At 51.5% G+C, this 283326-nt stretch overlaps 5 protein-coding genes across 8 annotated transcripts in view; 3 read left to right on the forward strand and 2 right to left on the reverse strand.

The window, feature by feature from the left end:
- The first annotated feature begins 15710 nt into the window (after window positions 1–15710).
- ADIPOR2 (adiponectin receptor 2) lies at window positions 15711–68415 on the forward strand. Of its 4 annotated transcripts, none has more exons than XM_079935936.1 (9): window positions 15711–16028; window positions 19719–19931; window positions 38133–38385; window positions 52674–52793; window positions 56455–56626; window positions 59631–59817; window positions 59989–60176; window positions 63084–63277; window positions 65722–68415. In XM_079935936.1, exons 3-9 carry the CDS (start codon window positions 38215–38217, stop codon window positions 65848–65850), a joined length of 1161 nt encoding a protein of 386 aa, XP_079792062.1. In that variant the 5' UTR covers window positions 15711–16028; window positions 19719–19931; window positions 38133–38214; the 3' UTR covers window positions 65851–68415. The 4 variants fall into 4 exon arrangements, with proteins under 4 accessions (XP_079792062.1, XP_079792061.1, XP_079792063.1 ...); XM_079935935.1 differs by having other exon boundaries at window positions 19768–19931; XM_079935937.1 differs by lacking the exon at window positions 19719–19931.
- A 4134-nt stretch (window positions 68416–72549) lies between these two features.
- CACNA2D4 (calcium voltage-gated channel auxiliary subunit alpha2delta 4) lies at window positions 72550–170982 on the reverse strand (the record flags this gene model as incomplete). Its single annotated transcript, XM_079937530.1, has 45 exons — window positions 72550–73509; window positions 74205–74299; window positions 74593–74705; window positions 75936–76053; window positions 76893–76913; window positions 77242–77297; window positions 77564–77616; window positions 78034–78109; window positions 78517–78587; window positions 82002–82064; window positions 82255–82299; window positions 82658–82719; window positions 104322–104402; window positions 107589–107716; window positions 109669–109764; window positions 115563–115656; window positions 116976–117073; window positions 117148–117193; window positions 119240–119307; window positions 120365–120426; window positions 129253–129324; window positions 129818–129904; window positions 133327–133401; window positions 134040–134120; window positions 135067–135143; window positions 136233–136382; window positions 137949–138027; window positions 138334–138447; window positions 138523–138612; window positions 138876–138950; window positions 139728–139878; window positions 140481–140541; window positions 144573–144704; window positions 144915–145077; window positions 145702–145761; window positions 148844–148960; window positions 150236–150317; window positions 154224–154379; window positions 155359–155576; window positions 161756–161917; window positions 163791–163971; window positions 169062–169189; window positions 169726–169920; window positions 170164–170272; window positions 170945–170982. The coding sequence occupies 45 exons, from the start codon at window positions 170980–170982 to the stop codon at window positions 73405–73407; spliced, it is 4404 nt and encodes a 1467-aa protein (XP_079793656.1). The 3' UTR covers window positions 72550–73404.
- LRTM2 (leucine rich repeats and transmembrane domains 2) lies at window positions 94010–99832 on the forward strand (the record flags this gene model as incomplete). Its single annotated transcript, XM_079938600.1, has 3 exons — window positions 94010–94076; window positions 96210–96800; window positions 99378–99832. The coding sequence occupies 3 exons, from the start codon at window positions 94010–94012 to the stop codon at window positions 99830–99832; spliced, it is 1113 nt and encodes a 370-aa protein (XP_079794726.1).
- A 3775-nt stretch (window positions 170983–174757) lies between the features above and the next one.
- On the reverse strand, window positions 174758–225563 carry DCP1B (decapping mRNA 1B). The gene is made up of 9 exons (XM_079938601.1): window positions 225322–225563; window positions 221418–221458; window positions 218053–218180; window positions 189286–189352; window positions 187067–187208; window positions 181804–181932; window positions 179430–180107; window positions 177242–177490; window positions 174758–175206 (listed from the first exon to the last, which is right to left on the reverse strand). Exons 1-9 carry the CDS (start codon window positions 225466–225468, stop codon window positions 175126–175128), a joined length of 1662 nt encoding a protein of 553 aa, XP_079794727.1. The 5' UTR covers window positions 225469–225563; the 3' UTR covers window positions 174758–175125.
- A 29228-nt stretch (window positions 225564–254791) lies between these two features.
- The window catches only part of CACNA1C (calcium voltage-gated channel subunit alpha1 C), a 457740-nt gene continuing 429205 nt past the window's right edge, over window positions 254792–283326 (forward strand). The window contains exon 1 of the mRNA XM_079938602.1: window positions 254792–255510. Coding sequence (XP_079794728.1) covers window positions 255462–255510 — 49 coding nt within the window. The 5' untranslated portion in view covers window positions 254792–255461. The remainder of the gene's footprint in view (window positions 255511–283326) is intronic.

Below are 283326 nucleotides of genomic sequence, written 5' to 3' on the forward strand. Positions count from 1 at the left end.
CCACCTGTTTTCTGGGCCCAGAGAGCAGAGCTGCAGCTGAAAGCCCTTCCCCCCCCACGTGTGTCCCCACAAGCTGCCCTTGCTCCGGGGCAGGTGGCTGGCGTCCCACTGCTCTGTGGCCTTTCCACCAGTGCCCAGCTGGCTTTCTTTCCAAGGACGGTGTCATAGTCTGTGTGCACAAGCCTATCTGCAGCTTCGGGCTTTAGGACGAGTCCTGATCTTTGGACGTGGAGCAGAACTGGGGCAGAGGGAGTCTGGTGTCTGGAAGAGATACCGCGGTCGGTCGCCTGACGCCAGCCCTACCCTGGTTTTGTAACTTTCTGCAGCGATGGCCCAACCCTGATGGCCTCAGTGTTCATCAGAACATTTTGCTCTGTTTTCGCTTTTGAAATAACCGTCTGGGTGGGAGCCCAGGTGGCTGTGGCTTGTCACCCCACACTGCCTCCACCAATGAGAGGGCCCCTGGGGGTGCCCGCAGAGGCCTGCCCTCTGGACCCGGAGCCTCCCACTTGGTGCCATGGGTTCAGCACGGGCCTGATCATGTGGAAACGTCACTGCCATCAGACTCGGAGCAGGGAGAAATGGAAACACCTGATACTGCTTGGGAAACAGTTGAACTCGTTCTCATCCGGCTGACCCTCGTCCTCAGAGACCTTTTCCTTCAGTTGCAGTTTATTTGGCTGCCGCATAGAAGCTGGGGAAAATAGACAATACTAACAATTTCAATCCTCAACACTTTTTTTTTTTTCTTTGCGGTACGCAGGCCTCTCACTGTTGTGGCCTCTCCCGTTGCGGAGCACAGGCTCCGGACGCGCAGGCTCAGTGGCCATGGCTCACAGGCTCAGCCGCTCCGCGGCATGTGGAATCTTCCCGGACCGGGGCAGGAACCCGTGTCCCCTGCATCGGCAGGCGGACTCCCAACCACTGCGCCACCAGGGAAGCCCTCGACATGTTTTTGTTTTAGTTTTTGTTTTTTGTATCAAATGATCTCCAATAATTTGTCAGAAACATCCCAAGCTTTGGTTGGGATGCTGCCCTTGCCCAGACCAAAGAACCCGTCGACACAGCTTGTTTTTTCTGTGTCAGGAAAAGCAGGGCTCATTCTACAGTCTCACATTATCTCCAAAACTCAGGCTGGAAGGGACATTTGGCCTCTGCCACATCTCCCACACTCCAATCTGACCCTCTTTCTGGAAGAACGTGGACAGGCAGGTGCTAACATCACATCCCTTTCTGAGGGCGGAGAATCTGAGGGCAGAGGAGAACCAGCTCCCGGGAGCGAGAGTTAAACAAGACAGAAGGGGTGCCGGCCCCTTGACGGGACCTTGCTTGGAGGCAGAGGGGTCTTCACCTTGGAGGTGCCGTGTCATCACCTTCTCTTCACTGGCTTTCGGCTCTGAGTGTCTGCCCTCGTGTCACTGCGGGCAGCTGTCTGCTCGGCCCCTCAGGCTGGCACCCTCTCCCCCATTCACTCTCCTGTTTTCACCCTCCCTCCTCACATCAGCAGTACACGTCTTACAAAACTAGTCAATGGAGGAAATTCCCTGGCGGTCCAGTGTTCAGACTCTGTGCTTCCATTGCAGGGGGCACGGGTTCAATCCTTGGTCGGGGAACGAAGATCCTGCAAGTGTGGCCAAAACAAAACAAAACAAAACAAAAAATTAGTCAATGGAGGAAACCCCAAGGATTTATTCATTGATTCACCATATATATTCTGAGCATAAAATTTAAAAATCACTAAATTAAAATCACTAAATTTAGTAAAATTTAAAAATCACTAAATTAATGGAAGTTTGGACTTCCATTAATTGAAGAGATGACGTAATTTATTTTTTATTTGTTAAATTTAATTTTTATTTTATATTAGAGTGTAGTTGATTTACAATGTTGTGTTCGTTTCAGGTGCACAGCAAAGTGATGCAGTTATACATATACACGTATCCGTTCTCTTTCAGATTCCTTTCCCATATAGGTTATTACCGAATACTGAGGAGCGTTCCCTGTGCTATACAGTTGCTGTTTATCTATTCTATATATAGTAGTGTGTGTATGTTAATCCCAAACTCCTAATGTATCCCTCCCCTGCCCCATGTCCCTGAAGAGATGACAAAATTTGCATCTCACTTGAAAAGACGACTCATCTAGTTTTCTCACTTTGACAGTGTTGTATTTTCTTCTTTCCATATGAAGCTGGCGTGTCACCTGATTACTCCACGGGGGTAGTGTTCTGAGTCATGAGTCCATGATGGCCACTACACGTGGTGCCTGGTGAAAAGTCCACTTGGTATCTGGCTGTGCCCTCACCCACAAAGCTGCATCTCTCAAACAGAAGCCACTCCTACTATGACACTGTTAATATTGTAAATATAAAAAATGCACGCAAGAGAAACATTTCTCCTTAATTCATGACATTAGCTTTGACGTTACTTCAAACAGAATGCTCCTTTCTAACTTACCCTGAATTCCATGCTGGCGTTAAATTCATGAGGACAGAAAAGCTGAACATGTGCATCAATTTGTCAGAATCTAGAGATGGGAGAATGCAGAGCAAACATGGTGGGTATCCTTCCGTGGAGCTCGCGTGCAGCCCCCATAAAACCCACGTCTTAGCGGGATTGTTTACACAATACAGATGATATCAGGCCAACATTTTAGATTGCTCTGCAGACTCCATAATTCTTCTTAAAATATATAGAGGTGTAAAATCTTCAGAAATGTATGATATTTTAATAATTCAAGCACAGATAATAACATATAAAACACAAACAACATAACCACCACCGCTAGTCTCACACCCTAGATGTATAATGGTTATGCTCTTGCTACATGCGCATCATCTGTTTTTCCTCCAAGGAAATAAAACATTGTGAATGTCGCTCAAAATCCCTTTAACAAGGGCTCTCAGTCCTATTCTCTTTCTCTCTCCGTTCTGCAAGCTGGTACGTTTTTCTTTTTAACTCCAGTCAATGCCGTTTTACACCTCATGTTGCGTTGCAGCTCGGTGTTCGTCCCGTGTTTTTGAGATCCGTGCGCACTGTTCTGCCTGGATGCAGCTTATCCTTACAACACGCAGTATTGCAGCGTGTGCACACACGCATTTATAGATCCATTCCTCCACCGGTGCATGGTTTGGTCGTTTCCAGTCCTGGTTTTTTTTTTTAAGTTTTTATTGGAGTATAATTGCTTTACAATGTTGTGTTAGTTTCTGCTGTACAATGAAGTGAATCAGCTATATGTATACATAGATCCCCTCCCTCTTGGACCTCCCTCCCTCCTCCCCCATCCCATCCACCTAGGTCACCACAGAGCACTGAGCTGAGCTCCCTGTGCGATACAGCAGGTTCCCATTAGCTATCTATTTTACACATGGTAGTGTATTTGTGTCAATCCCAATCTCCCACTTCATCCCCCCCTCCCCTTCCCCCGGCCCTGTGTCCACATGTCTGTCTTCTACGTCTATATCTCTATTCCTGCCCTACAAATAGGTTCATCTGTACCATTTTCTAGATTCCACATGTATGCATTAATGTACAATATTTCTTTTTCTCTTTCTGGCTAACTTCACCCTGTCCGACAGACTCTAGGTCCATCCACATCTCTACAAATGACCCGATTTTGTTCCTTTTTATGGCTGAGTAATATTCCATTGTATACATGTACCACCTCTTCTTTATCCATTGATCTATCGTTGGACATTTATGTTGTTTCTATGTCCTGGCTATTGTAAATAGTGCTGCAGTGAACATTGTAGTACACGTATCCTTTTACATTATGGTTTTCTCAGGGTATAATCCCAATAGTGGGATTGCTGGGTCATATGGTAGTTCTATTTTTAGTTTTTTAAGGAACCTCCATACTGTTCTCCCTAGTGGCTGTATCAATTTACATTCCCACCAACAGTGCAAAAGGGTTCCCTTTTCTCCACACCGTCTCCAGCATTTATTGTTTGTAGATGTTTTGATGATGGCCATTCTGACCGGTGTGAGGTGATACCTCACTGTAGTTTTGTTTGTTTGTTTTTTAATTTATTTTATTTTTATTTATTTTTGGCTGTGTTGGGTCTTTATTGCTGTGCATGGGCTTTCTCTAGCTGCGGAGAGTGGGGACTACTCTTCGTTGCAGTGCGTGGGCTACTCATTGCAGTGGCTTTTGCTGTGGAGCACGGGCTTTAGAGAGCAGGCTCAACAGTTGTGGTGCACGGGCTTAGTTGCTCCGTGGCATGTGGGATCTTCCCAGACCAGGGCTCGAACCCATGTGCTCTGCATTGGCAGGCGGATTCTTAACCACTGTGCCACCAGGGAAGTCCCTCATTGTAGTTTGGATTTGCATTTCTCTAATAATTAGTGATGTTGAGCATCTTTTCATGTGCCTCTTGGCCATCTGTATGTCTTCTTTGGTGAAATGTCTATTTAGGTTTTCTGTCCATTTTTTAATTGGGTTGTTTGTTTTTTTGATATTGAGCTCCATGAGCTGCTTGTATATTTTGGAGATTAATCCTTTGTCCATTGCTTCATTTGCAAATATTTTCTCCCATTGTGAAGGTTGTCTTTTCATCTTGTTTATGGTTTCCTTCGCTGTGCAAAAGCTTTTAAGTTTAATTAGGTCCCATTTGTTTATTTTTGTTTCTATTTCCATTACTCTAGGAGGTGGGTCAAAAAAGATCTTGCTGTGGTTTACGTCAGAGTGTTTTTCCTATGTTTTCCTCTAAGAGTTTTATAGTGTCTACATTTAGGTCTTTAATCCATTTGGAGTTTATTTTTGTGTATGGCGTTAGGTAGTGCTCTAATTTCACTCTTTTACGTGTAGCTGTCCAGTTTTCCCAGCACGACTTATTGAAGAGGCTGTCTTTTCTCCATTGTATGTTCTTGCCTCCTTTGTCATAAATTAGGTGACCATGTGCATGGGTTTATCTCTGGGCTTTCTATCCTGTTCCATTGATCTATATTTCTGTTTTTGTGCCAGTACCATATTGTCTTGATTACTGTAACTTTGTAGTATAGTTTGAAGTCGGGGAGCCTGTTTCCTCCAGCTCCGTTTTTCTTTCTCAAGATTGCTTTGGCTATCTGGTGTCTTTTGTGTTTCCATACAAATTGTAAAATTGTTTTGTTCTAATTCTGTGAAGAATGCCATTGGTAGTTTGATAGGAATTGCATTGAATCTGTAGATTGCTTTGTGTAGTATAGTCATTTTCACAGTATTGAATCTTCCAGTCCAAGAACATGGTATATTTCTCCATCTGTTTATGTCATCTTTGATGCACATATCATATTTATATATCCATTCCTCTACTGATGCATTGTTTGGTTGTTTCCAGTCCTCTTGCCGATACAAAGGCTGGTCCATGAACATTGCTGTACAAGTTTTCCAGGGCACCATGCAGTATCTTGTTACTCAGCATCCCTCCCTTCCTCCTGAAAAATACAAGCACCTTAGCATCCTTTAAGTCTATACACACCACCCTCCCCTACATGCTACTTTGTGAGGTACTTTAGTTCCACTTTTTAATATATATTCATCATCAATATAATATACAGTGAATGCATATTTAGATTTATTTAAAGTTTTACCTATTTCTGGGAATTCCCTGATGGTCTAGTGGTTAGGGCTTCACACTCTCACTGCCAAGGGCCCGGGTTCAATCCCTGGTTGGGGAACTAAGATCCCATGAGCTTCCACATAGCCAAAAGAACAAACAACCAACCAAAAAAAATCAAATAAAGTTTTACCTGTTTCTTTGGTTACGATGCTTTCTATCTTTCTATTTTTTTTGGAGGGGTCATTTATTTATTTAGTTTTGTGTATATTCACATATATGTGTGTGAGAAATAGATCATATAGATAAAATACATAAAAACATGCACATACTACAGTATTTATGTATGAAAAATATGATGTCTGAGATACACTTCAAGATAGTCTGGGAGGGGAGGAAGTGGGTGAGGGCATAGATGAAATAAAGTTGGTTGTATACTGGTAGTTATTAAAGCTGGGTCTGGATACAGGGAGCTTATACCATTTGCTCTATTTTTGTACACAATTAAAAATTTTCATGTATGTTAAAGAATTGAGAAAAAAAGAAAAGGCACCATACGGGCAGCAGAGGTCCTTTCCCCCCCTCCCCAAGCTCACCCAGCATTGATTTAGCTCTGTCACTTTTTGCAAGTCACTTCCCTCCTCTGGGCCTCAGTTTCCTTCTCTTTAAAACGATCAAGTTGGATCCTATGATATTTAAGACCCCTTCCTGCTTTGACACGGTAAGAGCTAGCACAGGGCTTCTCTGTTGTTGCTGTTTCTGCTTTTCATTGAGATATAATGTACATGTTCACCATTTTAAGGGGCACGGTTCAGTGGTTCTTAGTCTGTTCACAAGGTTGTGCAACCATCTTCACCAGCTAATTATAGAACGTGTCCATCACCCCAAAAAGGAATCTGATACCGGCTGGCAGTCACTCTCTGTTCTCTTACCCCACACCCTGGCATCCACTAATCTATAATACTTTCTGTCTCTGTGGACTCACCTATCCTGGACCTTTCATATAAATGGAATTATAGCATATGCGGCCTTTTAGGACCGACTTCTTTCACTTGGTGTAGTGTTTTCAGGTGCACCCATGCTGTAGCATTCATTAGCACTTAATCTCTTTTTAATTCGTTTGGAAGGTAATCTGGGCAGCAGTTTATGGAATGGTTTGGATTGTGGTGAGATTGGTGGCAGGGAGACCAATTAGCAACTTATTGCAGGAGCCCAAGAAGAAGGTGCCCCTTAATAGGGGTGAGGTCTGATAAAGGCTCAGAGCTGCTGAAATGACCAGAGTGTAGCTGTAGTTATTAACCAAATTGAGGCCAAGAGAAGAGGCCCATGTAGGCATATGACAGCATTCTCTAGAGCTAAGTTGCTTCCCAATGAAGTGGCATTATGAACTCTTAGATGTGCTGTTTATGGACTGTCTGCTTGTCAGCCTGTCACTCAGGAACCCTCCCCTCCTCCTGAAAAATACAAGCACCTTAGCATCCTTTAAGTCTGTACACACCACCCTATCTTGCATGCTAGTTTGTGAGGTACTTTAGTTCTACTCTTTTATATATAGCCATCATCAATATAATATACAGTACACAGTGAATGCGTATCTAGATTTATGCATTCACTATATAAATATTTTTTCACTGTATAGTTTTTAATTGTATATTTCAGAGTTCTCCTGTGATTGCACCCAGGCTTGAAAAGCACGTGTCCGCATGGTTTGGAGAATGGTTTTTAAAACAGGGAATGTAGAGTATAACAGAGAGATCCAGAGCTCTACAAAGTACAAAGAGCTGTCCTTAGCATCAGCCCAGTTCCAGGGGGATTTCCTGTTGTCTGCTTCTGTTGTCAGCAAGATCTTCTAAAATCATTGCTCTGGACTTTCCATCTCCAGATTTTCTAGAAGGCCAGTTTAATCGCTGGTCACTCCTGGGTCATATATCCAGTTGGCACGGTGGTAACCCAGCTGGGTTTGCACTTGCTTTCAACATTACCCTGGCATGTTCTCAGGTTATTTTCATCCATGTCCTGTGTGTGAGTTCCCCTTTCCCAAATTGTTGTGGATTGGATTATAGCTTCTTTCTTAATGGGCTAAATTTAAAGGAACACCAGCCAGTTAGAGGTGCCACATTGCTTATTTAATTGAAGAGTGAACTGAAAGACAGTAGGCTAGGAAGATAAGAAGTTTGTTGGAGGGGCTTCCCTGGTGGTGCAGTGGTTAAGAACCCGCCTGCCAATGCAGGGGACACGGGTTCTATCCCTCATCCGGGAAGATCCCACATGCTGCGAAGCAACTAAGCCCGTGTGCCACAACTACTGAGCCTGTGCTCTAGAGCCCGCGAACCACAACTACTGAGCCCGCGAGCCACAACTACTGAGCCTGTGCTCTAGAGCCCTCGAGCCGCAACTACTGAAGCCCGTGCGCCTAGAGCCCGTGCTCCGCAATAAGAGAAGCCATTGCAGTGAGAAGCCTGCGCACTGCAATGAAGAGTAGCCCCTGCTTGCTGCAACTAGAGAAAGCCCGCGCACAGCAACGAAGACCCAACGCAGCCAAAAAAACCCTAAATGGCAAATATTAAAAAAAAAAATTAGCCAGTTCTTGGGCTTGGTGATGTGGTGCGAGTGTAAGGCTCACAGTTTGACTCTTGCTCTGAGTCTACCCTTCACAGAGCCATTAGCTTTTAAACAATCCTTTTGTCTTTTGGTAGCGGTAACCATTTTACACTTTTAAGCAACTAGTGCCTGGAGCAGGCTTTCATAACCTGGGATTGAGTCGTAAAGTTCAACGTGAGGTCTTGGACGAGCAGGGACAGTCATCTGGCAATTTGCAAATATGTGTGTGTGTATTTAGTTTTCTGCGGGTTATAGATTCTCAAAGGAGTCTATAATGCCAAAAATGTTAAGAGCAACTCTGTTTACCTTGCTTCATTAAGTTCTCTGCATAGTGCCCTTTGCTACATAGTCTGCTGGTTAAGTGCTTGGGTAATATAGTCATAGCCCCTGCGTCTGAATCCTGGCTCTGCTATTTAATAGCTGTGTGACCTTAAACAAGTCACCGAAACTCTCTGTGCCTCAATTTCTTCATCTGTAAAATGGAGATGGCAATAGTACTATGTCATGAGGTTGTGCTGAGGATTACATGAGCATGTACATAACTCAGAAAATGCTCAGCACATGGTAAATATTCTATATATATATTAGCTATTGTTACTATAATTATTTTATTTATTTTATTTATTTATTTTTTTGCGGTACGTGGGCCTCTCACTGCTGTGGCCTCTCCCGTTGTGGAGCACAGGCTCCGGACACGCAGGCTCAGCGGCCATGGCTCACGGGCCCAGGCGCTCCGCGGCATGTGGGATCTTCCCGGACCGGGGCACAAACCCGTGTCCCCTGCATCGGCAGGCAGACTCTCAACCATTGCGCCACCAGGGAAGCCATTACTATAATTATTACATAGACGTGTCACTGATGATAATGATGGTGAAAATCGCGATGACTGATACCTTCCTGGAGCCACTTGAGTTGAATGAGAAGGCACAGCCACAAGAAATGCTGAATAAACAGCTGACTCTTCCGGATGAAGCTAACACAGCTTTTCCCTTGACGGCCAGCCAGACTCTTAAGCCTGGGCAACCTGACTTGACTGTGGAGATGAGTGTGTTCAATTATAATGGCAATTAAAGTGGAAAAAGCAACTTGGTTTTTAGACTTAACTAAAATGTATACTGATTCTATTTTTCAGGCTGGGATGGAACTGACTCATGGCTACGGTTCTGGTTTCTCACCCCGTGGAATGAGCACTGTTGATGCTCCACCAGTGATAAACGACGGATGGGGAAACGTGAACTTTTGATGAGCTGTCCTAAAGCGCCTCTCTTCGGGTCCTCCCACAAAATGCTGTGACAATCTAACATTTTCTTTAAGCCCACACCACCAGCCGCTGACGTCAACTGCTAAACGGGTTCGTGGAATTAGATTAGATTAGAATTTGTTCCAAAGGTCTTTAACCTTGTCCAGCTTTCAGTGACCAAAGTTTTCTTTAGAGAGCTGAATTTCAGGGACTTCCTTGGTGGTCCAGCAGCTAAGACTCGCACTTCCACTGCAGGGGGCATGGGTTCCATCCCTGGTCGGGGAGCTAAGATCTCGCATGCCGCACGGTGCGGCCAAAAAAAAAAAAAAGGAGAGTTGAATTTCAGGGTTACCTATTTACCTTTGTTGGGCCGAATTGGCCTTCCCCCAAATGCTTGAGAGCGATATTTTCCCCAGGTATTATTTTTGAGGCCTCTACTTTTTTTCTTTATCCCTTCCTTGCACGAGTAATTCCCAATCCCGGCCACAACCCCTCTAACGATGGCTGCATCTCTCCCTGAGCTCTCCCTTTGGAAACAAACACTCAGGGAAACCCTGATCCTAGAGTGTCAAGTAGAAATTGTGCAAAGTGATTTTATTCGGTCGCTGGCTGTCCATCACACCTAAAGTCCAATAGATCTACAGATAAATGCCTGAATACATTCAGGAGTGGAAGATTGAAGGCTAAGATCTAACCCCCATTGCTGTGTTTTTCAAAATGTGGTCCATGGGGACAGAAAGCACCAGCTATGTAATTTGCAAGACCCAGCCTCAAATGGAAGTCCAGGGCCTCTTGTTCAGAATTTCAGGACAGGACCAAGAGAACACTAAACCATGTGTGTGTCCTTCTGAGTACAGGGCCCTGTGCCAGTGTGCAGGAGGGACAGCCAGGAAGCCGAGCCTGCGTGGAGCCCATGGTATCAGAGTCGCTAGAATGCGACTGGTAAAAAACTGATATCTGTGACTTCCCCAGCAGTCAAGTGGTTAGGGCTCCACACTTCCACTGTAGGGGGCCCAGGTTCGATCCCTGGTCGGGGAATTAAGATCCCGCATGCCACGCAGTGAGGCCAAAAAAAAAATGCTTTTTTAAAATCTGGAACTTACTTGGTGGCACAGTGGTTGGAATCTGCCTGCCAATGCAGGGGACACGGGTTCGAGACCTGGTCCAGGAAGATCCCACATGCTGCAGAGCAACAAAGCCTGTGCCACAACTACTGAGCCTGTGCTCTAGAGCCTGTGAGCCACAACTACTGAGCCCACGAGTCACAGCTACTGAGCCCACGTGCCACAACAACTGAAACCCACATACCTAGAGCCTGTGCTCTGCAACAAGAGAAGCCACTGCAGTGAGAAGTCCACGGATCGCAACGAAGAGTAGTCCCCGCTCACCGCAACTAGAGAAAGCCCGCACGCAGCAACGAAGGCCCAATGCAGCCAAAAATAAATAAATTTAAACAAACAAAAAACAAACAAACAAAATCTGATTTCTGAGCCCTAACAGGGTTAATGAATCAGAATCTCTGGGGACAGTGTTTGGGAATTGACGTCCTTTTTTTTTTTTTCCCCAGTGTTTGTAAGTAAAATTTTAGTGGAACATAATCATGCTCATTTGTTTTCATATTGTTTATGGCCACTTTTTCACTATAATAGTTAAATAGGATTGAAACTCTGTAGTCAACAAGACCTATTTATTCCTTGGCCCTTTAGAGAACGTTTGTTGACCCCTGATGTAATAAAATAAACCTGTGCCCTGAAAAAAAAAAAACCCAAACTTTGCTTTTTTATGTCACTTTCTATTTTCTATTTTTTTTTTTTTTTAAGACTAGGTACATTGGGCTTCCCTGGTGGTGCAGTGGTTAAGAATCCACCTGCCAGTGCAGGGGACACGTGTTCGAGCCCTGGTCCGGGAAGATCCCACATGCCGCGGAGCAGCTAGGTCCGTGAGCCATGGTCGCTGAGCCTGCGTGTCCCAGAGCCTGTGCTCCGCAATGGGAGAGGCCACAACAGTGAGAGGTCCGCGTACCGCAAAAAAAAAAAAAAAAAAAAAAATACCTGGAGACCAATGAAAATGGAAACAAAACATACCAAAACTTATGCAATGCAGCAAAAGCAGTTCTAAGAGGGAAGTTTATAGCAGTAAACACCTACATTAAGAAAAAAGAAAGAATTCAAATGAATCACCTAACTTTACACCTAAAGGAATTAGAAAAAGAAGAACAAACTAAGCCCAAAGTTAGTTGAAGGAAGGAAATCACAAAGGTTAGAGTGAAAAATCAATGAAATAGAGATTAAAAGACAATAGAAAAGATCAAAGAAACTAAGAGCTATTTTTTGAAAAGATAAACAAAATAGACAAACTTTTAGCTAGACTTTCCAAGAGAAAAAAGAGAGTGGACTCAAATTAAATTATAAATAAAGGAGGATCATGAAACTTCTGTGAATAATTATACACCAATCTATTGGACAACCTAGAAGAAATGGATATTCTCCTAGAAACACACAATCTACCGAGAATGAATCATGAAGAAATAGAAAAATCTGAACAGATCAATTTTTAGTAAGGAGATTGAATCAGTAAATCAAAAACCTCCCAACAAACCAGATGGCTTCACTGGTTAACTCCACCAAACATTTAAAGAAGAATTAATACCAATGCTTAAACTCTTCCAAAAAATAGAAGCAGGAACACCTCCAAACTCATTTCAAGAAGCCAGCATCACCCGATACCAAATAAGACAAGGACACTCCAAGAAAAGAAAATTATAGGCCAATATCCCTAATGAACATAGCTGCAAAAAACCCTCAACAAAATACTAGCAAATTCAGCTGTACATTTGAAAGGATCATGTTCCATGATCGAGTGGGATTTATTCCAAGGATGCAAGGATGGTTCAGCATTCACAAATTAACCAACGTGATAGACCACATTAACACAATAAAGGATAAAAATCATATGATCAGGGCTTCCCTGGTGGCGCAGTGGTTGAGAGCCCGCAAGCCACGACTACTGAGTCTGTGTGCCACAACTATGGAAGCCTGCGCGCCTAGAGCCCGTGCTCCGCAACAAGAGAAGCCACCGCAATGAGAAGCCCACGCAATGCAACGAAGAGTAGCCCCCGCTCGCTGCAACTAGAGAAAGCCTGCGCGCAGCAATGAAGACACAACACAGCCAAAAATAAAAATAAAATAAAATAAAATAAAATAAATAATAAAAAGCTTGTGTTAAAAAAAACATCCAATTAGTTGGCTGCATTTCACAGTTTGTTTTACACTGAAGGGGTACAGAACACACAACCCCAAAATACGCCACTTTGGCATACTGATTATTCTGAGCTGAGGGCACTTGGGAAATAGCAGATACAGGAAGGGTTCTCTGTCCTACCTCCCCCTTTCTACCTAAAACCAGGTCATAACATTTCCCATGAAAAAGGTACCTCCCTTTACCAGGAAGAGAGCATTCTTTATTTTTTTCTACCAGTTTTATTGAGATATAATTGACATTTAACATTGTGTAAGTTTCAGGTGTGCAACATGATGATTCTGTAGAACATTCTTAGACTGGGAGTTGACCTAAACCAAAATGGACCTGTGCTAAGAACCCTACTAAAGTAGCCTGATATTCCATGAGTTCCCCTCTCCCCATATATTTCCTAGGCATTGTCCCCCAATTTACTGTCCCTAGTCCAGGCCACTTTGTCTCGCCACATCCCCACAATTTTTTATTCTTTATGTAAAAAGGTATGTAAGCTTTTGGCTCTAATGTTCTCCTCAGGTCTTCATTTTCCTTCTGCAGACTCCTGTGTGCATGTAGAAACATTAAATTTATAAGCTTTTCTCTTGTTAGTAATGTCTTATCTCAGTTTACTTCTTAGGCCAGCCGCAGAACCTAAGAGGGTAGAAAGAAATTTTTCCTCTCCTACAACATATGTATGAGACAAACACAAGGATTGGTGTGACATTTCTTGCTCTTTCTTCTCAGTTTCTCTTTTTTTATGGTCCATCTTTCACTTTGTCCAGATTCTTTCCCCTCAGTTCTAATGTTTATATTTCAGCAGCTTGTAGATACTGCGGGAGAAGAGAAGAGTTTAGATTGGTTTTAGGTATTTCGTAATGATGAAGCTGTTAACCTCCTTTTGTAATTTTTTCTGGAAAGCGGTAGACACAGTTCTTTCAAAGAAGACTGCTAATTTTGATTGTCACTAGTAGAATGATTTGTCTCTTTTTTCTCCTTAAAAATAGCAATTGTTCTGATTAGAAAAATAGTATAATTTCTCTTTTATTTATTGGAGAAGAAAAACAAAACAAAACAAACCAGTTGGGACTCCAAGCTTAAATTCACAATGGGGTCTGGAGCATTTTCTCTGTCCTGTAGCATTTGAAAGCTGCACCTTCATTTGCTGGTCGCTCTGGTTACCTCTTCAGTTCTCATTGGCTGTTGACTTGCAGATCACAACGCAGGCTGAGGCTGTCCCCAGAGCAAGTCCATCATCACCATTTCTGCAGCATATACTGTAGCACCACTGACGCCTCATTCTGGGGTGGCCGAAACCGGATTATGAATGTCACTTACCCAGTGATGCGCTTCTCTGTCAACAACATCTGATCATTGCAGAGATGACCACATCAGACTAGCTGTGCCTCAGGGCACTGTTGGGTCACTGGTGACTAGTAGGGGGAGTAGGAGTGGAAGGGACTCTTTCCTGGGTGCTGCAGAAGAGGAAGTACTCCACCCTCCTGTGGAGAAGTGTGACACCTTTAGGATGGAGGGAACAGACATTCTAAAAATCCACAGCTGACACAGTTGTTTCTGAGGTGCTGGAGGATACAGAATTTTACTGAATTCCCCTTGGTTTTTGGACTGCTAGTTAGAAGACAATATATAGAGATTATGAACTGAAGCACAGTTGGGGAGAGAGACCTGAAATATCTGCTTTGGGACATTTAATGGTGACCTTTAAGTAAGAGATATGGATGAAGCCATCTGTGGATGTGGGACTCAGGGGATGGTCCTTCAGGTCAGGGATGGTGTCAGTGTCTTCACTGGCTGAGAAGGTGTGAGCATTCTGAGGGAATGATGGGGTTTGTTTCATCACTGGGAGCATCAGGAATTGGTAGTAGTGATCTGGGACTGGGGTCAAGATGACAGAGAATGAGAGGAAAAATCTTGGTGGGAAAATCATAAGGATCTTTCTCACATGTTTTAGCCCATGAAGGACTGTTCCAGAGGAAAGCACTTTGTTTTGTCAAAGCAAAATCATTGAGAGAAGGATGCAGAAAAGGTTTGAGGTATTTGAACACTCTCTTAGTTAATGGTCTTTTATGTAGCTCTGTCCTCTGTAGTAGACCTCTTTTTAAGCCTGAGGCCCCTGTTCTCATCTGTGCCCTGTGTGAGTCGGTACACGGGTCAGATTCGCTCTGCAAATACTGGTGTTGTCTCTAAGGTGCTGTCGAAGTGTAAGTTTGTCTGCTTTGATTTATCTTTCAAGCTTAACTGGGTGGACTTAGTTCTAAAATACTAGTATTAAGACCATTTTATTCATGCTCTTTCTGATTTTAGTAACTTTAATCACTTCTTAGATTTTACATTTCCAGGCTGGAGGGTCCTCTATTTTAAACATTTTTCCTTATATTGTGTATCGGATCTTCGGTCTTTTGATAGATCTGTGACGCTTTTTCCAGCCTCCTTCGTTTTCGGTTGGTGTGGTTCCAGGGAGGGACAGGCCTGGGTCATGGATGTCCTTGAAAGCTTATGGGTTTCCTTTAATCAGTATAACAAGATTTTTGACAGTTAAGGCAATATAACCTCCTTGGAGCGTGATAAATCCCTCTTAGAACGGAATGTGAAGAAAACATTTTCTACACCGGCCAACTCCTACACTTCCTTTTCTTGTAGAGTAAGTATGTAGTGAAACCCGATCTTGGGGTCTAAGAAGTTAGAGCTCAATTGAATCTCACAAGTAGAAAACGACTCGCTCTGGGTAAACAGACACGGTATTTATTGCTGAATTAGTTTCTGACCTGCTATTACGCTAAAACATTTTAAAAATCGCTCTGAATTACATATATTTTAAGAGGAGCGGGCTCACATTCGTTTTCTGGAAGTCGTGGGGCACAAATGGTAGTGTCTTCGGGAGGTAATAAAAGGCAAACGCTGTTGTTTTGGGCAAGATGTTTCGGATTTAGGTCCGAAGCCTCCACAGACTACGCCTAGCAATCCCTCAGTTTCGGTTCCGCCCAAGGCGTGTGAGCTGTATCCATAGAGACCGGGAAGCTTCCCGAGCCGGGCGGCCCCGCCTCTTCCGCTGCACACGCTCCCGCCTCCGGAGGCAGGGAAGCTAAAGGACTTCCGTGTCCCCGGGCTCTCGGCGCCGCCGGATCGTGTTGCGGACCACCCCCCGTGGCTCCCAAGCCTTTCCAGGCCGGGGAGCGGCCTGGCGGGGCGCTTCCGGCTTGGGCCAGCGCGGCTGCGCACGAGGAGTGCTCTCATTGGCCAGAGCCGCCTCTTGCGATTCGCGTCACGGCGGCGGCGGTGTGAGGACCCTCCCGGACGCTGGGTCGCGGCGGCGGCAGCGGGCGGCCCCACAGCTGCTTTGGGGTCCCGGCGGCCGCGGTTCCGAGGCACCCGAGACGCGTGGCGAGGCGGCGGCGAGCTCTGGTGAGTTTCTCGAGTGGGAGCACGGGCCAGGCCGGCGGGGCCGAGGGTTGAGGGCGGGTGTCCCGGCGGCGCGGCGGGCGGGGAGCGCGCTCCTCCATTCCCTGCTCTGTCCGCCCGACCCCCGGGCCGGCGCCCCTCGGGGCCGGGTTTCCTCTGCCCCGGGCCTCTCAGCCCCGGCTCCCTTCCAGTACTCCCAGCCCTGGGTCCCCTCAGTCCCGAGTCCCTTCAGCTCCGGGTGCCCGGCTTCCTTCCATCCCGGGTCCTCTCAGCCCCGGCTCCTTTCGGCCCCAGCTCCCTTTGGTACCGGCGCCCCCAGCCCCGGGTCCCTCGGCCCCGGCTTCCTTCGGCCCCGGGTCCGCCCTCCGCCCCGAGTCCCCCCGGCCCCAGCGCCGCTCCGCGTCTCCGCTGGCCGCACTCCTGGGTGGGCTCCGCTTGGGCCCTCGTCCGGCCCCTGCGGCGGGGAGACCCCTCACCGGTGCTTGCCCGCGCGCAGGCGGCCGGGGGGACCGCGTTCTGGGCTTGGTGTCCCGGGCGTCGGGCTGCCGTGTGTCGGTGTCGCCCCTTGAGGCTACTGCTCACCGGCTTCGGTGGGTCTGGGCGTCTGTGCGAGAGCTCGCCTTGGGCACCGCTGGCTCTGGGTGTTGTTTACTGTCTCCTCTGGGGTTTGACAACTTGGCGAGGTCGCTCAGCAGAAAGCTTGAGCGGTCCCGCTGCGGTTGTATCGGGCACGCTGGCTGCGTTGCAGGGGGTTGGCGTCTTTTTAGCAGAGTGGTCTTCTAACGTCTTCAGGTTTAGACTCTGGACTTCGCAGCCTTCGTAGCTCTTCCCAAAACAGTCCTTCTTCCCTCCTCCAGAGAAACCATTGAAAACTCAAAGAAATCTGTCATAATATTTCAAACCACGTTCCACGTGAAATGTTAAGAATAGTTTCCTTCAATCCAAAGCTTTATTTTTGGGGCGGAGATCAGAAACTTTGTCAGTTTTGAAGTTTGAAGTGTCCTATCAAAGGCCACTTGCATGTCTCATCTTAACCACCCTCTGACTCTAATTCCGTTAGAATTTCATAGATTTTTCATTCCTGAGTTTTTCATTTCTAACGTTTATTTCATAGAAATTTCACTTCTAATGCTGTTAGATGTCCATAGATGTTTTCATCTCCTTTCACAAATTTGTCGGTGCCGATTGTGATTATCCAAGACTAAAATCCTTTCCTCAGTAGTTGGGACTTCCACGCCTGTGGTGGCCGCTACTTGGTGAATTATTATGAAATTTGAAGAAATTTCAAGTTGATTTAAATATGAACGACATACTTCTTTTAGTTTCTGTTTGTGATTGCCTACCCACTAGTTTATGTTCCTATCTAGACTTTAGGCTCCTTAGCAAGTTTTCTCTTACTGGGGCACTAAGGATGAGAGGAGGATTTCCAGAGCCTAAATGAGAGAGTTTGTGTTTTTCTGTCCGTACATTCCCATATATTAATAAATGAATAGGGTTTTTTTCCCCATCAATAATGTCAGTTTAGCTCATGCAGTTTCTTTGTTGTAAATTATATTTTGTTTTCCAAAATGAAAACAATTTTGTTTCCTTCTTTATTTCAGGAGTTGGCAAACTTGACTGCTTGTGGGCAGTGTCCTGCCAGCTTCCTGTTTTTGTAAATTAAATTGTCAGTGGGACATAGCCGTATGCGTTCATTTAGGTATTGTCTGGTTGCTTTTGTGGTTCAACAGTGGAGTTGAATAGTTGGGACAGAGACCCTTATGGCCTGTAAAGGGTAAAATATTTAGTATGTGGCCTTCAATAGAAAAAGTTTGCCGACTCCTACTTTATTTCATTAAAAATGATGCATACTCAATGTGGAAAATTAAAATGACTCAGTAAAGTATAAAGGAGAAAGTAAATATTATCCAGAATCACAGCACTTAGAGGGGTTTGTTTTTATGATTATCCTTATAGAATCTATTAGTGATTGTTTTCATATAAATGGGCTTATATTGCTAAGTGTTTATTTGTAATCTGTTAAAAACTCAGATTAATTTTATTTGGCTGTTGAATACATTGTATTCTCTGGATTGTAGATCTCACTAGAAAGGGCTTGATGAGCCAAGTTTTCCTGATTTGTCTTACCAGTCAAGATTTAAAAAAACTGAGGCACAGTGGATGCTTGGTGGCGGTGGAGGACACTACTTATTGAGCACTTACTATGGACTAGGTAGTTTTCCAATGCTTAACATGGAGTAAGTCACTTAATACCTGCGGCAGCTTTGTGTGGGTACAAAAACTACTATCCCTAGTTCCAGATGAGGAAACTGAGGCACAGAGAGATTAACTACCCAAGTTTGTCAGCTAGTTAATGGTGGAGCTGGGGTTTGAATCCATGCAGTCTGGTTTCAGGACCCAGGCTCTCCATGTGCTGCAGAGCCTCTTAGAGTATTGCTCAGTGTAGAAAGTTTTTAGACAGTCCAGAAATATGCAATGTGAAAATTCTTCCTTGTGCTCTTCACTCTCTGTAGAAAACCACTGTTAATAAGTTTGATATAGAGCTTTCCCGCTCTCTTTGTCTGCATATGCTTATTTGCAAATCTGTCTACACATGTAGGTTTTTAAAAAATTAATAGACTTTATTAGAGCAGTTTTAGATTTACATAACTTTGTGTGGATAGTAAAGAAAGTTCTCATATTATCCACCCTCCATTTTCCCTTGTTGATAACACCTTGCATTAACATGCTGTATTTGTTACAATTGATAAACCAATATTGCTACATTGTTAATTAAAATCTACATATTAGGGCTCATTTTTCCTGTTGCAGAGTTTTTAAAATGGGATCAAACCAACCATTGTTCAGCAGTGTGCTTTTTTGGGTGATTTTCAAAATATAGTGCTTCTGGACTTTTGAATGCAAATAAACAGTCTTTATTCACTAACATTCAGATTAATGACACAAATTTAGCCTTTTCCTTGGAGTGGAAAACTTGCCTGGAAGTTACTTCGTTTTCTCTTTTTCAAAAGTTAATCTTGTAGCACCAGCTGCTTTTCTCTGAAGAAAAACTTATATTATTTTTTTCTTCTGCGGTACGCGGGCCTCTCACTGTTGTGGCCTCTCCCGTTGCGAAGCACGGGCTCCGGACGCGCAGGCTCAGCGGCCATGGCTCACGGGCGCAGCCACTCCGCGGCATGTGGGATCTTCCCAGACCGGGGCACAAACCCGCGTCCCCTGCATCGGCAGGCGGACTCTCAACCACTGCGCCACCAGAGAAGCCCAGAAAAACTTATTTTTTGATGGGACATTCTGGCTCCTCTCTGAAGCCGTTCAGCTTCTCGGAGACTTCTTGCTGTTCTTCATCGGAAGAGTGGTGCACATCAACCCACTTAGCATCAGCTTCCTCCTCCCTGAGACTGGTGTTTCCCCACCCATCTTGATCGTTCTCAGCATTCTCTTGCTCAACTTCCAGAACTTCTGTTACCGGAATGTAATCTTTAGCATCTAATTCTCCGTGTTCTTGTACCCTTGATTTTATAGAGGCCTCTGTAGTCCTACCCTGGAATTCCTTCTGCAGTATCTGAGGGTTCAGTTTTTGGAAGAACTGAATCAGAGTCCTAGGAGACATCATCACATTCTTTCTTTGTGTTTCATTATTCTGGGCAAGGTTTTGAGGAAGTTTTTTAGTCATTGTGCTGTTATCTCTTGCAGAGCTTTGTTTCCTACTGTCATGACTTCCCCAGAGTTCTTGTCATAACAGAATGGGTGGCATGGTCGTGAGCAACACCGGAATGCGCTCTGCGACTGCCGGGCGCTGAGAAGTGTACACAGCAGACCGAAGGATCTCGCTACTCCTCCTTGGTGCTGCTGCAGAAACCTGTGCACAAAGATAGAAAAAGCGTGTGAATCCCTGCCAACCTGGAGGTAAGGCCCAGGGGCACTAACCTCACTTCACGGGTCTCCTTGAAACTCTTCAGCTGCTTTAGTGGTTTTCGTGCACATTCTTGGGGCTCATGAATCTAACAGATAGCTGAAAAGTTAAACACTTCGAACTCTTTTCTTCTTTTGTTTCTGAAGTACGTTGGTAACCTTCTTTCCTTGTGTTTAGAGCCTCTCCCCCAAGGCATGCTGCATTAGCATTCTGGGTCGTTGTCCTCTTCCTCTTGTTCATCTTGCCCTTGTTAGAATGTCAAGGCAGCGACCTTAGAGAACCACACAGTTGTGGGACTTCCCTGGCGGCCCAGTGGTTAAGACTTCGCGGTTCCGATGCAGAGTGAGAGAGTTCGATCCCTGGTTGGGGAATAAGATCCCACGTGCTGCACGGCACAGCCAAAAGATTACAGAAAAAAGAGACAGAAGCATACGGTTGTGATAACATTGACGGTCTTGGCGTCATTTCAGATGCTTCTTCTGTAGTTTAGGGATCACTTCCAAAGGTATCTTGGGTGCAGTTGTGTTGCTGTCCCTTAACATGTGCATGTATAATTCTGCAATACTATATTCACCTTATTCTTGTTTTTGCACTTTTATTCTCATCAGTCACAGAATGAGTGTACAGAGTCGTAGAAACTTACATGGCAGCGTCGAGGTTCAAAGAAGATCTCTGGCAACCTTGATGGATAGATGAGGTATTCAGGAAGATCAGAGTATTGCAAAATGTTATTGGAAGGCCTGCATTCAAGACAGTGTAGCTGTAGGAGGGCAGATCTTTCCGTTCTTGAGGAAAGTTATCTAGATGTTCTGGGTGGCAGAACATCTGTGCCATAAACATCACCAGCTTTGCCAGTTCTTTGCTGGGTTTATTTGGTTGCAACTTGAAAATCTCCACGCTGGGTTTGTAGTGAATGTTCTGCTGTGGACTCCTCAGTGTAGGCCAGAGGGGCTACTTTATTATTCCTGTACCTGCTTGCAGGTTGCTGGGCAGCTGGACAGGTTGGCTGCAGACTGGCTCTCCTTGAGCAGTTCTCAGAAGAGCTACACCACTGACACCAGCCAACCCTTCTCAGGCTGTGGCTTGGAATCTTGCTTCCAGGTGTGACCGGAAGTAGCACTTGGGAGCTTGGCACGTGGCGCCATCTTGGCTCATAGTCGTGTGCGTTAAAAACCAACACTCATGATGGCTTTCCAGGTCAATCCGTTTGTGTCTACTCTGTTCTTTAAATCGTTTCTTAGTATTTTGTTGAATGTGTGTACCATAATTTAACAGTGTTCCTATTGCTGGATGTTTAGATTGTTTAAATTTATTGTATATCATGCGTATGCATTGCATGTACAATTGTTGCGTGCTGATGGCTCTTTAGAGTAGCTCTCTAAAGAGTCTAGTTACTGGGTTGAAGGAAATGCATGTTTTACTTTTTGATGTGTATTGCCAGACTGCCATCCAGAAAAGTCACAGCAGTGTTAACTCTTGACCAGAAATGTGGCCGAGGTCTAGCTTCTCCATGCCATTTCCAACTTTTTTTTTCAGTCTGTATCTGATTGGCAGTTAAACATGTCTTGCAATGATGTATTCTGTCTCACTGGGAGATGTGTTTGGTTTTGATAGCATTCTTTTGAAGTTGATTTAGAATTACTTTAGGCAAAATCTACATTCTGTAGTTGTTCTTTCTAATACTTACCCCTTAGATAGAGCTGCTCACCTATTTAGATTCCCTATCTAGTCCTGGAAAGCAGCGTGATTTTGCCATCCCTGTTAAAAGAATCTGGACGACTGCCCAGTAGACTATACATTTCTTGAAGATGAGGAGCATATAACTTTATTCATATCTGTTGTAATCCTGGTGGCGAGTAAATGTTATATTCTTTTCAAAACCTAAATTGGATTGTGTTGTTTTGGGCTTACTGCTGAGTGAAGTGCTTTAACTTTGTTAAAAATAATCTTTTCAAAGTCTTTGTGAATTGTCATCTTGGTGTATATTCTCTATGTTATCTCTTTTTAAAAAAAGATTTTTTTGATGTGGACCGTTTTTAAAGTCCTTATTGAATTTGTTACAATATTGCTTCTGTTTTCTGTTTTGGTTTTTTTGGCTGTGAGGCATGTGGGAATCTTAGCTCGCTGACCAGGGATCGAACCCGCATCCCCTGCATTGGGAGGCAAAATGTTAGCCACTGGACTGCCAGAGAAGTCCCCCTGTATTATCCTTTATTTCTAAAATGAGATAAATAAGAGTGATTGACATCCTAGGCCCTGTTTGTAAGGAAATAATTAACCAAACCTATTTAATAAGAACATTTGGTATTCAGTTTTGGAAGTTAAGGAATGGATTAATTAGGGGATTTGTTTCATGTAACCCATGGTTTTGAATTTTCTGTATTGGGGTATACCATGTGTTAGAGGGGATGTGTGCTGCCTACATGGTATGCTTGGCTTCAGCAGACATTGTGAGGCTCCAGACAGAAGGAGAAGGGAAGCCAAACTCAGAAAACTGCCAGAATATCTTTAGGCATGGGCAAAATACCTGTGGGAAAGGACACTTCAAGTTTTTAAAAAGGCGACCACATGCACGCAAAAAACCCCACAGAACTTTCTTTATATATGACTTGTAATGTTACATATTCTTATTGGACTTAGGAATTTTCCACAATGTCCATGCACCGGAAAACAAAGCATACAAAGCAAAATGGTCTTGAAGAGAAAGAAATAATCAGCTTATTAAATTTTGACCAACTTCACGTTTTCTTTTGTATGCATTTTTTTGTTAGTATATTAGCTAATTATTTTTCACTGGTAGCATATTGACTTTAATCCTGTATGTCCTGAAATTTTAGTATCGTGAACATGTATGCATAGTTGTATTTGCATACCCATTCCTTTGGTCCAGGAAGAAGCAATGATGGTGAAAACTCCTTAGCGTGGTGGAACAGAAAGTTTATTTTTATTTTCTTGGAATTTATTTACATTTTATTTCACTGCAGAATTTCTGTAACTTAAAAGAGCCAGAAATATAATAATTATATATATATAAAAGAAAAATGAGGAAAAGGAGAAGGCATATATTCTTTTCCCAAGTGGCAGCATAATTCAGTGACTAAAAATAAAATTTGGATTTGAATTTTCTTGGCAGCCGAGATGAAAATGGAAATATGGTAAAATATATAGCACTGAACTGGAAGGAGGAACAAAACCAATTTTCCAGGGATAATCTTCGCTTGATGGATTTTAAGGAACTATTTAAATTGGGTGTTACATAAAGCTTTATTTTATTTATTTATTTATTTTTGGCTAGAGGCCCTTGTTAAAAAAAGGTGATGATGATGCGTTAGCGTTTCAAGCCAATGAAAGAAATTGTCTATGGAGCAGTTGGTTTGAATTTAGGCTGCAGACGTGTGCTTTCGTTGGCTAATACATATACTATTTTTCTTCTTAACGTATTTCAAACATACGGGAGGATACAGAGACCAAGATAATCAACCTTCACACGGCTACCATACAGTTATATCAGACCTCAGCGTTTTCCCACACTTACCTGTTTTTTTTTTTTAAAGAAAAGCCTTTCACATGCAGTTGAAGCACCTTCTTGGGTTACATTTCACTTTCTTCCCAGAAGTAATGATATCTTGAATTTGGTGTTTCTAATACCTGTTTTTATATAATTACTACATAGGAGTATATTCATAAATCAATATTATGTTTTGGGTATTTTCAAACTTTATATAAGCAATATTCTACCTACTCTGTAACTTGTTTTTCATGAAACAAGTTTTTTTAGACCCATGAAATTGCTGATATTTTTACCATTTTTGACCTACAAAAATGGTAGTTTCATGTGGTTCATCCTAGTTACAGTCATTACTTTTATCTGCTGTATAGTTGTATTATTATACGAATACAACCAGTTTAAATTTATTTTCGTGTTGATAGGTATTTAGGTTGTTTCCATTTTTCCTGTTTTAAAAACAATGCTGCATTGAACATTCCTGGTTAGAAATCCTTGTGCACGTATTTAAGATCTTTGGCAAGTTTTTCAAACTGCATGTTGGGAACCATTAATCGGTTATGAAATCACTTTAGGAATTAAAATAGTTCAGAGAAATATCAGGTTGTTTTGCAGTAAGGATTAAATGTTTTGTGAAATGTGTGTGTGTGTGTCTGTGTGTGTGTGTCTGTGTGTGTGTGTCTGTGTGTGTGTCTGTGTATGGCTACTCAGTTTGAAATGAAGTTCTCTGGTGTAAATTACCCAGAAGTGGAATTACTGGGTTTGAGATTATGGAGATTATGGGAATTTAAAGTTCTATCAGATATTGCCAAATTGCTTTCCAGAATTGAGTCACTTTGTGTTTTTTTAGCATGAGAAAATGAGAATTGCTCTATCTAAATCCTTATAGATCCATGACATTGGCAGATTTATTACATGTTTACAAATCAGATGAGTGTGAAATGATATTATCTTAAAATATTTCTTGATTAATTATGAGATTGAGCATGTTGAAATGTTGAGTGACTATTCAGATTTCTATTTCTTAGCTGTCTGTCCCTGTCTCTCCCCCCCAGTTGGGTTGTCCTTTGAAAATTGCTTTTAGGAGTTTATTGCATATCCTGGTTATATCTGTGAAATGAATTGTAGGTATTTTCTAGTCTGTGTGGCTTATCTGTTAACTTTTTATATGGTTTGTTGAATAGAAAGGATTGTCAAATCTATCATCATTTTTCTTATTGGTTTGTGTCCTTGGTGCCTTATTTAAGAAATCTATTCCATACTCCAAGGTCATTTAGGTCTCTGCATTTCCTTCTAAAAGTTTTAGAAATTTGGTATTTTATATTTAGCTCTTGATCTTGCCTGAAAAAAAATTTTTTTTGTATATGATGTGAGTCAGGGATCTAATTTTTTTATATGCATAGCCAGTTACCACAGCACTGTTTAACACTGTGTTTTTAAATTTGAATTGTAAATCTTTTGAGCAGTTTCTGGGTCAACACAATAACAGCCTTTTTGTCTTTCATCAGGTTGCTCAAATGTTCAAGTTTGTGACTTCTGGGCCAAAGTAATTGATTGGTGGATTACTTGATCCAGAAACAGAACCTAGAGGAGTAGATAAATACAGCACATTTTGTAGATCTCATCCAAATGTCATTTCTCTCAACCACTTTTTATTTTACTTTATTTATTTATTTTTAAAATAAATTTATTTACTTTTGGCTGCTTTGGTTCTCTATTGCTGTGTGTGGCTTTCTCTACTTGCGGCAAGCAGGGGCTGTTCTTCCTTGCGGGACGCGGGCTTCTCATTGCGGTGGCTTCTCTTGTGGAGCACAGGGTCTAGGTGTGTGGGCTTCAGTAGTTGTGGCATGCAGGCTCAGTAGTTGTGACACACGGGCTTAGTTGCTCTGTGGCATGTGGGATCTTCCTGGACCAGGGCTCGAACCCGTGTCCCCTGCTTTGGCAGGGAGATTTTTTTTTTTTTTTGAAGGAGGTGGATTCTTAACCACTGTGCCACCAGGAAAGCCCTCAACCACATTTTAAGTAGAAGCTAGGTTTCAGACAGTTTGAGGGTAAACTTTTTTTAAAAATAAATTTGTTTATTTGGCTGCGTTGGGTCTTTAAAAAAAATTTTTTTTTAAAGAAGATTTTATTTATTTATTTATTTTTGGCTGCATTGGGTCTTCGTTGCTGCGCATGGGCTTCTCATTGCAGTGGCTTCTCTTGTTGCGGAGCACAGGCTCTAGGTGCATGGGCTTCAGTAGTTGTTGCGCACGGGCTTAGTTGCTCCGCGGCATGTGGGGTCTTCCCGGACCAGGGCTCGAACTCGTGTCACCTGCATCGGCAGGCAGATTCTTAACCACTGTGCCACCAGGGAAGTCCGAGACTTTCAGTTTTGATTTTAGAATTATACATGTAAATTTGAATCTTTCTGAAATGTCTGATAGAAATCGCTACAAATCACTTAATTTAAGAATGAAGGGGCTTCCCTGGTGGCGCAGTGGTTGAGAGTCCGCCTGCCGATGCAGGGGACACGGGTTCGTGCCCCGGTCTGGGAGGATCCCACATGCGGCTGAGCGGCTAGGTCCGTGAGCCATGGCCACTGAGCCTGCGCGTCTGGAGCCTGTGCTCCGTAACGGGAGAGGCCACAGCAGTGAGAGGCCCGCATACCGCAAAAAAAAAAAAAGAATGAAATCTATTTTTGTTTCCACTTATAAAGGGTTTTTAGTCTGAGAAGAGTTGCTTTGAAGTCTGCAGATAGTTATATATTCTAGGTTTTTTTTTTTCCCATTCCTTTTCTTTTACATTTGTAGTTGAAAGAAGACCTTGTGGGTTAGTGGAATTTAGTGATATTGGGAAAGGTTATAGACACAAGTTTTATTTGTAGATTTCTGATTGTGATATTGAGAAAGATAAGTAATCACTTCTTGGTTTCTCCATCTGCAGCATTGTAGAAACAAAAAACAAAAAAGAAACTTATGCTGTGGAGGGTGTTATGCAGGATGAGATAGGGCCCTGAATGATTGTTATTTACTTATGGAGACAGGTCTTTACCAAAGTAGGGTTTTTGATTTTGCCTGAAACATTGACTGTACAGATCATATATTTTACCTGGACAGATTTTATTTGTGAAATAGTTGGAACAAGAGTGTGGTTATATGGTATTATAGTGCAGATGATTTATGAAAGGAAGTCTTTGCATAATTTACATAGTTTGGTTTAGTGTAGATATGACAATTTATATATCACGGGCTTGTCAGGATTTCTCTGACTATAACGTTCAGGACTGTTGTTCCTATCATGTATGTTTGCATTTTTGTGTACTGTTCTTTGTTTTAGAAACTCAGGGTTACTTATAGATCTTGGGAAATGGAAACAACCATTGTAACATGGCTATAAGAGTTGTATCAAATCCTTTTTTCTTTAATTAATTAATTTATTTTTGGCTACATTGGGTCTTTGTTGTTGCGCGCAGGCTTTCTCTGGTTGCGGCGAGCGGGAGCTACTCTTCGTTGTGGTGCCGGGCTTCTCCTTGAGGTGGCTTCTGTTGTTGTGGAGCAGGGGCTCTAGGTGGGCGGGCTTCAGTAATTGTGGTGCGAGGGCTCAGTAGTTGTGGCACATGGGCTTAGTTGCTCCATGGCATGTGGGATCTTCCCGGACCAAGGCTCGAACCTGTGTCCCCTGTATTGGCAGGCGGATTCTTAACCACTGTGCCACTAGGTCCTCGAATCCTTTTTATAAAGGTGTTTTTTATCCGTGACCATGACCAGTGGCTTTAATGGACTATTTGTGCCTTCAATGAAGCCCTGTAAGATGGTAAGGTATGGTCTTTGGAGTTAGATACAGATTTGAATTCATAGTCTCCAGTTAAGTTTGTGTTATTGATGACTTATTTGATCTCCTTTAGTGTCAGTTTCTTCATCTGTAAAATGGGACCCCATATCATAAGGATTGCTGGAGGATTAAATGAGATGATGGGTGAAAGTCCAACTACTTAGCCTGGTTCAAAGTTGGCTCCGGTAAGTGTTAAGCAGCAATTCATCTCCCTTCTAAGAGATAACATCATGACCATGACCAGGAAAAATGGAACCACTTACCTTTGTGGGAGGCGGTGTTGTATAATGGAAAGGGCCTAATCTGGATAGTTCTTGCTTCTCTATTTTGTAGCTTCTATAACCTTGAATAGTCTTACCCTCAGTCCTCTCGTTTGTAAACAAAGATTATACTATCTGTAACAGGCAGGGTTTTAAAGTTAAATGAGAGTATGTATAAAAGCTCACTTTATCTGGCACTTGGTAACCTCTAAATTAGCCTCTAAACTTTTATAGTGATAGGTGGTAATACCGTGCATCTGAAGTAGGTCTCAAGACTGAGAGAGGTAGGCCTTCACTGGCTTTGCTACTTCACGGCATAGGATTTGCCTGATTTCTTCTCAGGAAAGTTGGTCAGTGGGGTTGGGCAGTAAGTTAGAAGAGGTTCCTTGTGATTGTACTTAAAAGTTGCCCTACTTCATGCTAGGAAAGAAAGTAGTGTAAATGATACAGAGTGTTGCCTGTCTTCAGAGCTTCAAAATAATCTTTAAAAAATAAGCTGCATTTGATTTGAAACGTTTCTTTGTGCTTACATCAGTTAAGATTTTATGAACATGAAAACTGGTAGTGCCTGTCTTAAAAATCTACGTGTTGCTCCTTCTCAGTTATCAACTGTATCATTTTTGGAAGAGCTGTATCAGTTAGTAACATATGTTGGGAACTTTTCCCATTTTATCAGTTATTCTTTTCCCAGTCATCAGGTTTTCTTATTGACATTTTTCTACTCAGAAATGTTCTGAGTGTTTGGGAAGAATTCCAATTTTAACCAATCATTTTATTGCTTCTGGTATGTGGCAAGGCTCCATGATCCTCCCCATTTCTTTTTTTTTTTTAAATAAATTTGTTTAATTAATTTATCTTTGGCTGCATTGGGTCTTCGTTGCTGCGTACGGGCTTTCTCTAGCTGTGGCGAGTGGGGGCTGCTCTTCGTTGCAGTACGCGGGCTTCTCATTGCGGTGGCTTCTCTTGTTGCAGAGCGTGGGCTCTAGGCGCGCGGGCTTCAGTAGTGGCACGCGGGCTCAGTAGTTGTGGCTCGTGGGCTCTAGAGCGCAGGCTCAGTAGTTGTGGCGCACAGGCTTAGTTGCTCCGCAGCATGTGGAATCTTCCCAGACCAGGGCTCGAACCCGTGTCCTCTGCATTGGCAGGCAGATTCTCAACCACTGCACCGCCAGGGAAGCCCTCCTCCCCATTTCTTGATTGTTTCTTAATATTTTCAACATCGCTGTAAAGTACAGTGTACTGTCAGTGTTAACTCCTGGTTTTGTCACTTAAGTGCTATCATGCATTTATTTGAGAACAGCTTATGGTTCATGCTAACATAGAAGGTTGGGGATAAGAGCATTAAGTTGGGTGTTAGATTGATTAGATAGATTACATTGCCACTTATTACTGTAGTTATCTCAGGCATGTTATTTATAACCTCTCTGGGCGTTTTGTCATTTCCAAAATGGAGGAAATAATTGTACCTATCCTCCAGGATTGTTGCAAGGATTTAAAGAGATAATCCATGGGAAATGTTCTTTGCATGTAGTTAACGCTCACTGCATGTTAGCTGTTCCTGTCATTCCCCCTCCTCCTCATCATCATACAGCAAAGATTTTTAAGCTCCTTTGCATTCCAGACCAAGCTTGGTGTTGTGGATACAAATAGGATTCCAAAAAAGGCTCCTTGACCTTGAGAAGTTTTGCATTGCAGGAGGGGAAGACAGGCACGTAAACAAAAAAATGCAATAAATTCTGATAAGTACTATAATAGAAACATTAGTAAATGAGAAGAATAAAGGAGTTAGTGTCAGGAGCCTGGGGACGTCAGGGAAATTAGTTTCTGCCTATGAACTTATTCTTGAAGTGTGGGTAGTAATTCCCCACTTAATCATTCAGCAGATGTTTAGTGAATACACCTACTGTGTGCCAGAAGCTATTTTAGGTACTGGGGATATAGGTGTAAAGAAGATATATTGGGTTGGCCAAAAGGTTCATTCTTTTTTTCCGTAAGGTGGCTCTAATAGCACTTAGTTGTCTTCAACTTCATTAGAAACAGTTTTGTTAGATTGTATTGTGACAGCTGACATATCAGTGTGCATTTAAAAAAAGAAAAAACTTACTCCAATTGGTGAATTTTTGTGTAGCCATTTTAATATTGAAGATGGAAGAAAAAAGCAACATTTTTGGCGTATTATGCTTTATTATTTCAAGAAAGGTAAAAACACAACTGAAATGCAAAAAAAGATTTGTGCAGTGTATGGAGAGGGGCCTCTGACTGATTGAATGTGTCCCAAGTGGTTTGCGAAGTTTTGTGCTGGAGATTTCTCACTGGACGATGCTCCACGGTTGGGTAGACCAGTTGATCATATCGAGACATTAATTGAAAACAATCAACATTATGCCACGCGAGAGATAGCCGACATACTCAAAATATCCTCAAGCACTGAAAATCATTTGCACCGGCTTGGTTATGTTGATCGCTTTGATGTTTGGTTTCCACGTAAGTTAAGTGCAAAAAACCTTCTTGACCGTATTTCCACATGCGATTCTCTACTAAAACGTAACGAAAATGTTCTACTTTTAAAATAAATTGTGATGGGAGATGCAAAGTGGATACTGTCCAATAATGTGGAACAGAAGAGATCGTGGGGCAAGCGAAAAGAACCACCACCAACCACACCAAAGGCTGGTCTTCATCCAAAGAAGGTGATGTTTTGTACATGGTAGGATTGTAAGGTAGTCCTCTACCATGAGCTCCTTCTGGAAAACAAAACGATTAATTCCAACAAGTACTGCTCCCAGTTAGACCAACTGAAAGCAGCACTCGATGAAGAGCATCTGGAATTAGTCAACAGAATATCCATCAGGATAACGCAAGACTGTGTGTTTCTTTGATGACCAGACAAAAACTGTTACAGCTTGGCTGGGAAGTTCTGATTCATCTGCCATATTCACCAGACATTGCACCTTCAGGTTTCCATTTATTTCGGTCTTTACAAAATTCTCTTAATGGAAAAAAATTCAATTCCCTGGAAGACTGTAAAAGGCATCTGGACCAGTTCCTTGCTCAAAAAGATAAAAAGTTGGGCTTCCCTGGTGGCGCAGTGGTTGAGAATCTGCCTGCCAGTGCAGGGGACACGAGTTCAAGCCGTGGTCTGGAAAGATCCCACATGTCGCGGAGCAACTGGGCCCGTGAGCCACAGCTACTGAGCCTGCGCGTCTGGAACTTGTGCTCCGCAACAAGAGAGGCCGCGACAGTGAGAGGCCCGCGCACCGCGATGAAGAGTGGCCCCCGCTCGCCGCAACTAGAGAAAGCCCTCGCACAGAAATGAAGACCCAACACAGCCAAAATAAATAAATAAATAAAATTTTAAAAAAAGATAAAAAGTTTTGGGAAGATGGAATTATGAAGTTGCCTGAAAAATGGCAGAAGGTAGTGGAACAAAAGGGTGAATATGTTGTTCAATAAAGTTCTTGGTGAAAATGAAAAATGTGTTTTTTATTTTTACTTAAAAACCAAAGGCACTTTTTGGCCAACCCAATATAATGTCTCTTCTTTCAGGAGTTTTCAGTCTAGTGAGAAAAGACCAGTAGTAAGTAAACAAAGAAAAATACCAGAGACAAGTGCTGTGGAAGAGACTAAAAGGTGATGTGATAAGGAGTGACTGAGATTATGTGGTCAGAGAAGGATTCTTTGAGTAAGTGACCCTTAAGTTGAGATCCGCATGTGAAGAAGGAGCCCAGCCATGGGAAGATCTGGGCGATGAGCATTCCAGGCCTTGGGAACCAGGTGACATAGAGCCATTTGAGCCTTTCGGGTGTTTGGGGAGTAGATGGGAAGTCACTGTGGCTGGAATGTAGTGGGCAAGGGGGAGAGTGGTACAGAATGAGGCCAGAGTTAGGGGCTAATCATTTAAGGTTTTGTAAGCCAGGGTAAGAGGTCCCTTAGGTGTAAAGGAAAGCCATTGGAGGGCTCAAAAAGTAAGGGAGTGTGTTTTGAGAAAGATCTGCTGTGACCACTGTGTGAGGACTGGATTCTGAGGATAAGGGGGGTGGGGTGGGTGGGTGGGTAACAGAAGTGGAACCCAGGAGACTTTACTGGCTGTTGTATTAGGACAGGTGAGAGATGCTGGTGGCTTGAACCAGAAAGTAAGAGTGGAGGGAAACAGGTAGATTTGGGCTGTGTGACCCCTCTCTCCCATCACTGTAAAGCTTTTTTTTTTTTTTTTTTTTTGTGGTACGCGGGCCTCTCACTGTTGTGACCTCTCCCGTTGCGGAGCATAGGCTCCGGACGCGCAGGCTCAGCGGCCATAGCTCACGGGCCCAGCCGCTCCGCGGCATGTGGGATCCTCTCGGACTGGGGCACGAACCCGCATCGGCAGGCGGACTCTCAACCACTGCGCCACCAGGGAATCCCCACTGTAAAGCTTTTTATGTTCTTTTTTGTTTTTGGCTGCGCTGAGCGGCTCGTGGGATCTTAGTTCCCTGATCAGGGCTTGAACCTGGGCCCTGGCAGTGAAAGCACTGAGTCCTAACCACTGGACTGCCAGGGAATTCCCACAGTAAAGCTTTTTTTTTTTTTTTTTTTAAAGAGTTAGGTGGTAACTTTTATTCCAACCTCCCACCCAGAGCAGAAGGTAAAGCTTTTTAAAGTGTTAAGTTTAAGAGGTCCAACCCCTTTCCTTTCCAGTTAATGTGATAGAAATCTGCCAACAAGGTTCTCTAAAGATTTATAAGCCAGTCAGGGTAACACATCTAGTACTTATTTTTAATAATGATTTGTAAAGAGAAAAAAATGGCTAGTATTCAAAAGAAAATCTGCTGCCTTTAATATCCCTGCTGGTCCCACTGTTGAAATAAACTATTCCATCCTAAAAAAATAATCTGGTTTCATTATTAGTAGTTCAGATTTGCATCACATATTTTGTTTCACATTGAAGTCTGAAAGAAGAGGTCATGAGGGGCATAACATACTGATACTTCCACTTAGAACATTCTGTGCCACTCAGGTTTCCAATCAAGGAAGAGCATGAACTTGATACCAGAAATCTCATTAACCATGCACTAACTTCAAACGCATACTTCAGTGTGGAATGACAGACCACACTGGAATAATTTCAGTATACAACTTTCAAGTCACTTTGAAATTGGCTACTTTCAACTTGGAGGAAGCCAACAAAATCATGGGACATATTTTGCAGCCTGTCCTCTACCACTGAATAATCTAATTATAGAACTAGAAAGCGATGCCACTAGACTCAGTACTTGCTGCACCCTACTTGCTGTGTCCCAGTTAATACAAAGGGACATTATACCACTGGCCCTTAGAATTTGAAGACTTAAGGTCCATGGCAGTTGGCAAGTCTTTAGAGAACCTTGCTGGAAGATTGTATCACATTAACTGGCAAGGAAAGGGGTTGGACCTCTTAAACTTAACACCTTAAAAAGCTTTACAGTGATAGGGGAGAGAGGTCCTCTGGGTGCTAGAATGTTGTTTGTTGCTGGTTACACAGCATTTATACTTTGTCAACTTTGTGTCCTTTGTGTGCTTTTCTGAATGTATTTTTTACATGAATAAAAAGTTTACTAGGCAAAGAGGCCATATAGTACTATAGTATATTTCCACCCCCCCATTAAAAAATGTGCAAAATACACATAACATAAAATTTACTATCGTCACCATTTTTAAGTGTGTAGCCATGTTGTAGATCCATGTTGTTGCAGCCATCACCACCATTCATCTACAGAACTCTTCTTTTTCATCTTGCAAAACAGAAGCTATACCCATTAAACGGTAACTCTCCATTCCCTCTTTGCCCCAGCCCCTGGCAACCACCATTGTACTTTCTATGAATTTGACTACTTTAAATAACCTATGGTAAGTGGAATCATAACGTCCTCAGGTTCACTCAGGTTGTAGCTTGTGTCAGAATTTTCTTCTTTTTTTGAGGCTGAATATTTTCTTGTATGTATAGACCACATTTTGTTTGTTTATCCATTGATGGACACTTGGGCCGCTCCACATTTTACTGATTGTGAATAACGCTGTTATGAACATGAGTGTATAAATGTCTCTTCAAGACCCTGCTTTCAGTTCTTGTGAGTACATACCCAGAAGTGGAATTGGCTGGGTCATATAGTAAATGTATTTTTTTTTTTGCGCTACGCGGGCCTCTCACTGTTGTGGTCTCTCCCGTTGCGGAGCACAGGCTCCGGACACACAGGCCCAGCGGCCATGGCTCACGGGCCCAGCCGCTCCGCGGCATGTGGGATCTTCCCGGACCGGGGCACGAACCCGTGTTCCCTGCATCGGCAGGCGGACTCTCAACCACTGCGCCACCAGGGAAGCCCAGTAAATGTATTTTTAATTTATTTGAGGAACTGCCATACTATTTTCCACAGCTTGCCTGCTCTTTTAAAATTGGGGGCAACATAACAATTAAAATTATGAAATAGGTGAAGTAATACATTATACTATAATATAGTCTACCTTTGGCGGGAAGTCCAATATAACTGATTAAATATGACATAAATAATACTAATTCCTTTTCTTCTGTTTTTCCCCTGGAGAATAAGACATTTATTCATTCATACAAAAAACCTTTACTGAATGTCTACTGTGTATCTGTTGCAGTTTGGTTCTCAGCATTGAGCAAGCAAACTCTTGCCTCATGGAACATGCAGACAAGTACTGGATTTTAGAAAATAGCTTTCCTGGGATAGAGCTAAATTTCTAGACCAGAAGTATCAAACCATTAAGTTAGCAGTTTGTTCAGGTAGAGAAAACTGCTTTTGAGTTACCATTTAAGCAACCTTGGTGCTTTTAAGCAACATAATAATTTACCTTATGCAGTATTATTTGAAGGGAAAGTGAAGTCTAAGAAGCGTGAGTTTTAAATTTTCCATTGCTTTCCCACTGGGAAGGAAACTTGGTGTGAGTACATGTGACTGGGAGTCAACAGATGAGGGTCCAGTCCTGACTTTAACATCTAATATTTGGTATTCTCCTGGGTTTTTTTTACTTTGATCCTTATCCCTCCTCAGTCCTTTGTATAACTTTTTTTTTCCAAAGGATTTTGTCCTGTGTTGTTAACTATTACTATGCTAATATCACTTTCCTTTTTAAAAAATAAATTTATTTATTTTTGGCTGCGTTGGGTCTTCGTTGCTGCGCGCGGGCTTTCTCTAGTTCCAGCAAGCGGGGGCTACTCTTCGTTGCGGTGTGCGGGCTTCTCACTGCGGTGGCTTCTCCTGTTGTGGAGCACAGGGTCTAGGTGCGTGGGCTTCAGCAGTTGTGGCTTGCGGGCTCTAAAGTGCAGGCTCAGTAGCTGTGGTGCACGGGCTTCGTTGCTCCGCCTCATATGGGATCTTCCTGGACCAGGGCTTGAACCTGTGTCCCCTGCATTGGCAGGCGGATTCTTAACCACTGCAACACCAGGGAAGTCCCTAGTATTATCACTTTTACTCCTAGTAATCCCTAGTTCTGTTTTCAGGCTCATTCTCTCTTCTGAATTCCAGATTTATGTTTCCTGGTGCCAAGTGAACATTTCTTTCACTTCAGACACCGTTTCTGAAAACAAATTCATTCTTCTTCTGCTGTGAATTTGCTTCTCCCCTGGATCATCAGTGAATGGCATCCTCTATACGCTCAGCTGCTTGAGCAAAAAGCCTGTGTCATCTGAGTCCTTTCTTGTCCCTGTTCTCTGATTTCTGAACAGACCCTGGAGTCCTTGCCTTGCATATGCTGTTTTCTCTGTACAGAATACCTTTCCTCTACTCTGCTTGGCAAATCCCCATTGCTTTTGGGCAGAGTTAGTGACGCCTGTGTGTCTGCTCCTAGAACGTGTGAGGTCAAGTTTCCATTTTACTGCTTTTGTTTCATAGTTTCATATTTGATCATCTGTAGAACAGACTCTGTCTACCGGGAAGAAGGCTTAGCAACTTTTAAATGTTATTTATGCTAATACTTAAATTAGTTTGTGAAAACATTCTTAAAAAGTAATAGGAGGTCTTCCCTGGTGGCGCAGTGGTTGAGAGTCCGCCTGCCGATGCAGGGGACACGGGTTCGTGCCCCGGTCCGGGAAGATCCCACATGCCGCGGAGCGGCTGGGCCCGTGAGCCATGGCCGCTGAGCCTGTGCGTCCGGAGCCTGTGTTCCGCAGCGGGAGAGGCCACAACAGTGAGAGGCCCGCGTACCGCAAAAAAAAAAAAAGTAATAGGGTGCATGTTAAGCAATTTTATACAGAAAATGAGTCTCTTTTCCAATAAACACTGCAGGTATAATAATTCATTCAATAAAAGTATATTTAATCTAGATATTGGGGGCAAGAGGCCTTGCAACCTGTAGAGGAGGTGTAGGAGTTGAAAAACTCACATTAGTATTTTCTTTCTTTCCTCATCCCCACTGGCCACTCAGAGATTTTAAAAGACCTTAGATCTGCCCTACTTGCTGAAAATGCACCCGGTTGGATTTGTGTTGGACTTCTATGTCTATTGATAAATTCAGAGCACCTCTCAGTTACTTGTTCCTTCCTGCCAGCTGTTTGTATTGGATTCCTTTCTTTTCTCTCTTTTTTTTTGGCGGTACGTGGGCCTCTCACTGCTGTGGCCTCTCCCGTTGCGGAGCACAGACTCCGGACGCGCAGGGTCAGCGGCCATGGCTTACGGGCCCAGCCGCTCTGCAGCATGTGGGATCTTCCCGGACCGGGGCACGAACCCGTGTCCCCTGCATCGGCAGGCGGACTCTCAACCACTGCGCCACCAGGGAAGCCCTCTTTTCTCTTTTTTTTTTTATCTTAGTTCTGTGTAATATAGCGTAGTATTCTTAGAATCCTGACCAACGAAAAATTTCTGAGGAAGTAGAATAGAGATTAACTCTTCTGGTTAACAGATAATGGTACTCTGAAGTCTTACTTTCCATCTCCCATCTCACTTCCTTTTACTGTTAAGAATCAGAGCAAGTTAAAGCCTAGTTCTGAATACTTTCCCTATTTTTTTATTCTTCTTCGCAAGAAAATCATTTATCCAAGTACAGCAGGACAGTTCATTGTTCCAGCTACTCTTAGAGATTAATGGCCTTGGATAAGTTGCCTAATCTCTGAGCCTCAGTTTCCACATCTGTAAAATGGGGATAAGATACCTCAGAGGGCCATATGTAAGAATTATGTGAGATACCATCTGTAAATTCTCTGGTACAGAATTTAACTTTGTCAATCCACAGTAAATGTTAGCTCCCTCTTCCCTGAAACAAAGTGAAATGGTGGGTGTGAAACAGCTTTGTAAATAAATATAAATCACTAGCATTGTTTCCTCTGTCAGCATTGGGTATTAATAGCGTAGTTTATAATCTCATTATTAGAATATGCTGGCTCAGGCCCTTCTGTGATGGGCACAGGCCCAGATTTGGTGATCCTTAAAGACTGTGTTTGTTCTTGTTCTAAAAACTTGAGAGAACTCCTACAACAAACTCTGATGATTTATGAAACTAACAGTTGGCTAATTCTTAGTCTTGTGTATCCACATATGAACACTAAGTGCCTGTTTTACCCTCTCTTCATGCTATCCAGACCCTCCCACATTGCCCCACTCCTCCCCTGCTGCAGTAAAAATTTTGAATCCCATGGGATTTATGAGCATAACATGTACCTTGGCTTCCTGTTTTTGTCTTTCTAGTTGGATTGGCTGTGATAATCACCTTATTTGGATATGTAACTTAAATCTCTAAAATAAGCTTTTGTCCTGTAAGTTATGAGGTAGAGGGCCAAGGACTTGAAATTATTGAACTCCTAGGAAACTTATGTGATCCAGTTTAGAGAAATATTGATGATCCCTGAATGTGTTTTTACCACTTAAGAACATTTAAATATCATCTGTCATGTTCATTAAACATTTATGTGCACAGTACTTTCTGGGAACTCAGGGATATAATAGGAGTGTGCTCTTGCCTTCCAGAGTAATCTACTTGGAGTTCAAAGCAGCTCAAAAATACTGAAATTTCAGACATTAAGCAACTTAAATGCAAAACATAACCAATAATATGTGCCATGGCAGTCAGAGACGTTGTCTTAGTTCATAAAAGTATGGTGAATTTTGGTTTCCTCACCTGTGAAGTAGAACTCAAAATACCCTGAAGGGTCATTGTGATGATTTAAATGAGATTGGGTATGTAAAACCTAGTTGTAGTACATAAACCCCACATATATTCTTTCTACAGTTAGGTATGTTTTTAATTGAAAAAGTATTAGATGGCATGTGGTAAATACAATGCAGGCAGAACAAAATGAAGAGTAAGCCTTCTCACCACAGACCCTAGGTTCTTCCCTGTGTGCCTCTGGACCAAGAGCACAATTTCAAATAAATAGGTACCTGTGTACACATGTATACGTATTCACGATTGTATACACTTATAATGTATAAGCGGGAACATTATACATGACGTCTTTGATATCCTGCTTTTTTCATTTAAAAGTAGATTTTGGCAGTCCTCTTTATCAACAAGTGTAGGGTTTTTTTTAATACATTATTATTTTATTCTTAATGATTGCAGAAAATTCTAGTTTTAGTGTAAAATAATACAACATATGTCTTCCCCCATCACTCATTCAAATATGTTAATCCAAAACTTTCTCTCCTTAGGGTCAGCTCACTATCCTAAAAGTCCATCCTCCCAAGAAGAAGGAACAGAAAGACCTCTTTGTAAGAAAGGCGTGGGTATCCCATGAATGAGACAGCAGAAAACCGACTGGAGTACAGCAGGACTCCAGAGCCAGATATAAGGCTCAGAAAAGGGCACCAACTTGATGGTACAAGGGGAGGTGACGATGACATCCACCAAGGAGATTTGGAGCCTCTTGTAGAGGCATCTGCCCTTTCTTCCCATCATAAAAAAGTAAGTTAAAGTGGAAGGATGGTAAGTAAAACAGATTTATGGGAATGTAGCTGGAGGAAGGATAATAAAAAGAAAGAGTACGGGGACTCTGCTGGAGAGAAGATGGCGTTTTGAAAAGGAACCCTGAGCACATTTGTAAGATTTTGAAGTCTCTTAAGGTAGCTAGGAATTAGTTATGCCCTTTCTGTTGACACGTAAAACCGTACTTAAGCTGCTCTATCTTATTTAAGAAAGGAAATGGGTTTTTGTAGTTACCATATATCCTTTATAATTCAGCCATGATTTAGTAATGACATTATCGTTTATATTTTTGGAGAAATCCTAATTGCATGCTGGAACTACTTCTCAGATAGAGCTTATCTCCAGTGCATACCTTGGGAGCCAGTAGAATTCTGGGAAAATAATCTAATCTTTCCTTTTACCTCGCAGAGAAAAGAGCAGCTTTTAAATGATTCAAGCAGCTATACCAAGAGCGCAAAGGTGTAAATATCTGTGAGCAGGTCCCAGTGTCATTGTTAATAGACATTTTGCCATGTGCTTTGGAACCTTGCAATTGTGTAGCACATTCAGTGTTGTGTTTCTAGTACAGTGTTTCTCAGACTGTAGGTTATGCCCGTTAGTAGTTTGTGAAATTTATTTTGGTACTACAAGCAGTGTTAATTAGACCGCAAATAAAGATATTAAGGTGCATATATGTAGTAATATACCTTTAAACTATGTTATTTGATGAAATTGTTTAGCTTTATTTAGATATGTATGTGTTTATAGATATGAATAATATATACATTTCTTACTGTGGGTTGTAGTTAGAAACATATTGAAAGCCTCTATTTGGAACTGCATCTTTACCATCGTAAGAGATAAGCTTATTGTGTGGGTAATGGTGGTGCTGGTTGGAACTCGAGAGGATTGTCCTGTCTTCTCAGGTCTTTTATAAGAATTTCACCAGAGCACTGTAGGAATACAGGCTATTGTGGCAGGAAATTTAAGGTTATTTCTTCTTTTACCCTTGGTAACACTTTGTAAGCCAGCTTCATACTCTTGGCTAGTTGTGCTACATTGAAAGACTGTTTTTGTGTCCCTGTGTGTGCGTGTGCCCCCGCATATACAGGGCAGGATTAAAAACAAGATTTGCTTACTATGAGTATAGTGTAATTTGGCCTTCAAACTACCATTACTCTTTTTTGTTTTTTTTTACATTCATTTTATCTGTTTATTTTTGGCTGCATTGGGTCTTTGTTGCTGCGCACGGGCTTTCTCTAGTTGCGGCAAGCAGGGGCTACTCGCTGCGGTGCGCGAGCCTCTCATCGCGGTGGCCTCTCTCGTTGCAGAGCACGGGCTTCAGGTACACGGGCTTCAGTAGTTGTGGCTCGCAGGCTCTAGAGCGCAGGCTCAGCAGTTGTGGCGCACGGGTTTGGTTGCTCCGTGGCATGTGGGGTCTTCCTGGACCAGGGATCAAACCTGTGGCCCCTGCATAGGCAGGTGGACTCCCAACCACTGTGCCACCAGGGAAGCCCTACCATTACTCTTTTAAAAGAAGTTTGACAGATAGCTAGGGTAAGAACTTTCTTCCTTGCTTATGGCTTTGCTTTCTTGTTGATGTTTTACAATAACATGTACTAGCAGCTAAGACTCCCCTATTCAGGCTGAGCAACTTGACTTTCCCTCCATTGCTACTTAGGCCTAAGCAGTTATCAAAGCAGTAAGAACTGTCGCTAGGTTTGGATGAGGACTGGGTTATCTTTTCTTTTTTATTGTAGTAAACACATGACATATGTTATTGCTAACGGTATGCACTTTGTTGTGCCGCAGATCTCTGGAGCTTTTCCATCTTGCGTGAGTGAAACATCTACCCATTGAATAGCAACTCCCCATTTTCTCCACCCCACCAGCCCTCGGCAACCACCATCCTACTTTCTGCTTCTATGAGTTTGACAACTTTAGATACCTCATATAAATGGAATCATGTAGTATTTGTCCTTCTGTGACTGTCTTGTTTCACTGAGCACAGTGTCCTCAACGTCTGTTCATGTTGTAGCATAAGACAAGCCTTTTTTTTTAAGGCTGAGTAATAGTTTATTGATACGTATATATCACTCTGTCTTTATCCATTCATCTACTGATGGTTGTTTAGGTTGTTTCTACCTCTTGGCTATTGTGAATAATGCTGCAGATATCTTTTCAAGGTACTGTTTTTAGTTCTTTTGGATTAATATCCAGCAGTGGGATTACTGGGTCATATGGTAGTTCTGTTTTTAATTTTTTAGGAACTTCCATACTGCTTTCCATAGTAGCTGAACCATTTTACATTCCCATCAGCAGTGTACAGGGGTTCTAATTTCTCCATATCCTCATCAACACTTTATGTTCTTTTTTGATAATGACTGTCCTAACAGATGTGACTGTGGTATCTCATTGTAGTTTTGATTTGTGTTTCCCTGATGATTAGTGATGTTGAGCATCCTTTTCATATACCTGTTGGCCATTTATATGTCTTTTAGAGAAATGTCTGTTCAAGTCCTTTGCACATTTTTAAGTTGGGTTTGTTTTTGTTTGTTTGGTTTTTGCTATTCAGTTATAGAAGTTCCTTATATATCTTGGATATTAACCCCTTATCAGATCCATGGTTTGCAGATATTTTCTCCTGTCCTTAGGTTACCTTTTCACTCACAGTTGTCTTCTTTGCTATGCAGGAGGTTTGTGGTATGACATAGTCCTATTTTTCTTATTTTGCTTTTGTTGTGATATCGGTGTCATATTTCTTCATGCCCAGTGTCACGAAGCTTTTTTTTTTTAGGAAATGCTCAACATCTTTAATCATTAAGGAAACTCAAGTCAAAACCTCAATGTGATACCACTTTATATGCACAAGAATGGTTAAAATTTTTTTGCAAAGGGGACAGTTAACAAGCATTCATGAAGATGCGAACCCTCATATATGCTGAGGGTAATATAAATGGTATAGCTGCTCTAGAAAAACTGTCACCAGTTCTTCAAAAAGTTAAACAGAGTTATCATATAACCCAGCAATACCACTTTTAGGTTTATACCCAAGAGAAATAAAAATATACATCAAAACAAAACTTTATATGTATATTCCTAGTAGCACTATTTATGAGTCAGAAAGTACAAACAACTCAAATGTCCATCACTTACTTGATGAATAGATATATTAAATGAGGTATGTCCATAAAATGGAATATTTTTGGCAAAAAAAAAAAAAAAAAAGAAATACTGTTACATACTACCACACGGATAAACCTTGAAAACATTCTGCTAAATGAAGGAAGCCAGTCACAAAGATGAAATATTTAATTATTCTGTTTATTTGAAATGTCTAGAATAGGCAAATCTATGGAGACAGAAGGTAGATTTGTGGTTGTCAAGTGCTGCGGGGATGGGGAAATGGAGAGTCACTGCTAATGGGTATGGGGTTTCTTTTGGGGTGATGAAAATGTTTTAAAATTGACTATGTCATGAAGCTTTTCCTCTACATTTTCTTCTAGGATATTTATAGTTTCAGGTCTCACATTTAACTTTTTTTTTTTTTTTTTGGCTGTGCTGCATGGCTTTTGGGATCTTAGGTCCCTGACCAGATCAAACCATGGCCCTTGGCAGTGAAAGCATGGAGTCCTAACCACTGGACTGCCAGGGAATTCCCACATTTAACTTATTTTTAGTTAAGTCATTTTGAATTCGTTTTTGTGTATGGTGTAAGCTAAGGGTCCAGTTTCATTCTTTTGCATGTGGATATCCAGTTTTTCCAACACCATTTGTTGAAGAGACTATCATTTCCCCATTGTGTAGTCTTGCCACTCTTGCCGAAGATCTGTATATGTGTGAGTTTATTTCTGTGGCCTCTCTTCTGTTGCATTGGTCTATGTGGCTGTCTTTATGCCAGTACCATACTGCTTTGATTACTGTAGCTTTGTAATATGTCTCTAAGTCAGGAAGTGTGATGCCTCAAGCTTTGCTGTTCTTTCTCAGGACTATTTTGACTATTCAGAGTCCTTTGTCATTCCATATGAATTTTAGGATTGTTTTTTCTATGACTGGGGTTATCTAAAAGGAAGTGGAAATGTAATAAGCAGAACTGGATAAGGCTTGACTCGGTTATTGAAGGACTAAAAGGTATTCCAGGCCAAGGGAATAGCAGATGTGAAGACTCAGAATAAGAAATAGCATGATGCTTTTAGGGAATAGTAATAATGATAATAGCTAACGTGTTTTGAGTATACATTGGTGTATATTGATGTGTGAACCTGCAAAACGTCTGGTATAGCTAGAGTGAAAGGTACAAGGGTTTCAGTTTGTTAGCAAGTGAGCCTAGACGATCGGGGCCTAAAATCCAGATCTTTAGCCTCCCAGTCCAGTGTTCTTCCACCCTCCAAAGTTCTTTCTGAAATGTGTAGTGTTGTGTACTGGTTGAAGTGGATAGACCATTACTTCTAGGCCTCTGGCTCTAAAGCATCAGCTCTTTTAACTGTATTTGCTGAACTTTATAGTTTGTGTTTTGTAACCATCTATAGATAAAAACACAAAAGAGGCATTTCAAACCAGGTTACCCTTGATCTTTAGTTTTATGACTTTATTTCGTATCTCTGAGTTTTTAAGGTATTAAGTTGAATAAAGAGAGCAGCCTTTATGGTTGTCCTACTTTTTCTCTGCTCCAAATTCTTCTTCATAAACAGGGACTGGAGCCAACTCTTCATTCATTCAACCTAGGAATTATTTTCTTGAACTGATTTGCTTTAACCAAACTCATAAGAATGCCACTGTTTATTAGCTTATCATAAGAAATCTAACTTGTAATTAGACTCCCGTCTGCCAGTCACTTCATTTTCTTTTCTTGAGGAGGTCTACTTAGGAAATTCAGTTAAGATTAGAGACAGCTGCTTTGTGAGAATTTAAAAAAAAACTTGGATGATTTTAAAGGTCTTTCCCATCAATCTTTGATAGCGATAGCTAGTCTTTACAGGCTGAGTCTGTATGTTTCTAGGCTGGCCAAAGTGAGTGTTCAGATAGACTGGCTGTTGTACCTCTGTTGGACGACAGCAGAGATGCAGTCATCGGTGCTTACTCTTTCAGCTATCATTTTTTGAAGACCCCTTAATTTCTACTAACCCCTGTGTTTGTGTGTTAGCTATAGCAGCTTGCTAATGCCCTTACTACACATTGCAGATTTTTAAATTTAAGGCTGGATTCCACCTGTCAACTTTCCAAAAAGACCATCAAAATAACCTGTTGATGTTATAACTGAATCACTTTGCTGTACACCTGAAACTAACACAACGTTGTAAATTAACTGTACTTCAGTTTAAAAAATGGTTAATAAAAAAAGCAAACAAACAAAAATAACCTGTTGATCAGACTAAGCGAAGTTTCTTATTTACTGCAGTGAGAGTGAGCATCACTCTGAAGGGTCTTGCTTTAGAAGGAGAGGCCGTGGCTGGCTGTGGGTAGGGTTTGCGGTCTGACTTCTCGTGGTTTAAAGCAGGTCTTTCAATACAAAGATCGTATTAACGTTGTGCAGAGCTTGTGATAGATTAGGACAGTTGGAGCAAGTCTGGTGAGCAAGTTCTTACTTGATAAGGGAGTAGGTGTGCCCAGCTCAGTAATTTATTATACTAAGGAGCTGGTTGAGCAGTCTAATGTTAAGTGAATTTCTGAGAAGCTCCTAAAGCTAACAGCAAAGCTACCTACTGGTTTGTACCCTTAATCTTCCTGGGCAAGGGTTTCCTGAACAAATGAGGTCATGTTGTGTAGGGGCCTTAGATCTTAGTCCTCACAGTTATGTGAATGCAGAAGCCTCAGTTCTCACTGACCTCTGTAGGGCATATACATTTTAATCAAACTTTGCCGTCCTGGCCCCTGGCTATCTTACCGTTTCCTTGACCTTTATCTTCTAATTGTGGATGGTGTTATGACCGTAGATCTCTGTGGCACTTTGTCTACTGACTTCAACTAGTATTTAAATATATAATTTATGTCTTGCTACTCCGCTACATGCACCCTAAGTTTCAGCTGAACTGAACTAGTCTCTTTTCTTCAAAATGGTACTTTTGCTTTTCCCTCTTGACAGTTCTTTTATTTCGTCTTTCCAAAATTCTATTCCTCATGCAGCCTTTCCCGAGCTCCACACTCCCTGTCTTTAAACTGGCTGTACCTTATTTCTTAGTCATTTATGTAGCTACTTCAGCCCCTTATTAGATTGTATGCCCGTGGAAGACAGAGACTATATTTTACTCTTATTTTTTTTTTTGCGGTTCGCGGGCCTCTCACTGCCGTGGCCTCTCCCGTTGCGGAGCACAGGCTCCGGACGAGCAGGCTCAGCGGCCGTGGCTCACAGGCCCAGCCGCTCCATGGCATGTGGGATCCTTCCGGACCGGGGCACGAACCTGTGTCCCCTGCATCGGCAGGCGGACTCTCAACCACTGCGCCACCAGGGAAGCCCTACTCATCTTTTTAAAAATCCTCTTAATATTTATTAAACTGAATTACTCTGTTGAACTGAGTTGGGCTAAAGCAGATAAACGCCCAATAGACTGATGAATTATTTTCATATAGGACTTTCATCTTTATCACTCTGGTTCTCTCTTTCCAAAGGTAAAATACACTCCAGAGACTTAACATTTGAGGTTGCAGTTTGTACGGATCATCAGAGTTGGATATTGTTGTGTTTTGAGATATAACCCACTTGAACTCTTCTCACAGATGGACTTCACTGAAGATAGTAGGAGGAAAAGATTTGAAAGTGTCTTTGTACTCACTTCAGAGCATTGACCTCTCTTTAAGTTTAAATATAGTGATTTATTCATAGAAAGCCTTAGAGAATTAAGGTTTATGCCTTTATTTTAGGCAGCTTTGGTTTTAATTATCATTTACAATGTCCTGTTTCTCTTCAAAACTTGTTTTGATAACAGTTAGAGATATGACAACAGGAGCAGAACAGAGCAAATGTTTAACCCTTGTATGTGATCATCTTAGTATAGATGCAGTTTAGTATTGAAACAGATCTTTGGGTGCTGTGGTTTAGTGGCTACTAGAAGGGAAATTAAACGTAATTTCCACTCATGACAAGGTAGTTCTTTAGAGTTAATATTGGAAGACAGATATTTTTATATGTATAGTGCTCAGCACAGACTTTCCAAACCGTCATTATGTGGCAGAGCTATAAACTTGCCCGTATGCCCTGGAGAAAACATTTTTGTCTTGTGTTCTAGCCACTGCTTGACTCTACCACTTAATTCCTACATGTTAACCTCTGTTTAACCAGGGGAGCTATATTTACCACCACCCACTCTGTGTAGATCCCTAATTGGCAACTCCACAATGCTTGAACACAACAAATAACTATTTATGGTCTAGTGTTTTAGACATTTGTTTTTTGAAGACATGTTGGTGAGTATTCTGTTATAGGAGGGTGAGAAGTGGGGATAATGTTCGGTAGATCAGCAGACTTATTAATACTTTGCTCTTCTGAAGGAAATGTTCTTTTATAAAAATTCAGAAATCTTGCTGACATGTTGGGATGGGTGGAAGTATTTATCTTTACTGGGGTGTGTATTTGACCACTGACCACATTCTGCTTCATAACACATACACTGGACCATGGGAGGTGGAAATATTACCGTTGGTGGTATTTATTAATAAAAAACTGATCCCCCCCCCCCCCAGAAAAAAACCTGGATGAAGCTACATATCTTAGTAATGTAATGTACAGTGAAATTCTTGCCTTACATATAGGATCGCGTTCTTTGAATTGAGGTTAGCTCTTTAGAAGCACCATTTTGGATAGAAGGGCAGTTGTAAAAGATGAGAAGAGAGATGCATACAGGCAGCCCTGATGCTCTGCGAGTTCCCAGCATGCATGAGTTTCAGCTACCATGCGTTCGTTAAATAATATCAGTCCCTCCACAGTATGGTTCAGATTTTAGTTACTGTGGTTTATTTACTGTGAGTAATTCTTAAAGTACCAACTCTCTGCTGTCTCTCCAGTCCACAGATGATGGTGCAAATAGTAGATGTTCATTGTATTGATGACTTCTTTGAAAGTCTGTCAGTGACTGGTCAGTGTACATCTGTTACTCACTTAATCCATGAGACAGCAAAGTGTGTTGCTTCCCAGTGATAAACCCATGCGACCCTTTATAAAAATGGATAATCAAAAGAGGGAATAGGCTGACAAAGATAAAAGTGAAGCAAAGAAATGAACGTGATAATGGCGAACGTGAAAATCAAGTCAAACATAAATAGGAGTTAGAGAAGCAATAGCCGACTGTGGGAATGTTGGCACTGCCTGCCGCCACTTAGATTCTAGATCTGCAGCCAGAGGATCTTAGCGAGGGCAGGCTTGTCGCCATAAAGAGTATCGTGTGACAGAGGATGTGGATGGCCAGTGGCAGGCAGAAAGGTCAGATGAAAGGAGTGCCTAAGGATGGTTCATGACTTTGAAAGTGCAAAGAATAAAACGTTGAAACCCTGATCCAAACTTAGAAAGTACGACAGTTTGCCAAGGCATAGAGAATATGCTCACTGTGTGTTATAAGTTAAACAACAAGAAGGCACACACTGCTCACATCACTCTTGGTAACTTTTTTTAACCAATAAACAGTTAATTCTCAGTGTTTCTGTTCTAAAATATAGCATGCTAAATAAATACTGGTTTTCACTAGTCTATTTCTTTGTACATGTAAAACTGACAGAGATTTTAATGTTTTGACAGCATTTTGTTCAGGTCGTGCAGTAGTCCCCACTGGTCATTAAGATTGCCAAGCGTGATTTTGGCTTGCACAGTTTGTACGTCCTGAGCTACCATGTGGAACGAGGGCTGTCTGTATGTGTCGTGGCCTTTTGGCCCAATGTCTGTTACCCACAGAAACAGGCCGTTTCATAACTAGAAAACTGTGTGAGGGGAATGAATAGAGCAGGAACTCTGTGGACCTGAGTTGAATTTCTGACTCTAGGTGTGTTACCTTGAACACATCATTTAACCTCAGGTTTCTCATCTCTAAAGTGGTAGCCGCTCAGTGAATACTTCTTGAGTTTTTTGAATGAATGCTTACCATTTCACCCCGGCACTAGTAACCACTTATTAGTAAGTAGCTCACTTATTAGCATCTTTCACAGAGAAGAATCTGATAAGTTTTTTTTTTTTTTCTGATGTGAACACAGTATTGAACTGTGACATACATAATTTGAGGTGTATAGACCCTCTCATTATTTCTTTAGATCAGAGTTTCTCACTCCCTGGTGACATTTTGCCATTGTAGGATGTTTAACAGTATCCTGGCCCCTACCTACTGGATGCCAGTAGCATTCCCACCACTTGTGACATGTAAAAGTGAATCCAGTTATTGCCAGATGTCCCCTGGGAGGGGGGGGGGTAAAATTCCCCCTAGCTGAGATCAACCTGCTTTAGACTTTTAAAGTATTTTCTTAATTTATTTCTCTCCTTTCCTGTTTCCCTTCTTCAACCAGACCTTCTCTCTGTTGCCAAAGTGATAGTTTCCAAATGCAAGTCTAGTGCTCAGCTTGCCCTGCTCTCATATCCATTAAATGCTCAGCCCTGCCTGCAGGGTAAAGCCTGAAGCCCAGGAGCATCAGAAGCTTTGAAGGAGCTGGTTCCTACCGAACTCCACCTCCATTCCTCTCCCTCCGTTTTTTAATTTTTTTTTATTTTTAAGCATTTTATTGAGGTATGATTTACACAAACATTGTATTATGGGGTAATTTAAACACATTAAAATGTGTTTAAAATGCCCAAATCTTAGATATATAGCACAGTGACACTACATATGTGTGACGACCACGCAGATCAAGATTCAGATTATTTCCATCATTCAGAAACTTCCCTTTATGCCCTTCCAGTCAGTAACCCCTCCCTCACCCCCATTCCCAGTGGTCGCCATTATTGTGACTCCTACCACAGTAGATTTGTTTTGCTTGTTGCTGACGTTGATACAAATGGAATCATGTGATACACACTGTCTTAATAATGGCTTCTTTCACTTGGCATGTTTCTGCTACTCACCCATATTGTTTTGTGTCAGTTCTTTATTACGGAAGAGTATTCTGTTATATAAATCTATCACACCTGTTTATCCAGTTTCTTATTGTTAGACAATTGGGTTATTTCTGGTTTTTCACTATTATTAATAAAGCTACATTGTACGTCTTTACCTTCTTTAAAAATTTTTTATTATGGCAAAATTTATAATGTAAAATTTGCCATTCTGACCCCTTTAAAGTATACAGTTCAGTGACACTAATTGTATTCACAATGTTGTGCAACCATTACCGTTACTTCCAAAGTTTTTCATCACCCCAGAAAGACTTAAGGAGTGACTCTTCATTCCTTCCTCCCCCCAGCCCAGTGTCTGGGAACCTCTAGTTTACTTTCTGTCTCTGTGAATTTGGTTATTCTAGGTATTTCATGTAAGTGGAATTGTTGTGTGGGGTACATTTCACTGAGCGTGATGTTCTCAAAGTTTATCCCTGTGGTGGCCTGCGCCAGAACTTCATTCCTTTTTTTTTTGGTTAACTTTTTATTTTATGTTGGAGTATCGTTGATTAACAATGTGTTAGTTTCAGGTGTACAAGGAAGTGATTCAATTATACATATACATGTATCTATTCTTTTTCAAACTCTTTTCCCAGTTAGGTTGTTACAGAATATTGAGCAGAGTTCCCTGTGCTGTACAGTAGGTCCCTGTTGGTTATCCATTTTAAATATAGCCGTGTGTACATGTCAATCCCAAACTCCCTAACTATCACCCCCCACTGTAACCATAAGTTCGTTCTCTAAGTCTGTGAGTCTGTTTCTGTTTTGTAAATAAGTTCATTTGTATCATTTTTTTTTAGATTCTGCATGTGAGCATACGATATTTCTCTTTGTCTGACTTATTTCACTCAGTATGACAATCTCAAGGTCCGTCCATGTTGCTGCAGATGGCATTATTTCATTCTTTTTAATGGCTGAGTAATATTCCACTGTATATATGCACCACATCTTCTGTATCCACTCTTCATTCCTTTTTATGACTGACTAGTATTCTGTTGTTAGCTAGGCTGGGTCTCTTCCCTCATCCACGGGCATTTGGATTGTTTCCTTACTCACCTCCTTTGGCCTCGCATCACGTTTGCTTTGTTGCCACAGCTGTGCTAAACTCTGTGCTCTTTGTTTGGAGCTTTTTCTTCCCTCTGTGTTTTTGGATTCGGGCTGTTACCTTTCCCTGTCATGTCTGACTGGTGAACTCTTAACGCATTTTCCGGGGCTTGCCTCAGATGTTACCTTTCTGGAAAACTTTCTAGCAGTGCCAGAGTTAACTTTTCTCTTTTCTGTTTGCATCAGACCTTGTCCATACTATAGACTAGCTCATTGCTATGGTTTTTTTGTTGTTTGTTTGTTTTACTTACAGGGGTGCCTTCCCCACTAGGCTGTGGCACCTACTTCAGTGTGCTCAGTACGTAGCCCACCATCATGAGACAGACCATCACTTATTTATTGCCGGAGTCCTAGGCCCTGGGATAGTTTCTTTTATTCATTATCTTTGTTCCTTAAACAGATGTGCAGTGTAGTACAGTGTTGTTAAAATCATTTTGCAGATGAGGAAACTGATGCTTATTGAGATTGTATATAATTTTGTCAAAGATCACACAATTTATCATTAGTCAAGGTTTATCTGGCTTCAGAGTCACTTTTATCCATTGGCAAGCCAACTTTTCCTAAAAACTGTTTAAGTGAATAAACAGTTTTTTCCTCTGTTCGGCGTTCAACCGAGACCATACATCTTGCATTCTCAATGTTTTCTGTTTTCTTGTAATAAACATGTGTTAAGCACTGCTGAGAATCAAAGCTGTCCTCCCCCATAGCAGTGCCATTGTTCTCCTCCTCCCTGCTATGGGAAGTTGATGAGTTCATCTCTCTTTCCTGTAGACGTGGACAGTGGTGGGTGCCCACCCAGAGAGGTGCCCTCTCCTCATTTTCCTTTCCTCAGTCTGTAGTAAAGGTCACCTATGTGAAGTGCCTTCGCTTCTGCCAGTGAGGCTGCCTTGCCTTTCCCTGTCAGTGGTCCTCCGTGGATCCAAGTGCACTTGACCCCGTTGGTATCGCAGACTGCCTGCAACTTAGTCAGGTTTTACTTTTGATAGTACAGGAAACATTTAACTGTGTTCTGTGTGCTTATTTGTAGTTTTATTGGAAACTGCTGGCATGATTTATTTGTCTGAGAATCAAGATTGAATCCATGTTTCTGTTTCTCTTTGTGAAGAATGAACTACGTGTTAAACATGCATAAATATTGGACCTATTTTATGTTTTATATAAATTTACATTTTATACTTTAAAAAACCAGTCCGCTAATCATTTCAAGCTGTTGTCTATTTTCAGTTTTCATATAATTGATGATTTAATGGAACTTTATCACTTTTATTTTGTTTAATAAGGCACAATCCTTAAATCTTTTAAAGCATTAATTAATCTAGCAACTTTGTAAGTATATAAAATATTGGCACAGCTGTTCTGGGAGCAATGGAAGAAGACAGACATACACTTAAAATCTAGTTTAGGAAGCGTTACCGTGAAAAAGCAACATTCTGTCAAATATGAACTAAAACAGTGTAAGGCAGTGAACAGGAGCTGTACATCAGTTGTCAAGTGAGCAGTCTGGACCTGAAGTGCTGAAGAAATTCAGAAGAGGAGGCATGTGATGGGTTAGGTGGCGCCTACATTTTCTGGTGAAAATGACTTCTTGTTTGCAGGGAGTGAAACACATTGAAATGTTACAATGGTTTGTAGCCCTCCAGACGGCTGTGTTAATATCTGTGTTATTGAAATTTCACAGGATTGGGGGAAGCAATCTAAAAAATGTTCCTAGAAAGGCAGAGGGGCTGTGGAGGGATGTGGGAGGGAAACATGGAACCTTCTTGAAGGAAAGGTAGAGAAACACTATGCGAGAGTAGTTAAGAGATTTAAACAGGAACATGATGGTGATGGGCTGGCATGGAGGGGCAGGAAGGTAAGTTTTAGGTAAGTAGAGAAGGGGAGGGTGTTTTCTTGGTGAGAATGCTAGAGAAGCAGATTCAGGATGGTTTTCTTGGAGAACATAATTTAAAAAAAATTGAGATTGGGTGCATAGCATGTCTCACATGCTGCCTAACAGCCTCTAGTTATCTTGAAAAGTGAAGAAAGTACAATCTTAGGATTTCTTTTGAAACATGTTCCAATTCACGTTTTGTGGTAGATGAGCTCCGTGTGCTCAGCGTCCCCGGTTAGTTTTCTGATTGCAGTTCCCCCCCTCATGCAGTTATGGGGGCAGTGCTGTTCACCTGGCAGACACTTAGCTTAGGAAGTACTTTCCTGTGGTGTCATTATTCATTGAGTGACAGAACCACCAAATTTTAGAGAATGGAGAAGACTGGAGAGGTTTAAACTTCTCCTTTTAGATGGAAATGAGAAAAATTGAGGCTCAGAAAGGTTGAGAGACCTGTCTAGAAAACCATTGACGTTAGCGGTTAAACCAGGCTTACTCCTGGCATCTCCTGAGTTCTAGTCCGTTGCCCTTCTTACAACTTCATTTTGTCTAAACCAGCAGGCACCTTGACCTGGAGACTGCAGGCTGTCACGTCTTCCTGCATTTCCCCAGACACAGTGATCATTTCCTCACCTGTGTGGAAAGACGATGGGTTTCGTCTTTTTTACTCTTCCACTTTGTTGGTTTTAACCTTGGGCCACTTACTTAACCTCTTTGCCTAATGTTCTTTATATGTTTTGATAAGAATACTATTCTAGTAAGGTGGTTGTCAGGATTAAGTTAGATGGCCTTTTCTTTGTGCTCAGTGTATTTTAAGAATTTGGTAAATGTAGTTTTTTTCCTCCTTTCTTTCTTTTCCCCTAGAGCACTTACCACATTGTATTTATTTTACACGTGCCAGGTGGGATTCTTGGAGATTTCCCCTCAATAATCTCTCAACTTTATATGTGTAATAGTATTATGTGGTCTGTGGGTATAATTCTTAAAATAAAAAAGCATTCAAGGCTACTCCTTGAATAGGAATGCTGCTGCCGTAGTGCAGTTGTCTGTCAGAGAAGAATCAGGCACCTCTTGTTCATTTTCAGTACTCATAACCATTCTATAATAAACAGACCTTGCTTCCTACATTGTTACTTGTCTGAGCCTTGTTTTGACCTTGAGAGAATTTCATTGTAATTCTTCAAGGAAAAGGTATTGTTTGGTTCCTTTGGCTCCTGGTCTCTGTCCCTGACTGTTTCTGTGATTGCCTTGCAGAGCTTGGAGGAACGTCGGTGCGATGATGGAGCGTCTCAGGAGGACGAGGGGTTTATGGGCATGTCCCCCCTCTTACAAGCCCACCACGCCATGGAGAGAATGGAAGAGTTTGTGTGCAAGGTAAGGTGGCCCTTTCTTGTTGTTTCCGTGCTGTATGTTTAGTCCTTCCCAAACAGGAAACTTTAAGGAGAGAGGCGTGTGGCGGTGTGGGGGGCAGAAGCAGTGTCAAGACTTTAACCCTGTTCAAGGCACAGGTTCTGTTTGCCTGCACAGCCGTGATAAAGGTTTGATAGCACTACATTATCCAGCTGGGAAGCAAGACTTTCCTGAAAATAGGTTCACAGAGTAGATGTCTTGTTGACCATTTAGACAAGACAGAATGAAAAAGTTGGGGGGGTTCGATGCCTGGAGATGCTGGAGTGCCATCTCCAAGTGCCTTGAATCTGTTCCGCTGTGATAGCGAATGTGCTGCTCTTCTTAGGGACCGTGTGGCTAATCAGACTCCTCTTCACATAGGAATTGCCCAGTTTTCACACACGTCTAGTATCTTCAGTGTAGCTGGTATGTTTTCTGATTCATTAGGATCCATGTGGGGATTTTTTCCCTCCTAAAATGGTAACTGGAATTGGGGTTGCTTGTTTAGAGAAAATGGTCAGGGACCCTGGTACGGGTATAGCCGCTCGGTCCATTCCGTAGGAGCCCTGGCAGGTATGACCTCAGGTCAACACAATTCAGTGTGTGTGTGTGTGTGTGTGTGTGTGTGTGTGTGTGTGTGTGTGTGTGTGTGTGTGTGTGTGTGTGTGTGTGTAAATTCATTTATTAAACATTTTTGAAGGACTCTTGATCATTTAGAGAAAAATTTTTCTGACACTTAGCTTTTTCATGAGTTTTATGAAACCAAGACTTTTTATGCGTGTAGTTGTAGATCCTGAAAACTAAATTTAGGTTTTCCTACATTCATAATGATTCTAGAAATAATTGGGGCCAGTTGACTTAGAGTCCTATACTTTGGACCAGAGCTGAGAAGAGAATGTTATAATCTGGATATAGACATCTCTTCCAAGACAGAGGGATTGGGGGGTGGGGGGAGGGGGGAGTGGGAGGGGGGGAGTGGGAGGCGTGTCTAAACATTTAGGGATCTACTTTCAGAGCCTCGGAAATTTGCATCATTGTTTGAAAACTGGTGAAGAAAAAGCCAAGCAAAACAATAGACCCATTCTAGTAATCAGTGTCTCTGGAGAATCGGCACAAAAGGATACAAAAGATATATTTTGTTTTTCAAAAAGCAAGTTTGGTGTTAAATCTCAAAGTTCAATATTCAGTGTCCGGCCATGAGGGACTTTTATATTAATGGATCCGTGGGGTCCTGTAGCTAACTTGACTGTCTTTTTGTTCTCCCTTCTGAACCGAGTAGAGAATAAAGCAGATGAAACTTCCCAGTTTAAAAGCTAATGGGTGAATAAATGGGCACTTTTTTGCTACAGACTATAATTTACTGAAGGAAACGTAGTGATTATTACCAGCCCCTTATCATCCGCTAGCAGTGTGTCTGTGATGAGAGGGAGAGGCTTCCTGGGTCGCCCCACACACTGTGGCCCAGCACCAGACCGTCCTTGATAAACCTAATGACACAGGGTTCTTTCTTGGATTGGAAGCAAGTAGACAGTTTAGAATGAAGTGTCCTGTCACCTTGCTGGTCCAGGTACTTTCCCTTTTGGGAAAGCTTTTCTTGTAGGGATAGGGAACAAGACCATTTAGGCTTACGGAGCATCCAAGCTTGATCTTGGTGTCTCTTTCCCAGCCTTCAGTAGATGCTGTTTACGAGCATCGTCATGTGGGATCGGAGGTGTTCTGTGGGTCACTTTTGTAAATTAAGTTTTGTGCATTATATGGTCTAATACAAACCTAGTGGACCATTGCTAAGATGTTTGATTTAGGCATTGTCCTTGTCAAGCTTATAAATAGATGTGTCTTTGACTAAGCTGTGACCTTATTCCTCCCCAGGAGGGGAAAGAGAATACCTGTTTGGGTTGGCGTTTGGCTACACTGCAAGTTGAGCCACGTGGGTGCAGTGTCTGAAAATGACACTAATACGGTATAATTATGAAAGCACAGCTCCTTGGCCCAGTCTTTAGACACCAGAATGTTTGTTTAGAAACAATGGGGAAGGTCGCTCTGACAGTGTAAGCATGTAAGGAACTCGGCATTCTTTGGACTATTCTGGCTGTGTGGTGGATGACACGGTAGCACTTTTCATATGATCACAGCAGAGCTGTTTCCATGTTGTGAACTGCCTTGAGGGAGGTGAGGATTGATTTCTATCTTAGAAAATAAAATTCTCCCAAAATAAAACAGAGTAGCAGCATCTTGTAACAAATTATTTTATCTTGTCGTATGTTAGGAGCAAGCAGGGAATGGCCAGATTAGCCCAGGCCTCAGGTTTTGAGTTGGAAGGTGAAAGGGCCAGCGGGGAGGGTAGGGAGAGAAGGGAGAGTAAGTTTGAGTGTGAAGAGTATCACTGCTATTCTTCAGTTGTTTGTGCCCACTCCCTTTGGAGTTCCACAGAGGATCAGTTCTCTGAAAACACCCCTAAGGAAGGATTAGGGGGAGCAGAGCAGCAGACTCTTGTGGAGGGAAAGGGTGAGCATGGTGGCTGGCAGGTGTGGGGTTCAGCCGTGCTGCTGGCCACAGGGGCGTCGATGTCAGTGTGGAAGCCACAGGTAGACATGCTACTGCATCCTTCCTTGCATCTTTTTGGCTCAGCAGAAGCAGGTTAGATTTTAGGCTTACGTGATTTTGTGGTGTGAGCTCACTGGGCTGAGAGACATGATTAGGAGCAGAGTGAAGACACACACTTTTTCGGAGGGGCTTCCACACTCCTGATCCCTTTCCTTTAGAGTCTGATGGGGGCCTGACGGCGAGGAAAGGGGGACCTGGAGGGCAGGAGGGCTGAGCCCCTTTGCCGGCTCCGCAGCGTTGGTCATCAGCTCTCAGGTGGCAGCCTGCGGGGACAGGCAGGACTGCGCATCACCTTTGGCGGGGATGCTGGGGTTTGCCGCCTCATTTATGAAGTGCTTTGGGTCATTTCCTGTGATCCTCACAGCTTCCTCCCCAAGTGATCGAAGCACTCGTGTCCTTGTTTTATAAATGCAGACACTGAGGCTTGAGGATTTTGTCATTAATTAAAGCTCATTCAACTGGTTAATGGCAGAGATCCAAGGTTTTCTGACTCCTGTGCTCTTCTCCACTTGCCGTATTTGCTGTGATGGGAAGAGAAAGAGTAAGGGAGAGGGAGAGACTTTAGCAGAAGGTACATAAGTGTGATTCTAGGTTCTTCTTTCACCAACAGGGATATTAAGTATAAAAATGGTCTTATTTAACACGACAGGGATTTTTCAGAGGTCAAGTCTGTGGTGGAGGATGAAGGAGGGGTGGGGCGTCTGTATGGGTGGGACTTCAGCCCCCTCACTCTACCTTTAGCCAGATTGAAACAGAGCTTGAAAGCACTCTTTTTGGGTATTTTCTATAACTTCATTTCATTTGCTCTTCCCTTTTCCTAAGAAAAGTCCTGTCCCCGCCCCCCCATCCCCTGCCTTTAAAAAATGTTTTTCCTCAGTCAAGTTTTTAAAACCTCAGAATATAGGCCATTATACCTTTGAATGTTATTTGTCTTTCTAAAGATAAGGTATTTTTTCTCATTATCAGCCAGTGTGGTAAGAGATAGCTGTCAGTATTGCTCAGTAGACATTAAACTCCGACGTATTTGCTAATGTTCTTCCAGGTCTGGGAAGGTCGGTGGCGAGTGATCCCTCATGATGTGCTACCCGACTGGCTCAAGGATAACGACTTCCTCTTGCATGGACACCGGCCCCCGATGCCTTCTTTCCGGGCCTGTTTTAAGAGCATTTTCAGAATACACACTGAGACAGGCAACATCTGGACACATCTCTTAGGTATGTAACAGCAGTGATACAATGTGATCATTCTGTTTCTCCCCCCACCAGTGTAATTGAGGGTAAGGACGGAACTTAAAAAATGTATTTTGGATTTGCCGTTTTTGTTTTCTGGATTTCTAATGATGAAGTTTCTCAGTGGTTGTCTCTGTGGTAGTCCTCGATGACACGATGGTTTTATTATAGCTAGGTTGTATTTCTCTCTGCTAGATTTTCAGACATGTCCTTAAACCAGGCAAAGGAAAAGGCACTGTACAGAATGGGTTATAACGTTTTAATGAGCGTGGAGAGGAAGGTAATATTTAATAGAAGTAAGCTGACTTTTGGAAGTCATTACTTAGAATATTCACAGTTCAGTTTCAGTTTGTCTTGAAGTAGAATGTGATCTGTGATATTTCTTTCCATCATGATTGCACATTAAAGAAAGAATGCAGTGGAGGAGAGAACAGTCTTTTCAACAAATGATGTTGGGAAAAACTGAGTAAACTATTATGCAAAAGAATGAAGTTGGACTTCTTATTCACACCATGTAGAAAAATTAAGATGGATCAAAGACCTAAACATAAGAGCTAAAACTATGAACCCATTAGGAGAGATCATAGATGTAAATCTTTGTGACCTTGGATTAAGTGACAGTTTCTTAGAATTGACACCTAAAGCATAAGCAACCAAAGAAAAAATAAATTGGACTTGATCGAAATTAAAAACTTGGGACTTTGCTCGTGGTCCAATGGTTAAGAATCCGCCTTCCAACGCAGGGGACACAGGTTCAATCCCTGGTCGGGGAACTAAAATCCCACATGCTGTGGGGCAACTAAGCCCGCATGCTGCAACTACTGAGCCCACACGCCACAACTAGAGGGAAGCCCGCATGCTGTAACTAAGACCTGACGCAGCCAAATAAATAAAATACTAAAAAAAATTTTAAACTTCTGGGACTTCCCTGGTGGTACAGTGGTTAAGACTCTACAGTTCCAATGCAAGGGCCATGGGTTCGATCCCTGGTCAGGGAACTAAGATCCCACATGCTGTGCAGCGTGACCAAAAAATTAAAAAAATAAAAACTTCTGTATGTCAAAGGACATTATCAAGAAAGTAAAAAGGTAACCCACAGAATGGGGGAGAATATTTGCAAATCACATATCTGGTAAGGGTCTAGTGAAGAATTCTTACAAATAAACAATAAAAAGACAACTCAGCTTTTAAAATGGGGAAAGCATCGGAATAGACGTACAAGTGGCCAGTGAACACACGAAAGGTGCTCAGCATCCTGGGTCGTTTGAGGGAGGCGCAGTGAGCTGCCGCCTCACAGTCACTAGAATGGCTGCTCTCACGAACATGGAAAATAACGAGTCCTTGCCAGGATGTGGAAAGGCTAGAACTCACGTGCATTGCTGGTGGAAGGTAAAATGGGGCAGCCCACAGAAAATACTTTGGCAGTTCCTCAGAAAGTTAAACAGAGTTACTGGCAATTTTAATTCTAGGTATATATCCAAGAGAATTGAAAACATGTTCACACAAAAATGTGTACATGAATGTTCTTAGCATTATTCATAATAATGCTGAAAGTGGAAACAGCCCATGTATCAGCTGACGGGTGAATAAAATGCGGTATAATCCACATAATGGCCATAGAAGGGGTGGACTGCTGATAATGTGCTACAGCACGGGTGGGCCTTGAAAACATGCGAAGTGGAAGGAGCTGGGCACAAAGGCCAAGTATGGTGTGATCCATGTACATGAAATACCCAGGATGCGGAAATCCATAGAGACAGAAAGTTAGTTAGTGGTCGCCTAGGGTTGTCTAGTGGGGAATGGGAGATGGCTGAACAGGTATAGGACTTCTTTTTGGGGTAATGAAAACGTTCTAGAATTAAATGGTGGTGATGATCACACAACCTTGTGAATATACTGAATAGTCTGGCCTGACCCGATTTGATGTGCATTTCTTACCCCGCATTTGATTTCCGCTGTGACTGCAAGTTCCAGACTGCTAGTGCAGTGAGAGCAGAATAGACAGTCAGGTTTGTTGCTGACTTCTGCTCGAGGGTGAATGCTTTATTAAATGGATCGAACAGAAGCACTTAGTCAATGTTTAACTTCTTAATTTCTGTGCCAGTCTTGTGTTAAGTGGCCTTTCCCTAGGCAATAAGAACATGGTATCTCACTGTGAAGAACAGTTTAAAAACTGGTTATGAAATGGCCCAAATGGGCATTTCACTGTCCTTAACTCCCCAATCTGTTGGGCCAACGGGTGAGGACCAGAGAAGCATGAGGTTCCTAGACAGCTATTGGTGGAGAAAAGCTGTATTTCCTAGCAGAGTTTGGAGGTATCAGCATTCACTGCAAAGGAAAATGCAGAACGGGCCTTCGAAACCTGGGCTACAGCATAAATGCCAAAAACTTTATAAATGAAATTTCACATGGGATCTAGAGGTAGAAGTGGGTTTTTCTACTTTTTTAGTTTAATCTTTTTTTTTTAAAACATCTTTATTGGTGTATAATTGCTTTACAATGGTGTGTTAGTTTCCGCTTTATAACACAGTGAATCAGCTATACGTATACATATATCCCCATATCTCTTCCCTCTTGCATCTGCGTCCCACCCTCCCTATCCCACCCCTGTAGGTGGTCACAAAGCACCGAGCTGATCTCCCTGTGCTATGCGGCTGCTTCCCACTAGCTAGCTGTTTTACATTTGGTAGTATAAGTCCCTGCCACTCTCTTCTAGTTTTTTGAGAAGTAGCAGGCAATGTCTATTTTCTTTTTTGGATTAGTAGTAAGTTATTCTGTATACTGAGTTTGTGAAACTGAGGAGCATATGATACCAACAGTATTTGGAGTAGACCAACATTTTGGATAAGGTTCAGTTATTTGGAAAAATTAGGAAAGTTCTCATGGAACTTTCGATTTGGATGTCAGGATTGAAAACATAATCAGTATATAACGCTTCAGTGTATCTTCAAAAGGATAATCCTTTCTCTCTTCCCGTACTCTTTCCTAGGTTGCGTATTCTTCCTGTGCCTGGGGATCTTTTATATGTTTCGTCCAAACATCTCCTTTGTGGCCCCCGTGCAAGAGAAGGTGGTCTTTGGATTATTCTTCTTGGGGGCCATTCTCTGCCTTTCTTTTTCGTGGCTCTTCCACACAGTCTACTGCCACTCAGAAGGGGTCTCCCGTGTCTTCTCTAAGTAAGTATCTGCAAAGTCCATATTTGATCAGTGATGTAGAGGCCATGGGCTAGGGGAGAACTTCCAGCACAGGTGGCAGAACCCTTGATACCACCCGCTGGGAACTTTGATCGGATCCTGTAGCAGGCAGTACTTTTTGACATTAAATGGATTTTCTTTTTTCTGTCCTAGGCTGGATTACTCTGGCATTGCTCTTCTGATTATGGGAAGCTTCGTCCCTTGGCTTTATTACTCTTTCTACTGTAACCCGCAGCCGTGCTTCATCTACTTGATTGTCATCTGTGTGCTGGGCATCGCAGCCATCATCGTCTCCCAGTGGGACATGTTCGCTACCCCGCAGTACCGGGGGGTGAGAGCAGGTAAGAGCTCGCCGGGGGTCCACGCTGGACCCGCGTCTATTTGCCGGGCTTCGTTAAAGGGTCACCGTTGCCCAAGCATTACGTGAGGTACTTGTGGTGCAAAGATGGAGAAATCACAGTTCCTGTTCTCGAGGGCCTCGTAATGTAGTAGGGGTGTCAGAGTGGAGGGGTGCTGAGCTATTGCAGTTGACGTATTTGGGGCAATACCGTGTACATGAGTTTAGGCCCATACACTGTCCTTATGGCTGTGGCTCCGTAACCTTTGTAAAATAGTGATTCCTCTTTCTCAGCTCAAGGTGTACTTTTTATAGTGATTAGTTCTTTTTTTTGTTGTCATTTTTGTTTTGTTATGTATTTTCATTTTAATTAAAAAAATTTTTTTTTCCTATGTATTTTCATTTTAAAATGTGTAAAAAAAAAGTCTTCACTCCCAACTGATTGTGTTCTAAACCACATATCTTTTCTGATGTAGAGATAAAGAGGCTTTTTGTATTTAGGATAATGCCTGTTTAGTTGGAGATCAGTGGAAAGCCAAAAGCCCCTTCCTGTGTGAGTACTTCCTGTGTGAGGGCCTAGACTGGTGACTGACCCCTCGGAGCCAGGGCTGTGTCTTCAATTTTCTGCCCACCCAGTGTCAAACCCAGTACCTCCTGAGAATGAACAGGAAGTATTAGAAGGAATACTTTTCCTTTCAACCTTTTTGTTTTAAACCATTTTGTATCAAAGTCTAAGCCACAGTTTATCTGCAGTTACCTAGAAGGTTAGAAGTTAGAATTAACTTCGTGTTAATGAGCACTGTTGTAACTCTGTCCTCTTCCCTTTTGAGGATTTCTTTGAGCACGTGAGCAGTGGTCAGGGTTGGCTGCAAGTGTTACTGAACCAGACCTGGGTCTGCTTGCCGTGCCAGTCTGCTGACACCGGCTTGTGGTGGAGGACAGTGCAGCATTTATATTGTAAGGCGCCAGACGAGGAGTCTGGGGCAGCTAGTGCTCAGAAAACTTGAACTCCCTGATGGTTTGGGGGGAACAGTTTTTATAGGCAAAATTTGGGGGAGGTCTGCATGGTGTGTGACCTCCCTCTGGTTGATTGATGGGGGGGTAACCGGGTGGTGTTCCAGAAACCTCAGTCATTGGCCTTCTGGTTGCAGCCAGTCTGGGGTCCCCGCGCTTGTGCTCAGCCTGAAGTCACCATCCTCCACCGGGTGGGCCCCAGTTCCTATAGAAGAGCTCTGAGACATGCATCAGATTGGGTCCCTTGAGGAGGAACCGGACCGTGTGCCCCTTTCCTGCACTGTTGTTCTTGACTGTTCCGCCTTTGCTTCTGCATTCCCTCACTCCTCTAATTAGTAACTGTTGGAATCTGCCCTTGGAACTCAGGAAAGGTCTAGGAGGCTGAAACCTTTTTCCTGCAAATAAGAAATGGGGGACACGGAAGGGCTTTTGTGCCTGGGAGGGCCCCACCAGGTCCTGCTGGGTTTCAGTCCCCCCCTTTCCTGTGATATGCCTCTATCTTGGGGGGAACAGGTATTGGACAAGAAGACAACGTTTTGAATAGAGAGGCTGATCGTGAACTCACAGAGAACTTGGTTTCCCCAGCGGTGCTCAGCTGTGGTGTTCAGCCTGGAGCACGAGAGATGGGAACGCTCCGGCTGAGTGGAGCTGCGTGGCCTGCGGTCTGTGCACATCAGAGGGACCACGTTCCTGAGCCTTTGGCTTTGGGAATGATGGGCACGACCACGAGCAGCCTCCGCTTAGCACGTGGAGGAGAAGCGCAGTGAAGAGATAGGAGCACGATGCTTTCGGGGGGGTGGGGTAGGAAATAGTGAGTCAGCACTGCCCTTGCTCTGCCCTCGGGGATGCCCGTGTCATCTACGAGTGTGCACTCGGCATTGGTGCACAGGTATTGGTGCACATCGGTGGGCGCTTGCTTGTAACATCCAAAGCAAGTAATAGGCACCTTGTTGTTGAGAAAGCTTATTACCAGATGGTGGTTTGTTTGGCAAAGGTCGTTCTTACCTGTGTGTCAGAACGTGGGAGCAGCTCCTGGCTGCTGAGGGACGTCCCTGTGGTGCTTTGTTGACCCACACCCTTCACAGGGGTTTTAGATCCGCGTTACCTTTAACCTTTTTTGGATCGTGACATTTTCTGTTACAACCCTAAACATGTCTTATTTTATATATATACATATATATATAATAATAATAAAACTTGCACAAAATGGCACTTAACCCTCCACTTGACACAGTCTGATTTTTTTTTTACATTTTTTATTTTAGTCTAGTTCATTAAAAAAAAAAGGCTCATCCAGACTCAGTTTGTCTCATAACCCAGGTCATATCCAGAAGTTTGAAAAGCACTGCTGTAGAGGGTTTTGAGGGCAGTCGGCCGTGGTGGAGCCTTGCTGACACACTATCTGACCGGTGCTCTGGGGCCCTCTCCCTTCCTCATCCCCACCTCCATCCTTTCCACCCTACTCTCCCCCCAGGAATGTCTGGTGCCTCAAAGGGAAGATGAAGTGTGTAAAACTGCTCTGTACTGTGTCTTTAAAGTATCTGTGTATCTGTGTCTTTAAAGAAGCAGCCTTTGGGGGTGCTTTGAGCAAACCCCTAGAGCTGTCTGTTTCTAAAACACTCAGCAGGGTAATTCCAGACCCCTTGAATACTGCTGACTTGTTAAGCTAAGCCTTTCTCAGCAGGAGGCTCTTTGCATTTGTAAATAGATCTCCTTTTTAGAACTTAGATGTGCTGTCTTGCGTGTCAGAATCACAGAGTTTGAAGAACCTTCATTTTCCTTTTGACCAAAAAGCTGATGTTGTTGCATTCTGCTGTGAAGTATTCAGTTTACAGAATCACTGGTACCGTGCCAAAGTTCTCCTTCCTCGTTTTCACTGTGTTCTTACGATTCCCAGGAGTGTTCTTGGGCCTTGGCCTGAGTGGCGTCATTCCCACCTTGCATTATGTCATCTCGGAGGGCTTCCTGAAGGCCGCCACCATAGGGCAGATCGGCTGGTTGATGCTGATGGCCAGCCTGTATATCACGGGAGCAGCCCTGTACGCTGCCCGCATCCCCGAGCGCTTCTTTCCCGGCAAGTGTGACATCTGGGTGAGTATGGTCAGGGGTGGTCAGTGTCTATCCGTCCATCTGCTAGTGGGTTATTGGCAGACGGGGAAGTGGAATAATTGAGGAAGGTTCAGACTCAGAATCCAGATATGTGTATCCTAGCCCTCAGTCTCCCTCATGATTTGTCTCTCTCTGGACAGTAAGTACAGTACTGACTAGTGTTTATTGGTAACTGACATACGGTGGTGCCTGGCACAGAGCTGAGGGAGCACTTTACAGGGACGGCCTCGTCAGATACACTGGCCCCGTAAAGTGTAACAGCTGCTATCAGTGCCTTCACTCGACAGCTTGGGAAATGAGGGTTCGGGAGATTAGGTAACTCCTTATCCAGCACCTCTGCCTATTAGATGGCATGAGTGGAATTTCAGTCTGTGCTCCTGTGCCCTATACTGTGTGGCATGGCAGGTCTTCTAGTCCCTCTTCGTCTGGTTTCCTCGTGTATGAGATGAGGGTGACAGACCAGGTTTTTACCAAGGTCCTTTTTGATACCAAAATTCAGTGATTTGTAATGAGGGACTGATACACGTGTTTGGCTGGAAGAGGAGGTAGGATAACTAGATGTGGTTAATGGTAAGAAAGGAGGAGAGAAGGGGCAGAAAATACAAGGGGCCAATAGACAGACACTCTTGTAACTGAAGGTGGCCTGAGGCCTGTCAACAGTGCGGTGCTGCCTGAGGTGGGATCTGACCTTCCGGGATTCTGGTCCTCAGGCAGCTACTGATGATCACAAACTGAGCTGGTCCTCTATCTCTTCAAAGCTTACTATTCATATAAAAGAAAATGCTAACTTAGGTCATCTTTGGAACTTCAAATGATCAAATTTATCTTTCTGAGATTGCCTCATCATGGTTTTGACACTGATATGGAGAAATTTTCACACCCCTCCCCGCCTTTTTGGAAAATGCATCCCCTTTGGTTTCCTGGGAAGTATTTCTTCGGAAGTGGCTTGTGGATCTGTCTAGTTGACACTTCTGAAATCAATGTCTTTCCCTTGATAATTAGTTTTGCCATTTTTCATGTTGAGACTATAATGAGAGAATAGTGTAAGTTTTGAAGTGATACTTGGTACACTGAGCAATAACCCCCTTTGATATGAACTAGCATTCAACAGAACGAGTTAAATCAGAACCATCACATGCTTGTAGACCAGCCTCTGACTTGAGAAGGAAGTAGAAGGCCCTGCTTTCCTAGTCCTTTTAAAATAATAATAATAATAATAAATAAATACATTTATTTATTTATTTTTGGCTGCGTTGGGTCTTTGTTGCTGCGCGCGGGCTTTCTCTAGTTGCGGCGAGCTGGGGCTACTCTTCATTGCAGTGCACGGGCTTCTCATTACAGTGGCTTCTCTTGTTGCAGAGCACGGGCTCTAGGTGCGTGGGCTCAGTAGTTGTGGCGCATGGGCTTAGTTCCTCCGCGGCATGTGGGATCTTCCCGGACCAGGGCTCAAAACCGTGTCCCCTGCATTGGCAGGTAGATTCTTAACCACTGCGCCACCAGTGAAGTTCCTTTCCTAGTCTTTTTTAAAAAAATAAATCTATTTATTTTATTTATTTTTGGCTGTGTTGGGTCTTCGTTGCCGTGCGCAGGCTTTGTCTAGTTGCAGCGAGCGGGGAGGCTGCTCTGCGTTGCGGTGCGTGGGCTTCTCATTGCGGTGGCTTCCCTTGTTGTGGAGCACAGGCTCTAGGCGTGCGGGCTTTAGTAGTTGCGGCACACGGACTTCAGTAGTTGTGGCGCACGGGCTTCAGTAGTTGTGGCGCGTGGGCTTCAGTAATTGTGGCGTGTGGGCTTCAGTAGTTGTGGCGTGTGGGCTTAGTTGCTCCGCGGCATGTGGGATCTTCCCGGACCAGGACTCAAACCCGTGTCCCCTGCATTGGCAGGTGGATTCTTAACCACTGCACCAGCAGGGAAGTCCCCCTCTACTAGTCTTTTGATGTCGTATCTTCATGTAATTCTGGCGTCTTAGAGCTGAAGGAAACTCTAGCCAGCAGGTATTTTGACCCTCTACCCCATCCTGGAAGTCCCTTTGTTTCCTAGGAGAGCAGCATATAAATGATGTCCTAGTCCATGACAGCAGTGAGGGAAACACCCCTGTGTCTGACTGTCGCCCGCTGCTCGGCATCACGGGGTCCTCAGGGCTTTGTGGCCTGTTGGCAGCACCTGCCCCGAGTCCGCCAAGTCCCCAGTGTCAGGCACGCATGTGTTCATGTCTCGAGCTTAGGGCTGCAGCTTGATTTCTGTGGGGACAGCTGGCCTTCAACTCGGCAGAATGTGATATGCCTGCTGCATGCTCCGAGGTCTGTGGATGCCTGGAATCTGAGCTGTGGCATCCACTCCCGCCCCCTGCTCAGCGTAAATGATCTTCAGGACCTTCTGCCAACGTTTAACAATGTGTCTCTCTCCCCCCACACCCCGCCCTGCTCCAGTTCCACTCCCATCAGCTCTTCCACATCTTCGTGGTGGCCGGCGCTTTCGTTCACTTCCACGGTGTCTCGAACCTCCAGGAGTTCCGCTTCATGATCGGCGGAGGCTGCAGTGAAGAAGATGCACTGTGATACCTGCCGGTGCCCGGGGACTGTGACCCTTAACCAGGGCCTGCGGTGCCTGCAGGCCCCCTCACTGGCCGGTGACGCCAGTACCGGAGGAGCCCCAAACCCTGGCAGCCTCGTGGGCTTTGTGATGCCCCAGGGCTCCAGGTGGTCTGCGACTGGGAAGAGAAAAATAAATCCCACCTCAGAGGTGGAGAAGAGGAGAGACGACCCAAACCCTGCCTTGTTCTTGGGTCTGCTGCGTGAGGGCACTGTGAGACCCGGGCAAGCTGGCTTCTGGTCCGTGTCCTGCTTCTTCGTAGATGTCGGGGCAGTTTAGCTGGGGGCTCATTCTTCTCCCTCCTCTCTCCTGAAAACAGTAACGCAAACCAGTTTCGGTGAACATTTATATCCTATGGGGGGGGGGGTGCTTTTGGGAGAACAAAGAAGTTAATGTAAATAAGATTTCTAACTTACTGTTTAAATAAAAATTTATATAAATGTTTAAAACACAGGGGTAGGGGAGGGAGGGACGATTTTTGTATAGAATGAAACATGCAAGTACCACACACTGTTTCAATTTTGCACAAGCGACGGCAGGATGATCAGGTGACAGCCCCAGAATGTATAATGCCTTGTGCACCAGGGTGCCTTCTGAAGGCTGGCATACCTTGGGCCCTGGTGGGGCAGAGCCTACGGCCCAGCCCGGCAGTCGCATGGCCGCTCTCGCACCTGAGAGCCCTCGGGAGCCCCGAGGTGGACGGGAGCAGCGTGCGTTTTCTCAGTGGAAACAGCGCGTGAAAGGCTAACGGGATGTGTTAGATCAAGGCTCTAGTGACTGTGTCATTAGAGCCGCCTACTTGGGAAGGTCACTTAGGCTGGCAGAGGGGCGGTGGGGGGGGCACTGTTGGCACAGGGGCCCATCGCAGCCCTTCCTGCGTCCTCTTCAACTTGGTGGCGACTCGGCTGGCTGCCAGGGGTGGGGCGGGGGTGAGAGTGTTCCGTGTCCTTGCTGTGGAGCTCTGGACCACCCTGTACGTTTTCCTCCATGAAACTACCCTTCCTCCTCCCGGGAATAAAAATCGACCTTTCCTGGCATCATAGTTCCTGGCATGGAGCCAGCCACAGAGGGATTCCAGGTGCCCCTGACACATTCACGTGGGTGAGAGCGTTTGCCTGTGGTGCTGTCCTGGTGCCCCTGGTGGCAGGTGCATCAGGAAAGCCAGCGGCATGGCCCTAAAGCAGAGCCCACTGCCCCGCCAGCGCCTGAGTGGCCGGCACCCCAGGACCCCACTTCTCAGGGCTAGTGTGGTGGCGAGTCTCACAAGGAAATGCTGTGTTGTTGCCACGGGGTCTGGCCGGATCCTGGAAGCTGTTGAGTCTTTGACGAGCTGCTCGAAGTGAAAAAGGCTGCTCATGCCCCAGAGGTGCCCTGTTAGGGTGTCAGAAGGCGGTAGGGGAGGGTCTGGCTCCCGGAATCCTGACCTGGGCTCATGGGAGGGCCATCAGAATAACCCTTGAGTCCAGTTTCTTACTCTCAGCCAGGATTTCAGGCGGTTAAACTACATCCTCGGGGTGGCGGAGACTAGCAGTGAACATCGAGTCCCCGAGCGTGGGGGTCGGCAGCCTCCAGGGGGTGTTTGGGGGTATGGGAAGGGTCTCCTATTAATTCAGTATGGGGTTTTTCCTTGGTTATACTTTCTCGCCCCTTCCAATCTCCAGCAAAAGCTGGGAGCCAGGAAGAAAGAATCCATTGAAGAACTTGCGAAGAACTTACGAGAGTTTTGATTCTGAGTGAGGTCACTGCCCTGGGTGCCGGGTGGGCTCAGCGAAAGACTCAGTGGGTGAGCTGGTGCCGTGCCGGCAGAAGGACGAGCGGTGTCACTCCCGTGGGGAAGCCCAGCCCAGCAGGACGGGCCCACCTGGGAGGAAGCACACTTCGCTTCATGAAGCAGCAGCACATATCAGAAGCCACACTTGCTCTTCGGTCACGCACCTCGGGGGACAGGGCGTGTGTCTGCACAGCCCTGTGACGCCACCAACAGAAGCGGCAGTCCAGGGCCCAGTCGCCCCACACTGCAAAGGAGGAGCGGAATCTGGCTCAACATAGCACAAACCCTTAGGAAAATGAAGCTGACACCACTCAAGATGTCCTCCAGTAGCAGCCGCCGCTCGCTCTGGGGAGCGTGGCGGCGTGTACGCCCATCCACGGGTGTGTCTGCAGCTCCTACCCCGCCGTTCGCGCACGTCTCAGCTCGCTGAGAACTCTCACAGGTTGGCGCCTGGATGCCTTACTCTCAGCAGGCAGAGGCTTGCTTGCTCTGTGCAGATTTTAATTTTCTTTTTGGGTCCTAGGCTGGTTAGGACCGCTAACAGCTTCATCCTTTCACCATTAAATAGTGGCCTTTTCGGTATTTTCCCCCTTACCGTTTATAAGTTGCTGAAGCCACAAAGCACAATTTTGGGGATCGTAGAGGGTTGGGATTCCAGAAAGGCATTTATGTGATGGTTCCATTCACCATGGGATTTCCCTACTTGCTGTATTGCTCACCTTCTAATAAAAAGAACCAAATGGAATATGAACTTTGTTGTTACTGCCTCAACTTTCCTGTCCATAGCTTTTGGTACTTCTTACTTGAAGCCTGAACTTAGTCACTGAAGCTTAAATTTTCGGAAATGTCCCAGTCTGAGTGCTGAAGACCATTCTGAAAAAGCTCTCCGTGGACTAACTTTTCCACAAGTTAAGATCTTGTGGAATTATTAATAGAATTCTTTGGCCACTAGGGGTAGTTTCTGTACTGAATAGGGTATCTGAGGACATTTAGGGGTGTGTGTACTCAGTTGGGCCACCAGTTGTTTGCAAGTTACACTGTATACTGTCACTTCCACATATAACGTTGAGGGTTTGCGCAAGTTGAAAATTCTCGCAATTTTAGATAGCCTTGTAATTTGTGTATTTTGCGTTTCCATTGAATTTTCTTAATGTGTTATAAGGCAGGCAGGATAGTAATGAGTTAATAAAGATGGTGCAGTTTAAAAAACAAAGTGCTTACGCCCAACTCAGATTTTCCCAGCCTTCATGCTTTCATCATAACTGGGGGTACCAGGTGTAGAATGGAGGGGAGAGCTAGCTCTAAGGGGCAGTTCTTAATTTATTGTTAAAGTTAGAAAAATACTCCCTAAGGAGTGCCTCATGCAGAGGGATCTGTTAAAGGCCTCAATGCCTCATCCCACCGAATGCAGCACCCTCCGAACACGTCTGTGTTGTTTCACTCTTGTTTTATAGGTGAGGAGGCTACAGGGGTAGGTCTGACGCCCATGCCCGCGTTCTTTACACGAAGAAGAACACCGGATTAAAGGGTCTCATGTATATTGACCCGAAGGTTGGGCGTTTGTTAGCCTTTCCATGTAATTCGAGAAAAGAGAGGAAATCCCAACCCCTTTGCCTTAGGTAAGTTTAGTATTTTCAGGGGGATTTCCAGTATTTGGATGAATTCTCACTTTAAATGTAGAAATAACTTGAGGGTTTTTGCGTAGGTCACCCGGGAATGGGAACTGGTGGCATCCTGTTCTTGGTGACAGTCCTCGAGGCCTACAGACACCCCCTGGTTTTCCCTAGTCCTTTGCTGAGCTGGAAGGCTTTCTCAGCCATGTCCGTGGCCTTGGAAAGGAAGTGGATAGGGATGTGTTTGAATCTGGGCCGATGGTTGCTAGCGCTCTGCGGCCTGGAGACGGCTCCAGGTGCCATTGCTTCCGAATCACCCCAGGAATAATCCCTGGTCTCCAGAGGGGTCTGCTCAGCACGGAGCACTGACCCCGGTCCCTGTGTCCCGCTGGAGGGGTTTTCCCACCTTCAGCTGCCTGCCTTGGGGCAAACAAGTCCAGTCCAGCTCTACCTTCTGCAGTGATGGCAGATGTCCAGCCACGCGGGAGGGAAGGCCTCTCACGGCTGCCCTGGCCTGGGGACAGCGCCCGGGCCTGCTGGGACCCAGACCTGCTTTCTCACCTGTGAGCCCAGCTCCCCGAGGTCAGTATCTCTCAGATGAGCCACAGGGATTGGCTAGCGTCTTTGCCAACCTCTTGCTCTCATTCCTCCTCCGTGTTTGCTTCTTTGACTTCGAGAGGTGTCTGCTCCCTTGCCCTCCCAAACCGAAACTCCACGTGGCATTGTGAAGCGGTGGTTGGAGCCTTTTACCTGACAGCAGCACTTCCACTAAAATACACACATTACTAGGCAGGCTTAGGAGTTAGTATATCCCTGCCCTGAGGAAGGCACTGGCAGTACCTTGCGCGCTCGGTCTCCCACGAGGTGACGGTGTTTATAGGAATAGGGATTTCAGGACTCTGTGCCCAGAATCTTGCCATCGACTAAATGGCTTTGGTTTTAACTTTGTTCCTCAGAAATCAGGTGATGGCTCTTTAGCTTGAGCCAGGCTGCCCCCTGCTGTCCTTTGGGGGTGGTTAGAACCATAGTGTATCAAACGGTTTTTGCTTCCGTTGGTTCTGAAAGGGAGTTCAGGCCTTACAGTCCACTCCTGGCCATGCGGAGACGGGGCTGAAGCAGACGAGGCCAGGAGTTACCCAAGCAGTTCCTAAGTTTGGTTTTCATTTATTTAATTTTTACATTAATAAATTATTTATTTTTTTAAGTTTATTTATTTTTGGCTGCATTGGGTCTTCACTGCTGCACACGGGCTTTCTTTAATTGTGGTGAGCGGGGGCTACTCTTCTCTGCCGTGTGCAGGCTTCTCATTGCAGTGGCTTCTCGTTTCAGAGCACAGGCTCTAGGCGCGTGGGCTTTGGTAGTTGTGGCTCACGGGCTCTAGAGCTCAGGCTCAGTAGTTGTGGCGCACGGGCTTATTTGCTCCGCGGCATGTGGGATCTTCTCAGACCAGGGCTTGAACCCATGTCCTGTGCATTGGCAGGCGGATGCTTAACCACTGTGCCACCAGGGAAGTCCCTCATTTTTGGCTGCATTGGGTCTTCGTTGCGGCGCGCAGGCTTTCTCTAGTTGTGGCGAGCCGGGGCTACTCTTCGTTGCGGTGCGTGGGCTTCTCTTTGTGGCGTCTTCTTTTGTTGTGGAGCACGGGCTGTAGCTGCGCAGGCTTCAGTAGTTGTGGCACACGGGCTCAGTAGTTGCAGCGTGAGGGCTCTAGGGCATGCCTAAGCTTGGTTTTTAAATTATGTGGCCGGGACTTCCCTGGTGGTTCAATGGATAAGACTCTGTGTTCCCAATGCAGGGGGCCTTGGTTCGATCCCTGGTCGGGGAACTAGATCCTGCATGCATGCTGCAACTAAGAGTTCGCATGCCACAGCTAAGAAGTCTGCATGCCACCACTAAAGATCCCGTGTGCTGCCACTAAGACCTGGCGCAGCCTAAATAAATAAATAAATATTAAAAAAAGTTACCTGGCCAAGATAGTTGATAAATTTGCCTGAAAAGGCTCTCCTTGGTTGGGTGGGGAATGGGACGCTGTCCTGGAGAGAGGCTGGCGGTCAGGGTCTGGGCTTGTACTGTTGCTGCAGAAGGATGCAGGGTAGCCAGGGGCCCCAGCATGGAGGGGCTGTTGCCACGAGGTCTCTGTGACACCAAGTGGGGAGCTGGGCTGCAGCAGCCAAGGGGGCGGGAGACGGGCCCGCCGCTGCCTCCTCGCCCACCTGCGCCAGGTGGGCACCTGTGACCTCGCCTGTTGTTCTTGACATCCAAATGGTCATTTCTCCAGGCTCTCCGCCACGAAACAGGATGCTCTGATAGATGAGAGTAGGTGACATGTAACTAGTGCTGACTGCAGGCCACACAGTTTCAGGCTCAGTATATGAGCCTCACGTTCACGCCTCACAATACTCTTCCGATAACTTGGAGCCAGGTTTCAGCTCTGAGCCTGGGTTTCCTGTTCTAGGAGCGAATAGGACCCACGGCAGAGGGTGGTTGTACGGGTTGGATGAGTTGGTGCCTGTTACTTCCACGGTGCGTTCAGCTCTCCAAGCACTGTTCTGCCTCGCAAACTGGCTGCTGAGCGAGCCGGCCTTGGCCCTCACCTTCTCTGAGGCTCCAGTTCAGCTGTCACTGGGCCACTGGTGCCCACCTCACAGGTAGATACGGGGAACGTGACAGCAGTGAGAGTAACGTGTCCTCACGTGGAAGGCGCTTCACGAACGTCATCGTGTGTTTGAAGGAGTTGGCGAGGCTGTTTGCTGGTGGGAAGCTTGCACGTGCGAGTGGGGGGGGCTGGGAGGGGGTCCCCAGAGGCCCAGCGCACATGGTCCTTGCTCGTCATGGGGCTGGGCTGGACCTCCTCCTGGGAGGCCGGTTAAACTCAGAGATCGGAGGCCACCCTAGAGTTTCTGCACTGTTCCGCCTTTAGTGTTGCTCCCACAGTGGGGACTGTGGTCCCTGGGGAGCCGGCTCTACGGGGGAGGAAGTCCCGGCACCGAGACCCTGAGGGAGGGGTACCCAGATGTGTCTCCCTTCCCACTGGAGTCCGCTTTGCAAATTGCAGTGTTCCCCAAAGTTCCAACCCCAGGGACAGGTACCCAGATGTGTCTCCCTTTCCACTGGAGTCTGCTTTGCAAATGGCAGTGTTCCCCAAAGTTCCAACCCCAGGGACACAGTCAGGTAGTCTCTCTTGTAGATCAGTGGCCAGAAAAAGGCCAGCCTGGGACCTGGACCTCCTGGGGGCCTGGCGCTCTCAGGAGCCCCCTGACCACGCCACCGTGAAGACCCCTCTTTTTCCTGGGACCCCTCGGCTTGGGTGCAGCTGTCCCTGCCACCTCCCCTGACTTCGCATCCTCTTCCGAGGCAGCAGCTGTATAGCTTATCCTACTGGCTTTTTCTTAGAAGGATGTGAACACTAGGGCTTTGGAAAGATGTTTTTAATAGCAACAGTTTGTGGACATCATGCGTGGCCATGTTCATGTAAAGGACCCTGCCTTTTCTCTGTCTCTCTCTCTCTCCTGTCTCTCTGTCTCTCTCTCACGCACACGCACATACACACACACACACGCACGCACACGCGCGCACACACACACACACACACACACATTTTTTGAGCTGCATCTGGGAGGCTGAGCTGGTCCCCCATCAGGCATCTCACCCTAGGGCAGATGTGTTTCCCGTGGGGCCCGTTCCTGCCCTCCTCTCCTTTCTGCTGTTGGCCTCATTCCTCTCCTCTTTCTCAGTACGTTTAAGTCCTTGGATTCTACTGAAGACCAACCAGATTCATTAGGAAGAGCTGCCCCTTTCTTTGGCTGGGTCTGGACTTCTGGGGAATAGACGGAACAAAACTCTTTTGTCTTGGTCCAAATTGAGTTCACGCTGGACTCCAAAGAGAAGGTAGGAGGGCAGGGAGGCTGCCCATTGAGACGCGGGGTGGACGGTACCAGGCACCCGGAAGATCTCTGGGAGTGATTTCTGGTTCCGTCCAGCAATCTCGGGGGCAGGGGACCATCAGCCCAAGACTGGATGAGCATGGACCTGGGTGAGAACCTAAGTGTAGAGCGCTGGACCCCACTTCAGCTGCTGACTCTTGACAATGTCTCTGGAAGGGTCACCTTGTCAAAACCGGCCGGCCGGAGCAGGTGTCACCGCAGCAGCTGGGGCAGCAGTACCCAGGCACCCAGAGGCAGCAGGAACAGGGGCAGTGAGGCTGAGGTGTCCGAGGTGCCGCCACAGTCCTGGGCATTCTCCTGTGAACCAGAGCATTCACGATGGGGTGACCGCCCCAGGCAGAGGTGGCCGGGGGTCTGGAGAGGGATCGCTGGGGCCAACTAATAGGGGCCAAGGGGCTGGGGAGAGAGGGAAGTTCCAGCAGGCGGAGGGAATACTGCCCCCTTTCTTAGACCCCTGCCTTCTAGGGGAGGGCAGAGGCTGCTCACTCAGCCCCAGAGCTGGACTCGAGCCTTCTCGCTGGCCCCAGCCTTGGAGGGGCTGTGGGCTCATCCTCTTAGAAGGGCTTCAGAGAAGCCCTGGACTCTGGGAGCACCTTGGGTGTGGAGGCAGCCATGTCCAGCAGGGACGGCCCCATGTACAAGGAGCCCAGCTACGTGGTGGGTGCACAGGGCCCGTCACCAGCGGTATTACGTGCCTAACGGTTTCCTCCTACTTGCTTGGACCACGTGGAGCTGAGTGCAGTGAGGGCCGTACGGAGAGGCTGTGTTATGACGCACTGAGGGCCCCGACCCTGGGAGGTGCGGCTCTCCTTGTAAAACACCCCGGGTCCCTCCCGCTGACTTAGTATCAGAATGACACGGGGCCCAGCGTGAATGCACACGTGTGGGTGCCCTCACAGCTGCATCCACGTGTCCAGACGCGCTCACATCTGAAGGGCACAAGCTCAGGGCTGAGGGTTTGGGGGTGGAGCCCCCCCCCCCCCCGCCCCTACCTCTGGATGGAAGGCGTGGCAGGCATCCGGTCGCCGGCGGAGCTTCCGGGAGCGCATCTTGTCACACTTGACCGTGGCGTTATGTGCAGAACTCCCTGTTAAGGTGAACACACCTGCCGACGGAGCTGGTACTGGAGACTCTGGGGGCCGAGCTCTGGAAGAACTGACCTCTGGTGGGACCAGCTGCCTTGGAAGTGGCTTCCGGGGTCAGAAGCAGCACCGGGGCCCCGGGGAGGGGGGAGGACAGGTAGCGATGCTCTTGGGGGAGGGGTGGTGTTGGTGGCAAAAGGGAGGCTGGCCTCTGCCTCTCAAAATCTGAGCCCCTCAGTGTCATGTCCTACCCGCCACCCCTCCCTCGCCCGTACATGCTGGAGGGTCGGGAGGATATATTTGACCTCCGTAGGCTCCTGCAGGACTGGCGGGAAGACGCTGCAGTCACAGGCGGGGTCCGTCACCAGGAGGAGAAGGTTGCTGGAGGGAATCTGTTGCATCACGAACGTCCTGCGGCAGAGAGGTGGCTTGTGGAGGTTCCTGCGGCAGCTGGGCCCTGGGCTTGTAGGGGAGGCTCTTTTGGAGGCGGGTGTGAGGAGGGGCCGGGTCAGCCCGGGGGGGCGGGGGGCAGCCCGGGAACCGTCCCAGCAACCGATGGGCTGCATGGCTTATTTTCCCCACGAGCCTTTGCAGCTGCTCTGCTCCTTTCCTAGCAGATTGGAAGTGAGGAAGCCCAAACATCTGCGGGGGAGGGGACAGGAGCTGCTGTTGACACACATGGGGACAGCAAGTCAGGACTGTCCCAAGCAAACAGGGCTGCGCGGCCGCCCCTGCTCCGGGCGGGGATGCAGTGCTCGCGCCGGGCCGTGAGGTGGTCCCACAGTCCCACACGCCGCCTGGAGGGCAGGGAGCGCAGGTGCAAGCCAGTCGTGGTCCCTCGCTCGGCCAGTGCGTTGGCGACAGCCACCGCTCGGCCTCTGCTATGGGGTGGAGGACTTCCTACATGCACGTGCACACACTCACACGTGGACACGCACATGCATACATACACATGTGCACACAGGCACACGTATATATTTAACCTTCACCGCGCCGTATGAGGTTGGTATTATCCGTGTTTTGCAGGTGGGAAAACTGAAGCCAGAAGCGGGTTAAGTAACGCGCCCGAGGCCACACAGCCCCTCTTAAATCAAGGTCGTCTGCTCTGAGGACTTGGCTTTACCCACACTGCTCGTGTGTCCGCACTGCCAGCCTCTGAGATAAGTGTACAAATAACAATATTCCCGAGAAACTGGCTGCGGTGATGGTAGAATCCCTCCCTCCAGCACAGCCTAGGGGAGACCATAGCCTCGGGGTCAGGACAGAACCTCCTGGGGGGGGGGCGGCCCGGGGTCCAGGTGAGAGTCAGCGGGCCAGCACTTTCAGCCAGGCCTCCCTTCCTCCCTGGTCAGGGCCTGGCGGAGCTGGGGGACCAGCGACCTCCCCTCGGGAGTGGGACCCAGGGATGGAAGTGCCAGGTGCCCCAGCCACTCCCAGGAGCATCCCGGGGCCTCTCAGTCCTCTGTGTGGACGGACGTCTAAGGGAGAGCTGGCGCCCCTTCCTCGAGCCTGCCCTGGCCTCGGGCCGCCTCTCCGTCCCCGGCCAGCCCCGCACTTGGTGCCCTGGGCGCGCGGCCTGTGGTCTCTGCTCTGAGCCCCGCCCGCGGGTATCCCTCCCCCGTCCCGCTCAGCCCCTCTCACTTCTGGCAGCCCCCGCACTCCACGATGCCGTTGGCCCCCCGGATGGCCGTCTCGTGCACGAACGCGGGGTAGGTGGTGTCGCAGGGCTGCAGCACGTCCTGCTTCTTGTGCTTGTGGGCTGCGGGGACACGGAGAGGGCGTGGATTCAGGGGTGCCTCGGCCACAGCTGCGGGGATGGGCTTTGACGCCCCGGGCAGTGCGGTCACCGCGCCAGGAGTGAGACACCCGTCCACTGGCAGGTGGCTCCCGGCCAGGACTTGGGGCCGGGGAGGGGAGTGGCTGCGTGTGGGTGACGCGCTTGGGGACCCTTGGGGATACCCGTCTCTCTCCTCACCATCAGCAGTGACGTCCAGGGGCTGAGAGGAGGGCAGGGGCTGGGGGGGGCCCTGGGAGACGGCAGCCCTTCGTCCTCTCCCCCCTCCCTCCGTGCAGGGGGGAAGCTCCTGGACAAGCCCTGGGTCTGCCCCCGCCCCCTGCCCCCGTGGCTACTTGGAGAGCCAGGCGGGGGCCCTGCGCCCAGCTTCCTGGGCTCCTCAGTGGGGCCTGTGTGGTCCCTCGAGTCGGCCCAGAAAGGACTCAGCTAACCCAGGGCAAAGGCCTGGCAGCCGCCCCGGACGGCCCACGCCCACCCCTGGGGGAGCCCACGTCCACCCCTGGGGGAGCCCACGTCCACCCCTGGGGGAGCAGACCCCACTCGCCCGCGAGGGGCCACGGCCTCGGGACCACGCAGATTTCCTCCTGGCGCTGTAAGCGCTCTCAGACCAGGAGAGGGCTGGGGTGCTGCATTTCCCTGGGGCAGGGCTGCGCTTGCGTGGGATGAGCTCTGGGCTACACCCACACCCCGAAGGAGCAGGGCTGTAAGTTGGGAGGGGCCTTTGGAGTCAGGGGGTCCAGATGGAGGGAGCTTCCCGGGACAGCGCCCAGCCCAGCACCCAGCTCCTTGGCCGCCCTACTTACAGTGATGGAAGACGGCCTTGGCTGCCCAGGACCCGTGCACGGCGTGGGGTGGTGATGATATCAAACAGGTGGTGATGTCACATGTGGGCGTGATGTCACACGGGATGAATGACATCACATGGGATGGATGATGTCACACGAGGTGGATGATGTCACACGGGGTGAATGACGTCACATGGGATGGATGATGTCACGTGGATTGGTGGTACCCGGGATGGTGTGACGTCACACAGGGGTGAGGGAAGGTGATGAGAGAAGCCGACAGGACAGATGTGAGCGGTGGACTCCGGAGCCCCCGCCCCTCCCCCTGAGGTGACGGTTTCCAGGTGGAGGCTGGAACAACACTCACCCTCGGCCCCGCTGTCCCCACGCCAGGAGCCCCAGGCGCTCCACTCCAGCAGGAGCCTGTCAGGCACAAGTGAATCTTGGAGACCTGCTTGCCCTCTCCAGTGGGGCCCCAAGCTGTCTGCCTCTCGCCCCCAGGACACCCTTGTCCCTGCTGAGGGCTCCTGGTGGCAGCGGCATGTAGGAGGGGCGTCCCATACAGGCCTGGCCGGTTCCACCTGGGGACCTCACCCTCCTCCTTTGGGGTCGTGGGGACCTCGGCAGCTCCCCTCAAAGGGCTCCCTCATAAACCACCCCTGCACAAAGCCCCCCCGCCCCTCACTCACAGCAAGAGCTCGTTCACCAGCCACCTGGTAGCAGTCAGGAGGGCAGCGATGGGCTGGGAGGAGAGGGAACACACCGTGAGCCCCAGGGCCCCCTCGCTCTGCACCATCAGAGACCACACCCCGGGGTCTCCCCCGCCCCTTCCCGGCAGCGGGAGCAGCGGGAAGCTGCGGTTTCTGGGGAATTCCTACTGTAGGGCGGACGATGCCTGTCATCACACTGGGTGGCATCTCTGGGGTCCCTGATGATGTGTGGACGGCACTGGGGGTGAAGGTGGGGAACCAGTCAAGAAAGGGGCTGCAGCCTGTTCCTCTGCCAGAGCAATTGCCCTGAGGCCGCCCAGATAAGACCCTGGTGCGGGGGAGCGGGCTGCATGCGGGGAGCGCTGGGAGAGGACTGAGTGGCCCTGGGGCCCTGGAGAGAAAGGGACAGGCTGGCGTCCGGCGGAGGCGGGGTCTGGGGTGGCACTCACGCTGACCAGGGGCTGGGAGGCGCTGTGGTGGTGGGTCTGAGGTTTGCACATGGCCTGGTAGTCGTACATGGTCACTCTGAAACCAGAAGCAGGGCATGGCAGTCCGGACCCCATCCCCCGCCCCGCCCCCACCCTGGGGGAGTTTGCAGCCAGGTTTTTGGACACCTGGATCCAGGAGGGTGCGTGATCAGCAGGTCAGAAAACGACATTTCTGTTCTTGTCTTTGTGCTTCAAAGACAACGAACGGCAAATCTGGTTTTCCTGCTAAGGGTCACATGACCTCAGCCCCTCTCCCCCCTCCCCGTCCTCCCCCCTCCCCCGCCCCCATCAAGTTCCAGGCTTCAGAAAGGCTGCTTCTGGAGCCCTGTGGGGCTCACTGTGGGTTCTGAGGTCGGGCTCTGAAGTCTGTCTGGTCCATTTAGCATCCAACCCCCCCTCCTCAGTGTGTATTCCGGGGGGGTGTGTGACGCCTGCCCTACTTACCGGCTGAACACCCCCATGCTGAGCAGCTGGGTCATGAGGGCGCCGTCCACCTCCCCCAGGAATCGTCCCATCTGTGAGGGCGAGGAGGGGGGAAAGCAGGATGAGGACATTGCTCTGAGTGCCAGACTTCACCTGTGTTTGGGTTTCCTCTCCAGACGCCCTTGAATCGTGGCCCATCTGACTCCACTCCACCCGCCCTCTCCTGGGACAGCTCCAGCCACGCCTCTCAGTGCTTTTAAATTCTAAGTTGGTGTGAAATCAATCTAGGCGTTGCAATCAGATTTGTTTTTAAAAGGTGCAGAATTCTTTGAACACTTCTGGGTGAATCGCGTGCAGGAAGGTGAAGCTTGATTTGTCGTGTGTGTTTTATGCACGTGCATGTGTGTGTGTCTGTGCTACCAGACAGCGAGATCCTGGCGGGCGGATCCCCAGAGGCCATGGTGATTGTTTGCGCATTTGCTGAAGGGCAGAGTGAGGGAAGCGACCAGGGCGAGGCTGAGTGATCTGAGCCTCCTGATCGGGGTGGAACCGAGGCTCCTGGGGAGGCTGGCTCCCTCCCCACGAGCCTGTCCCCCGAGTCTGTCCTGACTCCAGGCTTATTCACCGATATCCCCGCTGTCCAGACCCCTGATTCTGGAAGGGGAGTTTCCTGAGAGTAAGACAAGCTCCTGGACACTGGAGAAAGGTGCCCCCCGTTCAACGTGACCTCCAGGACAGGCTGCCCTGGCAGAGAGCACCCGCCTCTTCTCCGGGAGGGCAGCCCCCACTGGCACCATGGAAGCAACAGGCCTCCCTCCCTGGGCCCCGGGACGGACCTGGCAGAACAGGGAGTGTCACCTGGGCCTTCCGGCACGTGAGCCCAGGTGGCAAGGTGCGTCCAGACCACTGGCAGAGGCCCGGGCAGTGGTCCTTGGACCTCATTACATTCGGGGGGGTGGGGGGAGCTTGCAGTGCAGGTGGTCGCCCACTCCCAGTTTCTGGTTCACTCGGTCTGGGGCGGGGCCTGAGAACTTGCATTTCTATCAATTCCCCAGAGGCTACTGGTCCCCCTACCGCACTCTGAGGCCCAGGGAGGAAAGGGGGAGGGGCAAACGAAGGGGGAGGGGCCAGGTCACGGGCCCTTGAGGCTCTTGGGTGTGTCTGGGGAGGGGGTAGGGGGTCTGTGGTGGGAGAGCCTGGACGGGTCACAGTCGCCCAGCCTCCTGGGCCTCAGGGCTCTGTACCCTTCCCCTGCGTGTAGGCTGGACCCAGTGACCTGCTTCTAGTGAACAGAACACGGTCCAAGTGGCGCTGTCCCTTCTGAGATCCGGTCCCAGGGCACCGCGGCCTCATGCCGCTGACATTCACTGGCTCTCCGCGGCCCAGGAGGCCCCCGGGGCAGCGGGATCTGGCCCTTCGCAGGTCAGGCCCCGCTGATGCCTCATGGAGACCCCGAGCCTGGCCCGCCCGCCGAGCACACCAGCTCCTCACCACAGAGGCTGGGAGATCGTGGGTCTTGGGGTGTAAGCCCTCCAGCTGGGGGTGACTTGTTACAGAGCAACAGGTAAGTGCGGCAGGGCTGTGGAGTGAAGGAGTTTAAAAAAAGCAGAAATGGCTGGATGGCTGGACAGTCAGCGCCCGGCTTCCAGCTCCGTGCTCCGCGGACCTTCAGGCCAGGCCTCACTCTAGTCTCCAGTGTCCACCGAGCACAGGCGTCGTGACTTCTGACACAGGGCTGCCCGCACATGCCGTTACCCCCTCCAGCCATCTCAGAGCCTCACAGCCCAGTCTGGGGTCAGAGCCGTCCAGGGGGAGGAGACCGCCACCCGCAGAGCCCCCAGAGCCCCGGCACCAGCCCCGGAGACTGACGCAGGCCAGGCCTTCTGGGTCCTAATGACCTGGGGCAGGGGCTCGGCGGGAGGATGACCCCTGGCAGACCGGATGCCACACCCGCCAGCCCAGCGAGGATGCCAGCCCCGCCCTACAAATTCTCGGTCCCATCAAAGCCACTGCTCCCGCAGCCTGCTCCCCCTCCCGGGAGGGCTCTTCTAGAACCTCCCCCCCCCCCGTTGCGGCTCTACGTGTATCTCTAGGTTCAAAGTTTGCCTCTTCTGCAGCCATGAGCCTTTGGGTTAATAACCTAAACTGGCAGAGCCTCAGTTTGTCCCTCGGGTATAAAATGAGCCTAATAATGTCACCAGAGATGATGGAGGGACGTCCCACCCCTGATGGGGCCTGGTTGGGGGGGAGGGGGCTGTGTGGAAGCCCCTGGAAGGTCCCAACCCTGTGACGAAAATTAGATTTCACTGACGTCCTCTGTTTTACAAAGGATGTGAGGTGCCTTTTGAAACTACACACGGGGTGATAAGATAACGTAATGGCTGAGGACATAAGGGTAAATACTTAGAGAAATATAAGTCTGAGTGACTTTGCTGTCATAGATCGGCTCGCTCCCCACGGCTCTGCGGCACCCGGGCACCCAGACCTGAGAAATCACGCAGCCCCCGCCCTTATTCCAAGAGGGGGAGATGGGCCCAGGCCACCCAACCACACGTCTGATTAGTGGCAAAGCTCCCGCTGGACCACACCCCGTGTCCCTTAGGCTGGAGGCCCCTTGATGCTCCCGGCTCATTTCAAGGCATCGCTTTAGGTGAATGTGTTCAGCATTGGTTCAGGTGTAATTTCTGGCTAAATAAATAACTTGGGGCTCAGCAAATACAAGGTTGTGGCTGTACCTTCTCCTCGGCCGGTCTGGGCACGTGGGGTTCCTGGGTGCGCAGCCGTGCCGTGTGATGGGGAGTGCCACCGTTCACTCCCTTCGCAGCAAAGCCAGGTTGGAGGGTTAGGACAGAATTTCCCACAAGGGAGGTCCAGACGGGAAGCGGGAAGGCCTGGACCCGGCCCCAAGGAGATGGAAGGGTGGGTGCTGTGGCCTGTGTGTCCCCCAGATTCACATGCTGAAACGCCCCCCAGGGCAGAGCCCTCACAGTGGGGTTGGTGCCCTTAGAAAAGAGACCCCAGAGGCCTCCCTGTCCCTCGCGCCAGGAGGGGGCACAGTGAGAGCCCTGCAACCTGGACGGGGCCTACCCCGGCCCCTGGCACCCTGGTCTCGCATCTCCCACCCCAGAACTGTGGTTTGTAAGCTGCCCAGTCTGTGGGTTTTGTTACAGCCGCCTGAACGGACTGATGGGAGAGGGGAGAGGCGGAGGGGGTAGGGGGTGGGCAGTAGGAGCGGGTGTAGGACTCTGGGGGAGGCCCCCAGGGCAAGGCTGCAGACAGAAAAGCTGGGGCCTCATCATGTGGACAGCTCCCTGCCAGCAATCGTGGGAGAAGACCCAAGACGTAAGGTTTCCTCTGGGCGTGTGAGTTGAGAAGTCTGGATCTGGGGGTCTTGCGGTGCTGGCTGTGGTTCTAGGAAGAGACTCCGTTTTCATCAGACCTTTTCCTCTAGTTGGCCCTGGGCTTTCTCTGACCATCGAGGCCGCTGGGCCTCCCGAGTGCCTTACCTCCTGGGGCCTCTCCGAGATCAGGATGAATCCGTTGTTGTCTATGACGAAGCAGTCCAGGCCCTGGGAAGAGACCCAGAAGGAGGTCAAGGCCAGGCCCTGCCACTGAGCCCCGGCCCCTGCCTGCCCGACCGTGTAGGGAGGCCCTCTGTGTGGAGCCCGGGCTGCAGGGAAGGAGGGGCTGGCCCATCGGGAGGACGCGGGCTGGGGGCTGCTTCCCCCTCCCACCGTATTCCCCCCGTGGGGAGCTCACACTGTCCTGGCAGCTCTCCGGGCACGGACCCTCCGCAGCGCCGCACTGGAGGGAAGAGGGGAACCATGAGCTGTGCACCTGTGTGTGTGGTGTGTGCGTGTGTGTGATGCATCTGTGTGGGGATGGAGTCCACGGCACACCTGTGATGTGTGTGCAGGGGTGTGCCCCATACCCGTTTGGTGAATGCGGTGTGTACTCAAGGGGTGTGTGCACGGTGTGACGTGTGTGTGTGCTTGTGCGGTGCGCCCGTGGCGCGTGCCTTGCGTGTACGCGCGGGGAGTGTGTGCAGGGGGTCCGGGCGCTGAGATGCAGGCAGGGCCTTGCTCGTGGCAGCAGCCAGGTGCACAGGTCGGGAGTCCTCACCCTGAGCGTCCAGCCCCCCCCCCCGACCCCTGGCACCCACCTGCCGGGTGGCCGCCCAGAACGTACGCCGCAGGAACTCCATCCTCATCTGCACGCCCACGGCTGCCAGGAGCGGGCCAGGCCAGGCCATGGGGGTGTTTGGGGACGGGGTGGGGGGGTGGAGAGAGAAGACGTCAGATCTGAGTCAGAGGGAGAAGGCCCATGAGCGGGGGAGGGGGGCCACTAGCAGCCTGCAGACTAGCTTCCTGGTGGGGGCAGCGGCGGCTCCGGACCTGCATCCCTGGAGCTCGAGGCAGGCGCCCTGGGAAGGCCGCTCTCCCCTTTCCCACAGAGAGCGAGGCTGGATTTCAGGGCCTCCGTGGGTAGTTACAGCCCCTCCCCCCCGCTCCGCTCCGGCCCCCCAGCCCCATCTGTAAGAGGGCTCCTTCCTCGCAAGTTGGGCCCGTGTCGCCCAGGCCTGCAGGAGGCTCCCAGCCCCAGAAAACCAGGCTTTGATGCCGCTGCTCACAAGGGCCGCCACGCCGCTCTGGTCCCCAAACGCTTGGAGAACGCAAGCCAGTGCCCAGATGCCAAGAGGAATCTGGGGCCAGAGAATAGAAAGAAAGGCGGGTTATAGTGAAAGGAAAGGAATAAAGAAATGAGGCCGGCCTCCTACCGTCAGAGACAAGAATATAGAAAGTGTGCTGAGTGCCAGGCCCGCTGTGTCCTGAGGTCGTGTCCACACAGCAGGCCGGCTCTGCTATCGCTGGGGCTTCACGGCCGGGGAAGCCTCGCCCAAGCCGCCTGCCCTGAACACAGGAGCAGGACCCACGCACCGCTGTCTGTCAGGCACCTCGCCTCTCCTCTGGCCTGACTTGAGCCGCCATCAGGAGGGGGCTGACAGGCCTGGGCAAGCTCCCCGCTCAGGGCCCGTGATGCGGGGATGGGTCGGGGTTCCAGCCACGAGGCCGCGTTCCCGAGACGTTCTGCAGTCACCCCAGTGACGGCTCATTGGCGAGACTTTGCATCATATTCGGGGGCTTCTTTGTTGCTGCAAGGTCCGGGGGGCCGGAAGGGGACTGGTAGGCCCACATCTCGGTTCACGACAAAGAGGACAGACCCAGGTGCAGCACCTGAGCGGCAGGTGAGGCGTGCTCCCCTCCCCCCATTTCTCTCTAAGGCTTGGGGAGGCCCCTCGGCCCCTCCCCTCATTCTTCCTGTTAGGACCACCCTTGATGTTCACTTTAGACAGATTTCTCTCACCTGTGGAAAAAGGCTGCATGAAAGAGAGGAACCTCCTAACAGTTGTCAGAGGGGAGTCACACGAAAGCTTAGGATGTTCCAACCTTTGGGATTTAGGGACGCTTATTTACCGTGACCTTGGCCTCTGGGTCAAAGCTCTCAGACTCTCTCGAGCGAGACTCAGCCTCTCGATGTCTCGCCGCCAAGTCTCCCGGAGTCCCGGCATCTCTGAGCTGGGAGAAATTCTGTGATTCCTCCACAGGGAGTCTTGAGAGAGCGGGGTCGGTGCCCGTCTAATGAAGCAGTATTTTGAGGCTTGTGGGTAGAGATGGGAGGAGTGAGACCTCAAGCCTGTTCTCCGGAGCCAGGCTCCGTCTCAGTGGAACCACGGGCTCCTCCAAGGCAAGCCGCGCTCCTAGGATTTAGGACTTGCAACTGCCTGCTGCCGGCCCCCTTGGGTCACCAGTAGGCACCTCAAACTTCACAACTTCAAAACCTAACTGGCTTTTCCTCCCCAAACCTCCCCACGTGGGGACACACCTTCTACCGAATTGTTACCATTTTCCCGTGTCCCACCCAAGTGCTGCCGCCCTTGTCCAGAACCTCAAGCATCTGCCCACTCTCTCCACCGCTACTGCTACCCCCAGAGCCACTTGGATTAACGCCACAGAGCCCTGAGCGGGTCGCTCCCCACAGAACCGCGAGAGGGACCTTCCTGAAGATCAAATCACGTCTCTCTCTTGCTAAAAACCTTCCAAGGCCTTCCCGCTGCCCTTAGAACAAAGGTGAAATTCCTTTGTAATTTGGTGTCCAAGGCCCCACCGCCGACCTCTGACTTCAGCCCAAATCCTTCTCCCTCAAACAGGCCAAGCCTCTTCCCACCCCGGGGCATTTGCACCAGCTGCTTTCTCCCTCTGGGAATGCTCTTCCCTAGAACTTCAGGACGAGGCTCCTTCTCACGGTCGGATCTCAGCCCAAACAGCGTCTCCTGGGGCGGCGTCCTGACTTCCCAGATACCGCAGTTCTCCCTGCCGCCGGTGCTCACCCTCTGTCTCATCACTCTTTTTGTTTTCTAAGATGCATGACTTATTTACTTTATTCTCATTTATAGTCTGTCTTGCCCCGTTAGCATGGGGGCTAACAGCAGGCGGGAGGGTGGGGGGTTGAGTTCCGATACCTGCACCTAGGAGAGCACCTAGGAGAGCACCTAGGAGAGCACCTAGCACTCATCGGGGCTCAATAAATATTTTTCGAGCTAAATAAGTAAGTGCTTGTGAATTCCACTGAGTCAGCCACTTGGCTGGGAAGCCAGTTCTGCAAGCCTTCCCCTTACCTCCGGTGTGGGCACCTTGCTGAACTCCTTCATCCACGTGGAGCCCCGCCCTTCTGTAGATGCGGGACGGAATGCTAGCGATCTAGCCGGGCTCTGGTGCCCTCGAGGACCCAGGAGGGAACCCGCAAAGAGACGGGGAATTCAGGCGAGACACAAGAACCTCCTCCAGGGAGAACTGTTAGCCACGCTCTGCCACGCCTGACGGCTTTACCTCGGGACTCGAATTGTTTCACATCCTTCTGTTCGACGCCTGCCTCACAACCCAAACTGTGCTTTTCCACCCCAGACACCACGAGAGCCCAGCCTTCTCCTGAGAGAATCCAGGGCGGCCCTCGGCCCCCGTTCCCTCGCTCCAGTGGACCCCGGGCTGGCCACCCTGCCCCCAGCACCTCCTGGAAGCCTGCTGTGTGCAGCAGAGAATAGCCCTTGGTGCTGGACTTTGCAGGCAGGGCAGAGCGCATGGTGAAGAGAGAGCCAGGCCCGGCCGAGGGCAGGCAAGGCCTCCATCCTTCCAGGCTGCTTCCCCCTCGGGGCCTGTGCTTGGCGGGTCCTTGTGTTAGAGCCCGGCCTCGGTCCCCAGGGGGACCTACCACAGTCGGATGGAGGAGGAGCGATGGGACCCCCTTCCTCCTGCCCCAGCCCGGCCTGTCCCCCTTCGGGGCCGGGTCCCGCCTTCCCTCTGCCTGCCTTCCTGCAAAGCAGCTTTTCTCTAGGACCCGCGCTCAGCTGGCAGACAAAGAGCCTCAGTGAGGCCACAGGCGGCAGGCGGCGTATGGAGATGCACCTCTTTGCTCTGCGTCCTGGCTGTCACCTGCGTGCCGCTTTGTCATCACAGACGGCGAAACAAAACAGCTGTGCTGCACACACAGAAACCCTCCCTGGGGGGGAGCATGCCCCGGGGGGGCAGAAACTCCATCGTGCCCCGCACCCTCCCATCCACTTTGTCCTCGAAACCCAGCTGCAGACTGTGCTGACCTGTACGAGGGCTGCGGGGTCAGCGGGGGCCCATCTTTTAGGTACCAGCTGGGGAGCTGATGCCCAGGGACCCCAGAGACCTGGTCATCCCTCCTGGTCACTGCAGGGCAGCCCCGGGCTGTGGAGCTAACAGGCAGCGGATGGCGGGTCAGCGTGCAACACAGTCTAGCCTCTGGGCCCCTGCCACCCGGCTGGGCTCTTCCTTCCGGCTCATTCCTCACCAGCCTGGCGAGGTGGACCCCTCTTCCGGGACAGCCCCCGGTGTAGGAAAGGGGGTGAACCACCCATAGAAAGCTGCCACGCGTCCTCTGTGATATGGGTCAGAGAAGAAGGTCCCGCAGGCACTAGCCTGGGACGGTGCACCAGGACGTGAGCTCTGGTTGAGTTTTCAAGGAGCGGGATGTACCCCGTGGGTGAGGAGAGGGTCCCAGACTCCAGGAAGGACACACACTCTGCTGCAGCTGGGGGACAGGAAGCGTGTTTGGGGGCAGGTGAGGTGCATGTGACATGGGCGTGGGGTGGGAGACGGGATCCCTGCTGTGTCGGACGGCGGAGCAGACAGAAGAGGGTGTGGGAGCATCCTGAGTCAGGGGGGTCTCTCAACCTGCACCCAGGGCTGACAGTGGATCCCCCAGAAAGCAGGCGAAATGGAAGAGGGATGCCAGAAACATGCCACGTGTCCGGCTGTCAGGCAGGTTTCAAGAGATGCCAGGAAGGTCACCTCGGGTCCAGCTCTGGCCGCCACTCCTCCCCTGACTCGGTGCCTGGCTTTCTTTCCTTTGGATCAACGCTTGCCTTCCCTTGGAATATCAGTTTCTCCCACTCCTTTGTCCTGATTGGCTGGTAAAGACGTCTCTGAGTTCTTGATACCAGTCTCTTCCCATCCAGCCCAGAGCCAGGAGCAGAAGCCCAGGCCGGGGAGGCGGGGCTGGGTTTGGCCCCTCCTCAGGGCTCACCCCAGGGTGCCCCAGGCAACCTGACCCCAGGCCCCCGGCCCAGCCTGCCTGCATTTCCCTCCCCAGATAGCCCCGGTCAGGGGTCACGAGGCTCAGTGACCTCTGCGTGACCGTGTGCCCCTGGCTGTGTGGCCTGGGGCCCCTTTCCGAAGGACCACCAGGCAGATGGGCCCCCGTGCACCCCTCCAGGTACCCCCTCTGGAATAAGCCACCCCTTGACAGAGACCCAGATCAGCTTTCCCTTCCTACAGGCAGGGTGGGAGATACTGCCCCCACCTCCGAACAGGATGCAGACCCAGCTTCCCGGAGCCTTTGTCCCCTGGGTCCTGCCCCTGTGTCCCCAAAGGCAAGGGGAGAGGGGATAAAGCCAGAGGGGGCGGCAGCCAGGGCAGGGAGAGCCTGCGGGGGTGGGGAGAGAAGATAGAGGACCTGGTAAACAGTCCTCCTCCCGCTGGAGTTCATGGCAGCGTCTCCCCCTGAAAAGGGAGCGTTTCAAGGGTGAGCGCCTCCGGTGTGTGTGCGCCCGTGTGCCCGCCTTCCGTGCGCCCGCCTTCCCGTGTGCGCGCCTGTCGCTGTCATCACGGACATTCCCCCGCTGTCACTCCGCTGCTCTCTGCTCCGCACGCACGCTCCCCTCCCCGCCTGCCCCTCTCCGCGGCTCCCGAGACCCGGCCACCCGCCCGCCGTGGGAGACGGCCTCAGGCGTTCCTTCCTCCCGCCGGGGCTCTGCGTGCCAGGTCCTGCTGGGGGATCAGGCTGGTGCCGCTGCGCTTGCTGTCTCCTTTCTCCAGGAACCCCAGGAGGGGCTCACTGGACGGCTCAGACCACTTGATTCAGGGCACTCGCTGGGGTGCGGAAGGTGAGTGCCGAGCGCTGGGCAGGGGCGCGGGGGGCGGGTGCAGGGGCCAGGCTTGGGGCCGAGCCCATCTCCGCTGGGTTCCTTGCCTGCATGGGCAGCTGCTTTGCCTCCTGCCTGGGGGCAGTGGCTGGGGCTGGGGCGGTGCTCAGGACCGGACCCCTGGGCAGCCAAAGGACACAGGGAACTCTGACCTCCCAGCGTTGGGGACAGGAGCTGGGATTCTGCTGGGGAAGGAGGGGAGGAGGCATTGCCAGTGCCGGATGACAGGCCCGGTGGCATAGAAACCGGTCCCTGCAGCATGGGGGGCGCCAGCCAGGAGCCCTGTGCCGCCTCTATGCCCGGCTCGGCAGGCAGCCCCAGGGACTTGGGTGCCAGGGGAAAGGGGGTGCTGGTGACAGGGCCGGCACACAGGACGTCTGTGGGGTGGCAGGCTGGAGGGCTGGCGCCGAGGCGTGGGCAGGGACCAGGGGTGCTGACCGGCCTCTACAGGATGCCCTCAGCGAGGCGCGCTGGCCTCTAGCAGGCTGTCCTTGGACAGGGGTGCAGAGGGTCCCCCCAGCTGGACCTGAGTCCCCGGCTCGTATGGGGGGCGTGGCCGGGAGTGGATGCGGGAGAGGAGCCTCGGAGCCCTTCCTCCGGCCCTTCCTCGAGGCTCCAGCTCTGCTCCCAGCCCACCTGGGCCCTGTTGGGGCTGGGGTCCCCCAGCTGCACACCCTCTCTACCTACGAAAGAGCTCAGGAAGCCTTGGGGGGCGGGGTGGGCTCAGCTTAGGGGTGGCTGTTATACGGCCGGGGCAGGACGGAGGCCGTCTGACCGGGAGTCCCAACCTCCCCGCTCACTCTCAGGGCCCTTTATCCTCTCCCTGAGCTGCTGTCTGCCTGTCTGGGGTGGCTGGTGGGGACACTGGCACCTGGCTCTCGGGCCTGGCTCAGACCGACACCCAGCAGCTTAGCTAACTACAGGGCCGGGGGGCGGGCTGAGCGTGTGGAGATGGGCCGGGGAGCGCAGCTGGGACGGGACCCGCGGCCGTGTCCCCCTCCACACCGGCACAGGCTCCATCCAGCTTTGCCAGGAGAGGGAGACCAGGGAAGCCGGCTGGGGGTGCCAGGAGGAGGACGGGGGTGGGGGGAGCTTCTTCAGCAACCGATCTGCTTCCTTTGGGGTTTGGCTGGAAGCTGCGCCTGGGACAAGCAAACCCTGCTCCCATTTTCAGCCCCCAACGCTGAGGGGCACGGGGAGGGGGGTGTTTTAGGGCTGGGGTGCCTGGGGAGGCCTCCCCCCTCCTCCTACACAGATCAGGCCTCTCCACCCTGCCTGCCCGGGTCCAACCCCTCGCCCCCGAGCCAGGCCCGCGGGCCCAAGAGCAGCTTCTGCGAGGGGTGATGGGGGTTTTTCTCCGCTTTCCAGAGGGTCTGGTTGGGAGTGGGAATGTCTGACAAGGAAGGATGACAAGGAAACGAGGCTGCAGGAAGGCGGGCATGAGAACGGGGCACGCGTTTAAAAATGCACCAGGGGGTTTGTCTGTTCCAAGTACAAATTTAGAGATTTAAAAAAACCAGCTTCCGCGCTGCCTGGGCCGCGTGTGTTACGGGGATGCCAGGCAGGGAAGAGGTGGGAAGGGCCTGGAAGGCCAGACCGGCGGCTGCAGGTGGAGCGCGCGGCCTGGACGGCACCCCCGGGGCTCAGCGCGGGCGCCCGCTGTCCCCCTGTCCGGGTGCCCCTCAGCCCGGCCGGGCGGGTGGGAAGGGGCTGCCCTTGAAGCCCCAGGCGTGGCCTCCGTCCCGGCCCTGCCGCTCGGTAGCCCGTGACCTTCACCTGTCTGCACAATGGAGGGGCACAGAGGCCTTGTCCCGGGTTGGGGAACCTTGATCAAAGGGAGATCCCTGGGGAGGGGGTACACGGCAGGCCAGCAAGACGTCCCAGGGGGCAGGAGCCCCAGGTCAAGGCACAGTGGGCGCTGATGGCTGTGCGGCTTGGACACTGACTTGGGGGGATGGACGTGACCACGCAGCACCAGAGGAAGGGTGCGGACGCCAGGCCTGGGTGGGTTTGCTGGAAGTTTCCGGCTGGAGACTGAGCCAACCCTGGCCGGAGGAGGAATGGGGGGCAGAAGCACAGAGGGGTCAGGGCGCCCACCCTAACCTGGGCGTCGGCGGGGGTGGGAGCGAGGCAGGCTGCTCCTCCCGTGGGGAAGGGAAGCCGTCCCCGCCCCCGCACCCCCAGGCTCGGGGGGCTGCCACACCCCACGTGACTCCGCAGGAGCCCGTGGGCCCTTCTGCCCTGCTGCCACCCCCGCGGGGCTCCCAGCCCACCTCCTCACCTCAGCCCGCCACCCCCTCCCCAGCAAGACCCCTGCCTCCCTCTCCTCACTGCATCTGTGATGCCCCTGGGAGGAAGGCTGGCGGGGAGGGGGCGACCCGGCTTGATGAGGGTACCCGCGTCGGGCGCAGAGAGGCAGCGGAAGGACGAGGAGAGGCCGGTCGGCGTGAAGCGCTGCACAAACGCGAGGGTGCAGCCCTCCCCCTGCTCCAGGAGCCTCCACGCGCAGGCGGGTCAGCAGAGCCGCCTCCAGGCTCCTGAGGCCGCTGGTCGGTAGCTCTGTCGCCAGGCCGCCTGGGCCCTGGCTGCACTCTCCCACTGCCTGCCCTTAGGCAAGTTACTACCTGTCCCCAGCCTCCGTGTCCCCATCCGCAAAATGGTGTCAGCAGTGCTGCTAACCCCAGACAGTTGTTGCGGGGACTGGGAACCATACACAGGTGTTTCCCCGCGGGCATGCTTTCTCCCCATGCGGAGCCCTCCTGCAGAGCTGTTACCGCCAGCATCCCCCATCGCTGCCGCCCCCGGCTGCCCCGGCCCCGGCCATCCCCTGCCGCGGCCTCCCGGGAGGTGCTGGGGTCTGCGCTGCCGGGAGAGAAGTGACCTGGCCCAGGGCTTCTCGAACGTGACCAGGTACGTGAATGGCCTGAGGTCTTGTTAAGAGGCAGATCCCGGCCCCATTGGCCTGGGCTGGGTCTGGGAAGCTCCTGGCGAGGCTGCTGCTGCTGGCCCGTGGACCACGCTGGAGTAGCAGAGGGCTGGGGCCCAGAGCCCGTGTTCCTATCCTGGGCGGGGGGGTCGCTCGGCCTGCAGCTTCTCAGCCCCATCCTCTATCCTGATTCTCTCAGCAGAGCCCAGCGAAGGAGGCTGGGGACCCCGCTGGGTCCACCCTCCTCTCTGTGTCCCTGTCCCTGGGACTGGGACAGAAATGCCCACAGGCTGTGGGGCTTGGAGCCCCGACACTGCCACCTCACTCGTTTCCGTTGCCCGTTCCCCCACCTGGGTGGGGACTTCCCTCCCAGACGGCGTGAATTTATTCCGCAGTGGCCACGCCTGCCTGAGCCGCTGTGCTCCTGGCATCCTAATGTAGGTCACCCCTTTCCTAACGAGGTAGAGGGTTCTGGGGGCCGGAAGGGGTCCTGGGTTGGAGGTGGGCTGGAGGGCAGGGTGATGGACCCCACAGCGCCTGAGGGGTGCTTCTGTGGTCCCCAGGGAGCGCAGGCTACAGTCCCATGGGCCTGTGGGGCCTTGTTCCCGTCACGTTTCTCCAGAGATCCCAGGGCGTGGGTCTGAGTGTGGAAAGGGTCCTGGGTTGGGGGCGGCCCTCGGGGGGCTTCTCTAGGCCCTGCTTCCGGGCTGGAGGTCCCCCCGTGCATCTGTCTGCCGGGGGCATGCGGGAACGGCGGGAGTGACAGCAGCTGAGGATGCTGGAGGGCTGCCAGCGCGCGCGTGCACCCGTGTGCGTGTGTGGGGCTGCACGCTCTCTGGGGGGGTGGTCTGCGTCACACGCTGCGTTGGGAGCCTGTGTGTGCACCCCGCTCAGCGCACACACGTGTCTCCCCCCAGGGGCCACTGCTGGGGGACAGGCCCCAGGGAGCGGGCCTGTGTCCCTGGCCGGCCGCGTGACCAGGCACGCTGGTCTCCACCTCTGAGCCTGGCTGGCCGCTGACCCCCTGACACCGTGTGGGCGCTGTGAGCTGCCGACCTGCGGGTCCTCGCTGGCGAGAGGAGTGTGGGACTATTCCAGGGGTCGGGGCCGAGGCTCACGGAGAGGGTGGACGGCGTCCTCAGTGATGGAGGCCTGGGAGGCTGTGTGCGAGCGCAGCCCACGGTGACCGCCATGTGACGGCTGCTGGCCTGGCACGGGCCCAGGCACAGAGACAGACACCCAGGTGTGAGACTGGGGGACCAAGAAAGAGGGGTCCCGCAGACGCGCTGGAAGCCGCCGCCCCTCCCCGCGGACACAGGGCACTGACGTCTCCCTACGTCTACCTGGGGCTCAGGTCCAAGCTTGGAGTCCCCTAGACTGCCTTGCAAGATGATGTATCCTGAATTCAGCAAATGCTAGCTCTCCTCCCCCGACCAGATTGACCCCCATGGAGGGCAGTGTGTTCTGGTCATCACCCTGAGAGATAAGGAAACCGAGGCCCAGAGGGTTTCCGTGATCTGTTTAAGTTACACAGCGAGGGAGCAGCCGGCAGGGATTCGAACCCAGAGCCCTCCCTGACCCGGGAGTCTGAGCCAGGAGCCCCGGGGACCTGGCCCTGGGAGGGTAGCTGGAAAGGACCCCTCAGCTGCTCTGGGCATCTGCTCCGCCCCCAGCCCAGGGCCCCAGATCCATCCTATAGGCATGTGGGTCTGCACCCACATCTGCCCAGTGCGACTCGCTCTGCAGCCTCTGCGAAGCCCCTGGTGGGGGGTGAAGCCCAGGTGACAGACAGGCCCCCCGAGCGGTCCCCCTCCCCGGCGGGCCCCATCCTGAGCGGGCGCCCTTGCCAGGGCCCAGCTGCAGGCCCCCGGGGCTGTGGCGCTCGTGGGCTCATGGGGCCAGGAGGCTGCTTGGCAGCGGTAAGCGGGGAGGAGACGGAAGAGGCCCCCAGGGCCTGAGGGAGACCCTGCTTAGATGCTGAGGTTCCAGCGGCTGCCCCCACCCCGCAGCTCCGCTCCGCTCTGCCATTAGCCCCTCGGGCTCCCGGAATTAAGGCGGCTGTGGGAGGGGAGCGGGAGGCTGCAGCCTGGGGCCCCCGGGTCCAGCGTGGCCACCGAGCAGGGGAGGCTGCTGGCCCGTCTCTGTCCGTTCGCCACCTCGCGCTGGGCTGGCGGCAGGGGGCCCGCAGTCCCCTTTCCCGCCCCTGTGACGGGCCCCTGGCCGCGCCTGGAAGGGAGTGGGAGCAGGGCAGGTCACCTGGGAAGGGGGAGGCCCCCTCGCCCCTTGGGAAGAGGAGCCGCTCTCTGCGCTGCAGCCTCGCCCTCTCCCTGCCCCTGTGCCCCGACGGCAGCGGCTGCAGCACGAGCCCCTGCGCTGATGAGGTTTATCCCAGACCTGCCGGCGGCAGAAGACAGAGCACGGCCGCTCACCCCCCGGGAGACCGCGGAGGGCAAGCAGGGGGCTTCCCCGTGGCAAGAGCCGGGCCTGGGCCTCACCCGCGAGCCAACGGCCGCCCCTACGCGGGGCCTGGTCTCGGCCTCCTCGGGGGCCATGGTAAGAGCACAGTGGGGCTGGGGGGCCAGCTGGCTCTCGATGATTTCGCGCCTGGGACGTGGGGGAAGCCCAGAGGCCGAGGAGGCCACGTGGCTCCGAACACGTTTACGAGATCATCCAGGGAGACAAGAAGAGGCGGGGAGAGGCTGGGCGGGAGGTGAGGGATGCAGGGCGGGTGGACGGCTCCTGCATCGCCCAGCACTGGCCTCAGCACTGTCTCCAGCCCCAGGGCTCCTGGGATGCCCGCCTGCCCCTCCACGCGCCCCCTGCTGTCGACGGAGGCAGAGGCTCCTGGCTTCTCAGCCCCCTTGCTCCTCTTTCTCCCACCCCCCTACCCCGCCCAGGGAATCAGAGCCAAGAACACAGGAGGGGAGGGTAAAGAGACACCGGGCCCCCTCCATAACCCGGGGCTGCACCGGCCTGACACCCGCTTCCGCTCAGCTCTCTCTCCCTCTCTCTCAGGACTGACCGAGCGGACAAGCGGCTTCTCTCTCCCTCGAGGTGCCGGGCCTGACAGCCGTGCAGCCACCATGCTGGCCCCGGGCAGCGGCCCCGAGCTGAGCACCTGGTTTGCCCCGCTGTGGAGGCAGATCTCTTGTGAGTGGAGGCGGGGGTCGGCTTAGCGGGGATGCAGGGATGCTCTTCCCAGGTGTCCATGGCCTGGGTCTGGGAAGAAGGGCCCAGTCCCGGAGCCCTGCCCACGGTGCCGGGGGAAGAGCTGCTTCTGAGCTCTGTGGCGGGCGGGTCGGGGGCAGGGGCTCCACAGGCAGCTCTGTCCCCCCAGGTGGGTCTGCTTCCACCCCCAGGGGCCCCAGCAAGTCCTGCTGCCCTAATGGCAAACCGCCCTCTCCTTGCTCGGCCATCAGCTGGGTGGGCCTGGAGGCCTCCCTTAGGGCTCAGCCCCCGTAGCTCCGAGATGGGGGGAACCAGGGGGCTCTGGGGACGTGACACTGGAAGGGGCCTTGGGGAGCGGGTCCAGCCCCTCCTTCTGCATATGGGGAGACAGAGGCCGCCCACTCCCCACAAGGGAACCTTGTGAGCTGTCGGGTGAAGGAAGCCCTGGGAATTCTCTTCACGAGGTGAAGGGTCAAGGCTACAGGGTAAGAGGTAAAAATGGTCTCGAGGGAGGTCCCTGACTCCTGCCCTCGCACGGTCAGCCCTGTGATGCTGCCGCCCCAAGACACAAGCGGCCTCAATTACTCACCCCGCAGAGCAGCTGATCCCGAGGGACCCAGCTCCCCTCTCAGCCTCCTTTGGAATCACTCAACACCTCGCGACACAGGGCTCTGTTTTCTTGCCACCAGAGCTTTAACGCCAGCCTGAATTTCTTTGGGGGGGGGGGGGGACAGTGACCTGTAGTTATGTCGGTCCTTTTGAGAGGGAGGCTGGATGGGTTGAGTGTTTTTCTGGGGAAAGTGAGGTCTGAGGAATTCAGTTGACTTCCACAAGGCACGGCGGGGGTAGTCTGACAGGCTGACCTGGCCACAGACAGCTCAGACAGCGAGAGGGTCAGCGGCCCTCAGGTGACCTCAGGTGGCCGGAAGGGCTTCCAGTTGGCGTCCATGGCCGTGCCTGTGCTCATTTCCTCCCGAGAACAAAGACGCTCAGGTGTCAGCCTGGCAGGTGCCTCTCAGGAGTCACCGATCCTCCAGGAAAGGGGGGTGCGGTCCCACCCTGTTCCTTCAGGGTCTGCCCTTTGGGACACCAGACAGCAGACCCCTACTAGACACAGACTCAGGACCGTCCCCTCCAGACCCCTGGTCAGAGCAGCTCTGCCCCTCCAGCTGGAGCCGAGCGGCCAGCACTCCTCGGCTGGGGCCTTTCCTCCCGGCCCGGTGGGATCCTCCCCTTCCACAGGGACACCCTGGGGGACAGTCGGGGGCTTTGCAGTCACTCTTAGAAGGGTGGGCCACGGAACGAGCTGCCCTGCGGGACTGTTCTCTGAGCACCCGTCCCCCTGCAGCCCTGCCACAGGGGCCCTGGGCAAAGCATGGGACCGTGAAAGGAATTCTGTCAACAGATCTGTCCTGCGGAAATTGGGGACAGGGGCCCAGGCTAAGGGCAAGCTGGCTGTAAAGTGAGAACAGATGTGGGACTTGCCCCGGGCCCACAACTTTGGGGGCTCGCACCCCAGCATCCTCCACGTGGACGTGGAACTCAGCATCTCACCCTGCCGTTTCCACAGTGGTCTCTGGGGTGGGGCCCGGGTGGGCCCGGGCTCCCTCGTCACCCTGAGTCGCTGGCCCACCTTGGATGTGGGACTCATGCAGACCGGGGAAGTGGTGGCAGGGGTCGGTGTGCCCCTTCGTGTGTGCAGCGCGGCCCCTCCCATGCACGGCCATCAGCCCCGTGCAGCTCCAGGTGGTGGTTGTGGGGGGTGCGGTGCAGAGGGGAAGGAAGCAGAGCCACTTTCTCTGGACAGAATCCTTCCATGGCAGCGGCCCTGGGAGAGGAACATGGGGCGGCCCCTCTGACACCCTCACATCCTCTGTCGCATCAGCGTCTGTGGTGTCGGGGCCGTGTGGGGACCCTGGCTGCCCGGTGGTGTCCGTCCACATGGACGTGCTGCGGGGGGTTAGTTGTGTTTCTACGTGGTCAGGAAGCGCTACGGCACCGCGCGTGGTTGGGCCAAAGGGGATCGGCGCGAGGCCGCGTGATGGGAGGCGGATGGGAGGGGAAGGCAGTGGGAGTGGCGACCCGCAGTCCTGCCATGCCCCGTCTGTCCCGCAGGGCTCACCTGTTGGATCGCCCTGTGCACGGCGGAGGCTGCCCCCGCCTGCCCCCTGCCCTGCACGTGCGACGGCCACGGCCTGCAGGTGGACTGCAGCGGCCGGGGCCTCGCCGCGCTGCCCGCGGACCTGCCGGCCGCCACCCGCAGCCTGCTGCTCCTGAACAACAGGCTGAGCTCCCTGCCCGCCGGGGCCTTCGCCGGCCTGTCGGGCCTGCAGCGGCTGGACCTCTCCAACAACTTCCTGGACGGGCTGCCGCGCGCCGCCTTCGGGGGGCTGGCCAACCTGACGGAGCTGCAGCTGCGCAACAACAGTCTCCGCGCCCTGGACCCCGAGCTGCTGCGGCCCCTGGCGCGCCTGCGCCACCTCGACCTGTCCCTCAACGGCCTGGCCCGGCTCCCACCCGGCCTCTTTGACGGGCTCCCCGCCCTGCGCTCCCTGTTCCTGCGCGCCAACCGCCTGCAGAGCCTGGACCGGCGGACCTTCGAGCCCCTGGCCAGCCTGCAGCTGCTGCAGGTGGGGGACAACCCCTGGGAGTGCGACTGCCACCTGCGGGACTTCAAGCACTGGCTAGAGTGGTTCTCCTACCGAGGTGAGCACGGGTCAGGTCGGGGAGGAGTGGGCCCGGCCTGGCCACCGGCGGGCACAGGGGCTCCGCGGCCCCCTTCTTCCCATCCCCTCCGCTCCCAGCCGCCTTGCTCTGCCCTGTCTCCTCAGGCTGACTCTCTGTAACGGGCTCTCACTTCTGTAGGTTTCAGGATGGACTTAAACACACAGTATCATTGTCCTCTGCCTCTAGGCTTCCCTGGCCCGGCAGGAGGAGGGATAAAACCACCCTCGCGGGCTTCCCTGGTGGCGCAGTGGTTGAGAGTCCGCCTGCCGATGCAGGGGACGCGGGTTCGTGCCCCGGTCCGGGAAGATCCCACATGCCGCGGAGTGGCTGGGCCCGTGAGCCATGGCCGCTGAGCCTGCGCGTCCGGAGCCTGTGCTCCGCAACGGGAGAGGCCACAACAGTGGGAGGCCCGCGTACGGCAAAAATAACCAAAACAAAACACCCTCGCTCCTCTGAATAATGCAGCCATCTCTTAAGTACCCACAGTGCCAGGAGGGTGGAATCGAGTTCAAATCCACAAATGCAGTCACATTTTCTTTCTGACGATGATCTCAACTCCTTCTCCCTAGAAGTTCTGTTATCAAAGCTTTTACTAAGAAGCCAAATGCTCCCCCTTTCGGTGACCCGGGAAAGTTCTAGAATGACCTTCGGAATGATTAAATGAAATGGACAAGGGCAGAGAAGTAAGCCTGCTGGCTAAAAGCGCCAGGGCCGGTTTGGCCTCGTGGCTCTGCCACGTCCTAGCTGTGTGTGATCTCGAGAGAGCTCGCTGGCCTCTCTGGCTGCACCCTCGTCTGTGAAATGGGGCCAATCTCAGAGAACCTATCTCAGAGAATCACTGTGTGGAGTAGGTAGGTAATTCATGGAAAGCGTCTGGAAAAGGACCCAGCATAAAGTGAGTCCGCAATAAAACTTACTCATTTATATGTCCACTGGCTGGCGGAAGTCATAATATTCACCGGGCTTAATTAGACACAGTTTGGTGTTCAGCAGGAAGTAGGGCCCCATGAATCTGCTGAACGAGTGAATCGATGTGAAGCGAACGCTAATGCTTTCGTCAAAGTCTTACTCCCTTTGTTTCACAGTGTTTCCACAATTTAATTATTTGCATAATATTCTCACGTGTTAGTTAATTAAAAACATTTTACAAACGATAAAGTACCATAAAATGTTAGTCCCTGTGATAATTTCTCCCGTTTTTGTGAGAGGAGAAATAGTAACACTTGCATGGTTTCCAGTTTCCAAATATCCTACCATGTACGTGACCCACTTGAACCCTAACTGAGCTGCAGCTGAGACGGCCATTCTTATTGACAGCCTGGAAAATCGAGACTCCTCAGCAATTCGATACGTAAAGTGACTTGCAGATGCCCTGGCCGGGAGGGAGTCAGCCTCAGGTTTTGGGAGCAGGGAGGTAGGGCGGCTGCGTCTCCATGCCCAGCCCCCGCCCGTGCAAAGGCCCTGGACACAGTTCACGGGATGTAAGCCTTGGACAGGGGTCTGGAGAGCCAGACCGATGTGTGATCTGCAGGGGACGTCCTTGCCCCTCCAGTCATCGGTCACCGGGAGCTGAAGGGCGTGGAGGGGGAACGTACACTTTAGGAACTTTTCACTAGTAGAGTTATCTTCCGCCATGCGCTCCTCCAAAACAACGCAGACCAAACCAGAACAAAAACCTGGGCCCTTTTCCTCAGCAACGGGGAAGACTGATGTCTATTGTGTGAGGAGACCGCGGCGATGGTCCTGCAGGAGCCCAGGCGCTTCCCTGGGGGCCGCGCCTGCGTCTAGATCTCGGGCTGCCCGAAGAGGCCAAAAGGGGGGCGTCTGGGCAGCTCCTCTTCCTCTCGCCCCACCTGTGCGCTGCACCCTCCCCGCCCAGGCCGCGGGTGAGCCTGCGCTGCCCGCACGCCCTCCTCTGCCCTCGGGGGTCCTCAGCGTGTCCTCCCAAGATGGCACTGCGCTCACGGGTGCTGTGGCCGGGCTGCTGAGGGGGCCACCACTGCCCTCGAGGAGGAAACCGCTGTCCCTGGGCCCCCCTCTCCCTCTTCCAAGGAGGAGTCTTAGGAACCGCGGTCCTGCCCGCGTGGAGGAGCAGGGCCGAGGCTCTGACCTCTGTCCTTTGTGTGGGCGGGAGGGGCGCGGGGGGAGCAGTTGCTGGGGAGAGCAGAGCCGGGGGTCACGGACGGCGGTCAGTGGAGAGGTCAGTTAGGACAGGCACGGGCTGCCGCCTGGCAGGGCTCCTGGCCCCCCTTTCCTGAGCACCCGGGGGCCAGCTTGACTCTGGGGGCAGGAGAGGTGGGAATGTTTGTTTCTCTATCAGATGGGAGCAGGGACACCGTCCGTCTTCTGAGGCTTCTGCGCGGGTTAAACGCCGTGACACGTGTACCCGCCTCCCCGTCACTGGGCGCCGTACGCCAGTCCCCCTAACCTCTCCCCTTCGCTCCAGGATTGATAGTGCTGCGGATGGAAACTAGGCCTCCCGGGCCTCTGTGTGGGGACCTGGGGCTGGGGGAGGGAGTGCCGGCCTCAGCCCCCCTTTTCTCTCTCCTGATGCAGGGGGGCGCCTGGATCAGCTGGCCTGCACCCTGCCCAAGGAGCTGAGGGGGAAGGACATGCGCGTGGTCCCCATGGAGATGTTCAACTACTGCTCGCAGCTGGAGGACCAGAGCAGCTCAGCCGGGCTGGAGGTCCCCGGGCCACCCTGCACCAAGGCCAGCCCGGAGCCTCCCAAGCCCAAGCCGGGCCCCGAGCCCGAGCCCGAGCCCAGCACCGCCTGCCCCCAGAAGCAGAGGCCCCGGCCTGTGAGCGTGCGGCGGGCCGTCGGCACCGTGATCATCGCGGGGGTGCTGTGCGGTGTGGTCTGCATCATGATGGTGGTGGCCGCTGCCTACGGCTGCATCTACGCCTCCCTCATGGCCAAGTACCACCGGGAGCTCAGGAAGCGCCAGCCGCTGATGGGCGACGCGGAGGGCGAGCACGAGGACCGGAAGCAGGTCTCCTCTGTGGCCTGAGAGCCCAGGGCGGGGCCGGGGGGCACGCCAGCCCCCCTCCCGCCCCCTTCCCACCTTCCCCCCAGCCCGCCAGCAAACGGGCCTGTGTCTCCACGGACACCGGAGCGTCCGGAAGGTATCAGTACACTGACGCTCCCCTCTGGACCACAAACGCTCTGGCCCACGGGCAGAAGAGATGTGTGTGTGCGAGCAAAGACTCCTGGACCCAGCGCCCCCGTACCGCTGCGGCTCCCGGTACAGTCACAGCCGGTGACACCCCCCTCCTCTGGCTCAACCCACCTTATCTGCGTCTGGGGGTGCGGGGCCGGTTTCTGCGACTCTCTTCTAAGCCAGGAAGATGTTGGGCCCAGCTTCCGATGGCTGGTACCACTGTGCATTCAGCCCAGCCCAGCCATCTGGACCAGCACTTGGCAACCCAGCACCACGCCCTCTCCAAAGCCATCTGTCCCTGCACCACCAACCACCCGGCTCCGGGTCACTAATCGTTCCCGCTCGAGCTCGGCATCACACACACAGTCACTTAGGGACAGAGGTCGTGGGACCTCGGGGAGCGGAGCCAGGCGTCCCCCGTGGTCTCAGCCCTCGGGCCACACAACCTGCTGCTTGCTTATGCAACCTCCTGCGGCGGATGGGGAGAAACCCAAGCCCACGGCGCGAGGATTCCTTCCAGATCCTCTCAAGAGGCCAAGGTGGTGCTGCCGGATGAGACTGCCCGTCACCATGGTAACCCACTCACACCTCTCCTGCTGGGATTTCCAGGGACGCCTGCCCAGAGGCCTGGAAGATGCAGCGTGTGTGGATGGTGGCCTCCCGAGAGCCCGGCCACGCACCACCGGACTCATCCTCCGCGCTGCCCAAGTACGTCCCCGCCAGGCCCCGTGGGGACGCGCACCGCTCCCACTCCCACAGCCTGCGGCCCGAGAACCGTTGCTCTGCACCTCCCACTGCCATGCCCCACCCTCAGCATCTCTGGGCCCGTGACCCCAGGGCGGGGACTGGCTCATCCTCTGTGACCCTCCTGCCAGCATATACCAAACAGACCCCGGGAGCAGCGAAAGGACCCCCCCGTCCTGCTCAGAGGTCTCAGTAATGGGGTCCTTTTCCCAGCGTTCTGTCAGCTCAGTCTGACTTCCCAGAGTCCTCGTGGCACCTGGACTGGGGCCCAAACCAGAGCAAGGGCCCAGGGGCCCATCTGCTCGTTACCTGTAACCCGCCCCCCCAAAGGGACAGAGGCTGAGGGTGGGCGTGGGAGGGGGCAGTGCAGGGTGGGGTTCACCGGTCCCCTTTCCGAGGTCTGCCCTCCTGGGGAGTGCGATCCCGGCGAGTCCTGGGCCTCGCTCTGCAGGACATCAGCCTCCCCGCCGCTTACGGAGGGTCAGGTGGCAGGAGGCCGGTTTCTGGCTCTGCGACGGCTGCGAGTCTAGGGAGTGGCCCGGGGGAGGCCGTCAGAACATGGTTCTGAGGCAGGACAGGGGTAGAGGGGGCCGGGTGCAGGCTGCCCACCGGGCTGGCCTGCAGTCTTCCTTCTTCTGGTGCCGGCTGACACCAGACCTGGGGATTTTCTAAAGGGAGTCAGGGAAGGCTGGACGTTGTCAGTGGTGGTGTCTTTAGCCTAAGACAGAGATTTTTAAAGGCAAAATTATATTTCTGGTTTGTTGTTTCAGATGACAAATAAAGCCTGTATTTTCCTATCTACTTCCTGGTTTCCTTGGGCGGGAGGGGACGCAGGAGCCAGCAGCCGGGATGGCGGCCCCTGCCCGCTGACCTCCCCAGATGGGCGCACGGAGTGTCCCCAGGCCCCTAAGGAGGACGGCAGCTCCCGCCCGAGGCCTGGCCTTGGGGCGCCCCCGGGAGGGCAGCGGGGGAGCGCGGAGCCCCGGGCCTGCTCCCAGCCCCGCTGCGAGCGAGGCTGCCCTGCGGTCAAGGGCAGACGGCCACGGGGTAGGAGGCGCGCCTTGGCCCTGGGGACCCTCCTGCTGCCTGCCGGGAGGGGCGGCTCCCCGAGAGCAGTTTAGGGGACTAGGTTTCACCAGCCTTGGAGGGGTGTCGCTGGGTTTGCAGGACGAGCCCCGTTTAATATCCTGTGCTTTTGAGGCTGACGTACAGACGACCCCTCCTCAGGGCTCAGCAGGTGCAGGATCAGAACTCGGGACCGGAGGGCGGGGGCGGGGCCGGAGGGCTGGGGCGGGGCCGGAGGGCTGGGGCGGGGCCGGGGGGGGGAGTGAGCGACAGCAAGGCCTCCGGCTGTCTGCCCACCTGCGGCCCGCCGTGGCCCACCTCGCCTGACTGGCCGGGCCTGGGCTACACGCGTCACAGTCTTCAGACCAAGATGGGATTCTCTTCTAGCCAGGAGCCCTCCCTTCGGTGACACCCCAGCGAGCCAGGAGCCAACCCCGGGGAGAAGGGAACCAGCAGGTCCCTGTTCCAGGAGTTCGGCTGGACTCCTTCCTGGGTGGGGGTAAGTGGGGAGAGGTGCCCTCCTGTGGCCCTGACCGGTACAGCAGAGCTGGGAGAGCAGGCCCCATGGGGGCAGGGGACCGGCTGCACAGTCTGCACAGGTGTGGGTAACGCGCAGACGCACTGTTCTGAGAGCGCCCCGCCGTCTGAAGGCTGGGCCGTGCGCACGCAGGCGGAACTCCAAGGAGAGGAGCCGTCAGGCAGCTCCAGACTGCAGGCCCTCCGCACAAAGGCTGCTGGGCTGGGGAAGCACACTTGCAGGTTACGGTACCACCATGACACTCGGCAGTATTTCCCAAGTGGGGCCTGGAGGGCACAGAGACTTGAAAGTGGATCCTGATCAAAACAGTAGATTCCTAGAAATTTTGCATGAACCGTTGAGAAATACCTGCTTAGACTAAGGTTAAGCGACGCCTCCTCATTCACCCGCCTGGCCCTTGGCTGTCCCCCTAGCTGCCCTTCCTCCTTCTCCCCAGCCCAGGGCACAAACATCGAACGTGCAGCCTGTGCGTCACAGAACACGCGAGGAAAGGAACTGCCGGCACCGCACACACAGGCTAGCTGGTCCGGGTCAGGGAGGCTGAGCCACAGGCTAGGAAGAGGAAATTACAAAAGGAGGCTGAAAAGAATAATTGAAGCATAAAGGTCTCCAGTGCCTCCTCCCTGTCCTATCACATCCGTGCCCCCCGAGCTGCAGAGCGATCGTCTGCAGTGAGTTAAACCAGAAGCACCCGGACACGGTTTCCATGGCAACCCCTCCTGGCTCTAATGCAGCGCCGAGTTAAAAATGATGTCAAATAATTGGAGAGTGCAGGGGAGCAGCCAGCAGGCTGACCCCGCGTGCCTTCTGCTTGCTGGGCTTTCGGGTGTGCGGGAGCTGAGAAGCCCACGTCACGGACGGAGCAGGGGCTACGGGACAGTCTTTAGGGTCTGGGATTAGCAGGCCAGGCGAAGGACAGAAAGGCGGCTGGGAAGGCGCGGGTCCCTCCAAAGTGCCCGGCGGCGCAGCCTCAGGACCCCTGTGACACACGTGTTTCCAAATGAGGCTCTGAGTGACCAGAACAAGCCCTTCCCTCCCTCCCTCCTCATCGCAGCGTGGACGGCCGTGCCCTTGCTGGGGCGGGCGGACGAAGGGGCAGCCTGCCTGCTGGGCCGCTCCTCCCTGCCCTTTGCCCTGCACTCAGCCTGGGGGAGAAGACACGAGGGGCCTGCTCGCCTGCCCCTGGCAGCTGTGGGGTCCCCCACAATGCAGGCGCCCGACCCCAGTGCCCAGGACGGCTGAGAGCTGTGAGGACCTCACAGCTTCTCAGAACACAGTGGGGTCTGAGACACGGAGACCGAGGGCAGGATCCTCAGGGCTCTCAGACGAGTGGGCAGGGGTGCCAAGGCCCTTCTTAGGCCCCAAAAAGCTGCAAAGCCGGGGCAGCTCGTGAGGCTGCCCGGGTACTCTCATGGCTTCTGTGGCCAATTGCAACAAAGGGTCATGATCCTGGGCCTTCAAGAGAGGCAGTCTGAGCTTAAATTCTAGTCATTGACTATTAGCTGTGGGACTTCGGGCAAATAACATGTCTGGGCCTCAGTTTCCTCATCTGTAAAATGGAGCCAAACCAGGTCACCGCCCCCCCCTGGGCTGGATGAGAACATGCACGGGAGCACAGGACTCACGTACGGGCTCGGACTTTAGGGTCTGAGTCCCAAGCCCACTCCTCCCCTGAGTGGGCAGTGGAGGCAGAAGCGACACAAAGAGGGTGGGAAGGAGGTCTGGGCAGGCTCTGTCCTGTGTGACCTTGAGCAGATCTCTCAACCTGTCTGGGCTTCAGTTTACTGCATGAATTCTGTTAGATCTAAGGCCTCACAGCTGTATAAACAAAATGGCTCAGGAAGACTCCACCTCCCCTCAGCCCCACATTTCATCTGGGAAAACACAGACCGTGGCCTCGCGAACCACGCACGGGGCCGCCTCCGTCACTGGGCCTCGTTCTCGACTCGGACTCACAACTGCCCGGCCTCAAAGCCCAGGGGCAGCTCCTACCTGCAGCGATGGCTGTCCTGTTGTCCATGGTCACGGCTACAGCTGTGCTCACGGTCACCACCATCGGCTTGTCTGTATTTTCTGGGGGGAAAATTGTCCAGTCACTTTCTCTGCACCTGAGGAGGAGCCGGGGTGGCGGCGCGGGCTGGGAAGCCCAGTAAACAGCAGGCTAGGACGTTCCCTGAGCGAGCGAGGGGCTGCCCGGGAGGCTGCCTGCTACCACCACCTCGGGTCTTTGCGGAGCGCCTCGTACTTGCCTCCTATGTGCCGGGTGCCGCCCACCCCTCCACGCAGCTCCGAAGCTGCCAGGTCAGTGTGTGGCCCCTGCCCGCCTGGACAGCGCCGCACTGTCAGGTCCCTGACGCTGCAGGTCTGCTCTGTCTCAGGGCCGCAAAGCTGTCTGCATGCAGCTGCCCCACTGGAGCTCGGGGACCCCGCGGGGACCCACCCAGGAGACTCGCGTGGCATCAAGGGGCCCCTGCGAGCAGGGGACGGGCTGCGCTCCCGGACGCAGTGCCGGCTGACCCTGCGCTGTCCTTCATCAGTTACATGAGTCAAGGTGACAACGACAGCCCCTTCGGGAAGCCAGATGCCAGGGCTGCGATGGGCACAGAGGCTGGCTGGCATCTGACACGTGCGAGGTGCCCCGTGAATCCTGGTGGCCTGCGTGCCACTGCCCGGAGGGTCGCTGCACGTCCGGGACACAGCCAGGCTCCGGGACCTCTCAGGAGAGCCAGGCCTCCAGGCGCAGAATTCAGGTGGCAGCCTCAGCTCTGCACCAGCACAGAGCTTTCCGGCTCTGAGAGGCGCGGACGAGTACGTGCCCGTGGCTTTTGGGCTCTACAGCCCTGGGAAAGGCACTCTTGCCTACGGATCAAGTGTGTCACTAAAAACCCCGAGAAAGGGGCACAGTTCTGCCACGTGCTCGCTTGTTAGAATGTCTTTACATCAAACGTTGCTTGAAACCAACAGGTCGTGAGACTCTTGACAGTGTCAGTCGTAGCGAAACTTAAATCCACCACTGGTTTCTCGTATCTGCCCCCTTGTCAGGATTACCCATCCCACCTCGCCGGAACCAAGTATCTCACAGAAATCAGAAATTACTCTGATTCTAGGAACTGACACGATGTAAGGTCGTCCTTGGCTCTAGGAATTGGCCATGACAAGGACACAAGAGACCAGAACAGCCGCAGAAGCTGGCTTCCCCGCCTTGCTTCTAGAAATGTCTGGACGATCCTGATGGGGTGACCCCCGCACCGTTCCCGGCTGCAAGCTGCTTTCGGGACAGACCCGTTGTGTGTGCTCCACGGGCTCGGAGGAAACACCCAGGCGAAGGTGTGGGGCGCTAGTGACGCGGTCTCTGGGGATAGCAGGGATCTCAGGGCCTGGGTCACCAGGCACCGGGTGAGTGAGCCAGCTACCAGGTGGTAGGGGGGCAGGCCCAGGCCTGGCCCAGGAAGCAGGGCTGTGGGTGGGGGCACCAGGCCTGAGCTGCTGGGGCTGCGCTGGGACTCTGCTCTGTGCTGGCAGGTTTCTCAGCGCCGACTGCAAAAGGCAGCTCCGTGTGGGCAGAGCTCGCCCACCGGGCCCAGGCGGAGGGCTGCAGTCAGCCTGGGTGGGCGGGGCCCTCCCCTCACCCTGCAGCCGCCCCTCCACCTCCTCAGGGGTACCCCCCATTAAAATTGTCGGTTTCTCCCTTTGGGGGAGGATGGGAGCGTGCAGGGCCCCTTGTGGTGGTCCCCAGCCGGCCCTCGTCATCTCGCTCTCTGTTCCCGCCCACCACCCTCCTGCCCCTGTGCCAGAGAGCTCCCCGGCAGCCCGCTCATCCTGGTGACACTGGCAGGAGGGAGCCCGTCACCGTGGGGGCGGGCAGGGCCTCACCCCAGACCCCCCGGGACCCCGTGGGGCCCTCCTGTTCCGGGGGGCGCCGAAAGGGGGAGCTGCCTCTGTGGCTGTGGTGCCAGTGCGGGAAGGGGCCCCTCCGCGGGTGTGCCCTGGAGTCCCAGCGCCTTACACACAGTGAAGTGCGGAGAGACCCCCGGTGTGCCCCCCGCTGTGCGGTCCGGGCGAGTCAGGCGCCCTCTGAACCTCAGACTCTCCTTGTGTAAGAAGAGGGCGTGCACACCGCATGAGCGGGGCGGGGAAAAGCGTTCTGTGAAGCACGTCAGTGACACGCCGGGCGGAGGATGCCGAGGAAGGGCATCTAGAGGGCAGGTGCTGCCTGCAGCCGCGGGCGGGGCCCCGGGGCCTGGGCCTCCCCAGCCGGCAGCTCAGCTCGGGGAGGTTCCCGTCGGGCGGCGTCAGGGTGGTTTTGGTGGCGGCGGTGGCAGGAGGCTATTGGCGGGCGGGCGGGCGGCCTGGAGGGAGGACAAGGCTTCATCCCAAGTCGGCTCCCGGCCGCCGTCTTCCTCACGTCTCCACTCCTCAGCCCCAACCTCGGCTCGCTCAGCCAGGACGCCGAGGATAGTTGCGGGCCCCCTCACCCCACGGCGCTGAGGCCAGGACCCCCAGACGTGACCCGTGGACCCTCTCTGGGCCATGGTCACTTCAAGTGCGGATTGAGAGGGTGAGGCTTTGCAGCCCCAGGGTCCTTTCTGTCCTAAACACTGTGCGGCTTTCTGGGCGCTCTGTTAAAGCCACTTACCGTTTCCCGTTCGGGTTATTTCCCAGAGTGGGGGCCGGGCTGGGAGCTGGGGGCTCCAGCTCTGAGCCCCCCTGGCCCTTGGACTGGCAGGCCTGTGCTGGCTGGGTGCCTGAGGCCCAATCCGCCATCATCTCTCGCCCTGCAGCCCCCAGAGGCCTGGCGGCCGGGAGGCGCCCCGTTATTACCAGGAGCTGCCGGGGAGCAGGCCGGGGCTCAGCCACCCCCCTGGGATATAGTCTGTTCCAGGCAGTACAGCGGCCCCCCACGGAATAAAGTCTGCTCCTTTCGCGGCTTGAGCAGCTCTCAGAAACACTCAGATGTCTGGAAATACACGACTCTCCAGAGACCCATTGTCCCGACGTCCTCCTATGCGGAATCTGGGCTAGAATCCAGCTCCTCCTGACTTTTGGGTCTCCTTTGTTACAGTTGAACTTTTGAACCGCGTCGTTGATTGCCGGCCAGGGAATGAAACGATCCACCCAGGGTGCAGGTGGAGGCCAGCGGGGTGAGGGGATGCCGAGGTCTGGACGTTCGGTCCTGTATCTCGTGGCGGTCTCCCACCCCAAGCGCGGTGGGAGGAGGGATGCCCTGGGCCCCGCCCTGGAGCTTGGGGTGTAGATTACCTCGTCCCTCTGCCGAGTAGAGGTTGAAGACCATGCTGCCCGGAGGCTGCTCGGCGGCCTGGCGGTACCACAGAGGGAAGTGGTCCAGGGTGAAGATGCTGGCCTCGTCCGCCGGCGTCAGGAACCTCCTGCAGCGAGAAGGGCCTGTCACCTCCCCCGGACCCAGGAGCACGGTCTTCCCATCTCCTCGCTCCTACGAGGTCATCGTGGCTGGGCCAGGGGGGCGACTCCCCTCTGACTTGGTGTGGTTGCAGAAGGAAAGATTAGCCCCTGAATGGGTGTTGCCCCGGAGGATGCTCCCCAGTCATTCCTGCCTTTTCCGGAATCAAATGCTGGTGCAGCTGAGGGCACATCGTAGGAATGGTGGAGGGCCTGTGTGCTGAGAGAGCCTTTCCACCTCTCTGTGCACTCCTTGCCTGCAGGGTTCATTTATTTGGGGTACAGCCTAATTCCTCTTTGTCAAGCTGATTAGCATGTCTGCAGGAGGGAACTGTATAGTCATAGAGGGTCATAAATTCCCCCAAAATGGTTACTGCAACAGCTCCTGCCGCAGGCAGTGGAGTCTCCTTTTGGGGGGCAGCTCAGTCTCCTTTTGGGGGGCAGCTCTACCTTGCTAATTACGGTTTTGCACTGCTGGGCTCAGCCCGCCGACAGAAGGGGGTGTTGGCCCAGGGCAGACTGGGAGGGAAGCAGGGAGAATCTGGTAGGGATTAAAAGAGTGACTGTGTAACCTGCAGGTGGATAACTGAGGTTTGATTCTGGGCATGCTTGGCTCGGGGCTCTCAGAAGCCCACCTGCCTGGCTGCACCGTCCTGGGCTGCACTGACGCCAGGGGCCAGGCAAGGGGAGCCCCCTGGAGGTGTGCAGTGCACGCGCGGCCGTTCGTGGGGCTGGTTCGTGACTCAGGAGGGTCTGTCTGTACCGACTTCCCTCCTCCGTTCTTGGAAGCCTTTTGGAGAGGGTGCAGGGGTGTCCGAGACCCTCCCCTCACACTGCCCGGTGTGGTCCCCGGTCCAACCGGGGCCACAGGAAGATGTGGACGTGCGTTTTTTCTACTGGGGGAGGAAGTTTAAGGGGATGAGGGTGGTGAGCTTGGGGAGGAAAGTTCCCAGGTGGCTCGAGGCCTTCGGGCGAGTCTGCAGTTCTCCCACTGGATCTGGTCCACCTGGGTCACCTGTTGTGTCTCTAACCGGCGGAGGAAGGGCTGGCCAGGCAGGATGCTTCCTGGGTTTCCACCTCTCAGGGAGGGAGTGGGGAGGGGGAGGGCCACCGAATGCGTCTTCCTAGAAGCGTCTGCTTCCTGGAAATGGCGGGTCAGTCTTGGAGTCCGTGAGGAAGACCCCCGATGGCGTCCTCCTGGGGCCATGGGTGGGCGGGAGGCAAGGACACTGGGGTCAGGTCTGCGCAGGAGACCTCTTGGCTGTCCCCCCAAGGTGGCCGCGGGCCCCCCACCTTGAGTCTCGTGGTCTGCAGAGTGGCAGGTGGCTTCGCTCCCCTAACCACAGCATGCTCCCCCGGGCACCCCCTTTGCTGCAGTGCCGGGTGGGACGCCCTGGTGGGCGGGTCCCGGGTGGCTTTGCTGGGGGCGGGGCTTCTCAGCCTCAGCGCCGCCGACGTTTTGGGCCCGGGAAACGGCTGGGGGCCGTCCAGTGCGCTGCGGGCCGTGCAGCGGCGTCCCTGGCCTCTACCCACTGGACGCCAGTAGCAACCCCCTGCCCTCCCCCAGCTGTGACGTCCAGAACTGTCTCCAGGGTAGGGGGCAGAATCACCCCCATCTGAGAATTTCGGGCTTGGGGGAGGGGAAAGTTGTCGACAAAAGGACGGGCACGGCCGGAAGATTCAGCCCATTGCTCAGAGATCTGTCCCGGCGGGAAGACCGCATCTGGTTCCCCTCTTGGGAGTGAATGGGGATGAGCCCAGGATGGGACCAAGCCTGGCTGGAAGGGGTGCTTCTCCGGCTGTCCCAGTCTGTAAACCCGAACCCTTCCTCCCCCCGTACTCTTGGAGTCCGGCACAGGTCTGCCCACAAACCACAGGGGCACCCCAGGGACCCCGCTCCCTGGCCTCCGGCAGGACTTACTTGTCAGAGACCTTTTCGGAGCCCACGAACAGGCTGCTTCTGAGGAGGCCGGCCCGGGTGCCCAGGAAGGCCATGTCCACCACATGCTCGGACTCACTGCGGGCAGACAGAGCAGAAGTCATCACCACGTGCCCAGGGAGGAGGGATGGGCGTACTGGGAGGACCTGCAGGCCTCTCCCGGCGCCGGGCCTTCTGACTGGGGTGGGTGGGGGCAGGTGGGTCAGTCTCTCGAGGGGATGCTGCTGGCCGTCTGCTGTGAGCATCCCTGGGCTGCACCTGCCCTCATTCGTGGGTCCCCTGGGCCTCTGCCCCTCTGCGTGCATGCAGCTTTGCGGGAAGTTAGCTCTGGAAGACGGAAGGAACCCAGGAAGAGAGATTTTGTCCCGGGACCTAAGGAAAGTAACTCCTTGTGACCAGCACACACTTAGTACCCCACCATGTGAAGCCCTTTGCAAACGTTTGCCTTATTCCTGAGATGGGGAAGGAGAAGACTGTCCACATCCACAAAGAGGAGTCTGGGCAGAGCTCACGCCTTTGCCAACAAGACTTGGGAGAGCCCGCGGGCTGGAGGGCGCTGTTCCTTCTCTCACGGTCCCGGAGCGGCCCTGTGGGGACAATGCCCCACCTGGGAGAGTCACCTTTTTTGAAATGTCAACCTTACTGACGTATAACGGACATAAAACTGTAAGATAGTTGAAGCGTACATTATGGTGATTTGATACAGGTGCACATTGTGAGAGGATTCCCTCCATCGTGGGTGCGTGTGTGTGCGCACGGCGCGTGCATGTGAACATTTAAGTTCTACTCCCTTAGCTAATCTCAGTTACACAATCCAGTGTTCCAACTAGAATCACCACCCTCAGGCCTTATTCATTTTACAGCTGGAAGGCCGTGCCCTTCACCAGCCTCTCCCCATGCATGTATCCCACCGCCAGCCCCCGGCAACCGTTTTTCTACTCCATGTTTCTATGATTACACTTTTTTTTTAGATCTCACATATAAGTGATACAGTGCAGTATTCATCGTTTTCTGTCTGACTTATTTCACTTAACATAATGCCCTCTAGGTTCATCCATGTTGTTGCCAATGGCAGGAATTTCCTCTTTTTAAAGGCTGAGTAATATTCCATTGAATATGCACACCACACCTTCTTTATCCATTCATCCATCAGTGGACACTTGGGTTGTTTCTGTGTCTTGGCTACTGTGAATAAGGCTGCAGTGAACAGGAGGGTGCAGATACCTCTTCAATAGTCTGCTTTTGTTTTCTTTGGATAAACATCCAGAAGTGGGATTGCTGGGTCCTGTGATAGTTCTATTTTTAATTTCTTGAGGAACCTCCATACTGTTTTCCATAGTGTCAAAATCAGTTTACATTCCCACCAACAGTGCACAAGTGTTCCCCTTTCTCCACATCCTTGCCAACACTTGTCATTGCTTGTCTTTTTGATAATAGTCATTCCAACAGGTATAAGGTGACATCTCACTGTTTTTTGTTTTTTTTTAAATTTATTTTTGGCTGTGTTGGGTCTTCGCTGCTGTGCACGGGGTTTCTCTAGTTGTGGCGAACAGGGGCTGCTCTTTGTTGCAGTGCACGGGCTACTCTTCGTTGCAGTGCACGGGCTTCTCTTGCTGCGGAGCACGCGCTCTAGGCGCGCGGGCTTCAGTAGTTGTGGCTTGCGGGCTCTAGAGCGCAGGCTCAGTAGTTGTGGTGCACAGGCTTAGCTGCTCCGCGGCATGTGGAATCTTCCCAGACCAGGGCTCAAACATGTGTCCCCTGCATTGGCAGGCGGATTCTTAACCACTGTGCCATCAGGGAAGCCCCCTTGGTTTCTTCTTTATTCTATTTATACTTGACTAAAGAAAAACTTCTCCTCAACATCTGTTTATCCTGAGGTATAATTTGTAAGAAGAGGCAGGATAAAGAATCGTGTCTCAAAAAAAAAAAAAAAAGAATCGTGTCTCTGTTTCTTCACCAGTTGGTACAAGTATGAATAGGTTTCCTAACATCTTCCAAAGGTGACCAAGAAGGTTTTTCCTTCAGTGTTACTCTGAGCGCAGGATTTTAGCATGTTTACTGTGCTCTTACCTACTGCTGTTGTTACGGTGATGCTGGTCTGACTGCCTCTCGTCTGGCCGGCGAGAGCCCCTTCAGTGCGGCTCTGACGTCCTGTTGGCAAAACCTCCTTCGTCTTTGATGACTTGCCCCTGGGATGACAAGGTGCCCCCAGCTCATTCTGTCCACCCCTTGCCCCTGACCTGGAATCAGACACTTCTCCAGGGATCACTGACTCATTTTAGTGAGAACTTCTTAAAGTAGATATTGGAAGTCCACAAGCTGGGTCTGGGGTGCTCACTGAGGTTGGTCCTTTCAGTGGACGAGGATCCCCTCTTTGTTTCCTTCAGGGAAAATACATGAGTTCATCGATATTTCCAACTTGTATTTAGGGTCCCATCTAAACTTCTCTGATTTAAAAAATTTGCACCTCTTTTCTCGTTTGTTGAAAATCTTGTTCCTAATGACATTAACAATACTATGTGCTCTGTCTATCCATGTAGTTTGAGAAGAACAGTTTTTAAGATTTTGTTTAGTGTTTACAGTTCTGTTTCCAAGTCCCTTGAGAGAAGCCCCCGACGTGTGGTCATCGCACGAGCCTGCTACACAGCCAGGTTCACTTGTTTCATTTGCTTTCAGATTTTTAGAGCTTATTTCTTAAAAGTTAATTTTGTTTTATAATGATATAAACATTTACATGGTTCCAAGGTCAAACGCAAAATAAGGCATATTCAGAAGTCTGTTTCTGTCTCCATCCCTCTGTTCCTTCACTCTTCCTACAAGTAACCCTTTTTGTTTACTAGTTTATTTTTCCATTAAAATATGTAGATATATCTGCACATACATATATGTTTATAGACGTGTAAGTAACAATGAAGATACATTTGCATTTTCTCTTTTAGATAAACAGCAGGGTATTATTATACACAATTTTCTCCATTGCTGAGACCTTCCGTGGCAATATACATAGTTCTCAGTTTTCAAGGCTACATAGTATTCCATTAGGTGGAGCCACCAGGGTTTATTTAACTAGGCTCCTACTAATGGACATTTAGGTTATTTCCAATCTTTTGCTGTTACGAACAGCGCACGTGTATGTCTTTGGGATGCATTCCCAGGAGCAGGATCGTTGGCCAGAGTGTACATGCGTATGTCACTTTGGTAGCTACTGTCAGATTCCCCTCCACAGGCTTTGAAACATTTTGCATTCCCACCAACAGCGCACAAGAGTGTCTGATTCCCCACAGTCTCGTGACAATGCCCGTCAGCAAACGTAAATGGTTGTCAGTCTAAATGACAAGTACAACCTCAGTCCACCTTCAACTTGCAATCCTTTTATTATGAGCTGGATTGAGCACTTTTTCATACAACTGAGGACGAGCTGCATGAAGTCTCTGAACTGCCTCTTGGTCGTTTTCCCCGTAAGTCGTTGGTCGTTCACTTCTCTATTGTTGAAGTTCTCTACCACACATATGTAATATAGGGACAGTCACTCTTTCTTTGTTTTTTTAAGTTGCCAACATTTTTCCAGTGTGTCATTTCTCTTTTCACCTTGCTCATGGTTTTTTTTTTTTTTTTTTTTTTGCCAAATAAACATTTTATGTTCTTAAATTTATCAGTCATTCCCTTATGGCTTCTGAATTCTGAGCCATTGCTGGGAAAGCTTTCCCCACTCCTAGATTGTACAGCAACAGGCTCATGGTTTCTTCTAGCGCTTATATGGTTTCATTTTCTACATTTAAATCTCTGAGTCATTTGGACTTTATCCAGGTCTACGGTGTGAGGAAAGAATACAGCGTTATTGCTCTGCAGATGGCCCTCAAACCGGTTAGTATTACACAGTCCCTCTGTCCCTCCCTGGTCTGACACGATGCCCTTGTCATACGCTAAATTTCCACGTGCATTTAGATGAATTTGTGGATTTTCTTTTCCATTCCCTTGGTCTGCCTGTCTGTTCCTGTGTCAAAACCACACTTTATAAGTTGCAGAGGTTCTGTAGCGTTTTACTGTTTTGTGGGACCAGCCTTCCTTTGTTGCCTTTCTTTTTCAGCGTTTTCGTGGCAACTCTTGCCTGTTCTTCCGAATGAACTTCATTCCGCCTGTGTTTTCTTCTAGCAGTTTTATGATTTCAGGTCTTACATTAAAGTCTTTAATCCATTTAGGCTGATTTTTGTGTACGGTGTGAGACAGTGGTCTAGTTTCTTTTCTTTCTTTTTTTTTTTTTGCATATGGCTGTCCAGTTTTCCTGACACCATCTGTTAGAGAGACTGTCCTTTCTCCAGTGTATATTCCTGGCTCCTTTGTCAAACAGTACTTGTCCGCATAGGTGTGGGTTTATTTCTCCGCTCTCAGTTCTGTTCCATTGATCTATGTCTCTGTTTTTCTGCCAGTACCATGCTGTTTTGATGACCCCAGGTCATCTCTCCTGAGATATTCTTTCCCTGGTCAAGAATATGTGTTCCTCAATGTTTCCCAACATTAAAAAATCAGCTAATTTCTGAACTTGGAAAGATAAAGATTGTGTCTTCTCTCCAAACCTGGTGAGCCAGCCCCCACTGTAGAAGGCAGGACAGCACAGGGGCCAAGAGTCTGGACCCTGGAAACAGGCTGCCTGGTTTTGACTCCAGCGCGGCCACTTCTGAGGCAGGTGACCTTGGGCAAATTACTTACCTCATTCTGCCTTGGCTTCCTCATCTGTAAAGTGGGGATAATGGTAGGACCTATACTGTAGGGTTGTCGTGAGGATCAAAAGGCTTAATGTACACTAAGCACTTGGAACAGTGCCTGGCCCTCTGTATTCTTCATTCTTCAGTTTTATTTAATTTTGAATAGATAATACAGTCACATGGCTCAAATTGGTATCAAAAAGTTATATACTGGGCTTCCCTGTTGGCGCAGTGGTTGAGAGTCCGCCTGCCGATGCAGGGGACGTGGGTTCGTGCCCCGGTCCGGGAAGATCCCACATGCCGCGGAGCGGCTGGGCCTGTGAGCCATGGCCGCTGAGCCTGCGCGTCCGGAGCCTGTGCTCCGCAACGGGAGAGGCCACAACAGTGAGAGGCCAAGTTATATAGTGAAAAGTGTCCCTCCATCCCTGTTTCAGTTACCCATTCTTCTGACCAGAAGCAACCAGTGACAACTGTTTCCTATATAGCCTTCCATAGATATTTTATACATACACACCCCCTATATTAAGTTTTTCCCCCTTTGATAGAGATGGTAGCGTACCACCAGGCACTGTTCTGCATCTTGCTTTTTAAACAGGTGTTTGTTCCTATAAGATTCTGTCGGTGTTTTCATGAGGACAGCACTAGGAGAGGTCTGACGTCGTCCTGATGTCGAAGTTGACTCTTACTGTTCAGGAACAGGTGTGGCCCCTGCATCCTTTACCTCATTAGTACGTTACACCCTCCTGGCACTCACATGCACACACACGCTCACACACTCACGTCCATTCATCTCTTCTTTCTACCTTCCTGCTAAACACCAGAGCCCCAGGTGACGAAGAGCAGAGGGGCAGAGGAAACCCATGGGGCTTGGACTCACCTTCCCTGCTGGAAACGAGGCCCCAGTCGGCTTGAACCGCTCTCTCCGGGCCCCTTGGCTAATGGGCTCTCACAGCCAGAGCCCGGCCCGAAGGGAGGGGTTCTGGGAACTGGGCCTGGGGCGTGGGCTGGGTGTTCCCTGGGAGGGGAGGGGGCAGCAGCAGGGGCCTTGAGGAAGCTTTGTCAAGTCCCTGCTGTCCCGGGGCTGTCCCTCCCACACCTTCCCACCCTCCTCTCAGGACAAAGGACACAGCGGGAGGCCCTGCCTCAGCTCAGGGACCCCAGCCACGGACGTACTCGGAGGTGTTGAGGGACAGTGCCGTCCAGTGCGCCTCCATGGGGGCCGTCACCACCGCGTCAAACAGCAGCTCCTGCAATAGTTCCTCGTCGCCTGGGGCAAAATACGGAGACCACCCTCTTACTCCCCCGTGGTCGGGAGCTCAGCTCAGCCCCACCCAGGGGCCCTGAACTTCAGGCACGAGACGTGCTTCGAGCTGGAGGAGGGCAGCTCAGGGGGCCAGGAGGCCGCGTCCTCAGCCTCCACCGTGTGGGCAGAACCAAGGGGCTGCCAGGCCTTTCCAGCTCTTGGGCTCCATGAAATCAGGAGGCCCACCCGCCAGCCGCCCTCCCCTCCCCTCCCTCTCGCCACTGGGCTCCGTCGTGCCCACGCCTCCCCCCCGGGGCCTGTGCACACGTGGTCCAGATGCTCCCGCCCCCTGCTTGCGAGGACGGCCCTTTCTTTTCCCTCCGCCCCTCTAACACGATTCTTACGTTCACTGTGGTGAAATCCACCCAGCACACACCCGACCGACAGCGTGCGGTCTGGGCATTTACACCTGCTCGGAGACGGGCGGCCCTCACCTCCACAGCACAACGTTCCCCCGACCCCCCAGGAGATCCACTCGGTGGCTCCTTTCTGTCCTCAGCTGCAGTGACGCCTCCTGACGAGGGCCCCCCCGGCCACGGTTAGAGCAGCCCCCTCTCCCCCAGGGCACCTGCTCACGGCTTTACACCCCCTGCATCGACACACTGCCGCTTCCCGGTTACCTGTCTCCTCCCCTAGAGCACAGGCCCCGTGAGCACAAGGGCCTGGCCTCTGGGTCACAGGCAGCTTCACTGCCCCTCTGCCCCCCAGGCCCGGCGCAGACTTGTGGGTGGAATGAATGAATGAATGAGGCCTTGTCAGGCGGACACGGGAAGCGGGGTCTTCTCCCCAGCGGGAGGCTGATGGGACAGGATGACCCGTGCCTCCTTCCAAAGAGGAAGAAAAGGGACCATGTGGAGGGTGGCCCTGTGACTCCCCAGCTGCGTTAGTGCAGGGACGTGGGGTCACCTGGGAACCCGGCTTAGGAAACACTCAACAGACACAGCGTCCAGGAGGCGAGGACTTGAGGGGGCAGACATCAGCTACTGGCTGGGGGTGGGGACGGACCTGATGGGCAGGCCAGCATCCTTCACTGTGGGAGCCTTAACAGTGCCTGGGCGACAGACGCTTAAAGAGACCCCGCTCCCTGCCGTGGGGACACACCTGTGCCCCTGCAGGTCCCAGAGCTCTCAGTCACCGGCGTGGCCCCAGTGAGGCTGGCTCTGTCCTCTCCTTTGGGGACTCCCTGTTCTCCCTAAGCCATCGTGAGGTCTGCAGATGGGGCCCCTCTTCCCAGCCCACTGTCCCCACGGAGTCCTGAGCTTCGGGGCCGGAGAGTCACTCACACTCCAGGGCTGGGTCCCGCCCGGTCAGGAAGCGGACCACGGCCTCCAGCTGGCTGAGCCTGCGGTGCTCGGGGTCGATGTCCGTGACGCAGTAGATCCTGGAACCCACGGAGCCCGTTACCCAGAGCCCACACCCTGCCCTGTTCCCCCCGCCCCGAGCCCCCGTCCTCACCAGTCGCTGGCCAGGCTCAGGTCCGGGTGAAGCAGGTCGTGCAGGCCTGAAAGCAAAGTCCACGCTCACCCACTGCCCAGAGTCTGTGTACCGAGTGCTCTAGAAACAGCGTCGGGGAAGGGCTGGGCCGCGTCCTGCCTCGTTCCCGGGCAGAGCGGAATCTCAGCCCACAGGACGGCTGGGCCAGCACAGGTCCCGCCGCTGTCACTGTCACGTTGCTTCTGAAACGCTTTCCTTCCCACTGCCTCCTGGACCCGCCCGATGGGATCGCCCTCAAGGAGACATCGGCTTCCCTGGCTTCACTGTACCGAACCGAGCCGCGGGGCCCTGCGTGTCTGTGGCGGCGGGCTCAGCACGTGTTTGTTGACCGACTGAATGGACGAATGCCCTCCTGTGCACCCACTGGTGCTCAATTAAGATCTGTTAATTGAAGGAAAGGATGATGGCATGCCGAGGGCCTCTGTGGAGTCACTGAACATGGTGCTGGGCAAACGCACACAGGCGGACAGCTCAGGGGCGACGGCCTTCCCCACCGGAAGCCCGTGGGTGCCTGGTGGGTCTCACCACAGCGAGGGTAAGGGATGTGCCCTCTGTCCTGCAGTGGTGACATCTGGGCACGTCTGGGAAGAGGAAGAGGAAGGAAGAAGGAGGCCCAGGGAGTTTGGTTTCTGGGGGGACAGTGGGAGACAGGGAAGGTCAGTGTCCTGGCGTCATGGACACGAGCCGTGACAGGAGCCTGGGGGAGGCTCCTCCTGGGACAGCTCCCGGCAAAGTGACCGCAGATGCGTCTGGGTGGGCTGGGGTCAGAGGGTGGGGCAGCACAGCCCAGAGCAGACCCTGAAGCTTCGGGCGAGGAGAGATGAAAAGGGGCCGCAGGTCACGGAAGGCCTTTAGCAGCGGCACTATCCAGTTTGGATTTATAGAAAAATCCCTCTGGAGAAAGTCAGAGAAAGGAAGACCTGCGGGTGTGGTTTCCAGGAGAGAGTGGGAGTGAGCAGGATGGAGGGGAAAGACGGGGGGATGAGATGATCCAAGGGTTGGAAATGGAAGAACAGACAGAACGTGAGGTTCAAGGGCTGTGGCCGCGTCGTCCAAGGACCTCCTGACATGTCCCAGGGCCCACGTGGGTTTTGTTCTCCCAGGGCGCCCAGGCAGCTGCAAGTCCAGGGCGGGTGGGGGTGGAGGGTCTCTCTCCCGTCCTCCTGCAACACGCCTCCCCCCATCCCCATTCACATCCCACAGGCTCCTGTAATGGGTGGAATTATGTCCCCCAAAGATGTGTGAAGTGTCAACCCCAGTCTCTGTGGACGTGACCTTATCTGGAAATAGGATCGTGGCAGATGTAACCAAGTTAAGATGAGGTCGCTGGGCTTCCCTGGTGGCGCAGTGGTTGGGAGTACGCCTGCCGATGCAGGGGACACGGGTTCGTGCCCCGGTCCGGGAAGATCCCACATGCTGTGGAGCGGCTGGGCCCGTGAGCCATGGCCGCTGAGCCTCCGCGTCCGGAGCCTGTGCTCCGCAACGGGAGAGGCCACAGCAGTGAGAGGCCCGCGTACCGCAAAAAAAAAAAAAAAAAAAAAGATGAGGTCGTTGATAAGAAGGGAAAATTGAGACTCACGAGGGGAGAAGCTGTGTGATGACCAAGGCAGAGTCGGGAGAGTGGCAGCCACAAGCCCAGGGCCAGTGGGAGCCGGGAGGGGCAGGAGGGACACTGCCCTGGAGGCGCTGGGTGGAGCGGGGCTCCCAGAACAGAGAAGCTGGCCAGTTTTGGGGGCAGCTCCAGCAAACGGCTACGGATCTGCCCACTCGCCCTCCCAGGCCTCTTCTTTCCCTCTGAGTGGTCTGACAGGTAAACCCTGCCCTGTCCAGCAAGGCCGCCCAGAGTCTGACCACCTGTCTGGCAGGTCTTAGACTCCGCGGGTTGTGGCGACTGTCCAGCAGACCCTGCGGGCCCTGGAACCGGGGATGCCAGGCCCCTCTAGCCACGTAGCCCTGCCCGCAGAGCCCCTGCCTGGATGGCCCTGCCCCGTGTTCCCGGAGAAGCCAGTTTTCCTCCGAACTGTCCGCCAGTCCTGGGCGCCGGCCGACCCACCTTCTTCCACAGACGTGTTCCCCAGGAGGACGTATTCGCCGTGGCCGCGGGAGAGCACCACTCCCAAACTGTTGGCAGAGTGAAGGACGCCGGCTCACCACCAGCTGGTGCCCACGGCCCAGCCCAGCCTCGTCCTCTGAGCCTCCGAGCCTCCCACACCCACGACAGGGCGCACAGCCAGCCCCCGCCCGCCCTGGCCCTCGGCGTCCCCTCCAAAACACAGGCAGCACTTCTGTTTTGTCATCAGCCTTTTTCCTGGGAAGGACGCTGGACACGACAGGACAAAGGCCCCCTCCACTCTCATTTTGTCAGATTCACCCTGGACCTGTCGGGGCCCCCAGGGACGGGGAGGGGTCTCTGTGTCCCACACGTCCCGCAGTCGGGAGGCCCCTCCTGCCTGGAGAATCCCACCATGCCTTCGTCAGGAAAAGCATTGCTTCTGAACCTTGGCTGGATACCTGAACCACTTGGGTCGGGGGGCTTTACAGGGTACGAGCGCCCGGGCCCACCCCAGGAATGCCAAGTAAGGTAAGAAGGAGGACCTGGACGCTGGCGATGTTACAAGGACCCACAGGTGCTCCAGGAGCAGTCAGGGCTGGGAACCACCCTTCACTGAGAAATGGGTAATTCAGAGAGAAGCCCCATTTGTTCCCTAAACTGTATGATACTAGAGTGAATATTTATGTGGTGGGAGGGAACCTGAGAGCTCTTCAAATCCCATCTTTCATCTTACAATTGCTTATGATTGCGTTGCTTAAAATCTCTAGGTCGATCATGTCATTTAATCCACCCAGTTCCGCCCAAAGGCAGCTGTAATTACCCCTACTTTACAGAGGTGGAACCTAAAGCACAGAGGTTGAGAAACTTGACTAAGGTCACAGCCTGTGCGTGGTGGCTCCAGGCCCTGCGCACCGGGCTGCACTGCACACCAGGCTGCACTGCACACAGGGCTGCACTGGCACAGCAGGTGCAGACCTCAGAATGCAGACCTGAGTCTTCTTCTGTTACCACAAAATTGCCAACTACCTAGAAGTAAATCCACCTCCAGACCTGAAAGTCCCACCTGAGCTGTCGGCTTTCATGTTGCACCCATCCCTCCCCTGCAGACAAGACCCGGTCCCTCACCTGAAAGGCGTGTCACTGATGTCCGTGAAGAAGTAGTCGTTGGTCAGGAAAAGAACTCGCTTCTGAAAGAGGCACCAGGAAAGGTGCTTGCTGGGGAGGGAGCGCCAACCGTCCCTTCCCTCCCTCCCCTCCTGCCTCCCTTTCCTCCCCTCCCTCCCTCCCATCCCCCTCCCTCCCCCACCCCCTCCCTCCCTCCCATCCCCCTCCCTCCCCCACCCCCTCCCTCCCTCCCATCCCCCTCCCTCCCCCACCCCCTCCCTCCCTCCCATCTCCCTCCTTCCCTCCCTCCCACCCCTCCCTCCCTCCCATGCCCCTCCTTCCTGACCACTCCCTCCCTCCCCCACCCCTCCCCCCTCCCTCCCACCCCCTCCCTCCCTTCCCACCTGACACCTGGTGCTCCTCCACTACTTCTTACATCCCCCCAACCCCACCCCCTCACATCTCCTCTCAGTGACGCCACAGGCAGATCCCCTCCCACCAGCACGCTGCAGCCCCTGGGGGATGCCTGAATGCAGGGCCACGGTCCAGACCTGCGTTGTCCCATATGGGGCCACAAGCCACCACATGTGCGACTCAGGAATAGAAGTTTCAAATTTTAGGAAATGTCAGTTAACTAGAGAGCCTGGGTGGCTGGTGGTCCCTGCACTGGGCAGCGACTGTGGTTCAGGTGGGACCAGAGAAGGCTGCCAGCTGAGCTCACACCTGTACGAGCCACCTGCACGCCCCGCCCACAGCCCCCCCCCCCCCCCCCCCCCCCCCCGCCGGCTCCGGAGCCCAGAGCCCTCAGGCCACGGCGCCCTTGACAGCGGCTCTTTCCTTTCAAAGCTGCCACTTTTAGGTTTAGTTGAATTTGCACAAGTCAGGGCATGGGGAGGGGGCACAGTGGCTAAGGACGGGCAAGGGCATCAGACAGACCTGGTCGAAGCCTAGCCGGCCACTCACAGGCTGTGTGCACTTGGGTAAGTGACTTCACCCGGGCATCGCAGTTCTTGCTCGTAAGTCAGGGGTAACGAGAGCATCCCCTGCATAGGCCACTGGGCGGTGGTGAGGATGCTTTTAGCGGGCCAGTACGGGAAGAGCAGTGTTCACTCCGGGCTCCGAAGCCCTGCGGGCTGTGCCGTCCACAGACACAGCGGATGCTTCTGGGAAAGCTACACACTGTGCTGGGTTCGGGAGCTGTTCTTATTTCCTTCACCTCTTTCTGGCTTTTTTACTTCCACGTTGGAAACTGGAGTAAGATGTTGCAGGGGACGTGGCGGGAGAAGGTGACAAAAAAGTTTTACTTCTATAGGAAACCAGCTGTGGACCAAACCCAAAAGATCAGTTCCCAGCACGGGCCTCATCTTCCGTGATGCCCTCCTGTCCCCGCTGCTTCAGGCAGACCTTCTGGCAGTTGGGGGAGGCCCTGGGAGCTACGGGGCAGCTGGGGCCCAGCAAGGGAGGAGATGGGGCTGGCTTGGGGCTGGCTTGAGTCTGGAACTGGAGAGCATTTAAAAATTGTTTTCATACTCTCTCTTTTTCCTAATGGAAGAAAAAGGTGAAACGCGCCCATCTAAGTGTGTCATTCCATTAGCTTGATAAATGTACACGGCCATGCAATCACCTCTGTGCTGGAGATACAGACTGTTTGCATCCCCTGCAATCTCGTTGCTTCCTTCGGTTTCAATCCCCGCACCTTCCATGGGCGCGCTCTGTTCTGAGCTCCATCCCCCAGGCTAGGTGTCCCTGTTTTCGTGTCACATGTCCTTTTGTGTCGGTTTCTTCTGCTCAACGTAATGTCCTTAAGACCCATCCGCGCTGCTGAGCGTGTCAGCAGTGTGTTCCTTCCCTCTGCCAAGTAGTAAGTACTCCAGGGTGGACTTGCCTCTATGTTCACCCCTGGGTGGTCATCTGTGGTGTTTCCAGTTTGGGGCTATTATGAATAAAGCTGCTGTGGACATGTGTTTTCATTTCTCTTGGTAAATACCAGGAATGGAATTGCTGGGTCATATGGTGAATCATGTTTGCCTTTAGAAAACACTGCCAGTGTCCCAGTTATTTTATTGTACTTTGACTAGCAATGCATGAGTTCCGGTTTCTGCACATCTTTGCCAGCCTTTGGTGTTCCCAGTCTTTTGCATTTTAGCCATGATAGAGCGTATGAAAGTAGTTTTAATCTGCACCTTCCTGACGGCTAAAGTTGCTGGGCATCTTTCTGTGGGCTTGTGGGTCGCGTCTGTTTCTTCATTCGTGAAGTGTCTGCTCAAGTATTTTGCCCATTTTTGTTGGGCTGTTCGTCTTTTTGTTAATGATTTGGAGAAGTTCTTTATCATCTGGACACAGTCTGTGCCTTGCTTTTTCATTTTCTTAATTGTGCCTTTCGATGAAGTTCAATTTATCAAATGTTATTTAATGTTTAGTGCTTTTGGTGTTCTGTCTAAGAAATCTTTGCAAAACCTCAGGTGGTGAAGACTTTCAGTTACATTTTCTTGTAGGAGGCTTACAGTTTTAGGGTTTACATTGAGAGCTATGGTACATCTCAAATATTTTTGCGTACAGTGTGAGTGTGTCTCAACGTTTATTTTTTTCATGCATTTATTCAGTTGTTCCAGCACCATTTGTTGAAAAGATTTTCTTTCTCCATTGATTTGTCAAAGTGTCGTTACTGAAAATCTACTGATGACACGTGAGTTTATTTCTGGAGTTTCTATTCCATTCCATCAATCCATTTGTCTATTCGTATGTCGATACCATTCTGCTTGGTTACTGTAGCTTTGTAGTAAATTTTGAAATCAGGTAGTGTGAATCGTCCAAATTTGTTCTTTTTTTCGACAGTTCTGACCATTTTAGGTCCTTTGCATATTCATATAAATTTTAGAATCACCGTCTTCTATGTCTAGAAGAAGTCTGTTCAACTTTTTATTGGGATTGTGTTGGATCTATAGATCAATTTGGGCAGAATGGACATCTTAGAAGTATTGATCTTACAACCCATACACATGGTTATATCTTTCTATTTATTTTTTTCTTTGACATGTTTTCTGCAGTGTTATGCCATTTTCAATGTAGAGGTTGTATATGTCTTTGTTAAATTGATTCCTAAGTATTTTATATTGTTTGATGCTATTGAAGTTGAAACTTAAAAATAATTTCATTTCCCAAATGTTTGCTCCTATATATAATACAATTGATTTTTATAATATTGACCTTGTATTCTGTGAACTTGCTCAATTACCTGTTAGTTCCAGCAGCTGTTTTGCAGATTCTCAGGATTTTCTATGTAAACAATCATCTTACTGTGAACAAAGAGAGTTTTACTTCTTCCTTTCTGATTTTTGTGTCTTTTATTTTGTTTCTTTGCCTTATTGCAAAGATAGGTCCTGGAAGGTCCAGAGCAGTGTTAACAGAAGTGTTGAAACCAGATACCCTTACCTTGTTCACAACCTTAGGGAGAAAGTGCTCAATCTTTCATCATTAAAAGTGAGCTTTTTCACAGATGCCTTTTATCAGATGGAGGAAGTTTCCTTCTGTTCCCAGTTAAATTTTGTCAGATGCTCTTTCAGTATCAGTTGGGATGACCATGTGGTGTTTTCCTTTAATCTGTTCATGTAAGGGGATAACTCCACTGTGTGTGGCAGTTGCCATGTATCCTACAAGTTACAAACCTTACAATACAATGTCAACATTTTTGCTTTAAATAGTCAGTTGTCTTTTTGAGAAGTTAAAAAATGAATGAAGTTTTAACTTCACCCACGTATTTACCATTTCCAATGCTGTTCATTTCCTTGTGTTGATCTGAGTTTCCATCTGTGTCATTTTTCTTCTGCCTGAAGAATTCCTCAAGCATTTCTCCAAGTGATGAACTCTGATCTCTTTTATCTGAATCTGTCTTTACTTCACCTCTTTTGGAAGGATATTTCCTCTATATGCGGAACTTTCGGTTGACAGTTTTTTCTTTTGGTTTTTAACAACATTACGTTATTGTTTTTGATGAGAAGTCAGCCATCATTCTTACTATTGTTTTCCCCTATTACCGTTTTCCTCTAGCTTTTAAATAAATTTTCCCAGGAATTCCCTGGTGGCACAGTGGTTAGGAATCCGCCTGTCAGTGCAAGGGACATGGGTTCGAACCCTGGCCCGGGAAGATCCCACATGCCACGGAGCAACTAAGCCCGTGTGCCACAAGTACTGAGCCTGGGCTCTAGAGCCCGCGAGCCACAACTACTGAAGCCCGCGCACCTAGAGCCCGTGCTCCGTAACGAGAGAGGCCACCACAGTGAGAAGCCTTTGCACTGCAACGAAGAGCAGCTCCCACTCACTGCAACTAGAGAAAAGCTCGCGCACAGCAACGAAGACAAAACGTAGCCAAAAATAAATAAATAAGTAAATAAATTTATTAAAAAAAAAGATTTTCCCTTCTCTTTGATTCACAGCAGGTAGACTATGGTGTGTTTAGGTGTGGGTCTTTTTTTTTTAATTCTGCTTGGTTTTGCTGAGAATCTTGCATCTACTGGTTGATGTTTTTCACTAAACTCAGGACATTTGGGGCATTAGTTTTTCAAATACTTTTTTCTGTTCCGTCCCTTCTCCTTCCTTCTGGGACTCTAAGGACATATGTTAGACCACTTGATATTACCCCACAGGTAACTGAAGAATAATTTTTTTAAAAACTTTTCTTTCTGATCTTTACATTGGATAATTTCTATTTGTCTTCACAGTCACTGTCCTTTTCCCCTCCCATCTGCTGTTAGTTCCGTCCTGTAGGAATTTCCTTTCAGGTGTTGCACTCTTCAGTTTTGGAATTTCCACTTGGTTCTTGTGCTGGTCTTACACTGTGTCAAGTCAGCTAAGCTGGAATTACATTTTTTTCAGACTCACTTCCCTGTATGGTTCCAAATTAGGGTTGGCCAGATGAGGAGTCTGCATGAGATTTGTAAGGGAGAGCAAAGCCGCGGCCGTGTTACACACTGGAGTGGGTACAGCACATGGGGCCCTGCGGCAGCTCACTCTGCTCTGCTGGCTTCCCTTCTTGGGACGGGCAGCTGCCACTGGACCTCCTCCTTCAGTCTCTCTGAGATCTGAGCCAGTGAGCATGCAGGCCCAGGTGAAGGGCACGAGCTCCTTCTGCAGGTCCCACATCCTTGTGGCTGGAGATAGTGAGAGACAGATGCTGGTTTTAGTTTGTCCTCATGGGTTCCTATTCTTCCTCATGGGTTCCAGTTTGTTCTTGCTTTCTCCCACATCTCATCCAGTTTTCCTTCCCAATCGCTGGCCCTGCCAACCTACGATGACTTCAAGCTCATGACTAGAGGCAGAGACACCTGCCTTCTGTAGACATTTTTACCAGCTCCCACCATTTCATTAGGTCTACCCCCTACAATAAAACCCTATATTCATATCATTTGTAGTGGTCCTGCTTCTTTGATTAAATCCTAAACATTTCTCTGCTGAGATTCTCCATCTGTTCACTCATGATGACCATCTTATCCTTTAATTCCTTGTGCATATTTATCATATCTGCTTGAAAGTCCTTCTTCTAATTTCAGTAGCTGGGTCATCTATGGATCACAAATAAGACTGCTTTATTAAGAAGGGAAACGTCATCTTGTTTCTTCATGTGTCTGCTGGCTATTGTGGAGAATAGGTTGTAGATACTCTGTCTTCCTCCAGGGAGTGTTGATTTCTACTTTACTCAGCAGAGAAATGGCTGGCTGACCACCTTGAGCTTGCAGAGACTTGGATTACATTTTCCCTAGGGTGGGTCTGCTTCAACTTTGTCTTTAGGTCTAGGGTGAATCCCTTGGTCTTGGGACATAGTCTTTGCTCCCAAGGTGTAGTTCTTCTGTGCTTTCAAAGAAAATTCTGAGGTATTTACTGAGCCTCCTCACCCTGGTGTGACTCCAAATTTTCCCCACGACCACAGGAAGCGGTGAAGTCCCTGCTCTGACTTCCAGCTCTCAAGCTGTTGCCTGGAGTCCCCCTGGAGATGTGTAGCTTCAAGGTCAGTCAGGTATTGGAGAGGAACTTGCATACATATGTTAGGGCCAGCCCACCTGTGACTCCCTCATTTCTGGGGTATCTCCCCTCATTTTATGACACTCTGGGAGCCCAAAGTCTGTTCTCTGACACTTCAAGATGATAACAACAGATCTCTGCTTGACTTCTAGTCGTTGCATTCCAGATGGACTGGGGTGAGCCCTTTGGGGAAAGAGCCATATAAGCGTACACCTCACCCCGTGCACTTCTCTCGCTTCAAGGGTTGAAGCCTCTTTAGCTCGTGGGCTCCTCACAAGTTGGAGACCCTAGATATTGGGCCAGACTGTGTTTCTCACATTTTTGGAATTAGTTGCACACGCTTAACAGCATGGATTCCTAGCCGAATCCTTCCGAGGGGCCCGCACTCTGCAGCCTGCCGTGGCTCCCAGGCTCCGCAGCACGGAGGCTTGTCTGCTTCTCTCATTTACATTCCTGAACTCGGCTGATCTGGTCCCGCAGGCTTTTGAGTCTGTGGGCCCTGCTCTCATCATGCTGGGCTGCTGCCACTGTCCTCAGTAGCACTACCATAGTTGCCTGTCTGGAGTTTAGGGGAGATGGAGAAAGGTCTGAATTAATCCCTGGGAAATAAGGACGCATGCAAAATCCCCTGGAGAAAATGACCAAGCAGGTTATGGCCTGCCAGGAGAATGGCTTGAATGATATCGGATATTCCCACAATGCTCTAAGAAAGCCTCCCTGGGCCTAGACCTGAAGGGTGTTTCTGCTGAGGACCCCGTAAGGTAGACGTAGGCTGAGCTGAGGGAGGGGCACCATCACCACAGCAGTGAGAGGCTGGATTCCACCATGGCGTGCTTCCTACCAGCAAAGTGTCCCGCCTACACGGGCAGGCACAGGAGCTTCCGGGCATGAGAGTAAAGAGAGGAACGATTGATTAAAGAGGGCTGAGTCATGGTGTAATGGGTGGAGGGAGAGGAGAAGACAGTGAATTTAAAGAAGGGACAGAAAGGCATCTCTAAAGAGACCCGGGAAATCTTTCATTCTGGAGAGTGAGTGGAGAAATCAGGGCCTGTCCTACAGGAAGGCCTTGCACAGCCGTGGTCGGGAGCGTGTGGTCAGAATCAGACCCAAGCACACAGGCCTGGAGATTGATCGTCTACCTCAGGGGTCCCCAACCCCTGCGCCGCGGGCCAGTAGCGGTCCACGGCCTGTAGGAGCCGGGCCGCCCAGCAGGAGGTGGGTGGCAGGCGGGCAGGTGAGCAGAGCTTCGTCCGCAGTACCCCTCGCTCCCCACCGCTCGCGTTACCGCCTGAACCATCCTCCTCCCGCCCCAATCCGTGGAAAAACTGTCTTCCATGAAACCGGTCCCTGGTGTAAAAAAGGCTGGGGACCGCTGGTCTACGTCGCCCCGGGCAAGTTTTTGCTTTCTGAATTTCTGCATCGGTAAAATGGGGATAGGACAGGACATACATCACAGGGCTGTGGGAAGTGAGTGAAGGCTTATGGAGTGTAGTCCAGCTTCTCATAAAGGTGAGCTGGCATCATCATCATGATTCGTTGCAGTGGAGGTAAGGCGAGAACTCGATGCGCTGGGAAATGTCCACCCTGGTCGTGACCACGGTCAGCATCACCCTATTTCTTCATGTCAGAGCACCGCATGCCCGGAAGCCTTTGTCAAACTGCAAATTTTACCTGGACGGTTTATTAACAGCAGTGAACACATTCTGAAGGGCTGGACAGCAGTTTCAGGAGACGTCCAGACTGCCTGGATCTGGTTAGGACCACCCCTCGGTCGCTTTGAGAAGCGTGAAGGCCACATGAGGACGCGGCACTGGGAGCCCTTCCCGAGCTGGCCTGAGTTAGACCTCGCCCCGTGCGTGGAACTCACGTTGTAGCCTGGAAGCAGGTCCCACCTGATGTGCTCTGGCAGTGCCGGGTGGCTGCGAGCTCCCTGGTGCCCAGGAGCAGGGGTCCGGTTGGGATAAGGATGGGGGCGCGTGGAGGAAACCTCTGCCTTTTTGGATCAAGAGAAGGACCTGCTGGGCCTGGTGGGACATCAGGGATGTTGCCCAGCCTGCCCGAGGGAGGCCCCTCTCAGCCCGGAGCTTATGAACAACAGGCAGATCCCACAGAAATGAGACGTGTCCCAGTGAAAACCAGCGCACGCATCTAAAAGGAATGCAGAGTTGCTTTCCTTCCCAGAGCTTTCCTGTTAGGCTTCCATGGAGGTCCGTGTTTGTGGAAGAACTTGGATCTAATTGTCGCCGACCCATGCCCGCGTTCTCTCCGCAGAGGCCGATGGGCAGCGGAGGGGATGCGGGGGTGGCCGTGAGGGAGGAGGTGACATTTGCAAATACGTCAAGGGACAAAGCCCCGTCAGTGCAAACGCAGGGGGACCTTCTCAACGAGAAGATGAAGTGGTCTTTTGTAAGCGATGCGCGGGTCTGTGGTGACAGGAATGGCACGGCTGCGGGGACCTGGCCTGATTCTCTGTGGTTGCCATGGGTGGAAATTGCTCTACGGGGTAGCAATTATTTTCAACCTCTTCCCATATAACATGTTTTACAAGAGCTGCTAACGATTGGCAAAATTAACTGTCACTTTCCCCCTTTCCACCATAAACAACAAAAGGGCCACATGGCAGGCAGCAGGAAGACTTGCGAAGGGCTGGGCTGGCCACGGCCTCGCTCTGCGGCCCCGAGAACCAGGCCCTGGAGAGCGGTAGCTCCCCGGCCGGTGCTCCATGGGGCCGATGCCCGCTGGGCCGGGCCCCCCACTAGGGCCCTCCAGGCTCCAGCAAGCTCTCAAGGCTTTAGCTCGAACTCAGCCAGGTCCTTTGTCACCACCACCAACCCCAGTTAACCATGACGCCGCTTCCTGGGAGCAGACCCCAGTCTTTCCCTCGAGCGCCTTACCCCTCTGTCCAGCGGAACCTTCACGTCCATGGAGAGAGACCCTGTCTCCCTGTTGATCATGGCTGTTCTCAGCTTCAGGGGGAAAGGTAATAGAATTAGTAATAGAACAGATAATAGAACTCGGCTCACACAGGACCATGAAGCAATGAACACTGCCTTGGAGGTGACCCCTGGGGACACGCTGCGTTTTCCCCCTTCTCCTGCAAGCAGGCTACAGGTGGCAATATAGACCGGCTGCCAGGTTCCCTTTAGCTGGAATTCTGGAGTTCACTCAGAGGATGCTCCCAGTGGGCTGACGGGCGAGGGAACACGGTGGCCGAGCCCTGAGATGCAAGTTTTCCAACACCCAGGCCAGCCTAAAACGCCCTCACACCCGAACTCTGTGGCTCACAGACGTGTGCTCCTTCAGCCCCAGAGGAAGAGACTCTTCTCTCTGTGGACGGTGGGAGGGCTGCCCGTTAGAGGCACTGCTTCTGCTTTGGGCCAAGGGAGGGGGCTGAGCTCAGCGCCTTGGCCCCGGGACCCGCTGTCCAGCCAACCGACCCCCTCCCGGCCGCCCACTCACGGTTCCGGCCCGGTCCTCCCACTCCACTTCCGAGAGGTCCACGCTGTTGTAGTTGGGCTTGGGCTTCAGTTTCTTCCCCTCTCTGTACTGAGTGCGCCAGTCAGGGGGAGAGACGGGAGGTTAACACCAGCCCCGGCCCTTCCAGAAAGCCTGTCTGACACAGTCACAACCCAGAGAAGCTCAGCGATTCCTCGTGGTCGTGCGGGCCACGTTCCCCCCAAGGCAGAGCGGCCCTGGCCAACCTTTGAGTCAGGTGGTCTCCCGGCCTCGGGGAGAGTATGTCACACACCAAGGAGCTCCCATCGTGAGTGCGCTTGTCCTAGGTTTGGACTCGCGTTGTTAGAAACCTCTTCCTCATGCAGAGCTGAAACCTGCCTCCCTGTGGCTTTACCCACGGGTCCTAGGCCTCTCCCTGGAGCTACACAGAGAGCTTCCACCCGACACCCTGAGGGTTTTTGGGGATGCTCGTCACTGCTAAGACGTCCCCCCCCACCCTGAGCTAAACATTCCCAGTTCGCAGACGCCTCAGCTCCCTCTGATTCTCTTCCGTTTTGTCAATGTCACTCTCGAAGCAGAGTGCCTGGGACAGTCGCTATTTCAGGTGGGGTCTGACCAGTGTGGGGTGGGGTGTGACCCGTGCAGACCAAAACATCGTACGGCTCTGACCGCTGCCTCTGATTCTGCTAATCCAGGACAGCTACCTCGCCCGACAGGTCAAACCGAGTTTTCAGCCCATTAGATTCCCTTGACCTTCCTTGTGATGCACTGTTAAGTCACAGCTTTACCATCTTCTGCTTGGGCATCGAGTATGCTGCACGACTTTCCATGCATTCCTAATATATTTCATCTCCTTAGTTCCAGCCCATCGTTTTAGAAGAATACTTTCTGAATACTAATTTTCTCCCTTCATGTATTAACCATACCTTCCACATCCCATGGCATCTCCTTCTGTGTTTTCATCTTGTTGATAGAATTTTTTGTGTGCAGTTTATTGATTGATTGATTTAAAAATTTTTGGCTGCATTGGGTCTTTGTTGCTGCGCACGGGCTTTCTCTAGTTGCGGCCAGCGCGGGCTACTCTTCATTGTGGTGTGTGGGCTTCTCACTGCGGTGGCTTCTCTTGTTGTGGAGCATGGGCTCTAGGCGCGCAGCCTTCAGTAGCTGTGGCTTGCGGGCTCTAGAGCACAGGCTCAGTGGTTGTGGCGCACAGGCTTAGTTGCTCTGTGGCATGTGGGATCTTCCCAGGCTGGGGATCGAACCCGTGTCCCCTGCATTGGCAGGCGATTCTTAACCGCTGCGCCACCAGGGAAGTCTTTGTTGATAGAATTTTTGAGCGAGCAGAGCCAAGGACAGACAGATTCCGCAAAGCCCGATAAAGCCCTCCATCCAGCGTGACAGGACCATTCATCAACATTCTTTGAGTGTTATTATCATTTTCTGGCCCTGACTTCTCTCTCTCTGACACCAAGAGAGATATCGTCAAGTCATCTGCTGTTAGGTCTGTAGCATTCCCCAGGTTTAATTTGGTGATAGATCAAAAAAGTAAAGAGGAGGGGCTTCCCTGGTGGCGCAGTGGTTGGGAGTCCGCCTGCCGATGCAGGGGACACGGGTTCGAGCCCCGGTCCGGGAAGATCCCATATGCCGCGGAGCGGCTGGGCCCGTGAGCCATGGCTGCTGGGCCTGCACGTCTGGAGCCTGTGCTCTGCAGCCGGAGAGGCCACAGCGGTGAGAGGCCCGTGTACCGCAAAAAAAAAAAAAAAAAAAAAAAAGGAAAGAGGATAGTTTATCATCAGGGTCATTAGGAATTAAGCAGAGGTCTCTATTTAGCAGGACGAGGCCCCCCACAGATGCTTGAATGGCTGACGTCCCCCATCACTGTGTATCTTGCTTCAGCAAGTTTCCTCTTTTCTCAAGAAAGTGTCTCCAGTTTCTTGCCTGTGCTCGAACGATGTTCCCATTCTTGGCCTGTTGAAAGTCTATTCTCATGACAAGCAGCCCTGCCCTGCGCTCCTGTTCAGGGCGGTGCTCTTGAGTAAGGAGTGACCCTCCCGGCTCATTGCCACCTCCTAATTCCTAAGGATATCTGAAAGGCCATCCCGGGCTCCTCAGGAAACCGTAATTCCGCTTCCATTACTCCTAGTTTGGGCACTGACGTGGAAACATTTCAGGCCGAAAGTATGGCTCCGGCCCCTCCTTTATTACTAGGCGTGTCCTCTATGACTTTTCTTTTTTAAACTCAGCTATTCTTCTCCTCGACGCCTGTCATGAAGGGATCGCTCTCTCCACGGGAGTCTCACTGTGCTGGCTTTGCTGTATGGGATAATGTTCTGCGTGGTACAGCTCTCTCATCGTTTCATTTGTGTAAGTCTGTTTCCTTAACTGGACCATAAATGTCTGTTGACAGCGTCTCGGAGCGTGATTAGGTCAGGCGTGCGACGGGCCCACAGTACGCATGGGTTGCTTGAGACCTTATGTTCATCCACACTACATAGATGTGAAGAGAGGTTTGGGACAGGTGCCCCTTAATTCTAAAGGGCCAACATTTTTGTTCTTCCCCAATGAGTCATCTTCTTGGCCCTGGGGCTGCCCCCCACGGGACCCGCTGGTAGAGGTCAGTGTTCTTGGTCTCTCTCAACTCTGAACCCCTAGCGTTTCCTTAAATAGCTCAATCAGTGCCTTTGGTCACTCAGCGTCTGTCTGACCCGAACGGACAGCAGTGTGGCCTAGGCTGGTCTCTCCGTGGCACCTGGGCAGGAGAGAGCTCGGAAAGGCGCCCGCGGTGCTGCTGTCCTCAGTGCCAACCTTGACTCCAGAGGAGACTGGTGGAGGGGAAGGGTCGCGATGCCGCTGGGACCCCAACTCCCCTCCCCGCTTCCCAACAACCACACTGGGAGGTGTGGCCACTACTGCCACGGATGGAGGTCTCGGGGAGCCCCCCGGCCGGGGAGGCAGCACCTTAGATAAAAGGCTGCTGCTTTCTCTCCTGGCCTCGGCCGCTCATCTGAACGCAGGTGAAAACGCCATGGGCTCCCGCCTTGGGATGGAGGGAGCTGGAAGGGGGCAGGAGCCCTGGGGACACATCCTCAGGGCAGCCTCAGCTCTGCTCCCCAGCTCGTGGGGGACGCCTCCTGCCGTTTGTAGTGTTAACTTGGCACTTACGCCCTTGGGGTGGCCCCTGGCGATCTGGGGACACACGGTCAGACTCCAAGACAGAGCGTGGGGTGACTGACGGGGTGACAACGGGGAAGGAGACAGGTCCTCCAGGGACACTGCACACTCATGACAGGCTCCCTGCAGACTGGCTGCTACCAGTTCGTGCATTTCTGCCTTGTCTCTCCTGCTAGATCATAAGCAATTTGAAAACAGGGACCATGACTTAATTTTTTTCCTGTAGTCCATCGGGTTCTTCAATGGAGCTGAAGGCGTGTTCGTTGTTTTAACCGTCTGTATGAACTACCCCCACATCCCGCACAGTTAAGACCCCCGAGGCAAATAGGATCGGTACCTACCAGGGGTCGAAGGTCAGGATGTGAGAGGATGTAGCCATTGTTAGTGCTCAAAAAGGCATAGCCGTGCACCCCGAGCTAGGAAGACAGGGATGGAGGGGGTCAGGGGGTATCTGTGCAGGAGGACTGGGGCCGGGCAGGGGGCGGGGCCACGGGCGGGAAGACCACCTCTCACAGCCCCGTTTTGGCGACAGTATGAACAAGCTGGGCAGCTTCCAGCCGCTCACTCTGAATTCTGCTCCAGCTGCTCCAGTCGGCAGTGACCATAACAACGAACGTCACCACCTGCCTCCTTCCACCACTGCTCTGGGGCTTTGATTACACAGCCTCGCTCCTCCCCAGATGGGGCTGCGTGGTGCGCAGGCGGACCAGGACGGCACAGACGTGCCGAAGGCCACAGAGCACGTCGCGGCTGCCGTGACCAAGCGTCCCAGGGGCCCAAGTTTCGGTTCCCCTGCTCTGTGTCCAAACGTCTCTAAGGGCGGGATGTCCGGGGGTGGGATGTGGGGGGCAGGATGGGGGGATGTCTGGGGGTGGGGTGTCCGGGGAGGGGGAATAGGGCGTCGGGGGTGTGACATTGGGGTGGGGCTGAGGGGCGGCCGCAGGCCCCGTCCCAGCTGTGAGCTTGGCTGCACTGCCTGCAGGGAGCCTCCAGAGCCTGGTGGGGTGGCTCCTGGGAGGCCCGTGACCCTACCTGGGGGCCTGACCGGGCTCACCTTGTACTGGGGCGCCAGCTTCATCAGCTCTCTCAGGGCCACGTCAGAGCCCACCACACCCAGGAGGATGCCATGGGATCGCTGGAAGGAAATGCCAGCTTCAGGGGAGACCAGGCTTCCCATGCACGAGGCCAAACTGAACCCACGGCCTTTCCAGAGCCCGGAAGAGGAAGCCACTTGGACCTAAGGTGGTCTTTGCTCTGCAGTTAGATTTTAGGCAGAGCTCCCTGGAATAAAAATCTAGAACCTACTAGAAGAGGCCCCAGGAGTAATCTCAGCCGCTGGGAAGATTAATGTCCAGTATTAACATTTAAGTTTAATATTTAAATGAACTACAAAGTTGAATGAAATATGAGCTTTCACAGGAGAGGCTGAAGTACTGGGATCCCAGGGCCCCTCATCTAGGGGCCCTGAAACGCCCAGGGCCCGTGAGGGAATATTCCCTGGCCAGGTAGAGGACGGACGGCTCCCACACTCCCCACCAGAGCCCGTGAGGAAATACTCCCTGGCCAGGTAGAGGACGGACGGCTCCCACACTCCCCACCAGAGCCCATGAGGAAATACTCCCTGGCCAGGTAGAGGACGGACGGCTCCCACACTCCCCACCAGAGCCCATGAGGAAATACTCCCTGGCCAGGTAGAGGACGGATGGCTCCCACACTCCCCACCAGAGCCTTTACGAACAAGCCAGGGCCTGCCCACACTAGCAGGTTCCGTGTGCTTTTGCCGGAAGCCTGGCAGGTGACCCCTCTGGCCCTGATCCCCAAGCCAGGGTCCCAAGTCCAGAGCAGCGGGTCAGCGCCAGGCTGGATGAACAGAATCACGGGGCGGCTTCGGGAAGTGTGGCCCCTGCCCCATCCCCTCCCGACCCAGAGATTCTGACATGGCTACTTGGGCACAGGGCCTGGAACCTGACCTTAAACCCTCCCAAGGCGGCTCTGAGGCCACGTCAAGAGCCACAGGTCTAACGACGCCAGGCAGCGGCTGGAGCTCTAAGCCGGGCAGCCGCTCGTGAGCAGACACTTACCGTCTCGTTCTTCTTGCTGAAGACAGGCATGGCCACGGTGGTCAGCAGCGCCATGCTCTGCGCCTGCGGGTAGAGAGCTGTCAGGGGGACGAGCGAAGGGCAGTGTCCACAGACTGGGGACCCAAGCCGCCACTTCAACCACAACTCAGGGGCACCTTCCAACGGGAGGAAGAAATTCCCAAGGAGGCTTCCCTTCTCTGCATGAAGACAGCTGGGGGAAAGGCTGGACGGGGAAGGCCGGACAGGGGAGCGGGCTGACGTCACTTAGCGAATGAAGCCCTAAGCCGGAGGGGGCCCCAGAGCCCCGAGTATGCGGCCCAGCCCCTGAGCACACCCAGGCTCACCCAGGCCTCTGGTCTCGGCCATGCCAAGGATGAGGGTGCACCCGTGGGACCAGCCCATCTGTGCATGAGCCCAGAAACAGAGGCTCAGACAGCAAGAGGACAGGCCGAGGAGTCAACAGGGGACAGGTTCTGGTCACTGAGATGCCAGATTAAGTGTCAGGTAAGAGTCCCTGGACATTTCTCTTAAAGGTGGGGTGTGCACCCCTCCCTTCCTCCACCTGAAGCCTAGAATTCGTCCGCAGTCGTCCTGACCCCACTAGCCACCTGGACTATGTGGACCCCAGGGATGGCAGGGGGCAGGGGGCAGTGGGAAGGGGCCAGGGGGCTCGTCATCCACTTTTTACGTGTCCCCTTTTACGTGAGGGGGACACACACTTCTCTCCTATCGAAGCCACTATTTCCAGATGTCTCTTAATCCCAGCCTGCTATGACGCTGCTGGAGCAGGTGTCTGCGTCTGTGTTGGGTTTGAGGCGTGTCAGGAAGGCCCCTTCCCTGACATCTCATCTGACTGTCTACCTTCCGTGTCTGGTCCTGCATGGGGGAGAACTACAGGAGGTCTTGCTGGAAACTTGGGCCCTGAGGGAGGCCGCTGGTTAAGCCGTAGTGTCCTGAATCACTGGTTGGCCCCCTTTCTTCCCAGAGCAGGTGAGGATTATGGGAAAAGGGAGGGATGAGTCTGCAGCAGATGGCTCTGTCCACGGGGGTGCGGCCCTGGGGGGGTGGTCTGCTCCCGGGGCTCCCGGGCCAAGGTGTCGCTCCCCCAGTGTCTCTCCAGGACGTGCTCTGCCCACCCCACTCCCAACCCAGGAGTCACCTCTCACTCGCTGGGGGCCCCACCTTGCTGTCCATGTAGGCTTCCGTCCAGGTGATGTCATGGTCGTGGTTGATGACCATGGGCCGGCTGAGCACATGCAGGTACTCCATCACGTTCTCCTGGGCATCTGCCAGAGTGGAGATCTGCGTGTAGTAGCCTGTGGAGGGGAGGGGCGGATGGCTGTGGATGCAGGGCCTGTGCACCCCCAGCCGCGACGGCTCTTGGCTGGGCCCCTGGCTGGGAGCTGCCCTGGGCCGCTAGGTACCACCTTCCCCAAGGCTGTCCTCTCCCGGGGCAACTGGAGGCCAGTGGTGCTGCGGGGGCACGAAGGCCTGGCCCTGGCTGGACTTGGCAGAACCTTGAGGCTCCCCCTGCCCGAGAAGCAGGGCCTCAACTCAGGGCGCGAGGCCACGCCTCACTCCCTGCAGGGCTGTCCTCAGCGGTGCCTGCAGGCAGCTCTGTCCCGGGTCTGTTTTCTGAGAGCCCCACCTCCTCCTTTCCCTGACTGCTGTCGTCCCTCAGTTACTGGGAGGGGGCCGCAGCTGAGGCGGTATTTAAAAGAGCAAATGCCGGGCTTCCCTGGTGGCACAGTGGTTGAGAGTCCGCCTGCCGATGTAGGGGACGCGGGTTCGTGCCCCGGTCCGGGAAGGTCCCACATGCCGCGGAGCAGCTGGGCCCGTGGGCCATGGCCGCTGAGCCTGTGCGTCTGGAGCCTGTGCTCCGCAATGGGAGAGGCCACAATGGTGAGAGGCCCGCGTACCGCAAAAAAAAAAAAAGAGCAAATGCTTTACAAGGCTGTGACGATTTATCACGTGACCGCTCGTCACCTCCCACAGAACACTGTCGCCAGCTCTGGGGAATGGGACAGCTTTCATTCCCAGGGTGCCTCTTGTCTCGGACCCTTTGACCATGCTCTTCCCTCGGCCCAGAACACCCTTCCCCGCTCTCTGCATCTGACTCACTCCTACCACTTCTTTCTGTCTCACCTTAGAACCCTGTCCTTCAGGAGGCCCGCCTGGACCCCCCAAACGCGGAGGGCTCGCCCCTCGCCCAGAACCCTGGGCAGCCTGTGCCCCGCTGCCCCTCAGCGCGATGCAGAGGTCCCGTCCCGGATGCTCATGTGTGCGCCTCCCCGACTGGACCGGGCCTTCCTGACCACGTCGACCCACTAGGGCCGGGAGAGTCAGCCACCCACAGCAGGTTCTCGGATGTCCTGCTGGGATCGAGGAACCCGAGTCGGCACCTCGAGGCCCGGGTCTTGGGTTCTGGCCAGAGACAGATGAGGGCTGCCACACACAAAACCTTAATCTAAAGAAAATGACGGTCTCTGCCTTTTGTCTGGAGCAGAAACAGAGCACACGGGCTTCATCTGCAGCAGCAGGAACGGAGGCTGGACATCAGAGACGACTGACATTGAAAGGTCGGGCCCATGTCTACATGGTTTTCCGTGTGGCAGTCTGGATAAGGCTTATTTGAAGAGACAGCAGAACGGGAGTCACCACCTCCAGGCGCGCTGCGAGAGGTGTCACGGGGGTGAGAGCCCCGCAGGGAGCGATCGACATGGGTCTTGCTTTGTCTCAGCAGGAGGGGGGCGGATGCTGTCACCTTTGCTCTGGGTCCCTTTGTGGGAGGCCCAGCTGAGCACCTGCGGGGTCCGGGGATGCCCTCCCACCTGCGCTCAGGTGAGGCCGCCGGACGCCCTGCCTCACGTGGCGTCACCCACCTTTGTTATTGCACGCGATCCACTTCAAGCGGTCAGCAAAACTTACTTCCTTCCCGATCAGGTAAGTGAAGAGCCGGACCTGGTGGACGAGACACGGCGGACTCAGCAGAGTCCCGGCTGCGAGAGGCCTGACCGTGTCTGTGTCTGAATCTGGGACCGGGTCTCTGGATTCTGCACTTTCACCCCTTTGCATCAGGAAGGGCCCGGGGCCCAGGCTCGCCGGAATGCCCGCCCGGCGTGAAGGCTTGCCCGGCGGGGCTCACAGCCAGCAGTCTTCTGTCTCTACCATGCCCTCGCTCGGGGCCTGGGGCTCACGGGGTGGGGCGTGTGGACACGGCAGAAGGAGGCGCTCCCCCGGCCCCCGGCCACCCGCCCAGGGAGGAACCTTGCGGTGCGGCCAGTTGTATTTCTCCAGCACTGTCCTGTGGTCCTCCACGGCCCCATCGGTGATCAGCATGATGGCCTGGTTGCACAGGCTTCCTTGCCCGGCCTCTTGGAACTGCGTGGAGGACGTGGCCATGACTCCCCATCTCCCCTCACCACCCCAGCGCCCCTGCTCCACCAGCTGCCGTACCTGCTGCAGGATCTGGAAGGCCTCACTGAGGGCTTGGCCCACGACCCCCACACCTTTGACCATCAGCTTGTCCACCAGCTGTTTGAAGTGCTGTCCCGGGGAAGAGGATGGGGGAGGGTCAGCCGGTCAGTGGACCAGGGAACCTTCCCCTTTGGTCGTACTTTCAGAGGCTGCGCAGAGCTATTCACCCAGAAGAACAAGATTGCAGGACCCACCCCCTACTTTCATGGCTGGACCCCTGCAGCGGATGTCTCTCAGATGCCCCCAGGGTAAGCCGAGAGGGTGTGAGTGGCCGGGTGCAGGGCCACGCTCCCCCCTGGATGGAGATGCTGGACCAGCACAGGTACACTCACCTCTCTGTTGTCCCGATCCGCCTGGACCAGGGTCCCTTTAAAACAAGGCTCGATGTAGTGGATGTAGTCACTGTACTGCAGAGAGCAGAACACACAAGATCAGTTGGGAAAGTCAGGGCCCAGTGACGGAGCTCGCAACTCACGGCGGGCCAGGGGTGGGGTCACCCGGGCCCCTGTGGAATATGACCTTGGGGGACCCCAGGTTTTGGGCAATTTTCTCTGAGTAGAGGGGAGGGAACAGTAGGGCCTTAACTCTAAACGTTCTCCCTCAAATCCTGGCCCTTGGCATCTTCCCAGGAGGCCAGCTGGGTGCCGTCCATCCCTGGGGCTCACGGAGACCAGGAGTTACCTAACCCTCCTCTCCCGTTTCCTTCTGTTTGTCCCTCCACTTCATCACCTTTTGGGGGCAGGTGGAGCGACCCTCAGGAGAGTCGCTGTGAAAGCAGGACCAGGGGCTGCTGGCCCCTCCTCCCGACCTGCCTGGATTTGGGGAGGATGGAAGTAGGGCCCTGGGGTCACCCATCCTGCAGATGCAGGAGGCTTCTCCCCAGTGGCGCCAGGCAAGGGCACATGGGCGGGGCTGAGTTAGGGATCTACTCGGATACCCCTTCATCTGGACTGGACCCCAGCCTCGTCTGAGAACCTGAGTAAATCTACCAACTCCGAGAAACGGACATATGCCTTTCCCACGTAATTTCAGAAACTGTGGACGCCTGGAAGCCTGTCTTGGGTGGGGAGTCCCAGCTTCAGGGGATAGGGTCCTTCACAGCACGAACCATCGGGTGGCCGTAAGTACAGGTCATTCCGGTGCAGGCAGAGGACGGGTTTTCTGGAACGGGAAGGCGAGTTTACCGAGATGATGTTCACGAAGTCGTTTTCCCCCAGCGTGTCCAGGATGGTGGAGACCGTGTGCTTGGCGATGGCCATCCGCAGCCCCTTCATGCTGCCGCTCGTGTCCATCACGATCACGATGTCCTTCGGGGACGTGGCAGCTTGTATGTACCTTTAGCAGAAAGGAAGGGACAGGCCGACGGTGGGAGAGCCGAGCCGGAACCGCCGCCGACCGGGTCCCCCTGGTTTCCATTCAGACTCTGGCTCAAAGTTCAGGTCAACGCCCGGGGTTTCTCAGGTCTGGAACCACTCCGTTCTGGAGCCATTTCGGGTGCCGTGGCTGGGACTGTGCCCATCGAATGGTCAAGTGCTCATGGTGACCCTTGTCTTCTTTGTTTCGGGCCAGCCCTGGTCCCGGGGTGCTGGCAGTGGGAAGGGAGGGAGCTGGCTGCCCCCTCAGACTGGGTTACAGATCTGCCAGAGGAGGGGTGAGGAAGGAGGGGAGAGCCTGGTGCGAAGACAGCTCAGAGCCCTGGGAGGAGGTTTGGGGCAGGGAAGACACATGCGGTCAGGGCTGGAGCAGAGCAGCTGTAGGGGGACGGGGGGGACGGGGTTGGGGGAGAGGGATGCAGAAGGACACTCTTCTTCTCCTGTGTTGAATTAGTTCTACCTGCGGCCCTGGGGGTGGGGGTGGGCTCAGGGCAGGAGAACGAGGCAACACCCGAGGCTACAGAAAGATGCTGGCCCCTGACGCCTCGCCCCGGGGACGCTTACCAGCCGCGGTTCCGGCAGTCGAAGGTGATGACCCCGTTCTCATCAGGCGTCCATTTGATGCCTGGGGAAAGAAAGTCTGGCTTCTTCGCTGGCCCGAGAGGCTGCTCCAGAGCTTCTGCCTGGGTGCTGACAGCCGGCACGGCCAGGACCCCCAGGGCAGTAGGTCAGCCCCTGTGAGCTGAGGGAGGCCGGCTCTTGGAGGGACACTCACCTCCCAGCGGCCCCGATCTAGAGTTGGGTTAATTTCATAGGTAGGACCCCGCCCCCCCACCCAGCCATGTGGTTCCTGGGACTCATCGGTGGGGCTAAACTTCCCCTCAAACTAGACGGGGAGGCCCAGGGGTGTGACTTTTATTTAGCGTCATTGCCATCCAGCAGAGCGTGCACAGAGCAGGCGAGAGCCGGGGCTCTGAGCTGCAGCCCACCTGCCTCCAGGCAGATCAGCTGCTGGTGCTTGCGCCCTCCCTGTTAGCTGCGGGGGGAGGTGATTTGGCTACAAGACTAAGCTCCCCAAGGTCAGGCCTTCCCAGGTCCTGGCAGGTCTGACACGGATTCCCGGAACAGCAACGGAGAGGGGCGGCTGAGGCAGAAGTTCTTGGCTCTGAACCCAAACCTTAGAAGAGGGCTTTGGTGGTCCCGGGTGGGGTGCCCTCAACCCCGAGCAGAAACAGAGGTCAACCCTCTCAAGGGAAGCTTTCCCAAGTCGGGCCCCACAAGCCAAGGTCACCACGTGCGTCAGAAACAGGCCCCTGTGGGTGAGAGGCAGCGAGGCAAGAATCATGAGATGCGTCCTCCCGGGATGACGGGCGCTGCTGAGACAGGGAGGCGAGAGCGTGGCCGTTGTGGAAAAGGACCGAGGGTGGCCTCTAGCAAGAGGGCTCCACAGGCCCCGTGAAGCAAAGCGCTCAGTGAACGGAGACCCACAGGCGTGAGAGATGAGCTCTGTCCCTGCTCCACTGATGTAAGTACGTGGTTTCCAAAGGACAACGCGGGCGATCACCCCCCACCTAGCAGAGTCACCGAACTCCCAGTTCCCTGAGAGACACAGAGAAAGGCCTGCACACGTTCCTAAGTTGTTTCTGCAGGAAGCAGACACCACCGATGAGAACTGCTGACCGCGGGCACGTGGGCCCCAGACTGGCTGAAACCAGGTGGACAAGGCTCGAAACCTCGCTCGGACGCCAACTAACCCGAGAATCGAGCGCGAGCTGATCAGGCTCCTGCACCGTCCCCGGCGCGGCCTTTAACCCCCCTCCCTAGACGTCCTCAGGGAGCTGGCGCCCTTTCCCTCCTTCTGCTGCACCAGCTCTCCTTTCGATTAAAAAGCTTTGCTCGCCTAGGAGTCTTGTGGGAGTGATGTTCATTGCTGTGGCCTTGCTTTCCCAGAACCTAGAGAGAGCGCCTGGGAACTCAAACAAGGGATGTTTGTATCAAATATCAACAGTGAGAGTATCTAATTTGCAGGGATAAAAACAGGGAAACATTGGATGAAAATAAGTCAGGGTGGGGAGGTGGAGGTGCAAGTGGGAGAGTTCTAAAGCCCTTTTTTGACTGCGAGGAGGGTGGAAATAGTATTTTAATTGTTATATCTCACGTTAAAAATGCTTGAGGGCTTCCCTGGTGGCGCAGTGGTTGAGAGTCCGCCTGCAGATGCAGGGGACACGGGTTCGTGCCCCGGTCCGGGAAGATCCCACATGCCGTGGAGCGGCTGGGCCCGTGAGCCATGGCCGCTGAGCCTGCGCGTCCAGAGCCTGTGCCCCGCAACGGGAGAGGCCACAGCAGTGAGAGGCCCGCGTACCGGAAAAAAAAAAAAAAAAAAAAAAATGTTGATAAAACAGCAGGGCTAATTACTAAAAGAATGGGAACAGAGGAATAAGCTCCAAACTGACAGAAAAAAGAGACGGAAGGGGTAGGGGAGATTTATCAAAAAAACATAAATCATTAAAAAAGACGAAGAAAGGAAACATAGAACTAGAGGGGTGAGTAGAAATTTAAAAAATAAGATAATAGCATGCCCAAATATATCAACATAATACATGGAAATGTGCTTAACTTGCGAAATGGTAAAAGAGGTGTCAGTTTGCATAAAAATTAAAAAGCTATAAGCTATTTTCAAGAGATATGGCTAAAACAAAATGACATAGAAGATTGGAAGTAAAAGGATGGAAAAAATATATATATGTCTGGCAAATACCAACTGAGAACATACTGGTATCACGCTATGAATACCGACAAAACAGACTTAAAAGGTGTCATAAGGGCTAACAAGAGTCAAGCAGACACAACACCAGCAAAGACACAGAAAATCTAAACAATACGGTTGACAAGCCTGATCTAATGACGTAGCAGAAGTTTTCATCCAGCGATGGAATATTTACACAACGTGATGACATACTAGGCTATTAACTAAATCCCAGCTAACTTCATATATTCAGTACCACATACACTGTGTCCTCTGACTGCAAAGCAACTGAACTAGGAATTTATACTAAAAAGATAAATATCAAATCCCTATGTATTTGGAAATTTAAAAAGCACACAGTTAAATAACTGAGAGATCAAAGAAGAAATCACAGGGGAATACAAAAATATTGAGAAGCAGACAATACAATAACTAAAACACTACGCTGACACCAGAAAGCACAGGCAACAACTTCCGCGTATCAGAGGACACAGTCGACGGAGTGCAAAGGCCGCCCGTAGAATGGGAGGAAATATCCGGAATGTATAGAGAACTCCTGCAACTCAGCAGCGACAGCGACAACCTGGCTTACAAATGGGCAAGTTTTGTGCTTGCACACACGTTGACGGCTCTGGAAGCCCCGATGTGGCGGGATTTCCACCCTGGGGAAGGCTTGAGGGACAGGGGAGTTGTCTTCAAGCATCTGAATGGCTGTTCCATGGAAGAGGGATGAACTTGTTCATCAAGACTCCAGAGAACAGGAAAAGAACCAAATGGCTTGTTGTGGATTTGGGCAGAGACAAGAGGTACCACTGAGGGGGACCGGTGAGCCCTGAGGTCACTTTGTGCTCCTCCTAAGAGAGGCCCAGGGGACACACATGGCTGTCCTCAGGACCCTTTGAGACAGGCTGGGACCTGGCACCTGGGACCCTCTGCTGCAGTGCTTGCACCTGGAGAGAGTCTCCTCCAGCAACAAAGAAACTATGAGGGACTAAAAATACCTGCGTGCCTGCAGAGCTGGGGCAAATTATGGACAACACGATACAAAAAGACCAAAAAAACCCAACTGCCACTTCTGAAGGGCCGGGAGCAAAAGCAGGGTACTGGGCATGCCCCCTGCTCTCAACACCAGAAAGGGGTGGGCAAAACACCTAAGCCGCCCGTCCAGCCCGACCCCTGGACACACCCCTACCTTCACCCCATATAAGGAACCAGCTCGCCTCGCCCCTACACCCCCCAGGGGGTGAGCAAGGGAACCTGTTGTTCTCACTCTCTCTGCCGCAGCAGGGGCCCCAGTAAAGCCTTGCCTGAATTTCTTGTCTGGCCTCTTGTCAATTTCTATTGACTGGGGAGGTCCAGAACCCTGGCCAGTCGCACCTTCCGGTTCCTATCTCAGAAAACAGGGCAATATTAAGGCTTTCTGGACAGGGGGCTAAAATAAGACGAGTGGGCATGAGCTGTGATGGTGAATTGTTTTAAATGAGAAATAAAAGAAGGCAGCGCTCTTGGAGGCCCCGTGGAAGGGGCTTCTGTTTTCTGTTCGTTGGTAGACAAGGGGGCTTCCCCGCTGCCTGCTGGGTTGGCCGCTAGCCTGTGACACTTCCTTCCCCGCTGCTGAATGAGTGACTCTGCCCCACTTCTCCAGGGAAGATGGGAATGGCTTTGCCCTCATTTTCGCCTCCCATGTGCTTCTCACAGGACAAGAGTCCAGGTGGGCACTTACTGGCTGCTTACCGAGGCGTCATTTGTTCATTCCTTCATCAGCTTGAAAGTGTGCTTATCAGGTTGTGAAGGGGACGGAGGTGGGGTTGGAGGCGCTTTTGGACCAGGGTCCATCTCCAGTGCCTCCGTCGCCTTGTTCCCAGAGACGGAGCCCCGAGGACCGTGGAGATGCCTCCCAGCGGCCTCACCTGGGTAGATGCGGAAGAACCCTGTCGAGCTGCCAAAGTACTGCCAGGTCAGCGTCGGGTCTCTCTGGAAGTTCTCCACAAAGACAGGGTTCAAGGCTTCGGACATGTAGATTCCATTCAAAATATCCGGGTCTGAAGGGTAAGATTATAGGAGGAAGTGCAGGGGAAACAAGATCAGTCTTCCCCCACGGAACACGCGTGCACACACGCACACACACCCGTGTGCCCACAGCCTGCAGCGACGCCGCCCACGACTGCTGTCCACACCCGCACTCCTCTTCCCCCTCCCCGGGGACCCCCGTTTGCTCCGGGCGGGGCTGCAGGCTGGGGTCCGGCGGGCACCTTTGTTGTAGACATTGGTGGGCAGCTGCACGCTGCTCAGAGACGTGTTCACCAGCAGGTTGCTGAAGTGCGCGTTGGCCTCCAGGACGAACTCGGCCCCCAGCTCCACGTAGGCGCCACCTGCGTCCTTCTCATTGATGAGGACAGAGTTGTAATAGTTAAACTAGGGCGACACCGAGAAGACGGGAGGGCAGGGGGCCCAGGGAGGGGAAGGGGAGAGAGAGAGAGAGATAGAGTCACATGTGATGGATAGCGGACAGACTGACCGCCACGTCCACACTGGAGGAGGATTCCGGCCACGATCACTGATTCGGGGCAAATACCCATCCAGACATTGGATCAGATGGTTGACTCTTCTGGGTTTTGGTATAAACTGTCTAGATTACGGCTTCAGTCCCCACTTTGGCGTATGTGGACGCAGCCAGCGCTGGAGACTGACAGGCGGACACAGATTCAGGGAGAGGTGGACAGACGGAGGCAGCCTGGCCAGCACCCCGAGATCTTGCAGGGGGGAGGGCTCCTGGGGGACAAAATGGGGGTCCCTGCAGGGGGCTTCCCTCTGAAGAGAAGGCCTGCAGCCTGGCCTCTGGCCAGCCATAAATATCTCCTCAGATACAGTGGTTCAGAATCAGACCTCTACAGCTTCATACAAACCGGTGCACATTGAAGGATGGAGCCGGGCCTATGCAATTCCCACCCCATGTCCCACCCTCAGGCGGCCCCAGCCCCTGGGGCGCTGGGACATTAGGCACCGTACCTCCCAGGGCTGTGGGAGGGGACGACTCACCACCAGGGACTCGTTGAATTCGTGGTTCAGGTCGGCCTCCTCGGCAGCCTCGACCAGATTCTGCGGGCGGGGATGGGAAGGGGAGAGTCAATGCGGGAAGGAGGCCAGAGGCCCCGTAAGGTCCACTGCCAGGGCCCACCCGCGAGAAGTGGGGACAGACTCTCGGACCAGCACCTGCGCACAAATGCACACAGCATCACTAGTCACAGTAGCCCGAAGGCAGGTGCATGTCACAGGGACAGGAAGCCAGTCTGAAAGGTGACACACTGAGTCCTTCCAGCTACATGACACTGTGGGGAAGGTGAGGCTGGGGACACAGCACAAAGGTCAGTGGTCGCCAGGCGTTTGTGGGGAGGGACGGATGAGTAGCCGGCAAACAGGATTTCTTAGCGCAGGGAAACTACTCTGTATGATCTCTGATGATGGAGACACGTCGTCATACGTTTGTCCAAACGCCCGGAACGTACACCGCCGAGAGCGAACCCTCGTGCAGACTGCGGACTTTGGGTGACAATGACGTGTCAGCGTAGGTTCGTTAATTGTACAAACACACCGTCTGGTGGGCGTGTGGATAGTTTTGGGGGGGCTGTGTTTGTGGAGGGGGGTAAATGGAAACTCTCTGTACTTTCTTCACAATTTTGCTGTCAACCTGAAACTGCTTTAAAAAATAGTCTATTAAAATGTGTGTATGTGTGTCCATCTCTCCCTCTGTATTCAGTCTGTACACAGTCAGCAGCCAAAGGTGGAGTCAGCCAGTGTTTGACCTTCTGTGTCTGGAGTCTCTCACTTAGCACAATGTTTCCAAGGTCCATCCGTATTTTAACATGTATCAGACATGTTTAACATGTATTCATTTCTTTTTCTTAATAAATTTATTTATTTAATTTATTTATTACTTTTGGCTGCATTGGGTCTTCGTTGCTGCGCGCGGGCTTTCTCCAGTTGCAGCGAGTGGGGCTCCTCTTGTTGCGGAGCACGGGCTCTAGGCGCACGGGCTTCAGTAGTTGTGACCCACGGGCTCAGTAGCTGTGGGGCACGGGCTTACTTGCTCTGAGGCACGTGGGATCATTTCTTTTTATTTCTGAATCATATTCCATTTTATGGATAGCCCATTTTTGTTTATCTGCTCATCAGCTGGTGGACATTTGGGCTATTTCCAAATGGAAATTGGTCCATCTGTGACAACCTGGGTGCCCCTGGAAGACGTCAGGCCAAGTGAAATCAGCTGGATGCAGGAAGGCACATACTGCATGGAGTCACTTACGTGTGGATCTAAACTGGTCAAACTCCTAGAAACAGAGGGTAGAATGGTGGTTGCCAGGGTCAGAGGGAGGGTGAAATGGGCGCTGGTCGAGGGGTACAGAGTCTCAGCTGTGCAAGATGAGTGAATTGTGGAGAGCTGATGCACAGCAAGGTGGCTTAGGTGACAATATTGTAGGGTGTGCTTGACCTTTGCTAAGAGGGCTGTTCTTGGGCGTTCTCACCTCTCATACAAAAAGAAAGAAAGGGGTGGGGAGGGAGGAAAATACCATTTATCCTTAATGCGTTGTATCCTTAGTACAATTACCATTTGTGAGTGATGGATAAGGTGGCTGGCTTGGTTGGGGTGACTGTTTCACAATGGATGTGTATATCGGGCCATCAGGTTGTACATCTTAGTATACACAACTTTTGATTGTCAATTATACCTCAGTAAAGCCGGGGGTGGGGGAAAGGAGACCAGAGCTCCTAAGCTGGCTTTGCCAGGGGGAGCCGCTGCCCTCCGGGTCTCTATTTACACTCGTGTACACTGGGCAGAACCAGCGTTATCCCCAACAAGGAGGGAGGGCCCTCCTCGCTTCCCTACTCCTGACCCCCAATGCCGAGATGTGATGAAGAAATTCCATGGGGCAAAGATTATTTGAGTGCCGCTCTCCAGGCAATTTCCCCACGGGCACCCTCATAGAAGGGTCCGTGGCTGTGGCCCTGGGGGCACCCCCAGCAGGGAGCAGGACCTCAAGCTTGGAGAAGGTCCACAGAGCAAGTGCCCCCCGGGTTGGTTTTCCATGTTGAGGCTGTGGAAAGGATGCGGTGCCCCTGGAGCCCCCGGAGCCCAGCGCCCTGGGCTCTGGAGGTGTCTCAGGACCTCTTGTGCTCTGGCGCCAGGAGGGCTGGCACCTAAAGAGAGGCATCCCCGTGCCCCGGTGTCTGCACTCCGCCCAGGCCAGCTGACTGAAGGAGGCGGGTGTTACTACTGTGTTGGCTTCTCTGGGGGTCAGCCTCCCCTGCTGTGGGTGGTCCCCAGGTATCCCTCATTGCTTCCTGACGCTAAGAGCCCCTGCCCTAACTAAGCCTGCAGAGAAGAGGCTGCAAATCGTCACAGGTGGGAGAGGGGGCCCCGGCAACCTGCGGGGAGGCGGGGAGATGGGCGGACACCGGTGGGGCTGCAGCCTGTCCCCCACCACGGCCACCCTCGCCCATCCTCTGCACAGCCTCGGCCTCCCTGGCGGGTCCGCAGCCCAGACCCCTCTCCTCCCTCCTTGTTCTCCTGGACCCCCGAAAGGAGTTCCTTCGGGGATAACGCTGGTCTGGGGTGGCCAATTCCTGGCACACAGCACCTGCTGGTTTACACCCGCCAGGTCCCCACAGGGGTCAGGGAAGCACTTCATGCCAGGGAAGTGACACGTCCCGTTTCTACCAGGCCAAGCCAGGTGGCTGTGCAGTGACGAAACACCTGGGCCCTGGGCCCCCATCAGGGCAGCACTTGGGTGCCATGAAGGGCGGGTCTGTGTGGCAGGAGGGGAGAGGCTGGGGGAGGAGAGAGGGAGTTCACGCCACCCGCTCTCACCCCCCTACGCTCCCACCCTCCAGCCCCCGCCATTCACTCAGCCCGTGACTCCTACGCCCTCACTCTGCCCTGCTCTGTCCCATCACTGAACCGGAGGTCCTGACGCAGGTCCTTCTCAGCACCGTGGTTGACCCTCCAACCCTGGATGCTGTTCCCTAAGGCAGGGTGCCCGCCCGGCCCTCCCCACTCTCCGCTTGCCCCCCACCCCGTCCTTTACAAGGGTCTTGTGGCTCATGGGCTACAAGGCAGGAGAAGGTGGTGTAGCGGGGCTCAGGGAGGGGGTTCCGTGTCCCATCAGCCCGCAGGCCTGAGCACCTGGACGGCCGCCACTTTCCTGCGGAGCATGGTCTCCATGTCCTCTGAGAACTTCCTCACCAGCTCCAAGCCATCCACCTCCTTGATCTTCAGACTGGGCTCCACGTCCTTGTATTTCTGTTCAGGGGACGTGGAGAGACACACACCTGTCGTCTTGTACCTGGACGTCCATCCCCGGCTGCCGGCGGCCTCCATCCTCCCACTGGTGCATTCACACTGGGGCCAGGATGGCCCTCCGTCCTCATAAAACCTCCCCCAACAACCGACAAGGGACACCTCTTATCAGATGTCCTCGGATTCACATCCTTCAGAGGGAGGCTGAGTCCCAGAGAGGTCGTGAACTTGACCGAGGTCACACAGCCAGCGCAGGGGCTGCTCTCAGGGGCTGTGAGGCTCGTGGTGTCTGTGCCCCCCATGCGCTGCAGGGGTGGGTGCTGCCTGACTCTTGGCCAGTGGGCCTGGGGGCATTAAGAGGGCCGCTGAGTCGCCATCTGGGCCCCCGGGAGGTGCTCCCTCACCGTGTGTCCTGGGTGCCACCTGGGCACGAGTTACTCAGTTCCCCAAACTGTAAGATGCGTCACGTGCAAGGCTTTTACCCAGAACGGCCACAGGGTGGGGGGAGCCTGTGTGGGGTGGCGAGGGGAGCGGGCATGGCTGCTGCGGCCCTGCGGTCAGGACAGCGGGCCCCCAGCCTGGGGGAGGGGACAAGCACGGCCATAAAAGCCAGAGGCTCCCCTTTCCGCAGCACTTAGAGAAAGGTGCTGAAGCTGCAGTGAGGCTGAGATGGTGACTATTGATCTCAGCGACTCGCAGCAGGACGGCAGCGCCATCCTCAGCACTGGCCTGGGAGTCGGGATACCAGCGGGATGGGAGCTTGTGGGGGCTGAGCGAGAAGCCGGCTGTCAGCCTGTGCCCAGGGGCCAGGCGGGGCCGGACTGGACTCGCTGGGCCCCGGTGGCTCTCTAGTGCTTGGAGATGTGGCGGCAGGTCGAGCACTGGGTGGGCGGCTCTCTGTCCGAGGGTCTTCCCACCGACCTCTCTCTGCCCCGAGGCAGCAGGCCTGTGTCCGGTCCACCAGCTCCTGCTTCTTCTCCCCTTTGTTCCTCACCCCACCATCTCTTCCCCCCATCCCATCTAGGCGTGGGTTTCCCAGGCCCCTGAGCTGACACTACACTCTTGGCCACCCGACCGTACTGTGCACCCCACCCCCCGACTTGCTCTGTGTCTTGGGCAAATCATTCCCTTCCCTGGGCCTCAGTTTCCCTATCTGAAATGGGGGTTGGGTTAGATGACCCCCAAGAGCCCTCACACCCAGACGTCCTGCTTCTCCACCAGGACGGCTTAACGCCAGCTGCCCCGGGAGCCCCAGGGTGAGGGGGGGCGGTCACTGACCTTTTGCAGCAGAAGGGAGCCCGAGTACTTGGTGACAGTGTCATACAGGTCCCTGCCGAAGGTGTCTGCCCACAGCTTCACTCTGCAGGACGGTGGGAGTACGTGTGTGTGCACTCACGCTGAGCACACACAAGGAGACACACGCAGAGATGCGCACACACAGGAGGCAAGTGTCTACATGCAGAGACACCCGCCGATGCACATATACAAACCCGCACAAACATGCAGGGACACACATAACACACACACGTATACACAGATGCACACACGCAATCACACACCCTGACGTACACCCAGGAAAACACACCGGCAGCTGTGGTCCCTCCCGGCCAGGGCAGGGGCCCAGAGGACCCATCAGGCTTGGCAGCCACACTGTGATGCCAACACCCTTGCTGGGGGGCAGGGGCTGACCGCCTGGAGCCAAGCCTAGCCCCCCGCCCCCGAGGGCTGGAGAAGAAGGGACGAGATCGGGGTTGACCAGGCAGGGGGGGGGACCCCGAGGACTCACATAGCTGCAGCTCCTCGGCCAGTCGTCCCCCAGCTGCCCTGCGCAGGGAGCGTGAGGCAGGGAGGCTGAGGCTCTGAGCTGAGTCTGAGAGGCCGGGGCCGGCGGGCAGGGAGGATGAGGCAGCCTCACGGGGAGACCCGCCCCCACAAGTGCCCCGAGATCCCGCCCTTGGTTGGGGGCGAGGCCACACGGGGCTGTGCCTGAGCCTCTCCAGATGGAGCAAAAGGAGTTCCCCCACGTGATCATGCCAAGGTCAGCATTCGTTCAGTCACTCAACCGACAATGATCGAGGCCCTACTATGTGCTGGGCATCGTGCACGGGCATGAGTGGTGCCCAGTCTTTGCCTTTGTGGAACAGTTAGTTAGAGTGACACCCCTCCACGTACAGAGGGCACCATGCACGTTTGAAGGGGCACCATCGAAGCTGGGGGAGGGGTGGTGGTGGTGAGGGAAGGCTTCCTGGCAGAGGTGGGCTCTGACTCAGTGTTGAAGTCCGGGAGAGTCTCCCCCATCAAAGAGATTTGGCCGAGAACTCTAGGTAGAGAGGACAGAGGAGCTTGGAGGGGTCAAAAACTGGAACAGGGATGAACAAACCTGACTCCACGGTGGATCTGTTTCTTTTATTTTAACCTTTGTATTCTATTGCTTTTGCTACGAGTTAAGGTTGCCTATAGCCTGAAATATACAGCACAGCCCATTCTCAAGACTCTGACCTTTAAGGGGGTAGCACTTTTCATGCATATAGAGATAAAAAGTTGCAGGAGAGAGAGTAACATTTGCCTTGTTGGAGGTTTTTCTTTTTTTCTTTCTTTGTCTGAGAGGCACTGCTTGGGGGATCGTAGTTCTCCCACCAGGGATTAAACCCAGGCCACAGCAGTGAGAGCACCAAGTCCTAACCACTGGACCACCAGGGAATTTCCTTGTTTGAGGTTTATAGAAACATCGTGACCTGCCCTATGTGGACAGCTGTAAGAACAAAGGACTCCTGGCACCAAGAAGTTGGCAACAACCGAACACACCGCCTCCCCTTTTAGTGTAACAGCAGCCTGAATTCCAACCCGGGTGAGACGGGTCTTTGGGACACTGGTCCACTGCCCTCTCGGTCTGCTGGCTTTCCGAATAGAGTCGCCATTTCTTTGCCCCAACGACTTGTCTCTCGATTGGCCTGTTGTGTGGCGGGCAGTAGGAGCTTGGGCTCGGTAACAAAATGGCTTCCAGGTCTCCAGCTTGGGTGGTTGCGCCGATGGTGGTATTATTGAATAAAATTAAGACTATCAGGACGATCGGGGAACAAGCTGGGGAGGGCAGAAGGTGACGCGTGCAGCTTGGGAGAGGCAGGAGGGGAGGTCCCTGCAGCGAGGCTACTGGGTGCCGTTGGGCAGCTGTGAGCTGCCCGGCTCCAGAAAGCACCCAACACATTGCATCTTTTTTTGGGGGGTGAGGGATGTGGACCATTTTTAAAGTCTTTATTGAACTTGTTACAATATTGCTTCTGTTTTATGTTTCAGTGTTTTGGCTGCGAGGCCGGTGGGAGCTTAGCTCCCTCTACCCGGGATCGAACCTGCATCTGACTCCCCTCCCCCAGCCCGGGCACTGGAAGGTCTTAACCACTGGACTGCCGGGTAAGTCCCTCGTATTGTATCTGGAAAGACACAAACTTGAATTTCAAAGCTCCGGTGATGTTCAGGAAGAGCAGCCCGTGGCAGCGGAATGTGGGTCTAGCAGGGGGAGTCAGGGCTGGGGGTCACTGGTTGGTAGGTGGGAGCCGGGGTTCTGAGGCGGACGGGCTCGCAAGGAGGGGGTGCTGGCTGAGAAGGTCTGTGAGTGAAGGGCAAACCCTGGGGAGCAGTGGCGCTCCCGGGGCCGACGGCGGGAAAGGGGCGTTAGAGGAAGACAAAGGTTAACGTGGGCGCGCGGGCAGACCCGGGAGAGCGCTGAGACTCAAGAAGGGAGAGCCGAGTGTCGGGAGCAGGCCAGGAGGTGAAGCCAGGAGTGTGTACTGGGTTGGGCGGGGAGACCTTTGGGAGTCCTGGTGGGAACAGATCTGGGAGGTGGGAGAAGCCGGGCAGGCAGGAGAAGCCGAGCCCTGAGTGGGAGGGGAAGGCGTGGGGGAGGCGCCGGTCTCCGGGGGGAAAGACTGGGAAGGATTCACTGGGGGGCAGGGATCCGGAGCCCGGGGGAGGTCTGGCTGCAGGGCGGTGGGCGCGTGCAGACACGGGCGTGGCTGTGGGCCCTCCCCTCGGCGGACGCTCGGGCGCCCCGTGTGGCCGGTCCCCTCTACGCAGGCCTGGGCTCCAGCCTTCGCTAGCCGGCGCTCAGCCTGTCCCTGGAGCTTGCCTGTACTGTTAGCTGGGGTGTGCTCCGGGATGACGGTTACTCTCAACACCTCCCCCCACCATGAAGGGCTCAGGCTGGCAGGGGGTGTGGAGGTGAGGTCCCAGCCAGGCCGGCTCGAGTTCAAGTGTGGCACTACCATTTGCAGGCTGCGCGAGTGTGGGGTGGCCGTCTGACCTCTCTGAGCTCGTTTCCTCTACTGCAGAGTCAGAAGACCGTTCCCCACCTCACTGTGTGGACTGGAGGGTCATCTGCGGACCACCTGGCAGCACCAGGCCTGTAACAGCTAGAGGTGGGACCCCTCGACGGGGACAGAGCTGCTCAAAGCCCGCCTTAGCTCAGCTCCACACAAACCCCAGGTGTTCGTGGGGCTGCAGGACCCCCTCTGTCAGACACGAGGCTGGCAATAGCCTGACTGTCCTCGTGGGCTCAGGTGTGATGAGCAGGTAGCCCCTTCAGTCCTGAATGTTCTGCTCCCACACGGATCAGAACTGGCCTTAATGGAACCGCCAGAACTAAGGACTAAAGGCCAGACACCCCCAGAGAGTCGCACATTAAGTTAGATTATACCAAAGTGTGAATGACCGATAGCTTCCCTGCAGCTGGTCTTAGTGACAGGATGTAGGACTGGGGACTGGAGGGAGGCAGGCAGGTGTAGAAAGGGAATGGAGACACCCCCCGGCCCCCACCGTGCACATCCACCTGGCTCCTGGCTGCAGAGCTATTGGTCGGTTTAGGACCGCTTCACCCTCTCAGAATGTTTCCTAACGAATCCTTGTGGAGCTGAGATGGTCACGTCCAGCAACTCAGCTCCTACTAGAGCTGCCTCAGTGTGCGATCGCCCTGGAAGGAGCCTCGCCCTCAGGGTCTGGGGACACTGCCTGCCATCCCAGGAGGAGTGTGGGCCCCTGTGCTCAGTTCACCTAGGACTGTCAGGTGTCTGGGCAGGGGGTGAAGGTAGGGCCCCATATGGCAGAGATTTGGGGAAGAGAAGAGGCCGGTGAAGAAAAGGTCTTCACAGCAAGACAGGGGGAGCAGGCAGCCGAGCCCTGGAGAGCCTGGGGGCTGGGGGAGGCCGAGGATTGAGGTTGGCTGGGGAGGGGAGGGAGGGAGGGCTTTATGGGTGGGGGGGCTCTTGAGGCTTACGTTTCCAGAGGAATCCTGGCCTGCCCCCGCGTGGGGGACAGGGACGTGCTGCACAGCAGGCACAGGGTGACCACCGTCTTCTGCAGGGAGGCCCAGGCCTCTGGCCACCGGTGGGAGGGCATCTTGCCGTGGGTGGAGCTGGGAGCTGGGTGGACCCTGGGGGGTCCGGGCAAGGTGCCCCTGCTGGGGTCGGGCCAGGGAGAGGAAAGAGCAGCCTCAGACCCCGAGCTCTGTCTGCCCAGATCCCTGGCACGGCCCCGAGCCTTCTGCCTTCCGGGTCGGGGAAAGCCTGGGGTTCCCCAGCCTCCAGTCGGGTCCTGGCTGCAATGCCCAGTGTGGATGGGGGTCCCTTCTCTGCCCTGCAGCCGCAGGCTTCCAGGAGAGCGGCTGGTGGGAGAAGGTGTGACGAAATGAACTGGTTAATCCACGGGCCTCCTCTCTAATCCCCGCCTGACAGCAGGAGGGCGGTGGGGGTGACTTCGGCGGGATTACCCTGGTTTCAGAAGGCAGGGCTGGCTCACCCCCACCCCACGAGGGTCAGAGCACAGCCTCCTGTGTTAAAGAGGCAGACCCGTCCCTGGAGAGCACCTTCTGCAGTGACACTGGCCCTGGATGCGTGTCCAGTGCTCTGACTTACCAGGAGCTGTGGCAGACCTTCTCCTTAAACCTCAGAACGGTCCTGGGGGTAGCGTCAGCATCCCTGTTGGCTCGGGGAGGCTAGGGGACAGAGGGGGCCCTGTGCTGGCTCCTGTGTCCAGGCCGCTGACTTGGGCCAGGTCAGAGGTAACGTCCACAGCCTGGGCCTCACCTCCCCCACATCTCACCTGCCCCGGTTCTAGGCTGGGGACCCATTTTTCCGGGAAGCTCCAGGCCCCTCCCCTGCCCCCAACCCTTGTATGGAATGAGCACCTAATGCATGTGAAAGGAAGGCAGTGCAAGCCCCGCTGGTCAAGGCCTCCGCCCGTCTGCATTTCAGCTTCTCCGACCGATGTCCCCTCTGCCGGGTGGTGCCGGGGGGGCCCTGGGCCTTGGGGTCCAGCTAAGAGGAAGCCAGTGGGGAAACAGTTCGGCTTGTGTAGCCACCTGGACAGCTGTGTGCAGCCATCCAGGGCAGGGCGGCTCCAGGGACACTCACCGCCTGCCTGCGGGGCTGCTGGCCTCGTGACAGGACACCCAGCTGCCGCGTGAGCGCCCCGCAGTGCCCCACTGGCAGCGCACGGGAGTGGACGGAGAAAAGCCCACGAGCCGGTCCACGGAAGGTTCTTCCAAGGCCGGAAGCTGCCAGCAGGGGACCTGGTTCTCATCGGGGCCTGGCTCTCCTGCTAGGAAGCGGTTGATGTTGACTGTCCGTAACTATAAGCATGCCATACGCTGTCGCCTCTTCCGACGGGAATTACACACGACAGAATCTGATCAAAATTCTTATGTCTGCGGGTCCAAACTGGTGATAGCACCACGTGAGGCCACAGCGCACGCCTTCCACAGGTCAGAGGGCTTCTTGGTGTATCTTGTCCTGACAAACCTGCTGGTTCCAGCAAATCGGCCCGCAGGGCTGCCACCGACAGAGGAATGCCAGAAGCAAGTGTCCCCATGGCAAACGCCTGTGTGTCCCCGGCGGGGAGTCCGCGCTGTGGGCGGGGCTCCGTTCAGGCTCAGCTTGGCAGGACAGCGATTTCTACAGGCACGTGAGTTGTTCGTGAGTTTCAGATGGATTCTGCGTACCTTTCATTACAAATCGTACCAAGATTAGAAAAATTACCATAGAGGCGTGTTGGTCAATTAATAAATAAAAAGAATGTGTAATTTTTCTAGGTTTTGTGATTTTTGTGGTATTCATCAACTTCTTAAAATTTGTGATTTGGAGTGACTCTTTCATTTTCTTTTTTTAATTTAAAACACAGGGAGATCAGCTCGGTGCTTTGTGACCACCTAGAGGGGTGGGATAGGGAGGGTGGGAGGGAGGGAGACGCAAGAGGGAAGAGATATGGGAACATATGTATATGTATAACTGATTCATTTTGTTGTAAAGCAGAAACTAACACACCATTGTAAAGCAATTATACTCCAATAAAGATGTTAAAAATTTTTTTAATTTTTTAAATTAAAAAAATGAAGTATAGTTGATTTACAATGTTTCTGGTGTACAGCAAGGTGATTCAGTTATAGATATACATGTATATATTTTTCAGGTTCTTTTCCATGATAGGTTATTACAAGATATTGAATACAGTTCCCTGTGCTATACAGTAGGTCCTTGTTGTTTATCTATTTTATATCTAGTGGTGGGTATCTGTTCATCTCAAATTCCTAATTTATCCCTCCTCCGGACTCTTCCATTTTAAATAAATGCTCACTTTCCTCTCCACTTGTGTGTCTGTGTTCTGTCTCTACTGTGGGTGACCATCCCCACATGAAGGGAGCTGTGGCCCCCGGAACGGCCCCTGCCTGTTCTAGCACCTGCTGACCGCGGCCATGACCAACTCTAACAGTCTAAGCCTGGGACCTGCTAGAAATCTCTGTCAACGTCACATGGCTCATTTTACAGGCATGGTGGTGGCCTGGGTCTACCCAGCCTGCTGGGAAGCCCTCAGAGTTCCTGCAAAGAAGCTAGGGTGGTGGGTAGAGCGCGAGGTGTTGCCCCTACCAGCTGTGCAGAGAAAGATGCCTTTCTAATAGCTCTAAAATATATCTTGCTGTGTATGCGTTGCCAACTGTGGCCCACTCCAGCTACTGGGCCCCTCTTGCTGCAGGACCTTGTGAAACCCCAGGAGCTGTGGGGTGCAGTGGGGAGGGCAGAGGACTTCAGAGCTGAATCCTTCAGAGGAGGGATTTCTTAGCAGGAATAAAATGAAGGGTGGGACCAAAGCAAGAGCTAAGGGCATTACCAAGCTCAGAGAGCCCTCTGGCCCTCAGACCTCAGGGCTCACCCTTCATCTGTCGTCCAGGAAGGCATATCACTTATGCCAGGGAGGAGGGAACTTACATGCGGCTTCATTCTTAAGGGCTATGAGGGGAAGAGTATCCCAGCTTTTCCTTGGTCAGTCTTGCATCTCAACCCCCATAAATTTAACCCACTTTCCTAGGGCATCTTCCTGGTGTCGGCCCCTCACCAGGCACTGGAGATGAGAGACACAGTGTTGGAAGGAAGACTGGACATGATGCTTGCTATACATACTTAGAGTCTATCCATGGAGGCTGGTCTCAAACCCACCACTCAGCTAAATCAGGCTGAGTGCTGTGAGGCATAAGTGATGCATTTGTCACCATAGTGGAAGGGACAATCATTTTCTCCTTATGGTGGGAAAAAGAGGGAGAGAAATTTTAGGGAAAGCTTCATAGTGAAAGGGACATTTGAATTGGGCTTTAAAGGATGAATAGGAGTTCACCAATAGGAGCCTCCTGAAGGAGTCATTATAAGGAACAGATAGGATATAAGATACAGAAGGAACAAAAGTAGGAAACCATGGGCATACTATGTTGTGTATACTTTTTAGGAAATAGTGAGATATCAGTTGTTTATTACTGCATACTAAGTTATACTCAGTGGCTTAAAAATAAAAGCAATTATCTATTTAGCTCCCAAATGGGTATTTTGGGCAAGGCTCAGCAGGAAAGGCTCATCTCTGTCCCATGCACTGTCAACTGGGGCAGCTTAACGGGCGCTGGAGGATCCACCTGCAGGGTGGTTTACTCACACGACTGGCAGCTTGGTGCTGTCTGTTGTCTGGGACCTCAGCAGGGGCCAAGGGTTGGGAGACTGACTTTCCCTCTTTAGGGGCTGCTTGGGTTTCCTCACAGCACGGTGGCTGGGCTCTGAGAGTTAGATCCCAAGAGAACGCAGTGGAACCCTTTGCCTTGTGGTCTGCTTTGGAAGTCACGGAGCCTCGCCTCGTGTATTTCACGGGCTACCAGTTGGTAGCCAGGTTGGGCTGGGCTCCAAGGGAGCAGATGCGGACCCCAACTCTCAATGGGAAGAACAGCAAACATTTGCACACCTGTCTTAAAACCGCCACCTCGAGGGTAGTGGGGTGGGAGCGGGGGAGGGTGTGAGGGATCAGGGATGCAGAGACAGGAACAGGGGAGAGGACGCTGGGGGAAGTCAGGCTGTTCCTAGACTGGGCAGCGGTTATATTAGCTCTCTCCAAAATCAAAATCAAACTTAAACCTCACCCGCTGCGACCCCGCATCCATGGGACAATAGTGATTTACAAGTTTGGCAGAACAGGGAGGTGGGGGGACAGGAAGGAAGAAGAACAGGGTCACAAAAGATGTAAAAAGTCTGTAACCCAAGCTCAGCTCCTGTGCACACAGGCCACACGTTCCCACCTTTGCCCAGAGAGCGCTGGCTAGTGAGCTGTTCCCGGGCCTGCATTGTGGGAGAGAAGTGTGTGCCCCCAGCCCTGCCCGCCCTGTGCACACCCTCCCCCTGCACACACACCCTGCACACACACCCCTCCCGCACACACACCCTGCAAACACACCCCCCTGCACACACACCCTCTGCACACACACCCCTGCACACACTCCTCTGCATACCCTCTGCACACACACCCCCTGCACACACACACCCCCTGCACACACACACCCCCTGCACACACCCTTGCACTGCAATGCTTGGTGAGCACCCACATGTCCTCTGAGCAGTGGAAGGACAGACAGATAGAAGGAATAAGGGCTCCAGGCTTAGCTCCACAGCAGAGGAGGAAAGGTCAGTAGTTCCCATCATTCCACATCAATTTTCCTTCCTTCATCCAGCAACTGTGAACACACGCAGCTGTACTGGAGGCCCTGTACCCAGGCTCAGTCTCCCCGATCGCTGAACCCCTCCCCTCCGTGCTCCAGGGGACAGCGAGGAGGACAGGTGGCGATACAGGGATGTGTGTCGACAAAACATCAACTATCGCAGCAGGGATTTCATAACAATTTCTTTAGCAATTGAGTCCTTTCTTCCAAAGAAATCTTTGCAGGAGGCAAAGAAGGCTATTTCGGTCACTGGCAACCCCATCCTCTGGCTGCCCCGCACCCACCTTGGGGCCAGCCGTGACCCCTCTTTCTCCTGCCGGCTCTGCCTGTGACTACATCCAGAGCCCGCCCACTGCTGCCCAGCCCAGGCCCCCGGGCCCCGGCCAGCCCAGCTCCTTCCCTGGCTCACAGCAGCGTCCTGCCCTCTGCGCACGTTCGCGCCTTCTGTTTGGTGTCCAGGCTCCTGCCCCGCCCACGGGGGTCGCCTGTGTGGACCACGCAGCCGAGTCCAGCGGGGAGCCAGCAGGAGCCTGGAGAGAGCAGGCGCACCCCAGGCCGGCCCAGCACTACCACTCCTCTTCGCGGGCTGCCCCCGCATGGCTTCCTCCCTGCACTAGTCAGGACTTTACAGAGAGCCAGAACCGGTTGGGTGTGTGCAGCAAGGGAAACAGATTCATTACAGGGGAGGCGCTCTCACGACTGTGGGCCGACCAAGCCTCGGGCTGTGTACCCGGGGACGTGGAGAGCGGTGGTGTCACTGGGGCCCAAAGACCTGACAGCTGGAGACCTCCGAGAGCCGCCATGTTTCAATTCAAGTCCAAAGGAAGGAAAAAGCGATGTCCCAGCTGAAAGGCTGTCAGGCAGCCGTCTGTCTTACTTGCAGGAGGGGTCACCCTTTGTTCCATTGACACCCTCAACTGACTGGACGTGGCCCACTCACACCAGGGAGGGCAAAGTCTATAGATTATTTATTTATTTACTTTTCTTCTGCTTCTTTGTTTTTTTTGCCACACTGCACGGCGTGTTCCCTGACTAGGGATTGAACCCGTGCCCCCTGCAGTGGGAAAGCAGAGTTTTAACTACTGGGCTAACAGGGATGTCCCAAGTCTATAGCTTGATAGACTATAGACTCTTCATCTCATCCAGAGCGCACCTCATGGTCACAGCCAGCATGATGTTTGACCAAACATTTGGTGCCTGTGGCCCAGTCAAGTTGACACGTGGAATTGACCATCACACCCCCTTAGACTCCAGGAGTAACTGCTTCCTCCCCATGACGTGGAAGGAAGTTACAGCTCAGCTGCTCCTAAGCCCTGGGTTACTCTGTGTGCCGTCTCCATTCGTACGTTTGAAAAGAAACTTTTCCCCAATGATCCCATTATGAGTGTCCCGCCTGTTTCCTGCAGGGCCTCTGACAGCTGGCCTCCCGACTCTGCCCTTACCCCTCTTCCGTCCATTCTAAACCCAGCCGCTGAGAGTCCTTTATTTATTTTTATTTATTTATTTATTTTGGCTGTGTTGTGTCTTCGTTTCTGTGCGAGGGCTTTCTCCAGTTGTGGCAAGTGGGGGCCACTCTTCATCGCGGTGCGCGGGCCTCTCACCGTCGCGGCCTCTCTTGTTGCGGAGCACAGGCTCCAGACGCGCAGGCTCAGTAGCTGTGGCTCACGGGCCCAGTTGCTCCGCCGCATGTGGGATCCTCCCAGACCAGGGCTCAAACCCGCGTCCCCTGCATCGGCAGGCAGACTCTCAACCACTGCGCCGCCAGGGAAGCCCCCGAGAGTCCTTTTAAAGTCAGCCCACGACGCTCGCTCAGAAGCCCCAGCGGCTGCCCGCCTCACTGAGAGTAAAAGCCAAAGCTTTTACTTTGGGAGGAGGTGAGGGTGAGGGCTCTTCCTCCCCTCCCTTCCAGGGCCTCCGAGGAGCCCCCCAGGGCTCTTGCCCGGCCTGGAAACCACCGGGCAGCCACGCAGGGGCATCCGTCTCCCCCTCATCTTCCAATGAGCCAGAGGATGTCACGGATACCTGCACCCACTCAGAGCAGCGTGACCCGCAGTTACCACGAGCTGGAAGGACCTGAGTGCCCGTCGACAGATGATGGAGAAACACAGTGTGCTCTTTGCACGCAGTGGAAGGTGACTCAGCCTTAAAAAGGAAGGAGATTCTGACACCTGCTACGCCCTGGATGGACCTGAGGACACTGTGCTCGATGAAATAAGCCCATCACAGAGGACAGGTGCTGCGTGAGTCCACTTATATGAGGTCCCTGGAGGAGGTAAAAAATCATAGAGAATCAGGAGGGTGAGGCCAGGGGCTGGGGGAGGGGACGGAGCTTCAGTTTTATAAGATGTAGGGTTCTGGAGACGGTCGCACAATGATGTGAATGTACTTAACTGTATTGAACTGTACACTTAGAAATGATTAAGGTGGTAAATTTTATGTTATGTGGGTTTTTTTTTTAAATCACAATTTTTTAAAAAGTAGGGGGACAGGGAGAGGGATCTGCAGCTGCCCTGGGCAGAGCCAGAGTCTGGCCCCCTGCTCGGTCCCCCAGAGACTGCGTCTCATTTTAAAACACCCACTGCTGCAAAGTGCTAGTCTGGCTTCTCGAGACTGAGGGGAGAGTAAGTGCTCAGATTCCCAATGCGTTCAATCACGCGCAGCCAGTCCTCTCTCAACCTGGGAGGAGGGGCGGAGAGGCAAGGCCAGGACGCTGTGTGTCTAGCTCACAGCGCCTCCTCTAGTCCCACAGGCATCCTCCCTACCGGTCACCGGAAACGCAGCTGGGATACAGGCGACAGCGTCAGCCTAGATTTGCTGGTGCCTTCGCCGCAGGACACCAGCTCCCCGACTTCTGCCTGCAGAGTCTCAGGCCCCTGGAAGCCCGGGGCAGGGGGCGTGGGCTCATTACAGGCTGGCCAGGCCCCTTGGGGACCTGCTGGGTCTATCAGTACCTGGAAGAGGACAGTTGGAGGAAATGAGTGTGCTTGGGAGGGGTGGGGGAGGAGGCCCGAGGGGCCTGGGGAGCTGGGGGACTTGTGGTAAAGCACTTGGTGAATTTCCACGCTCTCTCAGCCCCAGGAACAGCGCGCAAGGGAAAGTTCAAGCTACCAGCCAGCGAGTCCCTGCCCTGACCCACAAGTGAGGGCTTGCTCTGAGCCAGGCCGCGTCCCCCATCTGACAGGCTGTGGGTGGGACATGGGGCATTGGCAACGTGACATGGTCCAGGCCAGAGGCCAAGCAGCACCCGCGGGGACAGGACAGAACAGCAGCTTCACTGTGGGGACACAGAGGGAACCCAAAGGCTCTGTCCTCCAGGCTAAGGTCAAGTGTTGACCAAGGGGGCTTGGAGTGGCAGCTCGGGGAGGGGCTCCGAAGGTGCCTGTAACTGGAGGCGGGGCTCAGGGCAGAGGCTCCCTTGCAGGCTCAGGCTGGGCTGGGGTGTGGCGTCCTTGCAGGCTGCCTAAGGCCCCATCCCACGGCAGATGGCCTGGATCAGAACAGGGTTTGCATTTGCTCAGCCTGGTGAGTCCCAGATCTGCCCGTGAGGGGCCATCCAAGTGACTGTGGCCAGGAAAGGACACAGTGGCCCTGAGAGCTGGGGCCACTGCACTGGATTTAATAGGAAGGCAGGACTCATTTGTAATTAGCCTGTAATTACCCTTTTAAATAAGATAAATGTTTTCCTTGCAATCTTATTTATATGAGTCATTTGTTTAGCAAACTTTATAGGCAATAAGAGCTCAGGCTCTGGTGTCCAGGCTCTGGGTCTGAACTCTAGCTCTATTTCTTCCTCATTCTGTTGTCCAGGGCACCCCGTTTTTATTGACTGTGGAACAGATATGACATTTCCTGTCTGCGTCCGGCAGGGGTGTATTCAGTGCAAGTAACAGGAAGCCCACCTAACAAATGAGGACTTGTCAGCACAGAGCCAAGGTCTGGGTGTTCCCTCTCTCCACCTTTCCCTCATTTGCACGCTGCGTTCATCCTCATGCCTGTCACCTCACTGCCACAAGATGGCTGCTGCCCTTCCAGACATCATGCCTGAGTTCAAGGCAGGGGAAAGAAGAAGGGCCTTGCCAGATGCTGCTGTTCTTTTTTTTTTTTAGCAGGAAGGCAGTCTCCCAGGAATCTCACTGGCCCCCTCTGCTGGCAGATTAAGCTCTGGCCCACTGGCCAGAAGTGAGATGCACAGTTACCAGGAGCTGCAAGGTAGGCTGGAGAGATGGGAGGGGGATGGCCCCACCCCCTCTAACGAGTCCTGGTGTCTCGCCGGGGCTGGGCATTGTTAGCAAGGAAGAGCAGGGGCTGGGTGTCGCGGGCAGCACGCCTACCTCGTGCCCTGAGTACGGATGAGATCCTGCCTAAGTTCTCAGCTCACAACTTGGCACTCAGAAACGTTCCCTATTATTAGTCACAAGTAAGTTCTCTTCCTGTGCAAGGATTGATGGGCAAATCTCTACTCCCAGGACACCTTCAGGGGAGTTGGTGTGCCCCTCTTCTTCAGAGGAGGAAACACAGGTAGGCCAGGAAGGGCAGGGAGGATGTCATTCACTGGCCGGCGACCTCCAGTGGGATGTCCCGGGTCTTGCCTCGGGGCGGGGTGGGCTGGAGTTCCAGTCCACGATGCCCTTGAGCGCCTCAGAGGACTGGGGAAGGGGCCCCTAGCTCTGCCTTGGGAACAGAGTCACAGAAGTTCAAGTGGGAAACGAGAGGCGAGCCCCTCGGTTTTTTTCACTCTCAGTTCCCAGACAGGACGAGGCAGTGGTGGCTGCCCTGCGGGGCTGGGAGCCTGGGACGGTGTGCAGTGCGTCCCCACTCACTGACCGTGCTGGGCAGCGCCCACTCACCACTCGGCCCTGTGGCCCCCCCGGCCCTCCCCGTCCTGTCACTGTCCTCCCCCCAGTCGCCCACGAAGGAGGGGCGGGCCACTGAGAAGCACGTGTGGCAGCAGCATCCCCGGGGGACGTCTGTGCACTCCTCCGCCAGCATCAGCAGCTGTGCTGAGCTGCGGCGTGAGTGGTGGAGGTGAGCGAACACAGGCAGCTCCTGGCACTGGGGGAGCCTCGTGGCAGTTCAGGGAAGCACAGCTGGAGGCTCATCGCCTAAGCCTAAGCGCTGCCCTCATTTCCCGGCAGCGGAGGGGAGAGCACGGGGGCAGGAGGCAGAGGGCGCCGGGGCCTCTGGCACCAGGTGCTGGCAGGCTCACTTGGCCGTCGCCACTGGCCTCTGGGTCCCTCGGTCTCTGTCCTTCTGCCTCACAGCCTTGACCTCTCCCCTCGTGGGGCCTCTGCCGGTGCCCCGGGGAAGCCACATTCCTGTAGCTTTGCCTGCGAGCCGTCCCCGGGCCCCTCCTCACTTTCCCACCCTGCTCCCCCCTCCCCATTTCTCTGCTCATTTTCTCTTCCTGTTCTACCGTTTCTCGAGCCCCTGCCATGCACCGGCTCTGAGCGGGCTGGGGCTCAGGGCCACCAGGATGACGGTGGTTTCTGCCCCTGGGGAAGCCCACGGGCTGCCGAGGAGGCAGACACAAGAGAACCTTCCGACCTGCGGGGAGTGTGGGTCCCCAGGGCTGCAGCAGGTGCCCCGGCCTTTGCCCCGGCTCTGGGCCCCGTGAAGGAGGACGAGTCTGACAGCAGCCTGAGAGTCCCCAACACTGTGGGCCCCAGGTCCTAGGAGTAGAAGGTAGACTCTTCCTGGCCTGCATCTTCAGGGAGCTGTCAGAGGAGCATCCTAAGTATGCCAAGGGTGTGGGAAAGGAGTGGGTCACAGTTAGTGCTTTGGGCTGAAAGTAACAGGAAAACCTCTACGCAGCTGACTTAGATAATGACAATTCAGTATCTCACATAGGAAGTCTAGGTGGTTCCAGGGTTGATTAACACAGCAGCTGAAGGGTGTCACCAAACATCCCATTTCCTCCATTTTTTTCCCTGGAATCCTCAGTATTTGGGGCTGTCCTCAAGCTAGCTCCCCTCATGGTCACAGGATGGCTGCCACTGTTCCAGGCATTGCACTCAGATCTTTGAGGAGAAGGGGCACTGATTTTACCTGTGCTTCTCTCATCCATGAGGACCCCTCACTGTAGACATCACCTAGCAGACTCCTTCATTCTGCAGTGGCCAGACTGCACTCTATGCCCACGCCTGAAGGACTTGCAGCCATGACCAGCTTGAACCAATCACAACTCCCCTCCTGGCTGTGGCCGGGCCCACCTCCCCCAAGAAAGTGGTGGCAGAAAGTGTCCCCCAAACCTGAGGCCTGCTGGAACCGGGGGTGGGGGGACGGCAGTTGTGTGATCAACCAGCACGGTGTGCAGCGGGCTGTCTCTGGCCAGTGAATGTCCCCTTCAGGGTTTCAGGACGGTCTGGGCGCAGCCAGTCCGCAAGGAAGCTGCAGAGCATCAGCGGGTGGGGAGCGGCGTGGCCTCCGCCCGCCCGCGCTTCCCTGGCGCCCACGCGGCTCGTCCCCCGAGGCCCGTCGGCAGTTTGCTCCGTCGCTTCCCTCCCAGTGAGATCTTCCTGCGACCCCGGCCCAGGGCAGCCCTCACAGCACCTGCTGGAGGCATCCTCCTCAGCGTCTCTGCTGGACGTATGTAGTTCACTTGTCTCTCTTGCTAATTATCCATCTTCTCGCGGGAGGAATACTGTTTGCTTTCCTCGCTATTCCCAGAGCCTAGATCAGTACCGGCATACAGTAAGTGCTCAATCAATCCTCCTCCCTGGTGGCAGATCAGAATCCCCCGGGGAGCCTGCAGGAAAAGCAGGTCCCTAGGCCGCCTCCCAGGCCTGCGGATCCAGGTCTCACGTTGTGGGCCCAGCGCCTGGAGCCCCTCCTCGGCTGTCCTGCACAGACGTGGGAAAGTCACTCAGGAGAGGGAAGCAGGTGGTCAGCCGGGGACCGGGTTCTGCACAGTCCTCCAGTGTGAGGACAAAGGCGTCCCCTGTACCGAGCACCTTCCGTCCCCAGCAGTGTCATCCAGTGCGACACAGGGGTGACCGCGCGGGGAGCGCAGGGAACGGGGACAAACAGTCACATGGTGGAGAGTCAAGAGTGACTAGAAACGGCAGATTCGACGTGTGGACGGCACAGGAGGAGGAGTGAAGACAGCCCTAGTGGGAAGAAGGGAGGTTTATAACACGAGAGCCCTGACGTAAATTAAAAATATATGCCCGGGGCTTGGCGGATTTCTTAAAACACAAAAAGCACTAATTGTAAGAGAAAAATTAATAACTTAGGCTTCATGAAGATTAAGAGCATTTATAATTGTGTCAAAACGCACCATTAGAAGATTGAAAGGCAATGGCCCACTGAGAAGGCGTGGTTCTCTTTCCAGTAAGAGAGACTCCACGGGGACACATAGCGGATGAAGACAAATCCACACTGAAAAATGGGCTAGAAAGTGCTCGGGCGCGTCCCCAAGACCACACGTGAGTGGCCAGGACCACACATGCAGCATCCGTGCTCCACACCTGGGGTCACCTGGGAAACACAGACTAGACCACCAGACACCGTGCACCCCGCCAGAGGGGACCTGTTAGAACTGGCTGTGCTGCTGGCGGGGAGGGTCACAGGGCATGACCTGCAGCCCATCGGGGGGCCTGCTTCCCTGCGACCCCTCCGTCCACGGGGACAAGCCCAGACGTGCGCCAGGAGCCGTGCACAGAAATGTTCACGGCAGCCCTGGCCACATGCCCTCAAAGGCTCACCTATGGGCTTCCCTGGTGGCGCAGTGGTTGAGAGTCCGCCTGCTGATGCAGGGGACATGGGTTCATGCCCCGGTCTGGGAAGATCCCACATGCCGCGGAGCGGCTGGGCCCGTGAGCCATGGCCGCTGCGCCTGCGTGTCCGGAGCCTGTGCTCCGCAACGGGAGAGGCCACAACAGTGAGAGGCCCGCGTACCGCAAAAAAAAAAAAAAAAAAAAAAAAAAAAGGCTCACCTATGCCTGTGAAATTCGGGAAAGGAATCTACCATGACAGGAGTCAGAAGCCTGGGCTCTCCGGGGGCTGACTTTGGTGGAGGCCGGACAGGACATGTTCTACAGCTCAGCCTGGCGGGGGTCACCACACGCGCCCAGACATGCACGTACAGGTGTGTGTAAGGCTCACTGAGCCGTCCGCTGAAGTCTGCACGGTGGATGTGTACATGTGACAGCTCCACGCAAGTGAAACACATTCACGCGCACAGAACAACACGTGCTTTGGAAGCACACGTGCAAACAGTAGGGCCCACGTCGGCTCAACGGAAGGGCTGCGGGTCGTTGGGAAGGAAGGGACTGGACTTGGGGTCAGGACAGGCACAGGGAGAGATGACCAGAATGAGAAGCGCTCTTGTTCAAACCGATAATGGAGGGTTATACACACTAAGGCGTACGACTAATTAGCCCAAGACAGGGACTGAGAGAGAAATTGTGAAAATAAAGGTCTCAGCTAAGAACTCCCGGCCCCCGGTCAGCAGTGCTCACCTTGGTGTCCGAGGAGGAACCCTTCTGCGTGAGTCAGGCCACCAGTGGCAACTCTTGGTCTGGGAGGGCCCCCTGACTTGTGGTGTTTCGGGAACATAGTGGTTTGGGTTGAACTGTGTCCCCGCAGATGTGTATGCTGAAGCCCTAACCCCCAGGAATTGGGAATGTGACCTCATTTGGAGCTCGGGTCTTGCTGGAGCAGGGAGGGCCCTAATCCCACACGACAGGTGTCCTTACGAAGGGGACATTGGAGGCAGAGGCAGGTATCCCACGTGAGGGTGGATCAGAGCCGGGGCGATGCTTCTGAGCACCGAGGAGCCCTGCCGATGGCCAGAAACCGCGGGGGGTGAGCAGGGGCGCAGACCAGGCTCTTCCTCGCGGCCCCCAGAAGGAACCAGCCCTGCCGGCATCGCGGTCTGACATCTGGCCTCCAGACCACAGGACAATGCATCTCTGTTGTTTAAGCCTGTGGTGCTTTGCTCTGCGGCCCAAGGAACCCGGTGCAGGCGGGCCACCAGGGTCTGAATCCCTCCCTCTGGGTCCTGGACCCTCCCCGCTAATGGGAGGGAGTCAAGGATGACGGCCCCACTGGGCGGGAGGTGGCTTGAGTTGAAGGGTGGGGACACCCGGGGGTGGATTTTGGAAGGGGTGTGGGGTGACTGCGGGGCACCCCCCGGGGCAGCACGGGTCAGGGAGACATGGCAGGGCGATCAGGGCAGGTAGGCAGTTAGGAAGGATACCAGGGGGCAGGTGAAGGGGGCCGGTGCACGCACACGTGTGTGCATGCGTGCGTGTGCACCCGTGTGCATGTCCTGAGGAGACTGAGAAGTTACAGGGAAACACAGGGAGAGGCACCAGCAGGGAAACTGGTCCTCTGAGAACCCCGGGCCCCTTCCCTCCCTTCCTTCCCGGGCTTGCTGGGAACCTTCCTTAATTAATGCCTGTAAAGCGCTTTGCTCAAGCGGCAACAGCGGCTTTATAAATAAACCCAGACTTGGGAAGGTTGACTAATGCCTGAGCCCTTGGGGGAGGGGAGCGTGGTGCGAGGCTGGGGGAGGGGCGGCAGAGAAGCTGAGGCCCGGGCCCTGGTCCACGGAGCCCGACGAGCCCCAGGCCTGTGTCTGCAGCAGTACAATCAAGGAGGATCTGCGTCTTCACGCTCCTCTGCCATCCGCGCCTCTGGCCAAGGTCACAGCGTGGGCTGCAGCTCAGCTCCAAGAGGCTTGGGGGAAGCGGGCGGGGGCCACGTGGCCAGCCTGGCCCACAACAGTGACGTGGCCACCGGGACACTGGCTCCCGAGGGAGGCCCAGGAAAGGCACGCCACTTGCCCAGTGACCCCGCGGAGGCAACACAGACGGCAAAGCCACTCAGTGTCCTTCGAAGACCCCTGTCCTGGGCGTGGAGGCAGAGGAAGCGGTGGCCATTTCACACCCTGCAACAGCCTGGCCGGCTTTGGTGGTGGCCTTCCCTGCACTTACATCTTAACCAGAAAGGAAGGACCTCAAAGGACAAAGGAAGCTGGCTGTCAGGGCTGGAAGTTCAACCCCTTCGATGACAAGGAGGCTGTAGCTAGGGCCTGGCTTACGTTCCACACGGCAGGCGTGCCCCGGAGCCGGGCCCCGAGGTGCCACTCACCCACAGCCCGACTTCCTTCGGGCCGAGCCCAGGCCGCCTCCTGCGTGGCTTGGGTACCCGGGGACTCGGGCGGGGACGCAGGTGGGGACCACCCCTCCCACGGGCCCAGGATGCCCGCCTCCGGGCCTCTGGCCGGCGCGGTTACTAACAGCTCATGCTCAGAGCAGCCTGGTTTGGGTGACTGCTTACGTGGTCACCCTGCTGACGGGCACCTGGGTGGCACGAGGATGAGGCCGGAGGCCCAGGACCCTTGGTCTCAGGTCGGAAAGGACCTCTGTCCAACGCAAAAGCCATCCCAGAGGCTCTGGGCTTCAGCTGATGTCGTGCTGAGTGGAGAGGTTCACTCTGCCCCCGGGGGTGGGGTGTGAGGGAGAGAAGGGAGGTACCCCAGGGCCTGTGAGAAAAGGGCCCGCACCCCAAGTCAGGGGCGGTCCCCACCGGGCCAACTCTCATGCACAAAACGGCCGCAGCGGCGCCTGGGTCTCAGGCTTTCTGGGCCTGGAACAGCAAAGAGCTCCCCAGGGTGAGGCGCTACCTTCTGTTAGCAAGTCCACCACCCCGCGTCTTCTCGCTGGGGACGCGGACGTGCAGAGCGGGGAGAGGCCGTGTAGCCGGTCTCCTGGGCCCTGCTCCGTCCTCCGCCGCTCTGGCTCTGGGTGCTCACGTCGGGCAGGTCCCGCCGGCAGCCGGAGAAGCGGGGGGCGGTCCCTGGCCGCTCGCCACCCCATTTCAATCTGTTCCGCCAGGCGCACATCTGCGGGGCCCAGTGCGAAGTGCTGCTGCCTCCCTCGGGAGGACCCGGGGTGGGGGGGGGGGGTGACAGCTGGGTGGGCGGGGCCGGGCTCGCCAGGGGGCCCGTCTGGGAAACACGCAGAGACACAGCCGCTCTGCCCGAGGAGGGGGAGCCCTCAGGAGAGACTCTGCTGAAAGCCACACACCGACCCCCAGGGACACAAGAGGCGGACGTCACGGAGCATCAGGATCTGACCCCGGAGGCGTCAGTCTGGGCCCAGGGCACCCAGGACCTCACTCCTGAGACTGACCCTGTTCTGCCGGCATCAGCGCCCCGGGGTGGGGGGCCGGGTTTGGGAAGTACAGGTACCAGCACGGGCTCTCGTTCCCCCAGCCCGGGCCAGCCTGCGATCGCGGCCACACTGCCCCTGCGTGCCAGCCCCTTGGGCAGCTCGGCGGGTGGGGACGGAACACTGCCTCTGAGTGGACGGAGGGAGGGGCAGCCGCGGGAAGGAACCAACTCTGAGCTTCAGGCGTCAGTGCCGAGCCTGGCAGGTTTCGGGGAGGGACACACGAGATGCGGCCTCGAGTTGGGAGAGCGGTGCTGGGCGCGGGGCTGAGTAGGCGCCACCTGCTCTTGTTAGTATGTTATTATCACTAACTCCCAGCACTTGCTCACCGAGCCTCATTGTCCCCTTCGCCCGAGCCAGGAAGCAGCCCTGGCGGCTCCGTCACGACTCATCCACACGTGAGCAATAACCAGGTCTTACGGACTTTGCTTCCTAAATATTTCTTCAATCCGCATCCTCTCTCTGTGTTTAAATCTCAGCTTCCATTGCCTTGGACCAGGCCCTGGTCCTTCGGAGGGGCCTCCGCTGCCCATCTTCTCCCCGAGTCCCCCCCCCAACGCCCTGGGCTGGGCCTCTCGCCGGCAGTGCGGCCTGTCCTCAGCGTGTCAGGCATGGGTTTCCCGCGGCGCCAGTTTCTTAGCCTCTGGGCACACAGGGCCGACTGACACGTACACGGCAGGGAATGAAACTTAAGGAGCTTACAACCCTGGAAAGCGCAGTGGGCACAACATAGAAAAGAGATTTCTGCACGGATTTACGGCAGAGCCAGAAAGGCAACCAAGACGGGCTGGGAGGCCCCACCCCAGCTGCCGGCGCGAAGGGCACACCCAGGCCGCCATCCGGCAGGAGACGCCACCGCGGACACTGGCGGGCTCTGCCCCAGCGAGGACTTCCCTGTTCCCAGGACAGACACGGGGAATGGCTTTTCCCCGGAGCTTACAGTCGAGGGAGGACACAGGGGCTGGGAGGAGAGCCCAGATCTCCTTGACCCCGAGGGCTCGTCATCAGAGAAGACGCGGAGCGTGGCCGCCTGGGTGCCGCCCTGGCCCGTGGAGCCGGTAGATGTTTTGTGCTGAGAAACGCCGCCGCGCCAGGCATCGCCTCCCAGCCAGGTGTCGGGTTACGTCTTCCAGACTCGCCTGTGGGCGCAACTGGCTGGGACCTCGTCCTCCAGGCCCGGGGCCCCGCGGCCCAGCACCCTGAGCTGGGAGGTCCCGCCACCCGCTCCAGTGTCCGTCCAGCACCTGCCGACCTCAGGGAAGCCCCACCTTGACTTGTACCCAGGAGGTTGGTGCTCCCAGCCTTTTAGGCTCTGGCTCACACCTGCCAGTCCCCCACCTCTCTCTTGCGTCTAGAACATTCTCTACTTCCTCCCCGCTGTGCCCCCAGTTACCTGGCCCAGGAGGCCGGCTGTGCCCCTGCCCAGAGCCGCCGCCAGGGGAACGGCCGGCCGTGCTCTGCTTTCAGCCGCCCCGCGGTGTTTTAAGACCACAATCTACACACACGGGTTTCATTTGTGTGCTTCTCTCAAGGCCCTGTTAGGAGGCATTACTCATAACCCAGTTTGGTGGAAATCTATTGCGATGCTCAAGGTTGAGTTAAATGTACCAAGTATTTGTAACCGCCCCTCTCCCCCCGCTAATTGTACGAGAGGTGGTGCTGAGGATTTGAAACCTGAAAACCAAGCATTCAGCGACATGCCGGGGAGATGCACCCCTCTGTAGCCAGGCGACTTTCCACGATGCAGAGCTGCTCCCGCCTGCCGGCTGCAGATGACACATGTGGCCTCAAAGAGGGCTCCAAGCTCCAAAGCCTGGAAGCACCTGATTTCTTTGAAAAGAGAGAAGGAGGAACGGCTCTGAACGGAGCAGCAGGTGGAAAGGCAGGTGGCTCTTTTGTTGGCGGGAGTGAGCAGCTGGGCTGTGGAGACATCGTGCCCCACGCTGTACCCGCGGAGGGGGGTGGGGTCAGTCCTACGCTCCTCCCCCGCCTGCGTCTGGGTGATATCCTGCCGGACACGTGCGGCCTGGCATTCAGAGGCCTGGACCTGACGTGACAGCTCCCGTCCCTGGGGCCACACACCAGGGACACCGGTCTTCACGGTGTCCGCTGATGTGTCCTCTGGCTGGGGCCAGTCAGTGGCTGGAACTTCCTCTGCAGGACGTGTGTCCTCCGACGTGCACTTCCCCTTCAGGAGAAGAGACCGCAGTCCTGCCCGTCCTGGGCCAGGACCCGCGGGCCGTGCCCAGGGTCTGGGGAAGAAGGGACACCTGGGATGCAAGCAATGTGGCACCCAGGCTGGAGTCTCCGCCAGCCGCCTGGGGAAGGGGTGGGTGGGAGTCGCAGGGTCGGGGCACGGGAGGTTCCTGAGGGTGCTGACGAGGGTTCTCACGCTCTGAATGGGGAGATGAGAGCACGTGTCTTTGCAGGGACCGTCCAGGACTGTAGGGCCTAACAGCACCTCCTCCTCCGACGGCGGGCGAGGCCCTGGGTTACGTGGACTGACGTGTGTGTCTTGAGGAGCTCAGGGCGCCTCCCTTGGGGGGAAGGGGTGAGGCGCACTGGCCCCCATCATGCATAAAGGAGTGAGGGAGAAGAGGGTGCAGCGGCATCCTGTGGGCGGCAGGCGAGGGCGCTCCGGCCGCCACGGGCCTCACCCCAGCGGGACCCCGTCGGGCAGGGTGGAGCCTGTGCCTCTCAGCCCGAGGAGCCATTGCCCTACATGGCTTCCATCTAATCCCTGCGAGGACCCGAGAGCTGCGCACTGCTTTCATTTACAGATGGAAGAACAGCATCTCAGACGAGGTCCCTGGTGCAGGACGTGAGGGCAAGTCCGCCTGACCGAGGCCCCGTGTTCTGTCCCTGCACCAGGCAGAACCGACTTCAGTCACTTCTCCAGGGTTGAAATCCAGTGCCCGGGATAACGCTGCTCAGGGACCCATCCCAGGCTTCCTTCCCCTTGGAATTCAATTGGCTTCAAGCTGCTGCCGGAAGCCAGCGACACGGAGGAGGGCGTCCAGGATGGTCTCAGAATTTGGGGTGAGGTGGGAAAAGGAAGCGAGTTTACATGTGAGATCTAGTCCTGGGTGCTTGGATAACCCTGCAATCCATTTCCAGGACCCTCCAGAGAAAGGTCTTTGGACAAAGCAGCTCTCACCTGCTTCCCACACAGAGGAAACCAGCTCTTCATCTCCGAGCCCTTTGAAAGGGGGCTCGGCCTTTGGTCTGAACAAACTGCGCCTGTCACTTTTAAAGTGGTTCATTCCAGTGAAGGATGGAGAATTTGTTTTCAAAACAGACCACTGTGGTGCTGACCTAGAAAGGCCCAGTGACGCCTGCGGTGTGGGTCTGACCACACCGGGCACGGGGGGGTCCCTCCAGCCACAGCGCATAGCCACCTTTTCACAGTAGGTGCTGCAACTGGGATTTCTATTTTATTTATATAACAATCAAGTAAAGGAATACATATTTCAGGAACTAGCCACTTGCTACCACAAATACATGAGAAGAATTTGCAGTGGGATTCATTTCTCCCCGGCTGGAGAAGCCGCCCTGAACGTGTAATTCAGATCGAAGACGTGCCGCGGGTTTTAAAGGTCGCCCGCGGTCTGGGAGACGGTGGAGTTTGCTCCGGTTTGAGCGTGTGCCGCCGAGGTGAGCGTCACCAACGCAGGGCAACAGGGCCGTGTGTCTCCCCTTGCCCCACACTCCCCGTAAGAGCCCTGAAACGCTGCACACGCGATGACGAGCTTCAGGGGTTCTGTGGTCTGTCAGGGTGTGAGGCGCTATAGGAGACGGAGGAGCAGAGGGAGGCGTCCCTTCCTGACTCAGGAGGGAACCGCAGCCCCGCACCCCGGCCTCAGGGCGGCCCCCGCAAGGTGGGCCGGGCCCTCCTCGAAGGGAAGGCGCCCTTCTGCGGGCGGGCGGAGGGGCGGCGCTCCCCCGCAGGCCCTTGCCTGGTTATGCGCCTACCCCAGGTCTGAGCTTCCAGTTCACCTCTGGGCATCAGAAGCTGTGAGGAAACCTCCTTCCCTGCCTCCTTTGTGACCCCTAAAAGGAGAACGAGGCCCAGCTCCTGTGTGGGCCTCTAGGGATCCTTTTATGGTCCAGGAATAAACAGGGCTATAGAAACACAAAGCTCACTTTATCTCCAGCGCGCAGCAGGGACCAATTCCAGGGCGACTCAACCCGGGGGAGGGCTGGGGGGAGAGCAGGCCCTCGTCTCTGTGAACACGAGTCGTCAGTCCGCTCCACGACCTCAAGAATCCTTGCTGTCATGCCCGCACTCCACTGCCTCCCCACAGAGGCTTAAGGACCGGCCTTAAAATCTTCTCTGACCTTCCTCTCAGCACGTTTTGCTGAAAATGATGAAACGTTCCTTCGGAAGCAGGCAGGCTTCTGCCGGAAGGAGCGGACAAGACGCGGTGTTGCTGGGAATCTGGGCCATCTGTGGACCCCTAAACAACTCCCCCCCTGGAAACTGGCGAGAAGGACCTTTAGAGATCATTTCCCTTCGAAGGTCCAATGGATGTTTACAAAGGAAAGGTTTACTTTGTCTGGAAGAGGCTGGCGAGGCGCGTCAGTGGTCACGGGCTGACACCGCCACCTGGCGGTCGGCACGTTCTCCGAGTTCCAGAAATAACCGGGGCTGCTAATAAGAAAGAAACCACGTTCCCAGAACACCCCTTCCCACAGAGAGAGAGCTCATCTAGAAACGGCCCAGTACATGTAAGAAAAAATCATTTAAGCTGGGTATTTACCGTGTGATATGAGCAAAGGACTTTTCCTACCCACGCAATTCTTGGTACCAGGTGCATTGAAGAATGTAATGAAAAAACTGCGTGACTGAAAAAAGCCTGAAGCATTTTATTTCATATAAGACATACTTTAAAAAAAAGGCAGAAACATTTAGGGAAACAGCATGTGACCTGAAAGGACCTCGAGCCGAAGGCCCTGGAGATCAGTCTTGAAATGTTTTGCTTTCACAGAGTCTTTTTCACGGCCGCTTGTGTCATGCTGAAGAGATAAGCTTCGTAGATTATATTTAAGAAGTTGTCGTCATTCTGGAAAACACAAATCAAAAGCCCCAGGGGAGGTGACTTGGCCGGCAGAAACAGAGGCCTTCTGTCTTGGGGCTGAACGGGCACCTTGACCCTAAGATGCTCCTCCCCACCTGTGCGGCCCACGGAGGCTAGTTTTTAAGCTGAACAGTCAGTGGGGCTGCAGGCCAGGCCAGAAGGGTCAGCTGCCGGTCCTCGGTGGCCAGCCCGGGACACGGCAGGTGCTCGTGGCCTGCAGCTCAGGCGGGCACCAGCCTCGGGGCAGCACGGAGCGGGCCGGCTCCCGAGAAGCCTGGCCTCCTGTGAGGAGAGACCTGGGGCCCCTGGGAGGCTGCACGGGGAGGACGTAACCCAGCTCAGTCCTCTGAGCCTGGCTGGGAGGTCCCTGATGGCTCTGAGAGGCCCCCGAGTCGCCCACAAGGGGTGCCTTCGTTGTTGGGTGGAAGTTAAGACTTCCCTGGCAACGTGCTTGGCTGGTACCCTGCCAGAGCCAGTGCATCTCCACCCCCCTGCACCACCCCCGTTAGCTACGGAGAGCTCTGGCCTTGGCAAGCCGGCAGCGGTGAGACTGCAGGCTCTGGGCCCCTCCTGCCACTCTCGGGCCGAGGGAACCACGGTTCCATTGGCGGTTTTCTCTGTCTCTGATGTTGGAGACGCGGCTCCCTCCCACCCCGTCCTTTATCGCCCTGGCGCGGTTCACACTCCCGCTTGGCCTGGAGCCAGGCTACCCCGGCTTTCCTGCAAAGTCTCCGAGCAAGAGCCTGTGTCCTAACAGCAGGCAGAGAGCAAAGCCGCATGCCTAAGTGGCTCCCAGCAGCTCGTGGGGAAGATGCCGAAAGCACGGGGAACGTGAAGCGCAGGCCGCGTGGAGGGAACGGACGTCTGGTCTCTAACGGGCGAGGTCCAGGGGCTGCTCCGGACTTTAGGGGTCCCCACGACTGCACAGAGATCTTTGGAACAGTGTTATTAAGTGGAAGAAGCCAGAAAAATGTGGAACTTTTTACATTCAAGTTTTTTGTTTATTGCTCACAGAACAGGAGCTTACAGATGCCCTACCTAAGTCCTCAAGAACTTCTCATGAATGGCTTCTAGAAAAGGTGGAAAAGACCCTTCTTTATGAATTAGTCAGGTGTGGTCACTTCTCGTCTGTGTTTAGCAGATTGCTACCCTGCTTTCACACTCAGATGCTGATTTCTGTCCCCATTCCATTCCTTCTCTCTAAAATACGTTACCTTTAAAGAAACATTCTTACCAACGGCGACTACTGTCTTTTTGAGTAGGATGAGACAGAGCAAAAGTGCTGGCCGCTCTCAAGGTCGCCTGACACTCAAGCAAAAACCTTACGGACTGTCTGCGAAAAAGATACCTGAGTACGTGAGCTGGGGTGTCTGCGGTCCGTCTGGGTGAGCGCGCTGCACTGTGCAAGGCCTGTCTCGCGTTCGGGGTGGGCTCTGCCACCTCCCGGCCCCGTCGTGCAGTGGGAAGGGGCACGGCAGCCAGGCTGCAGCCCCAGCTCTGCTCTTTACTGGCTGGTGACCTCAGGCCAGTCCCTCAGCCTCGGCGTCCTGGTGTCTAACACCATGCCCGGCCCAGAGCTCTGTACAAGCGTCATCGCCCTTATTACTACATAGGGGCACGAGGAAGCCATCCCAGCCTGTCCTCACTGGCAGGCTTCAAGGTCATCTATAAAACATGCTGTGGTCGTCACAGCCATTCCTGCCGCCCCAGCTGCATCCTGCCCGAGTAGCGGCCTGGGCGCTGCCGCGGGCTCAGGGCAGCCCTCCCCTCCACTCCCCTCTGGCTCCCGACGGCCCCACAGACCCGGGACCCTCCCAGGGGCGGCTTCACCTCCTCCTCTTCTGCCGGGTGGCACTTGAAGTCACAACGCCCAGAGCCACGCTGAGTGTCTGAAACGCACCCAGAAGCGCAGGTCTCGGGGTGAGCTGCCGACCTTGGGGAGCAGGAGGCGGGCACAGGCACCAGCAGGGCAGCAGGCCGCTGGGAAAGGCCTACGAGGAGGGAGGCGGCGCCCTCCTACCTGGATGAGGTGCAGCAGGGCCTCCTGGAGCTGCGGCTTGGTCAGGGCACTGCCCGGCGTCCTGGGGGGCTCCGGCGTCCACAGGGGCAGGAGGGGGCCGCTGGGGGTGGCCGCCGGGTCCTGGCTTCCCGGGGGCAAGAGCCCGCTGCCCCTCTCTGGCGGTGGGGCCCAGGGGGGCTGCGCGAACACCAGTGGCGACATGAGCGGAGATGGGCCTGCGGCGGGCGGGGCGCGCCGGGGCGAGAGGACCTGCAGGTGGGAAACGGGCCGACGGGCAGGTGGGTGAGGGCGGCTCGCGCACGGGGCGGGTGCAGAGAACGCAGAGGACACAGCGGGTTCAGTGTTAACCATCCAGGGCCGAGGGCGACGGGAGGCCAGCCTCCATCTGCACGCTCCTCCCTCCTGGGCACCGGCGGCCGGCGCCTGCTGTCCTGACTAAGCTCCCCACGGCAGGCAAAGCTCGCGCTCTGAGCAGCACCTCCTTTCTCCGGCTTCCTGTCATCGCCTGGGGATGCACGCCAGGTCCCCAGCTTTTCCACCGGGGCTGTCCGTCTGCGTCCCTCCCGGCTGTGGCCCCGAGTTTCCGCCGTAAGGGACCCACCGGTGGCCGCCTGCCCCCTTGCCTGGTGCGGCGGGGCGTGCAGGCGGTGGGGTCACCGTCCACCCCACCTCCTGACTCTCCGTGCTCGGGTCTCGGGGGCAGCCCTGGGGCCACTCCTGCAGGCGTGCAGGTGGCCCGTCTGTCTGGGCGGGTCTGTCCACCTCTCTTGGCCAGCAGGCCTAAAACCAGGGGTCCCAATAGTGTTTCCAGTTGTGCAGGTGACATCTGACCCACCTGACGCTTACAGCCACCTCCCACTTGTCCCCAGCTCAGGTGAGAGGGAAGAGCGCTACTGTTAGCCTCCCGAAGCCCAGGGGCTCATGAGAACCGGCACAGGGCCAGCCACGAGGAGCTGCTGTGGTTTCAGAAGCTCCCTGGGCGTCGTCTTGGGCACAGAGTAGCCTGGAGGAAGGCAGGTGGTCTGCTTAACTGTCCCTGTGCGCTGTCGCGAGGGGCAGTGGCTTCGTGGGCAGTCAGAGGAGCACCGCGGCCCTGCAGCCCGCGAGCACTGGAAGGGGACCTGCCTGCAGAGGCGGATGGCCAATGACTAGCCCCGATTTCCTAGGGTCCCATCTAAATCCTCAGGGGCAAAAGCAGAAGAAGGGGGGCACTGTGACAGTGAAGTGAGGATGAGGGCGGGGAACAGCCATGTCTCCAGAGCGGCAGGAACTCAGATCTGAGATTTTCATCAGTAACAGGCAAGAACACTCGGACGCACCGTCTTACATACATGAAGACTGTGCTCCACACCGATGGTCTCTGTTCCAGAAAGGGAGCGATTTCTGAGGCACTGTCGTAAGCTACTTGCCAAAACACGACAGAAGGACAACGTCATAAATAGGGAGAACTTCCTAATTTTTAAACCCAATGCATTTTCAGTGAATTTGTACCAATCCAAATGGAAAAAAAAAATCTGTCAGATCTCCGGATGTTACCCACAGGCAGTGAAAAAATGGAAAAGCTTTCGGTTTTCTCACGGTTCTAAGTTATTAGTGACTATAGAGAACCATCTTCCCTGGGGGGACAGAACATTTCTAAGAATTACAACACTTCCCCTCTCTGGCAACCGGTGTGTATGTCGCGGGCCGGGAGACAGCCTTCTGCCTCTCCGGACCCTCATTAAGCTACACCTGCTCGGACAGACAAGGAGGCTGCACCTTCCGGGGTCGGTGGCCAGCTTTTCTGCGGGCCTCAAGCGCCCACGGGCCGCGGCGTCCGCAGGGGCGGGGCACGCAGTCCGCGCTTGTAAGCCCGGCCTGGATAATGAACGCACAACGACTTACTGTGGACCGAAATCACCAGACGAGGTCAGGTGTCTGGCATCCCCGGAATGATTTCAAATGATTTCAGACCCTAGGTTTCCGAGGTCAAAGATTTGGGTTTTTCCCACGGCCACGTCAAACCTCGTCGCACGAAGGTTTAACTGTAGGAATGAAGCCTCTGAAGGGAGGAGCTCCCAGATTGCTGGGCCGAGGCCAGACTCCCTTCCAGGCAGGAGGCGAAGGCGGGACGCGATGCGCAGACCGGACGGGGCTGAGGCCCGCGTCCCCGCGCCCTGGCAGCACCTCCCAGCCGGCAGCCGCCTACCTGAAGGAGGGGAGCCTGCTGCTCCGCGCTGGGGGTCTGGTCCCTCCAGGACTCCAGGGGGTTCCGTGCTCCAGCGCTCGGGGTGGCCACGGGGAACTTGGCCGCCAGGGCTGGGCGGCCGGGCGCCGGCAACTGCCGCTCCTGTTGCACCGCCTGGAGCTTCCACAGCAGCTCCCGCGGGGAGACCTCGCTGAGCCCCAGGGGCTGACGGCCGGGCCCAGGGCCGGGGGGCGCTGGCCTCGGGAGTGCCCGGGGCCCCGGCGTCTCGGCCGAGGCGTCTGATGCCGGCGCCCCAGGGATGCTCTGGAGCTGGTCCGGCGGGTTCTGAGTCCTGGGGGCACCGTGCACGCGGCGGGAGACCTCGGGGCCGCGGGGAGACCCTGGCCGGGCGGCGTCTCTACAGGGCCGGCTCTCGGGCAGCTCTGCCAGCGGCTGCAGGTCCGCGATCCCGACCAGGAGCTTCTGAATGGCGGGACAGAGCTGCTTCTCGACCGGGGACGAGCATCTTCGGGGTTCCTCGTAGGACAGGGAGCGGACGACCCCCTGCCGAAGCGGAAGCTTCTCTTGCTGCTGCTGGTGGAGGGTCTTTGGCGGCCCCGTGGCTTCGTGACACGTAGCTTTGTCCAGCTTCCTGAAGAGGGCCGTCAAGGACAGGTGTTGGGGCTCAGGGTCTAAGGTCTGGAACAAATAACCACGTGTGAAAGTGGGGCCACGTGTAATTTGGTTATATGGGGGCAGTGATGATGTCTTACCTACCCGATGATGTCTTCTATTTACAGAGTCAATTAGAAAGGATGAAGAAGCTTAGTGATGACAAACTCTACACACGTGGGACCTGCTTTTTAATGTCAAAAATTTTCACTGCCTTCTCCCTCCCACCCCCAGGACGGCTGTTATATGATCAGTATCTGCTGATTGATACACAGACACATGGTCCCTGCTGGGTCTGGGGTTCACAGGCTGGGGACCCGTGTGGCACAAGCTACAGACACTGAAAGGCAAACGGTCTCCTCAACAGGAAGTCCATCCATCCCTGCAAAGTACAGGCAGACACTGAGGATTCGCAGAAACGTGAGCATTTCGGAACTCCTGGTAGTATTCCACAGAATTGTAGAAATTGAGGGCTGGAAAGAAACCTACGTCATTTAGTCTAACTTGATCCTTCCAACTACGTAACGGTAGCGATAACAACCGTCAGATGCGTGACACCCCAATCCCTGCCCCCCCTGCGCCGCCCTGGCTGGTAACCAACCCGCTTCCTTCCCGCCCTGTGTCATCCAGCATTTCCCTGCCGCTTTCTGTCTTGCTGGGCTAAGCAAACATCAGATTCTCCTAAAGTCAACATATTCCGGTTTCTCTCTTAAAATAAAAAATGTCCATGAAAAGCAAACTTATAACAGAAGCTAAAAGATAATTAGAAAAGACTTATTTTTTACAAAATTCAATATAAGACTTGCATTAGCCAGTCTTTATGTTTTTGGTGTCCATGTTCATTTTTTTTTTTTTTTTTTGCGGTACACGGGCCTCTCACTGTTGTGGCCTCTCCCGCTGCGGAACACAGGCTCCGGACGCGCAGGCTCAGCGGCCATGGCTCACGGGCCCAGCCGCTCTGCGGCATGTGGGATCTTCCCGGACCGGGGCACGAACCCGTGTCCCCTGCATCGGCAGGCGGACTCTCAACCACTGCGCCACCAGGGAAGCCCCATGTTCATTTTTTTTGCAATTGATTTAAACCAATTCCCTTTAAAAAAAAAACCTTTAGTGAGGAATAACTTTAAGAACTGGAAGCAGCCACACTCAGTGATGGGACTTGCAGCTCAGCAATTCTGCTGATGCTGGACTCTTCTGAAAAATATATACGCTCACACAGAAACTGCTGTCATGCTTAGATGCAAAAACAATGACAAGCCATGAGGTCTAAAAGGGGATTTGACACCAGTCCTTAGACCAGGAATCCCATATACACACAGCGCCTGGCCCCGGACCTGGCACCGTGGGGGCGCGTGGGCTGTGGCTCCCTCAGGGGCCGTGGGACACCAGCTTTCCACCCCGGAAGAATACAGCCCAATGTGTAATGGTCCCGTCAGCTCTGACATGATATTAGGTTGCTGTCTTTTTAGAATACATTATCCTCTAAGGAGTTCAAGTCCACAAGGGATTAGCACAGAGTCAGGGAAATGCCAAAAGGAAAACCTGCAACCCCTTTCTAGGAAGAGTAAGGTATTAACCATGACAACATCTCTACTTTGGAATCTCTCTTTCCTGGATTGACCTTAGGGCACCTGCAGAGCATCGGCCCCGCCCTGACCGTACTCCGGGCCACGTCCCGCAGGAGCCCCACAGAGGCCCGGGCGGAGAGCAGAGGGCTGTGCACCTGGCCGGGCCGAGGGCCCTGCTGCTGCCGGCTCCCACCGGGCTTCACTGGAATCGGCTTGATGAGATTGGGGTTGTCGTAGATGGCGGACGAGCTGCTGATCTGTTTGGGCTCAGGACAGGCTTTACACTGAAATGGAAAAAAGAACCTCATTTTTGGTGTAGAAGAAGCTTTAATCTTTTAAAAAGAACGCATCTTCTTGCTCTTTATTTTATCTAGTTGGTACTTAAAAAAAATAGATCTCCATGTACAAAGGAAAATCCCTTACTCTCCTCTGATATAAGCTACGTTGGAGTATAAGTCAAATTCAGGTCGAATTTTTCTTAGTTTGTGCAATTCCGTGCCTCGGCCTGCAGGACCTGGAGGCCCTGAGACGCGTGGATGCCTGAAAGGGGGCGCGTCGCCGGGAAGCAGCCGCAGTCTCCCGCTTGCCCTCCCGGGATAAACGGTGGAGGAAGCGCCCACTCGGTGCCTCGTCTGGGCCGCGGGAGGGGTCTGCGCGCGCCTGGCAGTTGACTGAAGGCTGCAGCACTGCGTCCTCACGGCAACCAGCCCTTTTTAGTCGACAAACCAGAACGTCAAGCCGACCCAAACCACTGATTTAAAAATCACTAACATCATCTCTATTTAACAAATGGCTTTTTGCACAAACAGAGCAATTCAAATCCCAGTGTTCGGAGCCGCTTGCTACAAATTAGAATCTCTAGAGACGAGAGACAAGCCTCATCGTTCCAAACCCTGCGTCATTATCACACATTAATCTAACCAACATGCGATCGCTCACACAGTGGCATTCGTAACAGAGAGGGCACAGCAGTGATGTCTGGGTTTCCCTTGTTGAAACACCAAATAAAACTCACCGTAAAACACGGCCTTCTACACTGTGGACTCCGCGGCATTGTTAGTTTCAGCTGCACAGTTGCGCCCTCGGGCCAGGACACACCTCACCGTCCAGAGGTGGAGTGGCTGCGAATGCAACCTTGTCCCTGGGGGCCCGCGGTTCCCGGTGTGCTTTATGGCTATTGGCTGTATTTTCTACTCAAGGATGTAGGCGCCTGGGGCCGTTTACCACCACGCTCACTTAGGCTTGTAAAGTTAACTGCACAAAGGACTAATTATTTTCTGCCAATAATTTGTATATTTGGCACGAGTATTGAATGGCACGTGAAATCACTTTACGAGTCATAAAATATCATTTCTAATTCTTAGGTGAGTGATGGCTGCAGGACCCACTGGCCTGGATTCTAAGATGTGGATCACCAGCGCAAGACAAGCGTGTAGCCTCGTACAGTCACTGATAAAATGTTGGCGTGAAAAGCCTTTACCGCCGGCTGGCCGCGCAGAGAAGTGGCCGCTTGGCTCACTTCCGCGAGTGGCCCCGCCTGTGTGCAGGGACCCTGGGTTGCAGACTGCTTCACTGCGCACCCGCTCGTGTGGGCCGCAGACAGCTACCCCCGAGGAAGATGGTCGGAAGCTGCTTTCCGTGTCACTAGGACGGGCGGCCTACCAATGAGGCTTCACTGTCATGTAGAAAGTGCCCAGAACGAGACACCACTGATCTCGACAGTCTGCAGCTCATTTTCCACTTGTCCAAGTTTCTATGCCTCTCTCGACCCAAACACTTTAAACTACTTGGAAAAACATGCAGGGTTTGAGAAAGTATAATGGGTTCTTGAGAGTACCCGGGCCTTAACAACAACGTCACATGAGCCCGTGTTATCACACAAACACGTGGCCATGAGGGGAGAAGAGTCGGGGGGAAAGTACACTAGAAGTGCTAAGAGCAGACATCTTTGAGTGGTAGGATTGTGGGTAGTTCTGTTTTCTTTCTTATAGGCTTGAATTTTCTCAGTGAACATCAAAAGACACAGTCATTTCTTTAATTTCGTAAGTCAGAACCATAGCTAGAGGACAACTATTCATTCTTGCCTCAGGCCACAAAACACAAAATCATCTTAAATACAAAACAGTCCACTTGTTCTTTTCTTTTCTTTTTCTGCAGTATCGTTGACTTGCAATGTTGCATTAGCTTTAGGTGTACAGCAGTGATTCAGTTACACACGTATAAACATATTCTTCAAAACAGTCCACTTCTGAAGGCTCAGCACGTAGCCCCGTGGCCCAGGGCCGCTCTGGCCCGGCTGCTGCCCCTGCTCACCTGCACCCCAGCCCCGAGCCTAACCGGGAGGAGGAAGCCCCAAGTCACAGCACTGCTACTTCACAGCAGAGCCACAGGAAGTTGTTTCTTCGGGGAGAAAACATAAAATACCGGCCAAAACAAGGTTTTTAAATTACTTTATTAACTTTGCGTAAAAAGTTGTGTCACCAGGCTTCACTTTATCCGTATCATCTTCCTCCAGCTCCAAATGCTTCCTCCTCTTACTTTTTGGGATTTTCACACATTTACGCGGTTTAGAGTTGGAGAGGCCCTCAGAGGTCATTCAGGTTAACACGCATCCAGACCAGTGAGGTTCTTCTGTAACATGCCTGCTAGTCATCATTCTGTCTCTTCTTGAAAACCTCCGCTAGCAGGAAATCCACTTCCTCGCGGCAAGAATCCTGAGGAAAGACTGTGTTTCCATGTCCCCTTCCTGCACCTGGGGCCCGGCCCACTCCTGTTCCCCACACTGTCTGGCGTGTCCGTGTGTGTTGGGAGAGCAGATGACACTGCATAAGGCAAGGATAAAGCAGGGCTTCCTCGCACAAGGGGACTCCTCGGGGGCAAATACACCCGGTGGGCAGATCAGAAACCACACGAGGGACAAGGAACACGGGAAGTAGGCCTTCAGAGACGTCACCTGTCGCCAGGTACGTAAGGGAGGAGAGGGCCAGCCTGCGGAGAGGCGGGAAGGCACTTTCGGGAAGCAACACTGTCACTCTGTTTGGGAGGAGTTCCCAGCGTCTGCAGGGGCAGTGGGAGCCCAAGGCAGTGAGGCTGGAAGGGTCACCCGAGACCGCGTGGCAGGGCGCTCGGAGGGGCCCGGGGCTTACACTCTGGGCGGTGAGAAACCGAGAAGGATGTGGACCAGGGCTCACAGGACCGTGCAGCCACTTCTGGATGTGATGTGGCGTCACCTGGCCTGTGACGGCGGAAGGAAGAGCTTCTTCTGTTATCTATCGCACAGTTGGAGCAATGAACATTATGCATATGACATGTATTTGAACTTATAGAAAAGCAGAGTCTGCACACTGATTAGACCTCTGTCTTCCCTTCATGTCAACACTGTCACGGATAGAACGTTAGATAGAACGGATAGAACGTTCTTTCGACCTCAACAAGTTTATGCACAGCGGGAGAGGCTGCCGTGAGTGTAACAAATGAGGAAGAACAAAATACATTCTAAAGGGTGACACACTGGTGAGTGCAGTGGAAGGGACATCAATCTGAGTGAAGAGATCTGGGAAAACTCCCTGTAAGAAGCGGCATTCTTCCTGGGCCTCGAAGGAGATGTAGATTCTGAAGGGCAAACAGAATAGAGAAACACTGCGAGCTGTGGGTACAGTACAAAGTGATGGCCAGAGGTCAGTCCCCGGGACCGGGCACCGGTACTCCTGAGTGTGCGTGAGCTCTGCGTTCAGAGGCTCAGGGAGCAGTGCATCACCCGCTCCCATCCCCGGGCCTGGAGACAGGCTCAGCAGCCCCGCAGGGCCCCCTGTTGCAGAGGGTGCCTCGTGATGGGCGGGCGGGAAGCAGAAGCGAGGGCAGAGCTAAGGCTGCAGCCTTTGCCGGGGTCTCTGCACTTTAGGACGGGTGTGTTTGAATCATTTCAGGGGCTCCAGATGACAGGAGTGGCCCTGATACGACAGGGGCGGAGGACTCTCGCCCCGGGGTAGGCGGGCAGACAGGGCTGGGTCTCCCGGTCACAGGCACCCTCCTGGCTAGGCCTCTGGTATCTCGGAGAATTGGCTGGTTGGGGAGGGACAGTCTCTCCCCAGCTAGACTTTCAACAAGTCAAAACATCATAAAATAGAAACAATACAGTATGTGTGTTTGCGTCTGTGTCTGTGTGTTGGGAGGAGGGAGGGAGAAGAAAGAAAATAATTTTTCTTCAGCGTTTGCATTTCTTATCTATACTGGCCACTGTTATTGCCGTCGTCACAGAACCTAAGTTCCTCGAGGGCAAAAATGGCGCCTTTAAGATGAATCTTCACTGCGCCTGACATAGTACAGTTAGTAAAGTATAATTAAGTCACTGGGACGTTTTTTCACGGCTGTTGAAGAATCAAACAAAATAAAAAGCGGATCCAGAGCTTGCTGTTACTGGCCGAAGCTGGGGAGAAAGCAACTGGGTCGGGGCCGTGACAGGGCGGGCAGGCGACACCGCGCTTTGTTCACATTCGTTCAACAAGCCCTCGGGCGGGCAGCGCTGACCACCTTCGGGACTCGCCCAGAGACGCCCGCGGGGGTGTCTGTGTCCAGTAGTGCGGCCTCTGGCCCCGCCTCCAAGGCATGCGCAGAAGCCTGGCGGCTGTCCCCGAGGAGCCCACGCCGCACACGGCCTTTCTGACTGCTTTCTGGTGTCATTTAACTTGTTTTCTACCTGCCCTGTTCCCCTCCCCTGTCATTTTCTGTTAGCGCTCAAGACTTAGGTTCAGGATCATCTCTTCTGGCAGGAGCACTTCCAGGCGTGCCGCGTACTTGACGTTCGGCCACTGTGCGCGGCTGCCCGACCCGCCCGTGGTCAGGTTTCCGTCCGCCTTTCTCACAGCACGAACGTTACTGATGGTCCGCGCCTGACTCAGTTACTCCACCAGGGCTTTAGGCTCTGTCATTCCGTCCACATTTAACAGCTGGAGCTCCGTGGTGGAGAAGGCCTTTCCCGCATCAACCTGGATTATCCAGTGCCCCTGGCCAGGCAGGATAAATGCTTAATTCTTTCCACCGACCGCCGATTTTCAGAGGAAGGGGGTTGGATGTCCTTCCTACTGCTAGTGCCCTAGTACCACCAAGGATAGCCATGATTATTCCACACAGGTTGTGCTCATTTCTTGTTAATTTTATCCCGAAGAATTTTATATTAATTTGTTGCTGCTGTCAATGGGGTCTTCTTATTGGAGGCTATTTGTATATACGAAGGTTACTGATTTCCTGGGCTGCCTTTGAATCCACTTAAAAGCAAACAGTGTTCAGCCTACTAAAAGCCGATACAGATTGTATTTCTCCTGCACTTTTGTTTGACGGGAGGAACGGCGCCAAGTCCGTCTCAGGGCGCAGGTCCCCACCGTGGAGTTTAAGCACACATCGCAGGGAGACGAGACTCACCTTTGCGTATTCGTCTCTGGCCTTGGTGAGCATCCGCAGGATGTCCACCTCCTTGCGATCTCCCGAGCCGAGGCCCACGGGGGACGCTCCCACTGCCGCCCCCGCTCCGTGGTGCGCTTTCAGCTGTTCGTACTGAGTGAGGCTAGAAAAAAGGAAGGGAAAGCCACACCAGAAAAGCCAACTCAACACAACCGGTGTTTGAAACAATCCAGTTCTCACCCAGTTGTTTTTATCTTGTCATAATCACATTAGAAATAAGACTGCTGGAACTGAAAGAAGAAACATGGGAGTTGAGGTCCCGAGTACACTGCCCACACGGACGCCTCCGGAGTGGGGAGGGCCACCCCCGCCCGGGCCTGCTTTGTACAGAAAGTTAATGACGCGTGGCCTGTGGCAGCTGTCACACAGCCAGGGCAGGGCTGAGCAGCTGGGATGGAGACCGGTCGGCCTTGCAAGGCCGAAAGTATTCACTACTGGTCTTTCTCAGAAGAAGTTTGCCAACTCCTCACTGAGAGCAGTAGAAAGGACTCGTGTGTTGCTGAGGAAACCCAATTTAGGGTTCTCAAGCCCTGGGCAAACCGCACGGCAAATCGGGCGTCTGCCCCTGGTTCCAAAGGGCCTTGAAGGCAAAGCGCGGCTGATTCCAGCCCCTCGAATCCTGTGGTTTAGAAACACAGCGAAGGTTCCACCCCGGGAGAAGGTACGAAAACATAGCAGTGAGCAGCGCCTTCTGCTTTCCTGAAAACAACACAGACGGAGGCCAGGTCGCTCCTCCGTGCTACAGCGCGGCTGAGGGGAACACTGCCCGCTGCGTGGACTCTGACCGCAGCCCACGCTCCTTCATAATCGCCGCGACGTTTACGGGGAAGGAGACCTGAGGGCTCGGTGGGAGGTTCAGTTCTAAGGGAGGACGGGCAGGGAATCCACACACGTCGGCGGCTTGTTGCTCACCCACGACCAGTTCCCAGCCCCGGCTGTGAAGGAATCACCGGGGAACCTGACAGTCTTTACGTGGCCTCTTGGCCGGGCAACGGGGTGGTTTTTAATCTGCGTGAGATCCTGCTATCGTCATCCATTGCACAGTTTACAATAACACGGGTGTTCTAGGAACTCGCTGTTATGGTGGTAAATGCCAGTTTGAGCACAGCCTAATCACCACCTGCGGTTACCTAAAACGGGCTCTGGCAAGCTAGGCTTTTCAGAAATCAATCCTATTTATAAACAGTCCCCCCCACATTCCATATTCTGGGGTCACTCTTTAGCCAGTTCCTCGACCCGGGATTTAAAGTTGAAAAATGGTTCTTCTGCAGACGGAGCTGCTCTGTCGGAGCCGCGCTGGCGGCAGGCAGACCCTGTGTCCGGCCGAGTCCGGTCCTGGGTCAGATCCAGCACGTGCAGGAAACTCATTTCCTTCTGGGGCTCTAAACCATCTGCATAAGTGCAGGGAAATAACTGCGTCCCAGTGAGCAGGCCTGGGGCTCAAGGACCCGTGAAAGGGGCTGATGGATCCCAGAGGAGACGGCGCGCTGACCCGGGCCTGCTCTCGGGGTCCTCAGGGCAGCGAGAGCGGGACAGGCACAGTCATTTCAGTTTCCCCCAGTGCAGACTGGGGTGAATCACAAGGCCTCGTGAGATTAACAAGAAAAGAGACTAGTAACGAGAGAGAGGCAGACAGAGAGAGGGTCTGTCTACTGATCACTAAATCAGTATTAGCTCAGATACTCCCAAAGGAACTGAAAATACAGACTCTCCGAAGCCCTCGCAGGGTCAGAAGGGAGGGAGGTCTGAGCCCCACGGGCAGCTTTCAGGGCAGGAAGGATGTGGGCACCCCAGAGAATCTGGGACAGCCTTTTAGAAGGGCTCTGAATGTTCTCTTCACTGAGATAAACTGATACCTTTCCAAGGGAGAAAGCTGCTAATTTACAAAGGAGGATAATATTAAGGTGAACTACCATCTGGAAAAATTCATATTATAGATTCTGCACACGTGCAGGAAAAATGAGGGGAACCCTTCTACACAATAAATCTTACCTGGTGGAAATGTAAAACATTGTCATTTATGTTTATTTTTCATTTATTAAGTAATGGTGAATGTGTTCCTAACCACGGCGAAAAGGACTGCTGTCAGAGACGTGCTCTGTTTAGATTACAGCGTAGCTGCGTACACTTAGAAACACAAAGCACCAGGTCCTGACAAATACTCAGCCCGCAGCACTTACTTTTTCATAAGCTCTGCAATTCTTTGGCATTCTTCCTTGTCGTAAAACCAAATTCCATAAATGGACACTGAAAAAAACACATCAAACCAACCATGAGCATCTTCAAAACTACAAAATGGAAAGACATTCACTTTCCATCTTGAGGGAAATACATACTTCTTGAATAAATGAGACCAGTCACTGGAGTTCCAGCTTGAAAACCTCGCACTGGGGCTTTTTAGGCCCACAGAGAACACACGCGCGCGCACAGACACACACGCGCACACACACCTGAACACAACAGGCACGCGGCGAGTGCTTCTTAAGTGGATGAACAGACTGAAAACGAGCCTCGACTCTAAGCTCCAGCCCTGAAACGTCCCTGCCGCCGCAGGCCCGGCGCACACCCACGCACGCTCGTCTTCTTTGTTAAGTATGGGAAACCTGAAGCACAGATTAGGCCTGGAAGCCTCCGTCCCTCCCCCTTCTCCCAGGAAGGTGTTAGTAACTGAAAGATCGGCTTTGAAAGCCCTAAGTGAGGACACAGTGCAGGAAAAACAAAATTCAGTCATCAGTCTCTGACTTCAAAGGGTCTGCACGTAATATTTACAACTGTTGAAAGATGAGGTGCAACTCTGACTGCATGATTTAGTAGTGAAAGAACACTGTGGCATAATGGAGCTGCCACTGATTCATTTAACAATTTTCAAACAAATTATAAACCTTAATATGTGCCTGTCTAGGTCATTTTTATAGCAAAGGCTAAACAGGTCCAAAATACATTTATAAATATCTAGTGGAGGATCTGGTGGCATTAGTCATATAAAGAGTACACTAACTATATATACACGTTAAAAACACTTCACTGAAAGAGCTGCCACGTTATGGTTGGGCGATGAAAACCAACGTATTTTTAAAAGAAATTATTTTAAAAATTTAGACTTACAAAATATTTAATTATATGACTATAATTTGGTCATTAAAACAGCTGTGATCTTTTGACAACTTTTCCCCCCACTCACCTGACCAGTGACTCGGTGGGCGTTTCTGCTTTGTTAGTCAAGATTCAGAAATCAAAGGGTACCGGAGATGTCGCTTTAGTGCTGTGTTAAGCAGATGTCTTTAAAAGGACCCTATACATTTGAACTATCAACTTGCCTAAAGGGGGCAACGGCGTCAACTTCTTGTGTGATTCGAGCACCAGGAATCTTTATCTTACCTGCGTGTGGGGGGGGGGGGGCGGCAGCTTTTTCTTGATGGAACCATTGTGTCCTCTTAGAAACACACACACACACTCCTCTTTGATACATGGATACTCTGGAAAAAAGAACGTCTGCGTTCTAAAGCCTATGCGCTGAGAGCCTTAATATCAGAAAGAAATTCTTTCATCTCAAGATCATTAAGCGAGTCTCTGAGAACTCGATTCCAGGCCGTTCCCGGTCCATCAACCCTAATCCCCAGCGCCAGCTGCCCCAACAGCTTCCCACACGCCGACCCACCTGCTCTGTGCTCCCCTGAGCGACAGTGGATCGGATCACCGACATTCAGCGACTAAAATATCCGAAGACGTTGTATGTTTTGGAGGCTTTAAGCCTCGTTACAAAACCAGGATCCTGCTCTATTCTTTGGTTAGAGTGAAAGCTTCCTTTCCCTGGAGATGGGACTTTCCAAAACTATCAAAGCAGGAAAGAGGTAACAGAGGAGAGAAGCACACAACTAAGAAATTCGAAGCCCAGTAGCAGGGGAAGAACAGCCATTTGTGTCTCTTCAGTAGAACATATAAGTAGAAATATTCTGGGTGCCATTTTGGGGGATGTTACACATTTGTGGCATTTGACATAAGGAACTAGGTTCTCATGAGGACTGGATGCCAAGGAAACTGTTGATAGAAATAGAAAGCGGTTTGACGATGTTATTACTACGAGAAAACTGAAATGCAGATGGAGGGGGAAGATGCTGTGAACGCATCTCTCAGATGTTGAAGGGGAGGAAGGGAAGGCTGGTCTGAAGCCTCATGGAGACACTGTGGAGATTTCCTCAGGACCTGACCATTTATCTCTAAAGCAACGTGACTTTAAGATTAAAATGGGGTCATTTTGAAACGGTTCTTTTCACCCCAGTTAATATGCAGTTTGAATGTACAGTTTAAATAGTCAAGGAGGAGAAACAGATTTACCAACAGTCCTGGCTCCTGAGAGCAAAGCAAGATAACGGGTAGAACTGGGCCTAACTTTTTCTCCTTAAAATAGTTTCACAGAGAGAGCCACATTCCACCGCAGCTCCCGCCTCTCAGGCGCACGTTTCCAGCCGGGACAAGCCTATTTCTGTCCTGAGCGAGGGGCACTGGAGCAGCTGGTGGTGGCCCATGCAAACCAGAGCCTGTCACCGTCAGGGAGGTGAGGAGCCGACGGGCGGACACAGCCCTCACGTCTCACCCCCAATTCTCCTGGGCGGCCACGGGGCAAGGCTGGCCTGGGTAGGCAGCAGGCGCCGCAGGGAAGAAAGAAGACGGCCAGGTTGAAAAGGACCGGGGAAGGTGGTGTGGTTCTGGCATTCTCAAACTTGGAGTGATCGCCGTCACCTGACACGAGGCACAGCCTCGCGGGGCGCCGAGACGGGACCAGCAGAGGTGCTCTGAGTGCTCTGGGACCCACCATGCTGCGAGCCTTCCTCCCACCCACCACGCCTGGGTACCGGCCGCTGCCCAGCCGCCCCGCCGAGGTCCAGGTGGGCTTTAAGGGCACTGTGGTGTGTGAGGCTCAGCTCAGCTGTTCCTACATCACTCTTGGAGGTAAGAAACCCCACAGTGGAGCAAAGAATAGGAAGACCCTGAACCACCTAATGATGCCCACATGAGACTCCCCGCGCTAAGAACACGTTTGGGGGCAATCTTCTTCCTGTTGATGAACACAGGACTTCAATAGCAGAGCTGTGAAATTCTGCCTAGAATTGCCCTGTCCTGGTTTACGTCACGCTTTGGAGATCTGGGGTTGAAAAAAGCAATGTTTGAGGCAACAGGCAATGTACCATCGCCTGATCATATCTGTTAAAACACCATCTATTAACATCTATTTTCCTCTTAATTCCGCAAGAAAGATAAGGAAAGCAAATTTCCATGTTAGATTTCATGTCTGAATATTGTAGGTACCACAGACACGAGGGAGAGCAAGCTGATGGTATTTGATACAAATAGTTTCTGCTTTTTTAATGTCTCTAGCAGCAAAATCCAAAGTTGATCAGATTTTCAGAGGCTAGTTGAGAGGGTCACAGAGGGAATGGCAAATGTCCTTGACGCACCTTCATCGGGAAACCTCTGACTCTCGTTGGCATGGTGCGTGAGTTCGTTCTGGAAGCTGTCTGGGGATTTACCTCTCTAGTTTATGTTTTAACAAATATTTCTATAAATCTCTTCTTTTAAGACATTTGTCATTTGTTCCATATTTGACTTCAAATAACTTTCAACTCCAAATCATGAAGGTGGCTTGCAATCTTTTTTTTTTATGACTATAATTTTTTTTTAAAAGTTATTTATTTTATTTATTTATTTTTGGCTGCGTTGGGTCTTCGTTGCTGTGCACAGGCTTTCTCTAGTTGTGGCGAGCGGGGGCTACTCTTCGTTGCGGTGCGCGGGCTTCTCATTGCGGTGGCTTCCCTTGTTGCGGAGCACGGGCTCTACGTGTGCAGGCTTCAGTAGTTGCAGCACACGGGTGCAGTAGTTGTGGCTCGTGGGCTCTAGAGCGCAGGCTCAGTACTTGTGGCACACGGGCTTAGTTGTTCCGCAGCATGTGGGATCTTCCCGGACCAGGGCTCGAACCCATGTCCTCTGCATTGGCAGGCGGATTCTTAACCACTGCGCCACCAGGGAAGCCCCGGCTTGCAATCTTTTAACGATACTCATGCTACTATTCGTGCAACTTTAAAATACAAGGCCTATCGCCATACAGTTAGCAAGCAGATAAGACATGACTGTGTGGCTGAAGTTACGTAGGCAGGATAAGGGTGTCTGACTCGGTAATGCTCTCCTCCCCGCTCCCCAACCCACCCCGCCCTCACTCTCTTTAAAAATAATCTCAGTAATTTCTCTCAGAAGGATAGGAAATATATTTTTTTTAGTCAGTAGGCAGCAAAGAAGGCATTTAAGTTCTCTCTTTTCACTAGGAAAGCCATGGCAACCTGGCAGTGTAAATTACACAAACCTCTTCTGGGCACTTAAGGATAAGCCAAAATTCTCCAAATTCCTTCAGACCCCGTTCTCTTCACGAAGCCTTTCTCGAATGAGTGGAATAATCAGCCCAGTGGAAGGGCCAAGAACACCTGATCACGTGTTTGGTCAGACACTTGTTTCTGAGACTTTGCTCGGATACAGGATTCCTTGTACCGTTGACCCCGTCCCGGTTTTTGTAGCTCAACCCCACGGGTGGTGCCAGGTGACCGGCATCTGGTTGTGAGCACACACACACAGCTACTGTCCTTCCGAAAGATCGCAAGATCGTTAAGCGATTAGAAAGTGAAAGGCATGAAATGTCAGAGCTGGAGGTCAGGCGCAGGTGTGGGGTTCAAACACTTTCTTCACTAGTGAGGAGGGTGGTCTCTCTCTCTCATGGCCACAGTCATGTTTCCTGGTTCAATCTGTTTCCATAAAATACGCCCCTCCCCCAGCCTTACAAACGAAATACATAAAGTATGAAAACAATTTTCAGGTCTGAATGACTTGTAGGCTTGGTTATAAGAGATGCGAATCCATCTTGTTTAACCTAAGGTTCATGTGAACTCTCGAAAGGTCCCGAGGAAGGATGGAAGGGAGGGAGGGCGGAAGGAGGAAGGGCACGCGAGAAGCGCGGTATCTGAGGGCAGGGGATGCGAGGCCAGCTTTGGCATCCACAGCTGCGAGGGAAACAGGCTGCGCTTGGCTGCTCTGGGCTGACCCGGTACTTCTACCCCGTTCGGAACGCTTTGCACTAAAAATGCTTTCCTCCGGCGTGTTCTTTAATGCCTTTAAAGTAACGTTCTTTTATTCACCTTCTGCCTCAGCTTCACTGACCAAACACGGACACGATCTTGTAAAACAAAACCTTCGCTGGCCCCCGAGAGTCTACATAGCACTGTTATCTTTGGCCCCTGGTCTGGTTCTTTTCATGTGACATAGTTTAACTGCACCTCACAAATCAGTGGTCCCATGATCTCCAAATACTGGAAGGCTCACAGCAGATGGGAAGCAGCTTCTCTTTTATGCGTGGCTAATACTCATGAACATTTTGGGGGAAACAGCAGAAAACCTAAACAAATACTGTGAAGTAAGAACAGCCTCCCTCTTGCTAAATAAATTAACTTCCTTACAAAGTTAATGCCGTAAACAATGACAACAGAAGCAGCCTCTGTACTAGAGCATTGCACTAATTTGTATCAAATTAATATTAATCTCCAACTATAAATGAGAATTTATTATCTCCAAAGAAAAAGATGGATTTATCTTTCAAAAAAGATTTCATTTCTAACAAATGCATGTTCTGTCACTAGACCTTTCAAGTCTCCACAGAGGACTTTATCCTCCCAAAATGGAAATCTTAAAGTCTGCTACTGCCCACAGGTTCATGAAAGGTCACGTGGGATCTTCTCCATTATACACTAACTCCCTAATTTTATTTATTTCAGGGGAAAGTTGCTTTAGTCTAGGAGATTTAACAGAGTGAATAAACATTAAAAAAAATTAGGAAGCAGAAAAAGTCACAGGTAATAATAAAAATAAATAGGAACAACGCCGTTGCAGGGGACACGGGTTCGTGCCAGGGTCTGGGAAGATCCCATGTGCGGCGGAGCGGCTGGGCCCGTGAGCCATGGCCGCTGAGCCTGTGCGTCCGGAGCCTGTGCTCCGCAATGGGAGAGGCCACAACAGTGAGAGGCCCGCTACCGCAAACAAAAAAAAAAGGAACAACTGATTCTGTTTTGTTGGTCATTTAAACTTATATTTTCATTTGTCCATATCTTGCTGGTCAATCCCCAAATCTCCCAGGAGTCAAATAACAAGCGTGGGCTCCTAAGGTGTCTTCCCGCCCTGAGTCCTTGTCCTTCAAGACTCCTCTAGGGGGAAACAGTCTCAAGTGCTTCTTTGCTCCCATAGTTTTTCACACATCTTTGGACTTAAAAAAAAAAAAAAAAGCATATGTCATAATTAAGTGTTTGCCGAACTGCTCCCCCACTAGACCTGAGCTCCTGGAGGGCGGGACTTGAACGCATAATGACCAGCATGTGACACATTCGACAGGTATTTGCTGAGTTGAGCTGGAATCCAAGACGTCAAGATCTTGCACCATCTTACACGATGGTTGCCACTATCCTGGCTTAACTAAGCGTCACAGTCTAGACGTGCTAGGTCCTCCCCAGGGACCGACCACAACTTACCCGCGGCTCACAGCACAGGGTTTCCTCACATCATCCCTTTTATTCTCCTGATCTCACTCAGAATTTATTTTGCTTCAAACATCTGATAATCTTAGGCATAAGTTATGTTGATGGGATTCTGTCATCAGCTCCCTAGGACTGTATATTCTATTGATCCAGCACTGCGCGGGCACTGATGTTCTCATTTTCTGTGTGTTTATTATTATAACAGTGCTACCATAGACCAGTCTTCCTGATGGACTACCTGTCAGGCACCAGCAGCTAAGAGCTCAAAGAATGCAATTAATCTGCAAAAATCACATGCGTTTCTCTTCAGAGTATGAGTAACAGTACTTTGATCACACATTCATATTCCAGTCCTGTCTGATGATAGTACTCTGAAACTTACATATACAAGGACCTAAATTATCTTAAAAACATAAGACTGATATGTAATGTCAATTATTCCAGCAACACACTGAAAATGTGTTACCTGGAGTGAATCTCAATATAGCAAAATAAGTCTTGGCTCAGAGAACTGTGGTTTCTGAGAAATATATGTTTAAGGTAAACATAAAACAGAGTGTTTCTACAGGTCAAAAACTTGTTCCAGTGAAAAACAGACTTCCTCATATTTGAATCAGATTATTTAATCAAGTGTTTACAATTACAGGAATAGCTTCGCTGAAGTACACTAACTATAAAAATACATGATCACTGAAAAATTTCTAAGATTTTACACGGTGGTGGTTTAGCAAAAGGGACCCTAATGCTACTTTGTGATTGGGAGAAAGGGAGCCAGAGTTTCTGTACTTTTTTCATTTCAACCTTAATCTATAATTGTGGAAGTAGCAGACCCCACTTTTCCCAAAGGCCTTTCTGTTATAAATAGTTGAGTCATGGTTTGGTTCTACTATTAAATTAGAGCTCTAAGGCTGAATAGAGGCTAATTCTAACACCAGTTCTTGCCTAAAATTGTTTTCTTTCTCCAAAACCCATAAGAACAAGAAAAAATTCTAATTTGTCTTTCTGTGGGTTAAGAAGTAATAACCCAATAGTTTTAAATCGATTATTTGAAACTACTAAGTGATTTCTGGACAAAAGTCAGTAACATAAAAAATAGACTCTAAGAGAACAGACACGAACACTCAATGTAGTCATACGCAGGGCACTGTGTTAGGGAAACTAAAAGATGCTTCACTCGTTAAGCATTTCAGAAAATGTTTGGAATCCAGTTTTTCTCTGCCAAGATTTAGACTTCCAGCACGTCAAGCTGGGCTCTCAAAAGCAAATGGTAGAATACAGTCGTCTCCAAGCCACAAATGAAGTGCGTTGAATCCAAATAGCATCACTATGCAGACGTTTCCTCGGTAAAGTCGAGCACGTTAAGTCTCTATGGTTCAGGGTAAAATAAAAATGACCTCTCCTTAATTTCACTCTCACATCGTGTCTGCACGCCACCTTATGTGACGCTGTCACATGGTCCTCCTCATCTGTGCATGCCAGATCGCTAAGTTAAGTAAGTTCCGAGATGACAGCTTTTCCCCGTTAAATGTGTGTGACGGTCCCATCTGCAGTGAATCCGCTAACCCTAAAGGATGACGTGTGAAGGCCGTGTGGTCTGGGCGGCCAGGGCGAGGGCAGCACTGTGGGCCCGGATGGCGTGTGTGCTCCAAGGAGCTGTCAGGTATCACAACGCAACACACAGAAAACCAAACACCCAGAGTGAGAGTCTGCTTTCCGCGAGGCTTTTCAGAGCCTTCTTGAATTGCCAGAATGCCAGTTCTTTAGAGAAACAGTCTCCTTTAGAGTTTAGATCTCTTCCTTTCAGCATGAGCTGAACACTGATGAGAGAACAAAAAAGCAATTCTGGGTTTAAAGTCAGAGTGACAGGTGTCATCACTCACGTCCCCGCAGATGTGCAGTCCTTTATCACATATGAAAAGACATCAACTCCCGAGCAATGGTTTGTAGAAAATAGGTCAATTTTTCAGTTAGAATGGCAACGGAGGCTTACAGACACAGATTCAGTGACCACAGTATAATTTGAAAATTCCTTCTTTCTAAGAAGCACAGACTGAGGTGGTAGGGCGTCCTTGAAGGCCGCCCCTAGCCGCTGCTCTCACACACAGGAGCCAGCCTGCTGACCAGGCGCAGGTCACCTATTCTGATTGGAGTGAAATGTGAACTTCCTTGTCTCCTACCCCACACACATGTGATCTAAAGGAGTTTAAGGAGTGAAATGTGAAATTCCTTGTCTCCTACCCCACAGCCATGTGATCTAAAGGAGTTTAAGGATCTTGTCTCCCTGGGCAGGTCCTGAACTGAAGGACACTCCGTTATTATGCCTGCAAATACTAAGATTCTGTCTAGTAAGAGTGTCAAGTATTTTTAGCCATACAATTGCTTTTAAGATATTTCTGGACTCTAGGAGGGCTTCAGGAGTTCAATCTACAAACCCTAAAATTGTATGTGAAATGGTGTGCACATGTGCAGACAGACTTTTTGGAGGTGGGGCGGTACAAAGCATAGCCCCCCCCAAAACAATGCCTGGCACACAGTGGGGACACAAGACATATTTGAGGGAGTGGGGAAGGGGGGCAGGCAGGCAGGAGGCTTATCAGAGTCTCAAAGGGGTCTGTGACCCCAAAAGGTTAAGAATGACTGTTTGAGGCTATCAACATACCAGCAAGTATCTCGAAATAGAAAAATAAACGCGCAATTATCTGTGGGCAGATAACTTGGCTTTCATTTCCTTAGTAATAAATTTACACAGGGGACACTTTTAACCTTTCAAATGGCTTTTGTAATAATTGCTTGAACGGATTCCAAGGTTAAGATAACAGAGGATAAAGTCTCAAGGTCTTAGAATTTGTTGGACTGGAAGAACTTTTACTCCTCCCGGCGGCCTGCAGCCAAGGGGAGGGTGACGGCACAGGGAACCCTGCACGCCCTCGGCCACGCGCTCAGCTTCGGCCACGGCGCCAGGAGCTTGGGGTGGCACTTTTGTTTCAGTCTCTGTCATGAACTCGGGGAGAGGGAGGAGTTTTGGGAAAGCTGGGCAACTTTGTGGCTCTTTCTCGATCACCCCAAGCAGGACGTCTTCAAAGCTGGACAAAAACATGAGACCTATGTACATATATAACAGCTCCAGAATTAATACATAAATGAGTTGGGAATTACTTTAAGTACACGGCATCTATCTGTTTCTTACGCAGATCTGTTCATTTTCTGTGTGTATCTGGTACCACAGAATACAAATGAAATGTAAGATGTGGTCTCTGCCCACAAGGGGCCTGTAATCTATTACTCATGCCACTGCTTTCTGCATAGTCTAGGTACAATAACCAACTCATTAATGGTAGCATAATGCAAGAGCAAATGTTTCACAAAATGCATTCTTAATGAGCAATGCTGCTTCCAAGTTATGACCTCTTTGTTTGCAAAGTTGACTTTCTCACTGCTATTATTTTTTATGGGCATGTATAGGTACATTTCGACTGGAGCTCTGGAAGGAATTAAAGCACACACCTCCTAATACGTTCTGTAAGAGCCGTCAAGCAGAGACCTATGATTATATTTTAAATCTTATTGTTTCCTAAACATATTGTTCCAGGGAAAGGACTGTAGACTAAGGAAAGGAAAATTGACTTAAAAAAAATTGACTCAAGAAAGAAGTGGAAAGTTAAATCCTTCTACTCAGGAAAAGATTAAGTTGTATAGGTTTTCATATTTGCAGCAAAAGGAAACCTTTCCTCTCAGAAACACGTGGAGAAAGCAGACGTCCCAGGCCAGAGGAAAGGGGGCAGGGTCTTTCTAACAATCTGAAAACTAGAAATGCAAAATAAACCATTCCCATCACCTCAGATTACTTAAAACTCTCAGCTGAAGTCAAGCTACAGGATAGGCTTTGGTGTCATGTTGGTTTAAAGTCCTGAAGATGTGTTTTATTAAGGTTGTTGTATTTTAATTTGAGGAAGCAAGATACAAATGTGAGAAAAGTTAGCATCACATGTCATCAACTTAGGAGATAAGGGTTAGATGAAAGAGTAGTTAAGAAACGCCAGGATAAAGAAGAGAGTAACAAATTATACTTGAGTACTGATTTCCTTAACGTCTTCTTTTATAAGACTCAAGTATGCCTACGTTTCAAAACTGAGAAGTACTTTATATATTATTGCTTAAATAATATATTTAAATATATTAATATTTAACAGAACTTAAAGCATTGTGTTCAATGCACTCTGACAATAAACTCTCACATAACCAACCACCCAAAACAAGATATAAAATATTTTCATCACCCTTTTTCAGTCAACACCTGCACCATTTCTACCACCAACTCCAGCAGAGACAACCATTTTCTGACTTCTATCAGGATAGATTAGTTTTGCATGTTCTTAGACTTCACAGAAATGGGATCAAACGGTATATACGTTTTTGGTGAACGGCTTCTTTTGCTTAGCATAATGTTTTTGAGATTCATGTTGTTGAATATATCAGGAGCTCATTCCTTTCTATTGCTAAGTAGTATTCCACTGTATGAATCTACCAAATTTGTTTATCCATTTACTTATTATGGACATTTGGGTTACTACCAGCTTTTTTTTTTTAACATCTTTATTGGAGTATAACAAAGTAAATCAGCTATACATATACATACATCCCCATGTCCCCTCCCTCTTGTGTCTCCCTCCCACCCTCCCTATCCCACCCCTCTAGGTGGTCACAAAGCACCGAGCTGATCTCCCTGTGCTATGCGGCTGCTTCCCGCTAGCTGTCTGTTTTACATTTTATTACCAGCTTTTTAAAATAAATGTTCAGAGCAGCTCTACTTATAATAGCCCCAAGCTGGAAAAAACACAAAATGCCGTCAACAGGTGAATGAATAAACAACCATGAAATATTACTCATGAATAAAAAGGGAAGAACTATTGATATATAAACATGAATGAATCTCAAGGTTGTTACACTGAGAGACCAAAAGTGAGTACTTAACTCAGAGAAAGGCAAATATCGTATGATATCGCTTATATGTGGAATCTAAAAAAAGGGTACAAATGATCTTTTCTACAAAACAGAAACAGAGTAACAGGTGTAGAAAACAAACTTATGGCTACCAGGGGGTAAGGGGGGGAGAGATAAATTGGGAGATTGGGACTGACATATACACACTACTATATATAAAATAGATAACTAATAAGGACCTACTGTAGAGCACAGGGAACTCTACTCAATACTCTGTAATGGCCTACATGGGAAAAGAACCTAAAGGAGTGGATACATGTATATGTATAACTGATTCACTTTGCTGTACACCTAAAACTAACACAACATTGTAAATCAACTAGACTCCAATAAAATTTTTTTAGAAGTGAGTACTTACAGGATGGTTCCACTTTTTAAAATTGGGGTATAGTTGATTTATAATATTACATAAGTTGCAGGTGTACAAGATAGTGATTCACCATTTCTAAAGGTTATACTCCATTTATACTTATTATAAAATATTGGCATATTCCCTGTGCTGTATAATATATCCTCATGGCTTATTAATTTTATACATAGTAGTTTGTACCTCTTAATCCCCTACTCCTATCTTGCCCCGCCCCCTTTCCCTCTCCCGACTGGTAACCACTAGTTTGTTCTCCGTATCTGTGAGTCGGTTTCTGTTTTGTTATACTCACTAGTTTGTTTTATTTCTTAGATTCCACATATAAGTGATATCATACAGTATTTGTCTTTCTCTGTCTGACTTATTTCACTTAGCAAAATGCCCTCTAAATCCATCCATGTTGCTGCAAACGGCAAGATTTCATTTTTAAGGTAATATTCCATTGTGTGTGTGTGTGTGTGTGTGTGTGTGTGTGGTGTGTGTGTGTGTATCTATGTCTATATCTATACATATATATTTATATGTATACACATAAATAAAACACCACATCTTCTTTATCCAGTCATCAGCTGATGAACACTTGGGTTGCCTCCGCATCTTGGCTACTGTGAGTAATGCTGCCATGAACATTGGGGGTGTGTGTATCTTTTTGAATTAGTGTTTTTGTTTCCTTTAGATATATCCCCAGAGGTGGAATTGCTGGGTCACACCATAGTTTAATTTTTAGTTTTTTGAGAAACCTCCATAGTATTTTCCACATTTGGCTGCACCAATTTACATTCCCACCAACAGTGCACAAAGGGTTCCCTTTTCTCCACATCCTCACCAACACTTATCTCTTGTCTTTTTGATAATAGCCATTCAGACAGGTGTGACGTGACATCTCACCATTTTTAAAAATTAATTAATTAATTAATTTATGGCTGTGTTGGGTCTTTGTTTCTGTGCGAGGGCTTTCTCTAGTTGTGGCAAGCGCAGGCCACTCTTCATCGCGGTGCGCGGGCCTCTCACTATCGCGGCCTCTCTTGTTGCGGAGCACAGGCTCCAGACGCGCAGGCTCAGTAATTGTGGCTCACGGGCCCAGTTGCTCCGCAGCATGTGGGATCTGCCCAGACCAGGGCTCGAACCTGTTTCCCCTTCATTGGCAGGCAGATTCTCAACCACTGCGCCACCAGGGAAGCCCTCACCATGGTTTTGATTTGCATTTCTCTGACGAGTAACAATGTTGAGCATCTTTTCATGTACATCTTGGCCATTCATATGTCTTCTTTGGAAAAAAGTCTATTCAGGTCTTCTGCCCATTTTTAATCAAGTTGTTGGTTTTCTATCAAGAAAAGTTGTATGAACTGTTTATATATTTTAGATATTAACCCCTTATTAGCCATACCATTTGCAAATATTTTCTCCCATTCAGTAGTCTGCCTTTTTGTTTTGTTGATGGTTTCTTTTCCTGTGCAAAAGCTTTTAAGTTGAATTAGGTTCCTTTGTTTATTTTTGCTTTTGTTTCCTTTGCCTTAGGAAACAGATCCAAAAAAACGTTGCTATGATTTATGTCAAAGAGTGTTCTGTCCATTATTTTTCTCTAGGAGTTTTAAGGTTTCTAGTCTTACATTTAGGTCTTTAGTCCATTTTGAGTTTATTTTTGTATATGATGTTAGAGAATGTTCTAATTTCATTCTTTTAAATGCAGCTGTCCAGTTTTCCAAGGACCACTTATTAAAGAGACTGTCTTTTCTCCATTGTATATTCTCGCCTCCTTTGTCATAGATTAATTGACTATAAGTGCTGGGGTTTATTTCTGAGATTTCTATCCTGTTCCATTGATCTATGTGTCTGTCTTTGTGCCAGCACCATACTGTTTTGATTACTGTAGCATTGCAGTATAGTCTGAAGCCAGGGAGCATGATTCCTCCAGCTCTGTTCTTCTTTCTCAAGATTGTTTTGGCTACTTGGGGTCTTTTGTATTTCCATACAAATTTAAAAATTATTTCTTCTAGTTCTGTAAAAATGCCACTGGTATTTTGATTGGGATTGCACTGCATCTGTAGATTGCCTTGGGTAGTATGGGCATTTTAACAATATTATTTTTTCCAATCCACGAACACAGTATATCTTGCCACATGTTTCTGTTGTTTTCAATTTCTTTCATCAGTGTCTTACAGTTTTCCGAGTACAGTTGTTTTACCTCCTTAGGAGGTTTATTCCTAGGTATTTTATTCTTTTTGATGTGATTGTTTCCTTAATTTCTCTTTCTGACAGTTTGTTGTTAGTGTATAGTGCAACAGATTTCTGTATATTAATTTTATATCTTATCCTGCAACTTTACTGAATTCACTGATGGGCTCTAGTAGTTTTTTTTGGTGGTATCTTTAGGATTTTCTGTGTATAGTATCACGTCATCTGCAGTGACAGTTTTACTTCTTCCTTTCCAGTTTGGGTTCCCTTTATTTCTTTTTCTTGTCTGATTGCTACAGCTAGGACTTCCAATACTATGTTGAATAAAAGTGGTGAGAATGGGCATCCTTGTCGTGTTCCTGATCTTAGAGGAAATGCTTTCAGCTTTTCACTGCTGAGTATGATGTTGGCTGTGGGCTTATCATATATGGCCTTTATTCTGTTAAGTTCTCTCTATACCAACTTTCTGGAAAGTCTTTATCATAAATGGATGTTGAATTTTGTCAAAAGCCTTTTCTGCATCTATTGAGATGACTGTAATGTTTTTTTCTAAAAATAAATTTATTTATTTTTGGCTGTGTTGGGTCTTTGTTGCTGCATGTGGGCTTTCTCTAGTTGTGGTGAGTGGGGGCTACTCTTCGTTGCGGTGTGCAGGCTTCTCATTGCGGTGGCTTCTCTTGTTACAGAGCATGGGCTCTAGGCTTGCGGGCTTCAGTAGTTGTGGCAGGTGGGCTCAGTAGTTGTGGCTCATGGGCTTAGTTGCTCTGTGGCATGTGGGATCTTCCCAGACCAGGGATTGAACCCGTGTCCCCTGCATTGGCAGGCGGATTCTTAACCACTGTGCCACCAGGGAAGTCCCGACCATAATGTTTTTATTCTTCAATTTCTACAAGTCAAATCAATGTGATACACCTCATTAACAAATTGAAGAATTAATTGGGGATTTACTGTAAGAACATTGTACCTATCTATTTCTTATCCAGATCTGTTCATTTTCTGTTTATTTGGTACCACAGAATACAAATAAAATATAATATGTGGTCTCTGCCCACAAGAGGCCTGTAATCTATTACTCATGCCACTGCTTTCTTCATAGTCTAGGTAATCAATAACCAACTCATTAATGGTAGTATAATGCAAGAGCAAACGTTTCACAAAATGCATTCTTAGTGAGCAATGTTGCTTCCAAATTATGACCTATCTTTATTTGCAAATTTGATTTTCTCACTGCTATTATCCTCTTATGAATAAAATTACAATAAGAATCTGTGTAAAAGTACTTGTGTGAACATATGTTTTCACTTCTCTTAAGTAAATACCTGTAAGTGGAACTTGCTGGGTCATATGATAATTATATGTTTAAGTATATAAGAAATTGCCAAACAATTCTCCAAAGGGGCTGCACCATGTTTTCCTCCTACCAGCAATGCATGACAGCTTCATGTGCTCCACATCCTCATTAAAACTTGGTAATGCCAGTCTTTTATTTATTTATTTATTTGGTTGCACCAGATCTTAGTTGCAGCAGGCGGGCTCCTTTAGTTGTGGCTCACAAGCTCCTTAGTTGAGGCTTGCTGGTTCCTTAGTTGTGGCAGGTGGGCTCCTTAGTTGTGGCAGGCAGGCTCCTTAGTTGCAGCTCATGGGCTCCTTAGTGGCGGCATGCGAACTCTCAGTTGCGGCATGCATGTGGGATCCAGTTACCCAGCCAGGGACCGAACCCGGGCCCCCTGCATTGGGAGCGCAAGTCCCAACCACTGCACCACCAGGGAAGTCCCCAGTAATCTCAGTCTTTTTAATTTAGCCATTCTAGTAAATTATGTGGTGTTCTCATGCTTGTTTTAATTTACATATCCCTCCACTGTCCAATAAGCATATGAGAAAGTGCTCAACACAGTTATGGCAAAATGCAAATTAAAACCACAGTGAGCTATCACTTCAGAACTCCCAGAACAGCTCAAATTAAAAGGAGTAACAATATCCAGTGTTGACAAGGATATGGGACAATGGATTTTCATACATCACTGCAGGGAGTATAGATGGGTGCAACTTCAGAAAACTGTCCAGCAGTATCCACAGAGCTATACAAACCCCTACACTGTACACGAGGTGTTGGTATAAACCCCAAACAAATAGGTGCATATATCCACCAAAAAACATGAGCCAGAATGTTCATGGCAACTTGACTCACAATAGTTCAAGACCAGAAATGACTCAGATACCCATCAATGGAGAATGGATTAGTAGACTGTAATGTACTGATCCCATGGTGTACTGCACGATACACATGGATAACTTCTGTTGGACACAACAACGTGGAAGTCCCTGATGATTACATTGAGCATCTCTTTATTGGCTATCTCTGTATCTTCTTTTGTAAAGCATCTGTTAAATATTTTGCCAATTTTTAAACTGGATTGTTTATCTTCCTATTATTGAGTTCTAAGAGTTATTTATATATTCTGGATATAAGCACTATGTCAGATGTGTGTGTGTACGTGTGTGTGTGTGCACGCGTGTGTGTGTGCACGCGTGTGTGTGTGTGCGCACGTGTGTGTGTACGTGTGTTTTTTCCCAGTCTCTGGCTTGCATTTTCATTTTCCTAAAGGTAATACACCCTTAGGTATAGAACAGACGTTTTTATTTTTTTTTTAAATAAATAAATAAATAAATTTATTTATTTTTGGCTGTGTTGGGTCTTCGTTTCTGTGCGAGGGCTTTCTCTAGTTGCGGCAAGCGGGGGCTACTCTTTGTCGTGGTGCACGGGCTTCTCATTGCGGTGGCTTCTCTTGTTGCGGAGCATGGGCTCTAGGCACTCGGGTTTCAGTAGTTGGGGTGTGCGGGCTCAGTAGCTGTGGCTTGCAGGCTCTAGCAGCCTCAGTAGTTGTGGCACACAGGCTTAGTTGCTCCATGGCAAGGCAGGTGGATTCTTAACCACTGAGCCACCAGGGAAGTCCGGAAGTTTACTTTTTTTTTTTTTTTAAAGAAGATGTTGGGGGTAGGAGTTTATTAATTAATTAATTTATTTATGCTATGTTGGGTCTTTGTTTCTGTGCGAGGGTTTTCTCTATGCTATGTGGCAAGCGGGGGCCACTCTTCATCGCGGTGCGCGGGCCTCTCACTATCGCAGCCTCTCGTTGAGGAGCACAGGCTCCAGATGTGCAGGCTAAGTAGTTGTGGCTCACGGGCCTAGTTGCTCCGCGACATGTGGGATCCTCCTAGACCAGGGCTCGAACCCATGTCCCCTGCATTAGCAGGCAGATTCTCAACCACTGCGCCACCAGGGAAGCCCCTGGAAGTTTACTTTTGATGAGGTACAGTTTATCTTTTTTTTTTCTTTTATGGTAAATGTTCATAAGATTCTATTCAAATCTAGTGTTCGGTGATACTACCTGTTTTTAAACATTTTTAATAAGGAGTTATATTTTAGTTGCTTCTACAAAAAATGAAAAAAAAAGGATTTATTATTTAATTCTCAGATAAAATAACTATAGCATAAGCCTTACTGTTTAAACCACACGGCCATGGCTTAGCAGGGCCACCGCAAAACAGGGACATGATCTCTGTTCCTGTAACATAGTTAAAATACCAACTTGGCAGTAGTAAACAAACTTCTTAAATATCAAATCAGAATAGCTTGATAAAAGTAAATCGATTTGAAAGAAATACTCTATAAAATGTTTTGTAGAACTTAAAGTTTTATAAAGTTTTCACACAGATGAAATTGATGTTTTCCCACATTACATATCTTTTCCTAGAACTATTAAATTTCTCAAGATGAGGATATATGGTATTCTCACAACTTGCAATTATTATATTTCTAGGAACTTTTAGGTAAATGCAACTAATATCTGTATAAAATCAGCCTTGAGGAGCAGAGTAATTCCTCTGTAAACTGCTAAAATTATTTAGTATTTTCTACCCAGGAACCACAAGGTGTTTAAGGTTTTGCTTATTGTTGGTTCGCTTATGCCCCCAAAGAAAAACGACTGAAGATATAGTAGTGAAAATTTTGGTTAAGCTTTATTGGTTGCCTTGAATAAAGAAACCTAACAAAAAACAACTCGTTGCAAATATTTAACTGTACACACTTAATGCAAGTGCTGAAGGGAAGTAGAGAGATACCTTGCCTTGAAGGGGCTTGTGCTCTGATAGAGAAACTAGGACAAATATTACATATAAGGTAACGTGTTAAGTACTAGTAAGTGCCTGTTGTTCTAGCTCAGCATTTAGCATATTATTGTGAACATATATATTTGTAAATCTGTCTTTTGTGCCAGGATAGCAAACTATCAGAGGGAAGGGACGCATCTTATTCATTACTGAACTCCCCCAACCCAGCACAGAAACAGTATCAATAAATAGGCAAGTAGTCAATAAACACTAGGAAAGTCAACACGGGAGAGGTATATGCTGCAGTGAGAAATCAGAACTAGAGAGAGAGGATGACGACCGTAGGGAGATGTCAAGCTTTGGTTGCTTTTGAAATATGAGTAGAACGTATCTGGTAGAGATTGGTTAGGGTGAGGAAAAGAATTCAAGGGAAAAGAAGAACCATGTTTAAAAGCACAGAGATAAACAATTTAAAAGTATTCTAGGAAAGCACACATTTGTGTTTGGTTAGAACAGAAGGTAAGTACACAGCAGTCACGCTGAGCTGTCCAGACAGGTAAACTGGGACCCGACTACAGCAAGCTTAGCTGTCAGGTGAGAAAGTCTACCTGGTGGGCATTTAAGATTCTGAGCAGAAAAATGACAATTAGACTTGTGCTTTAGGAAGATAAATCTAACGGTGGGTTTGTACGGAAGGGATAAGCTGGATGCAAATTATATGGCAAGTGGTTGAATTTGTGAATATTTCTTTTATTGTGGTGAAATTTTAAATAGCACGAAATTTACTATTTTAACTATTTCTAAGTGTACAGTTCTGTGGCTTTAAGTATATTCACAATGTTGCACAGCCATCACCACCATCTCCAGAACGTTTTCCATCATCCCAGACTTAAAACTCTGTACCCATTAAACAAGAACTGCCCATTCCCCCCTCCCCCAGTCCCTGGTAATCACTATTCTACATTCTGTCTTTATGAATTTGACTATTCTAGGTACCTCATGTAAGTGGACCATACAGTATCTGTCCTTCTGTGACTGACTTATTTCACTTAGCATAATACCTTAAAGGTTCATCTCTGCTGTAGCACGTATCAGAATTCCCTTCTTTCTTAAGGTTGAATAATACTCCAATGTATGCAGATACCGCATTTTGTTTATCCAATCATCTATCCATGAATTTGAGCTATTCCCACCTTTTGGCTCTTGTGAATAATGCTGCTATGAAGATTATTTTGCTAGTATTTTGTTGAGGATTTTTTATATTTATATTCACCAGGAATATTGGTCTTTAATTTTCTTGTAATAATGTCTTTGCCTTGTTTTGGTATCAGGATAATGTTGCTCTCATAAAATGACTTGGGTTCTTCCCGCTCCTATTTTCCGGAAGAGACTGCAGAATTGGTATTGTTTCTTCCTTGAATGCCTGGTAGAATTCACCAGTGAAACTGTCTGGGCCTGGAGTTCTCTTTGTTAGAAAGCTTTTATCTACAAATTTGACTTCTTTGATAGATATGGGGCTATTCAGGTTATTTATTCCTGAGTATGGTTTGGTGATGTGTTTTGCAAGGAATTAGTCCATTTCCTCTAAGTTGTCAAACTCATGGGCATGGGGCGGTTCACAGCATTTCCCTCGTCCTTTCAGTGTCCAGAGACCCCGCTCTCACTCCTGACACTGCTCATTTGCATCCGTCTCTCTCTTTTTTTCCCTTCCTCAGTCTGGCCAGGGGTTTAGGTTTATCAGTTTTACTCTTTTCAAAGAGCCAGCTTTGGGTTTCACCAATTTTCTCTACTCTCTTTTTTTTTTTTTTTTTGGGCGGTACGCGGGCCTCTCACCGTTGTGGCCTCTCCCGTCGCGGAGCACAGGCTCCGGACGCGCAGGCTCAGCGGCCATGGCTCACGGGCCCAGCCGCTCCGCGGCATGTGGGATCTTCCCGGACCGGGGCACGAACCCGTGTCCCCTGCATCGGCAGGCGGACTCCCAACCACTGCGCCACCAGGGAAGCCCTCTACTCTCTCTTTTATTTCACTGATTTCTGCTCTTATTTTTGATTTCCTTCCTTCTGCTTGCTCTGGGTTTACTTTGCTCTTCTTTCTAGTTTCTTATGGTGGAACCTGAATTACTCGTTTGAGACCTTTCCTCTTTCCTAAGTATTTGACGCTATAAATTTCCCCCTAAGCCCAACTTCAGTTGCATCTGACATGTATTTTCATCTTTATTCAGCTCATTTTCTAATTTTCCTCCCTCTCTGACACATGGGTTATTTTAGAAGTGTGTTGTTTAATTTCAAAATATTTGGGGATGTTCCAGATATCTTTCTGTTACTGATTTCTAGTTCAATTCCTTTGTGGTCAGAGAGCATACTTTGTTTGATTTCCATTTCTTTAAAAAAATTTAAGGTTTTTTTTATGACCCATGATAAAGCTGACCTTGGGTACTGACCCATGAGCACTTACAAAGAGGCTGTATTCTGCTGTGGCTGGATGGAATGTTCGATAAATGTCAATTACATCAAGTGAGTTGACAGTGTTGTTCAAGTCTTCCATAGCCTTGCTGTTTTGTTTATTCTACCAATTATAGAAAGTGGAATATACACACGCACACACACACACCTATGTATATTCTTTTTCAGATCCTTTTCCATTATCGGTTATTACAGAATACTGAATATAGTTCCCTGTGCTATACAGCAGGTCCTTGTTGCTTATCTATTTTATATACAGTAGTGTGTGTATGTTACTCCCAAATGGCTTTCTTTTAATTAGCATTTCCATGGTTTGTCTCCCCTGTTTTTTGCTCTGTTGGTACATCCTTCCTTGCCTTCTTTTGGACTATTTAAAATTTTTTTAGTATTCAGTTTTCATTTATCTATTGGTTCTGTTTTCTTTGTTTTAAGCGGCTGCTCTAGGAATCACACTATACATACCTAACTTTTCACAGTTTACTACAGTTTTTTTTACCACTTCAAGCAAAATGCAAAGGCTTTACAACTATATAGGTCCCTATCCCCTTCCCCTTAACCTTTCAGTTGTCACATGTCCCATCTACCTACAATGAAGCCCTCCTGTAACTTTTGCCTTCGATCATCATTTGCGTTTTAAAGAATCTGAGGGTAGAAAAAATAACTCCTCTACTGACCCATGTTTTGACTACTTCTGTTGCTCCTCCTTCATCCTGAGGCCCTGACCTTCCTTCGGTATCACTTCCCTTCAGTCTGAAGAACCTCTTTCAGCATGTACTTTAGAGCAGGTCTGCTGACAAAAACGGACTTTCAATTTCCTTTATCCGAGAGTACCTTTATTTTACCTGCCTTCCTAAGGAACATCTTCCCTGGAGACGGAATTCTAGGTTGGTGGTTCTTTTATGTTGGCACTGTCTTCCAGACTCCAAGAGAAATCTGTAGTCGTTCAAGGCACTGTTCTCCTATACGTATCGTTTCTGGTCGCTTTCAAGGTTTTTTGTTTGTTTTTTAAAGTCTGTTTTTCAGCCGTTTGATTATGATATTTATGGGCATGGTTTTCTTTGGGTTTATCCTCTTTGGGGTTTACTGAGTTTCTTGAATCCATACATGTGTGTCTCACCAAATTTGGGAAGTTTTCAGCTATTATTTCTTCAAATATTTTTTTTACACCAGTCTTTTTCTCCTTTTATGGGACTCCAGTGACACAAATTCAGACCTCTTGGTACAGCCCCACAGGTTTGTGAGGCCTTTGTTGTTGTTTTTTAACCTTTTTCCTGCATATTCTGCAGGTTGGATAATATCTACTGACGGGTCTTCAAGTTCACTGACTCTTCAGGTTGGATAATATCTTCAAGTTCACTGATCTTCTTTCCCCTGCCATCTCTACTCTGCTATCAGAGCCACTCACTGGGTACTCTATTATTCAGCTCCGAATGTTCCCTTTGGTTGCTTTACACCATTTCTCTGCTGAGAATTTCCATCTTTCCATTCATTTCTGAGGACTCCATTCTATCTCACAGAGCCAGTAATAGTAACAGCCTTAAAGCCACTGTCCTATGACTCCAGCATGTGGGTCATCTCTGGGTGGCCATCTGCTGACTTTCCCTGTGAGAGTTGTCAGATTTTCCCAGTTCTTCGTATGAGTAGCCATTCTGGGTTGTATCTTGGACATCTTGATGATGTTGTGAGACTCTGAGTCTTCTGAAAACCCACCAAAGAGTGTTGATTTTGTTTAGAAGGCGATTGATTTGTTTAGAATTGGACAGGACACTCCATCCTGCCTCTTGTGGGCAACGGTTCCCACGTCAGCTCCATTTTCAGAGCTGTGTCTGCCCCGTGCATACCCCACTCAGGTGCTGGTCTGGAGCTAGGTGGCTGTCCACACCGTGGGTTAGTTCTCAAAGCCTCGGCCATGCTTCTTTGGCTCTGTTACATGTATGCGATACTCCTGGGTGGGACCAGCACCCATGTCAGTTCCCACACAGAATCAGGGGATCTCCTCAGCCAGCTCTCTCTCCAGCTCACGGGGGTCCTTCTCCCCAGTCTTCAGGCCACAGAGTCAGGGTTTCTCTCAGAGTCTTAGCTTCTCACGCTGTCGGGCGGTCTGCGTAGCTTGGGCTACCCCTGGGTGAAGCAAAGGCATATCAGCTCCACTCCTGAGACCACAGGAGCCCTTGTTTGCAGCTCCTCTGGCAGACACAGGCTCTTCTTGGGATCCTCACGGGCCTGTCACTGCCACAGGAGCAGCTCAGGTTAGTGTCACAGCTGGCGTCAAGTAGGGCTGGGAGGGAAAGAGGGAGTCCACTTCTCCAGTCCTCAGTCCATAGAGATGTTGCCCTTGGTTTCTGCTGTTTTTGTCCATAGTTCTGTGACGTGGCTCACTCTCGAGTCAGTCAGGAGACAAAGAAGAGGGAAGAATAAGTCAGGAGACTGGCCACCATTCTGGTTACTCTTCAAGTTCTGACTTCCCTCAACAATATGCCTGTTATTGTTTACTTTCAGAATCCTCAGGCTTTTTGGTTTTTTGTTTTGTACTCTGTCCAGAACTTTTCGTTGTAACCAGTGGGAGAGGTGTGTTGTTGTGAACTTAACGCTACTTTGGCTGGTGCCGGAAGCTTATGCTCTCGTTCTCAGGAGCTATGAGCCACCCAGGTAACAGGTAATGGAAGCCTGGGCTGGAATGGATGTGGGACTGGAAGGAGAAAAGGGCTGTGCAAACAGCATGGAGCTGAGACTTGGCAACAGGCTGGGAAGGCCTCAAGCTTCAGTTTACCGTTACCACACGCTAAAATGCATTTCATACAAGACCTAGCATTTTTTCTTTTGAATAATAACGCCTTTATTATTATTATTTTTGGCTGTGCCACCCGGCGTGTGAGATATTAGTTCCCCAAACAGGGATGGAACCTGTGCCCCCTGCAGTGGAAGTGTGGAGTCTTAACCACTGGACCGCCAGGGAAGTCCCAGGAAGACCTAGCATTACAAACGATCTGTGAATATACATGGGCACTAGAAGTCCTCTGCCTCACGGCTAAGGAGGTTTTACTCCTGAATTGATTTTCCTACAGAAATAATGCTATCCAAACTGGTGCTGTATTTCATATGCACATCATTCTAATGTTAGTGTGCTATTATTCTTAGTTGACTTAGAAACTTAACCACCAACTAAAATATTGTTTTTATGAATGTATTCTGATACCCAATTATATTTTTATCAAAATAAAACATATCTATAATTTTAAGTATCAAATACTGTAAGGTTTCATAACAAATAGCAGATCACTTCTCTAGCCATTATAATCCTGATTACCACTCCCTAAGAGCAACCTTTTCCATGACAGTTATTTCTGCTCTCCATTTATTTCTCATCCAATTTTTTTTCTGGTATGTAAACCTCTTTTCCTATATATCATGTATACACTACCTCTTGATTCTTAAGAAAAATCCATTGAAGAGGATTTAGTTCTCTGACAATACACACACTCACACACAAACACACACACACACTTTTCCCCATCCTTCCAATGTAAGTATAACATCATTTCACATTTAGTGTTTATCATTTAATTACGATCAGCAGAGCCAAATGGTGTACTATGATTATATTTCCTTTCTTGTACAATATTTTGCTTTCCCAGGAATTAAGAATTGTCTCCTTTTGTTTTTGATTTTTTTTTCCCCTCTCAGTTTTTAATGTTCTTATGTCATTACCAAAATCACTGAAAAAGGAACTGTAAATGTCCCAAGAGATTCAAACTCTCAGGTGTAAATTTCTTCTTGGACATGCTTCCTGAAGCCGTCCATCTTCCTACTTTTAGACTGACTCATCTTCAGTTCAGTTGCATAGGGGTCATGATGGGACTCCTCTTTACCACTCTTCTCAGAACTCCTTTACCTCCAACCTGTGCTCGGATCCCCCTTTTCCTGGGTGGCCTGTGTGTCTGTCACAACAGCCCAAGTTATGCTGGAGTAACAAATGACCCCCAAATCTCACTGCTTACAATGACAAAGGTTTACTTCTCATACACATTACAAGCCCATCATGGGTCACCTCTGTGCCTTCATCCCAGGACCAGGCTGACAGAGCAGCCTCTGCCTGAACACTGCGAGTCATCATGGCAGAAGGGAAAGAGACGTGGTTGAACATGCATCTGCTCAGAAGTCACACGTACCACTTCTACCCCTATCTCACTGGCCAGATCAATCCACACAATCATACTTGAGCCCAAAGGGCAACTGCACAATATCACCCCGGAAGGGTCAGTGGGGGAAGAACCAAATAGCACTGTCAAGTCCGACATCAACAGGGCAGAGAGAGTCTTCTGCAGGGCAGTAAGGTTAACAATTGTGAACCACGAAGCTGTCGTGGCATGTCTTCCTCTCTCTCGTTTGTGCCATTTTTTTCATGAAATCCTCCCTGCACCCTTGTGGGTCTGTATCTTTTTTTACTCCGTTACTGTCATTTCAACGGTTTCAGGAGTGTGTTCGATCTGCCATGTTGAGCCCAAAGTCTACCAACCAATCACTTTAAAAGGGAACTTCTAGGTCATGGTCTATTTGAAAGATGAGGACTGTCTGTAATTATAACTTTCATTCAGTGTACCACTTATCATTATTTATAGCAGTTTTTCTCAGACCCTACAAATGTCAATAAAGAATTTAAATTGTATTTCCTTATGAATATAAAACTACCCAATATGGTAAATTCACTTTAAAACTGAGGAGTTTTCTAAAACAGCTTTGATCTCGGTGTCTTGATTTTTGCCTTTTCTGATTTGCTCTAAGCTCCAAGCTTATGTCTGCAATGAAATCAAGCAGCCCCAAAGAATTTCATTCTAATTCTGTAATCACAGACAATAATATATTCAACATGTTGGCCTAGCTCTGAAATCTACCTGTCACTGCTGTCTGTAACTTATCTTAAATATTATGATCTACTCGGGAAAATACAGTTCTAAACTGTATCTCCCTATACCAAAATCTTATTTAGTTCTGAAATGGCAAATACAGCAAACAGCTGCTGGAGGGTAATAATACACAAGAAACAGTCAGATTCAGCTTTTTGTTACATTAGTTTTTATTCGATATTCTCCTTTCTAATAACGGAGATACAGTAGGTTCTCAACTTAAAAAAAAAAAAGAAACTCGCCTTTTAACTCTGGAGTGTGCACTACAAGACTAAGCGTTTCCTAAAAGGTAAAGCTTGCTCAGACCCATCACTCATGTGCTGCCACCCCCACTGCTTGGGCCGGACCTCTGGAGATATGCTTTCTCAGTCCAAATGCTCTTTCCATCTCAAAACAGTCACAGACCTCAGTAAATTACGTAATCCCTTTAACCTCAGTTTCCTCATTTACAAAATAGGAATAATAGGATTCCTAAGGAAAAGTGATGAGAATTAAATAACCCATACAGAGCCTTGACATGGTGCCTGGGAGACAGAAAGCACTCAGTAGATGTTTGTTGGGTAAATATTTTCTAATTCAACAGGCACCTTATTTACCTATAAAGCTTACAGAGGTCAAATTCTATGACAACCAGGTTTAAACACTATAAATCCTTTACCATAATAAAACCATACATTTTGTGTTTGGCCGAAATTCAGTTACTTATTATACATCTTTTTTTTTTTTTAATTAAATGAAGAAAGTTTGAGTTTTCACTTCTTTATTTTGCTCTTCTAAATCCACACAATTTTAGAAAGGGATAGTTATCTCCTCACATACCAGTTTTTTTAACCTAGTGAATTTAAAAAACTCACCACAAACCTGTATCAGCTCTGCCTCTTGACATGTCCCAACCTGGCCTATGACATATATTGGCCAAAGTGAAATGTCAGGACTAAAACAGGGAGATCCTTGACTCGACAGATCTCGAGAGGTAGAGAGTCTTAAAGACCAGTCCTGAGTGAAGCTGGGTTCATTGTTCAAAGGATGATGAATGAATCTATACATCATCAGAGAATATGCAAACCAGATGCAATTATTCCATAGAGTATCAGAATTATTTAAAAACATTTGAGAGTATCTGACACGCTGAAAGCACCTGGAGCAAAACCCTCTGGGAATCTCTGATGTCAGAGACTCTGAAGAGGCTTTTATAAATAAACGAAATCCAAATAACTATGGCTGCAAAGTCGAGATGTGCCAAATATTAAGGAGAAAAGCAGCAAAATAAACTCAGGAAGGTAAAAAGATCCATTCCCTTCCACTCTTTGTTGTTCAACTGATTTCATTTGTCTTATGGAAGCTCATTAGAAACATTTTAATACACAGCCCAAAGGCTGCCTTCAATGTGCACTCATGGTGAACGGTGGAGAGAGCAGTACAGGCTGGTGTACAAAAAGCAACGGACCTGAAATCAGAATGTGTGGGTCTGTCAGGGCTGCCACCTCCCTGAGACTCAGTTTTCTCATCTGCAAAACAGCAGGGAGAGTGTCTGTCCCTCAAAGCTGTGATGAGGAAGTGTGGGAAGATGAATGAAAACGCCTGGAACAGTGCCGTCTAGTAGAAACATACGGTGAACCACAAATGTGAGCCACAAATGGAATTTTTAACTAAAAAAATAAAAAGAAGCAGGTGAAATGAATTTTAATAATACTTTTTATTTAACTCAATATATTCAAAATATTACCATTTCAACAGGTAAATCAATAGAGGACTACTGAGATTTTTTCACATTCCTTCTTTTTGTACCGAGTCTGTGAAAATCAGTGTGTCTTTTACATTCATAGCTCAGAGTGTAAAATTCAGACCAGCCACCCTAGCCCGTGGGGCGGTACTGGACAGCACAGCCTGGAACCCAGGTGGGGCTGAGCACGTTTCCTAGATCCTAGCAGCTAAACCCTGTGGGACTGAGGAAGGTTATTTTTAAAATCGACCACATTAAAGAGAGTTTGTATTTTCATATCTTTGGTACAGTACATAATATATAATATGTAATATTGTAATAAGAATTTAAAATATTATCTATACCAACTAGACTCAGGATTTATCCAAACTAAGGGCAACCAAAAGTTATTATAAGCCACTAATATTCATTCATTTTATATTTAATTTTGCGGTTATTTTGTTTATTAGGATTTGAGTTACATATTAATCTGACATAGAATCTAATAATCTCAAAAAAAGAAAATATAACCCGACATAACAAGCACACAAAAAAACTCAAACTACAAGCTACACGTGATTAAACTATGCCTTCCAGCAAAGAAATAGGAACAGTAAACAAAATATTTCTCTGTATTACTAAATTTTTCATTTCATAGGACCTGCCATTAGAAAGTCAAGTTATATAGTTTTAATAGCTTTCTTATAATTTTTTTCTCGTAAAAATTTAACTGTATTTTCTAAATAGGATGACCACCTATGACGACAACTTAGTTACATGTGAATATAAGTAAATATAGCATTAAAATGATGCTATATTTACTTCAGAACAATTCAATGGGGTTGAAACATTATGTATTACTTGTATTACATTGTTAAGATAACACTGAGTAGTACACAGAAGGCAAATTCTTGTATCTTGAGCTCAAAGAATGGGGTGGAAAATGCATGGTAACCATTTCTTAACTGCAAGGTCTTTTTGAAAGCCAGCACGGAGCACGTGCACACACGTTTAAGCAGCTATAGTGTGCTCTTGTGTTCTGTGTGGAGATGCTCCTGCAGTTCCTAACGTTCTCATCCACTTTTCTGTGGGCTGCCCAATAGTTCAGCACGAGTGGTCAGATGAGATGCAAGAGTGAAATGGGGACCGAATTCTGGGCAGGCGACTGCTACCTCATTTCAAACCTGACAAGGACCATTTAGTTACCTAATAGAACTTAAACTTTACCAAGTGTTATGAAATTCTTAAGGACCAAAACTCTTTGGACTTTGGTTTTCATTTACTATGTATTCAAGATGGTACTTCTGGAAGACAGGCCCTCTCCCTCAAGCATCTCATCGGATGCTCAGCTGAAGTGACACACAAGCTGAATGGCTAGTCTAGGTCCTGCAGCACCACCGAGGTGCCTTCTGCGGTCTCCTGGCCAAGGACTCGCCTCCCCCAAGCCCCACTCAGGCTCACAGCACAAAGTGGTCCAGCTGCAGAGGACGAGGTTTAAATGCTCACGTCATCACATTCACACTGTTTCCGTGTAAACTCTCCCGAGGAAGAAGCTATCCCGCACCAAGGCATGTGCTTCCCAGGCCACCCGTGCTGACCCCTAGAGTCACTGACACTAAACACAACAGTCACACACAGTCTCAAACACGCATTCAGACTCACATCTGGCATTTCTGTAGAGAAGGAAGGGGTCCTGGAGCTGGAAATCCAGGTCTTTCGTGATGGGCTCTGTCCTATTCTCCATGCTCAGCCTGTTCATGATGGTGAAGCCGTGTTTCGGAGAAGCAGACCTAAAGGTTGCCGGGGGTGGGGGGACACAGAGACACGCTGTTCAGAGCAGAGCACTTCCAGGACAGGGGCATCTGGACACGCCTTCAACCTTTCCGCCCCTTCACCGTGGGCTGCACCAATGTGCGGGACGCATACGGCACGCCGGCCACGCTGGTGCTTTGGTAAAGTCCAGCCCTGCTTACTTAACTGTGTACGTATGGACATATACACAGCTTGCTTCCCTACCTACGCTGCAAGTTCCTTTAAGGCAGAGATGGTAACTACTGATAAAACAATTACCGACAGACACCTTGAAACAATCTTGACCGTTAATACAGAGCGTACAGCACAATTATAGAAAATGTTGGTGTTGGTCTGAAATGGAAAGCTGTGTAATTTCTTAGGGAAATGATGTAACTCTGGTCAACGAACTCATGAGGAGATACAGTATAATTACAAGTTTATACAATTTAAAGCAAAGAGCAGGTATTTCGTCTTCTTCAGCGTAAGGCAAACAGCCTCACAGCTAAGCTGCTACCAAAGTTCTTATCCATAAAACTGTGCAGTTAGTGACTTTTTATTTTTAATTTCATTCAATAAACCTTCAGTGCCTAGTCTCTGTCAGGCAGGAAGAACCCAAATCATTGAGAAACTAACAACTACAAGTGCATCTGTCTACCCTTGGGGGACAGGCCGGATAGCAACCCAACTGTGCAACTTCTGCTGACGAACTGGAACACACGTGCTCACACGCTGAAACAAACAGGCAGGGCCACTGCTTTAATCTGGGGCACAAGGTAACAAGCCCACAGAAATGCCGTGAGCAACAGGAAGAAAAGGGGTTCATAGCTCAGTTTTATTTCACCTCTAACCACTTGATTTACTACCTACAGCTTTCTTATGAGACTTCTAATTTTAAAACTGATGGAAGGCAATCCTTGCCTACTTATTTTACTAAGTGGTAGCGTGGTGCTGGGCATGTAATGAATACCGGAGATAATCATGACGATCATTTCAACTTCAATTCTGGGGAAGAATGAAGAGTGACTTCCGAAGACCCCTGTCAGAGGGTCCTCTGGAAATCACCAGTGGGTGTAACTCTATTACAGGAAGACACCGGAGGAAACAAAGACATAATTTTAAAAATGGGGTTAGGTGTTTTTATACAGAATCAGAATTTGATTCTTCAGTGTTTCATTATCACAACAGGCTTTCACCCCTCTAATGGTACGGTTACTACACCATCTCACAATTTATAAAATACACTCAGAGGATACCAACTGCTCTAAAGCAACATCTGTTAAGTCAAAATACATCACTGGCAGTTCCATTACCTGTACCCAAAACTCCCTTGTGATTTCCATGAGCTGTCTGTCATTCTCTAAAGACCTCAACATTCTAGAATCTGGGATCAGATGGTGGGGCTGGGCGGGGGGGGAGAGGGATGGGAGAGAGGGTCCTGCTCTTAAGGAGTTAGATGTGGGGAAGAGATTAAGGACTAGGGAAGGATCTGCTTCTCAGTTTAAAGGTTTGTTTAACTGACAGCTCCATGAGGAACTCAAGAGTATATTAAGAAGTACTTGAAAATACCAACCTACGTTTGGCTTTGGTACAAAACAGAAAATACTTGCATAATCTGTTACTCCTCTGCATCAACAAAAGAAGCCCCTACTAAAAATGCTCTCCCTTCCACTCCCACCGCTGCCTCCTGCCCACCCTCCACGCCGAACCTGCCCGGGCCGCAGGGGCCTCTGCGCGCTGCTCTAGTTCTGTCTGTCTCCGTGGTGACCCTTCTCTGCATCCTGCTGACCCTGAAACCCAGCCATTAGCCCCTCAGCTTCTCTCCTGATTCCAACAACCAAACTAACGATGCCGACGCCTCCACACCCTGTGCCTCCGTCCCTGCCCCGTCCCGAGTGCCTGGTGCCACCACTGGAACGCCCTGCCATCACCCCAAAACCACTATTTCAAAATGAAACTAAAACTATCCTCAAGCCAGGTTCTCAACCTCCCATCTTTCCATTCCGCCAATGAGTCTATCATCCTCTCTGTTTTCCATTTCAGAATCTCACCAGTACTGTAAAATGCCACCGCCCCCCGCGTGCAGTCCCCCAATAAGCCCTGCCCACTTCACCTCACACCCGCTCCGCACCGCCGTCTTCTCCGTGCCTGCACGATGCCAGCACACCGACTTTCCCGCACGTCCTGCCATCACTCCTTTACTCCCCCACTTGCAAGCCTTCAGCGGCTCCCTACTGCTCAGAAAACAGCTTTCAGCACCTTCAGTCTGATACTCCAAGCCAGCAAAATCTCTTTACTCTCACTGCCAGCTTCTAACTCATGCCAACCGATACACTCTCCGCCCCAGATCACTGCCCTCACTGTGCTGTGCCCCGGGGCCCCTGCCTCCGCCTCCGCGAGGCTCAGCTCCTCCCCTGCACTCGGCAGCTCTGCAGAGCCTCCCAGGGCCACACTCCCCCCACTCACTGCTTATCACGGGCCAACTGGCACGGGGTAGTCCATCCACACCGTGGTTTACCTTCCAAGGTGAAAGTGTGGATAGAACAGATGAGCGTGTGTGGGGTGGGAAGGGTTATTATACCTCTGTAACCCACCGGTGGGGATGGGCCTCAGCTACGAGATCTTACGTGGATGTTTCTGTGAATAAACAGCTTAGCTGTGAAGACGATGTACATACTACACATCTCTGTGTGCATGTGTGATATTAGAAACAGCTGATAAAAATTACCAAAAAACATGAATTTACTAAATCTATCCTGAAACATATAACTAGCTGTACGGTGGAGGGCTGAGAGACCTCTTTAATTTTGATCACGCTTCTTCAAGGAGTGAAAAGGTGGCGTGAGCAGTAACGCTCTCCTCCAAATGCTGGTTAGATAATCTAACGTTCTGACCAGTGTACTTCCAGCTCCTTGCCAATCCATTATACTCAAGCACTTTGTACCATTCATTCCAATTAAAGAATAAAGAGTTAACACTGCTTTTATAAGAACACAGAGACTCAAGTTCATCCATACTGAAGTTTACATTATATTCTGAAATCAGTATTCATGACACCACACAGATGCCATCATTCAGTATTCCCCTCCTTATGTCAACTAATAACTTCAAACTAATAGCTTCAAACTAAGTTCTTTCACTTCTCTGAAATAAAACTACACTTGAAGGGTGACACGACAGAGCTAAGCCATGAGTGAAACACCATCAGTTTCTTTATGAAAGTGAAATACTCTTACCTTGTGTAAACAAATAAGGTTCCTTCCACATCAGTCTTTTCCTAAAAAATAAAAACAAAACAAACAGCAAAACATGTATATTCTGTTCACTAACAGGAAACACTCACAGAGGTCAGAGAACACAAGCATCTTAGAGAACAGGAACTCGATCAGTTCCAAGCGGGGTCAAACCTACGTAACAGAGGGGTAACTCTTAGCGAAAGGAAAAAGCAGATTTTTTGCCCATTGTGACTCTGCTGCTTAAGCAGTGGGAAGCATCCTCCTACTGTCATTTACAAACTAAACCAGAGTGCTGTCTTCCCCTCTGACCTGGGGACACGGCCAGACGCAGAAACCACCGCTCTCTGTACTTCCTTCTCCTCCTCTGTTTTCTGGTTTCCTTTTCTCTCGTAGTATCCTGTCACCTAGGAGAGCAGCAGACCTGTCGATAACTCTACTCTGACTACTACACAGAAGACAGCAATGCTGCTGTAGTTTTCAGACAAACTAATCGCCTATTTGATGTGGAATACTTAGAGTCAAGTCTGATCTTTGAAATACAATTAGACAGAAACATTACCAAGCTAGGACTCAAGAACTCTGCCTGAGAGGGATTGGGAAAGTTGTAAACTTAAAATGATAATCTATCATTGCAGTTCACTGGGAAAGGCTCTTTTCCATCTCCCCAGGCCCTGATGAAAATGTTCAGCTTACTAAAAAAAAATTTAAGTACCCATTTGTCGATTAACTAGTAATCAGACCATTATATCTCAGAATTTAGAATTTATCTTTGCTATTTATGTGGTTTAATTTCAGCATTCTATTTAACCTCTCAATATTTTGTTATTTATATATCCATTAGCAAAGTCATTCAAAATTTAAGTACTCTGTAGTTTTGGTGAAAAATACTCTCTTTAAGAAACAAAGGTATATTAAAATGATGATTCTGAAAAGGCACACAAAAAATTGCAAGCATGATCCTTTCCATGCTTGAGTAATTTCATCATCCTTAAACTGGATTTACTATTAAGTGACCGCTTGCTATGAGGACAAAACACTTTTCTGTCTTCCAGTTATTTGACCCTGGACTGTTTCATCTCAGAGATCCTAGTCAGGATGTTTCTGCAGATCAGCACACAGAAACCTAACAGCCTTCGACCTGTTTCCTTCCTTCCTTAATGAAGTAGTGATAGAAATTACCTGTTCCCTAAGGAAAACCCAGAATCAGAAATGTAAACGGTATGCTTCTCCTGAAATTATTCTCTAACTCCAATTTTGCGATTCTTAATTAGTTTGTTCCGTGTCTCAGTTTCTCCACTGAAAAGGGATAACAAACCTACACCACGCAGATCTTTGGATTAAAAACATATTTTCCATCTAAGGCTCTATGACACCTAGATAAAAAGGTCTTTGGAAACGTAAATTCTGGTCTATTCTGGCTGAAACAGCTCAAATTCACGTATTTTCTCCGTCCCTCCACGGTTATACAGGGGTAACCAGATGTTTTTTTTCTTTCTGGGCAAAGCCCAGGTTTGGGGTTTTGGGCAACAGTTAAAGCAAGATTCGATTAGCTCCTCCTTTTTTTTTTTTCTTTCTGGGCAAAGCCCAGGTTTAGGGCAACAGTTAAAGCAAGATTCTATTAGCTCTTCCTTAGGTCCTGCAAGTAAAGAAGACCTTTTTTTTTTAATATTTATTAATTTACGTGGCTGCTCCAGGTCTTAGATGCAGCACGTGGGATCTTTTAGTTGTGGCATGGGAACTCTTCGTTGCGTCATGTGGGATCTAGTTCCCTGACCAGGATTGAACCCGGGCCCCCTGCATTGGGCGTGCAGAGTCTTAGCACTTAGACCACCAGGGAAGTTCCTAAAGAAGACTTGTATGTTAAAGTATTAGTTCACAGCTCTGGGGGATTTTAGCTTAAATTTTAAAAGTACAATTTAATGATTTAATATTACACTCATAAAAACTAACAAGTGCTAAAAAATTAAGCAGTTCAAAATTTAAAATAACAAAGTAGAATGTAAAATAATGCTAGTTTGCAAACTATTGGAACTTGGCAGACTACGTGACACTTTCAAATCAACGCAATGTACATCTGACTATTCTGTTAAAATAATCAAAAAGTAAATCTTCATTTACCCTCTAAATCTGCCTTTCTCAATCATATATGTAGCATCTGAGTCACCTAAGAAGCTTTCGACAAATATCAAACGCTTGGGCCCCATATCCTGAGATTTCTGATTTGGTGGGATGCACTTTTTAAAACTCCAAATGATCTTGACACACAGAACTTAGAAAATCACTCGCTAGAAACAAGGGGTACACTACCACTATCAGGCAGCTTCTCAAGCTCAGCACGTTTGACATCTGGGGCCAGGTTAACCTTTGTCGTGGGGGCCTGTCCCATGAGCCACAGGATGTTTAGCAGAATCCCTGGCATCTACCCTCGGGATGCCAGTAACGTGGTCCCTCTCCAAGCGACAACTAAAAATTTTCTCAAGACCCTGCCAGTGTTGCCTGGAAGCAAAATCGACTCCAGTTAAGAACTACTGCTCTAAGGGTTGAGAGGTGAAAACACCACCAGGGTTAAGACACACCGGTGTTTTGGGGGACTGGGATTTCCTGGCAATGGGAAGTAGGTCTAGTTCCAAAATTCCTACTCCAGTCCTGACATAATCGTTCTTAAGCTTCCTTAAAGCAGCTCATTTTCTGTCCCCGCTTCATTCCTTATTCCTCCTGCCGAATGCCTTAAGTTAGCCTTCATCCATATTCAGTGTAATAAGAATTCCCCTTCTTTACGTCGCACCTGCGTATACTTTCTCTTCTGTTCTTAAGCATGTCCTGTACACTTCTATTAGGCTTATGTTCAGAAGCTCCCGTTGTGGTGGCATATGGAGACGCGGCATCAATCGGCTTGCCCCCAGCAACTGCCCTGCAGCTAAACTAGGTCTCTGTCTTTTTTTTCCTCGGCTACCACAGCCTTGAAGATGAGTACTTTTAAAGAATGACCTTCTAAGGGACGAACTATGCGTTGTCTGAAAGCAACAAGTCCAGGAAGCAGAAAAACATAACTCCTGTAAATAATGCATTGCGCCACTTGCGACTTCTGATGAGGCTGTAGAAGGGCGGCCTCTGTAACTATGGTAACACGTGTCTCAGAGACCCTGTCCAACGCCCGTAGGAAACAACCGCTACTCAATGGGAACCTCTCCTGTACCCGTTAACTTGTGAGAATTCCCCAGACTCTCGGTCGGGTGTCAAGTCAGTCCAGAGAACGACACACCCCGATCCTCTTCTCTACTACCGAATTTCCTCAGCGGAATTAGGACATCACGCCTTTGGCGCTTTTCTACAGAGCAGTATACAGCCGCAGGTAGAATATCTGCATTTTAAAAGTTGCCGCTGAAACTTGTCCACCTCGTCGCTCAACGTCCTTGATACGAGGACCCAGGCGACACGTGCCCCCGAAAACTAGGGAAACATATAGCTAGGAAGCGGCGCGCTTCCTCCCCCGGGACCTCGCGGGCAGGTGTCCCCACGTCCCTCCATTCCTGCCTCTTTTCGGTGAATTTCCTGTTACGAACTTAGGGCAAAGCTGTTCTCTTCTCTCCCACGTTAGGACCTACTTCTTAGTGTCTTCGCTTCTGTGAGTGGTTTTCGGGTAAACTTTAATGACCGGCTGCGGAAGCTGGGGAGGCCACGTGAACTACTGGGGCTGTGTCCCGTCGGAGGGCTCTCCCAGCTGACCGCCAGGACATGCCGGAGCAGGGCGTCTGACCCGCTCCGCGGGGCTGAGTCCTGCCCGCGCTCCGTGACTCAGTTCAACGCGGCGGGAGGTGCCCGCGGACGCCGGACCCGAGTGACCGCGGGGGGGACCTCCCCGCCCACTCGCAGCCCCTCCCCGGCCCCGCCTGCCCGCACGCACCCACTCGTTGGCCCGGTGGCCGAAGGTGTACAGGGCCACCTGGCTGGCCACGTCCACGATGCGGCTGATGTAGGGATCGTGGCGCCGCAGGGCCGCCAGGCTCATGTCGCGCCCCTTCCCGGCGGGGTAGCCCGCCGCCGCCGCCATCTTCCCGCCGGCCCGCGGGGCGTCGCAGCCCTCTCGGCAGAGCGCAGAGCGCGCAGGCGTCACTGGTCGATGGCCGCGCCGCGCCCGCCTGCGATCGTTGCCACGGCAACCGTAAGGCGGCCCCCGCGCGGTCCTGCGAGCGTCCCGAGTACAGGACCATCGCTGGACGCCGGGAACGTCTGCTGCTCGGCGCTCCGCGGTCAGACCTGTAGTGATAAACACGCCTCGAGCGTGCGTAACTGAACAGGGAGGGAACTGCGATTTCTCGTGCGCGGACGCCGGGTGGTTCTTCAAGTGCAGTCCTCGACGCCCCGGCGGCTCCGAGACCCTTTCAGGGGGGTCTAAGGGTCAGAACCGTTTTCATGACAATCCTAAAACTCACCTGACTCGTGCCCTGTGCTGACTTTTGCACGAATGCTGCAAAAACAACGGTGGGAGAAAGTGCAGGAGCCACGCTGTACAGGCCAGTGTCACTTGACGGTGTACGTAAGGCAGAAAAATTATTAATTTTATTACATTTCAACCTTTTGGTACACTTTTAAAAATTCTGTGTGAAAAAAAGAGGAAGCAATCACAGAGCACGTGCCCTGAACACGGAGCTGCCATATTTGCCTCCAGGAAAACCCTTGAGGGCTTAAGTCGCAAGCTGAGCTAGTGTTTTTGTTTTTATTTTCACGGAACACTATTTTTACTTGAAAGAAAGATGGACAAACTATGGGTATTCAGACAGGCATTTGACAGACATTTTTTAGAAAATAAATAACGTGCACCTGTCACTTCCAGGAAAACAAAGGGTAGTTATTGTCACCAATGATAATTTTTGAGCTTTCAAGCGAGAATGAGAAATTTGCAAAATGTGTAACCACTGTCGTGAGCTTGGCAGCTTCTCTATACTTAAAGTCTTCAACGACGAGATTGCTGGGTATTTGGGAAGCCTGCGATGAGAGAACTCCTCTTTAAAACTTGGGAGAAAGGTGAACGTTGATCACTCTGGTACATGCATAACTGGAGGTACATTTTTGTTAACATATTTCAATAAAGCTTTACAGTTTCTTTTATATCTTTGAGCCTTGGAGTCTATAGGCAAAGTCTACCTTTTGATAATTTCAGGGAGCATAGACACACCCTAGTTGTCTCTCTAGTACTTGGTCCAATGCCTTGTGCTGAATAGAAATTTGTAAATGCCGCTTCTATTGAACTCAGCCGTGAGTTAGTCGAATTTACTCATTAAATATCAGCTTTTTAAAAGATCTCGTGACTTGCAGAATACTGAGATCCAAGTTGGCATGAAAGAGCGTACAATAACAAGTCCTGATCTTTCAGGGTTTACATTCTAAAAAAGATAGAAAAAATTGGAAAGGTTTGTTTAGTTTTCCAGGTTATAAAGAAAACAAGAAAGAAAAGGGAAAAGACCTTGAAGATTAGAGATTACACTCAGAAAAAGATGATGTATAATGCTGCAATGGCTTCAGCATTGCAATGTTGTTTATCTCCTGGCCCCAGAGCTTTGTTCTCTTAAAATTCTTTTTTCCCCCCAAATTCTTAAAGATCTAACCTTCTAGGATGAAGACAGAGTTCTGCCTAATTTCTACTTGAATAATCTGTGTTTGTAAAATCAGGTCATCATCACTTATCCAAATATACTAAGTTACAGGCTCCTTATTAGTAAAAGGCCATTTTTTAAAAATTGGGGTATAGTTGTTTTACAATGTTGTGTTAGTTTCTACTGTACAGCGAAGTGGAGTTCCCTGTGCCATGCAGCAGGTTCTCATTAATTATCTATTTTATACATATTAGTGTGTATATGTCAATCCCAATCTCCCAATTCATCCCACCCACCCCCTTTCCCCCCTTGGTGTCCATACGTTTGTTCTCTACGTCTGTGTCTCTATTTCTGCCTTGCAAACTGGTTCATCCTTACCATTTTTCTAGATTCCACGTATATGCATTAATATGTGATATTGGTTTTTCTCTTTCTGACTTACTTCACTCTGTATGACAGTCTCTAGGTCCATCCACGTCTCTAAAATGACCCAATTTCGTTCCTTTTCATGGCTGAGTAATATTCCATTGTATACATGTACCACATCTTCTAAAAGGCCATTTAAAATGAGCAAATTCTTTTAAAATCCATATAACTTCAATTTTCACTGGCTTCCACAGTGTGGTCATTCTTACCCTGTGTTTTCAGAAGACTCATCATGATACCTTGAACAAATATTGGGGTCTTTGGGTTTCATGATTATTTTATAATTGCCATAATGAGATAAAATATGTGCTAAGAGTTGGTGTTACCAAGTTGTATACCACAATTTAAAATAAGTTATAGTATGATTTAAAAAATAGTGTCTGGGTCCAGGATGTTTATGCCATTGCGATGACTAAGATAAAATTCACCACTTGTAAGAACACAGTATGTTTAAATTGTTTGGAAATAGATACAGAACTGGAAAATGTTTGGTTCTGTAGCCATGTATGGATGTTTGTATAGAAATATAAACTGACTTTTTATGGCATGATTGTCTAGAGATGTAAATACACAGTCCGCTTTATTAGCGCTCTTTCCTTTACTGTGTAAAGGGCCTCTAAGTTTTGCATTTGTCTGGTAGTAGAATGTATTGGAATGGAGGGGAAAGAGGCGCTTCCAGGATGCACCTAAGAGTTTGTGATTCTAAAATGGCTAAAGCGGCCCCTGATGCCCTGCTGATGCTGCCTGTATGAATTCCCTTCATGCTGGGAATTTTATACCAAGTGGTGACAGAAGTGGGTGGTTAATGCCCTCTCTCTTCCAGTGGAGGAAAACGGTTTGAAGCTGTGTGTTATCAGTTGTTTGCAGTGCGTGGTTTGTTTCTTTTTGAAGCAGCAGAGCATGGCAGAAAGGGCACCCCCTTGGAAAGGGAAACTAGTTAAACTTATTTTTACCTCACTTGGAACTTGGGGATCATAATATCACAACTTCACAGGGTAAATGAGATCAAATGAGGAGAAAATGTACCCAGAAAATATTTGCAATGTGTAAAATGTTCTGCAGATGAAAAAGTTATTACTGTTATAATTATCATCATCATCATTATTATTATTTCTAATAGAAGCCCGGAAGGGATTCTTCTTGTCTAATTACCCAGCCAGAGCTCAAATCATCTCAACAAAGTTCTGCGTAAGCGACAAGGAGCACATTAAACCCCAAGGCGGTTCATTCCCGATATTTTATGTGGTGGAGGATGTGAGCATATTTATTTATGCTTATTTATGCATATTTAAGACATATTTATCAGGAACTCCACAATTAGAGGAAGAAATGATGGAGGAAATATATAGGTCGATGTTCCACGAGCTTGCAAAGGGGTTAAGATGTGAAACAATCATCAGGGGGACTTGGAACAGAATGAGAAGGGGCTAGATGTGGGGAGGGAAGAGGCCTGATGGGTGGGGAAGGAGGTAGCCTGGAGAAAGGCTTAGAACGTCTCCAGTCTGGGCCCGGCAGCTGCCTGGACTGAACCTCTGCTCACCTGACCCAGAAAGGGCCCAGAGCTCTTCAGAGTGGGGACCATTCTTGCATGTTCTCTTCTGATCCCTGTTTGCCTCTCTCTGCCAGTCTCATAAAATCTAGTCCTTCCAGGCTCATTGTCAGGGGTCAGGTGAAGGCTTCGTGGGCCTGCAGGGCGTCTACAGTAACATCTTTTCACTTGCTGCCCAGAGCGTGCTACGAAGAGGAAGGGCCTTTGATTCCCCACGAAGAGATACAGGCTTAAAAGGCAAAGACCGGACTGTGGTAATTGATGCGCGTGGGCCCAGCCTGGGTCACTCAAGACAGCAGGATGTGGAAGGGAGGGTCGGAGGCAGAAGACCCTCCGACAGGGACTTCACGACTGTGCCACGAGGGGGACAGTGGGAGCCGTGCAGAGACCAGCTGCCAGCTCTCTGGAAACACAGGCAGCTCTGTGTCCCATAGTGGGGTAGCTGCCACTTAACGGGGCCGACTTCTCGTGAAGGAGCCTTGTCCTGGGGCAGAGCGGCTTGTGCGGTTGTCAGTGGGTCGTCCGCTGGACTCTGAGCTGCTGTCAGGTGAAGTGGGCGTGTGTGGTCCTGGCGGGTTCATCACAGTGGCGCTAGGTCATCTAGGGATGGCCTGAAGGCCATCTGATTCGAGCAGAGTCCACAGTTCTGGGCAAGTCACCTCACTTCTGTGGAATATGGGGACTGAGTTGGAAGGATGCTTCCCAGCTCCAGATTCGGCGCTGCTTTATCGGACCGCTCGGTCCATGTCAGATGCAGCCATCTTAACAAACACGGAGCGAAGCCTGGAAACAGTGATGAATAATCTATTTAATATGTCTTGAAATTAGGTCAAGGGAGCAGCCTGTTAAGGACTTTGCAATGTTATATCAAAGCTGAGGGCTGAATGCTCTAGCCAAGAAAGAGAAAGAGTTTTCTTCTTTCCTTGGTTGGTTCTTGTTCTCAGAGGAAAGCAGTCGTGTCGGGAGAATGGAATGTTTATCCTCGCCCTCCTTCACATGGCCTCCTGCCAGAGTGATTGGCCCTCGCTGCAGATTTTTTTGGCTGCGTTGGGTCTTCGTTGCTGCGCATGGGCTTTCTCTAGTTGCGGCGAGCGGGGGCTACTCTTCGTTGCGGTGCGCGGGCTTCTCATTGCGGTGGCTTCTCTTATCGCGGAGCACGGGCTCTAGGCACGTGGGCTTCAGTAGTTGCAGCACACGGACTCAGTAGTTGTGGCTCGCAGGCTTAGTTGCTCCGTGGCATGTGGAGTCTTCTTGGACCAGGGCTCGAACCCATGTCCCCTGCACTGACAGGCGGATCCCTAACCACTGTGCCACCAGGGAAGCCCCTCGCTGCAGATTTTTAATCTAGGTGAAATGCAGATTTCAACCTATCTGTGATGACTTCCATGGAGGTCTATAAGAAGCGGTCGGGAAAAAGTGTCAGGGACCCCCGGGTGGAATAAAGAATTTTCTAATTACTTGCTATTGTTACAACCGACCATGTCAGCTCTTCACTTTGTAATTGACTTTTCTCTTTCGAAACTGATGTATGAAGCCCCAGAGGAAAATGAACTGCACGATATTGTGCTGAGCTACACTTAAGTCCAAGGTGAGAGGCTTTGGAAAGACACTTGGCTTGGTCAGGAGCTGGGACCCTGGGAGGGGCTGGAGGCCGGAGTGGGGGACAGAACCTGTCGCTGTGGTGTCTTGTCCTGCAGGTCTGGCATAAATAGTCTCTGCTGAGCCCACAGACTGCAGCCCACAGGCCAAGTCTGGCCCTCTGCCTGGTTTGTAAATAAAGTTTTATTGGGGCACAGCCACGCCCACCTCGTTGTCCGTGGCACTTTCACCTGGCAACAGCGGAGGTGATGAAACCAGACAGCCTCGGCTTCGATACGTGAAATGGTTGCTCTCTGCTCCTTGACAAGGTTTGCTGATCCCTGATCTACGTTATTTAACAAATCAGTGAGTAACTTGCGTCAGGGACCCTCTACACGCCAGTGGGCACCTGTTTGTGTCCGTCATAAGCACATGATGGATTGGAAAGGGGACGAAGATGAAACCTCATTACTGTGCTCAAGGAGTTGTAATCTGGTCGAGGAGACGAAGATTGGCATATGTGAAAAGATGGGGACAATAAAAGGTGACATATAATCAAGGGTTAAGTTGTGACGTATAGACAAGCACTGGGGTTTGCAGAAAGGGAGGGAGGGTCGGTGAGAGCCCCAGTAGCTGGAGACAGCGACGTTGAATGGAATAAAGTCCCAGGACACACGAGAGCTGGGATGCCCCTTGGGATCCACAGTGATTGTTTGACCTCTATTCCTACTCATGTCATTTAAGTCACTGATAGTTTTGGCCTGCTGTTTAGGGAATGCCTTAATGACCAGAAATATTTCTGAGTAACTTTAGCTGACTGATTTTCCTAGGACTTGGGATTCCTTCCATCTCCCTAAACTGCAGAGAATTTAATCTAGTCACGGTGGCGTGGTGTCGTTCATTTTGGAGACGATATAGCGTAATGAGCTTGGGGTCCGAGGCCTGGATCTGAATCCCCTCTGCACTGTGGAGCCTTGGGGGCTCTGGAGCGCTCTGGGTCTCAGGTTCTTCATCTGAAAAGCAGGGACAAGGATAACGTCTGCCTGTCTGCGTGGACAACAAAGTCATGTGAAGGGCTCAGACGCTGCAAGCCAGGGCTATGCGGCTGGCAGCCACTGACCAGTGCCCGGCATAACAGCGGGGTGTGTGTCCTGTTCCAGGGAGCCATCCTCACCTCCAGAACAAAGATTAGTTCTTTACTGTTTGTGAAGACAATTTGTGTAGAGCACGAATACTCTACCGCCAAGTGCAGCACGACTGCTGCCTGCTGCTTACTCATGGCCCCGAGCCTTCATTTTCACCTAACGGGCACTGCCAGGCCACCAGCTCTTTCTGTGGTGTCCTGGGGATCTTGGAGCGGGGCCTCGGGTCTACAGCTGCAGGAATTGCGGGTGCTCCTGGGACTGTACCCACTCCCTCTGGAGGTCAGGCAGGTTGGTGGTGGGACGGCCTAGGCTCTCCTATGCTCTCACCCATTTCAGCAGTTGTGGGTGAATCGAAACCAGACCAGTTTTCCCGGTTTGCAATAGGAGATAGTGGCGCATTTCTGTGACTGTCGTGAGTATTGCTGAACGAGCTCTTTGGAACACTCTGTGTGGTGATGTCATTGTAGAACACGAGGCTTTAAACCGGGTCTGAGTGTCCAGGGCGGGCTCTGCTTTTCCTGTGGACAAAGCCTGACCACAGCCTTGCTTGTTTCGCTGGAGGTCATTCGAAGATGAAAGCTCAGGGTGTTTTCTACGCTTCCTGTTGGTGATAAGTGGCTTCTCCAGGGCTCGACCTTCTCCGCTGACGTGCAGACTCGGGGAGCCCGCTCACGGCGTGACGACGCAGGGGCTGCCTCTGAGGCCTGTGGTATTAATATATTAAAAAAATTTTTTTTAAATTGGAATATAGTTGATTTACCATGCTGTGTTAGTTTCAGCTGTACAGCAAAGTGATTCAGTTATACGTATGTATCTATTCTTTTTCAGATTCTCTTCCGTTATACGTTATTACAAGGTATTGAATATAGTTCCCCGTGCTATATAGTAGGTCCTTGCTGTTTATCTATTCTAAGTACATTTTTTAAGAACTGCAAACACTGAAGTGGCTTCTCTTATCGCGGAGCACGGGCTCTAGGCGCACGAGCTTCAGTAATTGTGGCATGTGGGCTCAGTAGTTGTGGCTTGAGGGCTCTAGAGCGCAGGCTCAGTAGCTGTGGTGCACGGGCTTAGTTGCTCCCTGACATGTGGGATCTTCCCTGACCAGGGCTCAAACCCGTGTCCCCTGCATTGGCAGGTAGATTCTTAACCACTGCGCCACCAGGGAAGTCCCCTCCTTATTCTTTCTAAGGAGCTTTTACGTCCTTCCCTGCGTCTCACAAAGAAAGCCATGGTGGTCGCCCATCCCAGCCCCAATTTCCCTTTAATGGGGGCTGAAAAGTCCAGGAGTAGCACATACGGAGATTCCAGAAGACCCCTTTTTGCTTGGGCTTGATGTTGGGGGTGGAGGAGAGGCAGGGGTAATTCCTAGGTATTACAGTTAGAATCATCACCCAGAAAAGTGGTTTCAGCCACCTCTTTGTATGAAGAAGCAGAACTGGAGGGTTGAGGTCACCCCGGTCAGAGGAGGGAGAGCCTAGGCAGATCCTCCAGCCCGGCCGCCTCAGGATCGCTGGAGGATTGCTGGAGGGCATTTAAACAGGACTAGCTGCGGCCGGGGCCCAGCCAGACTCCTGCACGCAGCCGTGAGCTCGGGCCTGGGAGTGTCCTCAAAGTGGTTCTCACTGCAGCCTCTGCGCCAAGGCCGAGCCCCCCTGGGTTCGAATCTGGTTCAGCTGGGGTGGGAACTTGGGCAATTTACGTATCCCGTGTAGACCTCAGCTTCTTTCCCTGTGAAATGAGGTTATTAATGATACCGACTTTGTAGGATTGTTGTTGAGAATCAGACAAAAAATACAAGCATCTGAAATGTATCAAGTACTTAATAAAAATAAATGATTGAGCTGTTATTTGTTAATAGCAGAACAGGATAAGACATCAGGCCTCCTGATTTCCGGGCAGTGCCCCTTCCAGCACGGTCACTTATCAAGGCCTATGGTGATGAATTCGGTGTAAAATGGGTGCTTTGTCCTTTAAAATGACATCAGCGGCCTTGTTCCTGATTCCTTATTTTCAAGGCCTCTTAAGCTTCACTCTATTTCAGTGTTTCCTGCTTGATGTAATTCCTTTGCTTATCTGCTCATTCATTTGTTCTTTGAGTTGACAAAGAACATCTGTTGGGTGTCTATTAGGTGCCAAGTACTACCTAAATATCATCAATATAACAAAAAAATTAAATATAGACCCTGCCTTCCAGGACCTTAAAGTTTAATGGAGGAGAGCCACTAAAACAAATGATTGCACCATGTACTTATTATGACAATAGGTTTGTAAAAAAAAAAAAAAGTTCTAAGAACAGTGTCTAGTTCTCCAGGCAATCTGGGAGACCAAAAAGTTGTTTCAGTTTTGGTGTTAACTAAGGTGTCCTAGTCTGGCTTTACCCTATGACGTTCTGATTTCATGGAGATGGGACGTGACCTGAGCGTGGAGATGTTTCCAGCTCCCGGGTGATTATAATGTGCATCAAAGTGTGGGACCCACTGATGTATTATAGAAGCTTCCTGCTCATTAAGGTTAGAACTTGGGAAAGACAGACTGGAGCCGGCATCTAGCTTCGCCTTTGGGATTCGACAATGGGGTGCACTTGAAGGATTTTAAAGGAGAAGAGACGTGGAAGTTTCAGAAAGTTTCTGTCTGCAGTGTGGGAATGGGTGGGGCCAGAGACAGAGTCATCTGTCAGGAGAAGGGATGGTCCCGAGTCCTGAACAGGATGGGTGGTGCGACCCTGGTGCTCAGTACCGGCGGAAACCCGGGCACAGGTGGTGGGTGGCTCGGAGAAGAGGAGGCTCGGCGACTGAGACGTTGGCTTCTGCTGGTTTTCGGCCTTGAGATTTAATGACTGCCGTCTCCGTAAATATCTAAGGAACTCTGCTGAAACGCACGAGGTCGGTCTTTAAATGAGGGCGGCTCGTTCAAGAGCTCTCCAGCATGTCTGGGTTTCAGAATGATACAGAGATGAATTACCACCCTTACAAAAATAAGAGGACACGGTCAGATTTTGTAATTACTTGGTTAATTTTGGCAAAGCGGATCATTACGGTCCCAAATAGACTTTCAGAGGGAGGGCAGAGGAGGGGTGGCGCGGCTGCTTACATGATCCAATTACCTGGATAATGGCCAGGTATCCGCTTAACGTTGTGATGTGGAGATGGCTGTTTCTGGGTTTTTTTCCCCTTACCTAATGCTTCTAGTCATCAAACATAATTTTACTGTTGTTAGGTCTGTGGAGCTGACATGAGTCTGGTGGCGAGACGGTAGGATTCATTCGCCTTGAGCTCCATCAAATTCAGTTGTCAGTCGAGTCCTGATGCCGACCCATTCCGGGGGAGAAAGAGGCTCCCGTCTCGGCCGGAAGGCTCAGCACAGCTTAGACAAACCGTCGGTCACCTTCCAAACGGACACAACACAGCATTCACGTCCCACCAAGAGCGAGGTTCCGAGTACTTTCCACAGCCCTTTAACGTGTAAAGACCATTCTGGGCTCGAGGGTCTGCAAAACCAAGCCACCGGCCAGTCTGCAGACGCCTGGCCTAAACAATTGACAAAACAACACATCAAGGGCAGTTGGGTAGCATTTGCTGACTTCCCTGCTGTAGATACTCTCGCTGTCACTTGATTTCAAATAGCGACAGGAGCCTGGCCAACACGTGCCTGGCCATACGTGGGGTGCGGGGAGACCAGGGGTCCAGCGTGGGGAGGTGTTTCCACCACACAGACGCAACGGACTAAACAGAGAACAGAGATGACGGTAAAACGCGGTAAATCGGTTTGGAAGTGATGAGCTTCTCAGTATTTCTTCCCTGGTTTTTAATGTAATCTATTTCATCGCAAGCTTACAGAATTCCATTTTTATGCTCTTGTTTTTTTAATTAAATAATTTGGCTGCGTCAGGTCTTAGCTGTGGCACGTAGGATCCTCCTTGCGGCGTGTGGGCTCCAGAGCACACGGGCTTCGTTGCCCCGTGGCGTGTGGGATCTTAGTTCCCTGACCAGGGATCGAACCCGTGTCCCCTGCATTGGCAGGCGGATTCTTAACCACTGAGCCACCAGGGAAGCTCCCAGAATTCGATGTTAATGCTGGCTCTACTTGGCAATCGGTTCCCACAATTTCTGAAAATTTAACAATCTCCTCTCAGAGCCGGTTCAAGTCGACCCCGCACGCCTTTTCTAGGAAAAGGGAAGTCGTGGTGTGGAGAGGCATTTGGGGATTAAAGCGAAGGGACCACGAGCCATGACATTCGAGGCCGTGGACAAACAGCCACGCCGTCGGTTGGGATGGAGCCAGGCCTGGCGTTGCACAGACAGTGGTGCTGTTGCAGAGGGAATTCGGGCCGTCTGTCTTAACAAGCGTGACTCGGCTAATTTGGGAAGAAAACTCAGTTCAGTTTGACCCATACCTGGCAGGGACAGAGAACTTGACTTAAGATGTGGCAAATCTGATTTTAAACACACTGTGCTGGAATGTCCGTGTGAGTAGAAGTACCAGGTAAGACAGAGGCAGAGCCTTTCCCTAACCATCACGCTGGGGTCTCTGTCCTAACCTAGCTCTCTTACCAACACGCCAGCAGTGGTCCCAAGTCCCTCATTTTAAGAAACGCTTAACCCTCCCTTGAACGTTGCCTAAGGGGGAGTAAAATCTATCCCGCTCCACTGAGGGATGTGATTCCTGATTACTGAAGGGACAAAAGGAGAGGCTAGACTGTGGGTCCCTGGGTCATTATTTGGGCTTCAAACTGTGTGAGTCTAAATGGAGTGGGTGGAGGGTTGGCTAGGAAGGAAGGAGGAAGGGGAGATGCCGAGGCTGGGATGCTTGAGGATGGTGGTGGAGCGGGGTGACCTCGAGGTGACGCGTTCTTTGTGCGACGGGACCTGTTAACCAGAGCGCTGATTGATTTGCTCACAGATTTTTTCCTTTTTAGTGCGAGTGGTTGAATGGGAGAGAAGGGAAGGAGGAAGGGCTGATTTGGTGGAAGGCTGTGGAGGGAATAAAATTAGACATTGTGACTGCGGAATAGAAAGACTGAAACCCCGTGAATCCACGGCACCCCGGGAATGGAAGGGAACTTGAACGCCGTCTACCTAAGACATACATTTGCTCTGCATCTCGACAAGGTGCTTGTTCAGCCTCCTTGGATGCCCTTGGAGACGGAGGACTCATTACACCGTCTCAGCAGAGGGTGTATTAGAAAGTTTTCCTCGTATAAAATCCAAATTTGCCTACTGGGATCTGACTTCTCGGGCCCACACCCAAGTCTTTCACAGAGTAGTTCCAAGGCTAAGTACAGAGATAGCCACACTTTGACTGCTTTTCCCCAGTAGTGAAGTTATTCCTGGACACGAGCTCACAAATGCTCCCTGATCGCTGATTGTCACCCAGTCATCCTGAATCAGCTGGCTTCCGCCAGGTAGCAACAATAGTAGCTGGTAGTAGTTGGCTGGGTGCTTACCACGGGCCAAGAGCTTTGCATGTGTCGTTTCCTGTGTTGTCACTTCCGTCCTACAGCCGGGGAAGCTGAGGCTCAGGGTTCACATAACGTGCTCAGGGTCACCCAGGTTATAGACGGAGGAGTTGGGCTTTGCGTGCAGGTGGCTTGGGTCCCGAGCTAGAGAACCTAACAAATAACCCACTCTACCTGGTAAGGAAGAGACCGTTACAGAAGGAAGGTAGGGTCCACCTGGGGCTGGCTTCGAGGACGTGTAACTTGTACAGTCCCCCACCTAGAAGGGCTCCGAGCTTGGTTTAATGCTCTGCCGTCCCCGTCTTGAAATTCTTTATACATTTTGAACAGGGAGCCCTGCATTTTCGTTTTGCACGGAGCCCTGGTTAATTGGTTCTGGGTCTAGTGTGGAAAACAAACGATCCAGCCGACGAACGAGCCGTGTATTTTGGGGGCGGGTGCATGCAGTGCTCTGTGCGTCTGACAGTCAGTGTGTTCTGGGGTAACCTGTAGAAGCCGCTCCCGTCGGGGGCTCCCAATCTCACCACCCGGAAGGCCCAGTGGGCAGCCGGCGGCCAGGGTGGGGCTTCGGGGCCAGCTCCTTCCTTGTTTCTTCGCTGTCATGCTTGGGGCATGTGCTGTGTTCCGGCAGGGATGTGTTTCCATTTCGGGGTTTTGTTACTTTCTACTCCTTTGACACTGTGTGTTCAGTCACATGAAATTTATGGGCGCATTACAGCAGTTGACAGGGACGGCAAGCCTCCAGGGCTTCCCCAGAGGTGCCTGCACCTGCCGAGCGAGAGCTTCCTCGGGAGCCGACAGCGCCTTCCTGGCTGGGCCTGTGGCGGGCGCCGGGGGTGCGGGCCAGGGCACGAGGCTCTCCGAGACCCTCCCGGGAAAAGCAGCCGGGAGAGGTCACGGCCGTGCTCGCCTGTGTCTGCTTCCAGTTGTCTTAGGAAATCCAGTTGCACACACGTGTGCCTTTCTGAGTACATGTGGCTCAGCCCAGGGCTACCAGGTGAGAGAAGGGCCAGATGACGTGTGATGACACGCCTCCGCCAACACCTCCTCTGGGACATCAGTGCCTGAACGACATTTCCCTGCCTGTGAGATGGTGGATTCCTTCCGAGTGGCGGGAGCTGTCTTGGAAAGAACACTGGGCTGAGAATCAGCAAAGCTGGGCTCCTGGCAGCTTAATCTTCCCCAGCTCAGAGAGGGATTGAAGCAGGCGACTTCGTATCCAGCCTTTTACGAGGCTTCATATCTGGGGAGGGGACAGACTTTGAGCCTGAGCGGCCTTCTCTTGGCCCAAACCGCACAGGTTTCCATGCACGGAGAGGTGTTTTCGTGGGTCCTTACTGCACCTTGAGGGCCGAATCCCAGTGCTGAGAAGCCTGCCCAGGCAAGCGGGGGCGAGTTAGGAGAAGGTTCCAGGAGGGCTTGCTTTCCTGACTTCCCACTTAGGGCCTGGGGCTGGGCTCCAACTGTCAGCTGGGACCCACCTGGGGGTCTCCTGGGGTCAGGCCCCCAGCCCTCTTCTCCCCTGCTGCTCCTCCGCCCCTGGACTGTTGTGTTCGCCGTGTGACCCCAGACGACTCTCGACCGTGTTCACGGTCCAGGCGACAGGACAGAGGAGGGGAGCTGGAAGCAGGCTGAACTGCCCCCCTCCCTTTCAGCCCCACGACCAGCACGTGGTCCTCAGGAAGAGGGGAAACTCATCCTCACTCTGGGCAGTGCTGCAGGGTGTGAGCCAATGCACGTTGGGGGACGAGCCGCAGCTGCTGACATGGGTTCTCATGTCAGGATGTGATTAAGATGAACAAAAGGTCTGCTGGGAGCGTGTGCGCTCCTAACCGGTCAGGAGACCTCTGTGTACTTGAGCGTGTGAACTTCCACGCAATGAAGTGGGAAGACCGAGGCGGGTCACGGCCCCGACTGCCTGTCCCTCCTCTGAGCCCGTGTGGCTGTGGCGTGACTCTGAGCTGGCCGGTGTGGGCCTCTCCGGACACCCTGCAGGGTCTCATTTGGACGGTGCTGGGACGTCAGCGTCTTTCTTTACAACGTGTCTGACCAGGCCTTAAAGTGTGGTCCCTTGCCACAGGTTTCAGACTATTTTCTTATGAAGGATTATTTATTGTTTTATTTTTTACCTGTGGCTGGAATTGAATTTCGGATGGTCTCTTGGTGTGCCACCTGGAGGGGCCCTAGTCCATATTCCCTCTTGATTCGGTCATGAATGATCTCAATATGTAACTCTCCCATACCACAAAGGATAGTCTGGTTAAAAGAGGAAGAGGGCTTCCCTGGTGGTGCAGTGGTTGAGAGTCCGCCTGCCGATGCAGGGGACGTGGGTTCGTGCCCCGGTCCGGGAAGATCCCACATGCCGCGGAGCGACTGGGCCCGTGGGCCATGGCCACCGAGCCTGCGTGTCCGGAGCCTGTGCTCTGCAATGGGAGAGGCCACAACAGTGAGAGGCCTGCGTACCGCAAAAAAAAAAAAAAAAAGGAAGAAAACAAAACAAAGATCAAGGAAAAAAGTATGTGTATCAGAAAATACTAATACAGATATGATATCAATATATTTTATTTTTCGTTACTTACAAACTGAGGTTCTTCTGTAACTTTTTTGGCTCCTACATCAAAACACTGTTTTTAATTTTTCTGACTGGAATCAATTAAAAGTGAAAAAAAGGACTACTTGTGACATTTGGGGGCGGGCACAGGATACATTCTGGGAGAACACCATCAAAATGTGTTCCCTGCTACGTTTTAAAAGAAAAACTAAAACTGCAAAGTGATTCTTTTCCTTCAGGTTTTATGGGTTTAAAAAAAAAAAGTGGAGGAATAGCTTTCTAGTGCCTTCTTGCCATTCCCCAGAGAGAGGTACTGTGATGTTTGACTAAATTCAAACTGCGGTTTTTTGTTTGTTTACTGCCATCAGGCCAGCAGTCTGGAGAATGATGCTGGGGGCTGGCGGTGAAGGAAAGGACAGTGTTTCCCGTATAATCTCTCTTCCGGCTCGAGACCAGCCCGAGAGAAATGCTCTGCCCGCTGGGCGGTACATGCCACCCAAATGGCAGAGCGAGGGGCTGGGGAGACATTCGTCTTTTCCCTTTTGCCCGGTGTTGCCCAAACCACATAATTGTTTTCAAGTTAATTGGTTCAGTTGCTCCATCGCCTCTGAAGGAGATCTGTTTGTCTCCTCTCCATCTTTCTCCTGTGTTTCCCGTATTTGTTAAGCGCCTTGGCTTTAATGCCTAAATTCTTCACAGCCTATCTGCGGATCCCCTCAGCTCCCAGATACTCAAAATAAATGATCTTTATGTTACGGCCACTATTAATATATTCCTGTTTGTCTTGGCCTCTGAGTTACGGGTTGCCGTCTGCCTTGAACACTGCATCATAATAGTTGTATAACCTCTTCCAAGCACTGCAGCAAACTTGAACTTCTAAAATGCCTGAGGAGCGAGCTGGGAGGATGGTTCTGACCTGAGCACAGATGTTTGAGACAGAGGTTTCCTTCCCTGGGGGCCTGTGTCGGTCGATCTTTCCAGAGTGAGCAGAGAGACTCATATTCTCCCTGACGTTTCTTGCCCAGTTATTCACTGACCATTTTTTTTTTTTTTTTTTTGCGGTACGCGGGCCTCTCACTGTTGTGGCCTCTCCCGTTGCGGGGCACAGGCTCCGGATGCGCAGGCTCAGCAGCCATGGCTCACGGGCCCAGCCACTCTGCGGCATGTGGGATCCCGGGGCACAAACCTGCGTCCCCTGCATCGGCAGGCGGACTCCCAACCACTGCGCCACCAGGGAAGTCCCTCGGCTCGGATTTTGAAGTAGAGAGAGGGAACGTGACTTTTCAAATCAGGAGTATTTACAGAACTAGGTTCTGATTTAACAATTGCTGAAGCCCTGGCACTGGAAATAATAACACACATCAGGAAAGAGAGAATCATCCTCCCCAGAAACACCTCCACAGTGCTGGCTTCTGGGGGGCCTGCTTTGTGAAAAACTAAGGGTTGGCCCGTCTGATCCAAAGGGTTTTAAACTAAAGATGGGTGGGCTGTAGGGAAATGCAGCAACAGGCTCAGCTGAACCGTCCCTGGTGTCCCGCTGGCCTGGAAGGGGTGTGGGCTCCCCGCTCCCGGACTCACAGGGAACCCCAGGGGAAGTGTGGGCAGAAGTGCCCCACCACGTGAGCACCATCGCTGTGTCCAGCTGACCCCCTCCTTCTGGCTCCTGAGCAGCTGGCATGCGATGCCTGTGCCCAGCGGTCCTTGGCCCCCGCACACGTGCAGCTCTGTCTGGGCCACAGACCTCCCTGGGGGGGTGCACGGGGCTCAGGAACCCGGAACACGGGTCCTCTTTCTCCTCCAAACCCAGGTACTTTTATTTTTGTTGTTTTTATTTTTTTAATTAATTTTTTTTGGAGTATAGTTGATTTACAATGTTGTGTTAGTTTCTGCTGTACAGTAAAGTGAATCAGTTATACGTATGCAAATTACACTCTTTTAAAGATTCTCTTCCCATGTAGGTCATCACAGAGTACGGAATAGAGTTCCCTGTGCTGTGCAGTAGGTTCTTACCAGTTATCTATTTCATCTATAGTAGCATGTCTGTGTCAATCCCAATCTCCCAATTTACCCCTCCCGCCCAGGCTGCTTTGACACCTTCAAAACACAAAAGTCTAACCCTACCTTCTTTCCCGGAAAGTCGGCCTCACCCCCATTCTTCCGTGCCAGGTGTCTCCCAGGGCCTTTCACTGTCCTCGTGGGGTGGAGGACGTTGTCTTCAGGGCCTTGGATATGACTCCTACTATAATCCCGAGGGCAAAGGTTCTCTGGCAATCTCACACTAAAACAGACGAGAAAAACCCAGCAACAATCCCCAGCTCGTCCTCACCCCACCGCCCCCAAAGGCAGACCTTCAGCAACTATCTCACTATGGAGACCAGAGGAACAGGAACCACAGCGGATGCAGCTGCCAACAATGGTGCTAACGGCACCTTAGGCTCCATTACCAGAAGCGCGGCGTCCAAAGCGAAGGTGGTGTTGGCTGTACCGAGCTCGTCACACCCCCTGGGAGGCAGCTCAGTCCTTTTGCGGGGAACACTGATGGGCAAGGAGACGAGGATGCCAGAGGAGGTGACGGCAGCTCATGCTTCTGCCTGGAGAAGAAAAGATTCGTGGAGCAGAGATGAGGGATTGAAATGTACTATCTCCATTAGAACATTTATTTAATAATAAGCATCACACCGTGAATATCTGCTGTGTCTTAGACATGTTAAGGCACTCTAGTCCCCACAACACCCCCGTGGGGTGGGATCATTATTCCCATTATACAGATGAGGAAACTGAGGCCTGGAGAGGTTCAGTGACTCGCCCAAACTCACACTTAGCAAGTGGCAAAGAAAGGCTCACCTCCAAGTCCTTCGAGGTCCAAAGGCCACATTCCGTCTCCCGTGTCCCACTGGAGCGTGGAAGAGAGTGCATGGCCTCCGTGTGAAGCTAGGAGCTGAGTCAGAACAACAGGGAAGACATCAAAGGAAGAGACTGAACTCAGCGTAACGGAGAACTCGCTCCCTGCCGGAGTCGTCCAGAGATGGAAGGAAAAACCCAGCTGGGCCTGAGTGTCCTGTCCCCCGAGGTCTCCAGGCAGGGGCGGAGGCACTAAGGGTGAGGGTGCAGTGGGGTCGTCTACCGTCACCGGGGCCACCAGACGACCCCAGTGAGCCTTCCTGCTTCACTGCTCTATGCACAGTAACCCCAGCACACAGCTCAGGGAGAAGGGCAAAGGAACTCGTGGGGCCGGTACCCGATCACTTAGGAATCCTTCGAGGGCGAATGGTGCCGTCCAGTGCGTTAGAGGTCGTGGTTTCTCATTCATTCATTCACTTATTCGACAAGGATGTTTCTGAGGTGTTCGCTATGTGCCAGGCCTTGGAGACACAGTGGTGAGGGCCACAGTCCCTGTCTTCCAGGAGTCTGTAGACCAGCAGGGCCCAGAGATGTGTGAACAGGTGGGAATAATTAGGAAGGTGTAGGGCACTAAGAGATGCCCAACGCAGCTTTGCGGAAAGGGAGAAAGACTCAGGAGCTGGCGAGGAGAAGGGGCAGAGGAGACGGCCCGTGGGGGAGCCCTGGGGGCCCAGACCTGAGGCTCCAGCAGCCCCGTTGTGCAGCACAGGTGCCAGGCCGCCCGCTGGCACAGGAGGACCGGGCGCCCCTACAGGGCGGAGTCCGCCCTCGGCCCTGGCCCCGCCAGCAGGGTGAGCCCCCACCGCCGGGAGGCTCCCGCTGCTGCAAAGCTTCCCGGTGGAAGTCCTGAACGGGAGCCGTTTCCACTGGAACTTTCATGAGTCCAGAGTAATTCTGGGCGTTTAAAAAGAAATGGGGAGACTGCTCTTTTGTCCCCGGGGTATTACGCTTTGCCACTTGGAAACAAAGCAAGGCTGCCGTAGCCCTGCGTTTCTCGGGGGTCCCCTGGTTCCGCTGGCGTGGGCTGCAGAACCCTGGACTCGCGTGGCAGGGAGTGCCCGGGGGTTAGGAGGGGTCGGAGGCTAGGGAGGGTCCCGGGAAATAGACATCTCTGGTTCTTGCAGCACCTTCTTCCCCCAGAAGCTCCAGCACAAGCCTCCGCTGTGTAGCCCCAGTCCCCCCTCATCCACCCAGAGCACTGCGTCTCCCACCCTCTCGGCAGCTCCGGCATCTGACTCCCCGTGGGGGCAACTCAGACCCACCTGGGTCCCCGTGGTGCACCTTCGTTCAGGTGTGATCACAGAGCCCAAAATGTGACGGTGACGAGGGTCATCCGTTATTTTCCTGCCTCCGAGGCAGGGCTGTACTTAAACCATTTCAGACAGATGGTTAACTGTCCTATTTTAAAAGATCTCCCAGGAGGACGATTTCACAATCCCTGTGGCTGTCTGTTCTGGTATTTAATCATCTCCGTCGCCAGCAAGGTCTCCTTTAGGCCGCATCTAAATCTCTTTGGTTGTGACCTGAGTCTCGTTCCTGACAGTAGGTGCTGTGGTCTTCTGCTTCGGGTGAGGGGAGGGCTCTGGTCCTAATTTTGCTGCCTTTGGGAATCATCTGCTCTATTTTGACACCCTTCTTCTTGGAGTTTATTTCCTTTATTGGTAAACATGGGGGTTGAGCTAGGCATGATTCCCAAGGACTCCTCCAGCTCTGAAAGCTGTGACTTCTCAAATTTAAAAAGTGCTGCCTAGGTATCCCAGGCAGTTCAGTACCCCGTGGAAATAATCACGCTTTGTCACGTGGCAAGCTTGCAGCTGAAATTTGAAATGATGCCACATAGACCCAGCCTGGAAAACCATCTTTCCCTTCTTCTGTGGAGGAAGAGTGGCCACTCAAAGCTGGACTTTTCAGAGTCACTGCAGAGAAGTGACAGGCCCAGGTTCCAGCTGCTGACAGCCGAGAAGGCGACCCAGAGGAGGGCCCTGGCGCGGGGGGCTCCCCACCCTTCGCTACCTCTCCGGCCGTTGCCCCAGGGCGGGGAATACCTCGAGGCATTTTCACAGAAGTCGGTAGTGACCCGAGAAGGGAGCCGTCCCAGTAGCCCCTTGCTCTGAAGGATGCGGGACCCTGAGGACGGCAGTTTGCCAGGAACAGAGACAAAGTCTCCACACAAGAAGCGAGAGGACGCTGAAGACAAAGTATGCTTATTTCCCAGTTTTTTAAACACGTTCTTGTCTGCTGCCTTTGGCCTGCGTGTCCCCAGGAGCCAGCTCGCTCCAGGCCAGCATCAGTCACCTCGCTGTCGAGGACGGTTGCCCACGCAGCTCATCCGAGGCCGGGTTCCACCAGCCAAGCTCGCCCAGCGTCCGGCCTCACCTGTGGACACAGCTTCAGCCAGTGGCTGGATCCCACCCTGGGACAGACTGACCTGCCCTTCTCTGGGATACCCTTCCCCCTCAAGCTCTTAAAAGGAGACACAGATAAAGAATCCGTTGTTGGGCAGGCATGCGAGGCATTTTAATCTTCTGTTCACGTAAACGTGGGATTGTAGAATTTCTCCTGCTCTTATGACTTGGATCATCAGACACTGCACTGGGCTCCCTGTCTGCTGACAGCTGTCTGAGGTAGCTGGGAGGTAAAGTGTATTCGGGACCCAGCTCACTCTTGAAATTGTTTGTTAAAAGTTTGGAAATTCTTGGCCGCTTAAGACACAGAGTCCAGATTTAAAAATAAGTAATGGGTTTTGAAAGGTTTTTCATAAGCCAAAGAAATGTAAAAGAAGAGGATTGGTTTTTTAACAATTAATTAATTAATGTTTGGCTGTGTTGGGTCTCCGTTCGCTAGTTGCAGCGAGCGGGGGCTACTCTTCGTTGCGGTGCGCGGGCTTCTCATTGCAGTGGCTTCTCTTGTTGCGGAGCACGGGCTCTAGGCACGTGGGCTTCGGTAGTTGTGGCTCACGGGCTCAGTAGTTGTGGCTCGCGGGCTCTAGAGCGCAGGCTCAGTAGTTGTGGTGCACGGGCTTAGTTGCTCCGCGGTATGTGGGATCTTCCCGGACCAGGGCTTGAACCCGTGTCCCCTGCATCGGCAGGTGGATTGTCAACCACTGCGCCCCCAGGGAAGCCCTGAGAAGAGGACTGCTGAGATGTGATTCCGGAACTATTCCTGGAGATAGCTGGACCCATGCTCAAAGGGGCTGGCGTTCTGACACATGAAGACCACTCACAGGTCTTCAAGTGTCCTTTTCCTTTCCAGTCATCGTGGGAACAGACCTGGCCTGGGTGGAGTTTCTCCTTTTTCTTGCTGGATGTGATTTTTCTCTCGTTCAGGTCACCTCCCAGAGATCCAATCCCTGCCTGTCCCGGGCTCAGGTATTTTCAGAGGTGAAATCCCTAAACATGAATTTTGTCCATAAGAGCTTGTAAGACAGGTACTGGGGAGAAGAAGTGGATAAATCAGGTGTTACAGGTCGGACACTGGCAAATGCAGGGATTACACATGTTAGGTAAGTAAACGCAGCAGGTATAGGTAGGAAATTGCAAAATGCAGACGCTGTGAGTGATGGTCTGTGGGCAACAAGTCTCTTACACATAACAGAGGCCTCTTACTAGACAAATAAGAGCTAAAACTCTCGCGAAGAGTCTCAGCACCCCCCGAAGAGGGTCTTTTCAGCTAGGTACCCACTACATAATGATGTGAGGACAAAGGAAGCGACCTCTCTGTAAAATAATCTCCCTGGGGAGCTACCGGAGAGGAATACTTTTAGGAACGTGAGCTACCAAGGCCAGCCTTTCATGTACATACTGTTGTGAAATGTTTGGGGGAAGGAGGGCAGGTCTCCTGGTCCCGAAATATCTCCTCTACCAGCCTGCAACAGGTCTGCAGTGGTTCCTGGGGATTAACCTCTCACCACCTTCAAGACGGTAGGACGTCATTCATTTAGCAAATGTTTCTTCAGCATTTACTAGGAGCCAAACGCTATCCTCGGGAAAGGAAATTTAAAGGCAAGGAGAACATGGTTCTTGCCCTTGAGATGCTCAAAGTCTAGTTGAGGAGACAGGAGGTAAAGAAATGACCAAATAAGCAAATAATAAACAATAGGCAGTATAAGTGGTGATTCGAGACAGGTGGCTACAAGGCTCTGTGGGGCAGAGGAAGGGGAGTCTCACCCCCCTGAGCAGGCTTTGGGATGCGATGGAGCTGAGACTTACAGGAGGCGAAGGATGCCAGACAGGTGCCAAGGGTGGGGGCTGGAAGCCAGGATGAAGGAGAGAAGAAAGGAGGGGTGATCTTGGACCATGGGGCCCTCAGGGTAGCAGAGAGCATCCCTGTGTCGGGGCAGGGGTTACAGGCCTCGGGTTTCCATGGAACATCCTGTAGCTGTTGAGAGATGCTTCTGGAGATGGGGGGCAGGGTTTAGGCAAAGAGACGGCGCATGGCAGAGACCCATTTGTCTGCGTGGCCACTTTGTTGAAAGCACGGCAGCACCACGTTTTTCTTTCAAGTCATTCCGTCTTCGTTCAACTTTTTGCCCCTCCGCCCAGGTGCTGCATTCCTGCCCAGTGGAGGCTGACCCATGACCTCAGCATGAGAAGGGTAGCCAGCAGATTTTTGAGGTTGGACAGTAAAACTCTGTTTTTTTTAAAAAAAACATTCATAATCCGGGCATTTTAAAAAGTATTGACAACGACGCAGGTCTTTGTATGATGGGAAATGCTTCAGCCCCACACTTCCCACACTGGAGTAACACTGACGAGCCCCTGGGAGTGGAGCTTGCTCTGCCCTCTGAAGAGCAGCCCACCTCGATGGGGCCTCAGCCAAATGCATGGACTCGACAGCAAACAATTCAGTTAATCCAACTCCTGCCCCTCCAGGATTCGCGTTCAGAGTTTGAAGGGAAATTTCCAGGCAGAAAATGGTTACTTAGATAAAATTATTGAAATTTTATTGCCTGAGAAACTTGGCAGGATTTGGTTATCGAGGTCTAGCATAGGCCGGGTGACGTGGAGATGCTAACCGCTCTCAACTTTCTGAAGAATTGGTTCAAATAGATAACAGGCTCTTATGTAAGAGATGGAGGCCAACTGTTCTCTTTCCAAAGAGGGAAAAAAGACAAAAAGAAAAGGGCTGGAACTGTGGTTAATGAAGTGTAGGTTGGACCAGGCGTGAGCACTGGGTCCTGCTATCGATGGTCAAAGATGTTGTAAAATCCCATCTTCCCGGTAATAAATACCCGCGGTGTCTACACTCCTACTTACCTCACATTTTCATACTAACACGTCATCTTATGCTCAGACCCCTCTCCTGGGGGTGTTTCCCAGTTGGTGGTTGAGAGAGCTGAGGCTCACAGGCCATGAGAGGCTTGGCCAACGTCACACAGCTCGGCAGGAGCAGCCTTTGAACTCAGAGTTCATTCCAATACCTAACCCTTGTGGCTCCTTGACGGTGACCGAAAGCACAGCAGACTCACATCCACCCGATGAATCTCGACTGGAGTCCAGAATGGAGAGAATGGCTTCTGAGGCTGGCGGAATTCAGTCTCATGTCATTAAAAGGGTAAATACAAGCAGTGGAGTCCCAGGGCGTTTACTGATGAAAACCATACTTACAAATGGAACGATTCTGTCGTGGAGTAAAATGCAAATAATCTGGGGTCACAAAGACCCCCTGGGAGGGTTTGCGGGGCTGTGCACCCTCTGGGATAACGTGACCGCGTGACACTGCATTTCTTTCTCCAAGGAGCTCAGGGTAAAAACCTCGGGAAGGGAGACAAATCCTTCAAGGCCGTGTTGGGGATGGAAGGCAGAGTGAGGACAGGAACCAGGGCTGTTCACATGTCACCTGTCGCCTGCCTTTATTCCATATAAATACAGGCTCAGAGGCCGGCTGGGGCCTCCCAGGGCCTCGGGCTGTGCCCATTCGGGACTCTCCACACCGCTTTGCTTGCATAGCCCCCAAAAGGAGTTTTGAAAAAGTACATGCCTCATCATACACCTCAAGTGACATCCCCAAAGTTTCATGATAAGTTTAAATGGCTGTTAAGTGATGCAATTTCTGGTGCTTTGTAGATCTTGACAGTTTAAAGTAAAATAAAATTGTTGCATCGCTCTTTAAAAAGTTTCCAATGAAATATAAACACCCGAGCTATTTGAAACCTTCTATTATCTGTTCAAAAATATATAAAAGCTCTTTTTTGAAAAAACAAATATTTCGCATCGTTTCTTTTTCTCCTTGGAAACATTGTCCATTCCATTCCCTCCATAAAGTTTTACCCGAGACAAGATATTTTTATGCTTGAAAATCTTTCATCGATCACACTGCTCTGCCACAAAAAGAGATATAAATTGATATTTAAATTAAAATAAAATTCCTGTGACTATAAGGCCCAGTGCCACCAATTTCTTCTAGGTTCCACTATCGTTAAAAATATTATTAGTGTACAACTGAGAAAACAACACAATTACAAGATGAGCTTTAAAAGTAATTATCAATATAAAATTTAAATGGTGTTAGAAGTGTACCTCTTAAAGAGACAGATGGTTGGAGGGGTGTGGGCCCTGATTAAAGGAGGCTTTCTAGACACGAATGTTTCAAATGCCTCCGTCTTTGGTGCCTGGAGGGACTCACATCACAGGGAGATGGACATGGAAGGATGGGGGTGTGTGTGACAGGTATGTCTCTCCTCTGTAGCATGGGAGACGGATGGCTGTGAAGGGTCAGAAGAGAATGGACAACTTCCGCCCCAGGTTGTCCTCAGGCCAGTGTTAAGATTGGGTACGTAGGAAGTTTGAGGCTCTGGAAACTGATTTCATTAAAACGCTTCCAGGTACCACATGGGTTCCTCGTACAAGTTTGAAGATGCCCAAAACTACTCCAAACATTTTCTGAGCCCATTTGGGAAAGTGTCAACGTGCACTGATTCACCCACATAAGAATAGTTTTCATAAGTTATTCAATATAAATATAGGCATAGGATGTATATATATGTATACATATAGCTGATTCACTTTGCTGTACAGTAGAAACTAACAACATTGTAAAGCAAATGTACTCCAATAAAAATAAATTTAAGAAAACATATTGAGAGAGGAATAAAAAAATATAGGCGTAAATATACCTGTACTTTCGGCAGACTTAAGGAAGGAAATGTGTTTGGGAGTATTTTGTCTGTAAAATAGGTTGAAATGGATACTGTCACTGATTTATCTAGAACAAACAAGAGCGATGGTATTCTACATAAATTATAAATGCTCTCAGTATTCCTCCTCCACAAGATCTTTACGGTTACAACCTTCACTCTTAGGAATTAGAATCATTGACTGATTTTTATGGTGATTGGAATGGAAACCAGTTCAACTAGTCAGAACCTGGTGCGTCGCTAACCATATGTGGGGCACACACGGAGCTGCTGACTTACATCAGTGTGTCGGTCAGGATGTGCAATGGTATACGTTGGCAATGGCTTCCAAATTCTTGGGGCTTTAGTATAATAAAAGCTTATTTCTTGCTTGTGCTACACGTCCAGATGGGGTCCACGGGAGAAGCTCTGCTTCACAAAGCCACTCTGGGATCCCGGCCGCAGATCCTCCTTTATCTTGTAGCTGCTCTATCTGGACTTGGTGGCAGAAGAGAGAAAAGGCCTCTCGTATCTCCACCTGAAAGTGACACACATCACTCTCCTCACGTGTCACTGGTCAGAACCAGCCCAATAGTGTGTCCAAATACAGGTGAGATGTGAAGGCTTCCATGTGGCCAAACAGAATGTTCTCGGAACCAAGCTGTAGTAGAAGTTTATTTAGGTGTCACTTTATAGGCAGCGTTAGTCAGTTTGGAAAAAAGTGATTCCCAAGGTTTGGTGACTAATAATAAAATAATGAGGTTATATTCACTGCGAACAGTGATTACAGAAACAGGGCGGAACACGAGAAGGGCAGAAAATTTGAATCTGAAACGGAATATGGCGAAACTGGTAAACTCTGAAGGAATGACGCTTGTCTTCAGGTATGACCTTGACCTAAGGCCTCTCCAGGGGCAGAGCTCGCTCTGCAGGGCAGTATGAAGAGATGGCTGGGACTGTCCTTCGGTTCAACAGCTCCACATGGCTGTTGAACGGAAGTCGTTTGGCAGGCTAATGACGGTCACCTGTCAGGAGGCACCCCTTTTGTGTAAGCCCCTGGTCTTGGCTTTGCCTGAGTTGGTATCCAGTCGTATTATGGGCACTGAACTCACTGTGAGGGTGGTGATGACTAGTGATAACTTCTCTACCCCCGGGTCTTGGAAAATTGCCTTTCCACAGCTCAGAAGATGGAGTGACTAAGCCAGGTCTGGTACCAAGGTGGAGTCAGTCAGAGGGCATTTGGGTTTTCTTCCTGAGAATGTGAATATTTGGAATGACTCCTGTCTGCGTGGCCTGTATTACTATTCCTGTAGATTTGATACGGGGAAGAGACTGCTGTAGGTTGACCCAAGGGTGTCCCTCTAACAGAGCCCTAGAATCTACAATCAGAACAGAACATCCAAGCGGGGAAAGGGGGGGAGGGGTGGCGGTGGGATATTCCATTGTATACACTGTATACATGTACCACATCTTCTTTATCCGTTCATCTGTCAATGGACATTTAGGTTGCTTGCCTGTCTTGACTATCGTGAATAGTGCTGCTATGAACGCTGGGGTGCAGGTATCTTTTCGAATTAGAGTTCTCTGGATACACGCCCAGGAGTCGGATGGCTGGATTATATGGTAACTCTATGCTTAGTTTTTTAAGGAAACTCCATACTATTTTCCATAGTGGCTGCTGTAATAATCTCTTACTGTTATCATTTAACCAACCTTTTCTGTTGGACATTTAGATTGTTTCCAAGTTTCTCCCTCTTACAAATGAACTGTAATTAACAAATTCATTACCCTCTTAATTGCTTCCAAAGGATATATTTGTGGTCATTTAAGGAATCTTTTCCAGAGTGAATCAGGCACTCAACATACAGTGAGTGTCCCTATATACCGAGCATTATGCTTTGCACAAAGAAAAATGAACACAGTTCTCTCTCTGAAGACATTTAAGATGTAGCGGAAAGGGGGGCGGAGAAAAGGCACATCTGTATCCAGACATTACAGCACACACCACGCGGGAAGAGTGCACACACACAGCGGCCAGGGAGGGCAGAGGGGAGAGCGCCTTCACCAGAGAGTCAAATCACGCCACAAAAGATAGAAAGAGCCCCCTTCTCGGCTCCCACCATCTCCCAAACCCCCACTCGGAATTCAGGATGGTTTCCGTTTGTCACGTTGAGAATCTGTTCCCTGGAAAGGGAGCACTGAAGGCTGTGTTCCAAAGTTGGAAGCTGAGATATGGGTGCTCATTGCAAGACCAAATATTTTGGAAGTACCTTTCTCTGGAAGGGAAAGAACACGTTTCACAGCTGGAAAGAGAAGTGAAAAACGAAGCTAGAGAGGCATGAAGGTAATATTGACTTGCTAGAGTTACACAGTGCCTACCCTGAGAAAAGCCTGGCTGCAAATCCCATCTGTGCCCTTGACACAGGGCACCCGCTCTCAGTTACCGGGCTCCCTGTGAATTCCCTGGGTCACACTCTGCAATCATTTTACTGTCACTTTAAACTGCTCGGTCCCCTGCCCTGCCCCAGCTGACCCTCGGTCACCCCTTTGAGCAGAGGATCATGGTACCAACACGTGTTTGGAGTCAGACCCTCCTGGGCTAAGTCCAGGCTCCGCAGTCTACCAGCTGGATGACTCTGGACACGTAAAATTTCTAAGTCTCAGTTTCCACATCTGTAAAACAGGGATAGTGATCACAGCAGTAATACCAGCCTTACCCTTGTATTGAGGACTAAGGGAGATAACGGGGTAAAACACCTATCACAGCCCAGCGCACTCAGCAGCGTCAGCTACTGTTATTATTCCTGTAGTGCAGTGTGTAAAGGGGGGGGCAAACTGATTTTAATATTAGTTTAAAGAAACAGGTGCACGGGTCTCTGAGACACAGGCCTATGATGCACCCTAAAGCTAAATGGAAGCGATATTTGGATTTCTGTCGTTTCTGATTTTCTCTCTTAGCTTGAAAATTGAGGATGAACACACCAGAATGGTAAAGAGGCCAGATTTCTCTAGACCACTGTTCATAGTAGAATGAAGATAACGGATAAAGCCTAATGCGTCTCACAGGGGCCTTTGCATTTTAAGCTGGGGCCCAAACCCTTGGCCAAAGGAATGGGGCTGGAGCGGTGAGGTTTCAGACATGCACGAGGGTGCCGATGGAGGCATTTGATGCAGGACTGGTGGGATCTCAGGTACTCACACACTCATTCCACACATATTTATTAACTACCCTCTGCCAGACATTGTTCTATACACTTGAGATTTACATCTTAGTGGGGAATACAGACACTAAACAATGCAATGAATGAATAAGTAGACCGTACAGCATGTTAGACAGGGATTAAACACCGATTAAAAAGTAGCGGAAGGGGAGATTGAGAGCGCTGGAGGGGCTGGTTGGGGGGGTCGTTCCAGGCCCTCCGCCTATATCAAAGTCCGTGGGCTCTCAAGTCCCTGTTACAAAATAGTGTCGTTTGGTCCACCCACCCCGCAACTCGCGGTTCTGTATCCGCGGTTCTGCATCCACGGCTTCGCAACCCGCGGATACTGAGGTCTGAATGTACTAAGTACGGTCGGTGGTCAGGGTGAACCTCGCTGAGAAAGTGAGATTTGCGCAGTCTTGAAGAAAGTGAGGGGTTCATCAGGTGGGTAGCTGAGGAGAGGGCTGCAGGCAGTAGGGACAGCTAGAGCAAAGGGCTCCAGGGGTGTGTGTGTGTGAGAGAGAGAGAGAGAGAGGGAGAGGTGTTCCTGGAGAGTCTGGGGTACTGCTAGGAGCTAGTGAGGCTGGGGCAGTGGGAGACCAGTAGGGGAGGCCATAAGAGCAGCTGTACCCGCTGTTTCTGTGGGTCCCTGGAGGCTGCTCTGAGGACCTGGCTTTTACTAAGTGAACTGGGGACCTCTGGGGGGTTTGCGCAGTGCGGTGCTGGGACAGGTCCCTTTAGATGCCATATTGAGAAGATACCAAAGTAGGGGAGGGAGGGTAGACGCGGGGCAGCAGTCTCTGCGGGAACTCAGGTGAGGGACCACGTCGGCTCAGACCTCGGGGTAGCAACAGGGGAACTGAGAAGTGGTCACATGCACGATTCTTCAGGATTTCCCGAAGGACCAGATGAGAGGATGAGAGAGAAAGGAGTCAAGAACGACTCCAGGTTTTGGGCCCATCCGCTGAGATGGGGAGCTGCTGAAGAGCAGGTTTGGCACAGAGAATAGGGAGTTCGGCGTTTGGAAACGTTAGGTTTGAGATGTCCGTCCGCCTCCGAGCAGAGACCGAGAGCGCTGGGTAGCCTGGCGATCAGGAAGAGAGGTCTGGGCTGGACACACCGAGCTGGATGGGCTCCCCCGAGGAGGAGTGCGGATGGGGAGGGGGGGTGGTCTGAGGGTAGGAAGGGGGGCGTTTTCCCAAGAGGGAGCTGTAGGCACCCCTGCCAGGGCTCAGGCAGCCCCGCTCTCAGGAGCCCGGACCTGCAGGGGGTGCCATGGACCTTCAGTGGCTGCCTGAGTGACTGGGAGGAAGGTTTGCTGCTCCGGGAAGGACAGGCGCTCAACAGATTCCCGCCGGAGTGGCAGAAATAATTAAGAGGAGAAGGTGAGGATATCCTGGTAGCACACGTGCTCGGCGGCCTCGGAGGAATTAAGAAAACCCGGGTCTATTAGTCTGCTCAGACATCTAGGCACCGCTGCCTCGCCAGGAGGCTCCGCCTCTCGGGCCCTCTCTCTCTGCCCCCGTCTCTCCGCATCCACGCCACTCGTGCAACCGCCCTGGTCGTAATCCACCAAACAGAGCCGTGGCGCCGCGGCTCCTTTTGCTGTTTCGCGCAGTGGCTCGATCCGCAGAGACTCTAGGTGGGCAGATGGCCCCCCCCCCTCCTGGAGTTGCGCGCCAGAGGCCTCGCCGCCGAGGGGGCCGCGCAGGACGCGGGGGCCGGGGCGGGGCGCGAGGGGTGTGTCCGGGCGGCACGCGGGCCGAGGCGCGGGCGGCGGGGCGAGCGGGGTCTCGGGCCGGGCTCGAGTCGGCGCCGCGCGCCCCGCGCCGTGCGCCCCGCGCCGTGCGCCCGGCCCCGCGCGCCGCCGCCACATCTGGAAGCGTTCAGAGCGTCCGCCTGGGGCGCGCCGGGCGGGCGGGGCGGCGGGCCGCGGGGTGAGCGCCGCGCTTCGCGCTCCTGCCGGCGGCTCCCTCTCGCCGCCTCTGCAGAAACAGCTCCTGCCAGAGCGGCGCGCGGCGCGGCCCGGAGCGGCGGCGCCTTCCTGCCTCCTCGCCCTCGGGACTCGTCGGACCTTCGGGCAGAGGAAAGCGGAGCAGGGCCGGGGAGGACGCGCCGAGAGCGGGCGGAGACGGTTCAGGCCGGCGGCCGGCGGGCCTCTCCCGCCCTGGGGTCCGCGCTCCCCTCTCCCCTTCCGCCTCCTCTCGCTCTGCCTTCCCATTTATTTTTTCAAATGCTGTGGCCGCCAGAGGTGCGGCGCTGAATTCTTGGAAGGGGCCCGGATGTGCTGAGGATGCATTACAATTTCACTGAAGGAGGCAGTAGTGGAAAGGATCAGTTTTTGGTGTTTGATGCAATAATGGGAATCAGGTAATCATCAGAAGGGCAGAAGAGCGACTGCAGATCCACGGCTTCCTCGAATTTTGCACGAAAGCCGCCGGCCTCGGAGCAGGGATTAGTGCAGACCCGCTCGGGCGTGTTTGACATTTCTTCCTCTTTGTGGCTTCTCCTTTTCAAACAATTCTTGGTCCATGGTCAATGAAAACACGAGGATGTACATTCCGGAGGAAAACCACCAAGGTAAGGCTGGACCCCGCCGCCGCGCCCGCCGGCCTCGCCCGCGCGCCCCGCGGCCCCGGCCGGTCCCCGCCGCGCGTCCTTCTCCCTCAGCGGCCGGGGGCCCGCGAGACCCCGGCCGAACCGCGCGGAGCCCGAGCGGAAAATCCCCACCCCTCCCCCGCCCGCGCCCGCGGCCCCCGAACCGCGCGTCCGGAGAATTCCGGGCGAGGGGAAAAGTTCCCAAGTGTCTGCTCCGGCCTCGCTGGCTCGCGCTCGCCGGGAGAGCCCGACTACCCGGCCGGCGACGCCCCAGCCCGGTGGGCCGGGGTCCTCGCCTCGCCCGGGCGCGGCTGGGAGTGCGCGCGCGCGCCCCGCACCAGGCCGGCCGGCGCCCCCGCCCGGGCAGCGCGCTCCAAGGGGGCGGCTTCGAGTCTTGGCGCCCCTCCCTTCCCCTCTCTCTCTCTCTCTCCCTCTCCCTGTGGACCGCCGCCCCCCCCCATCTCTCTCTTTCTCTCTCTCTCTCCCTGTGTCCCTCTTCTCCGGCTCACCTACACCCACCCACCTCTTTGCGGCCGCTGACCCCCGCGCGCCTACGCCCCGTGTGTTCTTATTCGCACCCACATGTGGGCTAGCACCTGAGGATGTCAGCGTTTAGAATTCGGGCGGTGTGTGGGCTCTGCTTTTTCATGTTTTAAGGCAATAATAAAAGGGTGTGCCGAGCTCACGCGGCTGCACACTGTCGCCCAGTGTTTTCCCAGTATCTCCATCCTTGGCATCAAGTGTCAGCAGCTCCCCGTGAAAGAGGGAAAGGCTTTCAGGCAACTCCCCACTTCCTGGAAACTTTCTCCCTCACCGCCCCCCACCCCCGCCGCCCGTATTAACAAGTTATTATTTTTGGGCACTGCTCGGCAATTAAGATTATGATGGAGCAGAGAGGGACGGTTTTGCTGGAGTGTGGCCGCCTCCAGCTCCGTCTCTGCCTTCCCCGTGGCTTCCTCTGCCTCTGGGTGCAGGCTCTCTTGTCTCCCCGTTTCCCGAGCCCCCCTGTTTACACTCTTCCTTCCAATCTCTTCCTTCTCCATACCTGTCGCTGTTGGTCCTGCTACTTCCTGGGCATATCAAGGGCTTCTCTGAGGACAGCCTGGTGGAGGGGTTGTCTCCATCCCTCCCTCTCCTTTCCAGCCTCCTCCCTCCCTAGGCCCCCAGCCCCACCGCTAGCGGGCAGAGCCCCCACCCTTTAGAGCCAGAGGCTGCCAAGCAGCTTCCCTGGTCTCCGTCCAACCTGAAACTCATCTCCTGCTCGGGCAGCAGTGGGGGAATTTGGGCCTCTTTTGGTGGAAGGATTGTGTCAAGGGTCGTGGGTTCTAGGGTGAGCCAGGGCTTTGGGGTCACAAGGGAAGCTCTGTCCCTGGATTTCTCTAGCCCGTGCCCCACCCCTACCTGTTCCCCTGTCCCCTTCCTGATGGAGTCGTGGATGGATTCGGAGGGAGGCCAGGAGGGACACAAAAGAAAGGGTGATGTTTGTGAACAGCAGGGATGACTTTCTCCCCTCCAGGCTCCCAGCTCAGTCCAGGCGGCCTTGAGGGGGAGAGCCCAGTGGCCACGTCCTCGCTGTCCCTGACAATGGCAGTGGCCTGTGGTCATGATTATTATTCACGTGGTGGTAATCCTCAGCAAATCCTGAACCGTTCGCAAGGCCTCTTCCCCGTGCAGGACAAACCCCTTCTGGCCCTTTCCTTCCTTCCTTCTGCCCCTTGGTGCCCCAGCGTGCCCCCCCACCCGTGTGCAGGGAGCAGACACTCAGAGTAGGAGCCGCGGCCCCGCGAGGTCTGTGGGGAAGATGGAGGGGCCGGCAGCAGGGAGCATGGCCGGGCGCCGCCTTCCCAGCCACACGCCACAAACACTATGGCAACCTGGATCCCATTTCTCTCCCTTGAAGCCGCAGTGATTATATAATTCACAGAGCAGTTTTTGCCTCCTTTCCCGGATGCGGTTCTCAGGTGTAAGAGCCCCAGGACCCCGGCCTCCCCTCCACCTCCCCGCGCCCTGTCGTTGGCATGGCTGGGTCTTCCTGGGGCAGGAGGGGAGGAGGGTGACGGAGGTGGGTGGGCAGACCTGGAGAAGCAGGGACGTCTGCCGGAAAGGGGTTGCTGTGGCTTCATAACTAATGGGGCGATGAAACGTACCCAGGGGTAGGGTTTCAGGAGCAGAGAGGGAAGAGGGAGCATTGCGCCGGGTGGTGACGGCGGAGTGCAAGGCTGGAGAAGTTGCCCGGGGCGGGGGTTACATCTTCCTCTTCCCGACAGACTCGAGTAGCTCAATGCAAGGCCTTTTGCCCCAGTTTTGCAGTGGTGTGTGTGTGTGTGTGTGTGTGTGTGTGTGTGTGTGTGTTGGGGGTCGGGGTGTGGACACGGGGGTCAGCACGTTGGAACAGCCCGCAGGTTCCCTGAGGGCTGGCCCCCCACCCTGGGTTCAGGCAGCGAGGGGCTCGTGAGCCTCCCCTCACCTCCAGCACCCCATCTGCTCTGGTCCCACACCAGCCTCCCGCTTTTCGGGGCTGATTTTCCATTGCAGCCTCCAGCTAGCAAATGAGTTTCTTAATAGTCAACCATTTAACAAATAAAACATCAGAACGTCCCTTATCTGCTGGAGACAAGGCAGAGGGGGAAGCGCGTTCTGGGAGTGGAAGACACGTTGTGCTTTTCTTTTCAGAGCACTGCTTAGCGATGCAGCAGAACGGTTGTTATCATCATAGTAAAGTAATAATAGTCATGATCGGTGGTCAGAGAGCGCTGTTAGTGCACCTCAGCTTGCACAGGTTGAAGAAGGCACGACATTAGCTGCTGCTTCTTGGGCTCTGCATGGAGGAGCCCAGAGAAACAGGGCTCTTGGGGTTCCAGATACTGTTCCTAATACTGTTCACATACTTTCCAGGCTACCAGAGTACTATACAATAGAATATATTACAAGAATCAATTGTTCCTTATTTCCATGGAGCACATGCTAACAGTATTTAAATGTGCACACACACACACTGAATAAGGAAAAGCTATTTTAAATAGATTGCACGAGAGCCTAGAGCCCTTTGGGGACCCGGTGCGTAGCAGACAGGAATACTGGTGATGCAGCCCTGACGCCGTGGCACGTCGGTGCCTCGCCTTGGGTGAACGGTTCTCTACAGGTAGATGCTGCAGGTACAGTAGATGGTGAGCCGTTGGCCCCTGAGTCTCGGGGGTGACTTGGGACTCTTCCTTCTGTTTTCTCTGTGATTTAAAACTGCCCGAGGTGGGTTCTTCTGGGTGTAAGATGCAGAAGGAGACGCAGGGACGTCCTGGGTGGGGGTCTGAGGCCCCTGGGTGGGGGTCTTTGCATCCGCACCTCCTAGCGCGGGCCTGGACGCTTGACGGATGAATGCAGCCCCCAGACCAGAGGGGGTGTGCTTTCTGCCTCTTCCAGGAGGTGGCGCCCCAGGGCTTGGGAGTCAGGAGGGGCACCTGCGGGGCTGGGCAAGGGGGCCGAGGCTCCGCAGGGCACTCCTTGCTGCTGTGCCTCGGTCTGCGTGCCTGCCCCAGGGCGCAGGCCTCCGAGGACCAGAGTGCCCGCCGCGCGCACACCAGGGGCCCCCGGCACGACCCGCCCTCGCCGACCTCTCACCCTCTCTCCGGTAACGAACCCACTTTGGATTTCGCCCTCCTGCCGCAGCCTCGCCTTGATCTCCAGCACAGGCCGCATCCTGCTTGCCTGAACCCGTTATGCCCTATATTAACTTCCTCCCCGTATTAATTTTCTCACCAGGCCTTGGTAACCAGAGGGGCCCGGGGGTCCCAGGCCCAGCCTGGGGCCAACCTGGAGTGTGGGAGCTGGAAAGCCTGGCCGGTAGGGTTGCAGAGCTTGTCAGCTCAAAGGCAAGGAGACATTTTCCTAACTTTATTAGGGGAAAAACACAACAACAACTGGGTACACGTCACAGCTGTTTACGAATCTGGCTGCTCCCATGCTGGGTAATGGCAGCAGAGCTCCCGAGACCTGGGTTAGGAAGTAACTGAGATTTGTTCTAACTTTCAGTGCTGTGTTCCAGCTCCCGGGGGTTTCTTTTCTATCCCTTTCTTCGCTCCGCTTTCTCGGTTGTTGTAGCGAGTTCCTGGGTCCGAGAGCCCTGGCCGTGGAGGAGCTGAGAATGTGCGGGCGTGGCTGGAGCACCCTCGTCCTGTCCCTGGGAACCTCCTGCTGGGGTCTGCCATGTGGTGGTGACCAGTCGGCCAGTAGCATCCCGCTGGTCCCCGTGGGGACTCTGGAATCTGCGCTCTGCTTTCGAAATCGGCAGATGACTTTATTTTCCAGGGTGGACTAAAGAAAGCTGATGGACTGTTTGGGAAATACCTGGAGACTTAGCAACTACAGCACTTAGCGAGGTAATCACACTGATTTAGCCTCCTCCTAGGTTCTGTCCCCACGGTTGCCTAAGTTGATGGTGGGCTGTGCAGAGGAGAGCAGAAGACTGATTTAAAAAAAAAAAAAAGCCACGGGGAATTGTGCAAAATATCATGGGGTGAATATTTGACGACATAAGTGCTAAACGTTCTGATAATGAAACAACACTGCCAGCCATGGCTGTCATTATTAAAATAATTTAGTAAACACCTGTTTACATGAACCTCAAGGTTAGGTACTGTACAAAACAAGTAAAAATGACAGGATGCCCCTGGGAAAACGGAGGGCCTTCAGCGCTGTTTCGGAGCCGGGACGCAGGGACTACCCCGCATCCCTGGGGGGGACGCAGAATGGGGGCTGACGTGACGCCTGTGTGTGTGTGGCTCGGGTCCCAGATGGGGTGCCCATTGCTTAAGGCCAGGCCTTGACCTGGGGCCCCGGGGGCCTCGCTGCCTCCTTGCCGTGGGCAGGGGACCCGGGAGGCACAGCTGTGAGCGGGCCTCAGGGGCCGCAGGAGGAGACCCAGCTCCCTGGGGTATCTGGGGGAGCGTGGGGCACACAGCCGCTACTTGTGGAACTGAGTTAATCTAAGTGGGGATCCACGGGACAGAGGAGGGCACTTTGGGCCCGCAGGTCAGGAGGGAAACAGAGGTTGAAAATAGGCCCTCACTTCCCCGGAGATGCTGGGGATTTGGCATTGGGCAGAGGTGAGGCAGAGGGGCCAACCGGCCAGAGCTCGAAATCCCGTGGTCCCTTCCCCCAGGCCCCAGCCAGGCCGCCACCGCACGGCCGCTTCACCGTGGTGCTCAGGTGCTGTGCGTGTGCGTGTGCGTGTGCGTGTGTGTGTGTGTGTGTGTGTGTGTGTGTGTGTGAGAGAGAGAGAGAGAGAGAGAGAGAGAGAGAGAGAGAGACGGGGCAAGGAGGGGGCGGTTCCGCACTCATGTTCTCTGAAGGGTTGTCAGGCAGACCTAGAGTAAATGCGTCTCTTCGGGAATTTACTCTCTAGGATCAGGAGGTTTTATGGGCAAAGGAACCTGAGGAACAAACTGCGTTTCCAGTTGAGAAGACAGGCTCCTGCAGGGTCACCCAGGAGGGGCGGGACTGGAACCCGGCCTCGGTTCTCCGCCCTCCTGCCGCCTCTTGACGTGCGTGGTGCACGCTGGTGCTCTGAACGCGTCGACCGGTGTTTCTGGGTAGCCTTTGCCTGGTAACCCCCTTACCCTCTCCGCCGGCCTCCTCTGCCGACGCTGCCTTTGTTCTGGCTGAAGTCATGTCTGAGGTGTGAGGTTTGGAAACAGAGCTGGGGGCTGCCTCTCACTGGGAGGATTGAAGAGTCATCTTAGACAACAGGGTAAAGGTTCATACGTGTCCACAGGAAACCCCTGCAAAACTCAGATCACTGTTCTGTCTGCGAACGGACGTGCCTCCAGGCCTTTTTATTTGCTCACTTCCTTTCTGCCCCAGTCAGGGCTCATTTCGGCCCCTGAGGGAGAGGCCAGGCTGGGCTGTCGGGCTGCCTTGGGGAGGGGTTGGGGGCTGTTTGTGGACCGGCAGACTTTGCATAGAAACCACAGGGCGGGTGGACGTGCAGGTGAACTGCAGGTAGAACAGGTAGAAAGCCCGGGGCGGTCAGGCTGCCGCGGCCAGAGGCCAGGCTGCCCCCGAGTCTACCAAGGTGTGGGAACAAAGGCTCCCCTGCTCCCTTGTCTGGGCTGGTCCCCTAGGACCCCTCCTCTTCCCGGGACATATTTAGGTAAGGAGAGGTCTAAATTCGGCATGGGAAAGGGATCATCTGGGGCCTCCTTCCGACGTTCCCACCATCCCCAAGCCTTTGGCATCTGACCTGATGCTCCCAGAGACCGGAAGGCCTGTGAGGCTGACCTGGTCTCTAGCTTTAAGACAGGGCCTGCGCCCGACTCACTCTCGGAGGTGTAGCCTCTGAGATCCCTGGAGGAAGCCACCATCGCAGAACACAGTGTTGCCACAATTTCATGAAATATTCAAGCTGCCCATTTGCCAACAGGGGTTTCTTTTAATACACTCGGCTACGCGTGGCGCTGCCCGCTGGAAACTAGCTGAAGGGAAAATAAAATAATCTTGTCTCCTGTCTTTTAGAGAAGCAAGCCAAAATCCAGACAGTAAACGAATGTTCTTCCCCGTATTGCCTGTGGGCAGAAATGTTGAGAAATGTTGACTTGATTACTCAATTAAGCTCTATTTACTTTGTAACCATTGTGTCATGTTCAGTCATTTATATATTTTTCTCCTTCCAAAATAAGCCATGTTGGGCTAAAACCTTTCAAAGGTGTTAGTTAGCAAAAGTAAAGAAAAAAAAAAGAAAGAAAGAAAGAAAGAAAAGTAAATAAGGCCACACCTAGAAGATGACTTGGGTCGCAGTCTTTGACTCTCTCTCTGAGCGTTTCGGAGGAGTCAGGTCTCCTGCTTTTCATCCGTAGAATGGAGACAGTGATCCTTAGCCCGCCGGCTTCGGCTTTGCAGGGCGGCCGCGAGGCTCCGCATGGGAGGGCGAGTGTAAATCACTGCATGGTGGCAGCTCTTCTGAGCTCTTCTTGAGTCAGCGGGGTCCCAGGACTGTGGGACCAGCCTGAGGGTCAGGACCCCGGGAGGCAGGGCTTCCTCACGGCCTTGGCACGTGGTCCCCGCCTGCAGCCTGAGGCCCGGGGTTCTGCCTTCTGAACTGGCCAGAAGTCCTCTGCTGGTCCAAACATGCGAAGATAGGGCCACTGAGAGCAGGACGCAGCCTGGCGGGCCACTCAGTCTGTCCTCACTTTCCAACATGAATTCCCCAAACCTAAACGTCACTCCTCGGTACGGGAGGACAGGCTGCCTGGCAAATAGAACTTTGCTTCAAATGTAAACCTTGGCTTTGGAAAATAAACTACTTTTTAAAGGTACACAGCAAAAGTGCTGGTAGTCTGTAGGTAACGGGAGGGAGCAGCTCCATCCGGCATCTTAAGACACCAAGCAAAATAGGAAAGGGCTTTAATTCCACACCTTAAGTGACAGACTAGCCTTTAGTTTCCTGAAGCAAAAACAATCTCATCGTCAAAAAGCGTGCTGGGAGGGCTTCCCTGGTGGTGCAGTGGTTGGGAGTCCGCCTGCCGATGCAGGGGACGTGGGTTCGTGCGCCAGTCTGGGAAGATCCCACATGCCGCGGAGCGGCTGGGCCCGTGAGCCATGGCCGCTGAGCCTGCGCGTCCGGAGCCTGTGCTCCGCGACGGGAGAGGCCACAACAGTGAGAGGCCCGCGTACCGCAAAAACAAAACAAAACAAAACAAAAAGCGTGCTGGGAAACGTGCGTTTCAGTTTGCACCTTGCTCCCCTCGACACCCGCCTCCCAGCCTCTGGGCCTGTGACCCACGGGGCCGACCACGTTTTTATTTTTATTTTAAAAATAATCTGTACTGCAGGGCAGCGTCCATCGTTTTGTATTTGTAGACGGGGCAGAGGCAGTAGCTGCCACGTACCGGACGTCAGCGTGTCCAGCATTGCGTCCTACGCCCGTCCTACGGGTGGGTATTAATGACATGTTTCAGATGAGGAAACCAAGGACCAGTGGTCTTGAGTAACGTGGCCAAGGTCATCCAGACGCTGTTGGAGCCGGGAATTAAGTTCAGGTCTGTTGGACTTCCCAAGCATGTGCTGTCTCGCTTCTCTCTCCACGTGGGGCTGAGGAAAGATGACCTTGAGCCAGCCTGGCGGAGCCTGGCTTGGATTTGCTCTGTGAAAGCTCCGGCTTCTGCTGGTCACTGTGGTGGACAAGTAGCGGAACGCTGCTTCTGCCCCGTGGTCGCTCCACACGCCTCCCCTCCCGCCTCCTCCTCTAGCTGTGCATTTGTCCCCGAGGTTCCTGCCTGCACCCTGCTTGGTCCTCAGATCCCAGTGGGGACCTCCATCTGTCCAGCCTTGGCTTTGAGACGACCGCTTCGTGGCGGGGCCTCGCTTCACCACGTTCTTGGAACGTCTTCCCAGTAACTCCCTCCTGGAAGTAAGGCCCTCCATTCTCCAACGAGGTTCTCATGAGCTCGGGGCCCGTCCTTGCAGGCTGAGCACCCTGACTGCATGCGTTATGCATTTATCGATTTTTAAAGGACATCTTGGTGGAGATATAGTTCACTTACTGTAAGAGATACGCTTCACATGCCTTTAAAGTGTACAGTCCAATGAGGTTGAGTATTTTTACAGGGCTGTGCGACCATCACCACTGTCCAGTTCGTGCATATTTTCATCATCCCGAAGAGAAACCCCGCACCCACTGGCAGCCGCTCCCCATACCCGCCCCGACCCCTGTAACCCCGTGTGTCACTGACAGTAACCGAATTGATGTTAATTTGGTCACTGGGGCTCACCTGTGTCGTCTCACCGAGGGCAGCGCATTCCCTGCGTTCAGATCTAGGTCTTTTGTGACAGTTCACCTGATAAATGATCCGCGTGATAAATGTTGCAGCTAAAAGGCAGCACGTGAGGTTAGTTAGGGACCTGGGTGTCGTTTGGAGCTGAGGTCAAGCACTTTCAGTGACATGAAAAGTGATTTTAAGATTTATTTCTTTTAACTATCTCAGCAAAGCTAAGTCTATCAGTCACATCTACTGGTAGTTGAAGATGTGAATGATGACCTTTAAAATTTCTTTTATTATGAAATATATAAAACAAACTTTTCAATTGTAACCATTCTTAAGTACACAGTTCAGTGGCATGAACTACATCCACAGTGTTCTACGACCAGTGCCAGGCTATTCCTAAAACCCTTTCTTCACTCCAAACAGAAACTCTGTAACCTCTAAGTAACGGCTCCCCATTCCTCCCTCTCCTCAGCCTCTGGTAACATCTAGTCTACTTTCTGTTTCTACGAATTTGCCTATTCTAGATATTTCATATAAGGTGAATCACACAATGTTTGTCCTTTTGTGTCTGGCTGATTTCACTTGCATGGTGTTTTCAGGGCTCGTCCACATTGTATCATGGGTGGCAGAACCTCATTCCTTTTCATGGCTGAATAATATTCCACTGTATGAACTGACCACATCGTGCTTATCCATTTGTCAGTTGATGGCCACTTGGGCTGCTTCCACCTTTTGCTACTGTGAATAATGCTGCAGTTCCCCTGATAAATGGTCCACGTGATAAATGATGCAGTTAAAAGGAAGCACGTGAGGTTGGTTAGTTAGTCCGAGTATCTGAGTTCCTCTTTTCAGTTCTGTAGGATATAGACCTAGGAGTGGAATTGCTGGGTCTGAATTACGGCTTTTTGGTTAGAAGAGCCCATTTCCTTGTGTGGCTCCTCCCCCAGTAGAATCCTGTGTAGACGAGGATATCGGATCAAGAAATTCCACTGTGGCGGTAGTGAGGGTCCAGTCTGTTCCCTGGGCTCCCAGGGCTGGTGTCAGAATTTTTACTTTAATTAGGTGTTTAACAATCCAGCGCTGCTGGAGGAGTAACTGATGCTTCCCCCCTCCCCCAAATAATGAAGGTGTCCACATCCAGTTCAGCGCTCACCTTCCTGCCACCTGGGCTTTGTAACGGCAGGAAACGGGTATCTGGCAAGACAGAGCTATTTGATCTGTCTTTCTGTCCCCATCTGCCCGTCCGTAGTCCAGGAGTGCCCACACCTGGGAACCGCGAGGACCCTGGGAGAGGATGGATGCCATGTGGCCGGGTGAGACCCCCCCACGGCCCTGCTTCTGCGCTGGTGGAGGGGCAGCGTGGCCAGGAGGTAGCTGGTGAGGGGCCTCTGTCTCCAGCCCGGGGGCTGCCTGGGGGGAAAGCCGGGCCCAGGGCTGTTGCCTACTCCTCACACAGCTGCAGTCTAGGCGAGGGAGGGAAAGGTGTGTGAGGAACAGGGGACACCCGGGGAGTCAGGAAATCGGGAGGAGGGGAAGGCGACAGTAACACTTGGTGGCCCCTTGGGGAGATGGAGGACCAATTAGTGACTCAGGAAACCCTTTCAAACTGGGGGTGGCTATTTCTTCCAATAATTGTTGTGTCTGAAAGTAATAACATCATTTTACTTTCTGATTGTTTTAAAATACCTTTTAAATCCTCTTCACATCTACTGTATCAGCAGTTTGTTTTTTTTAAACCCATTGAAGTAATGGGACGAGTTTTATTATTTCCATTTTTTCAGATAAGGAAACCTGGGCTTAGAAAATTTGAACAACTTGCCTGGTTAGGGAAGCTGTTGACAGAATATCGTATGGTAGACTTCCTCTTCTGTTTACCTAGGTGGGCTCTTCTGTGTTCTACCATTTATTCCTACAGGAGCCCTACTGAGGTTAGACGGCTTTCTGGGCCAGAATAGCTAGAAGCCCTGTCCCCTGGTCTGGGCTACTCCTGTAGCCTGACTGTATCGTCTGTCAGGGCTCCGTGTCCTGACCCAGGCCCAGGCCTCCCGCCTCGTGGCTGCCGAGCCACTCTTGCTGCCCAGCTCCCTGATTGGCGGGTTCTGCTGGGGCGTGTGTGCGTTCTTTCTTAGATTAGCAGAGGTGAGCGTGCTAAGACGGAATGCAGGTCAGGCCCTTCGCGGGCCGATACACTTAGTTTAATCCAACTTTTAGTAAATCCCCCTCTTGTGGGCTCTGCCTTCCCATCCCCTCCCTGGTCCTGCTCACAGGTGTGTCCTGGCCGCTGTCCAGAGCTGAAATGTTGCACAGTGTGTCTCCAAGGTCAAAGCCTCTGTCACCTTGTCTAGCTGCCCAAGACGTCCTGGGGTTCTGAGCTGCACATCCGAGGGCATTACAGTGACTCAGATGTCACATGTGGTCTGCAGTGGAGAAGATTCTGCGCCTCTGTTTTTCAGTCATTTAAAAGGCAAAGTTTCTGACCTGTGCCCCGCTGTCTGAAAGATCAGGAGATGGGGAGCCTTTTCTCAGGATAAACTGACTGTGAAATGCCCTGAAAATGGGGAATCTCATGCCAATTTTGGTGAAAACAGTCCTAAGTTGGTTTTCCCCTCCCAGAATTGGGGCAGTTAGTCATTCTCACCATGTTTTGGGCATCTGCTCTGTGTAAGGCAGTCTGCTCACAGGATCGCTGGATCCAAGGAGACCTTCAGGGTGGCGGCCCCTCAGCTGTCCCATCCTTTGGGGAGTGTGTAGTCCAGTAGGAAGAAAGATGCACAGATACCCACAGCTGAAATAAGGGGCAGAACATGCTTGACGTTACAGGGAGACACAGACGAAGGGCTCACGGGTTAAAGAAGGAGGGGGTACACTCAGATGGAGTAAATGGAGAAAGCACATAGGACGGGGCTGACAGAGCTGAGCCTTGAAGGGTGGGCAGAAACAGGGTAGAGAGGAGGGCTCACGTTCCCAGCAGGAAGCATGGTGGTGACAGCCTCGTGCACTGGATTTTAAAGGAATGGGGAGTGGAGTTTGCTTAGCGCACAGGCAATGTGTGGGGAGGAGTGGAGAGAAGGCCGGAACGGCAGGGTAAGGGAATGTGTGGATAGCCCTTGCAGCAGGCTGGAGTTTGCATCCCATTCGGTTTCGGTGGGCTGCTCAAGTCCATATTCAGTGTTCGAGCCAGGGGAAGGTGGACCAGAACTGCTCTTCCAGGAGCCTCGTCAGGTGGCAGGGTAGAGGGTGAAGGGGTGGTCTGAGACCACAGGTGGACGGACAGTTCCCAGGCTGTTGCCATCGTCCAGGCGAGAGAGAAGAAGGGGTTTTCTCTACAAAAGCTGGAGGGCAAGAAAGCCCTCTGTCTACGTAGGAAGGGTTATCTAGACGGGAACGGCTATCTAGGTGGGTGGGGCTATTTAGGTGGGAGGGGTTATCTAGGTAGGTGGTGATATCTGTGTGGGTGGGGCGATCTACATGGGAAAGGCTGTCTAGGTGGGGAGGGTTACCTAAGTGGGAGGGGCTATCCAGGTGGGAGGGGCTATCCAGGTGGGAGGGGCTATCCAGTGGGAGGGGCTATCCAGGTGGGAGGGGCTATCCAGGTGGGAAGGATAGAGGGTGGATTTGGAGGGCTAACGGAGAGATACCCAGCATACATGCAGGATTAGAGTTCATTTAGAGGTGATATTTGAAGCTGTGGAAATGGATGAAATTACTAGCGAGAGAGAACAGAGGGAGGGGACGATGTCGGGCTGAGGACGGAGGAGCAGGTAAAACAGGAGACAGAGCCAGAGGGGCCCGGGAGGGAGGACAGCCTTGCGCCCGAGGGCTCGTGGAGGGCGAGGGGAGGCCACTGCTGTCAGCGTCAGGTGGGGCGGTGGGGAGGGGAGGTGGGAACCGAGAGCAGTCCCACTGGATGTGACGACCTGGTTCTCAGGGGACCTGAGAGTCGGCTCGGGGCGACTGCCGTGCAGTCAGACTGCGTGATGCCGAGAGTGGCTGGCGGGCAGTGGGGGCACGTGAGGGCCACTCTTGCAGGAGTTTCGGCTGTGAGTGAGAAAAGAGGAGATGGGGTTGTCGGCACAGGAGAGAGTGGGAATGGATGGGCGGGGGGCTGTGGATGAAGCAGAGTGGACGAAGGCAGTAGGCAGTGGGGTAGGGACAGGAGGGGAAGGATTAGCCCCAGCTGAGGAGACGGAATTCTGTTCTCAGGGACAGACCTGAGCAGGTTGGCAGAGCGTGAGAAGCTGTGGAGTGCTGTTGGGGGGTGGGCGTGAGGCTGAAAGAGGAGGTATTAGGGGTCTGGGGGAAGAGAGACCTGCCTCTGGTGTTCCCACCCTACCTCCCCACCCCAGTCCACACCAGCCGAGCTTCCCGGCCTAGGATGTGAGCCCTCTGGAGGACTGGCTAGCCTTCGTGAAGTGCTCAGCTCTGTGACTTTGTATCCTTATAATTATATCGGAATATCACGTTTCTGTTACAAACCCCTGGAATATCTCAGACTGGACCCCATTTGAGCTTGGCAATGCCTGGATTTCCCTGTAATCAAGTCAGATATCCTGGATGTTTAAGGAAAGGACAGTAACATTCTTTGGGTGCCTTGGGGATGTCCCCTGCTGGTGGCATTGAGTTTACTCTCGGTCCAGGAGGAGTTGATGCCAGGAGGCACCAGCAGAGACTCTGGTTGTGAGGGCAGAGCGGGTGGACTGGAGGGCCTCTCCCAGAGGCAGGGGGGACGGCGGCTAAGGAGCTGGGGAGGCTGGGCCCCTGCACTTCCCCGGCGTCCTCCCGGCAGGGGAATGTACCGACAGCCCCAGGCCCCAAGTCCCGCCCCTGTTCTCCAGCTCCTGCACCCACCCTCCACCGCCTACACGTGGGATTGCACCTGACCACAGGGTGGGATACCTGGGGAGGGGTGAGACCTTTACCTGGAAGCCATTTTCGCTGCCTGTCTTGGCTCGGGAAGTGGCCCAGCCGCCATCTGCCTGCCCGGAAGCAGTGTGCCATGGCGGCCTTCTGGGGCCTGGTGCCCTGTCCACCTGTGGGGCCCCATCTGGATACCTACCTGCAGAGTTTGGCCTTACTCTGATGAACCTCGAGGGCAGCGCTGACCCCAACCCGAGCTGTTGCTGGGTCTGGGCCACAGAATGCTCTGGTTCCCCTTTCCCACTCCAGGGAAACTGAGGCAGAGTGTCGGCTGCAGAGGAGCTCTGAGTCTGATGCCCAGGCCTCCTCAGTGCCAGCCAACGCGTCCCGGGCCTGGACCTTTGCAGTTTGGCTTGGCTTTGGTAGAATGGAGGAGAGGAGAAAACCTCCAAAACAAAGATGCTCTTGAGGTGGGTGAAGTGACGGAATGGGCCTGGTGTCCTGGAGGGGGAGACCCCCGGAGACATCACAGGATGAGGCCTCGTTCACGCCCGCTTGGCCGTGGGTGGGCACAGGCCGGTGCCTCCCGAGTGGTTACAGTTAGGTCATGGTCTGAAAGGAGAGGGGGTGAAATGGCAACAAAGGTCACCTGCTCACGTTTACAGCCCCAGAAGTGAATGAACAGAAACTCTGAACTGGAGACTCTTAGGGAAAGTTCCTCGAGCACCTGGGGCCAAGCTTACGAGTTCCTTGGCAAGGATCTGCACGCGGTATGTGCAGGTACGGGGTGTCTCAAGCTGCAGGTGTGTCTGGGCGCCTGGAGACCCGCGTGTAGAGGTGCCTCTGCCTCTTGCTTCGGTGTTTTGTCGCATCACTTCCCTTCCCTGTGTCTGGGGATCTGTATCCACTCTCCCCAGCCCTCCAACTGAGAATCTGTTTATTCTTTTAACCCCACTTATAAATGACTATGACTTAAACATTGCAAAGGGATTAAGTGAAAGACAGCCGGAGAAAACTTTGTGAGTGTGGTCCTATGCATACTGTCAGCGGTGTGGGGAAATGGTAGTGTAGGCTCAAATGCATAAGCAGTATTTATTTCTGAGCTAAGGTTTTTCTAAGAAAGAATGTCTTGGGGGAGGGGCAGGAAGAGTACAGAATAGCCCTGCTCGATGGTTTTGAAACTAGTAGCATAGAAGAGAGGCTTTGGGCTTTAACTGCGTGGAGATGTCCCTGTGTCTCCATAGCCTTGTGTACCAAGTGATTGAGAAAATAGTAGCATAGAAGAGAGGCTTTGGGCTTTAACTGCGTGGAGATGTCCCTGTGTCTCCTTAGCCTCTCGTGTACCAAGTGACTGAGGAGGGCTTGAATTGGGGTGCTTTACACACCACACAGTAGGTGTGACTAAGAAGACACCTGCTTCCAAGAAAGTCTTTGTGAAGAAGCCTTATTGCATCTTGCATTCTTTTCCTTCCTTCTGGTTTCTTTCCTTAACACTGAAGCACATGTTTTGTAGTGTTTTGGGCAGTGGTCTATAGTGGTAAACTTCCTCAGTCTTTGAAGCTGTTTTTCTTTTTCTTTCTCTCTTCCTCCCTCCCTCCCTTCCCTCCCTTCCCTCCCTCCTTCCCTCTCTCCCTCCCTCCCTTCCCTCCCCTCCCTCCTTCCCTCCCTTCCTCCCTTCCCTCCCTCCCTCCCTTCCCTCCCTTCCCTCCCTCCTTCCCTCCCTCCCTCCCTCCCTCCCTCCCCTCCCTCCCTCCCTTCCCTCCCTCCCCTCCCTCCCTCCCTCCCTCCTTCCTTCCTTCCTTCCTTCCTCTCTCTCTCTCTCTCTCTCTCTCCTCTCCCTCACTCATGAATGATGGTTTCGTCAGGTACACAATTCTGTGTGAGCTCTTGTCTTCTTTCAGCTGTTTGAAGATCATGCATTGTCTTCTGGACTCTATTGTTGCTGACGAGAAGTCTGCTGTAAGTCCAAGCCACGATTCTGATTTTTAAAAGATACTCACTTTGTCTTTAGTCTTACATAGTTTCACGATATTGTGTTAATACATTAATTAAAAAAAAATCTTGCTTGTGACTTGGTGAGATACTTCAATCTAAGGATTTGTATCATTACCAGTTCTGGAACATTCTCAGTTATTTTCAACTATTCCTTCTCTGCCAGCCTTTCTATTTTATTCTTCTGGAACTCTGGTATTGATCTTTCTCATTTTACTTTTCTCTTAGATGCTCTTTCATATCCTATATTTCACTATCTTTCTTTGCTACACTCTAAATGATTTCTTCAGCTCTATCTTCCAGTTCACCAGTTTTTTTCATTTGTATCTAATATGCTGTTTTACCTTTAAATATATTTTCATTTTTATTTTTTTAAAATTTTATTTTATTTTATTTTTATTTTTTTTGCGGTACGCGGGCCTCTCACTGTTGTGGCCCCTCCCGTTGCGGAGCACAGGCTCCACAGACGCGCAGGCTCAGCGGCCATGGCTCACGGGCCCAGCCGCTCCGCGGCATGTGGGATCTTCCCGGACCGGGGCACGAACCTGTGTCCCCTGCGTCGGCAGGCAGACTCTTAACCACTGCGCCACCAGGGAAGCCCTATTTTCATTTTTAATGACAATTTTATTTCTTAAAGTTCTATTTTGTTTTTCTTCAAACCTTTTGTTTTTTTAAGACCGTATTTTGTCCCATTATGATTTCTTTTCCATATTTTAGGTTGTTAATCATTTGAAACATATATGTAATATTTATAGTCTATTTCAGGTTGCTTTATTGATTTCAGTCCTTGGGGAGTGGCTCTCCTGTTTCTTGTATCTGCTGCCTTTCACTGATGGGGGATCACTTCCTTCTGTGGCATGTGAATTTTGAGTGTGAGCCCGTGTCCTTTGTGAACTTTTTCTCCCGTGATGTCCTGAGCACCTGAATTGTGGAGGTGATGCCACAGTGTGGTTTTCCATTTGCCTCCAGTGGGTGATCTTGGTGGTTTCACTGGTCTAGAAACAGTTGTTAGTATTTACTCTTTGACTTGGAAGGCCCAGAGCATACTGGTGCTTTAATTTGCCATGAGAAGCAATTCTCACACCCAGAATCTCAGTCACAGGCAGGGGCCATGCATGTAGGATGGACCGACTCATATACACGGGAAGCCTTTTACTTTCCAGCACTGCTGCAGGCAGACCTGCTCTGCTCACCCCTCTTTCCTGTTCTTCCCCATCATCGAAGCCCATGTTATTTGAACAGTCTCATTTCAATACTTAGGCTTCAAAAGACGTTCCAAAGCCCATGGGCTACTTCAGGCCTTACCCGTGACTTTCAGATTTGTGCAGGGTAAGAGGGTCGTGACCTGTATTTTTCCCTTCGTCCAGTCTCCTCCCTCCCCGCCACGCTGGGCTTCTAGGATTGGGGCAGAGGAGAAGGACTTGGAGGAAACGGGGCTCACGGCTTTCTCCTTGGTGCTGGTCTGCCTGCCATCGGCTGCTGTCATGTTCTCTGCTGTGGCAACAATCCCAGTGCCAACACTTTCTTAGGGCACCTCTGTGGGTTCTTGGAAGGCCCCTGTGGGATCCTTGAAGGGGCGATGCGGTCTCTGCCAGACCTCTTGTGAATCTCAGCCTCTTTCTGCTGGGGCTCGCATCCAGCCACCTACACGTCATCTGCTCAGCACAGCAGGGGCCACCGTGTTTGGTTCGCAGTTGGGGCTGCAGTCTGCTTCCCGTCGCCGCCCTGTCTGCACAGCTGCCCCAGTGCCCGTGGAGAATTCTGCAGGTGGGGGGCATGTACCATCCCTTGGTGTGTGCAGCCCCGGACTCGGGGGAGACATGGGTTGAGGCTTTCCCGGGACTGGCGCTCCATTAGGGATAGACCAGGTGTGTCAGGGTGGCTCACTGTTCTGTCTTCACTTGGCAGACTAGAGGCAGGACAGACTGTCAACCATCTGTCCGTCCGTCCATCCGTGTTTAGTGAGCGCTTCCCGTGAGCCGGCGCCGTGGTAGCCTCTTGGCAGCAGGCATGAGCAAGCAGAACGAATTTTGACAGCCGGGCATGAAGTGTTCACTGGGTCCCGGAGACACAGTGCGGATGCAGTGGTGAGTGAAGCAGATGGACGCCGCCCCCCGGGCTCACGGCGGGGCCTCCGGCTGCACGGCGTCCAGCCTCGGTGGTGGCCGCGTGGTGCCATGTGGCAGCTCACCTGCCTGAGAAGCGCCTGGGTCCTCCAGACGCTGGAAGTCTTGCTCAGCCTTTATAGAGCCGACCCATCAAGGACCACGTGACACACAAACCAGGCTGGGTGCGGAGTGGCTCTGGGGACGAGGGTGAACCGCTGTGAACGGTGACTTTGTGGAACTGAGTGACCCTCTCTGTGTCACTGGGGTTTGTCTCTGCTTGCTGTGGTCATCTTCCCTCCTGAGCCCCTGCCGGGCTGTGGGACTGTCCACGGCACCCTCAGGGATCCAGGGCTCTTCTCCTCCATCCTCAGGAAGGGGCTCCAACCCCACAGAGCTGTGCGGCCTGGTCCACACTCTTCCTGGCAGCCCTGGGGTGACTCGAGTGGCCGCTGCTGTCCCCAGAGGCCAAGAGCCTCGAGAGGGTGGGGAGATGCACTTAAGACCTCCTCCAGCAGGGCCACCTGGACCCTGCTCAGAGGGAGGCTGGAATCAACTATTTACAGTTTTGTACGAATGTAAGTCATTTTGCATCCTCTCTGGCGTATTTGCACGGTCAGCCTTTTGTCTAATTGCGAGATGAAAGACTTTGTCTTTTTTCCAGGAATTCCAGGCATCAGTGAGCCATTTCGGGAGGAATTAGTAAGACTAAAATCATTGAGCCTGTGGCTTCAGTTTAAATCAGGAGAAGGAAGTACCTAAGATGACAAATGGTTTCAGGTCCTGTGCAGGTCTGAGACTGGTCATGGGGCCTGAAGTGCTGCGTGTGGAAAGGATTCTGAGCTGCAGCCTAAGCTCAGGGTGAAGACTGCAGGGATTGATTAGTGATGTCTGCCCCAGACTCAGGATGGGAAAAAGGTGCCCAGCATACCTACTATTTTGGCCATGTCTGGGAAAGTTGGGCAGATGCTCAGGCACTTTTTATACAGCTGGGTGATTCAATCAGTTCTGTCAACCAATTCAGTGAAAAAAAAAAATCAGTTGAAAAATGTTTGGTATAATGTAGGAAAAAAAGGAAAAATACTTACCCATTTTATAAATTTTGTCTTTCACTTTTTATTCAGCTAGGTTGGTAAGTCATAGACATATTTTAAAAGGTGAATTAAATCCAAGAGCTTCTAAATTCTGTCTGACTTTCCTGAAGGAGTTGCTAGATGACACTTCATAGTTTTATTACACTGTCTTTCTAAATATTTTTCAAAACATTTCACACCTAGTATCTCATTTTGTTCTCACTTGATCCCTGTGACGCTCAGAGATGATCTGATGGGTCGTCACGAGAAGGTGAGGGGTCGGCCCTGATCCCTGGCCCCTTCCTTTGTTCCGTGAACTTTCTGCGTCTCCTCTGGGGTCTGCAGGAGATTTCCACCTGGTTGATTACTGTTGCGTTGCTCTCGGGGGGGGCCGGAGTCTGTAGGCCGGTGCAGGGACTCAGAATGGCGTCCATGCCGGCTTCAGAGGCTCCTTTCCCTAGCAGGCAGATGCCTGAGACCCCACCGATCCGATAAAATACTTCGGGGTTTATAGGATGGAAGAGTTTGTTTGGAAATGAGCACAGCCCGTAGTCATTCATACCCTGGAGCTGTCAGCTGATGTGTCTGAGTCACCCCTCACCATCTCCTGGCACCGGAGGAGCTCCTGGTCCACCTACAGTGGTCTGAGCGTGGCCATATTTGGTTTTCTCGAGCTGGCTGGCTTTGGACGTGTCTTTCAACGTGCCAGCACCCGAGTGGGGACCCAGATCCAGCCGCGCATTTGAATGGCAGGTGGTGGAGACGTCCAGGGACGCGGGGCTGTTTACGTAACATAAAGTGGTTCTCCGCTGTGCATTCCTTTGGTTGTAAACAGTTTAGGGTCGTGGCAGCTACTGTCTTCTCTCCCCCACGCTCCCCAGCGCAGACCTCCACTGGACTTGTTTCTACGGCCAGGGACCTTGGGGATTGCAAGGGGTTCCTTCCTTCCTCCCGTGTGTCCATGCCTCCCCATCCCTGCCGCTTTGCTCCCAGTGGGCGCTGCTGAGTGTGTCTCATCCACTCTCTCATTGAGGTAGGAACTCCTCTTATCCCCATTTCACAGAAAAGAAGACTGAGGCTCAGAGAGCTTAAGGAGTTTGCCTGAGGTCACATAGCTCATAAATGGTGGAGCTGGAATTTGACCCCAGCGACTGTTGTTTGAGTCCTTGCTCTGGAAAAGCCCTGCTGTGATTATGTGGTTTCTCTTCCAATCTGGATAGCCTGTTGTTGGGCTTTTGAGATTTCTCTTGGTAGCTTAAACAGCAGCCCATTCGCTGGCAGCGCCAGCCCTGTGGATCTGCTCAGACCTCCCCCAGCGGGAGGAAAGTTGGGGTTAGGAATGCGCGTCATCGTGGCGGTGGCGTCAGCACGAAGGCCTGGTCCAGACCTCAGGTTCAGGGCAGGAGGACCCTGGGTGCGGGAGTCCGGTTTGTGCTCTGGCCCGGGGTCCTCCAGGGAGTGGGTGTGCCCAGTCTGCGCTGGGGAGTCTGCCTGCACCCATGGAGCGCTACCAGGCAGGGAGTCCATCCTGGTATAAACAGCGGCCGGTATATTTAGAACGAATCTCTAGGGACTGTCGAATGTGTTTATCTGCAGGCTCAGAGATCAAAGTCAGGAAGGTGGGTCAGTAAGAAATGCTTGGGTTGACATCCACTTGACACAGTGGCTCTTTCCCAGGGATTCAGGGCAGCCTGATACGTGAGGCCTATTTTAGGGTCTTTCTTTATCGGTTTGGAATTGTCACTGTCTGCACTGCAGTCAAACAGGACTAGCCTGGATCTGCCTTTCCTGACTTGAAAAAGCACCACCACACAGGCTCGCCTTCCGGGCCGTCTTTCCCAGCAGGCTCACGTGTCTGGGCCCTCCTTTTTCTCCGCCGCCCGCCCGCAGATGTAACCTCCTGATTCACTGTCTAATTTAGGGCAGAAACGTGCAGAGCAATGTCAAGAGGGGCTGTTTTCACTTCTGGATCTTACACATGCTTAACTCCTTGCTTTGAATGTACTCCAAGAGCATGTAATAAACAGAGCCGTGCACACGTCTATCTCGGCAGCAGCAGGCCTCACGTGGGGCCGGCTGCTTTGGGGGATAAACCACATTTCTTTTTCCCTCCCCATCTCCCTTCCCTTCCTTCAAATATATCTCTCATTCATTAGACAAAACAGCCTTCCACAGGGTAGGAAAGGGCACAGCGATTACATCTCTAGCACCAGATATTTTGTCGTCATAAAATTATTTGCCTCTGGTGTTTCTTCCCAGTTTGATTCACATTTATTCTGGAATCAAACACACCAGTATTGGGCCGTTGCTGAATTCTATGAGATGACTCAGTTTGAAGAAACTCCTGCTTTATGTAACAGGACTTCCTAAGTGGGCCGCCCGTCAGGAAGGTCCGGGGAGCTCCTGGTCTTTGTGCAGGAGGCTGTGTTTGAAGGACGTGGATTCTGCTCTGCGGTACTTTCCACTGAAAGGGAGATTGAGACATGAACGGACTGTCTAGCACAGAACCCAGGACAGGGCAGAAGCAGTGGCCAGGCGAGGCTCCCTGCCAGGATCTGGTGCAGACGCTGAGCCAGGTGTGGGTGTTACGGGGACCCGCTGAAGCGTCACGTTCAGCTCGAGGCTGAGCAGTGTTCCACGCACCACCCACGTGCTGCCCACGCGAGGGGTGAAGGGACATTTGTTTTTGTGGTGGTCGGTAGGGAATTTAATTTAGGCACAGCTAATAGCTGTGTGCGTGGTGGGCTGGTGAGAGTTTCGTGCATCTTGTTTGAATTTGAACATTAGCTAGTCCTGTAGGCACCGTTTCATGTTGGGGTTGTCTCATACACAATGTGATATTGGGGTTCAGACTTTGCAGTTGATTGTGGATATCTCTTTTATTTCACTTTTTCTTCTCCTGTCTTTTTCAAGAGAGCGGGGAGATATTTATGTATGGGTAATGCAAGGTCCATAATGTTATAGATTACAGCTTTTAAATTTTTATTACTTTTTTAAAGAGAAAGATTAGTGGTTTGGGCTCGACTGGGCTGAGTTGAGTTTAGAAATAAAAATAGCCACGATTCATTGAGCATCTAGTGTATGCTAAGCTTTATATCAGGAACTTCATGTGAATTGTATAATTTAAGTCTCAAAGCAGTTGTGTGTTGTGGATATGCACATTTTAACTGTACCAAGGAAGGAATAGGTTCACCACTGCTAATGCCGTGGTGTTCCGTACAAGTTGGGATCTGGATCTGGGTGCAGAGCATAGCGTCGGAGGGTAGGGGGTGAGACTTGTGGCCTCAGGCCTATGGGATTTGGGGGAGCAGGTAAGGAGCCCTTTCATAAAGCCCAGAACCCAAAAGAACTTCCTGTTCAAGACAAGGAGACGAAGACAACTCTGTTTGCTGCTTTGGAGTGAGCAAGGAGGCGGCGCACTGTGTGTCCTGGGGCTTCCTCCGCCCCCTGCACTGTACCACTCGCAGGATGGAGTCTGGGCTTATGCTACTCGCTTGTTACAGGAGCTTTAGGATTAAAAAACGGACGTCAGGGCTTCCCTGGTGGCGCAGTGGTTGAGAGTCTGCCTGCCGATGCAGGGGACACGGGTTCATGTCCCGGTCTGGGAAGATCCCACATGCCGCGGAGCGGCTGGGCCTGTGAGCCACGGCCGCTGAGCCTGCGCGTCTGGAGCCTGTGCTCTGCAACGGGAGAGGCCACAGCAGTGAGAGGCCCGCGTACCACAAAAAAAAAAAAAAAGAAAAATGGTTAAGATGGTACATTTTGTACCACATACAAAAACTAGGTCTAGGATAATTGATACCCAAATAGTCCTTCAAAAATAAGCACAACCAACTCTGAAGAAACTTCTACACCTCAGGGCCCTCAGTGCTCTCAAAAAATAAGCAATCCTGGCTGAGGCTGTGCTAACAATAAAAAACACAAACCTCATAACAAAATACACCTCCACGAGGAAGAGCTGGCTGATACAAGAAGCAGGAGAGTTAGTGCCCCAACAGCTAAAGTAATGGGATGGTTTGAAGGGACCATAAAATAAATTTGTTTGAGACAGTTGAAGAGATAAAAGAAGAAATAGAAAACCTAATAAAAGAACAGTTCTCTATGAAAAAAGAGAAGGTTTGAAAAAAGGGCCCGGTAGTACTTTTGGAACTGAAAAACAGTTGTTGAGGTAAATAAGCTAATGGGATGGATGAAACATCAGGGTAGACACAGCAGAAGATAGAATCTGTGACTGGAAGTTAGACCTGAGGAAATTTCCCAGAATTCAGCACTGAGAGATAAACTACTGAATCTGTGAAAAAGCAGTTGAAAGAATCAGGGAAGAGAACCAAAAGGTTCAGTATGTGTCTAAATGGAGTTCTGGGAGACAAGAGAACGGTGCAAAGACATCACTTTAGAAGCTGATGCCAAGGACATTCCAAAATTGAAGAAGGATGTTGATTTTGTAGGTTGCAGTCACACACTGAGGATTGGGTAGGGTAATTAAAAATACATTGACATCTCGACAGTCAGCATGGGAAACTGCTGAAAAAATCAAAGAAAATGAAAAAATCTTAAAAGCGAGCAGGGAGAAAAGGCAGATTATCTGCAAGCAGCAGACTTCATCAAAACCGTAATAGAGGTTAGAAGACAAGGAACAATATCTTCCAAGTGCTCAGTGGATGTCAGACTAGAATTCTGTACAAAGCTAGACTATCTTTCAAGAGTTAGGATGAGAAGACATTTTTTTGTGTGAACAAACACCAGCATTTACCTCTAAGATGATCGTGGCTGAGAGAGCTACCCAGAGATGCTTTTTAAGAAAGAAGCATTCATCATTTCTTTTCTTTAAAAGAAGGCTAACATTTAGGATGGCTTGAAAACAAGGCAGTTGTAAATATTGAGCAATGATAAGGTGGAAGATTAGTGATGGACGGGGTGGATGCAGAGATCAGAACTTAATGCATTCTAAGGTCTCGGTATTTTTCAGAGGAGTAATGAACTCTCATTGAAAATCCTCCATAGTTCAAAACAAAGGAGAGACATATCCAGACGTTGACTTTGGACATCCATCATGATCACTGGATTGACAGTTCACGTGTCTTGAATTCTTTCATTTATGTTATTTCATTTAATCTCACAGCAACCATATGAAAGAGGTTATTTCTCCTGTTTTGCAAGGTGAGGAAACAGGGTGTGTTTACCTTTGAACCCCCACCCCTCAAAGTACCGCACGGCCGTAGGTGTGCTCAGTAAATGGGACCTGGCAACCCGGCCGAGGTCAGTGCGCGGTCACGGCATCAGAAGAGTGCTATCTGGACCATCCAGCTTCAGCCCCTGCCCTCTGCAGGGCCCTGCCCCCATCGTTTACCTGCCTGGGCAAGTGACCTTCTGCACATCTGTAAATGGATGCCGGCGTTCCCATCTTACACGGTCTCTGGTCTCCCCGGTGACGGGTGCCCTTCAGCCCTTCAGCCCTGGCTGTACTTCCACCGTAGATCACAGGCCAGCGGAGCCTCCTCGATCTTTGTTGTGGCTTCTCAAGCCGGGGCCAGTGTCTGCGAGGTGCCTGGACGCCGTCCCGGCCCCTTGTTGCCAGGAGCACAGTGAGGATGGAGCATCTGAGCGCCTGCCCCCGCACACCTGCCTGGCCACCTGTGCAGGACGCCCACCCCACCCAGCCGCCCCGCCTGCTCCCTGTGGTCTCAGAGCTCGGATTTCTCTACCCAAGGAATTATCAGCAAGGAAGCCAGCGCCTGGGCTACACCAACTGGGAAACCAGTTGCTAGGCTACACGGGACCCTGTTCAGTCACACACTAGAGGGGGCGCCCGGATGTCCTCCTTCAAGGAGGCTCAGTCAGCGTCTCCGCTTCGAGTAGGAAGGCTCTGTCTTCTCAGGTGTACTGAGAGTCTGTCTCTCTCTCTGTCTCTCTCTATATCTCTCTGTCTCTTTCTATATCTCTCTCTGTCTCTCTGTTTTTGTCTCCCTCTGTCTCTGTCTTTATCTCTCTCTGTCTCTCTCTGTTTCTCTCTCTGTCTCTCTGTCTCTGTCTCTCTGTCTCTGTCTGTCTCTCTGCCTCTCTGTCTCGTCTCTCTGTCTCTGTCTGTCTCTCTGTCTCTGTCTCGCTCTCTGTCTCTGTCTTTCTGTCTGTCTCTGTTTCTCTCTCTGTCTCTCTGCCTCTCTGTCTCTGTCTCTCTGTCTCTGTCTGTCTCTCTGTCTCTGTCTGTTTGTCTGTCTCTGTCTCTCTCTCTGTCTCCCTGTCTCTCTCTGTCTGTCTCTGTCTCTGTTTCTCTCTGTCTCTCTGTCTCTGTCTCTGTATCTCTCTGTCTCTGTCACTGTCTCTCTGTCTCTCTCTGTCTCTGTCTGTCTCTGTCTCTCTCTCTGTATATTATGCATGTATGTATATAACATGCCAAATTAACTGGTTAAGTCTGTGAAAATAAATTGTGGTGGTGGTTTGATGTGTTTAATCGTGGACTTGCTGTTTGGTTCTTGAATCGCCGGTTGCCTTCAGGGTACAACAGCTCCTCAGCTGGTCCGCCCCACCTGGCTCGCACATAGAAGGAAGGGGAGCTCTGCGTTTCCTTAGGTTACTATGTGTATAACATATGTTAGGTGCCCATCTCTGGCTCCTCACTCGTTGCCGTCATCCTCATGAGGGTTTTGTGGTTTCGGCGCACCTGCGTGGACCTGAGATCTGTCCATCTCCACGTGGCTCATGCTGCCGGGCCAGCAGGCCTGGCGGACAGGCTGTGTCTTGGAGGCAGACAAAGGCTCGTGCTAGCTGCTGATGGAAGCCGCGGGCTCCCCCACGTCCCTGCTTTTCCCCCGAGAGGCCCTAGCCGTGGGTTCCGGGGCAGCCGTAGAGTTGAGCCACATCTTGTGCTCTTGTGGCTGAGACAGCATTTTGCTTTCACCAGAGCGGCTGGAGGGTCAGGTTACCCCTTCCCGGGGGCGACGGCTCGAGACAGGTGGGAGTGGCGTCCACCCAGCAGCGTGGGGACCTGGGCTCCCATTCCACCCCACTGTCTCAGAGGCAGCCTTGGGAAAGCCTGAATCCTCAGTCTCTCCAGCTGTAAACTCAGGGCATCAATCTCCACATTGTCAAGAAAATAGAGTGCGATGATAACATGAGAAAATGCTTTGTAAACGCTGGAGCACAGCACTTATAGAAGGCACGTTCCCCTCAGACTGGGGAGGTTGATGGCCCTTGCTGTCCGATATTTCAGCGCCAGCAACCATGAGAGCTGTCAGTCTATACTGACGACTGATGAGGAGAAGAAGCTGGTGGGCCTGGTGTGGAGGACGGGCCATTCCTTGTATAAATGCTCGCAATTACGCAATTACTCACTGAGCAGGTGTTTATTGAGCACCTGCTAAACGCTGGCCGCCGGGACTACAAGGGAACCGGCCGGTGAAGCCATGTTCCCTCAGGCCCTCCCGAAGTCAGAAAAATAAGGTGCATTTTTCAGAAACTTAAGTGTATGCAATATAAAGGATTGTCCTTTATGCCGATGATCTCTCTCTCCTGCCCTTTGGTGATAAATATCTTCTCTCTTATGAAATGGTGGTGATAGTAGATCGTAGCTGAGTTTTGAAACACTGCGCAGACAGCACATTTTAAAAAGGCATTACCAGCCCTTGAAATCCAAAAGCTTAGCACCACTGGTCTAGCCCCACCTCCTGCCCGCCGCAGACGGCTAGCCCCACCTCCTGCCCGCCGCAGACGGCTCTTTCCTTTCCTAACAAGGGGTCGTCTGGCTTCTACTCTGATCATTCTGGGAAAGGGGGCTCACGAGCTCGCAAAGCAGCCATTCTGGTTTGGACGAGCCTTTATTCTTTGAAATCAGATAAAGTGAAAATCTGCCGTCCTGTGACCTTTGCCCATGCGTGTCTGACCCCTTCCATCCGGAGCAAACAAAATGCATTTCCCCTCTGGATTTGTGGCTGCGTTCCTTCTAACTTGTTTTCCAGGGTTCTTGTCTTGCTTTCTTCACCCAGTTCTCCCGGGCTTCGTTCTCATCCTTCACCTTCCTCGGGTCACGTGCGCTCTGCTGGGGTCCCTCGTGGAGTCCGTTGCCCAGGGGGACACCAGCCCGGCTGTGGGCTGGCTTGGGCTGATTCCCTCGTGCTGGGCGCTGAGTGCAGATGAAGGAGGAAAGGATTGCTTTCGCTTTTGGCTGTGCGCTTACTGTTGACAGTGAGTTACAGTCTCTGCTCAACCCCGCACGTCTCCGCTGTCTATGTCGCCGATGAGCCAGGGGGCCGCCCGCCTTCTGTTTGGGCAGTGACGTCTTTTCATGTGAGTGCAGGACTTTGTATTTGTGCCTCTTATATTTCATCTTTTCAGTTTGGACAAGGTTGCAAACAAGTTTCCATGGTTTCAGTGGACTGAGGTCACTCGACTCTTGGTTCAACCTTCCCATTTACCAGCGATTCCTCCCAGATTTGTGTCAGCAGCACAACTGACAAATTTGCCTTCATCCAAATTTTTAAATTCCGTGTTGAAAAAGCGAGAGCCAAGGACAGAGCTGTGGGTCCCATCAGTAGAGACCTTCCAAGCTTAGACGCATCTGTGAATCAGTCCTCCAAACATCTGTATATGGAGGTGGCATGTCTATGTGCCGGCTGACTGCGGACCCGCCGGAGTGCATGTCCACACTGAGGATGTGAGTTCTGTGTCCGACCCGTTCCTGAACCCGTCACTGCTAGGACGATGACTTCCAAATTTACCTTTGCAGCCCACATGTCTGTCTCAAGTTCACGTTTTTAATTTGCTACTGGACATGCCTAGAATGTTTCAGGTCCCTCAAAATCAATTCATTCTCTCGCCGCCCCCGAAAGCCTTTCTCCCTTCCTGTGGTCACTGTTCCAGTGATGGCGTCACCACGTTGGTTCAGCTGGACGCAGCGTCCTGTCCCCCACATCTTAGTTTTCTTCTCGCTCCAAAGCGAATTCAGTCACCCGGTCTTGGAGGCTCCCCTTCCTTGATATTTCATCCCCCAGCCTCGGACTCTGATCTGCCCGCCTCGGT

Source organism: Stenella coeruleoalba (assembly GCF_951394435.1).
Source record: "Stenella coeruleoalba genome assembly, chromosome: 11".
Classification (NCBI taxonomy): Eukaryota; Metazoa; Chordata; class Mammalia; order Artiodactyla; family Delphinidae; genus Stenella; species Stenella coeruleoalba.

Coding starts and splice junctions, on each gene's coding strand:
- ADIPOR2 (XM_079935936.1), top strand. CDS start 38,215: ATGAATGAGACAGCAGAAAACCGACTGGAGTACAGCAGGACTCCAGAG. Junction 38,386..52,673: donor TTTCTTCCCATCATAAAAAA/GTAAGTTAAAGT, acceptor ATTGCCTTGCAG/AGCTTGGAGGAACGTCGGTG. Junction 60,177..63,083: donor GTACCGGGGGGTGAGAGCAG/GTAAGAGCTCGC, acceptor TACGATTCCCAG/GAGTGTTCTTGGGCCTTGGC.
- DCP1B (XM_079938601.1), bottom strand. CDS start 225,468: ATGGCGGCGGCGGCGGGCTACCCCGCCGGGAAGGGGCGCGACATGAGC. Junction 189,353..218,052: donor TCTCTACAGAAATGCCAGAT/GTGAGTCTGAAT, acceptor TGTTTTTTTCAG/TGTCCATTTATGGAATTTGG. Junction 181,933..187,066: donor CCAGAGACGAATACGCAAAG/GTGAGTCTCGTC, acceptor TTTCCATTTCAG/TGTAAAGCCTGTCCTGAGCC.